At 49.8% G+C, this 278,792-nt stretch overlaps 6 protein-coding genes across 8 annotated transcripts; 4 read left to right on the plus strand and 2 right to left on the minus strand.

Moving 5' to 3' along the window:
- Nucleotides 1–6,144: 6,144 nt before the first annotated feature.
- On the plus strand, nucleotides 6,145–65,165 carry Lamc3 (laminin subunit gamma 3). Of its 2 annotated transcripts, none has more exons than XM_041675285.1 (28): nucleotides 6,145–6,576; nucleotides 17,008–17,312; nucleotides 19,181–19,311; nucleotides 22,138–22,304; nucleotides 24,457–24,645; nucleotides 24,723–24,840; nucleotides 27,725–27,823; nucleotides 30,278–30,414; nucleotides 31,440–31,544; nucleotides 32,832–33,024; nucleotides 33,178–33,296; nucleotides 34,320–34,544; nucleotides 36,600–36,788; nucleotides 38,793–39,038; nucleotides 39,861–40,014; nucleotides 40,782–40,924; nucleotides 41,399–41,577; nucleotides 42,868–43,009; nucleotides 44,380–44,585; nucleotides 44,948–45,024; nucleotides 48,029–48,163; nucleotides 50,157–50,304; nucleotides 51,699–51,896; nucleotides 53,391–53,493; nucleotides 55,335–55,534; nucleotides 57,371–57,517; nucleotides 58,011–58,110; nucleotides 63,155–65,165. In XM_041675285.1, the coding sequence occupies exons 1-28, from the start codon at nucleotides 6,168–6,170 to the stop codon at nucleotides 63,397–63,399; spliced, it is 4,809 nt and encodes a 1,602-aa protein (XP_041531219.1). In that variant the 5' UTR covers nucleotides 6,145–6,167; the 3' UTR covers nucleotides 63,400–65,165. The 2 variants fall into 2 exon arrangements, with proteins under 2 accessions (XP_041531219.1, XP_041531220.1); XM_041675286.1 differs by having other exon boundaries at nucleotides 51,747–51,896.
- Nucleotides 65,166–68,762: 3,597 nt separating this feature from the next.
- Aif1l (allograft inflammatory factor 1 like) lies at nucleotides 68,763–94,206 on the plus strand. Its single transcript, XM_041674966.1, has 6 exons — nucleotides 68,763–68,856; nucleotides 69,004–69,065; nucleotides 81,114–81,180; nucleotides 84,168–84,209; nucleotides 88,638–88,800; nucleotides 91,595–94,206. Exons 1-6 carry the CDS (start codon nucleotides 68,826–68,828, stop codon nucleotides 91,680–91,682), a joined length of 453 nt encoding a protein of 150 aa, XP_041530900.1. The 5' UTR covers nucleotides 68,763–68,825; the 3' UTR covers nucleotides 91,683–94,206.
- A 1,588-nt stretch (nucleotides 94,207–95,794) lies between these two features.
- Nucleotides 95,795–172,761, plus strand: Nup214 (nucleoporin 214). 2 transcript variants are annotated; one of them, XM_041674541.1, is made up of 36 exons: nucleotides 95,795–95,925; nucleotides 97,661–97,856; nucleotides 98,661–98,812; nucleotides 100,390–100,588; nucleotides 101,119–101,189; nucleotides 103,513–103,576; nucleotides 104,163–104,266; nucleotides 106,389–106,495; nucleotides 107,355–107,421; nucleotides 108,467–108,593; nucleotides 110,009–110,170; nucleotides 114,438–114,873; nucleotides 116,204–116,376; nucleotides 118,405–118,499; nucleotides 121,285–121,371; nucleotides 121,574–121,723; nucleotides 122,843–123,001; nucleotides 125,375–125,478; nucleotides 127,698–127,880; nucleotides 128,485–128,558; nucleotides 128,655–128,738; nucleotides 132,707–132,970; nucleotides 133,471–133,632; nucleotides 135,006–135,105; nucleotides 142,452–142,527; nucleotides 143,563–143,641; nucleotides 146,086–146,176; nucleotides 147,881–147,942; nucleotides 150,611–152,383; nucleotides 155,271–155,341; nucleotides 160,041–160,197; nucleotides 165,197–165,349; nucleotides 168,009–168,180; nucleotides 171,413–171,552; nucleotides 172,138–172,162; nucleotides 172,499–172,761. In XM_041674541.1, the coding sequence occupies exons 1-36, from the start codon at nucleotides 95,881–95,883 to the stop codon at nucleotides 172,530–172,532; spliced, it is 6,198 nt and encodes a 2,065-aa protein (XP_041530475.1). In that variant the 5' UTR covers nucleotides 95,795–95,880; the 3' UTR covers nucleotides 172,533–172,761. The 2 variants fall into 2 exon arrangements, with proteins under 2 accessions (XP_041530475.1, XP_041530477.1); XM_041674543.1 differs by having other exon boundaries at nucleotides 160,044–160,197.
- A 17,293-nt stretch (nucleotides 172,762–190,054) lies between these two features.
- Fam78a (family with sequence similarity 78 member A) lies at nucleotides 190,055–205,127 on the minus strand. The gene is made up of 3 exons (XM_041674976.1): nucleotides 204,563–205,127; nucleotides 202,935–203,959; nucleotides 190,055–190,761 (listed from the first exon to the last, which is right to left on the minus strand). The coding sequence occupies exons 2-3, from the start codon at nucleotides 203,255–203,257 to the stop codon at nucleotides 190,233–190,235; spliced, it is 852 nt and encodes a 283-aa protein (XP_041530910.1). The 5' UTR covers nucleotides 203,258–203,959; nucleotides 204,563–205,127; the 3' UTR covers nucleotides 190,055–190,232.
- Nucleotides 205,128–216,373: 11,246 nt separating this feature from the next.
- LOC121462469 (guanine nucleotide-binding protein G(I)/G(S)/G(O) subunit gamma-13) lies at nucleotides 216,374–216,656 on the minus strand. Its single transcript, XM_041674050.1, has one exon. It carries the CDS (start codon nucleotides 216,613–216,615, stop codon nucleotides 216,412–216,414), a length of 204 nt encoding a protein of 67 aa, XP_041529984.1. The 5' UTR covers nucleotides 216,616–216,656; the 3' UTR covers nucleotides 216,374–216,411.
- Nucleotides 216,657–217,371: 715 nt separating this feature from the next.
- On the plus strand, nucleotides 217,372–230,289 carry Plpp7 (phospholipid phosphatase 7 (inactive)). Its single transcript, XM_041674732.1, has 2 exons — nucleotides 217,372–218,075; nucleotides 229,072–230,289. Exons 1-2 carry the CDS (start codon nucleotides 217,625–217,627, stop codon nucleotides 229,434–229,436), a joined length of 816 nt encoding a protein of 271 aa, XP_041530666.1. The 5' UTR covers nucleotides 217,372–217,624; the 3' UTR covers nucleotides 229,437–230,289.
- Nucleotides 230,290–278,792: the final 48,503 nt, after the last annotated feature.

The following is a 278,792-nucleotide window of genomic DNA, read 5'->3' on the forward strand; positions in this document are numbered from 1 at the left end:
CACTGCTCTCAAATGGTCTCTGGTATTTACACTTTAAAATAGGAGCTGTCTTCTCCAGGCAATGTTCCTTGGTCCTAACGGGCACTTCAGTGCCAGGGCCACAGCCTCACCGGGAGGTAGTTGGGGACCCACCCCCACATCCCTTCCTGCCACAGACACTCCCCCTACTACATGCGTGGGCCACACGGCTCCCTTGGCCCCACCTGCCTCTGCTAGGCCACCACTCTCCTCCATCCCACACCTATGATTCTATCCCAGCCGGGGTGGGAGGGTATGTCGGGGATCATACAAGCCCACCCACACCGTTGATGTGGGCCTTCCACACAGCCTGGCTTTCTGAGCCTTCGGGAAGGCAGGCCCTCAGTCCCATGCTCCTTGCCTTCCTTTGGGCACCTACATAGTGCCCACCTTCCCCTTCATGCCCACCTGCCTCTTGGCAAACTCCCCATTGTTTTTCTCTTCCCTCTGAGCCTCTCACATGCTGTTCCCTTTGCCTGGATGCTCTTCCCCCATCCTCCCACCTTCTCCAGGTCTCAGTGGAGACCTTGCCTCCTCCAGAAAGCCCTCCTTGGCCTCTCCAGACAGGCCAGACACCTCCTCCTCCTCCTCCTCCTCCTCCTCTTCTTCTTCTTCTTCTTCTTCTTCTTCTTCTTCTTCCTTTCTCGAGACAGGGTTTCTCTGTAGCTTTGGTGCCTGTCCTAGAACTAGCTCTTGTAGACCAGGCTGGCCTTGAACTCACAGAGATCCACCTGCCTCTGCCTCCTGAGTGCTGGGATTAAAGGTGTGTGCCACCACCGCCCGTCTCAGACACCTCTTCTTTATCCTCACTGAAGGAACTGACACATAACACCTCGTTAAATTACTGTGTTATTCTCCAGGTTCCCCAGTGCAAGGACAGCTCTAACATCACTGATCCCTTGGTCCCCTACATCCTGCTCCAGCTCTGCACCTCCAGGAGCACTTTCCTCATCTCTCTGGGCCCATAGCTGACTCATCCCGCCTTGGGGGTGGGGGGCTAGCATGGCTGGGAGCGGCTAAGGAGCTAAGACAGTGCTGGGCTGAGTGGTGACATGCCCCTAGGACAACCCTGTCCCTCTGCCTGTCTAACAGTGTTACCTCCCTGAGATAAGATGCTCCCAGAGTTGACAGCTGAAGGACCCTGTCCACTCCAATCTGTCTGACCCCTGCCACTCCACGTTCCCCGGTCCTATGTGACAGGACTCTGCCAGACTGCCACCTTCTCCAGGAAGCCTTCCCGATTGCCCTGCCCTTGTGCCTCCCCCTGGAGTTCCTCCAGGCTCCTCAGCAGACACAGAAGCATTGAACTTTTCTGCTTGCATCCTGGATCCCTGATTTTCCAGGGAAGTTGGTGATGTTCCTGACAGCCCATGCACCCGTCTCCCCTGTGGCCCCGGTGCTTGGGCGGGCACAGAACAGGCAGCCCTGGAGGAGTGAATGAATGGGTGGGTGGGCACACTCAGAGCAAAGCAGAAAGACCATAACCTGGGCACCCATCAGGGTCCCCACATCCATGCCCACAGCAGACCCCAGTTCTTTCCCCATGCTCTTGGAGCTGCATGTAGAGCAATGGCCCCCCACTAAACACGGAAAATTTAGGTGCAGGCACGTGGGTGGATGCATTAATTGTGCAGGTAGGGAAACTGAGGCGTGACTCTGCCCAAGAGATCTCAGTGTGTCAGACCCGAGTCCTGGGTTCCTGCCAGGCATCCAGGACGGGACCCTGGGCTTTTCCCCTCTGGGGTGCTGGACTCTGAGCCCCAACAGGCTGCGCTGCACCGAGCTGTCAGGAGGGATCAGCAGCCTCGGCATCTCCCCAGATTTAATTAACGAGTCTTTCATCTCGGTCCGGGAGGAGTCAGCTATCTTCTGTCTCCTTAATTAACGTTCATTAAGCAAATCAGAACAACGGAGGCTTCGCTCCCTCCTCCTTGCCTGGAAGGTTTTAACCCTTGGTGGGTGGGCTTTGGGAGGGGAGCCGGGACAGCACTGGGCGCTGGGCACCTAAGTGCTTCCCCCCTCACAGGTGGGGATGAACCCACCCACCCGCCAGCACCTCCAGCCCTACCCAGCTTCCTTTGGGACACTATAGGCCTGCTGTCACTTCAGAACTGCACACGGCTCCCTGTGGCTGCCCTTGCCTAGGCCAGAGTCCTTCCTGTCTCAGTCCGTCCCTTCACCAGCCCAGCCTCACCTCCCTTGTTCCCTGTACCCCCACACATTGTCCCTTCCCACCCCTGCTCTTTAAGGCACGGAAGCCCTGTCCACACAGTCCCTTTCCCGCCCAGGTTGCTGCTCCCAGAGAGAGACCAGACAAAACTCTCCTGGAGGACAGACAGGGTTCAAAGTTAGCAAGCCATGTGACAGTGAATCCAGAAACTGGTGCCTGCACGCCCCTGCAGGGGCACGTGGTCTTGGGATGGGGGTTGGGGTTTTCATTCTTCAACAGAACGCAGGGGCTGTCACACAGGGCTTAGAGACTGGGCCTCGCAGTCCCAGGCTAGAGGGAGATAGGCCATGTGTCCTAAAGTGTCTGCAGGTTTAGGGTGACACTTGGTTTGGGGTCAGACACTGGCCCATCCCAGAAGCTCCTCTTGGGGACCCTGGGCCTTGCGTATGCTAGGCATGCGCTCTGCTACTGAGCCGCCCTGCAGCCCTTCCAAACCTCATCTTTACAGAATGGCACAGGGGAGATCCCCCGCCACAGGAGTGAATATGTGGGGTTGGCACAGAGTAGACTTCCCACCCACCTACACCAAGGGGTGAGTGTGGGGTTGGCACAGGGGAGACTCCCCACCTCCCAAAGGGTTGAAGGTGTGGGTTGGCACAGGGTAGACCACCTTCAAGAGAAGTGAACATGGGGGTTGGCACAGGGTAGACCACCTTCAAGAGGAGTAAACGTGGGGGTTGGCACAGGGTAGACCCCTCAGCCTCCATAAGGGGTGACCGTGGGGTTGGCACAGGGTAGACCCCCCCAAGAGGTGACCATGGGGTTGGCACAGGGGTGAACCTGTGAGTGAATCCTGAACACACTGAAATGTTAGCAGACCAGGCTCCTTGATAGACATGTGGCCATGCCCTCTCATGGTCCAGCACTGCACACGGGCAGTCCCTATCTGTCCTGCTTAGCCCTTTCCAGCTGTTACAGGTAAATTCATTGCCATTGTCACCCATATCTTGAGAGTCCTGAGACTTCTAGGGTGCACAGATCCCCTGTGCATTGGAGGCACAGTGGACTGTGCCCATCCCAAACCCTCTCCTAAGAAGAGCCAATCATATGGAAGGGAGGAACTTGGCCGCTTACTGTCCTGACATGCCACTTCCCCACTGAAGGCCCCAGTTCCTGCTTGGTACAGGCAGACCCAGACCTCAGGGATTTTACAGGGATCCCAAGACTTTGGGAGGTGGGTGACAGCCACAAAGCCCTCACAGGAGGGAGAAATGGAAGCATCGAGTGCACCTCACCTACCCAGCATCATCCCCACTGAGCCTGAAACGTGGCACCCACCCATCTGCCTCTGCCTGGACAAAACTCCCCAAAATTTGTGTGAGTGTGGGAGCGAGTGTCTGCCCTGGATAGTGGGGTGAAAGATGGCTGAAGGCCCACAGGCGGTTAAAGCCCTGGCTCTGCCCCATCCTGCTGTGTGTTCCTGGGAATCACTCCTGTCTCCGAGGCCCTCTGGAGTTGTTTGCCCAGTTACAGGACGGTCCCAGGCTGTACATAGCTGCCACGTGGGCCCTCGGTGGCAAGGGATAGGTCTGGGGGAGAATGAGGCAGGCAACCTTCCCTGGATTTCATTTCCTTCTCTGGTCTGATTGGCTGACTCCTGGTCAACTCCACACAGCAATGCAACCCTGGGCTACCATGTTTTAGGCCTCTAGGGGGCCAGAGAGGCCTGGCCCTGTACTACAGCCAATGTCGCCACCTGGTGGTTGACAATGTACAGGTTGGGGACTCGGGAGAAAGGAAAGTAGGGACTCTGGGATGCCAGCCCAGTTGGTGATCATCCAGTTGGCCCTGAAAGGGGCCATGACCTCTACCCCAAGCTCCCAAACCAGCCTGGAAGTTTGTGCATTCCTCAAACACGTCCTGGATGCTGTGGATACAGGCATCCTCTCTGATGGTCTTTCTCTGCTCATTCCGTCAGGGGCGGGGTGGGGCAGGGGGGGAGGTACCGCTAACAAGCAGCCCAGCCTGCTGGGATGGAGAGCAGGTCCTGGTGATGGGACAAGGCTGAAGCAGGCGCCACGGTATCAGTCCCACACCATGCCATGAACTTGTCTTTGTCCTATACAGGGACTGCAGGCTGGGTGCTTTCAAGAGGCAAGAGTCAAACGTGCCTCACCCTGGGGTCCCCAAGGCCCGCACAGTGAAGGTGGACAGAGGGCGGTGCTTGCCCAAGCCTAGTCTGGCCAGCCTTCCAGGGTCACGGAGCTCTCTCTTAGCGACTTGTGTGTAGAGTATGATCTTGGCTTCACTGTAGGAATCATTGTCAATGATCTGGGCTCTGAGCTGCACATATTGCTCCAATGTTTAGGTTTTTCTGATGGAGCCTTATATATGTGCTCAGGGAAAGGTTGGAGGGACCTGAGGGGCTGCCACATAGAACATTGCTCCCAGGGAAGCTGCCGTCATAACAATGCAAGCACCTCTGTTGGCTCTGATTGAACCCCCCCCCCCCCCGGGTCTGGGCATCAGGAAGCTAGGGCTGCCACATAGGGGTCTCAACACAGGCTGTAGAGCTGAAACAGGTAAGGCAAACCTGCCCTTCTCTGGGACCTCCTGTGTACCAGAACATTTGTCAGAAGGGCAGAAGACAGCCCCAGGGATGCTGGCTGCAAAGGCAGCTGGATAGAGATTTGGGGGCAGTCTTAGTGGGGCAGAGGCTGTGGGCTCTGCCACAGCCACATGGGTGGTACAGAAAGGACCCGAATGCCAAGTGGCTAATGGCTTCTATGTCATGCAATGTGGATCCCTCGCCTACTCAGTCTCTCAAGCAAATCAGCAAAAGCTCCATAGGGTTGAACTGAGAGAGTAACTAAGAATCTCACCCAAGTCGAGTCCCTGACTGAGAGTTACTAGGGGTGTGGTGGGGGAGTCGGCTCTGCTCTGCAGCCATGGGGAAAGGGTACTGGCCTCCCCAGTCTGCCATTTCCACAGCACTGCCTCCAGATCATCCCTTCCTGTGGGTCCAGCCCACACAGGCCACCCGAGTGTTACTCAGAGGGGCAGATCTGGTCTGTCTTCATCCTGTAATTATGTACCAACTCTACATGCTCGTGAACCAGCTTGGCTTTTCCATTCCACCAGCTGTTCATGCAAGGAACCCCTGTGACCCCTGTATCCATCTGAGCGAGGAAGGAAGCCCCAGAGGCAGGCAGCACAAGGTCCTCGCCACAGGTTCACACCCGTGCCTGACCCCAAGGGAACCACTTCCCTATCCCCGACCATCACTCACATTCTATGCAGGGCTGGAGGCTTGCTGGGTCTCTCCACCCCTAGGCCTGGTGTGTCTGACAGTGTCCAGCTCAGGGGGGTGGCCCTATGATAGGGTCATTTTGTTTCACTGTCTACAAGGATCCTTAGCAGCCTTGGGAAGGACATACGCTCGGTGGAGAGAAGGAGAGTCCTCTGCTGATGAGAGGGAGCCCCCTTGAATAGTCCCAGTTGGATAAATAAATATAACAACTTTGGGAGAAGAGAAGCCAGGTGCGGCAGCCACTTTTGAAGTAGAAATGCAGACAGGTTTGGAGGGAAACTCCCAGAGGTCATTCTGCCAGGTGAAGACCTGTGCTTGCCTTGCCCTTCAGCTCACACATGCAAGGCTTCCATAGAAAGGTCCCACTGGCAGAATGAAGCGGTGTCTTTGCCAAACCCATTTCTCAGAGAGAACCGCGGGCCAGGCTTACAATATGGGTCCGCAGCCCAGCCAAAACAAGCAGGCACTCCCGGGCACGTCCAGCAGGTGGGGGTGAGCACGAAGGGACTGAGGTCGGACGGTGGGGTGTCGCCTGCGTGGGTCCCGCCCTCAGATGCCGTCGGGTCCCGCCTGCAAGGGAGGGCTACTGGGCCAGTGGAGCGCAGAAGGGCTGAGCGCTGAATGCAGCGCAGAGTGGACAGCGGCACAGCCCGGAGCTGGGCGCGGGCCATGGCTGTGTCCGGGGTCCTGTCCCGCCTGGCAGCGGTGGCGTCGGTGGCGCCGGTGATGCTGGTGATGCTAGAGGCGTATTGCGCGGCGGGTGCGGGCATGGGCTCTTGCTACGACGACGCGGGGCGCGCACAGCGCTGTCTGCCTGAGTTCGAAAATGCAGCTTTCGGCCGACGGGTCGAGGCCTCTCACACGTGCGGACGGCCCCCAGAGAACTTCTGCCCGCACGTGGGGGTGCCAGGCGCGGGACCACAGTGCCAGCGCTGCGACGATACCGACCCCCAGCTCCGCCACGACGCCTCCTACCTCACAGACTTCCACAGCCCCGATGACAGCACCTGGTGGCAGAGCCCATCCATGGCCTTCGGGGTGCAGTACCCCACCTCGGTTAACCTTACCCTACGCCTAGGTAAGCATGTGTCCCCTGTCACCTTGTCTCCATTCCATGGAGGCCCAGGCAGAGGAGAGGGATTGTGCAGCCTGGGCGGGATGCAGGAGATCAGCCCGAGGGGCGCCCCTACGGGCAGGAGAAAGCCTCCCTCGGCTTTGGCAACAACTGGTGCAGCAACAATTCCCAGAAAGAACGGTTAGGGAAGTGGAGGGGGTGACACCTCCATGGATAACCTGGTCCAGGCAGGGACTCCGAATCTGGTCAGCTTCAAAGACCCAGTGAACCTCCAAGGTTGTGAGCACTCTGGGGCGGCTGCCATCACACCCTGGGCAGGACAAACAGTTTCTTCCTGCCACTGGATAGCCACCTGGGGCATTTGGCGTGCCTCCTCTGCCTTCCCCATCATTTGCCCCACCCAGCCTGAGCCAAGGTGTGGTAGCATTAGGCCCCTGAAGGTGGGAACCCAGGGCCCCACTTCCACCCTGAAGCTGGAATATTCTCTGACCACTCCAAGCTCAGAGGAGCCCAATGTCCTTGGGTTCCTTGCTATGTCCTGGACACGGTGCAAATCTTCCAAAGTTTTGATAACATGGATTTGGTATTTTCATAACTGACTTTGGCACTAAACCTGACCTGAGGCTTTATAGACTCTGTGTTTTCCAGTAAGAGCCAATATTCACACATTTTGCTGCTGAAATCTCATTTGAGTACAGCCGACAGCCCCAGAATGAAGCCCATTAGGAAAACGCTCCATTCCTTAGCTATAGGCATCCTCAGAATAATACCTCGTAGAAGTTCTAAATTCCAAAACACCTGGAGCTGAACTGTGTCCCCATGAAAATCTGGAAGCTCAGAGAGGTTAAGTGTTTTGTGCACAGACACACACGCTGCTAAGTGACAGTCAGGACACAAACATTCCTGTGCCATGGAGGTCAGAATATAAACTTGGCATGTGCTGGACCTCTCATGACTAAGCTGGTCCTCCCTAGACATGGGTGGCAAAGCCCTGGCAAGGGCTAAGAAACAGCTTCGTCCTCAGAAAAGAGCGGTGGGAAGGATATTTAACCCCTTCAGCAGCGCAGGCAAGCACATTCCTCTTGTACCCCAAACCCGTTCCCAAGGGGTGACGACGTCGTCTCTCTGGTGGAACTTGGATGAGGTGGGGTCTGCCCAGACAGGAAGCAGGAAATTAGGGGAGTTGGCTGATGAGGCTGGCAAGACCCCAAGGCCATGAGAGGAATCTGGGGCAGGGTGGGGGACTGTGAGGGAGACACAGTGTTCCCTAACAAAGGCTGTCCCATGTGCCCATGAAATCCAGATGCCAAGGAGAGGGCTCAGGCCTCAGACATGGGGGCGGGGGACAGGGTGGGAAATCCTGCGTTTGCCTTAAGGGGCAGCCCTGTTCACAGCGGTGCTGGTGCTATGCCTGATAAATGCTCCTGCAACCTTTAAATGCTTCAGCCAGCAGCCTCCGGGCATCTCAGATCCTGGGCTGTGGAAGCAAGCAAAGATGCCATGTGCTCACACATGGTACAAGGCATGTACATCTGGTGGGTCCTCCTCTAGGACAGCATTCCTCCCGTCCTACTGGACAGCACCAAGATCACAGGTGGAAGGCCCAGAGTTTGTACCATGAATGAATGAAGGAACGAAAGAATGAATGAATGACAGTGTCACACTGCACGCTGGCTCCGAAAGGGGGACAGGGTAGCAACCATGCAATGGGACTTTGGACTCAGGCAAAGCACAGCCACTACTGGGAAGCTGGGACTCCGTGTTGCACCTCAGTTTCCATGCCTGTACTGCGGGGACAAGAGGGGGGCTGGGGTAGTGACTCAGTTGGTGGCGTGTTTGCCTAGCATGTACAGGCCCTGGGTTTGATCCCCCAGCACTGAATGATACTGATGGTACTCAGGAGGGAGAGACAGGAGAATAAGGAGGAGGCTAGCCTTGCCCTGAGGCCAGTACTACAGTGACAGGTGTTCAGGTTGGAGCCCTCATGGCGAGCAGGAAGCCCTGGTGGGGGTTGAGGCCCGTGGGTGGGCTCTGTATCAGGGAATAAGAGCTCACCCTGTCCCACAAGACATCCGGACCCAAGGCCTGATTGTGATGGCCCAGTTGGAGGCTGGGTGTCTCAATTTTGCTGCAGCTAATTCATGGACTCATGACATCCACGGATCAAAAGTCCCCTGGCCATTGGCTGAGGTGGGCTGGTGACACCCCACCAGTCTGCTGCCTCTGTCTGATAGGTCTTCTTCCCTTTCATCAAGGCCCCTGGGAGGGGCAAGCAGAAGGCAGCTCTGGTCAGGGGCTCCTGGAGGGGGTGAGGATGAGGAGTGGGAGAAGAGGAGGCGGAGGTCAACTAGGAATGGAGGTCACAGCGTTCCCAGCTCCCCGCAGCTCCTGACATCTGGTCCAGATCCTATCCCGCAATTGCTGCTGAGCCGGGACTTCCTGCCCGGGATGAAAGGCCACAGTGGGGATGGTGAGGTTGGCTGCTTCCCTGAGGCCTGGAGAAGACAGCAGGGCTGGGGTGAGGGGTGGGTGGGGAGAGGAGGAAATACAGGGACACAGGGTGACAGACTGTTCAAGGACCAAGTAGTGATTATGCCTGCACCAAGGACACTTTGGCCAGCGCTTCAGCCGGGCAGAATTTATTTTTCACATATGGGGAAACTGAGGCTCTGAGGATAAGGTCAGTTGTTCAGGGTCATAAAGGGCAAAGAGTAGCTCCACTCCGAGCTCTGCTGTTTGCCCTAAGACAGAGTGGGAGGGCAGGCTGGCCCTGAGCTTTCTTACCTCCATCCCAAAAGAAACCAGAGTAGCCGCTCTTGGTGTCCTCTTGCCTTGGATTGTCATGACTCCTCCCAGAACCCATAGAAAGATGCAGCTGGGTCCCAAGCCCCCCAGATGGAGGGGGAAGTAGTCTAATAGGCCACTGACCCCCACCTGCCCTGCACTTCCCTTGGCTCTTGGCCGTAAGAATACAGCTATATACCCATGACTGCGGATCAGCCATAAGACACCGTGGGAAGAATCAGAGCTCTGAGAACACATATGAGGCATAGAAGTTTCAGTTGGGGCAGGGGGGTCAGCACCAGCCTTTCAAGACCCGAAGGTGCTACGGGTTGAGAGAAGCCAGAACACTCCAGATCTGAGGGAGCAGACAGTCGCAGCTCCACAGATCTGGACTCTCCAAGCCTAGATGGCCCTAGAGGAGGGGAGAAGAGCAAGGAGATTAAGCAATCACAGTGAAAAGGTCTGGCTCAGAATGGGTGCAGGGACCCCCCAGAAGTCCCAAGACTCCAGAGTCTCCTGAGTTTCGGCTCAGTTTTGCCTCCTACGGAGTGGGTGGTATGTTTGCCTTGGCTAGGACCGGAGCCTGGGGACAGAGTCCTCAATCCACCTCCTCAGGGGATTTGACTGGAATGCTAGGCCCCAGGCAGGTCAAGAATCAAGGCAGTGGTCTTGGATGGCCTCCCTCCACCCACAGAAGTGGCCCTGGGCCCAGCTGGCCTTGCCCCCACTCCTCAGGCCCTCCCACAATGATCCAGGAGCTGCAAAGGTGGAATATCCTACAAGGGGGGAGGAGTAAATGGTTTCCCAGTCTCCCAGGATCCCTTTCTACCTTTTCTGTTCTGACGATGACCGTGGCTTTCTCGGGGCCACAGAAAGGCCACGGCTCTGCTCTTCTTTCCTGTGGACCTTGCTGTAAACACCATCACATCTTTTCAACTTCTGGTAACCCAGACTAACTCATTAGCCAGTGGACACCCACTAGATGTGGAGATATGGCAGAGAGCCTGTCTGTCCACTCAGCTTAGGGTGCCCTCCTTCAGGAACTTCCCGCCAGGCCTGCACTCACCTGCCTTCCTGCCTTGGCCCTGTTTGCCACCATCCCCAGCTCTGAGCTGCCACGGAGAGGAGCACCCTTGTTTTAACCCCACACCCAGTACCACGCCCCCTGTCAGGTTCCCTGGTCAGTGTTAGTCGTGGGTACCCAGGATGACCCAACAGTGGCTGAAGTTCACTCGTGAGCCTGCTGCTCAAGAGCCTCGCAGACATCCGATTGCTTCACCCTCGAATTGTTATGCTCATTTTGCAGACAGGGAAACTGAGGCACAACACTGAGGAGTCAGGCATTTGATCAGTGAATCTCCAGTGCCCTGTGTTCTCTGCCAGAGCAGGGGAGGGTGCTAGTGGAGAAATGTTACGTGAAGGTCGGCCCTTCTAGAGGCATTGCTGAAGTCTTCCAAAACACAACCTCCTCCCTGCCTGGCCCCGGCCCTTCTGGGGCCAGCCAGCCCCTACCCCACCTAATGGCCTGACTTCACAGACTAGAATCGTGATCACCCTCTGAGATGACCCTCCCTCTCCCAAAGGTAGCACTCATCTTGGTCCAGCTCCCCACTTGAGCCCTCAACTGGGTCATTTAAATAGCTTCCCTGGACCTCATGCACAGGCCCAGGAGCAAAGGTCCCTGCAGCGCTCCCTCCCAACAGTCATGCTTAGCGCAGCTCAGCTGCGTGAGAACCATCTCCACAGTGCAGGGTTACACAGCCCAAAAATGAAGCAGAGAAATGTGTACTACAACAGGAGTGAACGCTGAGGCTATGTGCTAGTCACATGTGACACATATGTCATGATTCTACTTCTAGAAGGTTCCTGGAGCTGTCAGATTCATAGAGGCAGAAAGTAGAACAGGGCTCTGAGGGGTTGGGGAGAGAAAGGAAAGCAAGTGTTTAAGTGGACAGTGTTGGTGACTGAATAGCTGCGCGAAACCACTTAATACCGTGGACTGCACACTCAGAAACCGTGGACTGCACACTCAGAAACTGTGAACTGCACACTCAGAAACCATGGACTGCACACTCAGAAACCGTGGACTGCACACTAAGAAACTGTGAACTGTACACTCAGAAACCGTGGACTGCACACTCAGAAACTGTGAACTGCACACTCAGAAACCATGGACTGCACACTCAGAAACCGTGGACTGCACACTAAGAAACTGTGAACTGTACACTCAGAAACCATGGACTGCACACTCAGAAATGGCTAGGAGCATATGCTTTGTTTTATATACTTTTTTAAAGAAAAGCAACACCCGCCACTCCCCATGTACTTAGGCAAGTATTTTCAAGTCAACACCCTCTTCAGCCCCAAGACTTACTGTTTCCCAAAGTATTCAGTCCCTCTGGGTTCCTCATTAGCCCTCTCTCCACCAGTCCCTCTGCCCTTCCTCTGTTTATTGCGTATGTTTATTTATGTCCGGCTGTGGTTTGGATGTCCATCCCCCTTCTTGTAAACTTGTATTCTGTAGACGCCAGCGATCACAGCTGGGACCGGACTTCAGAATGTTTCTTGACACAAAGCCTTATGCAATCACCAATTAGAGAAAACCTGTTTCCTCTCCAAGCTAGACAACAGACTTGTCAATCCCGACGTGTGTTAGGTGTGGTGCAGAGGTAGGAGGGCCGGTATGGGGCCAGGCCTGGTTCAATCTGTGGCCTATGGATTGTGATCTCAGAGGGACCCCAGTTCCTCACGGGGAACAATTGCCCAGGGCTGCCAAAAGCTGGCTTGACAAATGAAGTACTTGACAGTGGACGTCAGGACCTGGGGCTCAGGCCTGGGATTGCTCTCCCCCTAGAAGTGACTCCCAGTGGTAGGTATCAGCCTGGCCTGCCCATGTGTTCCAACACAAATCTTGCTGCCCCCTCTGGCGCCACCCCACTCCCCCTCCTGAATTCCCAGATGGCTGTAATTAAAGTTTGCTTTGCTTCCATTTTCTCAAAATAAGCCTGGCCTACCCACCAGGTCAGTACCGGATGCAGACCGGCCTGGTTTATGGCAGTCCCATGTCTCGACAGGGTAGATGTGCCTTAGCACCTGGTACTTGGCTCAGGGGCCCTCCCAGCCACTACATCTTCAGGTGCCAAGTCCTGGGAGGCAAATCTCTACATCCCCATGAGCATCTTTATCCCTTTTCTGGAAACCCTGTCTCCTGGGCACCCAGGGAGCCCAGGGGAAAGGTAGCTGGCTCTGTATAATCTTTCTGAGGGCCCAAGGACCACGAGAGATCTGACTGTTTTCTGTGTGGAGATGGCCCCTTCTCTCTCAGCTGCAGGCTTCTCTTTAGTGGGGTTCATACCACAGTGGGACTGGAGCGTCAGACAGTAGGCAGGTGTGCTCAGCCGGCACATGGTAGGTGCTCAGCTGAGCTGGGAAGCACGGGAGGTTGTTGATTGTAATGAAATCGCCCCACATTAGCTCAGGATGTAATAGAAATGGGTTAAATTAAGATGTAAGGGTTAGTTAATAAGAAGCCTAAGCTAATAGGCCAAGCAATGTTTTAATTAATACAGTTTCTGTGTGATTATTTTGGGCCTGGGTTTCCAGGAAACCAATAAGTGATCTCTGCCTACAGAAGTGAGGGAGTTGGAGAGAACAACATATTTTTTTGTTTGTTTTTGTTTTTCGAGACAGGGTTTCTCTGTTGCTTTGAAGCCTTTCCTGGAACTAACTCTTGTAGACCAGGCTGGTCTCGAACTCACAGAGATCTGCCTGCCTCTGCCTCCCGAGTGCTGGGATTAAAGGCATGCGCCACCACCACCACCGCCTGGCCGAGAAAACAACATTTGAGGTAGAGGGACAGTACACTGGGTGGCCTAGAGCTAAGGTGCAAAACCATCACCCTGGAATGACTCCGGCCCCTGGAGCCCACAGGAGCCTGGGTGGCCGTGGGTTGAATGCCTGTCAACCATATATTGGGGCCATTTCCTTTCCCAGCCTTTCAGGCTGCTTTTCCTCACAGAGCAGGCTGGAGTTGCTCTTCTAATTAACTCTCCAACAAACCACCCCGCGGGGCCCTCTGACGTTGCCTCAGCACCTCTCACCTCCTGGCTTGGCAAGGAAGGAGCCACGATGCTCCCCAGCACAGACGCCATGCTTGCTCGCATGCAAAGCCAGTGACCCTCTTTTTCCGAGGCAGCCTCCCTGGCAGCCACCTTTGAAGTGTCTTCTGGCCCCCTCCTGGGAGGCGGCTGACTGTTCTTTGTTTACCGGGTTTGCAGCACCTGTGTCCACCCTGGGGTCCCAGTTGCAGAGCCAGCCGGGCACCGCCTGCCCTTGCCTAGGCCCCTGCCCACCCTCCTAGCAAGGGCTCAGAAGCCCTATGCCAACTGTGCTGCCACGGAAATTTAGAAAACATCTTAAAACGGAACCTGGCAAGGCGGTTGCTTTTTAAAAAGTTTCGTAAAGCTGGGTTCTCTCCAATTTTAAATTAGAACAAGCTTCAGGAAAGAAAATTGGGGAAAACAGAGGGAAACTGAAGGAGGAACAGTTGCGCTGAGTTCCGAGGACAAACATGCTCGCCAATTAGACGGCTGTCTTTGGGGCCTGTGCCTTTTGTTTGGTTTTTCCGAGACAGTCCCAGGCAGCCCAGCCAGCCTTGAACTCCCTGTATAGCCAAGGACGGCTTTGAACTCACGACTCTCCTGCCTCCACCTCCCAAGTGCTGAGGTGACAAGCATACACCACCGCATCTGACTGGGACCTAGTCTTTTAACTTTTTTTTTTTTTTTAATAATTTCTGTTTGTGGTTTCTGTGTGTGTGCACATGAGGCCGACTTGGGGTGTTGTTCCTCAGTGGCTGTCTACTTTGCTTCTTGAGACAGGAGTCAAGGCTCAAGAATTCAAGTTGGCTGACTGGCCAATGAGCCCCAGGGTTATCCTGTGTCCACCCCGACTTCTGGCTACAGGCATGCATCCCAGCACCCAGTTCTTTACGCCAAGGATTCTAACTCAGGCCCTGGCGCTCTCCGTCAGGGTCTCCTTTATGACCCCGCACAGTGCCTTGGGTCTTTTCTTCTTTATCACTTTGACTCTAACTTTCCTGGAGTCTTCCGCTCTGCTGTCGATCACTGGCTTTGGTCACGGTGAGAACCGCTGTCCTGGAGGTCCCTTTAGCCATTTCTTCAGATCCTCAGTTTTCCCAAGTCTATGCAATGCCTTGATGATTGGTCTGCGCCTTTTTAGGCCACGACCCTCCCACCCACGAAGGCCTTTTTGTCAGTTGCTGGGAATATTCCTGCGGCTCCTCATCCCTGTCACCAAACTGCTTCCCAAAGGGACAGTATATTCACTCTAAATTTTCCTTTTGTTGTGGGGAAATACACATAGCTTAGGAGTGGATCCACTTTTAAGTGTGTGCAGTTTGGGGTCACAAACACATTCCCCCTGCTCTGAAGCTGTACCGAGGGCTTTCAACTTAAGAAACAGAGTAAGCTGCCCTCCTCCAGTCCCTGCAACCCCTTATAAAATGTATATTTTTTTAAAAAAATATTTGTTTTACTGTTTAATTATGTATATGAGTGCATATGTCTGTGTGTGGGCATGTACACAGGAGCAAAGGTGCCGAGGAGGCCAGAGAGGTGTCGGGTCCCTTGGTGCTAGAGTTACGGACAGTTGTGAGCACCCCAGTGCTGGGAACTCTAGTACTCTGTGAGAGCCGAATACCAGGTCCTGTACTACCGGCATGTGTGTGTGGTGTGAGTGTGTGGGGTGTGGCGTGTGTGTTTGTGTGGTGCATGTGGGGGGTGTAGAACTGTATTGTGTATGCTGTGTGTGTGTGGTATGCATGTGATGTATGTGTGTGTGTTGTGTGTGTGGTATGTATATGTGAGGGTGCGTGTGTGTATATGTGTGTAGTGTGCGTATGTGGTATGTATGTGTGTGGTGTGTGTGTGCATGTGTACATATGGAAGTCAGGGCAGGTCAACAAGTGTCTTCTTTCGACAGAGTCCCTCACTGAACCGAAAGCTTGCTGTTAGGCTGACTGGCACTAAGTGCTTGGGGTCTCCCTGTCTTTGCCTTCCCCTACTCCCGTCCACTCCATTCTGGGGTTACAGGTACTTGCAGCCCTGCTTGACTTTACACGAGTGATGAGATTTGAACTTGGGTCTTCACGCTTGCCGAGCGGGTGCTGCTATCTACTGAGCTGCCCTCGAGGCCCTCCTGGCACTCTCTCTGTGTGTGCGATGCCAGGCATGTGGGCAGTGTTGATCTGACTTGACACACTCCTTCCATCCAGCAATGCACCCTCGGGGCTTGACTGTACTTTAGCCCAGGGGTCAAGTTGTCCCACTTTCCCAAGCTGAACAGCTGTCCCTCGCATGGCAGGACCATCTGTGTGACATGTGCTTGGCTGTCCTCAACCGTGGGTGCTGTGAACACAGATGCACATGTGTCTTCCTTGATGCCTCCCTCAGCTTTTTTAGGATGTGTCACACTGAGCCGCCTGCCAGGCTGTCGGGTAAGGCTGGCTTCCGCTTTTCTAGTGACCTGCTCCTGTTAGCCACAGCGGTGGCATTTCTCAAAATTTACCATGCACAGAGTGGCCTCTAGGTTGTAACCAACACTTGCTATTGCCTGGTATGAGTTGTGTGTGTGTATGGTGTGTGTGCGGTATATGTGGTATGCGTGTGTGGTGTGTGTGGTGTGTGCGTGTGGTGTGTGTGTGGTGTGTGTATGTGGTGTGTGTGTGTGATGTGTGTGGTGTGTGCATGTGCATGAGAATGCGAAGGACACAGCCCAGCGGTACAGAGCTTGCTTAGCTGAGGTGAAGTGCTGACTTTGCCTCCCATCACTTGAAAGAAAAAGCGAACAGGTTCACGATCCAGCTCCCCTTAGCTATCATTTCACTTATTCCACAGTTTCACCCTGACATGCAAACACTGCTAACCTGTTTCCTGTCTGTGGCTTGGCTGTTTCTGGGCACTCAGCGTGAGGTCAGCTAGCAGAGCCTTCTGTTCTAGCGGCTTCGGCATCACCTCTCCACGGCCACGACTGGGTGGCGCATTGAGTTCCTAGTGGTAGATCACACCAGTTGGCAGGCATCGCAGCTGTCCTTGTGCTGCTGTGGACATGCGCATCTGAGTCTTTGGGGGTCACACGGGTGCTTTTATGTTGCCCTTGGCCACCAGCCTGTGCCTGGGATTCTTGGGCTATATACCAACCCTGTTCAGCATGCTGACCTGACACCAGCTTGCTTCCCAGAGTGCCATTTCCATCTGTACCACCAGTTATCGGGGCCTCACTAACCACACCCCCTCCATGGTACTTAGTGCTAGTCTTTATTTTAATTAATTCATTAATTAACTAAGTTTTTGATTTACTTATTGAGCAAAAGCATTCTGCATTGCTGGTCAGTGTAGAATGGCTCAGACTCTCATACAAAGGGGTGAGTGGAGCTGGATAAAAGACGAACAAGTAGCTGGGAAGCCTGTGGTGCCGCCCTCCCCATGTTCCACTGATTGCATCAGCAGTTGATGGTGGCACTCCTGCCCACAGCTCCAGGGAGTTCCTGCTCCCCGCCCCGCACCCCCTCATTCCAGGGCTGTGTACCCATTCCCTTCTATAAGAGGGTCTGCATCTGCCTGGCTGCAGGGAAGGCCTACGAGATCACCTACGTGAGACTGAGGTTCCACACCAGTCGGCCCGAGAGCTTTGCCATCTACAAACGCACGCGCACCAACGGACCCTGGGAGCCCTACCAGTACTACAGTGCCTCCTGCCAGAAAACCTATGGCCGTCCTGAGGGTCACTCCCTGTGGCCGGGTGAGGATGAGAGGGTGGCCTTCTGCACCTCTGAGTTCAGCGACATCTCCCCCTTGAACGGGGGCAACATTGCCTTCTCTACCCTGGAGGGCCGTCCCAGTGCCTACAACTTTGAGGAGAGCCCTGTGCTGCAGGTCAGTGGGCAACAGGGCCTAGGGAATCATGGGGAGATGGGCAGGCCTAGGATGGGAGACAGCAGGCCTGCCAGAAGAGCCAGGACCTGAGACCTCCTGGCTGTCAAACCTCAAACCCTAGAATCCTTCTGTGGGTGCCTGGTTCTCACTTTCACTTTTTTATTTTGTTTTGTCTTGTTTTTCGAGCCATGATTGTCCTGAACTCACTCTGTAGACCAGGCTGGCCTTGAACTCAGAGATTTGCCTGCCTCTGCCTCCTGAATGCTAGGATTAAAGGTGTGAGCCATAACTGCTCCCTGCTATTTATTTATATATTTATTTATTTGTATTTTAATGGAAGAGAGCCAGTGTGGCAACTTATTCTTGGGATCTCAGCACCTTATAGGCTGGAGCAGGACGGTCCCGAGTGGCAGGCCCACCTGCAGCCTGCCTGTTTCCCCCATCCGTGTGAGGCTGCCTCAGGGATAATGTGTTCTACTTGGTGGCATAGTCATGGGACTTCCACTGGTGATTCATTTTGTGTCCCCGCCCAGGCCTTGGCTTTCTGGTCCTCAGAGGCCTCAGCATCTCCTGGGGTCTTTCTGAGAACACAGAGCCCCTGGCTACAGTGTGGCGTGGAGATTGTATGCTTGCCCAGCACGCACAGGGCCCTGAATTTGACACCAGCACCATAAACGAGAAGAAACGCAGGGGTCCCTATCTGCACAGCTCAGAGGGGGGAGCATTTGCCTAGCAGGATGGAAGACCTGGGGTCTCTCCCCAGCCGCATATAATCTGGGTATGGTGGGGCACACCTGTATAATCCTAGCTCTCGGGAAGTGGAGTTCTGGCCATCTTGGGCTACATGTAAGGGCAGTCTGGAATGAATGCAACCCCAACAGAAGAAGAATAAAAGGGAGGGTGAGGGAGAAGAAGAAAGGAGGGAGGGAAGGGAAAGGTGGACTTCAGCCTTGCCCCGACCTCACAGCCAGACCTGCCTTCAACAGACCCCTGAAAGCACGGTGACCTTTGCAAATCCCAGCCGCAGGTGACTTGGAGAGTGACAGGGACCCGCAGCCTCAATGCTGTACAGACATCTCAGGACTGAGTCCTGCTGGGGTGAGGAGCCACTGTGCCAGGAGCTCATTTTCCATCCTGACGGCCTGATTGCTAAGCCAGGGGCTCCTGGGCTGAATTAAAATGTTGATTAATATTCAGTCGGAGCTGCCTCTGATTATAACAGCAGGCGGATGGAAATGTCACTCTCCACGTGCATCCCCCACTTCCTCACCACGCGCTTCCATGGGGAAGCTGCTCATCCAGCCCGTGATCAGCAAGTATTTATCAAGTGTCTGCTCTGTGCCAGGCGGAGCCCAGGGGCTCTGACTTGTGGGGCTCATGTTCTGGGGTGTCAGTTCTCTGCATATGAGGAATTACGGGGAGAAGGTAGGCAGCCTGCATACAAGGGTCTCAGATGGGCTGCCTCAGCCACTGTCCACATGCACACACACACAAGCATGCACACACATACACACGCATGCACGCGTGCACACACACACATACACACGTGCATACCACTTCAGTGCAGATGGCCCCACACCATGTGGTTGACATTGTCACCCTCATTTTTACACCTCAGGGAGCCTCTAACCTGCTGTATTTTACAGATGGGGACAGAGGCACCAAAGCATTGGGGCGTCTCACCAGAGCCGTACAGCCCCAAGACTGACCCAGGTCTCCTGATTCCTGGCCTCCCCTCAGGATTTGTCTCAGCCGGGCCTGTCCCTGTGCCCCAGGACCACCTCCACTTCCCGGGGACCAGGGAGCAGGATTTCCCAGTGGAGCAGGCCAGGAGCACTTGCTGATGGTGTCCCTGTCCCCTTCCCCAGGAGTGGGTCACCAGCACTGAGATCCTGATCTCTCTGGACCGGCTCAACACATTTGGAGACGACATCTTCAAGGACCCCAGGGTGCTCCAGTCTTACTACTACGCTGTGTCTGACTTCTCTGTGGGCGGCAGGTAAGGCTGCAAGTGGGCCCAGAACCCTGGGGGGAGGCCGAGGGAACAGTCCCCATTCTTCTGAGAGCTGCAGAGTTGCTAAGGTGCCTGGTGTGACCCGGATGAGAAGGGGTGAGCAGCACCCAGCCCCCTGCCGGCATTGGAGGCCTTGCTGCCGGCTCCATTCTGCCTCCACAGACCACCCCAACAGGTCCCCACATCACCTAGCCCTCACCGGGAAATGAGAAGAGACTGTAAGTTCCTACCCCAAGCCTGTGGTGTGGAGGACACAAATCCAGTGGCTCTCAATAAATACATCCGTGTACACCAGAATAAAAGCCCAGGGTGGCCTCAGCGTCAGCTCTGCAGAACAAATGATGGGGGCACAAGACAGTCCAGGCAGAAGACTCCGTGATGGGGAAGCTGAGCCTGAGGACGAAGACTGTGAGGCTGGAGTGAGGACAGGGCCGTGGGCAGAGTTAATTCCCGTCCCTCTGTCACTAGGGAGTCATCGAAGGCCTCAGAATGTCAAAACACTCAACCCCCGTTGTTCGTTGATTTCCCCCACCGCTGTGACAAAATGCTTGACAAAGACAGCTTAGGGGAGGGGAGACTAACTTTGGCCCACCAGAGCAGTTTGGGGTCCAGTCCATCAGGATGGGATGGCCCAGTAGCAAGAAGTGAGGCAGGGAGGCTCAGCTGACTTCCTGCTGTTATCCACTCTGGGACGCTAACCCAGGGATGGTACTGCTGACACTCAGCTGGGTGGTTCCTGCTCAGTTAGCCCTCATCTAGAAACTCTAGAGGCATGCCCAGAAGGTGACCTAGGTCCTGCCAAGTTGACGATAGGAGCTGCTGCACCTTGGCATAGCAGTATGCGAAAGGGTGAGAAGATGAGGGGTGGAGACAGGGTGCTGGGACTGTGCAGGCACAGCCAGGGCCAGGAGCCTGGGGTGACAGCTAACTAAGATGAGAAAGTAGCTCCAAGTGTGAGTGAGAGGCTGTGGCTGTGGGGAACGGTGAGGATGGCCCTCAGACGCTGGGCTACCATGATTCACGGGTGCTTGGGTGATGTTAAAGACAGAGAAGTCAGGGAAGAGTGTGTGCCCAACAGTTGGCGCTTTGAGATGCCTGCTTCATGGAAGACAGGTGTGAAGGAACCCGAGTGAACTCTGGTGAGGAACTTCAGATGAATTCTCTGACGTGCGAGCTGGGTCAAACCTCCCAGCCAGACTCCAAACACGGTGGCCATGACCTCCATCTGCTACGCTGTTGTCAGGGCCTGCAAGCCAGAACACATCTGGAACACAGCTGTGGGACCCAGACCACCCTTGGCTCCACAGCTGTCTGTGAAGGCTGCCTTCAGGAAGGAACAGCACCTTTCGCTGGGTCAGAAGGATTCTGAGGAGTGGGAAGCTTGCGAGTTCCCATGACCTCCATCTTCTAAAACTGATTGGTGTTAGACTCAAGCCTGGTCACAGTGGGATGTTGCCGCACCCCTTGTGCCCATGAGCAAACAGTACCATACTTCCATAGAATACTGAGATTAGAGACGGCACAGGGGGCCCTGGAAGTGACCAGTCATCCATCACTGCCCTCTGAGGACAGAGGGAGGGTGGGACTTGTCTTTGGGGAACCAGGATCGGCTCTGGCTTACAGCTTTGCCCCTTGGGTCTTCCATTGTTGTGTCCTGAGCCTGTTTCACCATCTGGGAAGCTAGGGTACAGAGTCCTTGCCACCTCCAAAGACTCGAGCAAAATCTGGAACTGTTTGCTCTGTCTGGGACCATCTCAGTGCAAGCCAGGAGCAGGCCATGGTGGGCTCTGAGCCACAGAAGGATGTTGGCCACAGAAGGTCAGTTCTCATCCAGTTCTCCACATTGCCCACCCCCAAAGCGCTTCTTGGTTCTTGCTGAATTCACCCATCTCTTGACCTTGTGGGTGTCATGAGAACATAGACCCAGGGCTGCCTACCATGGCTGAGACTATGGGGACTTCTTGAGAGCTGACCCCTGCACGGGGCACCTCTTTCTTACCCTTTTAGACACAATTGCAGAATTACCTGTCATAACCTCAGTCCCTAAGAACTGACCCTGTGACCACTTGTCCACCCCCACCAGGGGACTGAATTGGCTTCTCCCTGGGTCCCAAGACCCCTGAGCTGGGACTCCACCCAAGCAGAGACCTTCTGTGATAGCCACTTACTAGTTGGCAGCCACGGATGGACAGCCTTCCAGGCCTCAGTTTCCCGGTCTGCTCAAAGGGGACAGCAGGAGGTTGGTGACGACAGGTGTGCTCGTTAGTCAACACAACACAGACTGGAGTCATCCGGGAAGAGGGAACCTTGACTGAGAAAACAGCCCCCTCAGACTGTCCTGTAGAGAAATCTCAGAGACATTTTCTTGATTTGATTGATGTGGGGGATCCAGCGTACCCTGAGTGGCGCCACCTCTGAGCACGTGATCCTGGGCTGTATGAGAAAGCAGGCTGGGCAAGTCATGGGGAGCAAGTCTGTAGGCGGCCCTCCTTCATGGCCTTCCTTCAGTTCCTACCCCTAGGTTCCTGCACAGACTTCCCTTCATACTGGGCTGTGATGGGGATCTGTGAGGTGAAATAAACCCTCTCCTCCCCAAGCTGCTTTTGGCTGTGGTGTTTATCACAGAGTAGGAAGCCATGGAGCATTTGGGAACCCCAGTGCTCTCGTTATCACAACGCCCAGGTGTGTAGTCGGGGCTCAGGGAACCCCACACTTGCGCCACAATCAAGGGGTGCCTGACAGTGACACCCTCGCTTCTCGCAACGTCTGTGGCAACTGTCTCCAGGTCCCCCCTCCTGGTGCTTTCCTCAGGTGCAAATGCAATGGTCACGCCAGTGAGTGCGGCCCCGACGAGGCTGGTCAGCTGGTGTGCCACTGCCGGCACAACACCACGGGTGTGGACTGCGAGCGTTGTCTGCCCTTCTACCAGGACCGTCCGTGGGCCCGTGGCACCGCAGAAGACGCCAATGAGTGTCTACGTGAGTGTCCCTCGGGCACAGGCTAGTGATGCTCGCTGAGAAACAATCCCCCAAACCTCACAGCGGGGCCTGCTCCTGGGTGGGCCTGGCAGGCAGTGTGGAGTCCTGAGCTCTGAAGGAGAGTTAAGGGAGGCTGAGGGGAGCACCAATCCTCCCTCACAAGCCGTTCCACCAGGACAAGTCCACCCAGGGAGGCGCCTGTGGTCGGAGGGCAGGAAGGTCCCCAAACCAGACTTAACCCTTTGTTTTAACTGTTCCAACCTTGGCAGCTAATGAAATCCAGTCCCCCCACCCCACCCACAGGGCCCTGACCCGCCTACCCCAGCCTTTCCCACACTCCCCCACAGTCCCCAGAAGTCCTCTGATGTTCCAGCTGTGTGTGCTGTGGCTCTGCCTGCCTAACCTCAAAGAGACACTGGTAAAGGGAGAAGGGGCCCTGGAACCTTCTATAGGGACGGTGGGAAGGGAGGAGCCTTCCCAGGGGGGTGTACCGCTGTACCCCACTTTCCCTTGTTGGCCTCGTCTCTCCTCGCAGCCCTCTGTTCTGCCTCGGGCTTCATGGGTGCCGTGCCTGAAGCCAGACACAGAAGTCCACATATAGCCCCGTGGCTTGCCTCCTGGGCCTGGGCCGCAGTCTGCCTGGGGACCATGAGAAGAAATCAACTTTGTCCTCGGGACAGACAGCTTTTTCCTATCTGCAGTAGCTGCCCCAGGGGGCGAATGCAGTGCTAAGTTCCTCTTGGCTTGCTGGCCTGCCTCCCCCAGGGAAGCTGCACTGCTGACTCTCTGCTTGGCCCAAGCCCATGCCTGTTTCTATGGTAGGGATGTTACATGCCAGACAGCCCCCTGCTGTGTCTCATTTCTGTTCTCATAGTCACCAATCTGGATTTTCATGCCTGACCCTTCACTTCTGACTCCTAGCCCAGGCAACCTCTGAACCCCAAATTCTTTTTCTCTCACATCTCCCGAATTCATTCCTCCTGTCTCTGGGCAGCCCTGCTGCCTCTCCTCTGGATGCTGTCACTCTTCTCATCGCTGTCTCTAGCTTCTAGCCGCCACTACCTACAGAGAATGGCCTTCAAAGAGTGCCCTCCCCTCATTACACCTTGCCCCTCCCTGAATATCCGGGCTCCCAGCCTCCTGGCACCTCTCTTTCCCGGCTGCCTTGCCACATGCCAGTCACCTCACGGTATGCCCATCGGCTGCCTATCACATGGCCTGCTGTCCACAACCAGCCTCTTGACACACACACACACACACACACACACACATACACACCGAGCAGACACTGCTTCTCTGGTCCAGACCTTTTCCTCCTGGCCAGCATTGGCTTTCTGCTCCATTATCTCCCCTATCCCAGAAATTCTCCTCCCAGCCAGCACGGGCTTCCTGCTCCATCATCTCCCCTATCCCAGACCTTCTCCTCCTGGCCAGCATGGGCTTCCCGCTCCATCATCTCCCCTATCCCAGACCTTCTCCTCCTGGCCAGCACGGGCTTCCTGCTCCATCATCTCCCCATCCCAGACCTTCTCCTCCTGGCCAGCACAGGCTTCCTGCTTCATCATCTCCCCATCCCAACACGTTTCTGACTCCCTCCAGGAAGACCTCAGTTCGGATTATTTATTATAGGGACCACCTAGTTCTTACAGAGAATCCTGTTTGGGAATATCAGATGCCTGGGCTCAGTGGCCTTGGTCAAGCTGAGCCTGCCGGCCATCCTGGACTCTGGCCCTTGGTGTTAACCACTTCCTGTTGCTTTTACAAAATGCCTTACACAATAGGATCGGGAAGGAGAGGCTTGTTTAGGCTACAGACTGAAGGTGCCGTCCCCTCGTGATGGTGGCAGGATTGTGAGGCACTGTCACATCGCTTGTGCAGCCAGGAAGCAGAGACTGGTCACTATTGGTGACCAGCTTGCTTCCAAGCTCCTTTTCCGGTCCAGGACCCCAGGCCAGGGCATGGTGCTACCCATATTTAAGTTGGGTCTTGCCGTCTCAGCCTAATGTGAGAGGTTTGTGTCCTCTGTGATTCTTGGTCTTGTCAGGTTGGCAGGATTAATCAAGCACACCCTCTCTGAGATGCCTGCTCCAGAGAGCAGAGCCCCTCCCCCGCAGAGCCTGTCACTCATGCACACGACCTCCATCTTTCACAGCCTGCAACTGCAGTGGGCACTCCGAGGAGTGCACGTTTGACAGGGAGCTCTTCCGGAGCACTGGCCACGGTGGGCACTGCCATTACTGCCGTGACCACACATCTGGGCCACACTGTGAGCACTGTGAGAGGAACTATTACAGATGGGGCCCCAGGACACCATGCCAACCCTGTGACTGCCACCCAGCAGGTGAGTGGCCCCAGCATACCCTTTTCCCATCTCCCATCATCCTCCTGCCTCCACTGCCGTGTGTCCCTCCTCCCCAGGCTCCCTGAGTCTCCAGTGTGACGACTCGGGCACCTGCCCCTGCAAGCCCACAGTGACAGGTTGGAAGTGTGACCGTTGCCGGCCCGGGTTCTACTCCCTCAGCGAGGGCGGCTGCAGGTGAGGATGTAGGGACGGGTGGCCTGTGTTGACCATGCTGTGCGTTTGGGCTAAATCAGACACAGAAGGAAAGAATGCTAGCTGTCCCCACTCTCCACCTTTGTCTCACATGTTCTCATCCGTAGCTACCAGACCCCAGACTTTCGAGAACTAGAGCTGAAGACAGGGAAGAACTAACCTGCCGGGTGGGGGTGGGGGTGAATGGGGGTGGGGCGTGACCGGAGAGACCCAGAGGTGGAGAGGGACAGAGTCCCAGGTTGAACCTGAGAGTGAGTCCTGGTGAGTAAGGGACACAGAGACACTCCAAGCAGGGGAGTACAGCCAAGGCTGAGGCAAGTGTCAGGTGAGGCTCAGGTCTGGAAGAAGAGGGCCTGGTGCAGAGGGGGCCTTGGGGGCTGAGGGCTGTTGTGAGCAGGGAGCCAAGGCAGGTGGCTATGCCAGAGGATATCGGAGGCTTCGGCAGGAGTGGGGCTGGCTCAGCAGAGGGGGAGGAAGCAGGCAGTTTCCAGAGTCCAAGTCTGTGGTGACAGAAGACTGAGGAGGAGGGAGGGATGGAGGCTGGTCCTTGTGGCAGAGGGCCAGGTGGAAGCTGGGCAGGGAGCCAGGCATTATATACATATTTAGGGTGTGTGGTGCCTGGCCATAAGGAGGGAGACCAGCGAGGGACCAGCAATCTGCCACAGGCTGGATCTTAGGAGAGGGGCCAGACGCTCACGGTGGAATACTGCACACTCAGAAGGACTTTGTGGGTGTAGTCTTACAGAGCATAGGCTGGCCTCGAAACCACTACAGCCAGCAGTGGTCTCCTGTCAGAGTTAGAAATGGACAGCTTTATATGGTGCTAGGGAGTGAACTTGGCTTCCCGCTTTCGAGACAAGGACTCTAGAGTCCCCTAAAGCACTTTTAAATGGACTTGCCAGGGCTGAGGAGATGGCTCATTAGGTAAGGTGCTGCTGCGCATGCATGAGGGTGTGAGTTCAATCCCCAGCCCCCAGGTAAACCCAAAAAAACCAGGTATAACAGTGCACATCTGTAAGCCCAGTGCCAAAGGCTAGAAGGCCAGCAAAGTCAAGCGGATTACAGGAGGTGGCCAGCCAACCAGTCTTGCCAAACTGCTGAGCTCCAGGTTCAGTGAGAGACCCTGTCTCAAAAAAATAAGGTGGAGGCCAGGCGATGGTGGCGCACACCTTTAATCCCAGCACTCAGGAGGCAGAGGCAGGCGGATCTCTGTGAGTTCGAGGCCAGCCTGGTCTACAAGAGCTAGTTCCAGGACAGGCTTCAAAGCCACAGAGAAACCCTGTCTAGAAAAACCAAAAAGAAAAAATAAATAAATAAAATAAAAAAAAAATAAGGTGGAACGCAAGAAACCTAACTTCAGTCTATGACCTCCATACGTACATGCACACACTTCCATGCACACGTGTACACACACAGGAAAGAAAAAACAAAATAAATGAACTTGGCTCTAGTGAATAACGAACACTGTCCCCATACATTTGAAAGACAGGAGAAGTGTGTTGGGTAGACATGGTGCACAGAAATGTCCACTGAAGCCAGGACCAGATCTCAGTGGTGGAGTAAGTGCCTGCCCAGCACGCAAAAGGCTCTGGATTCCATTCCCAAAACAACAAAAAAACAAAAATTCTGGAACTGACTGACCCTAGCTGCTTCCCAGGTCTTGGTCTTGGGACCTTTGCTCATATTAGTCCCCTCCCCTAGAGCATTTCCTTTTGCCAGCCCCGCCTCCTTGGCCTGTGTCACCCACCGCTAGCCACTCTCCAGTCCTCAGCTAAGGCGCCCACTGCTCCCCATCCTGCTTCCTCCCACTCTGCAAGGCTAGACCAGATGCACCTTCCTAGTCCATCTCCTTCACAGCACATAGTAGGGGCCGCCTGTTGGTATGTTCTCACTGGATCCTGGGGTCCGTGAGAACGGAAACCTTGTCTTAGCAGACGATGAGTGGGTCCTGGGGTCCATGAGAACGGGAACCTTGTCTTAGCAGACGATGAGTGGGTCCTGGGGTCCATGAGAACAGGAACCTTGTCTTAGCAGACGATGAGTGGGTCCTGGGGTCCATGAGAACGGGAACCTTGTCTTAGCAGACGATGAGTGGGTCCTGGGGTCGATGACAACAGGAACCTTGTCTTAGCAGATGATGAGTGGGTCCTGGGGTCCGTGAGAACGGGAACCTTGTCTTAGCAGATGATGAGTGGTGGGTGGTTGAGTGAGTAAACGTATGGGTGGGTGAATGGAGATGAAGAGACGATGAGAAGAAGGATGGGTGGATGATGGAGGTGGGTGGACAGATGCAGGAGAGAATGATGGGTGGGAAGTTAAGGGATCAAAGGATGAGTAAACAGATGGATGGATGGATGGATGCACCAATGGAGGGCAAGTGGGTGGATGCCAAGAGCGTGGGTGATGGGTGGATGGATAGATGGACCAGTGGAGGGGTGAATAGATAGGTGGACAGTGGGCAGATAGTAAGTGATAACATGGATGGGTGGATGGATGGATGGATGGATGGGCGGGCAGGTGGGCAGGCGGGCAGACAGACAGGTAGATGGATGGATAGACAGATGGATGGATGGATGGATGGATAGATGGATGGGTGGATGGATGGGTGGGTGAATAGATGGATGGACGGAATGGGTGGACAGGTGGGTGGATGCACCAGTGGGAGGTGTGGGTAGTGGGTGGGGCATCATTGCATGGGTAAATGAGGCACTTCCTGGTAAAGAAGTAAGGATGACACCAAGCACAGTCTCTTGGACAGGCCTATCACTGTTTCCTCCTGAGCAGGGAAGGGCATGGAGAGTGTTGAGGATGGACAGTCCACTCTGGAGTTGTTCAATAGACTGTGTTTTCTCTGTTTCTTTGGCAGACCCTGTACCTGCAATGTTGCTGGAAGCTTGGGAACCTGTGACCCCCACAGTGGGAGCTGCCCCTGCAAAGAGAATGTCGAAGGCAGCCTGTGTGACAGGTGGGGTGCGATCTACAAAGAGCTACCGGAAGTGATTGCGGAGTCTCTAGGGAGGCACCCAAGCTGTGTTATAAGGGGAAAGGCAGGGCAGGGTCCTCAGGGACTTGGACAAGCCTGTCACCCCAGGTTCTTTCTGAAACCCCAAGGGCCTTCTACTCAGGAAGATAGCCAAAGGCCCCATGGGATACTCTGATCCAATGCCACTGAGGGTTTCTTAGCTTAGGAAATACATCATTGCTTCACGATCAGAATCCTGGAAACAAACTCTAAACACATAGGAAAAGCATCTAATCCAGACAGCAAATACCCGGTGTCATATTTCAGCTCTTTTGCCTCACATCCATGGTAGATGTCACAGCTGTGACTGTCCTCCCATCTCACACCAGTGGCAGACATCACTAATGGAGAGCTGTCACAGCCCTCCCATCTCATACCAGTGGCAGACATCACTAATGGAGAGCTGTGACAGCCCTCCCATCTCACACCAGCGGCAGACATCACTAATGGAGAGCTGTGATAGCCCTCCCATCTCACACCAGCGGCAGACATCACTAATGGAGAGCTGTGACAGCCCTCCCATCTCACACCAGCGGCAGACATCACTAATGGAGAGCTGTGACAGCCCTCCCATCTCACACCAATGCAGACATTATTACTGGAACGCAACAATCTTAACCTTAGATCCTTCTTAATGCCTTGCTCCGAGAAGCCCCTACAAACTGAGCTAAGACAAGAGTCATCCTGAAGTCTCAAAGCAGGAACTATTTGAATAACAAAATCAATAAAGATGCGATTGCATTATGAGCCTAAGAATGGGGCAGATATCTTTAATGCCACATGATTGGCTAAATAAACAGATGACAGTGGGCAAATCTTTCTTCAGAATTGTAGATGACAGAGAGGGTGGAGTGGGAATCAGCCTAGAAGTGGCACGCCCCAGTGACTGCCCTGCCAACAGCAGCAAAGAATCCTGGCCTTAATGGGAACAGGCATTTGCATAGCCTCGAGATTCAGCTCTGGGAATAGTTACTAATTACAATGGTGGCTTCAAGCCGGTTGCAAGCAAGTTCTTTGATGTTTTCCCTCCTGGAAGGTTTTTTTTTAATTGTTTTGTGGGGTTTTGTGTTTTGTTTTTGAGACAGGTTCTCACTGAGCAGCCCAGGCTGGCTCCACGCTATTAGAGATCAACCTGCCTCTGTCTGCCTCCTGGGTGCTGGGATTAATTGTTGTGCTTCTCTCCACCCTTAATTTTTTTCTTTTTTGAGACAGTGTCTCAGGAGTCCAGGCTAGCCTTGAACTTGCTGTGTAGCTGAAAATGACCTTGAACCCCTCCCGAGTGCTGGGGTTACTGGTGTGTACCCCACTTCTAAAGACTAAACTGCAGCCACTGTTTCCACAAAAAACCTGGTGGGCAGATGGTAGCCGGGAGATAATGACCGGAGGCTGAGACAGGAGGACCGTCAAGAGCACAAGGCCAGACCAGAGTATAAAATAAGACCCTATTTCAAAACCCAAGAGGGCTGGAAGGCCGGCTCCACAGTTAAGAACACTGGCTGTCTTTTCAGAGCACCTACATGGTTGCTCTGAGCCATCTGAAACTCCAGTTTCAGAGGATTCAACACCTTTTTCTGGACTCCACAGGCAGCAAAAATGCACATAGACACAGTACATGGACATGCCTGCAAACAAGACACTCATAAGACAGTTTCAATTAGAATTTTTTTTCTTTTTGTTTTTCGAGACAGGGTTTCTCTGTAGCTCTGGAGCCTGTCCTGGAACTAGCTCTTGTAAACCAAGCTGGCCTCAAACTCACAGAGATCTGCCTGCCTCTGCCTCCTGAGTGCTGGGATTAAAGGTGTGCGCCACCACCACCTGGTTAAAATTTCTTTTAAAAAACAAAACAAACAAGAACAACAAAACCCAAAGTCTGTTGGCCCCTTTAGTGCCAGGCCAGCCCCTCAGGAGGCAGAGGCAGGAGGATCCCTGTGAGTTAAGGGCCAGCCTAGTCTACCTAGCAGGTTCCAGGGCAAGCAGAGCTGCCTAGTGAGACCCTGTCTCAAGCAAATGAACAAACACCCCACAGAAACGAAAGTGTCAAGATCACAGGCGAGGAAGAGGAGATGTTAGCAAATCAGAGGCGACAAGGGCATGGCTAAATGCAGTGTCAGTTCCTGGATCAGGGGAGTGTTAGTGAGAAAGGAAAGAAACCCTGACACAGCCTGGAGTTAACGTCGGGTGATGCTGATCTCTTGGCTTCGAGGTTGTGTATCAGCAGCAGATACACTGGCCCAGCAGGCACGGGACTGTCTGTCCTGTCTTTGTAATTCTTGTGACTCTAAAAGGATAATAAAAATTGAAATGTTCTTTTAAATTTCCCCAGGATTCCGAACAGTCTGGTTGGATCTCAGTCCTATCGCATCCTGGCTCAGAGATGTGACCCCGCCTCTCTTACAGATGCCGCCCTGGAACGTTTAGCCTGCAGCCCCACAACCCGGCAGGCTGCAGCAGCTGCTTCTGCTATGGCCACTCCAGGGTGTGTGCCCCCGCTGCCGGTTTCCAGGCACACCACATCCTCTCAGACTTCCGCCATGGTGAGCAGTGCACAGAAGCCGCCTTGGGGAGGAGGGGGTGTTCCTCCCCTGGCAGGGGTTTTCCCTTTGGAAGCTAGGATAGGGACAGCCCTTCCACCAAGGATCCTATGCCCTAAGCCACAGAGCCTAGGCTGGTAGTGTGAAAGGTGTCTTCCAGGACCTGCCTGCTGCCCCTCAGCTCCTTCCCCAACCTCCGCTTTTCCAGCCTCCAGGGCTCTATCCTCAGGGTGGTACCGGAAAACGGGGTGTGTCCGCAGGGACCCTGAGTCCTGTGGACAGCCTCCATTCACCCCCAGGAAAGTTGGTCTCCCTTAGTATATCTGAGTTCCAGCTTAGAGTCTTGGCCTCCAGGTATTAAGCACCTGCTGTATGCCAGGCCCTGCTGAGCTCCACGGTCCAGGAAATCTCAGGATTGCTGTAGGCAGGTGTTCTCATTCCCATGTTACAGACTAGATCCAGGCCTGCCTGAGATTGGTTCTGGCAGCCATGGTTGTGTGTTTGGAGCAAGGGGGATGGAACTCCAAGACCTGTAATCCATCAGAGCTAGTGTGCCCAGCCATGCTCCTCAGACCATTCCCGGACTCCTGAAAGTACAATCTGGAGACTGGTCTTTGGGCCTCCAGAAAAGGGGCAGTGCGCCCTCTGCTGGACACCACACAGAAAGCAGGACAGCTCGTGGCAATGGCTGGCCAGAACCTAGCATAGTGCATAGTCTCTATAGTCTCATAGGGCTTGTCTTCAGAACCCTAAGATAGCATGATAGGACTTGGGATGTGGTTGAGTTGGCAGAGTTCTTGCTGAGACTGTGCAAAGTTCTTCCAGGATGTGGAATCTCTGTCCTCCCTCGGGCCCAGCCCAGTCTTCAGAGAGTGGTCTGTCCCCACCATTCCTCTCTGAGACAGGGTCTCATCTAACCCAGACTGACTTCCAACCCCCTCCCACTTTAGAGCCCTGCAGGACTTGTCACTGGAGACCAGCCTTTGGGGTCTCGCGGTTGGGGCAAATAGTCTGTCTTTGGTGTTTAGGAGCTGACGGTTGGCAGGCCAGAAGTACGGGCTCATCAGAGCGTCCTCTGCAATGGAACCGGAATGGGATCCTCCTGCAAGGAGAGGAGGGACTCTCAGCACCAGGTAGGTAGCGGTCCCTACTGATCTCACCACCCAGGTTTCTGCCAGCTGCTCATAATACAGTACCTAAAAGACAGGTTAACTTCAGCTCGGTTCCTGTACGACTTGAGGTAGCCTTCCTGTAGACAGAATCCTGAGGTGGCCCACGACACCTTGTTCCTATGACGTCCCCTACCCAGATCAACCAAGGGGACCCCACCCCAGCCACTTCGCCTCATCCCAGTCATCTCCCAGAGACCACTGTCCAGACAGTGTGGCCTGACTAAATTTTCACTTCTAAACAGCTTACGAGAGGGGTTCAATTTCAGCGTGTGTTTAGGGGTACCTGCCACAACAGGGGCTGCCAAGTGACCATGGTCTTCATGGCTGAGAACACACACATTTATTCTCTCGGTGTTACAGGCTGTGTTCCTTCAGGCCGCCCTAGAGCAGAGACCATGTCTCCCCTGCAGCATTTACACCCTCCCCGACATTCAAACCAGCGGCTTACATTCACAGCTGACCGCCCTCCAGGGGATAATCCTACAGACCTCCCCTATTTCACAGCCAGAGGACTAACACCCCCCAACTCTGTTTACAGCCTTAATCCTTTTTGCCTGGCCAAATCCCCTCTGTGCAGACCCATGTCTCAAGGTTTAGGGTTGGGGACACCTTTGGGTACTGTGATTCTTCAATCAGACCACAGCATATGTGAGCTCACCGAAATACTGTGTGTGTGTGTGTGTGTGTGTGTGTCTGTGTGTGTGGGGGGGTGTGTGTGTGTGTGTGAGAGAGAGAGAGTGCATGTGTGTGTGCACGGTGTGTGTGTGTGCATGTGTGTGTGTGTGTGTGCATGCGTGTGTGTGTGCATGCGTGTGTGTGTGGGCGTGTGATGCATGTGAGTGGGCACAGTTGTGTGTACAGGTACAAGTGCATGAGAAGACCAGAAGTTGATGTCAGGCACCATCCTCCACCCCTCTTCACCTTGTCCCCTGAGGCAGGTGTCTCAATCAAGCCCAGAGCTCGCTGATATGACTAATCTCAGGCCGGCCAGCTTTGTTCTGGAGATGTCCTATCTCCACTCTCTAAGGCTGGAATTACAATGGCCACCATATTCACGCGACAGTTACATGGGTTCTGGGAATCCAGACTCTGGTCCTCTCACTTTTGTGTCTGCGCTGTCTCCAAGCACTGACCTCGGATTTTTCCACCCACCACGGCACACACAGTTTGGATGGTTATCGTTGCGGTCGATATAGACACTAGAATCAAGCATGTGGCGCTATCAAAGCCTTTCCTTCTTGCCTTTAGAGAAGTTCCTGGGAGACCAGAGACTCAGCTATGGACAGCCAGTCATACTGACCCTCCAAGTACCGCCTGGGGGCTCCCCACCCGCTGTGCATCTGAGACTGGAGGGGGCAGGCTTGGCTTTGGCTCTGAGGCCCTCCAGTCCACCCAGGCTTCAGGACTCCAGGCAGCCAGGACAGGTTCAGCTCCGGTTCCTGTAAGTGTCTCCCTGTCCTGAGACATGGGAGTGGCATGGGTAGGCAGGGTGATCTCCGAGGGCTAGGCACACTGGAGGCTCCTGAGAATCCCAGGCTCTTGGCACCAACTGTCCCTACATCAGGCTGTCCCACTGACTTCCTGCCCCTTCCAGCCTGCAGGAGACCTCTGAGGAGGCAGACATCCCTCTGCCTGCCTTCCACTTCCAGCGGCTGCTTGCCAATCTGACTGCCCTGAGCATCTGGACCAGGGGCCAAGACCTGGGCCATTCTGGTCAGTATGATGGCAATTCACCCCTAAGAACTCAGGTCCTGGCCCTGCATTGCTTGTGGAGGTTCTCACAGCATGGACTGTGAGACTGAGAAATCAGGACACTTACACAGGCAAAAGTGTGTCTGAGGATAGAGGCGGTTGCTGGACTGTGGGGAACCGGGAGGCCTGGGGGTGGACGGTCCCTGACAGAATCCAGCGCCGCCCCAACCTGCCACAGCATCTTTTTGTGGGCACTGCCCCCCCCTGCTGGAAAATAATGGCATTGCAGCTTGGCCACACCATAGGCTAATAGGGAGACTTAGCTCACCCAACTGCTTTTAAGACAGGGTCTCACTGGTCTTGAACTCTTCATCTTCCTCCCTCTGACTCCCAAGTGCCAGGATTGCAGGAGTCTCACTATGGAGCCCTGTCTGGTCTGGAACTTGTTAAGTAGATCAAGTCAGCTTTGAAACTCAGAGGATTAAAGTTACCACCATGCCCGACAATATTTATTGACTTGTATATATGTATATTTATGGGCACACATTCATGTGTGTGCCACACGCGTGAGGGGCGGAGGACAGCTTGTGGGGTCCTGCGAATTGAACATGCGTCCTCAGGTTTAGTAACTTGGGTTCTTAACTTGCTGAGCCATTTTGCTGGCCCCAAGCATATACATCTTGCAGTCTGGGCTCTCTCTGCCCCACCCAACTGGGTTAATCAAGATCTAGCAATGCTAGCCTTACGCATTCTAGCACTGGGCACTGGGTCTAAACTCATCTGCTCCCGTTGCTCTTGACTCTTTTGCCTGTCGTTTTTAAAGCTACACTTAAAACCTGGCGTAGTCGCCATGCCTGCGATCCCAGCCCTTTAAAGGGTCGGGCAAGAGACTAGCAGTCTGAAGATGGCTGCACCGCAAGACCATGTCTCAAAAAGCAAACGAAAATCACCGCTGACTCACAGGCCGCTTCGTATGCGTGGGCCTGTCTCACAGGTGCCAGGGAGACGTGCATGGAGGCCTCCCCTTCTCTTCCCATTCTATAGGAGCAGTGGCCCTCTGTGAAGTCCAGCTCACCTCGGCCCGGGCCCAGCGAGGGCTTGCTCCAGCAGCCTCTTGGGTGGAGTCTTGCTTGTGTCCCCAGGGATACACAGGCCAGTTCTGTGAATTCTGTGCCCTGGGATACAAAAGAGAGATACCTCGTGGGGGTCCCTACACCAGCTGCATCCCCTGCACCTGCAACCAGCATGGCACCTGTGATCCCAGCACAGGTGAGTCCCGGGATCCCATCCCAATGCCCCCTTGGCTCTATGTCCAGCACAGTGTGATGAGGCCTGGCCATCACAGGTGGCTCTCGGGGACATAGGCTCTGGTCTGTCCTTGCCGTGCTACCTGGGCTTCTCCAGAGCGGAACACCAGAGACTTCGACCATCTGCAGAGGCCTGCAGGTGTCTGTCTACAGCCCGTGGGCAGGCCTGGGAGCGGCTCCTCGAGGCCTTACTACTTGGCAGGTTCTGAGGAAAGGCAGAGGGATTATCAGCACAGATCATGCAGGTGACAGCAACTCTTGGGTGTCAACCCTGAGCCACAAACCTACCATCCTCTTCGTTTTGACTGTGGCCTTGGGAAAGTCACTCCCTGGACACCCCATCCGTACAGTTCAGATGGTAATAGTGTGCACAGCCCAGGCTGTGCAGACAAGGCCACGTGAAGGTCAGTGAGTCGGGAATTGCCCAGACTTCAAAAAACAGCCCTGCTTTTCACCAAAGCTCAGGGGTAGCTGACCAGGTGACCTGAGGAGTCTTTTCCTGGGTGAGGCAGATATGGGAAGCCATTCCCTCCCTCCCTGGGGTCGGCACTACATCTTTGACTCCTGCAGACATCGGAGTGGTACATTCTCCATTACTGTCCCATTCTCCAAGACAGGGACCTCATGACTGGTAGGTAGGTGATAGAGACACACCTCCCACCAACCCCAGGGTGAGAGTGTCATTCAGTAGAGCTATTTCCCACACCTGGAGATGAGCAGAAGCCTCACCGGGGGTCATGTGACCACGGGCTGTTAGGGCACAGACACAGGCTTCTCCACCTCTGTACCACAGGCCTTTCACCCTGCTGTCTCCACGGAGCAGATGGGGTCTCTGTCACTCTTGATACACAGAGCACATCTACCCATCCTGCGCCTGGCAGACATCACCAATCGAGCCTAGATGAGGCCTCATAATCCTTTCCCACTCAATGCTCCCTGCAGTTGCTATTGAGGAAACAGAATCTTCTCATGAGATAGAACTGGAACTAATTTTTCACCCCCACTGAGCCCTTGATGCCGCCACAACTTTCCATTCCGTATAAGCAAGTCTTCATCTGTAAAATAGGTCAGAGAAATAAGCCTGAGGGTGTAGGGCTGAGGCAGGAGCCCTCCCCTGAGCTGCTTATCCAGGGAATGAAGATCCCTTTCTTTTTCCTTCCAAACCTGGCCAGACACTGCTGGTTACCTCCTGTAGGGGGCAGTCTTGCCTTTCTTTCTGTCCCCATGGCCAGTTGTCCCCTCTAAGATCCCAGGCACTGAGCAGACACTAGGGGCTGCTGGACTGGAGAAGGGGTCTGTGATGTCCCGTCCAGGCACCAGCAGGCAGAACAGATTTGTCGTACTGCACAGAGTGAGCCCCGCGAGGCTCCTTAGGTGGGTCCTTCAGGAAGAAGAGGACACAAGAGCAGAGATGATGTCCCTTCCACTGCACAGAGATACAAACAGGTAGTGGAAAAGTACCCAAGTTTCCTTCCTGTCTCTAGCACTCCGTCCTTGTCTCCTACAGACATACCTGATGTGTGGCCTTTCCATCCTCTAAGAGACAGGCATCTGAGGTGCAGGGTGGCCACATGGCCAATAGGTGGCAGAGCTGCATCCCCTACTCACCAAGGGATGGGTTAGATGGTTTTCCCAGATCACGCAGGCATGGTGGACATGGCAATCTGGTTCACCTGGACCCTTCATCTCCATACCCTGCTGCCTCCGGTTCTTACTAGTCTTCCAGGATGTGCCCCATGGCTCCTCCACCAGGATACTCACTGTTGTCCAGGCCAGTGACTCTCAACATGTAGGTCACAACCCCTTTGGCAAACCTCTATCTCAAAAAAAATTTACATTACGATTCATAACAGTAACAAAATTACAGTTATGAAGAAGCAACAAAAACAATCTATGGCTGGGGTCAGTACAATGAGAGCAACTGTATCAAAGGGCTGCTGCATTAGGAAGGTTGAGAACCACTGCTCTGGGGAATTCTGGGCCAAGGTGATGGACAGGTATTTGTCTTGCTCTGTAGGGATCTGCCTGTGTGGCCACCATACCGAGGGTCCTTCCTGTGAGCGCTGCATGCCAGGTTTCTACGGCAACGCCTTCTCGGGCCATGCTGATGACTGCCAGCCCTGTCCGTGCCCCGGCCGATCAGCCTGCACAGCCATCCCAGAGAGTGGGGAGGTGGTGTGCACACACTGCCCCCCTGGCCAGAGAGGTGAGTGGCCTGTGTCTATTCCCCAGGGAGATCGAACTCGATGCTCCAATCCTGCCCCAGCTCTAGCTGAGCAGTCTGGGTTTGGGTGTCATGGGGGGAAAGAGCCTGACCTTAGGTGTGGCAAGCATGACTACGAAGAACAGTGCAGACCTACCTGGGCCTTGGCCATACAGAACTGACCCTTGAAAGACCCTTATATGGGCCTTAGAGCCTGACTCATGGCTTAGGATGAAGCCAGGGGACCCGGGATCCTCACTGGGAAGATGGGAAACCTCAAGGCAAACCTCTCATATGTCAAAGGAAAGCTCAGCTCATAAAGTGCTTGCTGAACAAGCCAGGTGGCCCTACTCAGACTCAGAACCCATGTAGAAAAAGGCCGAGAGCTGTGGCACATGTCTATACTCTCAGCACTGGGGAAGCAGAGGCAGGTAATCTCTGTGAGTTCAAGGCCAGTCTGGTCCTCAGAGCGAGTTCCAGGATAGGCTCCAAAGCTACACAGAGAAACCCTGTCTCAAAAAAAGGAAAAAAGAAACATTGATTGAGGGTGATCCCCAACATCTACCTCTGGTCTTCATGCACACACACATATGTATACACACACAAACATACAGGGGAATGCACACACACACGGACAAGTGTACATGCACACAGGCACATGTATACATACACGCAGGCACCTGTTCACACACACATACTTGCAGACACGTGTACACACACACATGAATTTTCAGCGTTAGTTTTTAGGAAATTCTATGGGTAACATAAGGGAAACAGAGCCTTCCCACACCTTCCCATGCTCCTGCACCCCCAGCTCCCTGCCGCAGAGCTGATGCTATTCCCAGAGGTGCATTTAATGGCACTTGAAATGTCTACAAGCCCCACAAAGTCACCCACTTAAAATGGACAATTAAATGGCTATTGGTATATTACATCATTAATTTTTTATCATACTAAAACCTATATCATAAAACTGTCCTCCTTGGCCATCATTTTAAGCACGTGATTCATTGGCCTCAGGGGCCCTGGCATCCCCTGCCACTGTGCAGTCCTGTGAGCTCTGTGCCCGCTGAACTGTTGTTTGATGGTCTCTGTCTCCCTTCCTCCCCACTATTTGACTATGTCTCTGAATTTGACTCTTTGGGGTCTTGTCTAAGCAGAAGCGTGCGTTGTCCTTCTGTGTCACTTGGCATCTGGCTTTGTGTGGGACTGGTGTCTGCCTGAGTGGCCTTGTGGAGTGTTCTGCTCGCTGAAACTTCTTCTGAAAGCAGCTTCCTGTCCTGCAGTCGCCCCAAGGTTGACTGGATAGATTCTCAGGGAACACAGAGCCTGGTGTGTGTGGGAGAGTCGCACAGTTGGATTCTATACCCCACGGGCATCACGCTTGCCCTGCGTCTCTACCCATGAAACCCACGTTTGACCCCGTGTGGTTCCCAGAGCCTTCAGAAGTGAATGAAGCTCTACAGTGAGAGCAAGAGGCTTGCATGGTGGGTGGGACACCCCTGAGAGGGCACATCAGGGAGCATCTGCTGCCGCCAGAAGGAACCATCCTGGCAGTGCCTAGGGTGACTTACAGATCAGGGACTTCTGCCAGCCTCCAATTCTGCATCACCTCCCGGGGCCTTCCTTAGGAGAAAGTAGCATGCAGCTTGTCTGGTCATCTGAACTGAGCCTGACCGACATCCTCGTGACGCTGCGGAAGCTGTTGGTGAGGAGGAAGGATAAAGTGGACGCATTGGTACCTGCTGTTTCTGAGCGCTTAGCGTCGAGTGCTTTGCACAGATAACGGTGTCGAGCCTCGCAGCAGGGCTTTGGGGTGTCTAGAGAGTTGTCCTCACTAGAGGCAAGGAGCACCTTGGCTTGCCCGGGGGCCACACAAGGGGGTGGTGCTCTAGGACCTGGCTGCAGGCCATCTTGACTCATAGACCCTGCTCACCTTCCCAGAAAAACGACAGATTTACTGCACCCTGTGAGCCAGAGCTCCAAACCTGCCCCTTCCACACACAGGACGTCGCTGTGAGAGCTGTGAAGATGGCTATTTTGGGGATCCTCTGGGATTCTCTGGAGCCTCCCAGCCCTGCCGCCAGTGCCAGTGCAGTGGGAATGTGGATCTCAATGCTGTTGGCAACTGTGATCCTCGTTCCGGCCACTGTTTGCGCTGCTTGTACAACACCACAGGCGCCCACTGCGAGCACTGTCAGGATGGTTTCTACGGGAGCGCCTTGGCCACCAGGCCTGAGGACAAGTGTGCACGTGAGTATCCACTTCCCAGACCCGTGGGGTAAGGCACGTGAGCCACTGTCCTCAGCCCTCGTTCAGGACACACACAGGATGCTGAGAGAGCTACCTTCTCTGTTCTCTAGAACATCAGGGTTTGTTCTTTCCCCAAGGCCTCTTCAGTGCTGGCGCCTCATAACCTCTGATCCTACAGTGTCTCCCTCCACCCCATTCTGCTCATTCAGCACCATCTCGCATCCGCCCTTAGCACATAAGGCTGATGCAGGGATGGGGAGGCCATGCCTCATCTCATGTGCCCCCCTCTCCCTGCCTGGGTTGCCCTCTGCCTCATGCGTGTCAGAGGGTCACAGCCTGCATTTGAATCGGGCTCCTGGAAGTCCTGCATCGGAGCAGCTCAGCTTTCCCCCATCCGTGTCCTCAGAGCCCTTTCCCATGGCGCAGGCCACACCTCACTGTGGCAGTAGGGGTCCCTCTAGGAAACCTCATTCTGGAAGGAAGCCGCACTATGGTTCCCGGGAGAGCAGAAGTGAGTGGCTCCAGATGGGGCTGCCAGGCTCTGCCTGTGTTCAGCAACCACATTGCTGGCCCTCTCTTCCAGCCTGCAGGCTTGAGACGGACTTGGGGAAGGGTGGTCTACACCCCTACTCTTCTGGGCTGACTCACCAAGGACCTGGCAAATAGGCTGAGACCCAAGCTTATCCCTCAAGCCTTTTCCAGGAGGATCTCGGGAACCTGGCCTGTGTGACCGTCATTTCTGGAGCTCCCTTGGCTTCTTGGCTTCTGCCTGTACCCCTAAAGTTTAAGCAAATGATTCCAACATCCTTTTTTGAAACCTAGCCTGCAGCTGTGACCTGAGGGGCTCAGTCAGTGAGAAGATAACCTGCAATCCAGTGACCGGCCAGTGTGCCTGCCTGCCTCACGTTACGGGGAGGGACTGCAGCCGCTGCAGCCCTGGCTTCTACAATCTCAAGTCTGGAAGGGGCTGCCAGAGGTAGGGGTGAAACTGTGAGTGCCCTGGGAGGGGTTGCCAGAGGTAGGGGTGAGGCTGTAAGTGCTCTGGGAGGGGCTGTCAGGGGGTAGGAGTGAGGCTGTGAGTGCCTTGGGAGGAGCTGTCAGGGGTAGGGGCGAGGCTGTGAGTGCCCTGGGAGGGGCTCTCAGAGGTAGGGGTGAGGCTGTGAGCGCCTTGGGAGGAGCTGTCAGGGGTAGGGATGAAGCTGTGAGTGCCCTGGGAGGGGTTCTCAGAGGTAGGGATGGGGCTGAGTTCCTTGGGTGTTTTGGCTCAGGGAAGAGGGCACCATGGAGCCTCAGGGAAGAGCCTGGTCTGGAGTGTGTTGTCCCAGGTTCTTTTCCACATCCACAGAGCCCTCCACCAAAGGGCATAAAAGCTCAGTCTCTGGGTATCAGATTCCTGGCTCTGCCAGCCCTGGAGGCAGGTCAAGAACAGCCCAAGGGCTGGGCAGGTGGGCAGATGGCTGGTTTGGTCTGATTCTCTGTCTCAGTGACACAGATCACTGGGGGTGGCCTTTTGACCACAGCTCCTGGGACAATGTGTCAGCCTCAAAGGAAGACTCTGGGGAGGCTGAAGAAGTGATGACTGTCCTTGTGTGGCTCCTTGGTGCCCTTAGTGTGGATTTCACAGTGACTTTCCAGACCTGTGCCAGTGTCCTATGTGACTTGTGCTCCCGTGGACACAGCCAACCATCAGAGGCTGGGTTAAGGGGTGGCAGCATCAATCTTCATACTTGCTTCTTGTTGCAGCTGTAACTGCCACCCGCTCGGCTCCTTGGAAAACAAGTGTCACCCCAAGACTGGCCAGTGCCCCTGCCGCCCCGGCGTCACAGGCCAGTCCTGTGACAGATGCCAGCTGGGTTTCTTTGGCTTCTCCATCAAGGGCTGCCGAGGTGAGCAAGCCGCATCCCGCTGGGCCATGGAAGGGAGGGCTGAGGTCTCCTGCTGGTAATGACCACAAGAAGCAGGAATGGTGGGGGAGATGATGGGTAGCCGCTGGCTGGTTGCTTGAGCCTGGCCGTAAGAACATGGAGCGTACGAGTGCTAGGAAGTCGGTATTGTAGGTCACATCTGTGACCACCGAACTCTTGTGTGTCATCAGGCACCATGTCACATGTGAGCCACTGTTTCCTCACTGCACAGCTAGTACTTTGGCAGTTCTGGGGCAATAAGTAAGCCTTAAGGCTAGGTTGCCGGCTTTGGCCTTCTAATCTTCTAGTCAGTCTGGCATGGAGCCCTGGAGTCTGCATTTGAGGACACACAGGGGTTGTGGGAATTTCCAGGTGGGGTTTGAGGATTCGGGGTCGGAGGTGGGAGATGAGTCCGAGCGCCTCATCGGGTCCCCAGAGCTGGCTTCTGTCCCCCAGACTGTAGGTGTTCTCCGCTGGGCGCTGCTTCACCTCAGTGCCACGAGAACAGCACGTGTGTGTGCAGGCCCGGCTTCGTGGGCTACAAGTGTGAGCGCTGCCAGGACAATTTCTTCCTCGTGGATGGTGACACAGGGTGCCAGGAGTGTCCCACCTGCTACGGTCTGGTGAAGGAGGAGGTGAATTGCTATGCCTAGATGCCCCCTCTTTCAGGATCATTTCACACCTCTAGGGAGCACCAACTCCATGCTGTGGACCAGAAGCTGCCTGCTCATTCACAGACCTTGAACCTTTTATTCCCACTGGCCACCTTCTCCTGAGTTCCCCCAGCCTCCTCATTCCAATTCTTCTGACCTTCACCTGGTCCTCCTGTCCTGGAAGAGCCAGAGGTGGCTCTTGTCACCTCCCTTCCTAGCCTCCCAGGGCCAAGGTCTCATACCTGTATAGCTCAGTAGGGGTAAGATGACAGGGCACCCCAGGAGCAACACAGACAGCATTTCAAGCAGGGAAGTGTGTGAAACTGAAGTCAGGAGTTGGAGCCTGAGAGATCCCAGGCAGAGGGCATCGTTATACGTGTTCATGTTCTACTCCAGAATAGCTAGTTCCAGTCTTCTAATCTCCTGGGCCCGGTGGGGCTCTGAAAAGGTGCGGTGCTGCGGGAGAAAGCAGCGTGTCCTGAGCTCTAGCTATGAGCGCAGAGAGAAAGCAGGCCAGGCCTGTAAGCAAAGCCATTTCCAGTTCTGCAGGACAGCGTGCATTCTGCACCACTGGGTAAATCAAGCTACCACATGGCTTCCTGCTGCCTGCAACAGTTTTTCTTCCAGATGAGGTCACAATCCATTTGTCATTGAGAAAGGCATAGAGGCTGGGTGGTGGTGGCGCATGCCTTTAATCCCAGCACTCAGGAGGCAAGAGACAGGCAGATTTCTGTGAGTCTGATGCCAGCCTGATTTACAAAACGAGTTCCAGGAGAGCTGTTATACAGAGAAATCCTGCCTTGAAAAATGAAATCCCAAACCAAAACAACCAAAAATACAAAACAAACAAACAAACAAAATATAGCAAAGAGGGTGGTATCTAAATAGAAACAACTTCCAATGTTGACCTCTGACCTCCAACGCATGCACCTCCCCAGGCAAACATATATGTGCAAGTACAAGCACATATACACGCAGGCACTTACACACCAACCTTCACGAGGCTCCTTTTCTTGCCTTCTGTCCCTTCCTCAGCAGCACAGGGGTGTGGCTGTCAGGGTGGCATCAGGAGCTAGGCTGAGAAGGGAAGTAGCTGGTGAGCTGGGCAGACAAGGCAGGCCCTAGGGGCTAGTGAGTCCTTAGCTCTGAGACGCAGGCAGGATTGGAAGGGGAGAAACCATGGAAGAGGTGGACTAGGCAGAGGCCAGGGACAACTCCCAGCACCGAGAGATCCCAGCCTTGCACAGTTTTTCTTCCCATTTGTCCTGGCAGGCAGCCAAGCTGAAGGCCAGGCTGATGCTGATGGAGGGGTGGCTGCAAGGGTCTGACTGTGGCAGCCCCTGGGGACCACTAGACGTTCTTCAGGGAGAAGCGCCTCGAGGGGATGTCTACCAAGGTCACCACCTACTTCAAGGTACAGGGGAAGGGGAGAATGGGAGGTGAGGGTGCTGGTGGAACCCCGGGCTGGCTTGACATTTTGGGAGCTCTTAGGATAGTCATGACACCCCATAGGCCTATCCTCCCATGTCCCTAGCACATCCTGTGATGATATTGACATGTGTCTCAGTCCCCTGCCTCATGGGTCTGGGTCCCCTGCCTCCTGCCCTGCACTGATTGTAAACTCTGGGCAAACCCTGGGCTGGGTTCATTCATTTTAACCATTTAACCGCACCCTCGCCTGGGGCGCTGTTCCAGGTGCTGAACCGGTAGAGTCCTCCGGGGTTTTGGCTTTTGGCCTGTTTGCTCACTGCCATGTCTCCAGGCTGTGTTTGGCAAGTGGCAAAAATGATTAGCAACTAAGAAAAGCAGACCTGTCATTAAACCAGGTGGAATGTGGCCTTGGGGCACAGGAAACTTCCAAATGTTGAGACTGGGTTGGTCCCTTTGTACGGCTGTGTTTGCAAATAGCTGTGCTTCAGCCTCTGGCTGAAGGTGAGGCAAGTCTTGTGCAGCTGTCAAGCAAGGGAGCAGTCAGTCTGTGCCGTGTGAACCTCAGTGAAGAGTCACAGCCCTGAATTGAGTTGGGGGTCCACTGCCAGCCCAGATTCTGGAGCTACTCACTGTGGTTTTGTTGGACTCTAGCGTCCAAACACCGAAAAGGAGTAGCCCTCAGAGACCATCTCACACACCACAGCTGATGCAAAAGCATGAGGATTTTATTAATTCTGTCATGACAGGGTCCCTCAGCATTCGGGAAGCTGAGAGACCTCGAATAGCGGGTACAGTCTACTTTTAAAGGGGCCACAGAAGCAAGGGGGGTTGTTCTTTGACTATTCTGATTGGCTTATTCGAAAGGGCTATTACCAACAATTGACTGGAGAGCTGTTGCCAAATCAGATGAGGTAAGAGGTCATTCTGACCCCGTTTCCCAGGGGACAGAACCAAAACATACGTATATGGGTAACTGTTCAGGAACTGAGTACGTGCGAGTGTAGCTGTTAGGTCCTTGGTTCCCAGGGGAGGAGGGGAAGCACTATGGCACAGAGGCTGAGAGGATTCAGAATTGTCAAAAATGGCTTCAGGGTTGTCTTAAAGTCTTACAGTTTCTCAGGGCCTGCTTCCAAGTCTCTGTGTGTGACTGATTGGCTAGCCTTCTCTGGACCTCAACCTTGGCAGCTGTTAAATACACAAGTTTCTCCTTTGGAGTACTGGAGGCAGGGGCAGAGTGGCACTGGGGGCCCAGCTGTGCCCAGGCAGTTGGAGGTCTCAGACGAAAGCCTAGTGAGGGGACTTTCGTGTAGAACCTCAATCAGCAATGATCACTCATTCACTGGCTCCCCACAGAGGCCCGGGAAACCTTCCTGGAGCAGATGGTGGACCTGGAAGGTGCCATGAAGGCCACATGGAAGCAGTTGCAGGTGCTGAGAGGAAGCGTCCGCTGTGACCAGCCTGGAGCTCAGAAGGCCTGCGCCCAGCTGACGGAGCTAGGGGACACATTGTGGTCCTCAGAGGAGGGGGTCCTGCGTGCAGCCTCAGCTCTTCCGTTTCTGGTATCGTGGTCTCCCCTGAACCCTGCTTCCATTTCCCCTGGACTCTTTGACCTAGTCCTGCCCTTAACCATTTGCCCATGGTGTGGTATATGCCTTAAAGGATGCTTGGTGTCACCTGCAGACCCGATCACACTGGGTCTCGTCTACTGGCACAGGAAGGCACTGTTTGCATAAGTCAAATGTATTTGGAGTAGACAGTGAATGCATAATGGCAGGCCGTGTCACTGGGCTTTATGTGCAGCCATGGTTAGCTTGTGTATTTTATGAAGTTATTGACACCATCCTATTCTACCCAGTCAGTTAGCCAGCTGTGACCCTTGACCTTCCAGGATGAGCCTCAGTTTCTTCCTCTGTTCTTTAAGGTGAATCTTCAGGAAGGATCCAGCCCACCCGCCAATTGGAGCCATCTGGCATCAGAGGCCCACATCCTTGCCAGGAGGTGAGCCCTGAGGTTCCGGGATGTTGGGAACTGTGCCCATACTGTTGACATGGGGGCCAGGCCTTCTTGGACAGACTCCAGAGTCAGGGTTGGTCTCTAGGAGCCCAAGAGCCACTCAGTAAGGAGTAATATTACCAGTATGGGAAGGGGTTTGGTGGAGTGGAAATGGAGGTGCAGACGTGATGGGGAAAAGCTTGCTCAATGGAACGCATCTCAGCATCTGGTGGCTTTAAAAAAAAAATCCACAAGTTTATTGAGATGCAATTCACATGGGCCTGAGAAGACCAGACTGGCCTTGAACTCAGAGATTTGCCTGCCTCCCGAGTGCTGGGATTAAAGGTGTTCACCTCCATGGAAGCACATTTTCCTCTTAAAAAAATTTATTTGGGGGGCCAGAGTGATGGCTCACTGGTTAAGAGCATGTATTGCTCTTCTAGAGGACCTGAGTTCAGTTCCTAGAACCCATACTGGGTAACTCACAACCTCTTGTAACTCTTTCTACCTCCAAGGGCACCTGCATTCACATGCACACAGACACACATGAGCACAGGCACACATGCACACAGACTCACATGCACACAGACTCACATGTACACAGACTTACATGCACACAGACTCACATGCACACAGACTCACATGTACACAGACTCACATGCACACAGACTCACATGCACGCAGACTCACATGCACGCAGACTCACATGCACACAGACTTACATGCACAGACTCATATGCACACAGACACACACTGCACACAGACACACATGCACACAGACGCACATGCACAGAGACACACATGCACACAGGAACACATGCACACAGACTCACATGTACACAAACTCACACGCACACAGACACACTGCACAGAGACACACATGCACACAGGAACACATGCACACAGACACACATGCACACAGACACACTGCACACAGACACACTGCACACAAACACACATGTACACAGACTCACATGCACACAGACTCACATGCACAAAGACTCACATGTACACAGACTCACACACACAGACACACTGCACAGAGACACACTGCACACAGACTCACATGTACACAGACTCACATATACACAGACTCACATGCATACAGGCTGCACACAGACACACATACACACAGACACACATGCACACAGACATACATGCACACAGACTCACATGCACACAGACTCACATGCACACAGACACACATGTACACAGACTCACATGTACACAGACTCACATGCACACAGACTCACATGTAAACAGACTCACATGCATACAGGCTGCACACAGACACACATGCACACAGACACACATGCACACAGACACACATGCACACAAACTCACATGCACACAGACACACATGCACACAGACTCACATGCATATAGACTCACATGCACATAGACACACTGCACACAGACTCACATGTACACAGACTCACATGCATACAGGCTGCACACAGACACACATGTACACAGACTCACATGCACACAGACACACATACATACAGACTCACATGCATACAGACTCACATGCACACAGACTCACATGCACACAGACTCACATGTACACAGACTCACATGCACACAGACTCACATGCACACAGGAACACATGCACACAGACACACATGCACACAGACTCACATGCACATAGACACACATGCACATAGACACACATGCACACAGGAACACATGCACACAGACACACATGCACATAGATTCACATGCACACAGACTTACATGCACACAGACTCACATGCACACAGGAACACATGCACACAGACACACATGTACACAGACTCACATGCACACAGACTCACATGCACATAGACACACTGCACACAGACTCACATGTACACAGACTCACATGTAAACAGACTCACATGCATACAGGCTGCACACAGACACACATGCACACAGACACACATGCACACAGACACACATGCACACAAACTCACATGCACACAGACACACATGCACACAGACTCACATGCATATAGACTCACATGCACATAGACACACTGCACACAGACTCACATGTACACAGACTCACATGTACACAGACTCACATGCATACAGGCTGCACACAGACACACATGTACACAGACTCACATGCACACAGACACACATACATACAGACTCACATGCATACAGACTCACATGCACACAGACTCACATGCACACAGACTCACATGTACACAGACTCACATGCACACAGACTCACATGCACACAGGAACACATGCACACAGACACACATGCACACAGACTCACATGCACATAGACACACATGCACATAGACACACATGCACACAGGAACACATGCACACAGACACACATGCACATAGATTCACATGCACACAGACTTACATGCACACAGGAACACATGCACACAGACACACATGCACATAGATTCACATGCACACAGACTTACATGCACACAGACTCACATGCACACAGATTCACATGCACACAGACACACATGCACACTTATAACCTAAGAACAGGCAAATAATAAATATTAAAAATAAACAGTAAATCCACCCACGGGAGTTAGAAGTACAGGACTGTGTGGAGTCGGAGGCTCAGGCAGCTGTGAACTGATGCATGTGACTGCTGAGAACTGAACTCTGTGCTGTGCACAAACAGAAAGTGCTCTTAACTGCTGAGCCCAGTTTTCCTCTTCAGCTCGAGGAGCCAAAGTCACTTTGGAGACAGGAGACAGATGCAGAGAATTAACTGACTCCCTCATAGACACAGCTGGGAAGCGATAGAGTCTCGGTTCCATCCCAGGCCAGCTTGTCCACTCCCTGCTGTGATGTCCCTATGAGAGGCCATGTGGTGAAAGGCCTTGGGCTAGGAGCACAGGTGTGACTGATCTATGACAGGAGCAGGAACACGGAGCGTCCCTGATGATGCCACAGTGGCAGGTGGGCAGAAAGGAGTCCGTCCTGCAGGAATCTGGACACCACCTCTGTGTGTGCTCTTAGTGATTGTCACGTCAATTCACACAGCCACCAGGACACAGCCACCAAGATCGAAGCTGCTGCACAGAGGGCCCTGCTCGCCTCCAACACCAGCCATGAGCACCTGTGGGATCTGCTGAGAGGGAAGGAGGCCTTGGTGGCCCGGCGGGAACTGGAGGACAGGTAAGGCCTCCACAGCTGTGTAGAGAACCTTGGGCTTAGCTTCCAGGAGCCACAGAACCAGCCAGAGGTCAGTGCCTTCAGAAGCAGCTCCTCTGAGCCTGAGCCCTTCAGGGTGTCTTGGGACAGCACTCTTGTATGAATGGGGCTGTGGCAGAAGGGGCGGACAAGGTAGCTAATCTCTGCCCCACAACATTCCCCGAGGGCATCCCGTAAACTGCAGGGTGGCCTCCTGACTCTCTTGATGCTGCTCCCTGCCACCAGCTTGCTTCCCTGCCTCTGGAGGCCAGACATCTGGGCATCTCTGTTCAACCTTGAGCTAGGCAGCATGGCAGGGTGAAGTCATGTGGTCCACCTCCAGAGCTGGCTGCTATGGAGTGGTCGCTCAGCTCGAGGCCTCACCATTTATCAGTGGAGAGTAACACACAGTATTAATTATACAAAGCGATTTAAAGGTGGACAGGTTTATTCTGCTCACAGTTCATGGGAGTTCTTCCTCCATGGCGAGGGAGACGTTGTTCCTGGGCTTGGGGTTACAGCCTGTGCCCCAAGAAGCCAAGTTCAGTCACCCATCCTTGATAAGCCAATTAAGAGGCCACATTAATAATGAAAAGCAGAAAAAGGAGCTTTATCGATGTGGGTGCTTTGGAAGGAGAGGCAAAGATATCTAGGGGAACTCGTTAGTGCCTCTTTGGGTCCTGAGGGGAGGCTAATGTCTAAGCAGTCCTGGTCAAGGTGTGGCCCTGTCCGTGGGAGACACATCGTTCTTCTGGCTCCTTTTCCTGTCATCTTCTGGGGGAAAAGAGCTTTCCCCTCAGGCTGGTTCAGACTGTAGGATTTCCCTTCTGGATGGTTTGACCTGTAGGCTTTCTCCTCTCCAAGCACTTGACTCCCGAGGGAATTCTAACTCTTGGGGTCCGCGGTTGCAGTGATCTGATAACGAAGTGAGGGACATGAGAGACTCAGAATATCTTTATCTCTGATGGGCCAGTTACAACATGGCTGCATGCGGGGAAGGCATGGGGCAGGAATAGGCGGTAGCCTGGTCACATTGCACCTATAGTCAAGAAGCAGAGAATGAACAGGAAGGGGGTCAGACTATAAAACCTTAAGGCCCTCCCCAGAGGGACCCACTTCCTCTATCAAGGCTCCATTTACTAGAGGTTTCGCAAATTTCCCAATGCCACCAACTGGAGACTAAGTGTTCAAACATATGAGCTTCTAGGAGTCATTTCACATCCAAACAGGAGCATATGTAAAGGTCGGCGGCAGGGCATGGGCAATCAAGATCGCAGCTTAGGCTGCAGTCCTTCTATCCCAGGTAGAGTCCCCTGCAGCCTTCCAAGAGGCTCCAAGGGTCTGCAGAACGTGTCATCCTTGGGTGCACTGGAACCTGGAGCCTGGGCAGCGTGGCATGCCCAGATTGAATAAGGAGGTAATGAGTGTGTTCACTTGAAAGCTTCAGAGATTGGAGAGATGGCTCAGCTATTAAGAGAACTTACTGCTCTTGTAGAGAAGCTAAGTTCAGTTTCCAGCACCCACATTAGGTGCCTTACAACTACCTGGAACTCCAGCTTCAGGGGATCCGATACTTACCACCTCTCTGGACATCAGCACTCACAGGCAGGCAAACACACACACACACACACACACACACACACACACACACACACACCCTGAAAGCAGAAGATCCCAGCTAACTTGTCAATTCCCTGAACATCTGCACTCACAGGCAGGCAAACACACACACACATACACACACACAAAATCACACACACACACACCATCACAAACATACACACCCTGAAAACTGTAGATCATAGCCATTTTTCCAGGCCAACTGCTGGGTCCTGACCTGCACAGGGTTGAGTCTGTCAGGAGGTAGGAGGGCTTTGCAGGTTAACAGCTCCAGCAAGCGGTTCTGATAAAGATAGCGAGGGGTGTCCTACACCCTGTTCTGTGGCTCATCCTAACACCTTGACCTCTTTCCTCCCAGGTACCAGGAGGTGCAGGCAGCCCAGACTGCCCTGGGCACAGCTGTGGCAGAGGTGTTGCCCAAAGCTGAGAGGGCACTGACCACTGTGAAGCAAGTCATTGGTGATGCTGCCCCACATCTGGGCTTGCTGGTCACCCCTGGAACAATGGTCAGTTCAACATCCCTGGAGCTCCTTGTGGGGTGGCAGTGAAGGTTCTAGATCATGGAGAAGCCAGAGGGTCATGCAGAGGTGGTCAGGGATTCTTGTTAACTGGGAAGTGGGCTACTCAGACAAGCAGGGCTCAGTCAATCTTCCACACCAAGGCTGGTTACTGTGAGGTGAACAAGGACATCAGAGGGTTGGGAATGATACACTCCCAGTTCCCACACCAGCAGTGACCTTGGCCAAGGATTTCCTTCCCCGAGTCTCAGCCACCAGGGACCCTCTGTCTTGTGGACTCAGGCTCCCTTAGCTTAGTTTTGGAGGTGGGAAGCTGGAGGGCATCCAGTTAGTTCTTCATTCAACACTCATCACGTCTCCACACCCTGCCCAGCTTGTCTGTCAGGTAATCCTGAGATCTCCAGCCTCAGAAACCCGGCTATAACAGGGCACTAAGCCAGCTCATCACACAGCTTGCGGGGAGAATGTGTGCCCAGCATGCTCAAGGTCCTGGGTTCCACCCCCAACACCAAGGAAATCAAAACCAGGAAACTATCCAAACACAGTTGGGACACAGGCTGCCTGTGGCTACTGCCTCATGGCTTCCCCCGCTCTTCTTGTGTGCAGCAACCTGGATGACCCGGATACTGCCGGGGGCTTGGGATCACACACACCTCTACCTTTCTAACAGCTGGAACACCCTGCACTCTGAAGCACTTGGTCAAGGTTCAGGTGGAGGAAGAACTGCGGGCTTGAGGAGGGATGTTCACCTTGCGAGGAAGAAGGCAGTCCTACCCGAGGGTCAGAACAATTAGCTGCAGTGTCCCGGGCTACACAGCTAGAAATTGGTAGGGCTGGGGTCTGAGGCTCCAGTGACAGGTTCTCCCAGCCTGACTTCTGTGCAACCCCCTTTGTTCTGCCACTGCCCTGCCCCTGGGGTATCTCAGGTGCCTGGGACAGCAGGACGTACTCTGGGGCCAGGGTTAAAGCACCAGTTCTGGGCTAGTAGCCACAGGTTGGCCCTCAGCACAGCAAGGCAAGCCTGGCCCTCAGCACAGCAGGGCACAGGCTGGCCCTCAGCACAGCAGGACACAGGTTGGCCCTCAGCACAGCAAGGCATACGTTGGCCCTCAGCACAGCAGGACACAGGTTGGCCCTCAGCACAGCAGGGCATAGGTTGGCTCTCAGCACAGCTGGGCACAGGCTGGCCCTCAGCACAGCAGGGCATAGGTTGGCTCTCAGCACAGCAGGACACAGGTTGGCTCTCAGCACAGCAGGGAATAGGTTGGCTCTCAGCACAGCTGGGCACAGGCTGGGCCCTCAGCACAGCAGGGCAAGCCTGGCCCTCAGCACAGTTGGGCAAGGTTGGCCCTCAGCACATCAGGACACTTTTCCCTGAACAGAAGATCTGGTTCTCAGCCCTACCTGAACAACCGACAATCTCCCCGCAGCCTCAGAACTCCCAAACCAGGCGTCTGGACTGGAAAGTGAAGGCCCTGGAACAGAAGCTGGCTCAGAAGGAGCGCCAGGCCATCCAGGCTGAAGGAGCCCTGCAGGTGGAGGCTGGGGCAGCCCTAAAGAAGATGGAGTCCTTCATGCAGGTCAATTTCGAATCTGAGGCCTGGAAAAGGGAGGGGATGCCCCCAAGGGAACCTGGGGTGGGGTGGGGTGCAAAAGATGGAAAATAGCACTTGCAAGTCTCTGCTGCCTCCCTCAAAATGCCTGAGAGTTTTAAAGGTGGCCAAACCACGGGAGGAAAGGCTGCTTGCTGAGGAGAGTAAAGGGGTGGAGGGAGAGGGGATGGACAGACAAACGGGTAGACAGGTGGATGGTAGAAGCCATATATGCATATATACCCTCTCAGGGTCAGTCACAACTGGGTGGCTCTTGTGTCTCTTCTCCCTTCTGCCCTTAGATACCCCATGTTCAGAGGCGCCCATTCTGAGCAGCCCATGGGACTCAGTGTTAAGTCACATAGCCTGGTGTTCAGCCCAGAGAGATGGTACTAGATCAGGGGGTTCTAGAATGGAAGCTTAACTAGGACTAGCTTGCTAACATATACAAGAAAATTCAAAAATAACTGTGCTAGAGCAATTTTCTTGGGAGATAATTTCAGGCTTATGGGAAGGTTCTAGGGACAGCACCCAAATCTCTCATACCCTACCCACAAGGCCATTTGATGTTAATGTTTAGCCAGCCACAGGGCAGGTGCCAAACTCAGGAGAGCAACATGACACCGCCCAGGATTCTAGACTACTGGCCTGACTCAGAACCCCCACAATGGCGGTCATGGCTTCCCCAGAGGCCCCTCAGCTTTCTTACAAACCCAGGAGACAAGGAAATACCTTTGAGGAGAAATGATGTACCCAAGGGTTGGATCCAGGGCCTGGCACATACCCATTTGAACCTTGCTGTGTTGAGGACCCCACATAGTGTCCTCTGACCTGACCTCCACTCCCATCTAGGGTGAGGAAGCCAGGAAGGGAGGCAGCCTCCACAGCACTTCTGCAGCAGGGTCTACACTACTGAAGAAAATGTCTCCTTCCTCTATTAATCGTTAGCTAAATATAAGTCCACAGGGAGGAGTTGAACCCTGTGATACTGCCCCCATAACAGAAAACTGATGTTGAGGGCCCTAACTATATGCAGATCTTGTACAGATAGTCATGGTCGCTGCGAGTTCAAGAATTCAAACTTCATACCATGCCCTGAAGTCAGCTTCCTGTGACTCTTACATTCTTTGTGTCTTCTCTTGCACAATCAATCCTGAATTCTTTACCAGGTTGTCTCATCTGGTGGCCATGGGGAAGTGGTGGCTATTCTGTGAGGAGAAACTGTTTAATAGCTATGGGCTGACATCACATTAGGGACTGAAGTATGGAGTTGTCTTTGGCTCTAGTTTTCCCATCATTCTCCAGGCTTCTGAAGATGGGGTCTTCTTGGGATTGATGTGGGGCTTGGCATCCATCTAATCAGATCAGGGATCCTAGAATCAGGACGATCTCCAGTCAGAGTCTTTTGAGGTTTGGGACCCTGTCCATCTGGGGCCCCTTGACAGGTCTCCAGGAAGCCCCTGCTTTTTCTCCTCCTTGCAGCTACGCAACAAGACCACAGCTGCCCTGACGCAGGCTTCCTCAGCTGTCCAAGCTGCCACACTGACTGTCATAGGAGCCGAGACTCTGCTAGCTGACCTCGAGGGTATGTGTGTCCTGTTGAGCCCTGGGTTCTATACAAGGCCCTGACAGCCAGCTTACCTCAGCCAGGGCTGCCTGGCTACAGGGAACGGCAGTATCAGGTGGACCAGCTCCTCTGCCTCTCAGGACTTCCATGCCATCTGTCTCTTCCTTTCACACATGCCACTACTGGGTTCTGGACCCTGTGGCCACCCTAATTAGCTCCCAGCATTATCAGACCAAGCCCAGAGTTCCTCAGGATCCAGGGGAAGAGAATCTGTTGTTACCGGCAGGAGTGTGGCTCAAGGGGAGCGAGCTGTCTAAAGTATGCAAGGTTCCAAGTCCCATCTTCAGTAGAGATAAAAGCAAAACCAGGGCCTGAGAGTGTGGCTCAGTTGGCAGGGTGCTTGCTGAATTGCAGAAGGCCCCATGTTAGACCCCCAGCCTCAAATAAGCCAGTTGAGGTGGTGCACACCTGTAATCGCTGCACTCGAGAAAATCAGTTCAGATTAACTCTTGGCTACATAGTGAATTTCAGACTCATGATACATGAGACGTTGTTGAAAAAAAAAAAGGCAACCCTCCCCCCTTTGCTGGATGGTAGATCACACCTGTCCTCCCAGCACTGGATAAACTGAGCTGGGAAGAGTGCCTCAAGCGTGAGGGCCGCGGGGGCTACCATAGTAAGTTCTAAAGCAGTTTAAGCTATTGAATGAAACTCTGTATCAAAATGCCCAGACAAAGCAAAACTATGTGCTACAGTGTTTCAGTTTAGAGTAGGCTCTGCTTTGATGACGGCCCAAACTCTTCCGAAACTTTAAGAAAATGAAGTTATACCCAGCATGGTGGTGCAGGCCTTTAATTCCAACACTTGGGAGGCAGAGACAGAACGAGGTCCAGGATAGCCAGGGCTACACAGAGAAACCCTGTCACGAAAGAAAGAGAAGAAGAGAGAGAGAGAGAGCAAGAGAGAGCCCAAGTGGCCTGTAGACAGAAAATCAGTTGCTCATCCATCCTTGACTCAGAGCTGCGCACTTACCTCTCTACCTAAAGGCCCACTGTGTGACTGACTCTTCAATACCGGCTTCAAGTCAGAGAGAATCCTTTGTGGCTCTTTGTCCCCTCCACCTAGCACCTTCCCTCCAGCCCTGCCCTGTTGCAGACTGGAGATGAATTAGCCCAGTGGTGTGGGGGCTCAGTGGTGTGGGGCCCAGTGGTGTGGGGGTGGGGCATGCTTTCTAGTTTCCTTGGGATGCGGAGTCCTCATTGCTCATTGGGGCCTCCTATGAAAAGGACACGGCCGTGTACATGCTTATATAACCAGAGTCACTTTTAGGGAAATGTAAATCTGTACTACAAGATATTATGTGTTATTGCAGGGGCATCAGAACAGTGGAGGGTTGTGAGACGCCCATTGTATGTCCCTGCCTTGCTGCCCTCAGCCTCCTCTCCATATTGAGGTGTACAAGACCTCCCAGGTGTCACCTTCTCCTTGTTGAGAACAGGACTTTGCTTGTGCTGGGTGGAAAATTATCCCTCTGATTCTGCCCCATAACCCAACAGAGTAACTTCCAACCTCAAGCCCAGGTTCTTTGGCCCTCTCCCAGCACAGCCCAGGGGCTGCGACCACTGTGTGATGAGGCTTTAACAGAGAGATTACAATACAGACACCATCATAGCACACGGGTCTTTGCATTTGCTGAGGGCAACATCTCATGCCTCTTGTTATTCCCGGATGGCACCATGAGAAGGGGCGACACACACATCTCCTGTGTCTCTGACCTCTGCTCCTGGGGCTGGCCACACATTGGCAGGCTCTCCAGGATGTGTCTGTTCCTCCTGCCTCAGCCTTGGCCGGTTTTGCAGGAGTGAAGCTGAGGTTTCCTCTGCCCAAGGAGCAGGCAGCACTGAAGAGGAGAGCAGGCAACATCCGGGCCAGACTCCTGGAAGAGTCGAAGAGGAAGACCAGGCAGGCAGAGAGGATGCTGGGAAATGCTGCCGCTCTCTCCTCCAGCACCAAGAAGAAAAGCAAAGAGGCAGAACTGATGGCCAAGGAGAATGCCAAGGTCAGGTTCAGGACAGCAGCCATGTTGACAACAGCCTTCTTGTCCTCCATGTTGACGGCTGTGGGTCCTGGCTCTCAGCTCAGGAGCTCATGGGGTGACCTCACCCGTGGCCTATGAGAATGTGAAGACTCTAGGCGGAGCCAAGTTCAAGCTTAAGTCATATGACCAGGACTCACACCTGGGTCCGGTGGGATGTTGTCTAGATTTCTAGGTTTTTCTTTGTTGTTGTTACTGTTTTAATTTCATCTTATTTACTTTCTATACAATATTAAGATGCTCTATTTTGTGTATACAATGTTTTACCTGCATATATGTGTGTGCACTATGTACATGCAGAAGTCAGAAGGTTCCCCTAGCTGCGAGCCTCTATGTGGGTGCCAGGACCTGAATCCAGGTCCACTGCAAGAGCAACAACTGCTCTTAACTGGGGAGCAATCTCTCCACCCCCTACTTTTTAATTTTTGACAGTCTCATGTTTTTAATCCTAGGCTAGCCCTGAAATCACTGTCTGAGGATGACCTTGAACTTTTGATTTTTCTGCCTCTGCTTCTGCCACTACGCCCAGTTTATCCTGTACTAAAGACTGAACTCAGGGCCTTGTGCATTTGAGGCAAACATGTGTCTAACTGAGCCACATTCGCTATTCCTTAGGCTTTTTTTTTTTTTTTTCGAGACAGGATTTCTCTGCGGCTTTTTGGTTCCTGTCCTGGAACTAGCTCTCGAGTGCTGGGATTAAAGGCGTGTGCCACCGCCGCCCGGCCTCCTTAGGCTTTCTTTAACTGGGGTCGAATTCTTTGTGTGTGTGTATGTGTTTGTGTGTGTGTGTGGTGTATGTGTGTATGTGGGTGGGTTGTGTGGGTATATGTGTGTATGTGTGTGTGTGTTCCTCAGATCCAATGCTCATACCCAAGTGAACTCTTCTTCTGGGTACCTAAATTTCTGAAGGGCTGGCCTGAAACTAGGAATTCCAGGTGCAGTTTCTTTTCTTTTATTTTTTTATTATCGAGACTAATTTATTTCCATGATTTAAGAATGTATCATTACAGGCTAATTAATGACCGTACAGCAATTGATAAAAATGAAGGAGAAAATATTGCACACGTTCTGCTCTAACAATACAGAAAATCATTTGACAAAATTTACCATCAGTTGGTGATAAGATTACTAATAAGTATGAAAAAATATATATCCCAGTGTAGTAAATCCGTATATTTCAAGCCCACAGCTCACATACTCTGCGGTGATAAGTGGGGTTTCTCATCTAGGACCAGGAACTAACCAAGGATGCCTTTCCTAGCTACTGAGTTCATAGTGGATATTCCTGCCAAATCCAGGCGCAGTTTCTTGTCCCATTGTTCAGACTTTGGGCAGCTCCTCCTCCCCCTCCCTGGACCTCTGTTTCCCCATATATAAAAGACCAGGGGAATGTCTCCACTAGGAGAAATGAGTAGTTTGCAGGAATTTGTACCAAAAGCACAGCCTGTGTCCAGCACATGCCTGTTGATTGTGGGAATGAATGAGTTCTAGGCTATGGTGTAGACTGCTTGGCATCATGTCACAAGAACTCTTGTCCAAGCCAGACCTGGTGGGACAAGCCTCTGTCCCAGCTACTCTGTGGCTGAGGCAAGAGGATCACAAATCCAAGGCTATCCTGGGTAAATTAGTAAGCCCCAATTGCAAAATATGAATTGGGCATGGCATGTGGGTTAGTCGTAGAGTGCTTACCTAACTTGTACGAGACTCTAGGTTCCAACTTCAGCCTGGAAAAAGAAAACTAAAGAACAAAGCCCCTCTTTCCCCAGGGGCTTATTCTTCCTCCCTGTTGCTGTCCTGCAGCTTGCGAAAGCTTTGCTGAGGGAGGGGAAGCAGAGGCACCGTCGTGCCAGCCGACTGGCCAGCCAGACCCAGGCCACACTCCGCCAGGCCTCTCGGCTAGTACTCACATCAGAAGCGCGCAAGCAGGAGCTGGAGGAGGCTAAGCAGGTGGGTGTGCCCAGCCCTCACACTCTCCTATGCCCAGTGTCTTAGGGTTGCCATTGCTATGATGAAATGCCATGACCAAAAGCAACCAGAGAAGGAAAAGATTTATTCCACTTATATTTCCAGATAACAGTCCATCACTGACAGAAGTCAGGGAGGAACTCAAACAGGGCAGGAACCCGGAGGTGGGAGCCAATGCAGAGGCCATGGAGGGGTGCTGTTTACTGGCTTGCTCCTCATGGCTTGCTCAGTCCGCTTTCTTATAGCAACCAACACCAGCATCCCATCCCAGGGGTGTCACCAACCCACCATGCCCTCTCCCATCAATCACTAAGAAAATGGCCTACAGTCTAGCCTCCAGCCCTGTCTTATGGAGGCATCATCTCTGTTCAGGTTTCCTCCTCTTAGATGACTTGAGCTTGTTTTAAGTTGACATAAAACTAGCCAGCCCTCCCAATCACCCCAAGGAGCCACTAAGATGTTCTTTCTGGCCAAGGTGGTCTCTGGGCTGAGCACCGTGGAGCGCCAGATCCAAGAATCTCGAGGGTCTTTGGTGAAGGACATCCAGGTTCTGTCAGAGCTGCTCGCCAAGCTGGGTAAGGAGACCCTATGGCAAGTCCCTGGCTGGGGGAGGGTGCAGTCGTAGGATGCATTTCTCCTAAAATCCAGGGCTCCCACTTCTACCATGTCACCTACCGCAGGCTTTGTAGCCATGCAAGCCCTGTGTAGGGCAGGGTGGGTATCTGGAATTGAATTCACTGTGTCTCCAGGGCCTGAGAGAGACATCTGCTTCCCCTACTCTGGTGAGTGTGGTGTGGGCTGGAGGAAGTGAAAACCCACTCACTATGTTAAGGAGCCCTTGCTTCCCAGTGGGTGAGGTAGCAGTCAGAGCCTAGAAAGAATGGCAGAAAAGCAAGGGTCACGTTGGGAATAAAATTTGATTCTGACTCTATCCCTTCCTGTGTGGTGGCACTTTGGGCATATCACCAGCCCCCTGAGCTGGTTTGCCCACCTTTGAAGGGAGAGTGAACGTGGACGACTTAGGAAGTGCATACGTCGGGAGAAGTCAGCCGACAAGGGTTCACAAGCGGGAAGGAAAATTCCACGTGAAGCCAGGGCGGGGATAGTGCATAGCCATAAACCTAGCCCTTGGGAGGCTGAGGCAGAAGGATGGATCCAAGTTCTAGGCTAGCCTTGGGTACCAGTGAGACCATGCCTCAAAAAAGAATGTGGGAAGAAGAAGTGGCTCTGCTGTTAAATCCCACCTGCTTCCTGTGCTTCTAGAGGACCCAAGTTCAGTCCCAGCACCCACGTCAGTGGCTCACAACAGCCTGTGTCTCCAGCTCCAGGGGATCCAATACCCGATTCTGGCCTCTGGGGACACCCTCAATATAGTCAAAAAAACATACTTACATTAAAATAAATCTTAAATTAGGAAGAAAAGGAGAAGAAAACTCTGGACAGGTTGTAGCAAAGAGAACTTATGTATGAACAGCCAGGGCCTCTGGATGAAGAGCTGGTAGCCTCAGACTTGGATGTCCAGGCAATGATGAGAGAGGTTGGGCTGACATGAACAGCATACATTTTTAAAAACTGCGCTAAGATATACATAGCATAAAATGTACTTTGTGAACATGTTTAAGTATACTTTTTTTTGACATAGGGTTTCTCTGTGTGGCCCTAGCTGTCCTGGAACTCACTCTGTAGACCATGGTGGCCTCAAACTCACAGAGATCCACCTGTCCCTTCCTCCCGAGTGCTGGGATCAAAGGCACAGGCCACCACTGACAGGCTAGGTACCCGTTTTGGTGACTGTGTTAGTCGGTTGTTTTGTTAAGCTCCCTGAGACAATCAACTTAAGAGGAGGAATGATTTGGGGTAGGAATGTGGCCCAGTGGCAGAGTGCTCCTCTAGCAGGTACAAAGTCCTGGGGTCCATCCTTGGCCCCACAAGAGAGGGTGCAGGGAGAGGAAGAGGTGAGGGCCTACTTTGGCTCTGGATTTGAGTCCATTGGTCCTGTTGCTTTGAGACTTTGGCTGCGAAGTGCTTCCTAGTAGCGAACCGTGGGAGGGAGGCCTGGTCACAGGACAGCAGTCAGGATTGAGCAGAAGTGCTAATATCCCTGTCAGGGCACATTCCTGGTGACCTAACTTCCTTCCACCAAGCCCCGCCTGCGCAGGGGTCTGACACCTCCTCATTCCACAGGCTTTCTGTCATGTGGAGACACATACATACATCTCCAGAACTTTCATGGCTGTCCAAAGAGAAACAGCCTCTTAAACACTGGCTCCCCTCACCTTCCCTGTGCCTGCCACCTTTCTATGGCCTCGAGTTCTCTAGGGGGCTCAACTAAGTGGACTCACACGGCATTTCCCCTTTAAAAGTTTTACAAGTATTCATCTGTGTATGGGAGTGGGACTTGTGTGTGGAGACCCGAGTTGACTTCAGATATCTTCTCTATCACTCTCCACATTATGTATTTATTTTTATTTTTTGAGACAGGGTTTCATTATGTAGCTCCGTCTGTCCTGGAACTCACTCTGTAGACCAGGCTATCCTGGAATTCACAGAGATCTGCCTGCCTCTGCCTCCCGAGTGCTGGGATTAAAGGCGTGCGCCACCATCGCCCAGCCTTGGCTATTTATTTATTTTTAACGTTTTTATTTTAGTTTGAGACAAGGGCTCAAAACTCCCCATGCAGATTAGGCTGGCCTCCAGTTCACAGAGATCAGCCTGTCTTTAGATCTCAGGAACTAGATTCAAAGCATGGACCACTGTGCCTAGCTTATATTTATTTCTTAACTTACTTATTTTGTGATTTGTATGTGTGTTTGCCACAGATTGCAGATAGAGGTCAGGGAATAATTTATAAGAGTCATTTCCTACCTTCCACCATGTGGAGTTGAACTCAATGCATTAGCCTTGGGGGCAAGTACCCTTTCTCCATGAACGACCCTCTGCTTCATATTGTGAGATGGGGTCTCACTGAACCCAGAACTCATGATTTGGCTAGGCTGGCTGACCTGAAGAGAGAGAGAGAGAGAGAGAGAGAGAGAGAGAGAGAGAGAGAGAGAGACTGAATAAATATAATTAAAAAAAAAAAAAAGGATACAGTCCCTAAAGGCTGCCACCTCAGGAAGTTAGGATTCTATCAGTGGTTAAATCCACTGATGAGGGTTTTAATGTTCCAATCTCTTCTTGATGGTGGGATCCATCAACTGGGGACCAAGTTTTCAACCCACGAACATTTTAGGAGGCACTTTGTATCCATATAACAGCCCACCCCTGCCCCTTTTTGCCCTCTCAGCCAGTGTTCCTTGCCTGGGAAGTTCAGAAGGACCTGGAAGGATTAGAAACCACTTGAGGCTAGTGGTGCGCACCCTTAATCCCAGCATTCCAGAGGCAGGGGCAGGTAAATCTCTATAAATTCAAGGTCAACCTGGTCTACTGAGTGAGTTCCAGGACTGCCGACGCTACACAGAGAAACCCTGTCTCAAAAAGCCAAAAACCAAGAAAGAAAGAAAAAACAAAACAAAACTTCAGGCTGGCTTCTACCCTGTCACCCTCCCACCCAGTTGAGCTCCATTTTTTCTGCTGAATATCACCCTTCAGGTGACAAGGCTGCTGTCACCACATGACATTCCTGTGTGAGCACCTGGTTCCACTCTTTGTCTCTTGGAGAGGCTCAGTCCTACTAAGTGGAAGGAATTCTTTTTTTTTTTTTTTTTTTTTGAGACAGGGTTTCTCTGTGGCTTTGGAGCCTGTCCTGGAACTAGCTCTTGTAGACCAGGCTGGCCTCGAACTCACAGAGATCCGCCTGCCTCTGCCTCCCAAGTGCTGGGATTAAAGGCGTGCGTCACCACCACCCGGCTAAGTGGAAGGAATTCATGAGGGGCCAGGGTGAGAAACCAACTGCCTGCCCCTGGGCCTACAGCCCTTCCTGCCCCATGCCACCCTGGGGCCTGTCTGAACCTGGACACCCGCAGTCTACTCCGTAAACCTACCTGACCAGCTCATGGGTACTTGCAGGTGTGTGCTGACCTTAGAGCCAGCATCTATCTTGGGACCCCCCCCCCCCAGTTTTGTAAATGAGGATGCTGGTTTTCGAGGGGATTCATTGAGGCTTTTATTTTATTTTATTTTTTTTAACTGGGCCAGGGAATGGCCCAGTGGGTGGAGACACCTGCTGCCGAGCCCAAGCGGCTGAGCTCCAGCCTTGGCCCCATTATGGAAGGGGAAAACAGATTTCCACTCAAGCCCCCAACAACAAATAAGTAAATATAAATAATTATTAAAAAATAAAAAACCCCACCAGGTGTGGTGGTGCATGGCTTTAATCCCAGCACTCAGGGGGCAGAGGCAGGAAGACCTCTGTGAGTTTGAGGCCAGTCTGGTTACAAAAGAATTAAAAAATTAAATCCCTGAGACCTTGTTTAAAGGGTTTTTATTTTACTTTACTCGGGAGCGTTTTTGCCTGTGTGAGTGCACCATGTCCATGCAGTGCCCGCAGAGACCAGAAGAGGGTGTGAGATGCCCCAGCACTGGAATTATAGAGGGTTGTAAGCTGCCATGTGGGTGCTGGGAACCGAACCTGGGTCATCTTCAAGAGTAATGCCTACTCTTAACTGATGAGCCATCTTTCCAGCCCCAGTTCTTTTTTTTCCCCATGATATTTATTGAGCTCTACATTTTTCTCTGCTCCCCTTCCTGCCTTTCCCCTCCCCTTCAATCCTCCCCCAAGGTCCTCATGCTCCCAATTTACTCAGGAGATTCTGTCTTTTTATACTTTCTACTTCCCATGTAGATTAGATCTATGTAAGTCTCTCTTAGTGTCTGCATTGTTGTCTAAGTTCTCTGGGATTGTGGTTTGTAGGCTGGCTTTCTTTGCTTTATGTTTAAAAACCATCTATGAGTGAGTACATGTGATAATTGTCTTTCTGTGTCTGGATTACCTCAATCAAAATAATGTTTTCTAGCTCCATCCATTTTCCTGCAAAATTCAAGCTATCATTATATTTTTCTGCTATGTAGTACTCTATTGTGTAAATGTACCACGTTTTTTTTCGTTTGTTTGTTTTTTGCCATTCTTCGATAAAGGGGCATTTAGGTTGTTTCTAGGTTCTGGCTATGACAAACAAAGCTTCTATGAACATAGTTGAGCACATGTTCTTGTGGCACGATTGAGCATCCTTTGGTTACTGATTTTTTTTTTTAGTTAATAGTTTTTTTGTTTGTTTGTTTATTATGTATACAATATTCTGTCTGTGTATATGCCTGCAGGCCAGAAGAAGGCACCAGACCTCATTACAGATGGTTGTGAGCCACCATGTGGTCGCTGGGAATTGAACTCAGGACCTTTGGAAGAGCAGGCAATGCTCTTAACCTCTGAGCCATCTCTCCAGCCCGCATCCTTTGGATATATACCCAAAAGTGGTATTATTGCCATCCCCAGTTCTTAACTCTGCATGTGAGCTCCACGGGGCACAGACTCAGACCTTTAGCCCCTCCTGCAGTCCTCCTCTGTCTGTTTTTCCCAGTAGGTGGTAGACAGACCAGGTTCTGAGTGTCTGACCTGAGTCTTGGGTTCCCAAGGCCTGCAAGCTGCTGGCTTCTCCTGAAGCTGCCTGTGCTCCTCTACAGGGTCCCTGGATGCCCACCGAGCTCCTGCTCAGACCCTGAATGAGACCCAGAGGGCACTGGAGAGCTTGAGGTTGCAACTGGGCTCACAGGGAGCCCTGCATCACAAGCTGAGACGGCTGGAGCAAGAGTCTGCTCGGCAGGAGCTGCAGATCGAGAGCTTTGAGAGTGACCTCGCTGAGATCCGCGCTGACAAGCACAACTTGGAGACCATTCTGAGCAGCCTACCAGAGCACTGTGCCAGCTAGACCCTGTCACCCCCTCCCCACCTTGCTGTTACCTGCCCACTCCCCATAGGTGTCCCAGGTCTGCCTGCTGTGTGTGCATGTGAATGACCACACTCCCTTGCTGGTATGTCCTGATCCTCTTCAGTGTGAGTGGCAGGAGAGAGTACATGCTCATCCACAGGTGGCCCTGTGTGTGGCCCTGCACACGCATCAACACCCCCCTCAGTGTGTGCTCCCTGCACACGCATCAACACCCCCCTCAGTGTGCTCCCTGCACACACATCAGCACACACCCCCTCTCAGTGTGTGCTCCCTGCACACGCATCAGCACACACCCCCTCAGTGTGTGCTCCCTGCACACGCATCAGCACCCCCCCTCAGTGTGTGCTCACTACACACGCATCAGCACCCCCCCTCAGTGTGTGCTCCCTGCACACGCATCAGCACACACCCCCACAGTGTGTGCTCCCTGCACACGCATCAACACCCCCCTCAGTGTGTGCTCACTGCACACGCATCAGCACACCCCCCTCAGTGTGTGCTCACTGCACACACATCAGCACCCCCCCTAGTGTGTGCTCCCTGCACACTCATCAGCACACCCCCCTCAGTGTGTGCTCACTGCACACACATCAGCACCCCCCTCAGTGTGTGCTCCCTGCACACACATCAGCACACCCCCCTCCAGTGTGTGCTCCCTGCACACGCATCAGCACACCCCGTGTGTGCTCCCTGCACACGCATCAGCACACCCCCCTCAGTGTGTGCTCCCTGCACACGCATCATCACATCCCCCTCAGTGTGTGCTCCCTGCACATGCATCAGCACACACCTCCTCAGTGTGTGCTCCCTGCACACGCATCAGCACACACCCCTCAGCATCAGTAAGAGGCATGTCGTTTACGTGTATGTGTAATGCACTTGTGTGTTCAGAACCATCTGTGCATAAACACACATGACAGTCCGGAGCTGTCAAGAGGCAGCTATGAGCTTGGATGCATCCTGGGTGAGCCCTGTTATGAGAAATCCTATGACATATCTACAGCCCTCCCTCCAGAGAGTAGAACTCAAACAGCAGTGGCACCTCCAAGGCTGAGAAGTTATCCACAGAGACCCATACCCATGGTCACAGAGCTGGCCCTGGGCCTACTGTGCTCCCATATCGCCCACTGGTCACGGTCATGGGCAACTCTGAGAATTGAGGTGCCAGGCAGATCAAGAAAGGCCAGGATTCTAATGATCCTCAGAAATGTCATCCAAGGTCGTGGTGTGGCTTGGGAGGCCCACAGGGCAAGGCACAGATGTTATTGTCTTTTGTGGACTCGTTCCCCCAGGGATCTGGGTCTGCAGCAGTCTCATTGAGGGAAGTGCCAACCCGGACCCATCCTCCTCAGTCCTCTGATCTACCTGAAGAACCAGGTTCTTCAGGGGCTGGGTCATGAGGCCTCAAATAGGCACTAGGAATGGCCCTTGGTGCCCTGTTGACCTGGTTAGCCTTTGATTGACTTTTCTCAAACCGGTCTTGTGGCCCCACCTACCATGAAGGATGCCACAGGGGTGTGGAAGCCTGGATGTCATTCTAGGCCTGCTGCCCATGGCTGCCTCCACCCAGGAACCCCTGGCATTTCTTCCTGATGTTCCCCATCTTTTTCTGGGCCCTCTCTTAGTACACAGCAGGGCCTAGGCCCTGGGATAAGAGTCATGTTTGCCAGCACCGCCCCTTCCCCAGGTCCCAGAGGAACTGATGGTGATGTGAACCAACTCTGATTATGAGAAAATAAAGGACCCTTTTCTGAGCCGGGTGCTGTGTCTGATCCTCCAGAGCTGGGGGGCAGCCAGGGCCTCCTGTGGGTATGTGGCTGGCACAGCAAGTAGGTAGAGTCTACATTTGTAATCTCCAGATGTGGGGAGCAAGTTGGCAGAACTGGGCCCATGCCATGCCAATGTCTGTCATGACAGGCTTTGCGGGGGCCATATGATCACCCCATTTCCTCTCAGATCCAGGGGGCTTTCAAACAAAGGCTAGAGGCAAAGAGGTCTTCAACTGATTCCTGATTCAGGATGAGATGCTGAGGCAGGAACCTGAACTTAAAACTGTCCAGTAGCACTGCAAGGAGCAAGGAAGGACACCATCATGTGGGAGGACGGCTTGGGTCTGGGCGTAGAAGGATGGAGGCCAGAGGAGAGAATATCCCAGATAAGAGGATGGGCAGCAGCCAGGGCTGCAGGGCAAGGGCCTGGCCAGCCTAGGTCACTGTAAACCTAGGTTAAGGTTAAGGCAGGTTGTAAAGCACACTCTAGTCTACCAAGGCTTTTAGCTTCAAAACCAAACCAATTCCCAATTTACCTTCAACAGAAAAGTGGAGGTCATCGGAAGGGTGATTTGGAATCTTGTGCCAGGAAAAGCTGCCAGGCTACAGAGAAACCTGGAGATTGGAGCTTGGGGCTGCTGTGGTGGGCAGCTTCTTCCTTCTGCCTCCTTTTTCGGTCCCAGCTCTGCTCCCTCTGCTTGTTAGGTCTTGTTCTGCAAACCAGCTTTCCTTTCTTTTCCTTTAGTTTTTCTTTTCTTTTTTCTTTTCTCTCTTTCTTTCTTTTTTCCTTCCTTTTTTTCTTTCTTTTTTCCTTCCATTTTCTTTTTGTTTTTTGAGATAGCATTTCTCTGTGTAGTCCTGGCTGTCCAGGAACTCCCTCTGTAGACCAGGCTGGTCTCAAACTCAGAGATCCTCCTGCCTCTGCCTCCCAAGTGCTGGGATTAAAGGCGTGTGCCACCACTGCGGGCACGCAACAGTCTTTCTTGAACCTGATGGATGATGACAATGTACAGGCCCTCGCCAAAGCCCTGGGCTTGCCTATCATCAGGTTATTATTTTTATTTTGATATTTTATTCATTTTTATTTTATATGTATGTGTGTTTTGCCTGCACGCGTGTCTGGGAACCATATACGTTCTTAAGATCCTCTAGAACTGAAGTTATAGACAGTTGTTAGCTGCCACGAGATTATTGGGACCCAAACCCAAGTAGACAAATAGACAATTCTTTTACCTGCTGAGCCATTACTCCAGCACTAGGTCGAATATTTAAGTGGTCAGGTCCCCAGCATGGTCAAAATAACAGGGACTCCTGGTCCAAGGCTTTGTGATGAGGCATGCCCTACATCTCCCTCCTGGAGTTATGGGGGAGGCAGGGCCAGTGTTCAGGGGAGAGGCACATTCCTCCAGAGAGAACCTCAAAATCAGGGTTAAGGTGAGGTTGATGTGGTATTTTTTTAAGCTGAGTGGGACTGACTTGGTGGGTTTGCCAGGGTCAGGGTAGAAAGGCTAAAGATAGGCAATTGGGTGCATAGTTCTGGTGTGTGTGAGCCAAGGAAATGGGACAGGATCTGACATCCCTAACTCCGTTTCTCGGCTGATAGATGTTCAACCCCTACCCACTTGAGCCATGATGCACAGCAGTACCCGGTCCCAGCATCCCCCAGTGGGTGGAGACTTCCTCTCCATTCCTGGGTGACAAGTCTCAGGCCTGACATGTGACTCATGCAGCATGGTCATGCCTGGTGTCTGCAGAGCCACTCAACAGCCCAGAGGTGGGGCTGCTCATAACTGGGTGGAATATAGCAGCAGCTGAACATCTGGCTAACACGGCAACCAGCCGAGGGGAGAACTCGGGGTGGCCACTGCCCTATCCCACGGAACAGCCAGGAACAGCTGTTGTGTACAAATAATTCTCCTCTGAGGTTAAGGCATCCCATCCTGCAGGGGAGCTCCAAAAGCAAGGAACTAAACAACTGAAAACAATAGCTTCAAGAACTCCCTGAAACTGACCAGGCCCCTTCCTAGGTCCTTCACTAGGCCCCTTCCTGCCAGGGTAAGCAGACCCCACAGCAAAGAAGACTCTGTAACAAGAAGAGCTGCCTAGAAAGGTTAGACCAACTGAGGTACCTGGAAAGGGCACTCTCCCTGCAACCTTACTGAGCCATCCGCAGCTGGCACTGTTCTCCATCGATTCCCAGCTTTGTGAGCTGTCACCCATGCTACAGTGGGCTTTGGTGACACAGCTGTCTGTGAGTCACTTCTGCTCCTGTCAGTAGCCCTTCACCCGTATTCCTGTAAGTAGCCCCAATGAAACTCATTGGCTCACCAAGTTGGACTTTGGTGGTATCCATACTTCAGTCTGTCCGGGGTTCCCTGAATAGGTGTGTTAGGCACGTGTGTTGTGTCTCCCCAAGAAAAGTTTTGGAACACAGCAGCAACCAAGCCAACTAGCTGGGGCGATAGGCAGGCTGAGACTAGACCAGCGAGTGCCCTGCTCTGAGTCCAGTTCCTGCCCGAGCTTCCAGAGAGAGCACTACCATGTAGGCTTTGACTTCTCACTTTACACTCCAGTCCCTGCTTCTGTTTCCCATACTCTCCTCAACAGGGAGCGTGGGATGAATGAGCGGGCAGAGGGGAGTAACCTAGGAGCAGGGATCCCTGCCCTCTGAACATCTTTGGTCCCGTTAGCCCCATCTCATTCTGTCTGGCCCCTCCCTGTGTGAACCTGACCCTGTTTATCCCCTAAAAAGGGACAGCCATCTGGTCCCAGGATCCCAATCTAAGGAGTCCAGACCTGAGACAGACTGGGGAAGGGGAATTCCTGGACCAATCCCCAGACACGTACTGGAGGTGGTGGTGTCTCCTTCCCCTCGCCGCCGGGACAATCTTGATTATGTGCCTGTGTCCACAACTGAACAATTCGACCAATACCCTTTCTCTAGAAGAGCGTTCGCATTGGACACCGGAATGCATGGTCTTTTTCTTTATAAGTCTGCAGTTCTTGCATCCATAGCCTGGCTTCATCTGACTGCTTTCTTCATCACTCAATGGACTTGTGTCCCAGGCTTCAGCTTCCAGACTACTTTTCTTTCAAATTACGCATACCTGTCCTATTTCATAGATTGGGGGATGGAATGACACAGAGGAAAATGTCAGGTAACCATGAGCGCCCAACAAAGTCTTTATTAACAACATACATATTTATCTAATTGATTTAATTGGTGTCATAGTGGCACTACCTGGCAAAGACGACAGTAAGGTGACGACAGCCTTTATTGGCACTTGATCTTCACAATCAGCTCTGCTCTGCGTACTTCTCACTGAGTTGTGACATTGTCTCTTCTGGTGACGAGGACCGGGAGAGAGGGCGGTCCCGGTCCCGTTGTGCATTTTTCGTGTCCTCCAGTAGAGGGGCGGCGGCGGGCTAGGCGTCCAGCAAAACAGCCGCTTTGATGCCCTGGGCGCGCGAGGCAGCGGGGAGGGGCGCGGGAGGCGGGTCGCCAGCGGGGCGGGGTGTGTCCGGCCTCGCGGTCCCTCCGCCCCTGGGTCCCGTCGCCACACGCCGCTGAAACTCTGGACCAGGCGCGCTTTCCTCCCCGTCGTCCCTCGCCGTGACCAGAGTCGGGCACGCACCATGTCGGTCGCGGTCAGCAACAGGTTCCAAGGTAGGCGCCTGCTGTCCCAGCGCTGTTCCGCGCTCGGCGTCCCCGAGTCGTCACCTGTGCGCGCGGCGCGGCACGCGCGGTAACTCGCAGGGGTCGCGTGGCCCGGGAGGTCGCCTCGCTTCCCCGCCGCCTCTTTGTCTCCCGCAGGAGGGAAGGCGTTCGGCTTGCTCAAAGCCCGGCAGGAGAGGAGGCTGGCGGAGATCAACCGGGTAAGCCGCACCACCGCGGGGTACAGCGTATGGGTTCCTTGTACCCCACTGTGCCACCCCATTCCCCCAGACAAAATCAGCCCCTTCTTCCCCCATCCCTTGCCTTCCCCAAGTACATCTCTAGCCCCTGCCGTGTGGCCTCCGACTCCAGGTAAGTCCACTCCACCCCTTAGCTCTCTGCCTGGCGGTCTCCGGTTGCAAGTTGTAACTCTCTGACCAGGGAGGTGGGGCTGGTGAAGGAGCCCAGTGCAGGCGGGCAGGGGCTTCTCGGGAGCTCACTGCGGACCACCTAAGGGTTTTGGCGCCAGAAGGGACCCCCCGGGCTAGCGCTGTCTCTGTGGACGAACCACAGAACTTAACACTGGGGGTTGGCTGGCAAATGCTGGCATTTCTCAGTCGCCTCCCCCCTCCAACCCCAACACACAGCTCTTTTTCACCAGCTTTTAGAAAAGTTGCCCGAGGGACTGCTTTTTTTTTTTTTTAACCGGTCCGGGGAAGTTCTAGAAAGAAATCCTTCCGCTGCTGCCAGACACACAATAGCAGCTCCGTAAGTTTGCTACTGAGCGTGTAGATCCCAGAAGATAAAGAAAGGTGTCAGGGCCTCCTCGATTGGCAGAGCCCCGGAGGTGGCACAGTCTGTAGCTTTATGGTTCTCAGGATCCGGGTTCAGACATGACTAGTGTCTTCAGTAAGGGTTTCTCACCTCCCGCAGGGTCGCTTTTTCGGCTCAGTAAGGCAGGGAGCTGGCATGCTCTAGGGTCTAGCTTTAGGGAGATATCTCTTAAGTGTATTAGAGATTTCTCTTTTCCTTTTTCTTTTTTGCTGTACTGAAGACTGAATCCGGGACCTTCTCCATGCTAGGCAAGCACTCTACCATTGAGCTGTTAATACACAGGGGTGCAGAGGTAGCCCACTGACATAAGGCCCTTATCTGCCCCTTGGGTCTCTGGATACCCAGGGGGATAAGCTGTGGGTCCCTGGTGGAGAGCTGGGTCAGCACACTGGATGTGGGGGCTGTGATGCCGCTGAAGTATTTCCTCCCGATTCCTTTCTCTATTCCCATGCATGCACTGCCTAGACCTAGGTAGGCATGTCTCCTACCCACCAACTCCAGGAGCCTCTGGAAGGCTCTGGGCCCTCTTATACTGTTCCTCCGTTGCTTGCTTGCTTCTCCGTGTTTGTCTTAAAGCATGGATTCAGGAGCTGTGTACAGCTATCTGGGCTTGGGGCGGGCCTGCTGGACTTCTGGAAGGTCCCTCGGCACCACCCCACCTTGGCTGCTTTTGCTTTCTGGATAGGAACCTGGGACCATGATCTCATACAACCCCCTCCTCCCCAAGTCCGTCAGGCAGGTTCTAAGATAGCTGACTCCACCCATAGCCAACAAGACCCTAAACCAGAGTCAGCTGGAGAAGAGCACTAGGTGACCTTAGTGAGTGAAAGAGCTGAGACCTTGGGATTACCTGCGCTGATCCCACCCTTGAGGATCCAGGCTTGGAATGGGGTGGAACTGGACAGGTGACTGGAAAAAGGGAGGGCCTGTTGCCAACAAGGTGGGCTAGTGGGAACTGTGATCTAACCACTTCAGGATATCAGATACCCGGAGAGGGCAAGTATCTGAGCCATTCCATTCCACAGCTCACAACCTAGGGTCCATTCTGAGATCATCTGCATCAGCTCAGGTGCTATAGGGCTGTAGCGTAACCCTACAGGTCCCTAGAGGTTTATGCTAGATGGTTGAGCTTCTCCCGTGTTACAGCGGACCAAGGTGACTACAGAATAGGCAGAGCCAGGAGGCAGGCTGCCAAGCATTGGCTCTGTGAGTTTCAGGAAACTGCTTCCCCTCTCTGAGCCTCCTGGGCCACAAGAGATAATGGTAGTGATTTCCCCCCAGTCAGATGATGTTTGTAAAATGCACCGAGTTGACTGCTGTGAGCATCATCGTTGGTTTGTGTCACGTCTCCAGGTATAGGGAGTGGGCATGGAGGTATGCCAGGGACATACCAGCTGCTCGCTCTTCCCTGCAGTGGGAACAGGGGGACCACAGTCAATGGAGAAGGATTGACTCAAGAATTTTGGGTGGCTCTGCTTGAGAGTCCCAGTCTGGTTGACCCTTGGCTGTGGCTGCCGTGAAGTGTCCTCAGAATGCAATATTCTAGAGAGCTGTGTTGGCAGCGAGTTGTCTTCCTTGGAGAACACCTTCACTGCCCTGCTGTTGTGGGGATTCTGGGGCGCTGAGCTGGGCTGTGCTGTGCAGTGCCTGTTGGCCCTATATAAACTGGAAACCAAACAGGCATGACTTCATGACTCATGACATGGGAGTTGTGTGACCAGCTGTTGTGCCCATGCGTATGGGCACCCCCAGCTGCTGTCTGGGGCAGAGCCCAGCCCTAGGGAGACTTTCTGGACCAATACTCCAGTTTCCCTTAGGGCTTTCCCCCTTCCCTGGGGTGGCTGTTTGCACACAGGAAAGGTTGCTCAGTCTTAGCAACTCTTATCATCAGTGAGTCAAAGTTTAACACCGATGGGGCTGGAGGACAGCGAGGGGCAGAGGAGGCAGGGAGTGGCACGTAACACAGCTGTTTAGGGGTTCACTTTAGTTTCTTCAAAAATTATTTTTGCTGCGTGGTGGTGGCACACGCCTTTAATCCCAGCACTTAGGAGACAGAGGCAGGTGGATGACCTGGTCTACAGAGTGAGTTTCAGGACAGCTAGGGAATTCCTGGCTCAAATAAAAATAACAACCAAAAATATTTTAAAAATTCCATTAACTTATTAGTGTATATGTAAGTGTGTGCGGCATACACACCACAGGCTGAGTGTATGTGGAAGTGTGTGCGGCATACACACCGCAGGCTGAATGTGTGTGTGTGTGTGTGTGTCATACACACCACAGGCTGAGTGTATGTGGAAGTGTGTGCAGCATACACACCGCAGGCTGAGTGTATGTGGAAGTGTGTGCGGCATACACACCACAGGCTGAATGTGTGTGTGTGTGTGTCATACCACCACAGGCTGAGTGTATGTGGAAGTGTGTGCAGCCTCCACAGGCTGTATCTGGAGGCCAAAGAACAACTTGCAGGAGTCAGATTTCCCGTTCTACCACGTGGGTCCCAGGGACTGAACTCAGGTCATCAGGCTTAGCAGCAAGCAACTTTACGCACTGAGCCATCTCAAGACCCCCATTTTGATTTCTATGATCATTTTCCTAGGGAGTGTGCTGGCACTGCAGCAGGCATGCAGAACACCCTCTCTTAACTGTGCCGTGTAGACACTGTCGTTCCTGTTTTATGACCACGAGGCTCAGAGAAGTTGAGTTAATTGCCTAAGATGAATCAGCCACAATTTAGCCAGAGGTGGTGGTGTGTGCCTGTCATCAGAGTAGGCAGCTGGAGCAGGAAGGAGGCTTGAGTGCCAGGCCTGGGTTACAGAGGGAGACCCTGTGTCAAAACAAAACAAACAAACGAAAAACCAGCCACAGCGGGACTCAGACTGCATACATGTGCTTCAGCTCTGTGCTTCAGTGACCCCTTCTGTAGACACCCATCCCCCTTCCACTGTGTGTGTGTGTGTGTGAGCACTACTGGAGCAAGCTGGACCAGGCAAGTGCCTCCTACTCCCTCCACATAGCTGGCATTCCCCACGCCCTGATGGCATGGTAGGTGACCCCAGGCCAGCCAGGCCCAGCCTTATATGGCAATGGGAGAAATTTCCTCTGTCTTCCCATAGGAACCTAAAGAAACCAAGGGGCTGGGCTGGCTACCCCTTGGAGTGCCTGAGTACTGGAGATGATCTGGAGGAGCTGGGGGGTGGGGGTGGGGGCTACCGTTTGAGTTTGTGATTGGTCAGGATCTTTGAGGATGTGAACATGGCAGTGTTCCATGCCTGCCATTCATCATGCATCAGCTCGCAGGTCGGCCTCAGTGGACCGCTCTATCTCGTATGTGTCGGGTATGGAGAGAGAACCCTGAACATTCCTCTGAGGCAAGGATGATAACACCCACTTTAGAGATGAGGGATTACAGGGCCCAGCCTAGCGAAATCACCTGCCCAGATCCCTCAGCCAAGGAAGGGCTCGGATGAGGTCTGTCTTAACTCCAGACATCAGCCATGGCCTGCTCGGGCCCCAGTCCACCAGAGGCTGCAGCTTTGTGGTAGCCCAGGCCTTCCTTGCTTATGTAGGATAAGGATCTCTGGCTACTGTCTCCACGTCTCAGCCTTCCTGGGTCAAGTGAAGGACACTCTGCTGTTCCCTGTCCCTTAGGAGCCCACTGGTTGTCTCAGTGGTCCCTTGCCACCTGGAAAGGAAGCTGGGAGGGTGCAGGATGGGGCGCAAGGAGATCTCAGATGTTCAGGGTGACTATGTCTCCCGCCCGGGCTCCCAGTCACGTGGGGCCTCTGAGACTTGACCCAGGGACGGTGCAGGTGTGCCTTTTCCTGTGTCCCTGGCAGTACCACTCTGTCCTTGCTGGTTGGCATTGAGGACATTCGTCTCTCTTGCTCGTCCCTTAATATATTATAAAGGAGATGCTGATAAGGGGTCATGTGAGCCTCTGGGGATTCAGTGTCCCCTGCAGGTCTTGCCAGTTGTGACCTTGCTGTGGCGTGTCACAGGCAGCTGGAGATGGAATTTCTGTGAGGTCTGCTTTATGTGTGTGGTCACTGGGGTGTTTTTCTTTAGCTGCCCAGCTATTGGCGAGGACACTGTGTCCGGATAAGGCTCCAGGAGTGCCCTGGGGAATGTGAGCCTGCTGTCTTTGTGGGTGCCTGTTACAGGTTCCTGCTGCTCACCAGGTGCCAGGCTGGGCATTTGTGGCCTGGCCCTGACCCTGTGAGAGCCTGTGGGCTATGTCAGAGGCCACAGGATCCCAGCTGGTGCTGCTTGTCCTTGGCACCTGTAGGGCATCAGCCGCTAGTTAGTCTGTTGGCTGTCTTCCGGGAGGGTGATATCTCTCTCTCTCTCCCTCCCTCCCTCACTCCCTCCCTCCCTCCCTTCTTTCTTTCTTTCTTTCTTTCTTTCTTTCTTTCTTTCTTTCTTTTTGAGACAGGGTTTTCTCTGTGTACTCCTGGCAGTCCTGGAACTCACTCTGTATGTAGAGCAGGCTGGTTTCGAACTCACAGTGGTTCCTAGCCCTCCTGACTTGTCTTTCCGCATCAGCTGCATGAGGGCTGAGAACATAGGATGAGTGTTGTCTTGAATGCTTGAGGCGCTGGGTTCGATCCCCAGCACCACTTTAAAAAGAAAAGGTGAAGCCAGGAGGTGGTGGCTCACGCCTTTAATCCCAGCACTTGGGAGACCGAGGGAGGTGGGTCCACTGAGCCTTTGGGATGGGCTGGGGTGGAGGGAGAAAGGTTTTCTTGTTTATCTCAGATGTTGACCAAAGACAGCCAGGAGCCAGGGTGGCTGTCAGAGATGAGAGCACGGCTCTGTACCAGGTGGACAGCTGTCTCTGTCGCAGAAGCCAGGAGTTTGAGACTAAGAGAAGCTTGCCTTTGGGGGGGCCGGTAACCAGAGGATCCAGCCTCTGGAGGTCTTCACAGATGAGTGAGCCCCCTTTCTGCTTTCTGGGTGTGGCTGGGGGGTTGGGTGGTGGTAACTGACACATGACAGTGAGGCCATCGTTGTATATGTCATCTTCAGTCAGATGGGGTTCCCTTCATCCTTCCAGCAGACCTGTCACTGTCCAGGGGCTGTCACTGTTACCTCATTTTATAAAGGAGGAAACTGAGGCCCCATGTGGGAAAGTAAGTTAGGGCCACAGTGAGTCAGAGCACTGCTAGATGGAGTACCTGGAGTAGCACCCAGGCAACTCGCCTCACCCCACCACTTCCTTGTCTTAGCTCTTGCCCTGCACCTGGAGTCCATCCATTATGACTTTAGAAGGCTTGGTTTCTGGGGGGGGCTCAGTTTCCCCAGTTAGTGACCAAGGAGCACAATCCAGATGCTCAAGTCCCTTCTGGGTTCTGATACTAGGTGATGCTTCAGTCTCTCACCTTCCCAAGCCTCCCCGGAGGCAGAGAAGCACTCTAGTGTTTCCTGTTTGTCACCTCATATGTTGGCTTCTTGTGTTTCCTGCAAAACTTAACTTTGGGGATAATGGGTTGAGTTGGGAAAAAAGATGGGGGTAGCATCAACTATGGGACAGGACCCCCTGACTCCCCCAAGCTTTGGAAGCACCTTCCTTGTTGCCTCAGGAAAGGTGACACCCACCGCCTACCCACCCCCACCCCCACCCCCAGTCTTTCTTTTCCCTGAAATTTGTGGCCTGGCCACCACCTGCTTATTTGGGGCAAGGAGGAAGCTGCTGGGATGGCCGAGGGATATAGACCAGGAGGGAGGTGCAATCTTTTGTAACCCTTAACTGGTTCAGTGGGCCCCACCCAGTTTCTCATACTGTCTGTCAAATGGGAGACGGGCCTTGAGAAATCTGCAGCCCCCAGTCAGGAAAGCTTAGTGATGATTCTCCAGAATCTGGTTAATAATGGATGGTGGTCTCTGGAGCGTGAGTGACAAGCTGACAATAGACACAGAGCGTGTAAGTTCCTAACAAGCATTCAGTACTGTCTGGTATCAGGCAGTCAGTACTGGTTTTCCCTAGCTCTCAAGACAAGCCTAGGAGACAGCTGGGGTCGTCTTACTCCTGTGAGGAGGAGACCAAGGCACAGATAAAAATATGAATTTTCACATAGCGCCTAAGTGAATGAGACTCAGGCATTCTGACCCCAGTTACCCCTTGATGATTATTTCACTTTTCTTCCAAATATCAAGGCTGACTGTTATCTCTCTCCACCCGTGGCCTGGATTCAAGGTCCCGCTCAAGGGTACCTGCCTCTGAGAAAAACTTCCCCCAGAGGCTGAGCCAGGATGTGGGGGAGGGGGACTCAGGGAAGGGACCTGCGCTCTGCTTGAGCAAGAACCAAGAATCCAAAGCCTGATGGGCATGGTGGAAGCTGGCGCCTTGGCCTCTGTGTCCCCGCTCTGCCTCCTGCACACCTGTCTCCTCTGCCCACAGCCAAGGACACAGCTGTCCCAATGCAAGGCTACCTACCCACATGGGTCAGCTGCGTTTCCCACCAGGGTCATTCTGGCGGCTCGAGCATTTGTCACTGTTGGCTGCAAAGGAAGCTGTGACTCCGTTCCTGGAGTCCACTCCAGTGTCTGTCACACACAGGCACGGTTTTGAGAAACTGCTTATTTCCCAGAGAAGTCTGGAGGAAGCGGTGGGGACAAATGGCATGTTTCGGCATTGAGTTCCTGCTCTAGGCTGGCTGGCGTAGGGCGCTGGGCATCTGTATATTACTTTTCTCATGACGGGGACAAAATATCTGACAAAAAGCGACTGAAGGAGGGAAGGACTCAGGGTTTTAAGGGACGCCCACCCTAGCAGGAAGGTGTGTCATCCACCCGTGAAGTGGCTGGTCACATTGTATGTGCAGGCAGGAACAGGCACTGGCGCTCTGCTTGTTGCCTCTTCTCCTATTTTATTTACTCTACGGCTCCAGGTTCCCCTAGGGGACTGCTCCCACTCAAGGTGGGGTCTTCTTTTCTCTGCTCTACCTCTCAGTCAGGAAACACCTTCACAGACAGACGTTCCTTCTTAGAGGTGTGTTTCCGTGGCGATTCCTGGTCCAGTGAAGGTGGAAGGCAGCCAGCGTTCAAGGGTACAACTGACATGTGTCCGGGGACCCGCCTCCCCACACTTACTGCCCAGGATGGCTTCTGCTGGCCTAGCTGCCTGGCCTCAGAGCTCATCCCCAGCTCAGCCACTTGCTAGTGACGAGACTGGGAAGTTGTTCATCTTCCCCGGGTCTCCGTTCAACCACTCCTTCCTAAACCCTTAACTGAGCACCTGCTCGGCAGACCCTGCATACTCCCAAGGGCAGCCGGACAGTGGGCAGTATCTGAAAAGCCGTGTCCGTGGAAAGTGTGTTAGGGACCATTCATTTCCTGGGGCAGAAGACTCGGAGCAGGCTCAGGTGGATTAGAAGTGAAGGCAGACTGATGGGCAGGCTGGGTTGTTTTAAAGTAGGGGCTTAGGGGAGAACCTCCATGATCAGAGTCTTGAAGCGAGGGGGAGAATCTTGCTGATGTGTGGAGGAACGTTACTCTGGAGGGGACAGAGCTGAAAGAAAGGTCCTGGGAAAGGAGTGAGCTCAACCCACGGGAGCGGTGTGGAAAGCTGGCCTGAATGGTGGAGGGGCAGGAGATGGGAGGAGGGCACGTTAACTGAATGATGTGTAAGATGGCGATATGTGCTTCCTCTGGCCAGGTAGTGGTGGCGCACGCCTTTAATCCCAGCACTCAGGGGCAGAGGTAGGCGGATCTCTGTGAGTTCAAGGCCAGCCTGGTCTACCAGAGCTAGTTCCAGAACAGGCTTCAAAGCTACAGAGAAACCTCTCTCGAAAAACAAAATAATAATAATAATGCTTTTTCTGCATAAAGGAGGTCATCAAAACACACCCCTACTGCTCACCCCCACCCACCCCTGCTGTCTTCTGAGAGCACAGTCTGGAAGTCCAGTGAGAGGGAGCCATTATTAGCCTCTCCTGCCGTGTGTTCCCAGCCCTGCCTGTCTGAGGAGATGGAGGGAGGATAGTACTTACAGACAGGCCGTGGTGGGGCAGAACTTCTGTCCAGCAGCATAGTGTGGGAGCAGGGCAGGCCCTCTGGATCTCTCCCCGGAAGTGCCACATGCTGCTTGTGTGTGCGCGTGTGCATGCACGTGTGCATCCGGAGGCCAGAGGAGGATACTGAGTGTCTTCCTTAACCACTCTCTACCTTGTTTGTTTGAGACCAGGTCTTGCTGTGTAGCTCTGTCAGGCCTGAAACCCACAGAGGCCCACTTGCCTCCCAAGTGCTAGGATTAAAAGTGTGCACCACCATGCCTGGCTTCCACCTTATTTTTTGAGACAGGGTCTCTCACTGAACCCAGAGCTCCTCAGTTTGGTCAGATGAGCCCTGGTTGGTGAGTCCCAGGGATCCTCCTGTGTTTACCTCCCCGGCCCTGACATGAGGCTACACCTGGGTTTTACCCGGTGCTGGGGATTGAACTCAGGCCCTCAGGCTTATGTGAAAGGCTTAACTGAAATCTCTCTTCAGCCCTTGCTTATACTTTTGTGTACACTCCACTGCATGAGGCTTTCCAGGCACTGGTGATGCCAACCAGACTTGGAGACACAGAGCGTTAGAAGCGGGCTAAATAGATGCTGTGTTAAAACTCAGAACTGATTAACTTCTGGTAGCTGTCCGTGGTCATTGTTTCGAGAGCCTTTACTTGGTAAAGGAGACACTTGGCAGACCTAACTAGCCCCCCCTCCCCCTTTAATGCCCCTTGTCTTCATTGCCACTGACTTAACCTGTCCCTAAATGAACAGATGAGGGATCGGGACCCTGGGAGGTACCGATTTGGGATTTGGTTTGCCGGGGCCACCAACAAGAGTGAATGGTCCTGCTGTTGGTATCGTAATGGGGAGCTTAGCAAAGAGCTGTGAAAAGGAGCCTGTCTCCACAGAGTCAGCAGGAAGGGGACAGCCCTGGCTTCTAGGGAGAAGGATCCATCTCCAGCTAGGTGGGAGCTGAGGGTGGGGGACAGCTGGGTCCTAGGGCTGGGCCTAGAATCCCTCCCTGTTTTTCCTCAGTGGTGTGTGGACTAGACACCTTCTGTAACCCCTCTGCTTGAGTTCCAGCCCATAGACTCAGAATGTGAGGCCTGGGGGATTTAATAAGATAACACAATACTGGCCACATGGTGCTTAGCCACAGGGTACCTTCTGAATCCAGGGCGAGAGCCGCCTGCAGGTGGTTTCCCCTTCTGTCAGAGGACACTGAGGTAAGCAGAGGACTCTGAGCTGAAGAAGGGTCAGACAGAGGTCACTTAGATTCTTGTCACCTCTCTCTGTTGGGTTCACAATAGGCTGGAGAGGAAGTGAGCCTCCTATGGCAAGATGTGTGCATACAGGCTGGCGTCATTTAGTGGGAAATGACATCAGGAATTTAGAGGTTGATTGGCCCATTTGATATGAGTGTTATTACATGTGTGTGTGTGCGTGTGTATGTACTTGTATGCACATGTGTGAAGAGGCCAAGGGTCAACCTTGCTCTGGAGTTGTTCCTCAGGAGCAGTCTATTTGGCTTGTTTAAGACCTGGGGCTCAGCAAATTGGCAAAGCTGGTTGGTTAGCTAGCTGCAGAGACTCTCCTTCCTCTATGTCAGGAGTGCTGGGAATTACAGGCACATGCTGTCTGACCTGGTTTTGGACTTGGTACTGGGGATATAACTCCAGTCTTCATGCTTGTGTGGCAGAGCCATCTCCCTAGCCCCCTACTGTGTGGACTCTGTAGTTCCTGGATGCCTAAGTACAGCACAGTCTAAATATGGGAAATGCCCAGTGAATGAATGGATGAATGGATAAATGGAGTTGTGGTCCATAGGAAACAGGGCTTTAGCAGAATCTAAACAGCTGGATGGGAGCATGCCTGCTGTGTCCAGATACCTAGCCTGCCACGAGCTGAGGTATACTTAAGATACCTTGATACTGCCCCGTCCTGTCAGCCATAAGCACTCATAGATAGCATAGGGGTTTGTTTGTTTATTTGTCTTTCTTTTTGTTTTTTGAGACAGGGTTTCACTGTTTAACCCTGGCTGTCCTGGAACTCACTCTGTAAACCAGGCTGGCCTCGAACTCACAGAGATCCACCTACCTCTGCCTCCTGAGTGCTGGGATTAAAGGCGTGCACCACCACTGCCCAGCTGATAGCATAGTTTTTTGGGTTTTTTTTTAGTTTTTTTTTTTTTTTAAGATTTTGTTTTGTTTTTGTTTTTTTCGAGACAGGGTTTCTCTGTAGCTTTGGAGGCTGTCCTGGAACTAGCTCTGTAGACCAGGCTGGCCTCGAACTCAAAGAAATCCGCCTGCCTCTGCCTCCCAAGTGCTGGGATTAAAGGCGTGCACCACCACTGCCCAGCTGATAGCATAGTTTTTGATTGTTTTAAAGATTTTTTTAAATGTGTGTGAATGTTTGTTCACATGTATGTGTGCACCGTGTGCACGCGGTGCCCATGGAGGCCAGAAAAGGGTATCGGGTTGACTAGAACTGGAGCTGCCATGTGGGTGCCGGGAACCGAACCCCAGGTCCTCTGCAAGGGCAGCCAGTGCTCCCAGATGTGGAACCATCTCTCCAGCCCCTTTTGTTGTTACTTTAAGTCAATCTCTTGATACACAGCCCAGGTTGGTCTTGAACTTGCCATCCTCTTGCCTCAGCCTTCCAAGTGCTGGGATAGCTTTTTGTTTTAAAATGAGAGCCCAGATGTGAACACCCGCACTCTGCAGCACTTAGTGCTGTGGCTTAAATATGGTGAGCTCGGCAGGGTTCCTTAACTGTGTGTATCAGTTTCCCCAGAAACAGGCATGGGAATGGCAGCTGCCTCCTGAGGTGTTGGGAGATCTGAAAAGAGCCAGTGTGCCTGAGCGCCCCCAAAGGCTGCTGTTACCTTCCGGTCCTCCCTGGAGCTGCCCACAGTACCCATCTGCTTCTGAAAGGACTCAATATTTGTCTGTTGTAGCTGCTGAAGGGAGACGCACCAGGGATCGAATCTCATTTTACAGGGGAGGGTGGAGGTGAGGGGGGAGGCGGTCTCATAAGGTAACGTTCAGCCGTTTTCGGGCCAGAAGGGGTAATAACTCAAGCCATTCATCGCTGGCATCCCTGCAAACTCAAGGAGTTGTTCAGCCTTGATGCTCACCTGGTGGGGAGGGTAATGGTCCAGTGAGCACACAGAGGTCATTTGCTGAGGACCGCATACCTAAGAATTACAGAGTAGGAGCTGTCTCTGGAGCTCACAGCTTCCCAGATCCTCGGGACAGCAAAGGGCACTGAAGGTGTTCAGTCCCCTAGAGTAGATCCCCAAGCTGCAGAGAACACTTCCTGCCACCAGGGTGTCTGTGGCTCTGCCTTGAGGATTCATAGGAAAATGGGTGAGCCCTGCATGGGTTGCCTATAGGTGACCTTTGCCCCCAGCCCTAGCTCAGTTCTGTGGTCTCACCTCCGTAGGAGTTCCTCTGTGACCAGAAGTACAGCGATGAAGAGAACCTGCCGGAAAAGCTCGCGGCCTTCAAAGGTGAGCTGGGGCTGCCTGCCCAACTGCCCCCGGAAGCTCTGGCTGCTCCCTCAGTTCATGGCACGGCTGCACAGGACTGGGCTGTAGCTCTGATTTATCCAGAATGCCCCATTTCCCGTCAGGCTTTGAGACGGGGTCCCCCAGAGGTGGAAGCAGGCCCTTTCTCCTTCCTCCACCACTGTGGACCCCTGACTGGCCTTGCCCTCTCTCTGTCCCATGCTGTTCGGTGTGGCTCAGGTTGGCTCCTGTCCTCCCCGTCCAGCCCTGTGCACTCTCAGGGCCCCAGCACACAATCTGGCCTTTGTGAGCAGCCCTTGCATCTCCCCCTCCCTGGCGGAGCTGCTCAGGAGCCCCTGTGGAGAATAGACATTTGTGTCGCTACAGTGGGGCAGGGGGGCAGAGTTTCTGCCCATTGAATCCCAACAGCACGGGATGAAAAGAAAACAGGACTCAGGAGCCTGCGCGGGGAGAGGGGCAGTATAAAGGTTCCTCTGTTCGGGGCCCTGGTGCTTGGTCCTCCGCCAGTGACTGAAAGAGAGGAGCCTGGGCATACAGGGAGTGGGCAGACCCACCTTTCCTGCCTCTGGGGTGCATTTGGGGGATGGGAACCCTGAGCTCTACAGAGGTTATCCAGGAGGTCTCATCCCTCTCCCAAGTGTTTGCTGTTTGGGCATTCTTCCCGTTCCAAGACCAAGTACCTGCCAGTGCGCCTCGCCTGCCTCAGCTGGCTCTCAGCATAGCTGTCTTGGCCAGGACTTAGATGGCAGTAATGTTAATAATGACCTGCAGGTGCTGAGTGTCAGCCAGGGAAAGCCCTGTTCCGCATAGGCTGGCGCGCTCTGCGACCCTGCTTCCCCACGCGTCAGGAGGCAGGTGGTGAAATTGTTCATTTTCAGACCAACAAACTCAGGCTTGGGGAGGTAGGGCTATTGACAGAGGGGTCACATAGCTCATTAAGGACAGAGCTGAGGCTTAAACCCTTGTCAGTCTCTAGAGCCCCAGGTCTCAATCCAGGTATATGATGTCACGGAGTGGGGAGTGGGACAGGCCTTTAGGAGAGGTACGCAAAGGACACAGGGGCCCAGTCCTTATGGAAAACAGGGTCTTGGGCTCTGAAGTCACATCTTCATTGGGAGGTGAGGTTGCTTCTGTCAAACAGGGAGTCTTAGTTGGAAAGGGAGAGACCCAAAGGTCCTCAAGCCGCTCATTCCTCTGTAATCCAGATGGGTACTCACTGGGCTCCAGCCCTGTTGCAGGACCGGTGCTAGCGGAAGTTGAAGTCCTGAGGAGGGACCTGGGCATACCTGGGAGGACACGCCAGGCTGAGAGACCAGCTGGGAGCATGGAGAGGAACAGGGTGCCTGTCATTCTGGCTGCCCTGTGGTGCAGAATAGACCCCAAGGGCTTGCACTGCTGAGGTAGGGGTGACATGTCCCAAAGCCACACAAGAACTTGCTGACATACTGCCTTGGTCAGAAGACGTCAAGCTGGGGCAGCTCCTGCTACCTTCCCTGGCTGGTCTCCCTAGGCCTTTTGGCTTAGGGGTTGCTATCTCAAGGTCTGCAGGCTTTGGGGAAGGTCCTACACACGCATCTAGGGAGGGCCCTGGGTTCTTCTGCACCAGCTGCCCATCAGCACCTCCTGGGATACTTGGAGGCACCCCAGGACCTGCCCCACCATCCTCCATACACCCCTAAATCTCCAAGGGCATAATTTGACTTTGCCAGCCTACTTTGAGGAAGCTGCCTTCTTCCTGTCAGGATCAGTGTGGCCCATTGCCACCTTTTTCCCCTCAGGGTGCCTGTAAGGCAGCAGTGCAAGCAGGAATATTGTGGATACTGGTTCTTTTTAAAGAATTCAGTTCAGTCATGGTGAGATGGCTCAGCAGACAAAAGCACTGATCACAAAACCCCTCGATGACTTGAGTTCAATCCTCTGAACCCATGGAAAGACAGAAGGAGAGAACTGATGTCTCAAAGTGGTCCCATGGCCTCCACACACGTGCATGCTCAGACGCACACATCATACATATGCAAACACACACATACACATGCTCACGCACACATAAATAATTCAATCAAGAGATGTAGACAGTTTAAGCAGAAATTGATTTATCAAGGCGAAGCAAAGCAAACATTCCAAAGAGAGTGGTGGAGTGGGCTTTTGCTTTGTAGATGACAAATAAGTTTTTATGAATATTTATGAGGTGTATAGCATATTCATGGGGGAAGGTGATCCAGATCATGTAGAACAGATCTTCCCGTTAGGGTTTTTCTTCCCATGAGCCTCTCAGAAATTCCACAAGGGAGGTTAGCATCAATACAATGATGAAGTAATAGTATAATAATGTTTGGGTTTGCCGGGCGGTGGTGGCGCACGCCTTTAATCCCAGCACTCGGGAGGCAGAGGCAGGCGGATCTCTGTGAGTTTGAGGCCAGCCTGGTCTACAGAGCTAGTTCCAGGACAGGAACCAAAAAAGCTACAGAGAAACCCTGTCTCGAAAATAAAAAAATAAAAAAAATAAAAATAATGTTTGGGTTTTTTATTGTATTTATTTTTCTCTTACGTGCATTCGTGTTTTGCAATGGGTGTCAGGTCTCTTGGAACTAAAGTCACAGACAGCTGTTTGGTCTTTTGAGGATGTAGACCCTATGTTTGTGTGTGTGTGTGTGTGTGTGTGTGTGCGCGTGCGCATGCGCGTACCCTTGTATAGTGGGAACAACCAAACTGGAGTCTCTAGCCACATGGGAACACTGTAACCATCAGGAGACATGGCTACCAACATGCGCTATAGTTTCCTCATAGCTGATTCTCACCTACCTGGTATCAGGAGGAAAAGCTTTTGGCTCTTCCAGAGACAACAGCTATGATGACAGGACTCCTGGGATGGGGAGGGTGTCAAGGGTCCCCCAAGGGTTTAGTCAGCTTTTTCCACAGGGAGAGCTGTGGCTTCCAAGCTAATGGCAGCTTTTGCTTGTGATTTCCAGAGAAATATATGGAGTTTGACCTGAACAATGAAGGCGAGATTGGTGAGTGAGATGCGGGTGGCAGAGGTGGAGGGTGGGCAGAAGGTGATGGTGGGTGAGACCCGGGTGGCGGGGGTGGAGGGTGGGTAGAAGGTTTGAGGTCCAAAGAGCCTTACTGGTCTGGTGAGGGGCACTGGATAAGGCTGAAGAACTCTCTGATATTTTCCTGTTGGGACTGATGACCCGGCTACCCTGTCACCAGCAGCAGGGGACACAGGGAAATATTGACTTCTTTTCAGATACTTCCACTTGGTGGGGGCACTGGGATCTTGATTAACACAGCAAAAAAAGAATTTCAGAATGAGTTTTTATTACCTGTTTATGGATATATATGGTGTGTGTGTGTGTGTGTGTGTGTGTGTGTGTGTGTAATGAGGAAGAAACAAAGGGGAGGACACAACTTACAGGAGTCTGTCCTCTTCCACCATGTAAATTCTGGGTTTGGGATCAAACAGGTTGTCAGGCAGGTGGCAGGCTCTTCCACTACTCGGCCATCATGCTGGCCATGGCCCCTTTCCTTCCTTTCTCCCTCCTTTCATTTTTTCTTTTTTCTTTTCCCTGTATTTTGAGACAAGGTTTTGCTATGTGGTCATGGCTGGCCTGCAATCGTAGAGATCTGCCTGCCTATAGAAGATTTTCCCACCATACCCGGCATCACCCCCTGCTCTTAACGTTCATGTTTGAATCCATCTTAGAACCTCTTTGTAAACTCCAAATTCACTTCACTAAAAAACAACGGGGACTGGAGGGATGATTTAGTGGTTAAGGACGCTGGCTGCTCTTGCAGACAACCAAGGTTCATTTTCTAGCATCCACATGATGGCTCACAACCCCCAGTAACTCTAGTTCCAAATGGTTTACTGTCCTCTTCTGGCCTCTGAGTGCACAGCATACACAGTGCACATAAAAAAAAATCATACACATAAATATGTCTTAAAAATTGAAAATACAAAGAAAGGGCTGAAGAGATCGCTCAGCAGTTCAAAGTGTACACTGTTCTTGCAGAGGACCTGAGTTTGGTTCTCAGCACCCGCGTGAAGGGCTTTATAAATAACTCTTACTCCCGCTCCTGGGATCTGGCACCCTCTGGTGGCCTCTGTGGGAACTGTGGTTATGTGTGTGTTCGCGCACAAACACACACACCATTTAAAAAAGTATAGTAAAAAATAGAAAGGAAAGAGGAGAGTAGTGGAAGTAGTGTAGTTTTCTCAAGAGAGAGAGTCGCTTGCACAAAACAAGCAGAAGCTGCCAAGAAAGGAGCAGCCCGGCTTAACAATAGCTAGCTATATGATTTTGGTGACTTTTGACATTACTTTATTCAAAGGGTATAATCAATATCTAAGTTTGAAAGATTAAGTAAAAAATGTTTTTGCATACTTATCAGAAGAATTCATCATTTCATAAGTGAGATTTTACAGGGTTTCATGAGTGTACTGTTACAGACTTAACACGCTAAAAAGATAAAGTTGTAGGTCACCAAGGTCAATGGAATTCTTACCATCCACGGGTCACTAGGAGGTCAAGACGTGTTCTGACTATAAACAGGGCTTGTGATCTTGTCTGGGAGATTTTTCTCAGGACAGGCAACATGGTGTGCTGGTAAAGCTAACTTCAGCGGTCACACACGTTCTGTCTGCGTGCATGGCTGGCCGACTGTTCTTTAGGTCTTGTTAGGAGTCTCTTGGGGACTGGAATACATTCTCGATGCAGGCAATCTTCACAGCACTTTTTTTTCCTGTCATTTGGGTTCAAATTCTTGACTCTTTGCCAGTGTGTGACTTAAGGCATATCCTCCAGGCCAAGGGGCTCCTCCCCCTCCTCAAGCCCCTTCATCTTCTATCTTTCTATCCTGCCTTAGGCAAAGCCTGGCCCGGTTCCTTCCATGCTTGGCCTGGCTTCACTGCCTGGGAACCCTCCTGGTGTGCTTCCCTGCTGGATTCCACAGCCTCCCACTCTAGAGCCTGGCGCTCCATCCCGCCCAGGCCTGCAAAGGCTGCTTGTCTCCTGGACTCAGAGGCTGCTGCTTCGTTCTCTCCAAGTCTGCCTTGTTGTCCCTTGTCCTGCAGTTGACAGGAGGCATAGACACTGCCTCTCACCTCCAGTGGAACTTCCTGCTGTCAAGGTGCTGGGGTGACAGAGACACAGAAATTCCAGGGCACCTACATCCAGGCAGGAAACGGTAGCTTGATCTTCACCAGCAGGGCTGGGCCATGGTCCAGGCTGCTCAGTCACCCTCAGGATGTGGGTGAAAAACCAAGACTCAGAAGTGAAAGGATTTGATGGGTCCCCGATGTCAGGGCGTGGGCTCAGTCCCTGTGTTTGCTTCTGAGTAGGTTCCCTGTTGCTCTGTCCTTCCCAGGATATTCCATTGTGTGAAATGAGCCAAAGGCGTCCAGCCAACACTTGAAAAGCCACCATTTAGAATTTTAGATTGTAGATGGTTTCATATTTTTCTCTTGAGACAGGTCTCATGGTAGCCCAGGCTGGCCTGTAACTCAGTATGTAGCTGAGGATGACCCCTGCCTGTGTGGGGATTACAAGCATGCACCACCATGCTCACTTTGTACGGGGCAAGGGACGGAACCCAGAGCTGTGTGCCTGTAGCATGCTCTGTCAGCTGAGCTGTATCTTCAGTGGGTTTCTTAGGTTGTTTTTTGGTTTTTGTCTTTCCGGCTAAGGTTGACCTAGAATTCACTATTTAGCTCAGGCTGGCCTCAAGCAGTCCCCCTTCCTCGGCCTTCCCAGTGCTGGGTCTACAGGTATGCACTACCACATTTGGGTTACTATTTCTGGGTTTTAAAAAATTTAAACCACATTTATTATTTATTTGTTTGCGTGGAGGGGCTGGACCTCTATGGCACGTGTTTGGTGGTCAGAGGGCAACTTGAAGGAGTCAGGTCCCTTCTACCATGTGGGTTCCAGGGATTAAAGTATCTCAGGAGCGGCAGCAGCAGGCACCTTTACCCATCTTGCTGAGCTGTCCTGCCAGCCTACTGTTTCTATTTTAACTGCTGTTGATCAGCTCACAACAACCATCTCTCTAGATGGATCTGGTCCTCTTCATTGGTTGTCTGTAGAGTAAATCTCACCAGTGAGGGAGACCCAGTGGGTCAGGTGTTCAGCATCCCCTTGTCCCATGTCTCCAGGAGAAGTCTTGCTAGTTTGAAGGTGGGCAGCGTGTGTGCCCCGAGCTCTTTTCCACAGAAGAGCCTGGAAAGCCTAGCAACTTTGGGCCTTGCACAAGTGCTGCCCACCTCAGCCCTGCTCACAGCGCTGAGATCTGCCCCCCCCCCCTTTTGCTGATCCATTGTTTGCGGTGAACGGTTCTGAGGAAATAGTCTCAGATGTTGGTGGGAGCCGGAGATCAGGCAGAGGCCCCTGGGGTGGAAGGGCTTTTTGGTGCCTCCCTTGTTTTTCTTCTATTTTGTCCTTTTGTTGCTTTTCCTGCTCTGAGGGGTATTTTTGGCTCCCTGTCCCTTCTAGCCTTGGAGAGTCCTACAGCAGCAGAATAGAAGTGGCAGGTGGCGATGGTCTCTGTGTGCTGTGCCAGAGAAAGTTTGACTTTCAATGCCCGGAGTCAGGCTAACTCCCAGGCACCTTGGCTCACCCTAACTCAGAGGCCCCTTTGGGAGAGAATCGTGTATATCATGTCCACATAAGCCTAATCACCATTTCTTCTGTTTTCTTTTTCCTTGAAACTGATTGTGTGTATGTGCCTGCGTGTGTGTGGGCACACATATACATGTGCACCTGTGTGTGTCTGGGTATAGAAGAGTGGGTTGGCATCAAGGTCTTCTAAATGGCTTTCCTATTTATTTGCTTATTTATTTATCCATTTGTTTATTTATTTATTTTGGGCCTGGGGCTTATTGACTTGGCTAGACTGGGTGGCCAGTGTGTCTCTGGGATCCTCTTGTCTCTGACTCCCCATCCCCGAGATCATAAGCTTGGGCCAGGGTGCCTGAGTATTTATTTGGGCTGTGGGGCTTTGAACTCAGTTCTCGTGCTTGCACAACTTACTGACTGAGCCATCTCCCTAGGCCTTCTTCAACATGTGGCCCAGGTTGTTCTCAAACTTGCAGTGATCCTTCTGTCCCAGGCTTTCAGCTGCTGGGGTTGGAGACTTGTGTCACCTCTCATCCCAGAGAGGTGATGCAATCTTCCCCAGGACCCCCAGCCAAAAAGAGTGACGCTTGATCCCAGACCAAATCTGACTGTCGAAGCCCATGTAGCTACCTGCTGGCCTTTACTGCCTCTGAAGAGAGCAGGGAGGGCTCATTCCTGCCTCCCCAGGGGAATCATCACCGGCTGCAGCCTGCAGGGAGAGGCGGCCACTAATTGTGCGGTGCAGGAAGAAGGGGGCATCTCTGGCTCCCTGCAGGCCCGCAGTGTCCTGTCTCCACTCAGCAGATCTGCTTTTCTTCCTGGCAGATCTAATGTCTTTAAAGAGGATGATGGAGAAGCTGGGGGTCCCCAAGACCCATCTGGAGATGAAGAAGATGATCTCGGAGGTGACAGGCGGTGTCAGTGACACCATCTCCTACCGCGACTTCGTGAACATGATGCTGGGCAAGCGGTCAGCTGTCCTCAAACTGTGAGTATCTCCACACCTCGTGGGGAGAGGCCCCAGGCTGAGGCCACCTTGGCCATCCCCTAGAGGTGGACAGTTCATTGTGCTACCTGTGGAGTGAAGACCTGGAGTTTTCAGAGCCTGTTTTCCTTACCTAGAGAGATTAGTTTGTATTGGGGTGCATGGTAAACCCCAAGGGAGGCTTCATGAATGACAAAAATGATGGCGGCACTGTCTTGTCTTTTTGCTTTGTTTTATTTTTTTGATACATTGTTTCTCTATGTAACCTTGGCTGTCCTGGAACTAATTATGTAAAACAGAGTGGTCTCAAACTCCCAGAGATCCGCCCTGCCACTGCTTCCCCAGTGCTGGGGTAAAAGGTGTGTGCCACCACTGCCTGGCTTTTTTTTTTTTTTTTTTAATTTTGAGACAGGGCTTTCAGAGTCTTAACTGAGTTCCCCCATGTAACCTTGGTTGGTCTGTTACTGTGTAGCCCAAGCTCTCCTCAAAAGTCATCAATTCTCCTGCCTCAGCCTCCCAGGTACTGAGATTATAGGCATGTAATACCATACCAGACCTGACTATGAATTCTCCCTCCCTTCCCTTTATTCCCTCCTTCCTCCCTCCCTCCCTCCCTTTTCCCTCCCTCCCTCCCTCCCCTTTGTATGAGACACTTATAATCAAACCCAGGGCCTCATACATGGCAGGAAAAGGCTCCAACCATTTTGCTGCGCCCCTACCTCCTGTCAACGTGTTCTGATCTGTTTCCTCCCTGAGCTTGTTGTGAGTTAAAGGAGTCTGTAATCACCTCTAGCTGGGCATGTGGTAGGGCACATCTGTATTCTTAGCACTGAGGCAGTAAGGCGCAGGAAGGACAGGAGTTTCAAGGCTATCCCCAGCTACCTAGGAAATTTAAGGCTAGCCTGGGCTACTTGAGACCTAGCTCAAATCCCTTTCACCTCTTTCCTCCCTGAAAAAGTCAATTCGAGTTTGAATCCTGGCACTCTTGCTCGTTCCCTGGTGACTCTAAGCAGGTTATCTTTGGTCCTTGGACTTTGGTTCCTTTTTCCTTTGTGTGTATACCTCTGTGTCCACGTCCATGTGTGTGTGTGTCTGTGTCCCCATATGTGTGGTATATGTGTCTGTGTGTGTGATGGTTTTTGTTTTTCAAGACAGGGTTTCTTTATGTAGCTTTGGCTGTCCTGGCACTAGCTCTGTAGACCAGGCAGGCCTTGAACTCACAGAGATCCACAGGCCTCTGCCTCCTGAGTGCTGGGATTACAGGCATGTGCCGCCACCACCCAGTGTGTGTGGTATTTTATTGCATAGCTCAGGCTGGCTTCAGTGTTGGAATCCTGACTCCACCTCTCAGAAGCCAGGTTTGCAAGTGTGCACCATCATTCCTGCCTGATTCTCGGTGTTGAAAATGGTGTTGATAACATGTGAAGGGTTGTCCTGGGGGCTAGTGAGATGAGGTGGTGATTTCTGCCTCATGCCCAGCTGAGGGCAAACATCCGCATGCCGTATCTATAGGCCTATACTTGTCTCACTTAGTGAAGGAGGTTTGTCGGCTAGGGAGACATCTCAGCCAGGAAACAGCACAGCCTGATTTCTGGTTCCCAGAAGCCGCATCAAAAGCCGGTATGGTGGCATGTCCCTGCATCCCTGTTCTTCAAAGGCAGAGACAGGCGGAACCCTGGGGTTCACTGGTCAGCGGCCTATTTGACAAGTCCCAGACAACCAAGAAACCCTGTTTCAAAAAAAGAAAAGAAGCAGGAAGGGGGGACTCTGAGGAGTGATTCCTGAGATTGTTTTCTGGCTTTTATACACATGCACATACGCATTCAAGGTGTTCATGGAGGTCCATGAAGGTCAAAGAACTGGCTCATGTTTCAATGTGGCCAATTTTGCCTGCCCAATTTTGTATAAACATGCAGAGGTTAGTGTTTGTCAGTCACTCAGCTTGAAGCAGTCAGCCAGCTAAAATGCAATCTCCCTGAAAGGTTAAATTTTTGAACCGACATTGTCTCCTCCCCCAGAATGGATTTGTAGCACAGTGTGGAGGGCTTTTGTTTTGTTTTGTTGAGACAGGGTAGGTCTTTCTTTCTTCCTTCCTTCCTTCCTTTCTGAGACAGGGTCTCTATTATATAGCTCTAGCTGTCCTGGAACTTGCTATGGAGATCAGATTGGCCTGGAACACGCAGAGATCCATTTGCCTCTGCCTCACGAGTGCTGGGATTAAAGGTGTATGCCACCATGGCTGACCAGTCAATGGTTAGTTTTGTTTAAGATCTGATGGGATTTTTGAGCAGAGTTCTGGCCAACCCACTCTTCTTCAGACAGCTTAGATGGCAAAGCACAGGTCTGAAGCCAGAGGTCTAGAGGGTTGTCCCTTCTTCCACCTTGGACTGCCTGAGCAGTTGGGGAGTTCCACTGCCACTTTGTGCCCCAGTTTTTTTCTCTGTGAAATAGGACCTCCAGAGCCTTCCACACAGCTACCAGTGTAATCTTTCTTTTCTTTCTTTTTTTAATTTTATTTTGAGACAGGGTTTCTCTGTAGGCCTGGCTGTCCTGGAACTCACAGAGATCCCCCTGCCTCTGCCTCCTGAGTGCTGGGATTTAAAGGCGTGCGCCACCGCCTTGCCACCTCCGCTGCCTCTGCCACCACCACCTGGCAAGTATGAGCTTTCACACAGCTCTTCGCAGAATAGCCTTGGGGACGTTCTGTTGAAGACCAACAGAGTGAAGGCTGGGGAGATCTCTGTCTGAGGGGAGGAGTCTTAACCCTTTTGTTTTGTTTTCTTCATCTCTAAACCAGGGTCATGATGTTTGAAGGAAAAGCCAATGAGAGCAGCCCCAAGCCAGCTGGCCCCCCTCCCGAGAGAGACATCGCCAGCCTGCCCTGAGGACCGGCCTGGACCCTCCAGGCCACCGTCTGCCCTTGGCTCTCTGCTTTCTCCACTCCTTGTCGTCTGTCTTCTGTGTTTTGTCCTAATGGACTCATTTCTTCTTCATTTCCGTTTCTTTATGGACGCACATGTTACCTGCCTTAATGAGACTGGGGAACCCTAAGCCTCAGGGCCCCTGCTCTCTGCTTCCTGCTGCCCTGCCCTCCCTACACAGAAGGGCTGACATCAAAACTGGAGAGGGTGTGGAGGCTGCACACCTGAGTTCCCACGTTTGAAGAGGGTCTTGCCCATCAATTCATCTTTCTAGGTTTCTCGAGACAGTGTTTGTGTGACAGTCCTGGCTGTCTTGGAACTTACTCTGCAGACCAGGATGGCCTTAAACACACAGAGATCCACCTGTCTCTGCCTCCCAATTGCTGGGATTAAAGGCATGCACCACCACTACCCAGCCTCTTTCTAGGTTTCTAAGCTAAATTTAGGCCACAGGTTTGACCCTGTTGCCCCTCCCCTCTCCCCACTCTCAAACAATCCTGAGCAGGCACAAAGCTCCAGGGTGTTCCTGGGTGCCTCACAGACGCAGCTGATTCCCCTTGGTTCTTGCCACTCTCGGTCCTCAGTGACGTGACACAAGGTGGGGAATGGAAGAATTGGAGTCCTTCAAAGGAACCAGAAGGAACTTCCGGCTTTACTTCTTGTGACCACACCTTTACAGACAGCTCAGAGGGACAGTGCAGTTCTGCTGTCCCTTGTTGGGCAGGAAAGGGTCTCAGAGGCAGAGGTGAAGATAGTGGCTTTGGGGAGCCCCACTTCTAGGGAGGATGCTGAGGGTGCCAGGGCAGAAGAGGAGTCAGGTGATCATGATGGACCTCAAACAGAGAAACAAGCTGACTGTAAGATGCCCTGAATCCGGCTATTTCCGCTCCTTCCTCCACTCACCGAGTCCTCCCTCCACTCACCCAGTTCTCCTTCCACTCACCCAGTCCTCAGCAGTTCTTTGCTGAGTGCCTATTCCAAGCTTTAAGTCCTGCTCTGTCTTGATGTGTGCTATGTCCACCTCCTAGCTCCCTTCTCCAGTCACTCAAGACCTGTAGCCTGGGGATGAGACTGAGGTCACCTGCAGATTTTAACCAGGTCATACCTCTCATTTCACTATGTGCCCTACAGGGGTTAAGGACCTTGCTGGAAGGTCAGGGTGTTAATCTAGAGAGAGCATGGACTGGCACCCAGGTGGTCAGGTGCATTGGTCAAAGGGAAGGGAGACTTATCTCCCAGCCTGATACTTGAGGAAGGTGTCACCCTCCAGACTGGCTGTGGGTTCAGGTAAGGGCCAAGCCTGCCTTGGCAGTCTGTCTTCCCTTCACCTTCTTGATTGATCCTCAGAGACCATTTCCAAGAATTACTGCAGTGAATATCAAACTTGACCCATCTTACCCGAGTGGGGACCTCAGCCTGACCCTGCCCGTGTTCTGGAACCTGTTGCCCTGGCCACTCAGGACAAGACACAGTCATTCAGCAAACAAATTTATCAAGCATTCACTATATGCGCTGAGTCCAGAACCCAACAGTGAAATGGGCTGACACATGAAACGTGGGTCTCCTGGGGAATCACACCCAGCCAAGGACAGTGTGATGTTAGGAAATGGGGAGGGGCAGCGGCGGCAAGAGGTCAGTAACCTGTAGTCCCAGGAATTCCAGCTGACTCATGACTTGGCAAGACTATTAGAAGAGCCTAACCCCTAAGTGGGAAAAAAACTGGAAACCGTTGAGCTAGTGTGGTTTCCTGGGGCTCCTTAGTGCCCCACAGCAGCTGGAGACCGAAGCAAACGGCACAGAATGACTGGCCCCAGTTATCCTCTGGTCTCAACCAGTCCAGCTCAGCATAGACCGTTTAGCTACGCTTCAAATGCAGTCTAGTTGATGTTTAAACCCCAGCGTTCCTCCCTGTAACAGAAAATCCTGTCTACCCTCACCCCAGCTGTTGACATTTATGTTTTTTTAAAGATTAGCATCTCTCCCCATTCTTTCTGCCTCATTCAATGTTTGGGTTGGGACCTTGGACTGTATTCAGCTGTCTAATTCTCTGTGACAGAGGAAGGTAGATCCAGTCAGGCTCAGTGGGTCCATAACTCATGGGATTACATAGCACCCCCATAAAGGACAGCAAAGGAGTGTGCCTCTGACCTCTGCAGGGTACAGGAAGAGGCTCTCTATTGGGAGGGGACCCTGTGAGCCCCTTCAGTTTTCTGTAGATCAACCCCTGGGAAGAGACTTAAGAATAAGCCTTAGAGGGAGGAGTTTGCATATATTTCAATCTGTATCTGTCTTTTGGCTCCAGAATTCTTAACCTCTCTAGTTACGGACTTAGCTTTCTTGGGACATCAGCTGTCTTTACTTCTGAAAAAGACCAAATCTAACTGGTGTCACCAGACACATGGGGACTGCCAAGTATGGCTTTGCCCTGTGATTCAATAGACTTTTGTCAGGTAGATAGGGGTGAATGACGTGTGTGCATGTGTATGTATGGTGGGACACCATCTGCAGATTGGAATAAACTAGACAAACTCACCAGTGTCTTTGTGTTTCTTGGGGACAGCTCTGGGCTTAGTAAATTCAAAAGATCTAGTTGACAAAGGTAGCAGTGGAATGAGTCCCAGACAGTTGACTTCATCTGACTAAGCCCAAGACCCACTTCTACTCGACTCTCTGTAGCCCTAGCTGTGCTAGAACTCACTTTGTGGACTAGGCTGGCCTCAAACTCAGAGATCTGCCTGCCTCTGCCTATGCGCCACACATTGTTGTAATAAAATAATAATAATAATAATAATAATAACACTGGGAGGAGGGGAGTGAGTGGGAATTTGGAAAATCTAGCCGGACTGTGGTGGTGCACGCCTTTAATCCCAGCACTCGGGAGGCAGGGGCAGGCAGATCTTTGTGAGTTCAAGGCTCATGTGGAGGGGTTTTTATTGCAGGAATGGGAAAGAGGGAGAGGGGAGGAAAGAGATCAGCCTCTGGGGACAGGAATGGCAGGAGAGAAAGAAGGAAAGAGAGGGAGAGAGAGACAGGAGGTGGAAAGGAAACCCAACTAACATGCAACACGCTGTGGCTGCAGCTGAGGATGCAATCTGTCAGGACCCTAAGGGCCAGTAAGGACGCCAGAATACTAACCATGCCCGGCTCTTATTTTACAATGAGAAGAGGCGTGGGACACATAAATAACTCGTTGAAAACAGCACATGACAGAATATGCCCTCTGGACCGGACACACCAGCTCGAAGTTAGGAACCTCTACATTTTTCCAGAAAGTTCAACACCAGTTAGTACATTTAGGTCTTAACCCGTCTCGGCTGAGAGCCACTGGTTAATTTGTTAACCGCTTTGTGTGGAATTCCCTTATTTCATTAAACAATTCGTTTTTTTCAGACCGGGCCTCGTGTAAACCAGGATAGCTAAGGATAGCCAAGTAGCTGAGGATGGCCCTGAGTTCCTGACCCTCAGGGCTCCACCTCCCGAGAAGTGATATGGGCAGGCACACACCACCATAACTGGGTTTCTATTAAAAGTCACCAAACCCCTACTGGAAGGTTAAAGGCGACACTGTGGATATGGCTTTTGCTCTGAAATGATTGCCAAAACCTATCTTTACTCCTTTTCCGCTTCGTTTTCAGCTTGGGGCAAAAGGGTTCAGCACCGGGACACGCCAGTCCACCTACAATCTGAATCTCTTTGCCCGCTCTTCCTAAACCTCTCAAAACTGTCCCTTGGACACAGTTTCAAGTTCCTAACTTCTCTGAGTCGGAAGCTACTAACAGCCCTGCAGATAGAAGCTGCGGGTAATTTTCCAGTCTTTGATTGACAAAAGCGTGCGCCGAGCAACGACAGAAACCTTCCGAAAACCGGTGTGTGCGCGCGGATCTGGAAGGGAGGTCATCGGCGCCCGCCTCGTGGCCACACCCCGGAAAACTGGCCAATGGGGCTGGTGGACAGGCAAGCGCGCGACTTCGGATGAGCCCGCGACTGACTCGGGCTACCCCACAAACCGGCGTGGTTGACGTCAGCTATGCGCGCCGGAAGCGCGCGTCTCCCGCGCGCCGCTGGCACCAGGGAGAGGAAGTCGGGGCCTAAGTGGCCTGGGCTGTGTAGGAAAGGCTGCGGGCGGCAGCAGCAGCTTCTTGGACGCCTCGAAGGCGGCAGGATGGGAGACGATATGGATGCCATAGTCCCTGAGCGGGAGATGAAGGTAGAGATCGGCTGGGGCCTCCCTGCCTGCGGTAGCCCTGGAGTTGCCCTGGAACGCCCCCCACCCCCGCCTGCTTCCAACAGTTTATCAGGTTCAGAGCGCCGGCCTCACAGCGGCCGCAGTCCTGTGCGTGTCGCTAGCGTGAGTTCTCTCCAAGTGCGGGTCACTTGCCCTTAGGTGGGCTTGGCCACGCCTCTTAAGTTACCCTTGCTACTCTCATGTGCTGGTCGCCATAGAAGTAACAACGACTTTTTATTTATTGCGTGCGAGGTGCTGTGGCCATCGTCACCATAGCCCCTACAGCTAGCTCTTAAAGAGAGCAAATTGAAGTTCTGAAAATAAATTATCCAAAGTCACGTGGCCGAAGCCTTAAGTCTTATTTTAAGACAGGGTCTCTTGTAGTCCAACTAAGTTGGCTTCTGTCTGCTTGAGGCTGGTCTTGCGCTCTTGATGCCCCTGCCTCCACCTCCCAAGTGCTGGGATTATTGGTGTGCATCATCACAGTTGGTGTAGCCCCTCGCTTAGCTTTCTCCATGCTGATACTTGAAGGTGGTCCAGACTACCCAAGGTGGAACCAAGAAACACTTCTGCCTTCCAAAACCCCTAGTTAATTGAGATAGAAAGACAGTTTGGCCCTGGAAGTCAGCTCGAAGGCAGGAAATTAAAGGGAAGGCACTTGGCTGTAATGATAAGAGGGATGCCCCTCCCCCCCACGTGTGGCTACTGTATTGATAGTTGACTTATATAATCTGGCAGAATGAAAATACAGAACCATAGACAACTGAAAATGTGTGAATTGCAGAAAGGAGTTAGCCATTTGTGTGAACAGCGCGAATCGCTAGAATCGCAAAAATGCGTGTACGGGAGAGTGGCCCATATCATGCTTAGAAATAGTGGCTCTTTTCTGGAGCATCAGCGCCTGTACTGAGCCCCCTGATGGGCATGGGTCATGTTTGTCAGCTATCCTGGGGTGGAGAGGCCTTAGAACCACAGGATGAGTAGCAGTGTTGCTACCAGTACCAGAAAGGAGAGCTTTTTTTGTATTGCTTCATCACACTGGCCCTCCACACAAAGGCCATCAAGACCCAGTAATATAATCATGACTATTAGGTTGATAATTACAAAGATGTGGGGAAAGTTGTGCAATCCTTTGCCCACTATATTCAATTAGATTTGAGAATATATCCGTCTACCTTTGCATAAATATGCATTAAACATGCACTACGAGGAAAATAGTATGTGTGGTTGTGCCAGACACTGTTTATGAGACATACCATATGGCTCAATAGAAACAAAGTTTCTCTTGGAGCTGTCACATTCTTTTCACTAAAACCCTGATCTAAAGATGGGTTTATTGGGTGGGGTGGGGCACAAATGCAGCTTAGCAAAGTGATTACAGACTAACAAAGTATGGGATTGTTGAATCCCCAGGAACTGGAGTTACAGTTGTGAGCTGCTATGTAGATGCTGGAAACTGAATCCAGATCTTTTGCAATAGCAGCTAGTGATCTTAACCACTGAGCCCTCTATCCAGCCCTCGGTATTTCATTCAACAAATGTTAATGAATATTAAGCCATGCATCACCAAAAAATATAGAGAGTCTAAAAACAAAATTGCTGGCCTCTGGGTAATAGTGTATTTTGTTATATTGAAATTGTGTTTATGGACTATAATAGTAAACACAATTTAATTTCTTCCTTCCTGGAAATTAATCTTGTTTCACCCCCAAAACAGGACTTTCAGTTTAGAGCATTGAAGAAAGTAAGGATCTTTGACTCTCCTGAGGAGTTGCCCAAGGAGCGCTCGAGTGTGCTTGCCATATCCAATAAGTATGGTATGCTCTTTGCTGGTGGGACCAATGGCTTGTGTGTTTTTCCTACCAAAAGCCTTCTTGTCCAGAACAAACCTGGCGATGATCCCAATAAAATTGGTAAGCACTTTGACATATTGTATAGCAGAGATGGCATGTAGTGGCATGCTAATCGACTTGTTTCCTTTCCAAGACACAATTTTAATGTGAAAGTTAAAATTGCTTTTATGCTTAAGATTGCCTTGCAGAGTAGGGTGCCAAAAGCCCTGCCTTTCTGAGTTTTCTCTTTAACCCTCTGTGCTCCCGTTTCTGTGGCCTGTTCTCTAAGATCCGGGGAAAGAACTTACTGTTGTGCCATGCTTTTCTTTTGCTCAGTTGAACTTGAACTCTGGCTGTCTAGGAGAAGGCATGACAGAACCAACCCAACGGATGGAAATGTGTATTTGGGGCATTGTAGCAAAAGCCTCTTCAGCAAGGGCAATAGGAAGTCTTGGAATATTTAATGCATCATTACCTCCTCCTTATAGGAAAGTTAAGCGGGACAGTAGTGACCCACGCCTTTAATCCCAGCCCCAACCCCAGAGGCAGAGGCAGGTGGATCTCTATGAGTTCAGGGCCAGCCTAGTCTACAGAGTCAGTTCCAGGACAGGCTCCAAAGCCACAGAGAAACTCTGTCTCGAAACCCCCCCCCCCCCCAAAAAAAAAAAAAAAAAAAGAAAAACCCTGTTTGGGGGGAAAAAAAGAAAAGAGAGAGAGAGAAAAAAAAAACAGTTAGCAGGAAAGTTAAAATTAGTTTCCATAACTAAGAATCCAAGGGTGTATGTTTATGTAGATAGCAAAATGTTTCATATTGACTTGGATAAAGGATTGTGGCTGTGTGCCTAGAACATGCTGTTTTTTGCTTTGTTTCTTGTGTTTTTGTAGTTGAGACAGTCCAGGGCTTGAATGTCCCTCTGAAATTCCCCGTACATCACCTGGCACTGAGCTGTGACAACCTCACGCTCTCTGCATGCATGGTGTCCAGTGAATACGGCTCCCTTATAGCTTTTTTTGATGTCCGCACGTTTTCAAATCAGGTAAGCTACTGTAACGGTAAGCTGTATTTTCAGTTTTCCTCATAGACAATCTAACCTGGAAGCTGGGTAAACTGATGACAGGGCTGCTCCGTGGTATGGCTGAGGGGAACATTTCTGTTGGAGATAGAAGGGAGTGAAGAGTCCAGAGCGTAGAGAGAAGGAAATGGACTGAACATGGCCTGCAGACAGGATGTGGCGAGAGAGTAGAGAAAACAGTGAGTGTAGAAGGGAGAGAGCAGACTGGGAATAGCAGACTTATAAGGAGACAGGGTAGCTTGGGGGTGGGGGAGTCCATAGGCTGTAGGGAATTTAGGATAGGGGAAGAGGTTAGGTGCTAGCACGGGCTTTGAAATGTGTAACAGGTACTTAGATACTGAAGGAACCTGGAGGCCAGCTTGAGCTCTGATGTGCTAATAGGCACCATAGGTGAATGTTCCTCTTTGGAGGTAAGAGAAATGACTCCTTTTGGCAGATGGGAACCAGTTTCAGAAGTTCCTGAGGAATGCTGGCTCTTAATCTGACCATCAGAAATCCTCCTATCGTCCTGGTTGAGCCCATTTCTGAATATTTGCAGTTTGGGGAATTGGAGTAGTTTCCTTTTGACTGACAGATGCATCTCAGGTTGACATGTGAAGTCTTTCTGGATTAAAATATAGGTCACAAAAATATTCCTTAAATATAGACTCATAAGTCTTTGAAACAGAAAGCATTTTAGCAAAATATTTTATACTAAGCCCTGTATCAAGGTAACATTTCTTGTTTACATGCAAGCTTCTTACTTGAAGCTTAGAGATTTGCCCTGTGACAGACATGGAGCTAATGGAGAAGGCTGGTGTCAGTGTTGTTTGGTCTGGTCTCTCCTGAGGCAGGGTCTCTTCCTGAGGCAGGGTCTCTCCTGAGGCAGGGTCTCTCCTGATGCCGGGTCTCTTCCTGAGGCAGGGTCTCTCCTGAGGCAGGGTCTCTTCCTGAGGCAGGGTCTCTCCTGAGGCAGGGTCTCTTCCTGAGGCAGGGTCTCTCCTGAGGCAGGCTTTTCAGTAGCAGTGTAGACTGCTGACTATATGTTTGGGATTAGGTGTTTGTATGGCTTGTCTTTTTTCATGCTTCCTGTAGTAGGTACAGTGTCTTCATTTTACAGATGGAAAGACAGATTTCAGAGAGTTTAACACTGGCCAAGCATGCTAGCACACACCTGTAGTCCCTAGACTGCAGAAGGCAGATAGTGAGTTTGAGACCAGGCCAGGCTAAAGAACCTGTCTCAGAAAACAGAACAAATAAAACTCACCCCCACCAACAGCCAAAGAAAGAAATCTAAAAGCCTAGCCAGGGTCACTAAGCAGATCCGAGACTCCTGCTTTGCGTATCCCAGCCAGCAGTCCCTCTGAGTGTAGTGAAGTAACTGACGGCCTTTCTAAGTTCTGTGACTAATAGATCGCTATGCATGCCCTTCTTTTTTCCCTTGGTTATGAAGAACTAGAGAGTTTGATTTAAGAAAGGATGCATATTCAATCATTTTCTCTGAATCATAAGTGCCTTTGTGATTATTAATTTATTTTGCATTTATACCCTTATTTTAACAGGCAAAGCCACTGAAACGTCCATTTGCCTATCACAAGCTTTCCAAGGATGCAGACGGGATGGTGACTGATATGAAGTGGAACCCCACTGTCCCTTCCATGGTGGCAGTTTGTCTGGCTGATGGCAGTATTGCTGTCCTGCAAGTTACAGATGTGGTGAAAGTGTGTTCCACTCTTCCTCCCTCGGCAGCAGTTACATGTGGTGGGTAATAAAGGCTTCCTGCCCATAAAGTACAATAATGACAAGCTATTTAAAAATTAATTTCTGAATGGCCTTCTTTGTTTTGTGTGGATTGCTGGGGATGGGGAGAGGGTAGAAATTGAGAATATCCTTTATTTTTATAGTTAATGGTCTTGAAACCAAACAGCATATATGATTTAATTTGAATGTGCTTGGGCTATTGAGAGAAAGAAATATTTGAGCACAGCTCACTTAAAACTGGATTTTTGAGAATAATTGTTGCTGAGTGGCCATCTGGAAGTCATTTGTACCTCTATGAAAAGCACTAGAAGTAACAAATAGAAACATCAGGGTGATTCCTGATCATTTAAACACCTTCATTCTTGTCTTGCAAAACTCCACTGGTATGTCATTGGCTTGTATTGTTAAATTGATTGTACTTTCTCCACTCTGCTTGGGACGTTCTCTTTTGGGATGATTATGTTGCTCTCTAGATCTTGGGGTCTGCTTTCTTTTCACTGGGTTTTTAATTGGTGGCATTCTCTTCATAGTGTGCTGGAGCCCCAAAGGAAAGCAGCTGGCCGTAGGAAAGCGGAATGGAACCGTGGTCCAGTACCTTCCTGTGAGTTCTGCTTTGCACCTGAGAACTTTTCCTATTTAAGTTACCATTGTTGGGGGTGGTTTGGGAACATCTTTGTGACCTTTTTTTTTCCTTTTTGCTATGAATAAGCCATTTGTGATTGGGACATCTTAGTGTTAGAGTGCTTGGCTAGCGTGAGACCTTGGGTCCCGTCCTTAGCACTACAAAATAAGCAAAAAGGAATTTATATTCATTGTAATCAATTTCTCCATAAATGAGGAAGAGATTTGCCCTCTTTGCTTTGTCTTCCAGTCCTTCAGAGGCTCCATTGTCCTGAGTATTCAGGCCTCTTCTCTCTTATGTTTGCTCATGCAAACCGCTGGTATGGAAATGCGCTGTTTTTTTTCTCCCTTTAAAGTAAAACGTGCTCCTGCGCTATGCGCTATTTCCCTGAGCTTCATATTTCCAGTTTTCCCTTTTTTTTTTTTTTTTTTTTTTTGAGACAGGGTTTCTCTGTAGCTTTGGGGCCTATCCTGGAACTAGCCTCAAACTCACAGAGATCCTCCTGCCTCTGCCTCCTGAGTGCCGGGATTAAAGATGTGCGCCACCACTGCCTGGCTCCAGTGTTCCTTGATCAGTCTGTTTGTGCAACTTAAAAAGAAATAATTTTCAATCCTGTCATTCAGAAACAATGATATTTTAATAGGAAAATTTTCCAAATTCTATTCCTTCCCCTTTCTGTCATTTTGAAACATGATCTCAGTATGTTGTTCAGTTGGTCTTCAAACTCTTCCTCCTCTCACTCTGCCTCTTAAGTGCTGGTTCAATGGCATGCACCGTGGCTTCTTAAAATACACCAGAAAATGTCGGAATAAAACAGGAGGCATTTCTACTCATGACCATTCTTTGTTACTTGGCTTCATTGGAGACCTTTGATGTGTGTGAATGAAGTCTGTTTAGCAACCTGCATAGAGGAGCAATTCTACATAAACAGCTTAAAAAGAAATGGGGTTGAGAAGCTGTAACAGTCACTCTGGTTAAAGGACAGTCTTTATTTCCAACCCTCTTAAAGTGCGGTGTCTGGTTGTGGGCATCAAACAAAGCAGATGCTCTTGTTGCATTTTTTCCTCTTCTCCTTAGGGTGAGTTTTGTTGAGTTATTTATTTTATGTGCATTGGTGTTTTGCCTGCATGTGTGTCTGAGTGAAGGTGTCAGAACTCCTTGAACCAGAGGTAAGACAGTAGTGAGTTGTCATGTGGGTTCTAGGATTGAACCCAGGTCCTCTGGAAGAGCAGCCAGTGCTCTCAACCATTGAACTGTCTCTCCAGCTCCTGTTTTGTTTTGTTTTTTATGACAGGGTCTCACTTTGTAGACCTGACTGGGCTTGAGCTCAGAGATCCACCTACCTCTGCCTCAGGAGCGTTGGGATCAAAGAAGTGTGCCATCACACCCATCAAAAAAAAATTTTTTTTTATTTATTTATGGTTCTGAGTGTTTTGCCTGCACGTGTGTATATGTACCACGAGCATGCATTGTACCTGGATCTGGAACTCCAGTTAGAATGGTTGGGAGCTAATGTGGGTGCTAGGAATCAAACTCAGGGCCTCTGTAAGAGCAGCCAGAGCGCTGACCACTGAGCCATCTCTTTAGTAACTGGAAGTACAGGCAGTCACCTTTGCTTGTTGTCGAACATCATGTGAGATTGGGTGCATAGTCTTCTGGGAGGCATCAGCCTCTAAAATGATAATGCGGCTTACTGACTTTTGTTGCTTGTCTGCTTGCTTTTGAGGCAAGGTCTCTCTGTAATCCTGACTATCCTGGAACTCTGCTATGTAGACCAGGCTGACCTCAAACTTACAGAGATCTGCTTGGCTCTGTGGCTTTGGAGCCTGTCCTGGAACTAGCTCTTGTAGACCAGATTGGCCTTGAACTCACAGAGATCCTCCTGCCTCTGCCTCTGCTGGGATTAAAGGCGTGCGCCACCACCGCTAGGGCTTACTTTTTTATTTTTAAAAGCTTAGTATACTGAGGTTTTCTTTCTAGTTCTGTGCAGACAGCTACTCTCTCTTCAGAGGCTCCGTGGTAGTCTCCTGTGTAGACAAACTCAGTGGTCTTATTGATGGGCATGGGCATCAGTACTAGTAGCTGTGCACTGTGAGTGCTGCTGCATTGAGCATCTCATCAGCTCCAACGGAAGGGGTTCGTGTGAGCGTTTCCCTGGGTAGGGTGTGCTAGGAGTAGATGGTGCTCTCTTTGTTTGGGGGTGTGGAGGGAGTTAGAACATCAGTTTCTAGGCGATCTGATTGGATTTGAGTTACATTGACTTAAGCATTGTTTCATTTGACATTTTTCAAATCTTTTTCAGACTTTGCAGGAAAAAAAGGTCATTCCATGTCCTCCATTTTATGAGTCAGATCATCCTGTGAGAGGTAACAACTGCTTTGCTTATTTTCTGGCCTCTATTGCAGCCATTCTAGCCATATGAGATCCTCTGTCCCTGCTCAGGAGACTGTAGAAGCCAGTTTCACAATGTCATGAGTTAGCCAGGCGGTGGTGGCGCACGCCTTTAATCCCAGCACTCGGGAGGCAGAGGCAGGCGGATCTCTGTGAGTTCGAGACCAGCCTGGTCTACAAGAGCGAGTTCCAGGATAGGCTCCAAAACCACAGAGAAACCCTGTCTTGAAAAACCAAAAATAAAATAAAATAAAACAATGTCATGAGTTACTATATAATAGCTTGAAATAGATCTTGCATTTTACAAGAATTCTTCCTTTTCCCTAATAATAATCCTGTAGAAAACCTACTATTTTTAAGAAACTGGGCTAATTGATGCATTTGTATCTGTGAATTATCCTTATTCAGTGGAGTTTGAACCTTTGCTAAAAGCCATAGTACTTTTCTTTCTTTGTCTAAGTTAACTCTTGTAGCATGTTGTGACTATTCCAAACATAGATGCATTTAGCTGTATCTTCTTGCTGAGATTGGTGACCTAGGAATCGGGTATATGTTTTTCAGTTCTGGATGTGCTGTGGATTGGTACCTATGTCTTCATGATAGTCTATGCTGGTGCAGATGGGGCCTTGGAAACCTGTCCAGACGTGGTGATGGCTTTACTCCCGGTAAGCATGTGACAAGAACACCTCTGTTTGCCAAGGATCACAGAAGTCGTCTAATAAGCTAACTTAGAATTAAATCCCTTTCCTTATTGGCTGTGATTGTAGAGTCAGGTGTAAGGTTTCAGTGTTATACTGTGGGCCTGGGACCAAAATGATGGTGTTCATTTAGAGCACTGACTTTGTAACTGTTCTCTTGCTTAAGCAATCATTTGGGGTCTTGCTTATAGTTTTCAAGGTTAGTCCATGTTCATGATGGCAGGAGGCAGACAGGCATGGCACTGGAGAGGTAGCCAGAGAGAGAGACTCTTGGCCTAGTGTGGGCCTTTGAAACCTTCAAGCCTGCTCCCCATTGACAAACTTCATGCAACAAGGCCACACCTTGTCTGAATCTTCCCCAAAGTTCCACTAACTGGGGATCAAGCATTCAGGCATATGTACCCATGGGGGCGAGTCTTCTTCAGACCACCACAGGCTTGGGGTGTGTGTGTGTGTGTGTGTGTGTGTGTGTGTGTGTTTGTGTTTGTTTTGAGGCCTGGTTTCTCTGTGTAGCCCTGGCTGTCCTGGAACTTGCTCTGCTGGGCTGGCCTAGAACTCAAAGACATTCACTTGCCTCTGTCTCTCTAGTGCTGGGGTTAAAGGCGTGCACCACTACCGTCTGGCCCTATTATGAGGTACAGGTAGTTTGGGCACTGCTTTAAAACAGGGGACCAGGTCAGAGTCCTTGCTTTTAAGGATCCCATGTGCTAATGAATGGGGGAGTTAATAATCTGTAGTCAGAGTCATGGAGAGATGAAAGTGGGATCCACAAGATTACTTAGAAATATTAGAGAAAAAGACACCTAAAAAGGCCTTCTTGAAAAACAAACAACATTATTTAGTGTTCCTCCTTTAGAGCTTCTACTATTGGGAGTTTTTTCCAGTTCTTCCTTAATAAGTCTGTTTGCTCTGCTTAAGAAAGAGAATTTTAATCCTACCATTCAAAAACAACTTGATATTTTTATGTACAGATTTCCAGTTCTCCACTCTGTTTTCTATCTTGGTATAGTCCAGTTGGTCCTCAGACTTTTTTTTAAAAATAATTTATTTAGCTTTTTTTCTAATGTGCATTAGCATGAAGATATCAGATTCCAAAAAACTGGAGTTACAGACAGTTGTGAGCTGCCATGTTGTGTTTGGAGGCTGCTCGTTTGCTCCTGGCCGGTTAGTCCTGAAATAATCAGTCAGAAACTGTATTATTTGATTCATTGCTTGGCCAATAGCTTAAGAGTATTTCTAGCTAACTTAAATTAATCTTAAATTAACCCATTTCTATTAATCTGTGTATTGCCACATGGCTATGGCTTACTGGCAAGGTTCTAGTGCGACTGTCTCCTATGGAGGGCTACATGGCTTCCCTGTCTCTCTTAGGAGAATTGGGTCAGTTATGCCTCACCACTACCACTGCTCCCAGCATGGGGTTAGTGTGTGGTGGGTCCACACATTAGTCCTTGCCAGTATGGGAAAAGGTGCCTTTGTGAATTTTTTTCTTATTTTTTTCTTTTTGAGACAGGGTCATTTACACTGTAGCCCAGGGTGAACTAGAACTCACTCTATCCCAGGATGGCCTGAAATTTTCAACAGTCCTGCTTTAACCTTCCAACTGCTAGGCTTATAAGGGTGAGCCACCATACCAGGTTGTTGTAGTAATTCTCTTGGATATCTGCTGAGGTCCAGTTTAAAATTACGTTCATTGAGATGTTTTTGACAATCTTAGTAACTCCCTTCCTTGGGAGTAGCATTGAGACCACTGCTGGCCGAGTGCTGGTGCTTCCTGCAGCAGACGGAGAGTGCTTGACGAAGCCGTCTTCATAGCACTCGGGACCTAAGGAAGCTGGTGGCTCTGCCATGCAGGTGAGAAAGCCAGGTGGCACAAAGGCTGTCCTGCGGCAGGCTCTGGCAGAAGGCAGTTCCTCTTTGACTTGCCTGGTGATGGGGTTCCTATTCCTATGAGTGCCCTTCAGAGCTCATCCCTATGTTTGTGCACAGAAACTGCAACACGTTTCTGATTGCGCTTAAGTGATTGTGAGCTGGGTAGGAGTCCAGAAAATTTGCACATAAGATTTCTCTCCCCTCCTCTTGTTTATAGAAAAAAGAAGAAAAGCACCCAGAGGTATTTGTGAACTTGATGGAGCCCTGCTACAGCAGCTGCACAGAGCGACAGCATCACTACTACCTCAATTACATCGAGGAGTGGTGAGTAGAACACACACCAGTCTCTGAGTTCAGTAGGGAGCTGTTCAGTAAGAGAGCAAAGTACAGGCTGATAGGCCTCGATGTATTTTCAGCTGATTATGAAATAATGTCCTCATGGCTATGATGTCTACTTCCCAATCCTGATTTATTTATATTCAGTGTGTACTAATCTGCAAAGTCCAATAAATGTGTACCCACCCCTCCCCCACCCATTTGTTGTTTGAGGCAAGGTCTCACTGTTAGTCCTGGCTGTCCTGGACTCACCGTATAGACCAGGCCAGCCTCAAACTCAGGTATGCCTGCCTCTGCCTCCGGGATTGGGGCTAGGATTAAAGGCATGCACCATGACACCCAGCATCACAAAGTCCAATTTTCTCAACTGCAGTGAGTGCCAACCGTGACAGTACTGATTGTTTGTTTTGAAAAAGTCATTTGTAGCTCAGACTACCCTTAAATCTACAGTGCTCCTCCCACCTCAGCCCTCTGAGTGCTGGGATTGCAGGCATCAGCTGTCACCTGGGTTAAAAATGCTGATACTTAGGAACCCATTCAGGGTTTCTCCAAGAGCAGTTTACCTTTGAGGGTCCATTGGAGCTTCTTCTTGAGCTGGATTTCCTTGCTGTGGGGCAGGATTTTTGTGAGCCCAGACTTGGTTCTGCGTGTCCCCTGTCCTTACATGGATAGTAGTGGGTAGGTTTTCCAGGGATTTTTGGAACTGAAAAGCCCAACACTACATCAGGTACCTTCCATCTTCTCTCCGGCCTGCTAGGAAACTTTGCCCTGTGCTGTACTGTAGACCCAGTCAGGCTCGAGCTGTTGGTAGACTTGAATGTAATGGCTGTTTGGTTTTGTTCTTAAGGGATTTAGTGCTGGCAGCATCTGCAGCCTCAACAGAAGTTAGCATCCTTGCTCGACAAAGTGATCAGGTAAATTTCTGCTATTTTGTAACTTTGTGTTGAATGATGCTGTTTTGAGGGAGGTCACGTGGAGGTGGCTGGTTAAGACTGTAATCATGTCCCTTTCATGGAGCTTTTAATGCAAAGGCTAAAGGATAAAATGCCTCGAGCAATAGCTTCTCCCTTCCTTCCCCTCCCCTCTTACACATGGCTTTACGGTGTTGGAGATTGGACCCAGAGCTTTGTGCATGCACACCAAGCTGCACCCCAACCTTGGTGTCTTTTCTCGTTCCCCTCGGTCCCATTTTCATAGTGCCTTTTCAGCTGTTCTCGCTGGCTCCTGTTGGCGGTCCCCGCACTGCCACTGTCTGCATGCTGGTCTGTAATGTTTTCAGATCACTTTTGTTTTGCTTGGAGGCTTACTTAAGAGTTAGAGTTGGCTTGGTTTGCAGCCTTGTGACTGTACCTTGAATACTCCTGTCCATGAATACAGCCATGTAGTATGAGTGTGTACTCTTCTGGGCCTGAACAGCTTGTTTTCCTAGCTTCATTACTTCTCTTCTGTTTCCTCTGACTCATGCTGCCCAGCTGGCCACGACAAAAATCTAAACAGAATGTTAATGAATCATAAGACTCAGGAGTCATTTGTTGGATAGAATGGAGCCCAGCTACGAAAACAGGAGCAAGAGGGATGTGACTGGGAAGATGTAGAAGTTTCTCAAGGAGTGTAAGCAGCAGAACTGGCCAGTGGGAGACAAGAAGTCGGGCCCAGTTGCCTTCTGTCTCAGTGACTAGTGACATAGGCACCTGCATGTTTAGAAACTGCCAAATTGTGGCAGGCAGCCCAGACCTTAGAAGATGGGGCAGACACACTGGGAGCAGGTGGAGAAGTCGGCTCAGTTAGCCACTCAGATGCTGGGGTACTCTTGACTTATAGATGTTGTTCCAGGCCAGAGGTCAGAGCCCCCCTTCAGCACAGGAAGCTGACCCATGCCAGGTGTTCTCTGGAGCAGTGCAAAATGCTAAACAACACACCTCTTCCTGTTTATCCTTTTTTCCTTTCTTTTCTTTTCAGACTAATTGGGAATCTTGGCTACTGGAGGACTCTAGTCGAGCGGAACTGCCGGTGACAGACAGGAGTGATGACTCCTTGCCCATGGGCGTTGCCATAGATTATACCAATGAAGTAGAAGTCGCCATCAGTGAGTGTTGTCTGGTGATCGCTGTAGAAACAGCTGTCCTCTAATGGTTGGTACTTAGAAGCCATTGGCGCAGTTATACCTGCAGAGTGGTGGAGGGCGCATCATGGCAGTCAGTGTGAAGCTGCCCAAAGATAGCTACTCACTAATGAAACCGCAACCAGACACAGTTCACGTGTCTCCCTAGATTGAATAGGTAATATCTGGTTCCCTAGTGACCTTACAAGGAGTGTCACTGTCAGCTGGCTGTGCACCCGGTACTCAGTTAAGGGAAGGATGAGGGAGTAGAACTTCAAGCTCATGTTTTCCACGTGGGGCCTGAGCATGTTCTCTGAAGGTTCCTTTTCCCTGTGGAGGTCAGCAGCGCGACTACAGTGACTGAGGTGTGATGAGGCCTTGAAGAGTATTTGCCCGCTTGAACTTGGCCATATGGCTCTATCCTGGTCAGGCCCGAGTCCTTGTCCTTTCCCTGGTTTGGTAGGCACATTAACAACTCACTGTGTCTGTGTGTGTCCGCGTGTTTGCACGCACCATCTTTTTAGTTCAGTCCCCAAACCAGCATCAACCAGAGACTCCTACTTTTTTTTTTTTTTAGACAGGGTTTCTCTGTGTAACAGCCCTAGTTGTTCTGGAACTAGCTCTTGTAGACGAGGCTGACCTCGAACTCACAGAGATCTGCCTACCTCTGCCTCTGGGATTAAAGATGTGCGCCACTACCGCACAGGCAGAGACTCCTATCTTGTTGAGATAGTAATATTTTTTGTTCTGACAAATGAAGTTTGTCTAGAGATCAGAGGGTAGAGCTAATCACTAGTTAACCATAGAGGCCAGGCAGTAGTGATACCTTTAATCCCAACACTTGGGAGGAAACAGGAAGATAAGGAGTTTGAGGTCACACTGGGCTGTACAAGATTGAACTAGTCTAAAAATAGAGAAACAGAGCCATGAAGTGGTGGTGCATGCCTTTAATCCCAGCACTAGGTAGGTGGAGACAGGAGCCAGCACCCATTCGGTCTTTAGGGTTCATGGAGACAGGAGGACCTGTTGGGTCTGAGATGTCATAGAGTTGAAGTCTCTGGTGGCTGACTGCTCTGCTTCGCGGTTCTTTGCACTTTCACCCTCAGTAACTGACTCTGGGTTTTAGAATCACGCTTTAGGGTCGTGCTGAGCCCTACTTCCTGAATGGAGGGAGACTGGGGGAGTACTGGACTGCTGGAATGACCAGGGCCCAGCAGGATGTGGTGATCTGAGAGTGTCAGGAGATCTTGCTGTAACTGCTGCATGGAAGGCTGTTCACATCTGGTCAGCTGCTGTTGAACGGAGCGCCTCAAGACCTTAATAAGCAGGGCAGCTGCCCTTCTAGGCCTCCGTCTGAAAATGGACCTGGCCCTTTAAACCTTTGTTTTCTCTTTTGACAGATGATGAAAAGACTCTTCCTGCTGCTCCGGTTCTCCTGTTACTTTCAACAGATGGTGTGCTTTGTCCATTTTATATGATCAATCAAAATCCTGGGGTTCGGTCCCTAATCAAGACCTTGGAGCTGGTCTCAATAGAAGGAGAGCGACTGCCCAAGACGTCAGGTGTGTGCCTCCGTCTGCATGTGGTCATCCCCATGGGTGCGGTGTCTGCATGTGGTCATCCCCATGGGTGTGGTGTCTGCATGTGGTCATCCCCATGGGGGCCGTCTACCGTAGGAAGGCTTGGCCTGATGTCTGGAACAGTGTGTACATCTTTACCTCTTTTCACCCTGGCTTCTTTCTCCAGCCCTTACTAGACTTGACAGAGAAAGGTCAGCCATGTTGAGATCTGAATTTTAAAGGCCTGTATAATCCTTAGGATTGGTCCAAGGGGTAATGGACGCTGAAAAAATGTAACTGAGGGAAGTTTGTTGAGAGCGGAGAGGTAGTGAAGAGCCACTGTGCGCTGAGCTGAGCCAACACTGGAGAGGGCTGTAAACTCTAGCGCCCACTTCTGGCTCATAGGGTGTGGAGACCCAGTGTCTCTGGCTCACATTTCCTTTATTTCCTTCTTTTTGAGAACATTGTTAGATAATAATATATGTGTTGCAGAAAAATTAGAAAACCCAAGAACAGATTCCATAGACCATCAAGGAGGAGCATAGTCAGCATTTTGTGGTGGAATCTTCATGCACATACTGTAAAAGGAGCAGCGGGCCACTTCCCGGCTCCCCGGCTAGTTTTCACCCGAAATAATTACACTGGAAACTGTATTCATTTAAACACTGCCTGGCCCATTATTTCTTGCCTCTTATTGCCTAACTCTCACATCTTGATTAACCCATTTTTAATAATCTGTGTAGAACCACAAGATTGTAGCTTACCGGCAAGATTCTAACCTACGTCCATCTCAGGCCAGAGAATCATGGCGTCTGCTTGACCCTGCTTCTTTCTCCCAGCATTCTGTTCGGTCTACTCCGCCTATCTAAGCTGCTGTCCTATCAAAAGGCAAAGGCAGTCTCTTTATTTAACCAATGAAAGTAACACATAGACAGAAGATCCTCCTACGTCAACATACGGAGGTGCTAATTTGTATTATCAACGTCTTTTTATTTTAACAGCTTTATATCATTTGTGGGGAAAAAAGTGTCAAACTTGTTAGAAGTGCTTTTTTTCCCCGTATATTGAATTTTTTTTTTTTTGAGTTCTGTGAGAAGATATTGATACTTTTCTTCTTGTGTAACTAAAATGCCCATAATGTCGCTAGTCCTGCCTAAAGACTGCTGACCATTAGGGCGGGATGTGGCTGATTATGCTTGGTCATGTTTTCCTATTGTCCTGTAAGCCTGAGAGGCTCATACATCACTGAGCACTCAGGTACTTGTGTGACCCCAAGTAATCCACCAGGATGCTGGCATAGACTGCAGTGCTGTATTGAACTTTGGCTACCCTTGGTGAGTGCTCTTTGCATTATGTTCTGCCCTCACGATTTCCATGAGCACCTATACCTAGCTTCCCTAGTCTGTCTGTACAGCTGCAGGGCAGCCCGTCTGACGCCTGTAGGGTAGGTGTTTCTCAGCACTGTTCTGCATGAGGGACTGTGAACCATCATGGGGTAGCGGCCATTAGCTTTTTCTAGAGACTTTTCTCCTTCCTTCTCGTCTAGTGCAGAGATAACAGCTATATCCCCATGAACAAAAATGGAGTAATGAAAGTAGGGGATAGTCTGCCCTGGTACCTCCCAGTATGGCTAAGATGTAAGAAGGTTTGGAAGACATTGATGGTTCTGCTTGTTTCTACACGGCAGCTCCAAAGATGTGGTGTTGAATGACCAGAAAATAATGGGGTGATGGTCTTTGAATCCTCAGTTTTAATTGCCCTAGGAGGAATGTGTACAATTTCTTTAGAATGTTGCCTCTATTTTCCGTTCTAGTGTAATCCTAACGGGCATTGAATTGATTTATGTTTGCATGTTTCTTTAAAGGTGTTTCTTGCTGGTTCTGTAACCATTGTGTAAAAGAGGTATTCAAGTAGCCTACTGAAAGTAGTGTTAGATACTCTTCTGGAAGTGACAATTCACATCAAAAGGTTCCGTTTTCTTTCGTTCTCGTATCTTCTCAATGTTCCTAGTATCTCTCATGAACACAAATCGCATGTTAGCCTAACAGCCAAGTCTAACTATTGTAAATTGTAAGTGTATTTATTTATTTTTTAAAGTATTTAATATGTAGTTGAATTGACAATGGCCTTACAAAAAGTTGGGGAAGTAGAACAAATTCTAAACCAGCCTTTTTTGGGGAGCTGCTTCCCAGTGTTTCTGCATGAACACCTTAATTGTTACAGTTAAAATGTGGACATCATTGAAATGCTGATTTTATTTTTATTTATATGTTTTGATATTGCTTTATTGCTATTGGGATCGTACTGTGTAGTCCTGTCTGGTCTAGAACTCACAGAGATTAGCTGCCTCTGCCTCCTGAGTGCTGGGATCAAAGATTGCTATCCCCAGCATGGCATACTGATTTTAAATTTAAGCTGTAAACTTTTCTTAGGTTCCTAGCTAATTTTTATGGTTTATTCAGAAGAATAAACCATTCTGTTGTGTTTTGACTTTTTTTTAAAAGCAAAAAACTAAAAACATTGGGATTGTATTTACCTGCGGGATGGGAGCGCACACCTTTAATCACAGCACTCTGGAGGCAGAGGCAGGTGGATCTCTGAGTTCAAGGCCAGCTTTATCTTCAGAGTGAGTTCCAGGGCAGCCAGGGCTATACAGAAAAACCTCCTGCCTTGAAAATCAAAAAAGAAAAAGACAAATTTGTATTTCTTCTCATTCTTTAAATTATTTTTATAGGATTTATTCTTAAGCAAGGGATCATTGGGACCTTTTTTTATGGGTTTTGATTCATGTTGCAAAATGTTTTCTAAAAGTCCTGCTTAGTGTATTTGATCCCTGGCACTGGGCAAAGGCCTCAGGTCGACTTTACCTGCTCTCAAGGGCACCATGTTTTTTTTTTTTTTTTTTTTGTTTTTTGTTTTTGTTTTTGTTTTTCGAGACAGGGTTTCTCTGTGGCTTTGGAGCCTGTCCTGGAACTAGCTCTTGTAGACCAGGCTGGTCTCGAACTCACAGAGATCCGCCTGCCTCTGCCTCCCGAGTGCTGGGATTAAAGGCGTGCGCCACCATCGCCCGGCCCAAGGGCACCATGTTTTAATTGTGATATTTTAAAGGGAAGTCAAAACTTAAATTTAAATTTATATATCTTTTTTGTTTTTGTTTCTGTGTTTGTTTGTTTGTTTGTTCTGTTCAGTTCTGTTTTGTTTTTGAGGCATGGTCTCACAGTGTAGCCCTGGCTGGCCTGGAACTCTGCACACCAGGGTGACCTCAACTCAGAGATCTCCTGCCTCTACTGGAGTACTGGGATTTAATGTGAGGAAGCCTGGCTAAATTTATATGTCTCTTGTTAAGGAGATTGGATAGTTGTTTCTTTTTGTGAATTAGGCTCTCTGCTTAAATTTGTTAACCTTAAAAATATAATTGACAGCTTTTTTAGGAGTTAAAACTTAGTTCGTTTCCCTCAGTTCTTTTATTATGGAATACTTCGTGGACTGTGCCAGTTCACTGTTTGCCTAATGCATCTGTAACTGCTTTTAAGTAGTGTTCTGAGGCAGAGACTCGGATGAACTAGGCTTATGTCCTGGTTAATGAGGTAATGCGAACGAGGCTGACACCCCACTCTTCAGTTTGCGGCAGCAAATTTATTGTTTCTGTCCACAAAGTCCTGTTAGCCTAGTGCCCTTCCCCATTTTGGCCTTCTTCAAAATTTCACTTCCCTCCTTTTCTGTTTGTTCTTTGAGAAAAGGTTTCTCTGTGTAGCCCTGACTGTCCTGGAACTTATTATAGACAAGGTTGGCCTAGAACTCAGAGAGATCCAGCTGCCTCTGCCGCCCTCCTTAGTGCTGGCATTAAAGGCATGTGCCACCACCTCCTGGCAAAGTTTCACACATCTTATCCTGTGGAATCCTTGGAGAAACCAACTGTCCCACCTTTTGTTTTTTGAGACAAGAGTTTCTTCAGAGGCAGGCGGATCTCTGTGAGTTCGAGACCAGCCTGGTCTACAAGAGCTAGTTCCAGGACAGGCTCCAAAACCACAGAGAAACCCTGTCTCGAAAAACCAAAAAAAAAAAAAAAAAAGAGTTTCTCTCTAGCTCTGGCTGTCCTGAAACTGGTTGTGTGACCCACTGCCTCTGTCTCCTCGCCTGGCTACACCTTCTGTTTTCTTAACAGGCACGGTTTCCAACTTTATCTGACCTCAGCCCTCTCTCCCCTGCCTCTGTCATGTGACCACCAATTTAACTTTGTTCTTTTGTTTCTCCTTGGTTTTTGTTGCAGGAAGTTTTCCTACCACTCCAACCTCTCCTCAAGCCCCGCAGAACCTTGATGCCCCAGCAGCAGCCTCTTTGTCTCTTGCACCTGTGTCCTCTGCTGCTCCTACCACCGCCTTCCCTTTGCCGTCTGCTGGGGGAGCCCCTTCTGTGTTCTCCTTTGGCCCTTCATCCTTAAAGTCATCTGCTTCTGTCACCGGCGAGCCCCCTCCATATCCCACGGGCTCTGTGGGCTCTGGCACCTCCACCTTCTCTTTTGCCCCTCCTTCCAAAGGCTCCCTGTCAGCGTCCCCCATGGCTGCACCTGCTGCCCCCTTCACTTTTGGATCATCAAGTTTTAAGCCCCCCATGGAAAGTACACCAATGTCCAGCGCCCCACACACAGGGATGAAACCTTCGTTCCCACCCTCAGCCTGCTCTGTGAAAGCCAACCTGAGTGAAAAGTAAGTAACCTTCAAAGTTGGATTCTCTGATGGGATGGTCAGAACTACTGCACGGTGGCCGCTGGACTCGGTCACTGAATGGAGTACTGAGCAATCTCTGTGAAGGAGGGCTTAGCAGTGCACTGCAGCCCAGCATGTCTCTCGAAGGGGTTTTTTATTCTGTTAGAAGTTAGCACTCAAGCTGTTGGGTTGCTTTTTCAGACTGTAACGGTCAGTGTTCATTATTTTAAAAAGGGAGCCGCCCAGAGCATACACCCTGGAAACGAATGGGTCTTTTGTAGTTTTCTCTCCTCGTATCCACCCTGTCTCTCAGCTGTTTTCTGTGCAGCCACCAAGGTGACTTGTGCAGTTAGGGACACATGTGATGCCTCTCCTGCTTGACAGTCCTCAAAGGTTTCTTGTTGCTCTCCTGTACAGTTCAAACCTTTTAGCATGGTATCTGGTTTCCTCCAGCCCTAGTTCCAGCCAGCTTGCTCATACCTTATTTTTTTACCTCTTTATCTGTTTTTTTTTTTTTTTCTGTTTTCTCCACTAAACTGAGCATCTGAAAGGAATGTTCCCCTGTATCGTTCAACCTTGCAGTCGCAATGAGTAATAAACCATCAGTTTTTGGTTCTACTCGCCTCATTGCTGGGACATGCTGTTGCAGCCACTTGTCCATTGAGCGCTCTGCTCTGGCCTACTCATTCCTTAACTAAGCAGTCTACTGTTGGAATATTAGACTGTCTGCACACCTTTATTGACATGTGGAGTTGACATGCTTACTGGGCCATGGTGTCCCAAAGATGATAACCTGCTTGTTTCTCTGGTGGTTCTTTTTTTTTTTTTTTTTGGTTTTTCGAGACAGGGTTTCTCTGTGGCTTTGGAGCCTGTCCTGGAACTAGCTCTGTAGACCAGGCTGGTCTCGAACTCACAGAGATCCGCCTGCCTCTGCCTCCCGAGTGCTGGGATTAAAGGCGTGTGCCACCACCGCCCGGCTCTCTGGTGTTTTTGATACCCCGGAGATGATCATCTCAGAACAGGTTCTCATAGTTGGTTGCACCACCTCCTTAAAAACAATACAAGCACTTAGCTTGACAGGCTAGAAGATAAGTATTTCCTATCATGGAGAATTTGGCCTTTACTACATGCTTTGGTGGGGCTGTAGCTGATGCCATGTTCCTAAATGAGCAGGTAGAAACTGTGCCCTCGTATGAGTAAGCAGCAAATGCGTGGTTTGCGGTGACTCAGTGGAGATGAGTAGTCAGTTATTCTTGGTGTCACTGCTAATGATGAGCATGGAAGGACCCTCCAGCAGGCTGCTGTGATAGAGCTTCATTTCCATTCTCAGGTTCACCGCTGTGGCCTCCGCACCTGCTCATAGCTCCACGAGCACACCCCCCGTGTTGCCGTTCTCCTCCTCTCCCAAGCCAGCTGCTTCTGGACCACTCAGCCATCCCACGCCTCTCCCAGCGTCATCCAGCTCTGTGTCTTTGAAGTCTTCAGTTTCTCCCTCACCATCAGGTATTCTCTGGAGCCAGCGGCTTCTGTTTTCAGCGGAATACTGTTCAGCATTTTAAGAATCTTTGGTAATATATAGTGAGGCAAGTTTTTTTTTTTGTTTTTCTTTTTTTCCATTTATTTATATTTTTTGTATGAGTGTTGTGCATGTATACCTGCATGCCAAAAGAGGGCATCACCTACCATTGTATGGTTGTGAGCCACCGTGTGGTTGTTGGGACTTGAACTCAGGATCTCTGGAAGAGCAACCAGTGCTCTAAACTGCTAAGCTATCTCTCCAGTCCTGTTTTTTTTTTTTTTTTTCAAGGCAGGGTTTCTCTGTGTAGCCTTGCTGTCCTAGAACTCACTCTGTAGACCAAGCTGACCTCAAACTCAACAGAGATGCCCTGCTTCTGTCCTCAGTGTTGGGATTAAAGGCGCGTGCCACCATGCTTGTTTGTTTTGTTTTTACTTTAATGTTTTAATGTTCTGTGATTGTTGTGCTCAGAATTGGGAAATTCACAGTGGTTTCAGTTATCTTAGTCTTCACTTAGCTGCTCATGGATGTTCAAAGACGGCATCTTGTGGCGGGGTGCTCATCCTTACACACAGCTGCTGTAATGGAAGGACAGTTACTGAACTGCCCTTCGCCATGGCAGGAGCAGCCCTCAGTGACTCCCATGCTTACTGCTCCTGAGAGTCTAAGAACATTTTTGCCATCAGCCACTCTAAGCAGTGATGACGTACAATACTTGAGACAGGATTTAAGACTCCAGAGGGCAAGTGCACCTACCCTACCTTTCCCCTTCCTGTCCTATGTACAAGGTTGCAAAAACTGTAAATATTGTGGTCTTCACCAAGGTTCAGGGCTTCCTAACATTTTTTTGGGTTTGCTTATTTCTTTCTTCCTTTTATGTAAAAATTTTAAAACATGTCAGGGTTAATTGCAGACATTGTGAAACAGTTGACCTCTAGATATGTGAGCTCCTGCCTCCTAAAAGCCAGGGAAGGCTATCACAGCTCAAAGAGTTACAGCAGTCACATCTAGAGTCCATTCAGATTTACCACGGTCCCAAGTAAAGTTCACTCCCTGAATTTTCTGCGTAGTCTCAGTTCATTTCTTTAGCATTTATGAGAAAGCCAGCTCAGTGGTTGGGGACCGTCCCTGTGGATCTGATTGTTTGCACATGAGAGGACTCAGACTGCAGATCTGCCAAGCGCCAGTGGTGTGCATCCCCAGGCGCGCTTCCATTCAGGCTGACGGCAGCGCATGTTTCAGATGGGCTTGGTAGTGGTGCTTGCTGGGTGCATGCGTGTGATTACAGGTACTCACAGGCCAGAGGTGTCCGACACCTGGAGTTGTTCCAGGCAGTTGTAAACCACCTGAAGTGGACGCTGGGAACCAAAGTTGGGTTCTCTGCAACTCACTCTTCATTGCTGAGCCATCTCCCAGGCTCCCAATGCAGTTTTTCAGTTGCTTATTTGGGTAGCCATTTGTTTGGGTTTTTGTTTTGTTTTGAAGGCAGGGTTTCACTGTGTAGTTCTGGCTGGTTTTGAACTCACAGATCTGTTTGGCCTGCCTCTGTCTCCTGAGTGTTGGGATTCAAGGCTGGACCACCTGGCCTTGGGTAGCCATTTAGATGTGAATGTCTGGAATATTATTTTGGCAAATCCCGAATAGATAACGAATGAGGAAATTTCTGAATTCTTTGAGTAAGGGAAGTTTCTTTTTAAGTTTGCTGAAGTCACCTCACTAAACTATCTTGTCAGCCATCTTTGTGTTTTTGAGACAGGTCTCAAATGTGGCCTAACCTTGCCTATACGTTATCTGTAGTCTAAAGTGCCCGTGAACTCAGAATCCTCCCTTGCTGAGCCTCCTGAGGCTGAGATTATGGGTGTGCACCAGAGGACCCAGTCTGGTCATCGTTCTCTAACACCATTGTCAAAGTGGAGCCAGGGACAATGTGTAACTCCTTTCCTTAGATTTGGGGACAGATGTTTGTGGTGGCGGAAGTCTGCTCTAACTGACTTCTCTGGTCGTTTATGCATCAGGCCGATCAACTCCAAGTGGTCCAAGTCCAGTGCCGTCCATGGTGCAGAAGTCACCCCGGATAAACCCTCCCATGGCAAAGGCGGGTTCTCCTCAGGTATATTACATTCTCTCACTACACCTGCCTTTTACAAAGTTGGCCTTTGTGCTTTAGAATTCAGACGTGGGAGCAGTGATGAGGACTGCACAGGAGACGCCAGAGTATGTGCTTGAAGTTCTTGACACGTTGTTACAAAAGCAATTATCTACTTACTTTCTTTTGTTGTTTGTTTTGTTTTGTTTTGTGTTTGTTTTGTTTTGTTTTGTTTTGTTTTAGACTGTGGTCTCCCTGTGGTAACCTAGCTGACTTGGTGCTCACTCTGCAGTCCAGGAGGCTGGCCTTGAACTTATAGAGATCCCCTCTGTCTCCTGAGTGCTAGGATTAAAGGCGTGTGCCATCATGCCCAGTTTTTTAATTGAAGTCATTTCTGTAGAAAAAAGTCTATATGGTATGTGTACACCTCAGTAATTGTCATCAGGTAAACAAACTTTGAAAACCAACAAGCAAGTTGATAAGAAGGCATTGCCAGAATCTCCGGGCTCTTCCTCATATGGTCTTTATCCTTGCCAAGAGTCACCCACTCTCTTGATATTTAACAATCTATGGGTTAATTTTCCTGTTTACTGCTTCCTATCCAGTAGAGAGCCACAGCATATAGTCTTACTATGCTCTTATATCCATCCATCACTGTTGCTATTTTATCACAGGTGCTCCTTTCATCTTGCAGAGTAGTGCTGACCTCAGCAATGTGCTTGATGTCCTCTGAACAGATGTACACATTGGGGTTTAAACGTGATCGTGGACCACAGACCACACATGGTCCTCTTTAGCAGGTTGCCACCCACGGTAGACACTTCCACCCATCCCTGTTCTTGACAGGCTTGGTATTTTTCATCTTACATTGTATTTGGCTTTTTTTTCCCATCTTTTGTTTGTGTTTGGTTTTTGTTTTTATTTAACTCACAGTTTCCTAGTGATTCTCAAAGTTGAGCTTTATTTCATACCAATTTTAGCCATCTGGATATTTTCTTGTATGTAGTCTCTTAATGTTCTTAATCTTTTTCTGTTGGATGGGGTCCTAGTTTGATTTCTGCTGCTGTGATAAAACACTCACCAAAAGTACCAGTCGGTGGTGGCACCCGCCTTTAATCCCAGCAGAGGTGGAGGCAGAGGCAGGCGGATCTCTGTGAGTTCGAGGACAACCTGGTCTACAAGAGCTAGTTCCAGAACAGACTCCAAAGCTACAGAGAAACCCTGTCTCAAAAAACTATAACAAAGAAACAAAACAACAGTAAACCACTGTCATAGGGGAGGAATGGGTTTATTATGCTTCCCCCTCAAGGTCAGTCCATAATTGAGGGAATCAAGGTAGGCTCACTTACCGTTCCACATAGCAAGCGGTGCCTCTGACCAAGACAGAAAAAGAACAGCAGGAAACATGGAGGCTACTGCTTGCTGACTGGCTTGACTCAGTTTTCTTACACAATTCATAACTACCTGCGTATGACTACTACTGCCCATAGGAGGCTGGGCCCTCCTGCACCTGACAGTCCCCACAGACATGTTTACAGGGAAGCCTGATGTAGAGAGTTCTGCAGTCAGGGCTTCCCTCTTGGTCCGTCTTAGGTGATGGATCATGTGCGTGGGATTGACTCTAGGGTCTGTGCATGCTCAGCATGCATCTTATGATCTGTATAGTACTTAGTTTGGAAAGACACAAACACACAGCAAAGCAGATACAGTATATCCTCTTTGTATCACCACCCATGGATACAAGATCTTTACTTTAGTATAACAGAATGTTTTTATTTTTCCTTTCTTTATTTCACAGCCCTGGGGATTGAACTACTAGACAAGCATGCTACCATTGTGCTTTAACCCACCCTAGTTCTTTTGTCTTTTCAAACTCGCATTTATTAGGGGTGTGTAGTGTATGTGCACATGAGTGTGAAGAGGCCAGGAAAACCTTGTGCGTCCTGCTCTATCACTTGCTACCTTCTTTCCCTGCACCAGGGTCTGTCACTGAACCTGGACTTAGGTGGACAGCCAGGATGCCCCCTCTACTGTGGGGCTATATGTACCTATGGCCACACCCAGTTTTTATAAGGGTTTCTCATGCTTACCTGCTGAGCCATCTCCCCAGGTTCTCATGTCTTGCTTTAGGAATAATTTCCTGTTTCTTATTCAGAAAGGTTTTCCTATGCTGTTTACAGTTCTGATACTTACTTGTATTTAAGTCAGTGGCCATCACTTCAGCTTGCTTGTGTGGCTCTAATGTCTGTCAGTTTCCCACTTGAGTATTCCAGGAGCAACAGTCGTGCCTTTTCCTGCTGTGCCTACCGTCCTAACACACACCTGCACTGCACTAGCTTGTAGTACAGTGCCCAGCACATGGGTGTTTGTTAGGTGGCTGTTTGGTGACTGCTTATGCAGTCTGAAGCCATGTCAGGGCACGGCAGATTTTAGCAGCTCTTGCCCAGCCCTTGCTCCTTCTCTCTGAGAAGCTTTTCCACCTCCATTAGCAGCACTGACAAAGCAGGGCTTTGCACAAGCACAGAAGCGAAAGCACTGGGGTCTCCTTTCTTCATTGGTAGTGCTTCTTCCCTTCTAGGTCATGTTCTGTGGCATATATCCTCACATATCATACACATCTTGGGTTAGGCTTTGGCTGTCTCTTGCCTGTTGCTGTCCTGACTGCTGCACCCTTTTTAGATTTTTTCTCTTCCTGTCATTCCTGTCCTTTGAGTAGCAAGATGGTCACCGTGGCAGACCGATGGGACTGTTGCTAGAAGCTAGAGCTCTGGTGTGGAGCCTGTCTTGAAGCCTTTTCCTTCCATTGCAGGCCAAGTCCCTCCAGCCTCCTGTCACAGAGAAGCAGGGCCATCAGTGGAAAGATTCAGACCCTGTGATGGCTGGAATCGGAGAGGAGGTGAGCTCGTTGCTTGTGTTATTTTCTGAGAGTAGCTCTGACAGTGAGACTGTAGTGGCCTTAAGTGCAGTCAGCTGCATGGCCATTCTTCTAACATCAGGGCCTGGCGTGGCCCCTGTAGAGGTTTGTTCCAAAATCGTGGAAGCAGTGCTGTTACTGCTGCCGCACAGAACCGGTTGTCTCTTTGTCATGGTTCTCGCAGATTGCACACTTCCAGAAAGAGCTAGAGGAATTAAAGGCCCGGACCTCCAAAGCTTGCTTCCAGGTTGGCACCTCAGAGGAGATGAAGATGCTGCGGACGGAGTCAGATGACTTGCACGCCTTCCTCTTTGAGATCAGAGAGGCCACAGAGGTTTGTATCAGTGGAGCTCTTTCCTGAGTACAAAGGGGCTTTTAGAAATTGTTGGTCCAGAACACTAGTATGAACCACTATGCTCTCTGAGGGCCATCATTGCTGTTTGTGGCCTTTTAACTGCAAAACCCCGAATTCAGGACTGTCAGAACTGAGGCTTAAAGCTATCCTAGCTGTCTGTCAGTTTCCTCCTGTGTAAAATGAGGTCATAGTTTCTACCTCCTAGCTCATACTAGGCACTCCATTAAAGTTGGTTATAGCTGTTTAAGTATACTTTCAAGTGTTTCTTTTATGGCATCGAGTTAAGATTTTTTGGAGCATGTACAGTACAAAATTCAAATGTTTGCTGGTTAAAGCACTATTTCCTGTTGCTCTGGTCACTGCATAATGGGGAAAGCCAACTGCATACTCCATCCGGTACTGTGCTATACCAGATCATCTCATGAAGTCCTCATAGCTTTAAGGCCTGGGCCATATTGTGACCCTCTCCATAAGAGGCTTAACAAGCCAAGTGAGTTTCTGACAGCCCTGTTTAGTAAAGGATATTGTCGGACGTGTTTTCATGGTCTCCAGTCTTCTGCTCTTCTCAGTTTCCACATTATCAGTCACCAGAAACTGTCCTTTTAAAAACAGGAGAAGGATAATTAAAAAACAGAAGCATTAGGACCTAAAGAAATAGCTCAGTAGGTAAGAGCCCTGGCTGCTCCTTCAGAGGACCTGAGTTCAATTCCCAGCACCCACATGGTAACTCCAGTCTCAGGGTATCTGACTTCTTCTGACCTCTTCGGGCACCAAGCACTGAATGTGGCACACAAAGCAAATGCTTGTACATACAAAATTTAAAAATTTAAAAAAAAAAACTTTAAGTGACTACCTTTCTAAGCAATGATTTTTTTTTTCAGAGTTTAGGATTTTTAGTGTGTCCTATAGTCACTGAAGCAAGAAACATGATATAACATTTTTTTACACCTCCCCCCAAGACAAAGAAAAAGAAGCTATAGGAAAAAATTTGTTTTGTACATGGGAACAATTAAACTTTTTAAGGTAGCTAAAATAGTTGAGAGCCTCCACCCCCTGGTCTCCACAGCAGTTGAATCCATGCATCTCTGCCTTTTCTAGTCTCTGCATGGAGACATAAGCACCCTGAAAACAACTCTGCTAGAGGGCTTCGCTGGCGTCGAGGAAGCCAGAGAGCAGAACGGAAGAAACCATGATTCTGGGTATCTGCACCTGCTCTATAAAAGACCGCTGGATCCCAAGAGTGAAGCTCAGCTCCAGGTAGGCGATGCCCTTACAGCTACTGAGAAAAGTAGCAGCAGCAGGGCGCTTGGTACCGTGGCTGCTTCTGAGGTGCGGGTGACGTCCCTTTAGCAAGCTGCTCGTTTTCTCCTCACAACTTTCTATGCTTTTCCAGACACTTAACTTGTGTTTGTTTTGGTTTTGCAAAACAGGTTTCTCTGTGTAGCCCTGGTTATCCTGGAACTCTGTAGACGAGGCTGGCCTCAAACTCACAGAGATCCACCTGCCTCTGCCTCCTGAGTGCTGGGATTAAAACTTGTGCCACCCTGCCATAAACTTACTTTTAGCAAAGAAAATGGTACACTTTTCTTTTTATTTGAAGTTTCACAATTTAACTTTAAGATAGACTTCTTTAAGCCTTGAACTTGATAAAGTCCTTTACTTACATAGGAATGCATAAATCAAATCATGTATAATATTCAGTGGCAGTCTGTAAGGTGGTCTGGTGGGTATTTTTTAGATATTATTTCCAGTCTACAGGTCCAGCTGGTTACCCTGTATGGTGGCACTTATCTCACACTCGGGACAGAAGAAGGAGGGTAGTGAGTTTGAGGCCAACCTGGGCTACTAAACAAAGACCTTCTCAAAGACACAGAAAGCACAGACTTCAGTTGTTCTCAGTATGAGGGCTGTGCCCTGAGCTCATGCTGGCTAGGAATCTGCTGTGGGGCTCTGTCATCTGCTGTGCTCTAGCAGAGGTACATTTCTTGTTCAGTCTTAGCCTTCGTCTTTGCTTTAGCTGGTTGGATTTTGTTTGCTTCAGTGTCTTGGGTCATCTTTCCCTCCCCTCACAGAATCCCAGAGGGGCAGTGTTGTTGGCCCTGATCCTTCTCTCCTTGGACGTCGGTCTGAATGTGTTGAGTCCTCTTGTACAAGGACTGAAGCCTCAGGCCTCTGGCCCTAGTGGTTTTCAAGACAAGGTTTCTGTTTATCTTTGGTCATCCTGAAACTCTCTCTAGTCCAGGCTGGACTCAGACTCACAGAGATCCCCCTGCCTCTGCCTCCCGAGTGCTGGGATTAAAGGTGTGAGCCACCACCACCCGGCTCCTGTTCATAGTTTCTATCCCATGCCTGGAGACCTCCTATCCCTGGCAGATGAGAGAATGGCCTCTTGTCCAGGTGACTTCCTGGGGTCAGGGCAGGGTGTTCCTGCAGGACTGTTGTCAGGCTGCGGCCCCAATGTAGGTAGTCCTCCGCCAGTCCTCACACAAATCTTTTACCTCTGCCCCAATTGCATGTCCCAGAGGAGAGCATTCAGCTTCCACACAGAGAAAGAAAAAATTACCTTCTTTCATCGCACTGAACAGATAATGGACACTTAACTACATACAAAGCAAGGGTGTGCGGCTTTGCTGCGACGGTCAGGCTTTATAACTAGTAAAGCCTGCGCCCATGCTCTCAGCCACTACTGCATGTAGTTCCTGAAGCTGGGTGAGGGACAGTCGGGAAGATGGACATAGAATTTTCATGTGGTGTATGTTGCCATGGGGCCACAGGTGAGAGCAGGGAAGCCACTGAGCGTGTTTGCAGCAGGCCTTTGAAGTGTGGAGTTTTGTCGCTCCACCTAGTTGGAGGAAAGGACATCAGCTAGTATGGACCTGAGGTCAGGGCTGAGCTGGGTAAAGGAAAGCCTCCTGTAGTCATCAGATGCCTTTGGGGCTCCTGTGGCCTCCCTGGACTCAGCTTGGCTCTTTCTAAATGACATTCTCTGTTTGCAGTTGAGACATAATACTTATATCCGAGAATATGTGTGAAATACATTTCAGCACAGTCAGGTCTGTGCCGTGGGTGAAGTGCTTACCTGGGAGCTGCTCAGTGTCTGTACACTTGCTTGATTGAATGCTTCAGCTCTGTTTTAATTTTTGAGTCGGATTATGTAGCCGTGAAGGTTGACTGTGTCCCTTCCAGCTGGTGCGAACTGTAGTGCGTGTGGGGACACGCTCCTCGAGTGTGAGGTTGTCCGTGTGCTCTGTGCTGTGTCTAGGCTCCGTTCTTCTCAGCACCAGTTGTCAAGTCATCTGTTTTACATTTCATTTCATAGTGGGAAAGAACTAAACGGGAGCCCAGTGAGGAGTGCACAGGCATCCCATCCTGCCCTACCCTTCCCAGGGCCTGCGGCTGCCGCACCATTCTCTTTCCCTTTCTCTTCCTTCTCTCTTTTGCTACTGTAGAAATGGAATTTCCATTTTTCATTTTGTTAAATGGCTTGTATTTAATGGCTATAGTAAAACCTAGTGTTTTCCTTGTTCATACAGTTCTCAATATAGAAATATTTTATAATTATTTTTATTACTTTAATACAGCTTTCTTTCCAGCTACCAGAAAAATGAGTCATTAATTTTTTTCTTGTAGGAAATTCGCCGCCTTCATCAGTATGTGAAATTTGCTGTCCAGGATGTGAATGATGTTCTAGATTTAGAGTGGGATCGGCATCTGGAACAGAAGAAGAGACAGAGGTCAGTGAGATGTGCCACTGCCCCTGCCGTTTGTAGGAGCAGGCGAAACCTTGCGGATGTGCTTCCTCTTCCTTACTCATCTCACTTCAGAAAGTTTGAGTTACAAAACTGCAAAATGATGGTTGTGGTGATTTTATGTAAACCAGTTGACATCACATCATAATTCAGAATGATAAGGATTTGAATTTCATTAGGGCTGAGGATGTAGCTCAGTAACAAAGCAAGTGTCTTGTATGTTTGTATACAGTATGTTCAGCCCCAACCATCACAGAAAAACTCAAGCATCAAGAAGGTGTAAAATACTGTGTAATCATGGGGGCAAGCCCACGCATTTAATCCCACCACTGGGGAGGCAGAGGCAAGTGGATGTCTGAGTTCAAGGCCAGCCTGGTCTACAGAATGAGTTCCAAAAACAGCTAGAAGCCAGGCGGTGGTGGCGCACGCCTTTAATCCCAGCACTCGGGAGGCAGAGGCGGGCGGATCTCTGTGAGTTCGAGGCCAGCCTGGTCTACAGAGCTAGTTCCAGGACAGGCTCCAAAGCCACAGAGAAACCCTGTCTCGAAAAACCAAAAAAAAAACCCAGCTAGAGTTAGACAATCCTGTCTCGAAAAAAGCAGACAAACAAATGAAAATACTGTGTAGTAACTGAATAACATGTTCTCAAGAAATTATATTAAATGGCCAGGCAGTGGTGGCACACGCCTTTAATCCCAGGACTTGGGAGGCAGAGGCAGGCGGATCTCTGTGAATTCGAAGTTGCCTGGTCTACAGAGCGAGTTCCAAAGCTACACAGAGAAACCCTGTCTCGGAAAAAAAAAAAAAAAAAAAAAAAAGAGGAGGAGGAGGAGGAGAAGAGAGAAATTGCATTAAATGCTTTTAATCTTGTATCAAATGTATAAAATAATTAAAAGCATTTCAGATGACTTCAGTAGGAAGCACAAGTGTGGGAAGAAGGAGCGGATCTGTGGGTGAACTCACAGTCACAGCCTTTGAATAAGAGAACACGCCTTGGGGCTGGAGAGGATGGTGCAGTGGCTAGGAGTGCTGGCTGCTCCTCTGGAGGACCTACACTGGGTACCGTATAGCAGCCTATAACTCCAGTTTCAGAGAGTCTGACCTCCTTCCTTTCACAAGCTCTCTGTGTCCATGGCGCTCATAAATACATTCTGGCCCTGACACACACAAACACACATGCCTTTGAGGAAAAGCATTCTAATTAGTGTGACTAGTTAAAGGATTTGGCAAGGGGGCTGGAGAGATGGCTCAGAGGTTAAGAGCACTCAGGAAGCAGAGGCAGGTGGAGGTCTGAATTCTACGACAAACATCAAACCACAACAAAAGTAGGCTTTCCAGAACTGCACACACTAACAGAAGCCAGCTCTCTTTACCCGTGCGGTGCCTACTTACTGCACTGCTCGGTTCCCTTTCTGCAGAGTTCAGGTTCTGGCCATGGTTTCTATTTCTTGGCACGTCTCTGTTTTCAGCCCTTCTCTAAATCTTACCTTATACCAACTAGAAAGTCCTGGAAAATTGTGTTCCATCACTCACTCAGCTGCCTTGTTCTTGGTGGTTCTGAGAAAAGGAACTGAAACCAGCTAGAAGTTTGTGTTGTGCATCAGCAGCTTTCATTTTTAGTCAGTTATGTGGTGATAGAGAGACAGACAGGCAAGAGCAAAGAAACCAGGACCACCATTTATTTTTTTCTTCAAGTTAGTAGAAACATTTTTATTAATGCTTAAAAAAATCTAGACCTGTGTCTCTCTGACCTTAGACCTGCTACCCAGCAGTAACCACCCATCTGTTTCATTCTCTGGGGAAAATGATCTCTCAGCTGCCAGTACCTGTACTGTCTCCATTAGCAGTCTAAACGACACTTGCAGGAAAACTGCTTTATTTCCTTATTGAGTGTAATTTATGTACAGAAAACCTCAGGTCCAAATGGACAGCTGCAGGGGTTGCCCGTGTTGTTGGTTCCTGTTTCCCTTCTGCTGTGTTCTTTCCCCATACCTCCAGCTTTGCCCAGTTTGTACTATGTCCTGCTATGGCCCCCTCGTTCCCTCCCTCATGAGATTCTTGTGCCCTTTTCTTCATATTTCTTAATGTTTCTTGTCTGCTGGTTGTTCTCCATTTTATTAGTTTCCCTGTTAGAATTGTAGCCTCATGTGTTGTGGTATAGAAGGGAGCCATTTGTATCTAATTCTTTTCCTTATTGCCACCAGGCGCCTGCTTGTGCCAGAACGAGAGACGCTCTTCAACACACTAGCCAACAACCGGGAAATCATCAACCAGCAGAGGAAGAGGTTGAATCACCTGGTGGACAGTCTGCAGCAGCTCCGTCTCTATAACCACACGTCTCCATGGAACCTGCCCTCAACGCTTTCAACACAGAGCAGCACTCACAGGTGTGCTGGATGAGCTGCGTAGAGGGCACATGAGCGTGTGAGGCGTGCGTTGGAAACAGTTGCAGTCTGTTGGCCGTGGTCCTGGTCGGGTTCTACAACCCCTTTGACCTCTGATTTCTTTGCGTGAAAGTAGGGGTGACAGTGCCTGCCTCCAGGGTGTATAGGCTTAAGTTGGTAATGCAGGAGTGCTGTGCCTGAGGAAGTGCTCAACAGGCCACCGCGGATTCCATAGTAACACTGAGGCACTTTTATGGCCAATAGCTAATAGGGTTTTATTTCTCACTCCCTTCAGAAGTCCAGGTTTGCTGTTCTGCTGTAGTGTGGAGCTGTGTGGATCCTTGCAGCTAGCCAGTTTGTCCCAAACTTACCCTGATAGTGTTGTGTTTCTGCTTTAGGCCTATGGAATTTTTGCTAAGGCACCAGTATTAGGCTCAGTGTGGGAGAATGTGGTCCTGAGGTTGTTAGCTTTCTTCCTGTGTATTGTTGGGCAGCTGTTTCTCTAGTGAATAGTCTCTAATCTCTTGGGTTAGATACTGAGAAGAGTGTATACCATATAGTCTCAGCTTTTTGTGTTTAGTTTGGGTGTAACACTGCCCTGTTTCAGTTTTGACAGTGATCTTGAAAGCCTCCTAAAAACTACCATTGAATCTCACACCAAGCCCTCTGCCAGAGTGCCAGGTAAATGCTCCTTTCCAGCCTCCCAGTGTAGTCTGCGATCTAACCTGGCTTTTAAAGCTAAGTCTTAGCATTTATGGGTTGATGAATTTCTTACAGCTAAACTGTCCCCTGCGAAACAGGCCCAACTGAGGAACTTCTTGGCCAAAAGGAAGACCCCACCAGTGAGGTCCACTGCTCCAGGTAAGGAGAACGGGTCCTGGAGCTTTCAGGGTTAGCTGTGGAGTGCTAGGGCAGGCTGAATAGAAGATCAGGTTTAATACTGGAATAAGAAGCAGTTCAGATATTTTGGATAAAACAAGTCAAGGTGATTCTTTGGGCTTTGATATCGGCAGTCCCTAGGTGATAATGATTCGGAATGGCATGGGGTGGGCTGAGTTGGAGCCTCACCTCAAACCTTATATAGGATTTTAGAAACATTACACTTGAGAAACGTCTTAAGGAAAATGTATAGGGTAGGCAGTAATGATTTAAGTAGTTGCTAAGGGACTGGGAAGAGGCCCAGTGAGGAAAGGCTTATGATTTCTGCCAGGCCTGGAGACCTGAGTTCAGGCTCTAGGACTCACACAGTGATAGGAGAAAACTGACCTCTGCGTGCGCATTGTGACTCTCTCTCTCACACACCACAGTAAATAAATAATCGATTTTTAAAAACTTGCTGAAAAGCAACAATATAAGAGATTAAGGGTACTTTTAATATTTTATCTAAAATTCCTTAATTTTTTTTGAATCTAGCATATGCCAGGGATCTCTACTAAAACCGTGGAACTACATCCTATCCCTTATTTTTTTTTCCTTTTTCTTTTCTTTCCTTCTCCTTCTTTCTTTTTTCTTCTTCCTTCTTCCTCCTCCTCCTCCTCTACCTTCTTCTCCTTCTCCTTCTTCTTTTTTTCTTTTTTAAAAATAGGGTCTCATGTAGCTCAGACTAGCCTGAAACTCAAATTGTTGTTTCATTTTTCTGCAGCTGAGATTCCATTGTGCCGTTGCCATGGTGATTTTGAGCACTGTGTATGGTCTCCAGCACAGTGTGTTCTCCAATCTGTGTGTTTCAGTCCTTTCTCTTGAAGCTGCTGCTTCTCCCCCATCCCCACCTCCTTAGATACAGTTTTTTTGTATAACAGCCCAGGTTGGCCTCAAACTCACAGAGATCCACCTGCCTCTGCCTCCCAGTGCTGGAATTAAAAGGTGTGAGCCACCACACCCACCTTGGAGCTGCCTACAGAAGATTCCACCAGACCCTTTTTCTTGGCCACATGTGCTCGGGCTATTTTTTGTGGGGAAGAAGAATGTAAGCACGCACGCACTCGTGAGGATGCCGCGCGAGCGCAGTCAGAGGGTGTCGGTGTTCTCTGTCACTCTATCTCACTCCCTTGAGGTGGGGCAACTCCACTGATCCATCTGTCTTTGCCTCCTTCTAGTGACAGGGTTTTAGATCCCCACAGCCATGCCTGCTTTTTAGAGAGGTGCAGGGGATTTTCATTTAGGACCTCATCTTTACACAGCATGTATTTGAGTCCCTCTCCGTTAGGCCATCATTTTTGTTGCAGCTCCTCACATTCTAAGATTTTGCCAAACTATTCCACTTGTATCTTCTGGATCTATGGTACTGTCTTAGTTAGAATTTATATTTCTATGGGGAAAAAAAGCACCACAACGAAAATCAACTTAGGAAAGGGTTATTTCATCTTGTGCCATCTTGTGGTCTATCATGTGGGGAAGTCAGGACAGGGACGCAAGGTAGGACTCTGGAGGCAGGAACTGATGCAGAGGCCATGGAGGTTTGGTGCTGCCTGGCTTGCTCCTCGTGCCTTGTTCAGTCTGCTTTCTTAGAGCACTCAGTACTGTCAGCAGGTGGGTGGCAGCAGTCAGTTGGGCCCTCCTACATCCATCATCCACCAAGCAAATGGCCCACAGACTTGCCTACGGGCCAATCCTTTCTCAATTTTCACAATTGAGAGTCCTTCTTCTCTTAGATTTCTTGCTTATGTCAAGTTGACAAAAAAAAAAAAAAAAAAAAAAAAAACAGCCAGGACAGGCACCAATGCCTGTTATCTGTAGCTAGCATCACCATAATCAAACTTCTTGGCAACTTTTTTCTCTTTGTGCTCTGCACACGTGCTGATGCTGACTGCAGTGCACACCTTGTATTAGAAAGCATCACACCTGTAGCCAACCTTGCAAGTCCCGTCTGTCATCAGAGCACCTTTACTCATAAATCTGATTGAGTCCTTAGATGTGAGGTTTATGTAACTGTTTAGCAAATGTTCTAGATAGTGATAAATAAGATAGCAAGCGTGAATAAAGAGCATAAACATTACTGCAGCTGCACTGTATACTCTTTTAGTAATAACACACATGCTAGGGAGGATAACTCAGGGACATGGGGGCTTTGTTTTAGACATAGGGTCTCCTGCAGTCCAGACTGGCTTTCACCTCTGCAGTGGAGGATGGCAGTCTGAACAGTGTTTCTTATGAAGAGTGAATGAACACGTCTCTCCCTCCTGAATGCTAGGGTTCCAGGCATTGCCACCACCCACAGTTTACATAAACTCTTTTTGTTTTGTTTTGTTTTTTGAGATAGGGTTTCTCTGTGTAGCCCTGGCTGTCCTAGAACTAGCTTTGTAGACCAGGCTGGCCTCAGACTCTCTGATCCAAGTGCTGAAATTAAAGATGTGCACTACCACTGCCCAGCTACTTAGAATTTTTTACAACTTTTTAAAATGGTAATGTAATACACAAAAAAATACACAAAAAGAATGTATACCCTCTGCTGACATTAAGAAACAACATGGGGGCTGGAGTGATGACTCAGCAGTAAGAGCATTGACTCAGCAGGCTCCTCTGCCTGGACAGAGGCTGGACTCACGGCCTTGGCTGGTGCTCTGTGGGAACTGTGGTGAAGATACACTTCCAAGCACTTTGAGGTCACAGTTCCTTGGAGCTGCAGGATGAGGTACTTGTCCCTCTGTTGGTGTTCCTCAGAATTTAAGAATAAGCTTTAATTTCTTGGTCACGTTTGATTATATAAATGTGTATCTTGACAAGGTAGCACTGTTAAATGTAACAAAGACCATGAAAATAACAGCTCTGCCGTATTTCACAGATAAATTAATTCAGTTGGCTTCCCCAGAGCCCCACTACTTTTGGTCAGAAATAAGTTCTTGACATTAAAAAATAACGATACCAGGTCGTTGACACCATATGCTTAGATGGAGTTTGTGAGTGGCCTCCACAGCACTCTTGATGGCAGCATGAGCCAGCTTGTGGAATCTGTTGCCCATTGAGCCCTTAAAAATGTAACCTTGAGATGTGTATCTGAGAAACAGAACTTTCTGGGGTTTTTTACACTTAATTAATTAATTAATTAATTATATATTTACTTGAGACTGAGTCTACATAGTTCTGGCTGACCTAGAACTATGTAGGCCAAATTGTCCTTGATCTCAGAGACACACCTGCCTCTACCTCCCAAGTGCTAGAATTAAAGGCGTGCGCCACCAGACACAGCTGTACTTAACTATCTTAAATAGCCCCGGTGGCTAGTGGGCAGCAGCGCCCTGGCGTGTGGCCCCGGTTTCTACTTGCATCTGTTGTGTCACTCGTATGCTGAGACATTAAGATCTTGTAGCATGATCTGCCTACGGGACAGACAAGCAAGGGCGGAAGAATGCTGCTTTGAATACCTTTGGGAAGGAAGGGGCTAAGTGTTTTGTTTTTCCAGTGCACAGTGATAGCAGGCATTCAGAAGTTCAAGGTAGACAAAAGACTGACCCCACAGTATAAAGAAGGAAGAGCAGAGAAGACCATGGTTATGTTCCATGTTGGAATCACCAGGCTCATTTCAGTGTGTTTGAGACACTCGGACTGCGGCCTTACCCACTCCAGCAGCCTGTTGTGGGTGTTCTGAGGTTACTGTTGGGAAGCAGCGGTGACGCCGTTTTCCTGCTCTGAGAGCTTAGTCTCTTGCTTTTCCACCAGCGTTGGTTTCTTTTTCAGTCTTTTGTCTGACAAGCTGTCCCTGACTTAGCAGCTTAGCTTTCAAAGACCGCAGAACATCTTCTTTACAAGTTGAGTGTGTCTTTCTTGGCAGTGAAATGACAACTTTTGGGTTTGCTTTGTCTCATGTCCTTTCTGGGGTGGGGCTTCTGCAGCCAGCCTGTCCCGGTCAGCCTTCCTGTCTCAGAGGTACTATGAAGACTTAGATGAAGTCAGCTCCACGTCATCCATCTCTCAGCCTCTGGAGGGAGAAGATGTCCGGTCACCTTGCAAAGAGGAGGAGGCTGTGGTCCAGGTTCATCGGCATGCCCCTGTGGTCCGTACACCTTCTATACAGCCCAGTCTGCTGCCCCAGGCGGTGCCTTTTGCTAAGCCTCACCTGATCCATAGCTCCTCACCTGCTGCGATGAGCTCCCCAAGTAAGTCAGTGGTTAAAACTGTGACCATGAGCTACATGGCCATGTTGTGGTCACTCCCTGAGGCCATCTGTCTTGTGTGCTCACTGCTGTAGGGCCTCATCAGGGCTTTGTGTCATGGTGACTTCTAGCAGAGACACAGTACTGGAACAAATCTGCTTTACAAGAAACCAAGCTCTGTATTGCTCTAAATACTCTCTTTTTTTTTTTTTTTTTTTTTTTTTTTTTTTGGTTTTTTGAGACAGGGTTTCTCTGTGGCTTTGGAGCCTGTCCTGGAACTAGCTCTGTAGACCAGGCTGGTCTCGAACTCACAGAGATCCGCCTGCCTCTGCCTCCCGAGTGCTGGGATTAAAGGCGTGCGCCACCACCGCCCGGCTCTAAATACTCTCTTGTGCTTAAGAATTTTTAATTTTAGCATTTTCCCTAACAGAATTTACCATTTTAACTTTTCTGTGTTCCCTTTGCTGATTACATTTTTCTGATAAATTTTCTCTTCCCCCCAGTCTCTACATCAGCCAGCAAAGTTATTCCTCAAGGAGCTGACAGCACAATGCTGGCAACCAAAACGGTTAAGCATGGTGCACCAGGTCCTTCCCACACCGTTGCAGCGCCCCAGGCAGCAGCTGCTGCAGCCCTGAGACGGCAGATGGCAAATCAGGCACCAGGTAAAGACTGCAGTTCTAGGAGAGTAACTGAGCTGTCCAGGTAGCAGGTGTGCTCCTCAGAATAGAAGGATAACTCGGTGACCTTGATATCTGTGAGGAGAGTTCAAGTTGTTTGCTCTGAAGGGAAGGTATTAGACAGGTGACACGCTTAGTTTTGTGGGAAGCTGATGGGTTTTGGTGCTGATAAGTCCTACTTTTGATTGGTGTTCTCTACTTTAGCCCTAACTTGAACAATATTTTAAGGATCACAGCCACTGGGAGGGTGGCTGTAGTGTGCTTACTTGTGTTCTAGTGGGGGAGAGTCAGCAGAGAGAGTTAGCCAAGCCGCACATACCAGAGCTCGGCCGTCACAGATGTGCTGTGCTATGCTGATGTCGTCACTGGTCCCCAGTTAAGGCTTACCTTGTCAGGATTTAACATTCTAGAGCTGGACTCAGGCTAGTTGTCACTCTTGTCAGCTTGGCCAGCCTTTGGTTCTCAGTAAGAGGCTGTTCCTCCTGCCACCGAGCCCATACAGTTGCCACAAGTGCTGCCTGAAGATGGTAAGGAAGAATCTTAAAATACAAAAATACAAAGCCCCCACAAGGAAAGGTTGCCTAGTCCCAGAGTGAGGAGTGCCAGTGTGGGCTGTGTAGTGAATGTGACCTGCATAGACAGAGTGAAACCCTGGCTCAGAAAGTAAAGCAGGGCTGGAGGGATGGCTCAGCAGTTGAGCCCTGGCTGCTCTTCCAAAGGACCCAGTTTTAATTCTCAGCACCCACATGGCAGCTCACAACTGTCTGTTACTCCAAGATCTGACACCTTCACACAAACATATACATACAGGCAAAATACCAGTGAACATATAATAAAAATAAGTAATTTTTAAAAAATCGCTCAACAACAATAAATCAAGTTTAAATATTTCTCTGTGTAGCACTGGAGCCTGTCCTAGAACTCACTCTGTAGATAAGGCTGGTCTCGAACTCACAGAGATCTGCCTCCCAAGTGCCGAGATTAAATATAGCCTTCTTAAAATACCTAAAATAAATCAAGATAGCTCTTTAAGGTACATTTAGGCTTTCAGTAGCCCTGAACTGAAGGCTGTTAATCCCTGCATGTTGCCATCCCTGTCAAGATGAGCTAACAGTGTGGCAGATATCTGGGTTTTGCTGCAGAAAACTGGCCAGGGAATTGTCCCTCTATGCCGGTATGTTTTATTAGGTGGCATTGACGTCCATTCCTTGGCCTTTGGTAATTCGAGTCAGCCAGGTGTTCTATTGACTGCACTACTGAGTAGATTGCCTTCATAGAAGGTTGCTGTTTCTTCAGAGATAGGCTTTTTGATCCTTTACAGGAATTAATGTGGTTCTCTTTCTTCCCTGTTTACATAGCTGTGAGCACTCTGACCGAGTCAACTTTGAAAAATGTCCCTCAAGTGGTAAACGTACAGGAACTGAAGAGTAATCCTTCAGCCCCTTCTGTGGCCATAGGGTACGTCACGGCTCTTCTGTGTGTTCATCCCACAGCGTGCTGTCCTTCCCACTTTGCCATGAATCAGCTGCAGCTCACAGCCTGTGATCTATGAATACTTTGTTGGGGGCAAAGTTGCATGGGCATACACTAAGCTATAAGTCAGGTGTGAAGTTTGATGTATCCATTTGTTTTAATGTTCTCGGGGTTCCAAAATTGACATTTCAAGTCCTAGTGAGCACTGTGTGATGATGGTGATGTAGAGATTGGCAGTGCCCTCCCTGACTTCCTCTCTTCCCTCATTTGAATTTTTTAAATTAAACTTGCCTTCTTCAAGAAGGAACAGGATTTGAGAAGCAAACAACTGTGCCTGCAGACCTTCTGCTTCTCCTCCATGCTGCTTAGGCAAGTTCCTTGCCAGAGCTCACTTGGCTTTAGTCTTCTCCGGGGCTCAGGGTATGTGGTGCCAGCCAACCCCATGCCCCAGCAGTACGTGTGTGCGTGCGTGTGTGTGTGTGTGTGTGTGTGTGCGCGCGCGCATGCATGCATGCATGCATGCGTGTGTTGTGCACACCACTTATCCTCTACTCACTGCACTGTTAGGAGTCACATTCCCTCTAGAACAACTAGCCTCTCTGTGCTGTCTGGAAATCCTTTGTCTTGAGTGGAGAGTTACCAGGGACCAGTGTCTTTAGATGATCCAGTGTCTGGTGCCCATGGCTAGTCAGTGGCGAGGGGTGCAACTACAGGCCCTGTTTTTTTTTTTTTTTTAATATTTATTTATTTATTATGTATACAATATTCTGTCTGTGTGTATGTCTGCAGGCCAGAAGAGGGCACCAGACCTCATTACAGATGGTTGTGAGCCACCATGTGGTTGCTGGGAATTGAACTCAGGACCTTTGGAAGAGCAGGCAATGCTCTTAACCTCTGAGCCATCTCTCCAGCCCCAGGCCCTGTTTTTTTACACCACGCTCCTGCCCTCTATTGCCACTATGGAACATACCTAGCTGCCCAAGGCTCCATTTTCATTTGGAGTGGCCTTGCCTCGATGTCTGCTGGACTTCAGTTGTTTGCATATTGGTCTACTTACCAACACTGCCTGCTGTAAAGAGTTATAATTATTTCAGGGTCAAAGTAATAGCCAAGAAACCAAATTTGCCTTCTTTGCTGTCTTGGAATGACTCAAGGCTGGTATTTGTGAGAATTGTGCCCTGGAGTGTGGGAGCTGGAACAGATTCCCATCCAGAGAAGGCAGGAATCCACTGGAAGGCAGAGTGCTGTGTTAAACACGGCATGCGGAAACTGTGGGCTGGTACCTCACTAACCGAGGAAGAGAAGCGCCTTTGCCAGCGCTCAGTTCCTCTCCTTTTCCTAGCTCCTGCTCCTGTTCCCTGATGGCTGGGTCTAGCTCTGCTCTCCTCCAACAGAATACCACAGTGTTGGAGGATTTTAAAGATCTGTTCCTTATTTCTGTCTTTGTGTGTGTGCCTGTATGAGTTGATGTGCACTATATTAATGCAGGAGTCTGGAGACCACAGAGAGTGTCAGACCCCTCCTGGAATTGTGAGCCACCCTGCATGGGTGCTGAAGCTATAATTATTCCTAGTGCAAGGCCATTGGAGCTGAACTCTGATACAGTTATTGAAGTTGTATACACCCAGTGCCTAAAACATACTTTTATTTTCATTTTTAGCTTTAAAATGGTCTTCAGTTAGGTTCATGTTCCTGTGTGTCAGAAGACAACTTGTAGGGGCTGGTTCTCCTTCCATCCCGTGGCTTCCAGTGGTCAAACCCAGGCCATCAGGCTTTACCTCTCACTGGCCCTTTTAAATAGGCTATTACCTGTCCAGTAATTGCTAACCTTAAAAACAGCTCTTAAATTGAAAATAATATTTACCACCTTCCCCCTGGGGGAAGTTGATAGTGAAATGACTGATTTTCAGGATCTTGTAAGAAGCTGTCTCTGAAGTATATTAATGTTGTGCTTACCTGCTCTCCAGTGATCTGCCCGCGCTATATTGTATAGTTGTAAGGCTGTTCTTCCATCTGTATTTAGCTGAAGCACTCCATAGCTGTTCACACTCTGTAGTGTTAGTCACTTGCTTCTGCAGCTTCCCGCAGAGCATCTGTTGCGAGTGTGGCTGCCCTGCCAGGGGTTAGGGGCAGGAGACAGTAAAGAAGGTGTTTATCTCTCAGCAAGGAGGTCACCAAACAACCAACTATATAGTTTTGTTTCTGTGTCATGTGTTGGGTGCAGGAGAGGTTCCAGGTGCTAGGAAGGCACAAAGAAAGACGCTAAGGCAGATCTGGGCTTGGGGAAGAGTTAAGAAAGAAGATACTGTAGCCACATTTTGAAGAATGTCCAGAAGGTGCTAGGCAGAGCAGACAAATCAACCTTGGCAAGGGCAGAGCATATTCGGGTCACAGTTGAAAGGCCAGAATAGCTAGAGTCTTAGCAGGAAGCGGAGTGAGATGGGTAGTTGAGTGAGTTGGTAGGATTTTTGGTCTGTTCTTCTTCTTCTTCCTCCTCCTTCTCCTCCTCCTCGTCTTCCTTGTCATTGTCTTCGTCGTCTTCTTTTTTCCCCCGGTTTTTTTTTTTTTTTTTTCTTTTCTCTTTTTGGTTTTTCAAGACAGGGTTTCTCTGTGGTTTTGGAGCCTGTCCTGGAACTAGCTCTTGTAGACCAGGCTGGTCTCCAACTCACAGAGATCCGCCTGCCTCTGCCTCCCCAGTGCTGGGATTAAAGGCGTGCACCACCACCACTTGGCCCAAAAATTGGTTCTTATACATAGACAAATGGACTTAAGATTCACATACTTACTTTCCTTTTAGCTTGACCTTGTAGTAAGTCTTCACATCACTGATTTGGGCTGCTGCATAAAGAGGTCATCGCCCCCTTGCCTGGGTGCTTTAAGAGCCTAATTCATCAGTGACCGTCTCTAATCTTCCCTTTAGGGGAAGCACCCGGGCTTGCACCTAGTTTTAATACTGCCTCCTGTTTGGTCATTTTGGGTTCACACCTTCCTCTGTAGAGCCCACCACTGAAGACAGATTTTGGTGGGCTTTAGGAAACTGTTTCCATTTTAGGTTCTGTGTACTTCCTAGCTTGTAAAGTGTAATGGCCTGCAAACCCTGCAGCAGCAATGGTCAGTCCTCCTCCTACCGCTGTACTGGGCGTGACTGTTCCATGACCCAGCACCAAGTGCTCATTGCAGCCCCAGCTCAGTGTCCCTGCATGTCAGTGACACATCCAATCCTTTGAGGGTCTTAAGGTTTAGCATATATGTTAGATTTCAAACCTTTTTTGAGTGTACTTCTGTAATGGTATGAGATATGGCCCACTTCACTCTGCTTATTCCTGCAGCATTGGTTAGTCTTTGAATATTTGACCGATTGCCCTTTAAGTGCATGATTCTAATCGGTTTGCTGACATTTTAAGAATTCCTGCATCTATCTTAATGAATAATATTAATCTAGGGGCTGGATAGATGGCTCACAACTGCCTGTGATCTGACAACCTCTTCTGACCTCAGAAGGTACCCGCACAGATACATACATATAAATAAAAATTTTAAAAAATAGTAATCTGCAGTTTACCTTTTTTTAGTGTGTCAGGATAATCATCCGTCCGTCTATCTATCCCTCTGTTCGTGTCTTCGTCCCTGTCCTCGTCCCCATGCTCCCCTCTCTCATAAGTCTCATAGCCCAAGTTGACCTTGAACTCAGAATGTTGCTGAACCCTGAATTTCTGACATTCCTCTTGTCTTTGTTCACGGAAATAAATGGCTGGGTCAGTCTTCTGCACTGATTGGTTTCTTTTGAGACAGACTCTCATCTTGTGTGGCATAGACTTAGCTTGAACTACAGTGCTGCTCCCGTCTGCACTCGGGCCTGGTTTATATTTGTTCTTGTGATTTCCTGACTTGATTTGAGGTTACCGGGTTCGAAGCTTCTTTTTCTAAATTCACAGCAAAGAAAGACTTGTTTATGACAACTCCTAATAGCCTCTCACATCCTTCACTGGAGTATTTGTGTACTGGTTAGACTTTTTGGTCGGCTGTAGAGGATACAGTCTCCCTCAGCGTAGTCTGTCAGGTGATCGTTTAGCGCAGACTCAGCACGGAGCTCCGTTTCTCCTCCCGTCTGTTTCTGCCATCTCACAGCTGTGGAGCATTGTTGTAAAGAGGTTACAAATGTGTTCCTTATTTACTCTTGAAAATCTGTTTGGGTCTCAATGTGGCCCTAACTAGTCTTGAGCTCACAGAGATCTCCCTTGTCTCTGTCTCAGAAGAAACTGCAGTTCCATTGAAGAGACTTTTGTTTGGACAGTGCTTTTTCTTCAGGACATTAGCTGATAGGTGTGTCTCCATGGGCAGGTTTCAGAAATGCCTCAATAGGTTTGGGTTCTTAAATCCGTACTCTTCAACCTTCCTAATGCTGTGACCCCCTTAATACAGTTCCTCATGTTGTGGTAACCCCAGCCATAAAATTAATTTTCTTGCTACTTTATAACTGTAATTTTATTACTGTCATGAATCATAATGTAAATATTTTCTGATGGGGGTAGGCGACCCCTGTGAAAGCTTCATTCAGCCTGCAAAATCATGACCCACAGATTGAGAGTAGCTAGGCATGGTGGTTCACACTTAATCCCAGCCCTTGGAGGCAGAGGCGGGCCAATCTCAGAATTTGAGGCCAGCCTGGTCTACTGAATGAGTTCTAGGACAGCCAGGACTACACAGAGAAACCCTGCTTCTAAAAAAGCCCAATAAATATAGAAAGTAACATTTTTATTAGTTTCTCTTTTTCCCTCTAGGTTCCATGTCATTTCTTATTTTTTTGATAGGATGTCCTCTCTACTTACTTGCTTCACTTGCGAATGAATGCCAAAGATTTCAGTATTCATTACATAATTCAGTAGTATGTAGTTTGTTCTGCCCCGTCAAATATGAGTATTTATTAAAAGATATTCTAATAATTAAAAATTCTCTAAAAGAAGACATGTGTTTCTGTTTTAGGTCATTTAAGCTGTTAAAATGGGTGAAAGAATGATTTCTTTTTTTTTAAATTTAACTTTATGTGTATGGGCAAGAAGATGTCCGATCCCAGGGAACTGGAGTTACAGACAGTTGTGAGCTGCCATGTGGGTGCTGGGAATTGAACCTGGCTCCTCTGAAAGAACAGCCAGTGCTCTTAACCATCTCTCCAGCCCCATGAAGAATTGAGTTATTTTTGACCCTTTCCTGGCAGTGGACAGAATACTTACCACTAAGAAAGGGCCTGCAAAACCCTGGAATGCCTCACAACAACTCTGGTTCTCACTGTTTTGTTTTCTGCTCTGGTCCTGTGATAGTGGCTTCCTTTTTTAGATCGTGTGTATGTGTGTGTGTTTGCATGCATGTTATATGTGTTCATCATGTGTGTGCCTGGTGCCAGTATAGGCCAGAAGAAGGCACTGTATTTTGCCAGGGATTGGTTGTGGGCGACCATGAACTGCTTTTGCTCGTAGCCTCTCTAGCCCGGTTTTGTCTTTTGAGAACAGAGTGTACAAGTGATGTCAGATCTATTTCAGGGTCCTCTTGCTGGAAAGCAGAGTATGTTAATTCTGAACCTGGGTCTCCCCCGTATTCTCATGAACGTTTCTAGTTGCTGACGTCTTTCACTTGGCCTTTGTCTGTTTGTCTGTACACATCCTTTGAGTGTGTTCATTGGAGAGTGTACTGTTCTTTGCTGTAACCCTTTGTTGTGGTAGAGATTTCTTGAAGCTGGCTTATGGGTAGGTTTTTTGTCTACTTGTGCCAAACAGCATTTCTCTACAGAGGTGTCACGTGGCATAGTGTGCTCTGCCTCCTGGCTCTGTGTTTGGGGACTCGGGATGCCCGGGAGACGTGTATCATAGTCACAAGTGAATAGAACAGTAACTGCATGCGACTAGGCTGTCATGATTTAATGTACCATCGTATTGTCGTTAAATTTTGGGTATAAATATTTTCCAGGATTTGGATAACTTGCTGTTTTCAATCTTCATTTCTATTTTCACATAAGAGAGGTTCATTTCCCTTGTGGGTCCCTGAGTTCAAGCTGTTTCTGTCAGCGTGTGGACCGAATCCACCCGGGGATCTTGGGGCCCAGCAGTCTCCCCAGCACAGTGCTTCTCTCTGTTGGAGACGAGCAGAGCTGCGGATATGCACGGCACCTGAGGACCTGTGTGTGGAACGTCTCGGGCACTGTTTGTTCTGACAGAATCATCCTGGGGGTTCTGTTTCATTGAAAATGAGTCTGTTTTTCTTCCCCAGTCTAATCAAGTCAGGGAAGTGTCTCTGTTACTCCCAGAGAGAATCCAGGCGAACTGTAAAGACTAAGCTGTTTGCTGATGTTCATTGATGTGTGTGAGCTTATCTTCCCTTTTTAAATTTCTTTTTCTCCCCAAGATAAGGTTTCTGTGTCCCAGAACTCTCTCTAGACCAGGCTGGCCTTGAATTTAGGGGTCCTTCTGCTTCTGCCCCCAAGTGCTGGGATTAAAGATGTGCTCCACCACCTGGTATCACATCAATTTTTGATGGAAAGTTATTACTCCTCCCTCAATCTGAAAAGTGTTCTAGAAAACAGATCCCACAACTGCAAAACTGCTACTATACATTCCAGTTAAGTAGCTTTAGGTTGAGGACAAAGACATTGAAAAGCTTCCCCTAAATGCTGAGGACTTACTTCCATCTGTGATTGCACTGCTATGTGGGTTCTTCATATGCTCTCACTAGCTGGGAGTGAAGCAGTGCTCCCTGAGTACAGTGTTTAGAGCTGGCGAGAGGTGTTCATGGAGTAGCCACGTTGCGTGGTGGAAGTGGAGCAGCAGTGCTGTGGAATCTGCCTCCAGCTCTGCAAGCATCCAGTCTCTGGCAGCACCTTTGTGTGTGCGACTGGTCGTTTGTGCCCCACAGAGTCTGTTAAACATCTTTTCTCAGACTTTGAAAAAGAAAATCGGAACTTCCCCACATGGTCTAAAATAGGGAAGCAGGAACGAAGAGTGCCTATTGTCCCAGTAAGAACAGCATCTGTTTGGAAATGATTGCAAATTGTTTCATGGAATTGTAGAAAGGAAAAAGCTAACAAGAGCATTGTTTTGAATTTTATATGATTGAAAACCAGAAATTTAAATTTTCATTTTAAATGAAATTAATTTTATGTAATTGAAAACCAGATTTCATTTTAAAAACTAATTATTTCTTAACAAATTGAGTTTGATTGGGGTCTCAGATGTCTGTATTCTGCTTAAAGTGTTGTCATCTGTTCAACAGGGACCTGGCTCGAGGATGAGCGTGTTTGTCCCCAGCCCTGTCTCTGAGCAAATGTTTTCTGTGTTTTTCAGTCCTTCGGTGCCGCACTCAACAGCCAAAACACCGCATGCAGTGTTAGCCCCGGTGGCCACCAGCCAAGCTAAGCAGGTATCTGACTGATGTGTCCCTTAGCAGTCATGCGCACTGTCTCTGTAGCTGAAGATCATTTTATGGCTTGACTTCATTTCAGTGAATGTGAATCTCAGAAAGGCTGTTACTTCTTTTCCATAAAATTCATGCCAGCCTTGACATGGTTAACGAGAATAATAAGTCTTATAATAAGTCTTATAACAAGAGTAATAAGTCAAGACCTGTTACTGTCTTCATGGACCACTGACTATCTGCTCTCATCACCATAGACCCTGTGCTCATAAAATGCTTTCAGATGAGGTGTTGTAGTTCGCAGGGTTTTTTGCTTTGTGTTTAGTTTTGTTTGTTTGTTTGTTTGACAATATCTCACTTCATGCAACTGACTTGTACAACAGATGTTTAGATAAATCCTTTTTGAGGCAGCTCAGGTCAGGTGACTTAGTGGGACTTACCCAGTCAGTAGCTGCCAGTTCTCTGCCGTTGACTTCTCCCACTGCACCATTGAGCATCAGTACTGGGTGTGGGTTGTCTTAGCCTGCAGCTCTGGTTTCTCTCACATCTGCCTTGGAGACAGCAGCTTTAGATTGCTCTTGAAACCAGAGTTTTAGACTGTGTCTACATAGCTGCCCATTGGGAGTTCCCAGAACCACCCTGTTCCTCCCTTTGCCTCTGTTCTTCTGGAGGGTGTGTAGTTAAGTCATACACCATGACAGGTGAGGACGGAAGTGCTGCCTTCCTGCTCGCTCTGTTGGAGTTCACTAATTGCAAGGACTGTCCCTCCTTTGCCCACTCACTCCTCTACCAAGTATCCAAGTGCCGCTTTTGTGCCAGCCACTGTCCTAGGCGCTGAGAAGCCATCTTTGTGCCACACAGGCGTCTCCAGTATGACGTCAGAGGTTAAAACATTGGGTTTTTTCCTTTCCCTTTTTGTGGGTAATTAAGCTGAACTCAAGTTTTGTGCTTGCTTAGTTTATGGTTTGCGGTTCCATTTTACATGTCCATTTAATGATGGTTAACAGTTTAACGTGAACATTTTTCTTGTGTTCTGTGCAGGGGTCTCTGATAAATTCCTTCAAGCCATCGGGACCCACAGCAGCATCCGGTCAGTTGTCCACTGGTGATAAAGCAGCAGGTGAGTCTGCAAGTGTGTTGATGAGAATGAAGCTGAAAGATGCTCCTGATAGTTCTCTGTGCAGACCACAGAGCCAGCAGCAGGCACACAAGATGCCGTGTTCCGAAGGCCTCGGCTTTGAGGAATTGCAATGCTGTTGATAAGCCCTTTAAGAATTTCTGAAATTTGGAGTTGAATTTGAAAGACTTTAGACTCAACATAGAGAAAACTTTTGATTTTTTTTTTTTTTTCTTTTCTCTTTTTGGCTTTTCAATACAGGGTTTCTCTGTAGCTTTGGATCCTGTCCTGGAACTAGCTCTTGTAGACCAGACTGGCCTCAAACTCACAGAGATCTGCCTGCCACTGCCTCCTGAGTGCTGGGATTAAAGGTGTGCGTCACCTCTGCCCAGCTTTGATGTTCTTTTTCTAAAAGAAGCAATAGCAATGTCTTCGTGCCTCGCTGCATGGTCATTGTTAGACGCATATTAGACAATTGATCACTGTTCCCTCTTTTTTTTTTTTAATATTTATTTATTTATTTATTATGGATACAATATTCTGTCAATGTGTATGTCTGCAGACCAGAAGAGGGCACCAGACCCCATTACAGATGGTTGTGAGCCACCATGTGGTTGCCGGGAATTGAACTCAGGACCTTTGGAAGAGCAGGCAATGCTCTTAACCGCTGAGCCATCTCTCCAGCCCACTGTTCCCTCTTCTTAAAGGGAAAAGATTCTCATGCCTTGTAGCAACCTTACAGATTATAAATTACTCTTCCTCTCCTCTCCTCTCCTCTCCTCTCCTCTCCTCTCCTGTCCTGTCCTGCCCTACCCTGTCCTGTCCTGTCTCTTACCTTGCCCTCCCTCTCATTTCCTTCCTTATCCACTAGGGGGTCTCATATAGCTCAGGCATGACAAAGTTCTGTAGCCTAGATGATCTTACCTCTGGTTCCCCAGTGCTAAGATTCTCTGCGTGTGCCACCGTGCCTGGTTTTATACAGTGCAGGGCTTTCTGCATGCTTGAGAAGCACTCTTCCAACTGAGCTACATTCCCAGCCCCCTTGCAGTGACTATTCAAAAGCTATTAAGATATATAAAATAAAACAGATTTATTACGGTGTAAGATCTCATTAGGTAAGCTAATAATACAAGGTTTTGTAGCTTCACAGACTTGCCAATTAACTTAAGCATAAGTGTTTGTAATTAAGTTAGTTTTTACAGAAGCTGGAAGTATTTTTACCTTAGTATACATTGTCTAAGTGCCAAGACTCGCACGGCTCCAGGGAACAGCCTGACTAGGCTGACAAGGGAATGAGAAAAGACAAACACACAAAACACACAGGCTCACAGAAAAGCAGGGATTAGGTGGACTACCCACAGCAGCCTGGAAACTCAGCATGTTTATTCTGTGTAGCTGAACATGGAGGCAGGGTTATCACATATAGATAAATAGGGAAGTAGGGTTTTAGACATACAGCTAAATAAGGAGGCGCGTTTGGCTAATGTTGGTAGGAGCGGTGTCAGTAGGGAACAGTTTTCAGGCTGTGAATAGGGGTGCTGGAAAAGGCTTCAGTGGCCATTTTCTGCACACACTGTCAACATTCACACTCAGACCAGGAAAGAAAGCTTTGCTCTTTCCTTCTGAAAGAGTTGAGCCATTGGTCCTTGACATGGCCAGGGCCCTGCCAAGCATTACACATTCCCTCGGGACGTCATTGGCTCTCCAGTCACTGGATCTTTCTCCGTGTCTGCTGTTGATCTCCTGTTGCCACCTCGTGGGCACCCCAGCTTCCATTTGATCAGCCTGCTGACCTGGTTCTGCATCTCGCCTGCCACTCTGTGTCCTCGCTTAGCAGTTCTGTTAGAGACTGAACATCCATGGCAGCTGTTCTCAGAATGGCCACCAGTCACTTCTTTCTCTGTCGTCCAGAGCCTTCTGATCTGACACTCAGAGTGTCCCTCACACAAGCAAACCACTGTGACATAGACCAACACAAGTTTAATGGGTTCAGCAAAGACTTGCTTCGTTTAGAATTCAAACAAATGTGTTTCTTTCTGGTTAATATTTCTGAAAAAGTTTCAGAAGAGCATTTATCGTAGTTCTCTAAGTGACTTTGTTGCAGTTAAAATTAAGACTCAAGGAGACAAAGGCCTCTAAAGCAGCGTCTCGGGCAGCAGTGTGGCTGGCATGGGTGCACAGCCGCTTGCTCTCCTCTGCTGTCTTCACCTGCAGGGTGGTTAGGCTTAGAGAACTTTTCTCTCTTAGGCTGAAACCTTCTTTTCTGGGAAGGAGAGTGTGGCATGCCTTGATTTGACATCAGCATTGACAGAGCCATAGAACAAGACTGAGCGACCTCCAGCACAAGGCAGGCTCTGGGTTCAGACACACGGTCTGAGCTGTAGGGATTACAGACTAGAACAGCACTCTGGGTGACTTGCAGAATGTCCTTATTTTCTCCATTTCAGGTCCAGGGACAGCCAAGACAGAATCAGCGGTGACGTCAACTCCATCTGCTGTGGGGCAGCTCAGCAAGCCTTTCTCCTTTGCTCCATCAGGGTCAGTGGTGAACTTAAGTTCTGTTCTCAGTCATTATCAACCACATCCACACGAACCCTGAGCTCTCATATCTGTGCCAGTGAATCTACTGACAGTGGCAGTGTTGAACCTTGTAATGTGAATCTATTTTCCCTTTTCGGTTCAGGGTTATTATCATATTTACTCTTTTTTAAGCCTAAACCTCATTTTTTTTTCTGTCAGAGAACATTTGTTCACTTCTGTAGGTCGACCAGTGTATCTGGTGTTTGTATTGACCCTGCTGAGTGGTAGTCAGCATGGCTGTGGGGTGGGCGGTGTAACTGCACTGAGAATGTGGTGAAAGACAGTAACCATTCCGAAATTCTGATCTTTGAGTAGGGAATAGGGGGCTCAACAGAGAGACTTGTGTACCTCAGGCTGACCCAAATTTGCTGTGTGGCTCCTGAACCTCCTGCCCCGACCCACTGTGTTCAGTAAGGGGCGTCTGGTTTCAGGAAACAGTGGCATGGTGTAGATTAGTGAGTCAGGTTGGTGAAACAAAACAGACTTTTTAAATTTTATTCTTTATTCGCTGTGGACTGACAGTGCCCATTTTCTGGGTTCCATCGTAAAAGCCAGGCAAGTTGCTGAAGCTGGCGCTTCCTGGTTTTGCTGGAGTCAGACAGTGACTGCCATCCAAACCTAGCAGCAGATTTGTTACCACTGAAGGGCTGTGTATTCGTTTCTTTTAGAGAAGCTCCTAATGCTTTCACTGTCTGCTCCTGTACCTGATCCCATTACTTCATTCCTTTCCTCTGAGCCGTGTGTTCCTGAGCATCCTCCAGCGCAGCGGGAGAAAGGGGCACTGAAATCAATTGGAAGTTGTACAATACGTTTATACCTTCCAGGGATAATTGGAGCAGATTTTAAAGAGTAGGTCAGGGCCAGGATTACTGTATCCTTTACAGTAATAAGTAATAAATAATAATTAGTCTTCATGTCTTTGAAATGACAGTACACTTCCAATTTGTAAAGAAAGCTGGGGGGTAAGAAAAAAGAGCTGGAAAGGTTTGGGTCAGGGAGCCAGTGCCTATTTGATTTTTTTTTTTTCTTGGCTTAGGTTGAGGCAAGCTAATTTGAAAGAAAAAAAAGTTTTTGCTTTTTAATATAAAAAATGTGCAGCATATCCTTAGAAGGTCTTTGTCGATTTGAGGATGGCAACGACAGATGAGAAAACGTGAATCTTGGCATTATTTACTGTATTTGATAGGCTTTGTTTTGGAGTTACTCAGTTGGAAATGTGTGCTCCTGCTGCAGCTTGCAGTCTGTTGCTTTACACCCGTGCTGCTCTGCACAGCAGGTCTCCTGACGTGCTCCTTGACTTGAGGTGCCCAGAGGCTGTCCTGTCCTCCCTTCTGCTGCCCTACCAGACTCCCTTCCACTCACTAGGCAGGCGTCTGCTCCAGTGTCTTCCGTGCTCATTCTTAGTCTGCTTTCACTGCTGCAACTGTACTTTTCTTACAATCAGCCTCTGCCCAGCCAGAGCCTTCCTGCTGCTGCTCCTCTGCTTGGATGTGCTGAAGTGGCTCTGCTGCCTCTGAGATACGTATTTGAACTCTGCTGTTGCTTATCACTGGGTGTGAATTCTTCAAAGGCAGATTGTGTGAATGAATTACAAGGAGGACTGTTACAAGCTGATGTGTCTTAAGTTTGTTCCTTTCTGACTTCTCTTTTTCCACTCATCAGGACTGCCTTCACTTTCGGGACAATCACACCAACTCCATCTTGTGGTCTCACTGCCGCACCAGGTACAGTCCCCGTGTTGCACAGTGTGCTTTCGTGTTTCCTTTAGGAGTGGTCGTATATGCGTGTGTATTGACATTGTGACTCCCTGGGCTCGTTCACAGTTTCTGCAGTCAGCTTGACAATGGTGATATACATTAGAGGCATGTCAACGGGCTAGGAGTAGCTTAGCACACAGATGGCACTGGCTTTAATCTGTAGAAGTTGAGCAGCTGCAGAGTCTTCGATCTTGAGCCTGGTGTGGTGCTGGTGAGAGGGTAGAGCACGTGGTGGAAGGAGAGAGCTGATTCCTGGCTGCTGTCCTGCCTGTCACACACGCATACACAGAAAATAAAATGTTAATGTACATGGTTTGGGGGGAGGGTTGTTGCTGTTTTTTTGGTTGGTTGGTTTTGTTTGTTTGTTTTGTTTTTATGGTTTTTGTTTTGTTTTGTTTTGTTTTTTGTTTTCACACAGAGTTTCTCTGTGTAACCTGGCTGTCCTGGAACTCACTTTGTAGACCAAGCTGGCCTCAAACTGAGAGATCCTCCTGCCTCTACCTCCAAGTGCTGGTAACATAATATTTTTAAAAATAACCTGTTGTGAGGAAAATCAATTTGTTTGCATAATTATGAACAGGGAAGGACTTGCTTCTCAAAGTCATTTGCTGTAACATCTAATATTATATTAACATTTGAATTTGGGCCCAAGATAAGGTAGACACGGTACTATGAAAGAAAAGACCAAACCTTGTCCTAGTCTGTGTGTGCTAGGAATCTGTAACCTCAAGTTGTATTCTAGACCCACCCAAAAAAGAACATTTTTGTCAAGATCCTCCAAGCTCTGTCTGAGTAGTTAAATATATTTTATTTCATTTAAAAGGAAGCCTTTACTATGAAGCGAAGGGTTTTTATTAGGAAGTGTGAAATATCAACTGCTTGATGGAGTTTAGCATCATACGTGAACCTCCATGGCAGGCAACCTGCATTGGGTCATATTTCCTTTGCAGAGTTTTGTCTTCAGCTAGTTTTCGTCTAATCCAGTGTCTTCTGTCACCTTTGTGGGTCTGGCGACACAGGCTTATAATCACAGCGACTTGGGAATATGAGGTAGGAGAATCACAAGTTAAAGTGAGTCTCGGCTACAAAGGTAGTCGAGGCCAGCCTAGGCAATGTAGCACTGGACTGTCTCTAAGTTAGTAAAAAAAAGAGGCCTGGGAGGTGGAGCACAGCGCTGTAGCGCATGCCCGGCATAGACGAGAGGATACCCTCAGTCCTGCGCCATGCTTTCATAGTCTGCCTACTTCATTCAGGGTTCTTCTGGGCTTTGCATGGGATAAATAGTCAATCGTCTTTAGTTTTTCACTCAACCACACACCTCCCCTGCTTTTGTGTTAGGAATAGAACCTAATACTTTGTATTTAACAACTTTTTAAAAAATTTTATTATGAAACATGGTGTCACTGTTGCTTAGTCTGGTCTCATACTCCTGGAAACAAATGATCTTTCCTACCTTACCCTCCTCTGAGTACCTGGAACCATATACCACTGTGCCCAGCTAACAGATTACCCTGTGCTTTCTGTGTGGCACTCAAGCACTGGAGTTTCCTAGTCAGAAGGATCTCTCTTAATATCCAGATGGGGCTAGGGCATTGAAGGTATAGCAAACACTCTAATTCTAGTCTGGGTATGGATCTAACATTTTCAACCTTTGCCTGCTTTGATGTAGTTCACCTTTTCCCACCCCGCCCCGTATGTTCATGTGTGTGAAGCAAGCGTGCATGTGCAGAGGTCAGAGGATGACCTGAGGTCTCAGTTCTGCCTTCCACCTTGTTTGCCGTTCCATATGACCTGCCAGCTAACCCATGTTCCACGGATTAGCTTGTCTCCAATTTCCCTCTTGTTTTAGGGGACCCTGGGTGAATGCTATCTTTATGGCTTTATGTGGGTATTGGGAATTCTGGCTTGGGTCCTCACACTGTGACTCAAGTTTTGCCCACCCAGCCTTCTCCCCAGTCCTGCCTACTCTCACTTGCCAGAGTAAAAATCAGCTCAGAAGTATGAAAGCTTGGAGAACAAAGCCGTTGTCCAGATCATAGGAAATGAAAGTATGGACAAGATGTGATTGCGACCCTGTGTCAACTCTGAATCAGTACGGTGGTAGATAACAATATAAAAGCCATAAACAACGTCACTGGTAGTAAAATGCCTAACTCAGCAAAACCCCAGTAAAAAATGTAATTGTAGTAAAAATTACCATTCTTTGTTCTTAAACAGTGACGAGCTTCCAGTTCAGGTCCCATTGACCTGTCATGATTATCCATAGATTAGCTAATGTGCGGGGTGGGAGGGAAGCCATTACCCAACACACTTTTGAGAATACATAGATAGCTGCTTTTCTGCTTCTCTGGGGATAATTTGTTCATTTTGTATATCCAGGTGCCATATGTTTGTTGGGATTTAGTGGTCAGAAAAGACTCTTGATTCCCTCCCACCTAGAGCTGTCTCAGTCAGGGCTAATGCTCCTATAGAGAGAGAGTAGTCCTTCCGTGCTTTCCAGGGATCTCTGCCATTAGAGCCGGCTGTCCTGACTGGAAGAGAGGAGAGAGATTGCCATAGTAGTGCAATCAGTGGAAATCTGATAAATCACATTTTGCTAAATCCAACCCTTTTCCTGGTTTCTTTTTTTTTCTAGGGGCAGCACCCCCAACTAAAGAGTCAAACCAGCTTGAGGCATTCTCATTTGGCGGGGGAAGCAAACCTTTCTGTGAGACCATTCCTGGAAGCTCACCTGCTCCTGCAGGAGGGACACCATCACCTAGCACCTCTGTGACAGCTGCCTCCCTGGGAGATTCTGCTCCGCCCAGCAGCAGACCTGCAGCTCCTGCTGGAATTACTGTGTCCACTGCCCCTAGCAAATTGGAAACTCCAGCGTCCAAGCTGGGAGAGCTCCTGTTCCCCAGCTCCCTAGCTGGAGAGACGCTAGGGAGCTTTTCAGGACTGCGTGTTGGCCAAGCTGAGGACTCAGCAAAGCCAGTCAGTAAGGCCTCATCCGCGGGCCTAGCTGGAGTCCCGCCAGCCAAGCCCTCGGTGTTTAGCTTTCCCAGCACTTCAGTGTTAGGGAAGCCCATGGAGGCCACTGTGACGTCCTCTGTGACTCCTGCCCCAGCAGCACCAGCCTCGTCTCTGAGCGTGAGCACTAGCAGTTCCTCAGCAGCAGTCTTTGGTGGTCTGCCTCTCACCAGTGCCGGACCTTCGGGCTTCATCAGTTTTGGTGGGGCATCGCTGGCTGGTAGCAAAGCCAGTTTCTCATTTGGAAACCAGCAGACTAGTAGTAGTCCAGCGCCATCAGCTGCCCCCACACTGACCTCAGTTGCCTCAGTTCCAGCATCTTTCCCCACCTTGTCATTCGGTGGCCTCCTGAGTTCAACATCAGCTTCTTCCCCGCCCGTGTCCTCTGGTAAGAGCCCAGAGGAGGCCATACCATCCGCTGTGACCGAGAAGTCAGGCCACAGTGAAGTCTCAGCATCAACACCCTCCCTTCTAGTACAGCCACAGTCAACCCAGCCTCCCCAGGCTTCTCTGCAAACGCCTGACCCTGTCAAAAAAGAACCTGTTCTTGTGCAGACCACAGACAGCAGCTCCACCCCGCCAGCATCTGCTGCCAGTCTTGTGGCATCTACAGAGGCCACTCCAGTAGCCCCAGGGGACCCTGACAGCAAGACAGAGGCTGTGTCTCCTGCTTCCACCTTTGCAGGGCCTGGGCAGGCTGCTGTGGTAGCAGCTGCTCTCACAGAGGCAGGCTCAGCAGTCATTGAAGCCTCGGGTACTCCTACCACCTCCAGCACAGCCTCCAGTAGTGCCCCAGCTTCTGCCACAGAGACAGCCGTCTTTGGAACTGCCACTTCTGGCTCCTCGGTCTTCACACAGCCAACTGCTGCCAGTTCTAGCTCAGCATTCAGCCAGCTCTCCAGTAACACAGCCACTGCGCCCTCGGCCACCCCCGTGTTCGGGCAGGTGCCAGCCAGCAGCACAGCCACAGCCACACCCCAGGCCAGCAGCTCAGGATTTGGCAGCCCTGTGTTTGGTGCTTCAGCTCCTGCAGTCTTTGGACAGACAACGTTTGGGCAGGCCCCAGCCTTTGGGCAAGCGACAAGCAGCCCTGCGAGCGGCTTTTCTTTCAGCCAGCCTGGGTTCAGCTCTGTGCCTGTCTTTGGCCAGTCTGTGTCCTCTACTCCCACATCCACCAGTGCGAATGTCTTTGGAGCCGCCTCGAGTGCCAGCAGCCCTGGGTCCTTCTCATTCGGACAGGCTTCCACCAACACAGGAGGGACACTATTTGGCCAAAACAACCCTCCTGCTTTTGGTCAGAGCCCTAGCTTTGGGCAGGGAGTCTCTGTGTTTGGTGGCACCTCAGCCACAACCTCTACAGCAGCACCTTCAGGGTTTAGCTTTTGTCAAGCCTCAGGTAAGAACATCGCAGAACATTTTCACTTTGTTCTCTTCTGTGCTATTTAAAACAAGCCTTCACTATTTTTGTGATTAAAGTTGAGGGTCTGGGTGTTGAGAGAATGCCTATAATCCTAACTCTTAGAGGGCAGAAGGATCCAGAGTTCAAGGTCAGCTTTGGCTATATAGTACATCCAGAGTCATCCCAGGCTACGTGAAATCCTGCATCAGAAACACAAGAGCAAATAAAAAAATGTAAATGGAAGAAAGAACAAAGAAACAAAAACTGATATCCAAGTGAAGGAGAGCCCGGACTTGCTTTGTCCTGATTGGCTGTCCTTGTGGCACAGGGCTGCTCAGCTCTTGTTCCTCAGCAAGCTCTCCTTTGCTGGCCATAGACAATTGCGCAGGTTTAAAAAGTACATCTCTTTGTTTAAGGGCACAGCGAGTAATTAAAACTTGGAGGGCACTTTAGAGCCAGCCTTGCCATACTCAGGCAGCCTGACCTCACTGTAGAGGCGCTAGAGAGTAGGGAAGGACCTTCCATGTAGGCCACTGTTCTGAGGGTAATTGTTTGGTTTTTGGTTATTTTTGGTTGTTTGAGACAGCCCTAACTGTCTTGAAATTCACTCTGTAGACCGAGCTCGCCTCAAACTTACAGAGATCTACCTGCCTCTGCCTTCTGAGTGCTGGAATTAAAGGCCTGCACCATCACTGCCCAGCTTTTGTGGGTAATTTTAATTTCTTTTGATGCCATCTTTCTTATGGGAAGTGGACATACTGCCATCTGTGTAGTGGTTAAACACACAGAGACACACATTTTACTGTTTCCGAAGAGAAAACTAGATGCTTCACTCTGCTGTATCCAGTCTTAGTGTCTGATTTCACTTCTAAAAGTAGCCAGTATGCGTCCTAATGTGGAGATCTGTTCCAAGTTTGGCTTTCTGGTGATCCTCTTATGAAAGGTAATTTTGAGGGCAGTGGTACATACCTTTAATCCTGGTATTCAAGAGGCAGAGGCAAGAGGATCTCTGAGTTTGGGGGGAGAAATTCTTTGCAATTAGACTTCAGGAGAAACAACAATGATTTCTTGATAGGCAAAACGCAAATAATTTCAATTCATTTCTTTGGTGATAATTTATTTGAAATGACTTGTAACTTGTTAAAAGGAAGTTTTTCCTTCTTTCAATGAATATTAAATTCTTATTTTAAAAAAAAAAACCTCTAGGGCTGGAGAGATGGCTCAGAGGTTAAGAGCACTGGCTGCTCTTCCAGAGGTCCTGAGTTCAATTCCCAGCAACCACATGGTGTCTCACAACCATCTGTAATGAGATCTGGCGCCCTCTTCTGGCATGCGGGCATACATCGAGGCAGAATGTTGTATACATAATAAATAAATAAATCAATCAAAAAAAAAAAAAAACCTCTAAAGACACAGTAGAAAGAAAAACACAGCTCTGAGGTCCCAGATGCCCTGAGTCTGTGCAAAACAAGTGCCCCATCTGGGTGATAGATGTGTGATGCTTAGTCCCAAGAATGGGCAGGGAGAAGGCCTAAGAAGAGCAACGTTTTAATGCTGCCTATGCTGAGCATCAAAGATAGGACTTAAAAGTCTGTGCAAGCCTCGGCACACCCGCTCACCAAATTTGGACCCTCCAAAGGGTCTTGTTTAAACATAGAGTGCTGGATGGAAAGTCCCTGGAGCTGCCACCTCCAGGCCTGTTGGTAGGAATTGTCGTTGCCTGCGCTCTTCCTCTCCTTGTTACAGCCCCGCCTCGCTCAAGATAATCCGTGGACATCAGGGAGAATGATTCCCAGTGTTAGGCTAGTCACACCACGTCCTGAAAGAGACTGGTGCAGCCTCAGATTGTTGTATCTGAGGCTACCCTCAAGGGTCTAGAACTGACCCCATATGAATACCGATTAACAACTGTGTTTACATAGACTTTTCTCCATTTCCTCAGTGGGAAAACAATTTCTAAAATTCATGGGTGTGTGTACAATGCATTTTGATCAGAATCATGCACACCCATCCCGTTTTATGAGCTCCTACTCCCTTCTTCTCAATACACCCCTCTGCTTTCCTTTCTTTTTTTTTTTTTTTTTTTATTACTGACAAGTTTGATGGTTTGATTATTGTGCTTTCATGACATGGAGCATGGACAGCTTGCCCATAGCCACCCTTCTAAAGAAAGATAACTCCCCTCTCAGTAGGAGTAGGTCTTTCGTGTTCCCCCTCCTTCCTGGCGTTCTGGCAGGCAGGTAATCACTGCTGCTGCGAAGTCATGGGCAGAATAGCTTTAGCATGTCAGACGACAGCATCACTGCATTCCTTCCTGTCGCTCTGCTCTTCAATCCTTCACACTCCCTCGCTCTGTCCGTCTCCCACTGTGTGCTCAGCGAGAGCCCTTAGTCCAGTTCAGAGTTGAGCACTCAGCCGACCTTAGTCTCAGCATAGTTCTGATTTGCAGAGAGCTTCTCTGCCCGAGCCTGAAGGCAGCACAAACCTGTGGGTGTAAGTGCGGACATTTGAAGGGCAAACCTGAGCAGAGCGTAGTGTAGCTCCCCGCCTCCTGCCGCTCCCTTCTCGGCCTGGGCTTCTGACGGACTGTCCACAGTGCCAGAATGAGCGCCCTCATGCCGAGTGGGCTTCAAATCCAGGAGAGAAGTTACTGGTTACTCCCATAACAGTCAGCCACTGCTGCAGAAATAGGCACATCTTTTCTGGCCAGTCAGTATTGTCGCATGCAGGGAAAGAACACCACCGGAGCAGACCAGTGATGGCCTTAACCCCAGCAGCATCCGTAAACATCTGAAGGCCCTGCGTGTTTTGTTTTGGGTTTGGGTTTCATTTTGATGTTAAAAAAGTTTTATCCAAATTAAACCTTTGGCTTTATGTCTTACAGGCTTTGGGTCTAGTAATACTGGTTCTGTGTTTGGTCAAGCAGCCAGTACTGGTGGATCAGTCTTTGGCCAGGTAAGTGTGTGTGGTTGTTCTGTTTGTATCAGGATCTATCCAGTCTCCCTCAATGTAATAGATTCAATTCACTCTCATGGTCCAGGCTAGCAAACAACCACATAGAGTTCTCTCTCTTTTTTTTTTTTCCCCATTCTTTCCAGACAGGACTTCTCTGTGTAGCCCCAGCTGTCCTGGGACTCACTCTGTACTATAGGCCAAGCTGGCCTTGAACTCAGATCTGCCTGCCTTTGCCTCCCAAATGATGGGATTAGAGGTTTGCACTACCACACCTGGCTCCACATCTAGTTCTTTTTTTTTTTTTAGATTTATTTATTTACTATGTATACAGTATTCTGCCTGCACATCTGCCTGCAGGCCAGAAGAGGGCACCAGATCTCATTACAGGTGGTTGTGAGCCACCATGTGGGTGCTGGGAATAGAATTCAGGACCTTTGGGAGAGCAGATTCTTAACTACTGAACCATCTCTCCAGCCCCCACACTAGTTTTAAACTCAGTCGTTAGGTGCCTTTAGGGTTCAGGAGAATCACCAGTGTCTGTTAGGTCTGCTACCTGTTCTCTTAGGTCGGGGTTGACTAAAGCCAACTGTTGGCCTTGCTTTGTTTATAGTTATTAAGCCAAGGATGGTTTTTACTTCTTTATTCATTCATTTATTTTTACAGAGACAGAATCTAGGATCTCGCTCATGTTAGACAAGTACTCTCCCACTGAGCTACATCTCCATTCCCCTACCCCTACTTTTTAATTTAGTTTTTATTGTGAAATCTGGTCTAAGTTGCCCAACCTGCCATCCTTCTGCCTCAACTTACTAAGTAGCTAGAATTTGAGGCTTGTGCCACCAAATCTGGCATTTTGTTATCATGGTTGTTTTTAGTTGTTGAATGGTTGTTTAGGAAGAAGACTGTAGCAGAAACCACAGTGTATGATCCTGTGTGAGCTGTCTGTCTGCGCTCCTGAGCCTCTTGTTGGCCTGAGCTATGGCACTTGAGCCGTGCAGAGTTTGGAGTTCTTTTTTGAAATAATTCATATAATCAGGTTGACTACTCCGTAGTTTCTGTCCCCATTTAAAGGGACAGTGGGGCCTAGAGAGACTAAGTATACTGTTAGCCCCACAGCTGCTCCCACAGCAGCCTGCCCAGGGACTTCAGACAGTGCGGGCAGTGCTGGGGGTGGAGGGTGTCTTCTCATCCTCAGGAGCTTTGTGGACTATCTTTTCCCTTTGGAGATGCTCCACCCTCGTTAGTGGTCTGCTTAGAAGAGAGAAGTGCTCTCTGCTAATAAAACCTAACAAACACAGTGGGAAGTACTTTATAAAATATGGAAAACCTATTTTAATAATTTATTTCTTTTTATTTATCTGCATTGGTGTTTTGCCCGGATGTGTGCCTGTGTGAAGGTATCAGCACCCCTGGAACTGGAGTCACAGGCAGATGAGAGCTGCCATGTGGGCACTGGGAATTGAACCCAGGTCCTCTGGAAGAGCAGCCATTGCTCTTAAGCTCTGAGCCATCTTGCCAGCCCTTGAAAACTCTGTCTTTAAAAGCACTACCAAACTTACTGAGCCAAGGTGGGAATGTGGGCGTGGGAAGGTGAGGTGCTAGAAAAGGCAGGTGGAACTCAGAAGCCAGGCTCTATGAGCACATTCATTGAGAAACCAGGGTATTTGTAGTCAGTAGCACCCATGGTAAATGGTGAGAAACCAGTGGCCAGAAAGCAAGGTGTGCTTACAGAGTGGAGAGTTAGAAGGGACCTGCCCCAGACCCGTGGGGCTTGGCCTGTGTGAGTGGCCTCATGTTCCAGTGTGGCAAGAAGAGCACAGCTAGTGTAGTTGAGGAAGCCTGCACTGTATGCCTCTAATTATTCCTGCGGATACTATTGCCCACAGCCAGATGAGTTACAAGGAAGCCAGGGGCTCTGAACAAGAGCAGAATAAATATCAGAAGTACATTTACAGACACTTCTAGACTGTTAGACAACTGTGTTTTACATGTGTAGAAATGTAAAGAAAGGGAAATTTTAAGAAGTGTTGTAGCAACTTTATAAGGACCAAATAGAGCTCCTATTAAAAAATGTACTAATCGGCACCTAAGGGCACTGTGGGTGTATTCAACGGCAGACTAGACCAACAGGAAAGTAGCAGTATGTAGGGTGCTCAGAGCTTTGCAGCTGTTCTGCTCTCCCGCACCAGCTCCAAAGCAGCTGTGAGCAATCTGAAGAGATAGCAAGCTGTGGGCTGGAGAGACTGCTTCACAGTTAGGAGGACCTAGATTTGGTTCCCAGCACAAAACCAGTAAGTGGGGCTTAACTTCTGAGCTGTTTAATTGGCTGACCCTTGAACTAGAACTTAGGGAACACTTGGAGATCAAAAGCATAGAATAGAGCCGGCTGGTGGTGGCACACACCTTTAATACCAGCATTAGGGAGGCAGAGGCAGGCGGGTCTCTGTGAGTTCAAGACCAGCCTGGTCTACAGAGTGAGTAGGGATACAACCAAAGGAATTGAAAAAAGGAACTCAAGCAGATGCGTATGCCAGTGTTGGTTGTAGACGAAGCACCATGTGTTTGTTCGTCACTGGACGGATGAACAGAGAAAGGATGTGGAACGTGCATCAGTGGGATGTTATTCAGCTATACAAGGAAATGAAGTTCTGATTCTTGCTACACATGAACAGCATGAGCAACGCAAAACAAGCCAGCTGCAATAGAATGATCTAGACTTGTAGTAAATGCCTTCAGTGTGTAAACTCATCCAAGCAGGTTGAAACTGACAGGGGCTAGAGCTGTGCTTCTCAGCCTTCCTATGCTGCGACCCTTTAATACAGTTCCTCATGTTGTAGTGACCCCAACCATAAAATCATTTTTGTTGCTACTTAATAATTGCAATTGTGTTACTGTTACGAATTGTAATGTAGATATGTGTGTTTTCCGATGGTCTTAAGCGACCCCTGTGAAAGGATTGTTTGACTCCCAGGTTGAGGACCAATGAAGTAGAGGGAGACAGAATGGGAAGCTGTGGTTTAACAGTTAAGAGAGTTTTAGCGACAGATGCTGAGTTTGGGGGATACTAGTGATGATGGTTGTGCTACTCTGGGTTTGAGCCCTCTCTAGGTACCTCCGTCACTGTTGTCCTTCTAGTGCAAGATTCAGTATACAAGGAAAAGTGCCAGGTGAGCTATACCCGGCACTGGGAGGTGAGGCAGCCTGGGCTACACAGAGAGAAGGAAAACATGCACACTTCTGAGAAAGACACATATCAGTGTGAGCAGACCCTACAACCATGTATAATGCAGCAAGTCAGCCAATGAGGCTATAGATACGGAACTAGAGACAGACTTTATCCGCATGCCCCAGAGTTTGTGGGAGAATACTGACAGCAGTGGAATGGAATCTCAGCAGGGGCACAGGTTTAAGAAGCAGTCATGGTCTGCCTGAGGCAGAAGTGAGGTCTAAGGGAGCTTGGCTGTGGACTTTAATTACACTTGCTTCCGTTAGGGATAGTTGCCACTCATTCTGTGGATGGCCAGCTCAGGTGTGTTGAGAGTACTGGATTGTCTAGGGCAGAATGTCCATATATAATGGTTTCTCTGTTCCAGCCTGATAATGTGGAGGTTAAGGGCACTTCATGCACCGGACATTGAGTTGTCATGGTTCCTGTCCTTGCAGAGGCTGTCACTGGCTGTCCACTATTACATTTTTTAAAGAAGTTTAAGTGTAGGGCCTGTCCAGTAGACTGAGTGTGGGTCTCTGTGTGGGGCTGCAGGGGGGAGCGCTTGGATGCTAGCCGAGGGCCAGATCCCTTCGCTTGTAGTCGAGTGAAGGGATGAGCCCACGCTGTGCAGAGACCTCTGGTGCTCAGGAGGTGCTGGCGGAGCCATTTCTGAATAGGGCTTGTGTTTCAGGTACAGTTCTTTAAAAAAAGAAAAAAAGGAGGGGGAACCACTTCACAAAAGTGTGTGTCATTCTTGTACAGGGGTCACGCTAGTCTCGGCATGTGGCCCCATCCTTGCTCCGTAAGGCTGCCCTTTCCTGGCCTGTCCTCTTATCATTATCAGCCAAGGAGATCAGCTTCACTAACTGAGCAGCCGCAAGCTGGTCTCCCTAAAAGGGTCAGTTTCTGCACAGAAATTGAGTGCTTGGTGCTAGTGCCGCTCTGGGTCAGCGTGCCCCGAGGTGGCAGAGTCCTCTGAGTGCCTGGATGGACTTGAGCGGTGGTCATCATTTCAGCAGTGCGGCTAATTTAGGCTTCTCTGCAGCACCGGGCAAGTCGTGGTGAATTAAAAGTACACAAATGGATAGAAACGCCTGTGAGTCACTTTACCACTGCTGATGACTTCAGCTAACACTGGAGGGATCTGAACACATGCTGGCTTCTCCCTGCTTTCAAACCTGGTATTTGGTAGATCTGTGAAGCTTGATTTTCCTGCCCCCGGTGTTGAGTCAGACAGTGCAGGCAGCATGGCAGACAGCGTTGAGCACCCAGCTCCTCTAAATACAGTAAGGCAGGAACGTCAGATCTGCAGGGCGTCTTCCGGAATCAGCCTCTCTGGGGGCTGTTGGAGAGTCCCTTCCAGACCTGATGAGAGTGCTCTTGCTTTTCTGCCTGCCCCAGCCGTGCGCTCCCCTGCCAGGATGTGGAGTGTACTTTTACCAGGATCTCTCACCCTTTCTTGCTTCCTGTTCCCCTCCCCATTTGTTTTAGCAGTCATCCACCTCCAGTGGTAGTGTGTTTGGGTCTGGAAATGCTGCGAGAGGGGGCGGTTTCTTCAGTGGCCTTGGAGGAAAACCCAGCCAGGATGCTGCCAACAAGAACCCATTCAGCTCAGCCAGTGGGGGTTTTGGATCCACAGCCACCCCAAGTAAGTTGAGTTTTCCCGGTCCCTCGGTCCTCAGATGCCATTGTCATCCTGTGGTATCATCAAAGCTACAGGAACAAATACAAAAAGGGACAAAGCTAGAGAGGCTATTTGAACTCTGCCCACATTGCTCAGCCTTGGTTTTTAGATTTATTTTAATGAGGTATTCTCTGCAGTCGTGAAAGGACAGCAGAGCTGCAGAGACGAGTGTGATGGGCTGCTTCTCCCTTCTCTCCCAAGGCCCAGCTTGCTCTGTCTCATAGGACTGAGGCAGCGTGAAGCAGTGTGGGCAGACAGGAGCCACGAGCATCCCCACACTGGCAGTGCTTCCACTTGCCTGGCTCTCTGACTCTGAAGGGCACTAGCAGTCAGCTTGAGCTTGCCTCTTCCTAGCACTGTCTTCTCTGCGAGGTCTTCACATTCTGCATTGTTCTGCCTGTCCCAGTTGGAAGTTGGGGTGGTGTGTCCTGCTGCTGCTGTGGCGAGGGCTGCAAGTTGGGTTCCTCTCCTTACCTGCTTCCCTTTAATGTGCTGTACTGAGCTGTACAAGACAGTGAGTCTTGCCCTCTTGTGTCCTCTGGCTGTTTTCATAGTATTCGGGCCTGTGGAATTGTGAGCAATGTTTCTGCCTCAGTTTTGCTCTCTGTGTAGATCAAGGACTGATGATTCTGATGTCTCTGGTCTGGTAACGTGGAAGGATTGCTATCAAGGCATTTCCCTCCTAAGTCACCAGGCTACCCCAGGAGGGATTTAGACCATAGAGTGGATGGATCTCAGAAGTCCTATTCTCAAAAACTGTTTTGCAGAAGGACAACAGAATCCTGAAAAGCAAAACAAAACTAGGTGTGTGCCACGTCAGGGACTGCAAATCCTGATGTAATGGAAATGTTTGACTAGCTGTCCCCCAGGGCCGAAGGGCTCTGTGGACAAATGCTGTCCCAGTGTGGTCCTTTCAGAAGTGGAGCTCGGCTCAGATACATGGAACATGTCAGACACCACACTTGCACACAGTCACTTGGTGGCTGGTCAGAAACCGGGCTGCTTCCCAGATGGAGGTCAGCTGTGAGGCCCGAGTTACCAGCCGGTTTTGTTACTGGCTTAGATGTGCTGTATCCCTGTAAAAATTACTCTGCCAGCTAATTCTTTCTGACACGCTAGCTTTAGCTTGTCAGCTGGCCTTCCCTAGAGGTCAGTCTGAGCTGGTGTGCACTAGCTCATGAGCGTCAACCTTGCACACCCCTCTGCACACCCATACATATCCAGTGCCTAAAGTCAGCCAGAGGGAGTGTGGACCCAGCAGGAATGGCAGAGAGCCGCACTCCGGGACCCTTCTCCCTGTGGATGGCTGTTAGACTCACCGTCTTCCATGCTGGACACTAGTGGTCCTAATGCTTTTTTATGACAGGAGTGCTTGGATCTAAACCCTGTGACCGGGTACATGCAGGCTAAGGAGAGGCAGGGGCAGTGCAGGAGCTGGGCTGTGTTTGTGCCCTTTTCTCTGTGGCCTCCAGTGACCGCCTTTCTCCACACTGACTCTAGCAGCCAATGCTTGTGAGCACTTTGCTTTTCTGGACTGAATCCTGCCCACTTCTTACATAAGACCTTCTCTGCTGCCTTGTCCTCGTTGCTGTGAGCTGTGTGTGTGTGTCTTGTCTGTCTGTCCCCAGTCATCTGGTTTGTGGAAGGAGTCTGCACACGATCTCCTCCTACCTCTATTCCTCTTTGCCATAGTCAGGAAATCTACCACAAATCAAATATCTTTTTTTTTTTTATTTTGGTTTTTCGAGACAGGGTTTCTCCGTAGCTTTTTTTGGTTCCTGTCCTGGAACTAGCTCTTGTAGACCAGGCTGGCCTCGAACTCACAGAGATCCAATCCGCCTGCCTCTGCCTCCCGAGTGTTGGGACCAAAGGCGTGCGCCACCACCGCCCGACCAAATCAAATATCTTTAAGCTACTTTTATTTTGCCGCAGTTCCTTTTACAGTCTCCTAACAACTGGAGGACAGAATCCAAGTTCCTTTCAGCCTGGAGTTGAGGCTGCGGGAAAGACAATCTGAGAACACTAGCCGGAAGCCGATGAGTTCCCTTATTGACTCCACCAAATAGGCTGTTAGATTCTGGGGTCATTTGAAACTCAGCACCCTGTATGCGCACTGTCACCCAGAAGGGCCTGCTGCCTCCCAGTCTCGTGCTGACAAGAGTTAGCATTGCCCTCCACACGCTTTTCTCTTTGGGATCTACAGGGTATCTGTGTGAGAAGGGGATGGGCCGTTTGTTTGAAGCCTGTAAAGGGCTCCCGCCATGGCTGTTCCTCTGGAAGCTGTCCTGGAGTGGAGCACCTGTGTTCTGTGACCTCAGACCTTCAGAAAGCTGACACCTGACCTCTCTAACAATCTTTAGGTCAGATTTGATTTGGAATGGGTCAGCCTTGATGTTGGATATTGTTGGTGATTTTGCCAACAGAGTTAAGGGGACCTATATGAGGCCTGCAGGGTGGTAGCCCTGAGCCAGTGCCAGCTTTACCTGTCTTTGTTATCCCAGATTAGTCCTTGGCTAGATCCACAGAGAGTATTTTCTGATCGACCATTTCCTTTACAATGAAACACACTCCATCCGCCAAGACATTTAGTTAGCCTGTTGTTAAAACTGGGCCAACAACCAGTTGTGTTGGCTCATAACTTTAATCCCAAAGACAAGTGAATCTTCGAGTTCAAAGCTAGGCTGGTCTAAAAACAAGTTCTAAGCTGTCAGAGCCATACAGGGAGACCCTCTCTCTAAGATAAAATCAAATCTAGGTCAGTGAGATGGCAGTGAGAGTAAAGGCACTTGCCACCAGGGCCAACATTCTCAATTGACACCCAGCACTCATGTGTGGGAAGAGTGAAGTGACCGCTCTGTCCGTGCCATGGCTCACACGTGCCTACCGACGCATGTGCACACACAGAAAGTCAGTAAACTGGTGTGGCTTTTTTTTAAGCTACAGACTATTAGTGTGGAGCCATTCGGAGAGAACCAAGAAACATTGTTGGCCATAGAAATGGGAGGCACAGACAGTCCGGTGCCACATTTCAGAGCAACTGAGCTGCACGGTGGACCCGCAGTGGCGGTGCCATCCCCGCCTCCTGAGCACCTTCCTGCTCTGTGCCGACTCTGAGAAGCCTCAGGGACAGGGGGTGAAGGAAAGCAGGGAGTCTTCAGTCTTCAGAGCCTCTGTAGTAGAATTGCCTGGGTGGTGTCGGGGACTGTGACCTAGGGTAGCTGAGTCCTTGCATGAGGTCACAGCTATCCAGTAGTTACCCTAGGCCTGACTGCAAACCTCAGTTTGTTCCATTGCAATGGAGGACAAAGGTATCTTTATTTTTAACCAGTTATGTGAAAGTGTGCATACTGATGGGGTTTTGTGCAATGTCTATATATATGTAACATATGCGTGTGTATATATGTGTGTATGTGTGTCTTCACATCAGCTCACATTCAAGGACAAACGTCTTCTAAACATTTACTATTCTTTAATGGAGGAAATATTTTTTTAAAAAATCTCTCTAGCTTTAAAAAAAGAAACTGAACACCATTACCCATAGCCCCTGCTGTTCAGTAGGACCCAGAACAACCTCCTTCTGTGTGTTTGCTTCTTTACTTCATCTGTTTATTTTATGGGGGGCGGAGCTTGCACACGCAGCAGCTTGAGAGTGCAGGCCAGAGGACAGTTTTTCAAGAGTTGATTCTTCTACCATGTGGGTCTAAGGATCAAATTCAGGTTGTAAGGCTTGGCAGCAGGTACCTTGACCCACTGAGCCATCTTCCTGGCCCTTCCTAATTGGCATTTCCCTGTCCCTGCTTCCCCAGACTCTGGTAGCCACCTTTCTACTCTCACCTCCTATGAGATCAGCATGTTTAGAATCCACAGATAAGTGAGGTCATGAGCTACTTGGCTTTCTCTGCTGCGTCTTAACTGCATCTCCATATTCATCAACTGGATTTTATCCTTTTTTTGTAGCTAAATGAAATATATACTGTGAGACTGGATTCATCTGACAAAAGGATCCTTAAAGAGAGAAAAGGATGAAAGTTTCTAAGTGTCTGCTAACTTTATCCCATTAAGTCTTTGTGTATCCCTTTTCATGTGGTCACACCACATTCCACTGAGAGGAGAGCCCACCCCCTAATCTTGTCCTTGAAATTGCCTCCTGAAGTTTTTGTTGCTAGGAGAATAAAGCTGGAGAGAGACTCTTGGAATAACACGCATGGGTACTCTGCTTCTGAGGAGGAGCAGAGAGCCCAGGGCACACACAGCCTCCTGGGGTGCCCTCAGGATCAGACGTGCTTGACCTTGTGGCCGTGGTCTTCAGGGCAGTGGCTGTGCTTTGGCAGTACCTAGAAATTGGTTATGACAATGTGCCTAGCATGAGACCACTCCCTCCTCAGCTCAGCTCAGGAGCACTGCAGTGGCCGCCCAAGAGTGGCAAGAGACCTAAGAACTCGTGGGTGGGATGGGCCAACCCTTCCGGCAGCTCAGCTTTGGAAGTGACTATAAGTGTGCCTCACCTCCTTGAGTCTCCTGGATGTGTACATGTTTGCATTTTGGCGGGGATTGAAGCCGGTGTCTTGCGGCAACACTCCATTCCCGTCTTGTCATGGCTGTGAACAGATTCCAACAGAAGAGCCATCAGAACACTGTAAGGACTTTGATTCCTCTGGTTTGGCACAAGAGACCAGACCTTGTCCATAGGAGGCAAGCAGCTGGCTATTTTTGGTGGGTGGGCCAAGACCTCTAGGAACCCTACTGTGCCAACTCCATTTTTACCCCTCAGTTTTTTCCTTGTAGAGCTGCGCCAGGAGTCCTGCGCCTGAGCACCGATTATTTCAGACTCATTATCACGGTGCTGGGCTGCACCGTGGCTCCTGTCTTCATGTCAGCTGATGCGTCCCCTTCTGTCGTCTGAGAAGGAAATGGCATTGCCCTCCTCTTCAAACTCCCTCACACCTGTCCTTTGTCCCTTTAGATACCTCTAACCTATTTGGAAACAGTGGCGCTAAGACATTTGGAGGGTTTGGCAGCTCATCCTTCGGGGAACAGAAGCCGGCTGGTACTTTCAGCTCTGGTGGTGGAAGCGTCGCATCCCAAGGCTTTGGATTTTCCACTCCAAATAAAACAGGTACCCCACAAGTATGACCTGTGCTCGTGTGTGTGTGTGTGTGTGTGTGTGTGTGTGTGTGTGTGTATGTGTCGCGCGCGCACATGCACTTGAGAGCTTATGTAAGGTAGACCTTGGGTGATTATATCAAGGGAGAGGATTGCAGTAAGGAGGAAGTTACTTTGTTCTCCAGTTTATTTTTTTATTTATTGAGTGTCTTCTGCATTTCTAACATATAAGACATACTTTTAAAAAAGAGGAGCCAATGGTGGTGGCACATGCTTTTAATCCCAGCACTCGGGAGGCAGAGGCAGGCAGATCTCTGTGAGTTCGAGGCCAGCCTGGTCTACATTGTGAGTTCCAGGCCAGCCAATGCTACATAGCGAGACCCCGTCTGCAATAAAACAAAACAAAAATTTTTCTTTTGCAAAGAGGATATACACACTGAAAAGAATTTAATCTTCTCAAGGAAGACCATCAAAATATTTAATAATTGTGGATAAACCAATTAAACATGGCATTACATGCTTATAACCCTAGCATCTGGGCCACCTTTTTTTTTTTTTAACTTTTACTTGAAATATATATCTATAACCAGTTAGTAGTGATGCCTGCCTTTAACCCAGCACTCAGGAGAACTGCATCAGAACTACTGCTGGAGGCTACCAACCAAGGAAGAGCCCATGGCCTCCCTGCCAGCCAGCCCTGGGTCTGCACCTGTCCGTCCCCAGTTCTTAAGCAGTGTGACAGAGAGAAAAGTGGAACACGATAGGGCATGAGAGGGTCCGGTCCCAGCTCCGCCATCCACCCATGCTGAAGCTAGATGAGAACACCCTGAGAGCTCAGTGTCCCGCTGGAGGGAGGGGCCGGGCTGTCAAGGAAGGAACGGGAGCTCCTGGGAAGCAGCTGCCACCCGCCACACCTGAAGCTGAGACCTTAGTGTGCACCAGTAAATCTGCTTCTTGGTGGCAAGTTCAGCCTCGCTGGCCATTGTATTTCATTTAGTAGTTCCGGGTTGGTTTTGCGTGTGTGTGTGTGTGTGTGTGAGAGAGAGAGAGAGAGAGAGAGAGAGAGAGAGAGAATGCGTGTTTGCCTCCCTCCCTCTGTTTATTCTGTTTATTCTGTCTGCTCCTTCCCGGGTTATTTTCTGTGTCATTACAAACTCTCACCTTTCACTCACATCCATCAAGAAAGTCTAAACATTGAGTACAAGGTGTTAGATGAAACCTTGAATGTCTAGGAAGAAAGTGCAATTAGATCCACGAGCAGTTTTAATAATTTAAGTACAGTGGGTTTTTTTAGCACCTTTTTTTCCATTCTGTTCATGTTTGTAGTCCACCAGTCTCCATAGCACAGCTCAGAATTTCACTCAAGGTTTTAAAATACAGAATGGCAACCCAAACATGAGCCGTGGCAAAACGTGTCTCCTCATCTGTGCAGCCCCTCTGAAAGATAGACACTCGCACTCGCCTGACCGCTCCCCGTGCTCGTGCCCTTTGATCTCTCCTGATCCTGTGGCGGAAGCAGTAGGGTGACTGTAGTCAGCCAGATCCACCTTGTGGTGACTACATTCTTTCAGTGACAATGGCCCTGCCTCCTTAGTCTCGTCACATCCTTGGTGGTCCGGGGTCCCCATTACTCCCTTTAGCACATAGTTCAAAGCCAACATGTGTTTGAGCTGACTGAGGAAGAAAGCGCTGTGCTCCCCCCCCCTCCGCCCCCCAGTAAAGACCCTAGCATCTCCAGCCAACTCCACATGTCTTCATTGCCGTTCTCCTCTAAACCTCAGAACTAGAGCAGTATCTTGAAGGTTTGGGGACGCCTCAGGAGCAGGGAATTGGCTCACAGCAGATGGTCCTCCCCCCAGAGGAGACTGTCTAGTGTTTAACCTGGCCCTGTTCTGCTGTACCGCATGCCTCATGATCCACCCTGCCTGTTAGTACCTGGAGTCATAATATGGGATCCGACCTAGACACTCAAACCATCACAGCTGACTAACCAGGTGCCAACCTGGTTCAGTTTACCCAAAGCCTTTCTCAAAATGGAGGGTCAGTATGCTTTATAGTGCGGGTTGCAGAGAGAAAGCACTTGAAAAAGCTCGTTTGTGCCTCAAGTCAGGGATACCACGATAGGCATACGGCCACCTGGCTGTAAATAAATAAAATGCATGTGGCTAAGTGCCAGCATCATCGCCTTGCTTCTGCTGTGACCCCGTTTGTGGGTTCTGCCACAAACCCGGAGCCTCCAGTTTTATTAGTTGGGTTTCCCTGAAGCCAGGAGCCTACTCTGTGTGGTAATAAATAATAAATCCTTTGCTAGGCTGCTATGTTGAGACACAAACTTTGGGGATGGAGTTTCCTTGAGGCGTCCCAGACATCGTGGGGTTGGAAAGAAACCCGGATGGACCCGCAGAGCTCTAGAGCTCGGGCCGATTTGCTCTCACCGGACTTCACATAAGTTCCATCTGCTTCAGGAGGCACCAAGCACTCAGCTCTTAGAGCTGCGGTCCCCTTCCCTAGGGGGAGAGGCCGTCGACTGAGAGATTGAGGTTGGGGTGTTGTGCTTTTTGGATTCTTGTGTTGGATTTACTGACGGCTTATCTCCCTTCTGGCCGCTTGATGCCTTCTCTTCCTGTCTCCTTTTCTTTCTCCCTGTTTCTGTTTGCCTCTGTTTTGCTCAGGTGGCTTCGGTGCTGCTCCAGTGTTTGGCAGCCCTCCTACTTTTGGGGGATCCCCTGGGTTTGGAGGGGTGCCAGCATTCGGTTCAGCCCCAGCCTTTACAAGCCCTCTGGGCTCGACGGGAGGCAAAGTGTTCGGAGAGGGTACTGCGGCTGCCAGCGCAGGAGGATTCGGGTAAGCTGCAGATGGGACCTGGGGAAACCACGAACTTGTGGCAGCCCGAAGCATTGGGGCCTGGAATTCTTACATTCTCCAAACCAAACAGTGACCTGAAGGCCTTGCATTGAAGTGGGCAAAAACGCTGCTAGGAGATTCCTTTTTTTTTTTTTCTCTAAGACAAGGCTCAGTGTAAGTAGGTTCTTAACCATGGTTGGATGTTGGCCACATTGCTGGCTGCCAGTGTGTAGCATATAGGTCATTGATACCTTGCTCTCTGAACCAGGTGTAGCTGCAGCCAGGCCTGTGCCTCAGGTAGTCCTTATATTAGAAAGTCCTGAAGAAAGCTCTCAGCGTGTCACCTCTAGGACTGTTCTCTTGAGACGCCTGTTAGCCTTTACAGACACCTCTTCTGCCCCATCCCAGCCTGACCCAGAGTGGGGTGCCCTCCACACTGCTGCTGTCCTGGCTGTCACCCAGCTCCTCTCATGGCCTGTGCACATCAGAAAATGCCAGGCGGGAATTAGCTTCTAGGCCCTAGAATTTGAGTCTGGTTGCCAAAACCCCGAGGGAAGAAATAGCCTTTGCTATACCATAAGTTTCAACTTAACGTATGTGCTGATGGCTACAGAATCCCTCATTTGAAGGAGATGCTGATGCCAAAAACGCGCCTGGACAGGTTCTCACTCTTGGTGCTCGACTCAGAACAGAACTGAAGGTTAGGAGTAACGGGTGTTTACCCTAAAAATAAAACATGCTCTTACCAAGCTTGGCTCCACAGAGGGGTGCTAGACTGCTCAAGGAGAGCGTGCAAGTGACGGCATTTCTTAGATTTCTGTGGAGGCTAAGGGACCTTGGACACTTCTCTTCAGGAACTGCAAGAACACAGTTAAAGGGACCTTTCAGAAGAGAGTTCAAAGCTGGGCAGTGGTGGCGCACGCCTTTTATCCCAGCACTCCGGAGCCAGAAACAGGAGGGTCTTAGTGAGTCTGAGGCCAGCCTGGTCTATAGAGCTAGTTCCAGGACAGGCTTGAAAGCTACAGAGAAACCCTCAGGGGGGAGGAAGGGGGGGGAAGAGAGTTCAGACCCTCCCAAAGCCTGTGTTTTCCACAGATCTGGTAGACTCCCATGTGATAACACTGGGAGTCTTGAGGTTCTGCGCATTTATTTGAAAGGCGCTATTAACTTTACTAGTAGAGAAGTCTCCTCAGACGGTTAGAAGTGTAGCTCAGTGGTAAGATCTGCTGAGCATGCTCACAGTCATATGACATCCCCAGCACCGCCTTCAGAAAGCTAGCTTTTTTCCTATATTGGTAGCAGATGCCTGTTCAGGAGGCTAAGGAAGGAGGATTGTGGAATCTGAGGTCAGCATCCCAAAAATAGTAATAATAAAGAAATAAAAACAGACTGGGGAGATAGCGCAGTCAGTAAGTACTTTCCACAGAAGCACAGAGACCTGAGTTCAGTCCCCAGCAACATAAAGAGCCGAGCATGTGGCACGTGCTTTGTGATTCCTGCAGGAGGAGGTCTGTTTCTGGGGCCTGCCAACACTGTGTCTCAGTCCCAGGTCCCAGTGGAATCCTGTCTTGAAAAACAAGGTGCTAGCTCCCAAAGGATGGCGATTGAGGCTGATCCACACACCCAGGAAGCTGGAGTGTCTGGAATATCTTAGGAATCATGACTGACTAGCACGTGTCCTGGGGCCAGTAGGTACCAATGTAGACATTAAATCCTTGGAAAGAAACCAGGTCCCTGGTGCCATTCTAACTCTGACCCTGACAAAGAGCCGAGGTCACCCCTTCAGAACTGGGAACTGCTGGCTGCCCTTTGATATAGCATTTATCCCGGCTCTTCTTTCAAGGCACCCTAACTCATCCCTGCCCACCTTCTGCAGGAGGCCCCCACTGAACCCCTCAGTGATTTTAGTTATATCCTCAACCCCATTTGTTGGACCAAATCTGGAGGGAAAACCCATAGGTGAGGTAGCAGAGGAGAGAAAACGATGTCTTTTTTACATTGTTTTGTGTATTTATTGATCTTTATGAAACAAACAAGATTCTCAGTGAAATAACTTGGAAATGGTTGTACATGCACGCGTGCATACACAAACACACAGTGAACAAATGGCTACTTTTGTGTACACATGCCCTTTACTCATTCAGTAAAAACAAATAGGCCGGTGATAGTACTTAGTAAAAGTACTGCCATGAGAGCTGATGCTTCCGTGATAAAACCCTTGAGAAGAGGACAGAGTCTACTCTGAAAGTTGTGCCTGACCAACATAGCACACCGTATCACTACATGCCAACATCCATGCACAACACATCACACACACACTACACAAATTCTATTTAAAAGGAAGGAAAGGACAAGTAGAGGACTGGGCTTGTAGTCAGTGGTAGAGCACTGCAGAGCTCAGGAAGCCTTGGCGGGGCTCCTGCTCCCACACCTTATAAACCAGGGGTGATAAATGTCCCAGTACTGAGAGATAGAGATAAGAGGGTCACAGGGCATGGTGGCACAACCCTTTAATCCCAGAGGCAGGAGAATCTCTCAGAATACAAAGCCAGTCTGGTCTACATAGCAAATTCCAGAACAATGAGAACTACATAAAGAGACCCTGTATCCAAAAAAAAAAAAAAAATCAAGTTCACAAAAAGTCCTCCTTGGCAACATGGCAGGTTCAAGACCAGCGTGGGATTCATGAGAACCTGTCTCAGGAAAATAAAAAACAGTAAAATAAATAGAATCCCCAGACTCCATGGCATTAGCTTGTGAAACCAGCCCTCCGTAGACTGAAGCAGGAGGAGCGTTTGAGGCCAACCTAGGCAGCATAGCAGAATCCAAAAAGAAGCCATGACAGAGTTGAGGCCAAGGAGGAACTGGGCAGGTGAATGGGCAGAGCAGGTGGTGATAAACGAGCTCTAACTGAATGACCTGAAAGTGAGGGGGGCGGGGCAAGAAGCTGCTGTGTTTGGTCTCAGTAACCTGGAATTGCTGTCAGTGGCTAAGGACTCCTGCCCCAACTGGGGCAGATCTCACACTGCATTCCTGATGCCTTCCTTCCCAGAGCCAAGGTAAAGGCTTTCTCTGGGCTGGAGCCCATTTTCTCTGAGTCTTTTAGCTCAGTCCAAGCCTGTCACAGTGAGTCATATGTGGTGCGTGCAAGCCAGTGATGGTGAATGAGGTGGACGGGTGGCACAGGGGCGAAGGGCCGCACTAACCCTGTTCGTTTCTCACTGGAACACAGGTTCGGGAGCAGCAGCAACACTGCGTCCTTTGGTACCCTTGCCAGTCAGAACGCCCCCACCTTTGGGTCCTTGTCCCAGCAGACCCCAGGCTTCGGGACCCAGAATAGTGGATTCTCTGGGTTTGGATCAGGCACAGGAGGTAAATGGCTATGTTCTTTTCTCCCTCAAAGAATAGGTGTTCTGGACACTCAGCTCAGTGTCTTAAAAACTGAAGTGGCTAAAAAATACAAAGTTCTTTAATTAGACTGGCAGCATTGTGCCATTACTGAATTTGTTTTCTCTCAGGATTTGAGAACTCCAGATAATGACAGCCTTACAAGGCTTTGGATTCAAAGACGGACATGGGAACCTTCATGTCTTGTATGTGTGTGCAGTGCTCTGCGTCTTCAGAGAGCAGAGGTCTATGCCCTGGGTTGTCCTCACACAGACGGAAGAGGCACATGCAGAACTCAGCAGAGTTGAGGTGGCTGCAGGGCTAATAGCGTGAAAGGAAAGGAGACAGATTGGTGTCGATAACAAATGACACAGCATGGCTGTGCACAGACACATACACCCTGCAGCCAGAGCTGGGGACCCTAAAACAGTGAAACAGCTCTTCTCCCAGGAGGCCGAGCTGAGTGTCCCCTCAGCCACTGTTTAGACAGGGTCGGGGGAAGGCTTGTCGTAGGACCAAACAGCTGCCCGACCTAGCTCAGTGTTGTAACCTCCTCCTCTCTTTTTCTAGCGTTCACCTTTGGATCATCTAACTCGTAAGTAGTTGTTTCCTGTCCTGAGTCTGAACCTAACTCCTGCTGGACCTGTGTGCTCTGCTGTTTGCTGTTTTCAGAGCTGGGCTGGAATGCCAGGTTGAGCAGCAGGTGTTGGGGGTTGGGGCTGTCGGTGGCTGGGGGTAATGGAAAGATGAGTGACCTTCCGGGAAGCGGGGCAGGGAAAGGCTTTCTCGTTTCCCTGGTAGTGTCCCCAGAGCGGACCACTGCCTCAGGCTCCAGGCCTGATCTAGGCTTGTCTGTTGGTCCTGTCTGCACTTCCTTCAAGCAGAGCAAGTGCAGCTGGAGCAGGGGCTGACTCTCCTGCACTTCCTGCAGATCTGTCCAGGGCTTTGGTGGCTGGAGAAGCTGAACCGGTGCCAGCATCCCTCCTGGATCCTGTGGGCCTCTGTGCACATCCCTCCCTCTGCAGAGCACACAGGAACAGACTGTCAGATGAACTTTCTCGTGAAAACGCACACCCAGGAAGAAACATCGGAGACCAAAGTGCATCAATCCCTAACTGTCTGTTTGTTCCTTTCAAATTTTACGTCGGGTTTATTTTTTTCCTCTGCTATTAAAGTGTTTGGACTGGTTCTGTACAGAATGTCTGTGTGTTTATTTAGGTCACAGAGAAGCCAAGGCAGCGAACTCTCCCCAGTGCTGTCCTGGGTGAGCCCTGCCCATGGGAAAAGCAACGTGTGGCCGACACCTTTCAGAGGCTCCACCTTAGTGTCTATGCCACAGGTCCTTTTGCTTCTGTCAGGCTCCTCTGAGGGCCACTGTGCCCTTGGGAAGAGGCCTAGAGACCCCTCCCACAGCGCGGGCAGTCACAGTCGTCCTGGAAGCAGCTCCTCTGCCCTGAGCCAGGCTGTCTCTGTATGCTTGTTACCAGGCTCTCCCGAGACCCACAGATCTCCAGATTCCTTTTCCCCTCCCTTTTCCTCCCCCCATAGGGTCTCACTCTGTATCCCTGGCTGGCCTCAAACTCACAGTGCCCATCAGTTTCTGGCTCCCAGTGCTGGGGTTGCAGGCTTTCTGGTTTGGGTGATGAGAGTCAGGAGCCAGTTTGTCGGCTAAGGAGGAAGACCGTGCGGTCCTGTGCCACGAATTAAAAGTGGAAGTCGAAGTCGATGAACCGAGGAGAATCAACTGAGGCAGCCTCAGAGGTGCCACGGTCCTCTCTTAGGCTCAGGACTGAGCGGCAGGACAGAGAACGGGTGGCAGAGGCTGCTTCGGGCAGGATCGGGTTCTGCAGGCACTTCCTGCTGTTGGGCTTCTCAGAGAGCCGAGGTGGAGCAGCACGGCCACTTGTATAGTCGGACAAGAGTTTCTGTGTAGTCCTGGCTGTCCTGGAACTCAGTGTAGACCAGGCTGGCCTTGAACTCACAGAGATCCACCTGCCTCTACCCCCTGAGTGCTGAGATTGAAGGCGTGTGCCATCACCACACAGCAGTTTTTTTTTTTTAAGAAGCAAGTACCCAAAGAAAGCTTAATCTTTTTTTTTTAAAATATTTATTTATTTATTATGTATACAATATTCTTTCTGCGTTATGCCTGCAGGCCAGAAGAGGGCACCAGACCTCATTACAGATGGTTGTGAGCCACCATGTGGTTGCTGGGAATTGAACTCAGGACCTTTGGAAGAGCAGGTAATGCTCTTAACCTCTGAGCCATCTCTCCAGCCCAAGAAAGCTTAATCTTAAACTTGTCTCTTATTGACAATTCCAGACAAATGCCATGAGTTCACCAAACAGCCACAGCAAGGGAGTTTCGACTGTCTTCCACACGTTACCGTCCATGGCTGTTGAAGGCAGGCCGGTGGGCCCGCGGTGGCTCTGACACATCAGAGCCTTAGCTTACAACAGTTTTGATTACAGGTTTAACAATTAACATTAACAATGCCCATCATCAAGCCCCTGCATGCTTGTTGGGGGCGCTGTTGATCAAGGGGCAGAGGTCATTACTTACCCCCCTAAACTGAGCATCTGTGGAACCAAACTCGAAGTCACACAAGATCCTGTCCCCCTGAGTTCTGGCTCTGTGCAAGTGCCCTCGGGTACCATTGCTTGGCCCAGCTGTCTGCTAGGGGGGCTCAGGACTGAGTTGTCTGCAGTCGTCCACATCCTTCCTGCAGTGCTAGTGACCTGACCTAGAAATGTCTGTGGAGGCGCAGAAGCAACAGCCGAGCCCTGGAACACACAGGGAAGGGCAGGGTAATGCTAAAGGGACTGCCGGCCCAGCTGTTCACTCATGCAGGAAAGGAGTCTCCCTAAGAAACCAACACCTGGCTTCTACCCCTAAGTAGCCAACTTCAGTCCTAACTTCAGTTCACAACTGGTAAAGCAAAATCGAACAGGACTGGGAGCTTAGGAGACCCACACACTGCCTTCTCTCTCCTTTTAAATCAGGGTCCATGAAGCACAGCTGTGTGAGGGGCAGCGACACCCTCCAGGGCCCAGGTGGCAGCCGTGGTCCATTGGGGGGGGGGGGGGAACCCGAACAGGACTGGGAGCTTAGGAGACCCACACACTGCCTTCTCTCTCCTTTTAAATCAGGGTCTATGAAGCACAGCTGTGTGAGGGGCAGCGACACCCTCCAGGGCCCAGGTGGCAGCCGTGGTCCATTGTGGGGGGGGGGGGGGGAGGATGGTTCCTGCAGCGTCTTCCGGACCAGGCAGGAACCACTGCACTCCTGGCCTGGCATCCTGGGCCTCAGGACACATGCAATGTTGAGTGGCTGATTTGACCCTGTTACCTACCACTGTAATCCACCCCAAAAAAGGAGCTCAGAGGGGCTCAGCCCCCAGCGGCACATTCCTCCTATGCCCCTGCACGGCAGTGAGTGGTGGGGTGTTATCTGCCCCAACACAGCTGATACGGCCGTATGGCGGGATGTCGCATGCCAACTCAATGGAGGATTAATGTGGAGAATTTGAGGTCAAGGGTTTAGACTGAACTGGTTTCTATTTAAGGAGCCCGTAGGGGAACAGAAGGGCAGAGGAATGGCTTGAGCGGCTGGGGGTCAACGGGATGACACGCCAGAGCAGAACAGGACGAGTGTCGGTTACATGGCCCCTGCTGGGAACTCTCCCCTTGGTCTTGAGAGTCTGGTGTGGCAGTAAGAAGCGTGTAGAGAGACACAAGCATATGGAGAGACAGCCTGCCTCGGGGCAGAGGGCCCCAGCTCCTCACAAGAGGCAGAGCCCCTACTTGGTGAAGCATGCACACAGTCTGTGGTCATAGACCGTGGAGAGCAGATAACAGCCCCCATGGGCACTGTACCTAGTCCTAGGTTGTGGCTCTGATGCCTGCTGGTTAGGAAAGGGTTGTTAGAACCCGGCAGGGGACACTGAGGCAGGTTCTTCTGGAGAGGACAGGAAGCCACTGAGCACACTAGTGGGGTCCATCCTTTATGTCCTCCTACTAAATAAGGACAGAGACTCAGAACTCCCCATCCGAGGCCAAGGCTGAGACAGGAAGGGGACACACAGCCAGTAGGACCAGAGTCACGCTGGCCACACCGTGACATCAGAGTATTACCAAACACCATATTTCCAGTGTGTCAAACCCCAGACCACAGTTCTTCCCCTCTGCCCTTGACCCAGGACAAAGCACTGCCATATTGTGTCCGGAAAGAGGGCAAAACTGTCTCTACAGAGGGCAGGCTTTGGTAGCGCCTGTCAAGGAGTTCACAGCCCACAGAGCAGAACATGCCAGGCCCTCAAAGGTAGTGCACCCGTAGGAAGAAGCATGCTACTAACATGGAGTCAGTAGTACAGACAAGAAAGGCCACCTGGCAAGCTTGTCAAGCCTACACCACCCAGAGATCAGGCCTGTCTGCTTAAACAGGCACAGGCTTGCTATGCATAGAACCCAGTGGAAGCAGCTGGCTCCGCAGCCTCAGCTCTCAAGCCCACCCTTCCTGTGCTGTCTCTGGCTTAGGTCTGGATTTTTCAGGGCTCCATGAAGGTCAATCACAGACCGTTTGGGCTGCAGCTGCCACTTCATCCCCTTCCCACTTATAAATAGAAGCCGTGCACACTGAAGCCCTGGCCGGAGATGCTCAACATTCTGTGCTAGGGGTTGGGACTGGAAGGCAGGGGCCCAGCTCCATCTCAGGTCTGTTCCAGTCCTGCTCCACTTTGTGGCCCTTAAGAGTCCAGGAACACAGAGGCATCTTGCATCCTGCCTTCTTCATGTGTTAGCCTTCCGTCTAGTTCGAAGGGACCCTGGATGTCCATGGCCCTCTTTCCAGGCCCTGTGGTCTAGCTCTCCCTTCCCTGTCCCTCCTCTTGCCTCATCCTGGGTGGCTCCAAAGGCTGGTTGACTTTGTCTGTCCCTCTCCCATCTCAGGCCCGCTCCATCAGGCACTGCTGATACCCCACACCCAATAGGTCTCAGTGTAGGAGCTTTCAGCCTCTTCCAAAAGCCCACCACTGCTTGGCATCTGTGGCTAACTAGTGGCTAGCTCCACCCTCTGCTCTCCAGGCAAGCTTTATTTGTCAGAACACAAAATAACATACAAAGGATATGGGCAGGTCTGATGTAGGTGGGTCTTCTTTCTATGTGTTGCTTTCATTGGTTAATTAATAAAGAAACTGCTTGGCCTGATAGGTCAGAACATAGGTAGGTGGGGAAGACAGAACAGAATGCTGGGAGGAAGAAGGCAGTGAGGCAGACGCCATGATTCTTTGACCTGAGATGGATGTAGGCTAGTTAGCCAGTAAGAGGCTAGAATTAATGAGCCAGGCAATGTTTAAAAGAATATAATTTGTGTGTTGTTATTTCGGGGCATAAACTAGCCAGGCGGCCAGGAGCCAGGCTGCAGGAATGGAACCTGCTGCTGCTTCTACACAGGTCATTGAAGCTTCCTGAATCCCAGTTTCATCGCTAATCAGAGGAGGCCCAGTCACACCTAAAAGAAATGAAGAGAGGGTGTGTAGCGCCGATTCCGTCGCTAACGGTGGCAGCATGTGCTGCCAGCCCGAGAGCAGGGCAGATCCCGACTCTGGTGCATTGCTATTCCTGTGTAGCCTGACGCTTGGACTCAGCATGTGCTACAGTCAAGTTGTTGTGAGATCTGAGTCACCGAACTGCAGAGTCAGCCACCCAGAGACAGTCTCACAGGGACCGTGCTTCAGCAGGGCTCTGTCGTCCATCCCTGGAGTATGAGGAGAAGTAAGAACGTGTGGTCACGTGGTCCATCTTGATTCTTTTTTTTCCCAAGACAGGGTTTCTCCATAGCTTTGTAGCCTGTTCTGAAACTAGACTAGGTTGGCCTCAAACTCAGAGATCCACCTGCCTCTGCCTCCCAAGTGCTGGGATTAAAGGCATCCACCCCTGCCCAGCTGGTCCATCTTGATCCAAAAGGGCTGGGGGCATGGCTCTGTTGAGAGGACCTTCCTAGCATGTATGAAGCCTGGGTTCCGCACGTAGCATGATGTACCAGGTCTTATAGCACAAACGCAAGGCAGGAGGACCAGAAGTACAAGATTATCCTTGGCTATACAGCAGCTTGAGGCTAGCCTGGGACACGTCAGACCCTGTCCTTACTGTGGAGCTCAGCCCTGTTGAGATGGTGTCCTCTATATGAAGGCACCTCCCTGACAGCTCTGCTTGCTTATAAAGGGTGGTTGGTACCCCAGTGACCATCTGGAAGGAGAAAGGGCCCCAGGTCTGCCTAACAGGTAGCTCAGGGCAGGAGAGTAACTTGCCCTTGTAATTGAAGCTAAAAGTTACTTAGTTTCCAATTGTATTCTTTTTATTAATTAATTTACTTTTATTTTATATGCATTGGTGTTTTCCATGGATGTCTGCTGTGAGCTGGCCTGTGGGTGCTGGGAATTGAACCCAGGTCCTCTGGAGGAGCAGCTAGTGCTCTTAACCACTGAGCCATCTCTCCAGTCCTCCAATTGATTTCTTAGAAGTGTTTGTTTTATCTTACTGCTGTACTGTCAAAAACAAATAGAACATTCTAAATAGAGAGGTTCAGCTGCCTGGGAACAGGAGACAGGACTTGGGGACCGTCACTAAGTTATGGATGCTGGAACACCGGCACCTGCTTTTCCCTAGGACTAGCCTTGAGAAGTAAGAGAGAGTGAAGAGCTCAATGACAGAGCAGCCCCTGTCTGCTCGTCATAACAGTGCTGTTTGCAGTGGGCCTTGAACCCAGTGACACCCCTGGTCACTGAGGCCACACCTCAGCTGTGAGTGGGAACCAAGCTTTCACCGGAGCCCCCAGATCTGAAGACGCAGGCCCTGTGACTGCACACAGCCCCACACAGCCCTTCACAAGCCAGAATCCTCAGGTGGAGCAGGTGCTCATGGGAAATGTCTGTGGAAAACTCTAGACCCCTGTGGCGACGCCAGGCTGTAGTACAACTTCTGGCAATACGCAGGCATCTAGGGAAGAGAACCCCTGGAGAGGGTTATGGCTCTGCAGTCTGGGGATGTCCAAGTGTTGGCAGTGGCCATCAGTCAGTATTGGCCTTGAGCCCAGTCTTCAGGGCCCTGTGGGTGTGTTGCTGTGCTGTAACATGAGGGTTAGTGGCTCCTGTGGTGGTACCATCGCATCCTTGGGCAAGTGTGCAATGCTGTGTCTTTTTTTTTTTTTCAATTCAAATTTTTCCCCTAAGCCCTGGTTATTTGGTTCTTTGAGTTTTTTTCCTCAATGTTTGGAAACCATCTCTTTCTTATTGGGTGCCTGGCCTTGGCCTCAGACCCTCAACCTTTCAAGTGCTGGGGTGATGGGAATGGTCTTTTGAGACCGGACTCTCCATGTAGCCCTGGCTGTCCTGGGAACTCTGCAGACCAGGCTGGCTGAGAATTCAGAGATTCGCCTGCCTCTGTCTCCCAAGTGCTGGGATTAAAAGCATGCACCACCATCACCCAGCTACCTAGGTTATTTCTAATTTGGCTTTCCTCTGGAAAATCTGCGAGATACTGAACCATAAACTACTTCTTAGTTGAGCTGAGCAGTGTTCACCCTTTTCCAGCAAGATGGATGGATGGGAGGCTGGTCTGCCCTCTTGCCTGAGAAAACGAAAATCTACTCCATTGTTAGGATAGTTGACCTCAGACATCAAACGAAGGTGGCCCTGGGACCCAAGAGGTAAAGGGGGTGACCTTGGGACCCAAGAAGGATAGGGGATGATCCTGGGACCCAAGAGAGAAAAGGGGATGACCTTGGAACCCAAGAGGAAAAGAGGATGACCCTGGGACCCAAGAGGAAAAGAGGATGACCCTGAGACCCAAGAGGGGAAGGGGTGACCCTGGGATCCAAGAGGGGAAGGGGTGACCCTGGGACCCAAGGAGGAAAGGGGGTGATCCTGGGACCCAAGAGGCAAAGGGGGTGATCCTGATACCCAAGAGGAGAAGGGTTGACCCTGGGACCCAAGAGGAAAAGGGGGTGGCCCTAGGACCCAAGAGGAAAAGGAAGGGAGCCCTGCAGTTGCCGAGGCTACAGCTCTGGAGAAGGTTCCAGACCACAGTTCTGGGAAGGGAACAGGTGGAGCCAAGCAGGCTGGCTGGGGGCATGAGCAGAGTCCTGGAGAGGACAGAGTCACACAGAACACGCTATCTGCAGAGCCCCACATGTGTGCAGCTAAGCGACTTGAGCAGCTGCTCTTCAGCTCCAGGGCAAGAACTGCGCTGTCTCCAGCCAGAGCCAGAGAGCTGGTAACTCCCTCCCGCAGAGTTCAGACTCGGGTTTGCTTTAGTGGCCGCACAGGGCCGTCTACATAGCGTGCTATTCAGTCTCAAAGAAGCTTCAAAGCAAGACACAAGTGAGTCAAATATTTCCATGTGAGGGCCCAGAACTGGGCTGGAAGCATGGTTTGATGGAGTGCCTGCCTGGTGGACCAAGACCTAGGTTCAGTCCCCAGCACCACGTAAACTTGGCATGATTGCACGCCTGTAATCCCAGCACTCAGGGATAGAAGTGGCTAAGGTCAGACTCAGCCACATAGTGAGAGAGTTCAAGGTTAGCCTCAGCAACATGAGACCCTGTTCAAAAAAGAAAGAAGAAAGAAAAAAAACTAAAAAATAAAGCAAATGAAAAAGTCCAGAACTAAATAAGAACGCTATGGGAATAAACAAAGTAAATCTCGCAATGTCTAGCGTCTGACCAGAAATTATACAGTGTGCAAAGCAGCAGAGAAATATTCTCTAAGGAGAAAACTGAAATAATTGTTATTACAGCTGAAATTCCTTGTTTGCAGGAATGGTTGAATCCAGCTTTTCCTCCAGGCCCGATGTGACAACAGGATCACAAGGCAAAATTGCCATAAAAGCCCACAGTACAGCTTCCTCCAAAGTGGCTGTGCAGTACCAATAGGGAGGCTTATGGCTAACCTCACAGAGCTCTCTTACAAGTTAGAAGGGGAGGCTGGATGTGGTGGCACGTGCCTATAGTCCCAGCTATTGTGAAGGCTGATGTAGAAGGGTCCAGGTTTGATGTCAGCCTGGATTATGTACCAAGCTTGAGGCTAGCCTGGGCTTAATGAGACCTTGTCTTAAAATAAAGCCTGGCAGGTTAGTGAGGGGCTGGGGTATGCACGACTCAGTATTAAGGTGCCTAGAGTACACGGGGTGCCGACTTCCATCCCTAGGACCACCAAAGAAGAAAGAAGGAGAGGGGGAAGGAGAGAGGAAGGAAGGGAGAGAAGGAAGGGAGGGAAGAAAGGAGGGAGGGAGGGAAGGGAGGGAGGGAGGGAGGGAGGAGAGAGGGAAGAAGGAAGGAAGGGAAGGAAAAGAAAATGAAAGCCATAAGAGGCAGAAACAAGAGCGGAATTTGATAAGCCAGAAAAGAACACCAGACAAAAGAGAATAACAATCAAATGCCTGAAACCTAGATCCGTGAGAAAAGCAATTGATAAATTCTAGCCACACTGGAGAAATGGACAAGGCAATGTGACTTATGAATTTCCTTATGGCAGAAATCCAGAAACTTGATAAAAAACACTTAAGTTTATAAAAAAAAAATACACAAACGAGAACTATTCCCTCAAGAGCTGAATCCTCAGTCACCTTAGACCTGCGAAGGAAATCGAATTTATCACCAAACACTCCCGGACAGAAAGGTCCAAGCCCAAATGGCTTCCCTGGCAGATTTAGTTAGATGTTAGGAAGAAATGAAGCCAATTATAGAGTCTTCCAGAAGACCAAAGACTCCACACAAGTGCTCAAGGCCAACGTGAAAGTTCTTCAGAGAATATTAGAAGTTGCCGGGCATGGTGGCACACTCCTAATCTCACTTGGAAAACCCAATATCGAAAGACTTCAATTCCTGCCAAACTGACCTACAGATTCTGGGCAATCCTAACAAGATTTTTTTTTTTTTGGAACGGTCTCTGTAGCCCTGGCTAGCCTAAAAGTCTATATTCACTTCAAGACTGGCCTTGAGCTCACAGAGCTCTACCTGCCTCTGCCTCCCGAGTGAGCCTCCACACCCCTATCAAGGTATTTAAAAAAAAAAAAAAGATTCCAAAATTGCTACAGAAATGCAAGGGACCTAAGACAGAGAAAAGTAATTTGAGGGAAAAAAAATCGAAGGCCTTGCTCTACTTGATTTGGAGACTTTCTGGAGCTACACCCCTGGACCGAGTGCATGGCTTTGGTGTCCAACAACGGTGAACACCAGACAGATGGACAGAGAATAGTGATCCACACAGACAGCCCAGCATGGTGGCGCATCCCTTTAATCCTAGCACTCAGGAGGCAGAGGCAGGTGGATCTCTGTGAGTTCAAGGCCAGCCTGGTCTACAAAGCATGTTCCAGGACAGGCGGGACTGTTACAGAAAGAAACCTTTTTTTTTTCTCCCAAGACAGGGTTTCTCTGTAGCTTTTGAGCCTGTCCTGGAACTAGCTCTGTTAGACCAGGCTGGCCTCGAACTTGCAGAGATCCACCTACCTCTGCCTCCTGAGTGCTGGGATTGAAGGTCTGCGCCACCACTGCCTGGCTAGAAACCGATTCTTGAAAAACCAAAAATAAAGCTGGAAGAAAGGATTCTGAATGTTTTTACCAGAAATAAATGACCCATATTGGAGGGCATGTATGTATATGTTCCACCTGAGTTAAACATGCTGTGAACATGCGTATGGGGCTCCATGTGGTCCCTGTGATGTTAACCATGATCACACTGTGGCCACGTGTATGGCTCCATGTGGTCCCTGTTATGTTAACCGCGACCACCAACTTGACAGGCTCTAGAACCACACACAAGTTCACAGCTGGGCATGTAGGTGAGGAAGTGTCTTGACTGTGTTAATGGAAGTGAGAAGAACTCACTGTGCCATCTCAATAGTTAACAAGGAGCTTTGCAGAAGCTTATCTGAAACAGTCTCAGAATGAACCAAGCCTCACTGCCCACCGAGGGGCCTGGAGAGATGGTACGGTGGTGAGGAGCACTTGTTCTTGCAGATGGCCAGGGTTTGGTTACCAGCACCACGAGGTGGCCTACAACCATCCATAACTAGTTCAGGAAATCCAAATGAACCCTCTTCTGACCTCCATGGGTACACTAAGAACACACATAGTGCACAGACATACCTGCACAAACACTTATAAAAATTTTGGAATCTTAAAAATTATAAGTGAGCAAACACAGTGATTGTGGCATAGTCTGGTGGTGAGGGATGATGTATACAGGCTTGTCAACAGGGACAGTGCCATGTAATGACTCAAAGGAGAGAAGTCAGCCCAAAACAGTGCATGCCATTGGGTTCATCCATATAAAAACCTAGAAAAGACAATAACACTGTAGCAGCAAGGCAGGGTTGTGGGTGCTGGGGGATGGTAGAGGCAGAGAAGGGCAGGAGGAAGGGCTGATGGCTAAAAGGAGTGTGTGTATGTGTGCATGTGTGTGCGTGCGTGTGTGTATGTGTGCATGTGTGTGCGTGTGTGTGTGTGTGTGTGTGTACAAGAGTGTAGTGCCCACAGAGGCCAGAAGATGGCATTGGAGCCCTTGGAGTTACAGGTGCTGGGAATGAAACTCTGATCCTCTACAAGAGTCACAGCACTCAACCACTGGGCCTTCTCTCCCGCCTCTGAGAAGCTGTTTTTTAAAAAGACCAACATAGCCTCCCTGCTACTCCAAGCAACTCTAATAAGATTAGTAAGATTCCAGATGATTAGGCCATGTCTGCCATTCCAGGTGGACCAGTGGGTTTGTCCATCTGTGTTTCTTCATGCAGTTCTGTGTGCCTGGGGTTCAGCATGGCAGGGTGAGGTGGTCCCCCAATGTGTTCTCTGGACCCTTGAGCCTGGACCTTACAGGGGATAAGCCTTCTCTTTGGGAATGTGTTCCCTGCATGAATGGTAAGGCGTCTCAAAGGCAGAATTAGCATTTCTAGGTTCTCAGGCCATGAGGCCATCAGCCTCTCACAGCCACAGCTCCAGTGGGACCCAGGTCTCATGAGGAAGGCTGGCATGCTGTGCAGCTCTCAGGTGTCAGGCAAGACTGCAGAGGGGCTTGGCACAGTCACTTACAGGAGCCAGACAACTGCTGGGCCTCACCTTCACAGGAAGTGGCAGGCTGTTTACAGGAAATCCCTCAGCCTACACCAAAGCCCTGGTTAACCACTTGGTCTGATAGATTGCAGTGAGAATCGGCCGCAAGGCTTAGGCACGTTGTCACCAGGCTGATAACCTCTGCCCAATACAGAATTCCCCAGTGACAGACACCTGGTCTCCCCCAGTGGAACCCTTTTTCAACTTTAACAGCCAGATTAGGGCCACTCAGGAAGCACCCTGCCACGGTCTGTAGGATCTCCATTTCCCTACCGCATCTCCATGATGAGCCAGATCCGATCAAAAGAGTCAGGGACCCCGGGTTTACAGCTGTAAACACGCGCCCCCAAAGGTATCATAAAAGACCTCAAAGAGACAATGGGGATGTTCTATTGGGAACTCACCAAGGCCAGCTGGCCTGGGTCTGAAAAAGCCTGGGATAAAACTGGACTCGCTGAACATAGCGGACAATGAGGACTACTGAGAACTCAAGAACAATGGCAATGGGTTTTGATCCTACTACACGTACTGGCTTTGTGGGAGCCTAGGTAGTTTGGATGCTCACCTTACTAGACCTGGATGGAGGTGGGTGGTCCTTGGGCTTCCCACAGGGCAGGGAACCCTGATTGCTCTTTGGGCTGATGAGGGAGGGGGACTTGATTGGGGGAGGGGGAGGGAAATGGGAGGCGGTGGCAGGAAAGAGACAGAAATCTTTAATAAATAAATACATTAAAAAAAATAGACAAAAAAAAAGACCTCAAAGATACAGTGAAGTCCAGGTTACCATGGCACCCAGCAGATGCTCCACCCCCCACACCCTGCCCTTAGCATCCTGCCTGTGCCCAGAAATAGCTTCATCCCAGATGAACACAGCATCTCTGGTCTCTGGATAACTTTAGCTTTTAGGACAGATAGTCCAAGCAAGAGCCCTGTCAATGACGCCTGGCCCAGTGGGGAAAGCTGGCCAGGTGTGCTTACCTCCTGCTCGAGGAGACCAGACAAGTGTGGTCGCCTCACCAAACCCCACTCAGCAAGACAGGGGGCAGCCAGGAATAGTCCTGGGCGTCTAGCTGCTCTCCCCAGAGAGCCACCCTTCACCAGTCTGGTTTAAAGTGTCAGCTGATAAACTACAAACCAAAGCCAGAACTGGAGTGGAGATAATCCTGTCTCTGCATTCCCAGCCGGCATGTCTGGGGACCAAGTGGACAGGGCTGTGCCCAGACAGTAAATGGGTTGGCTTTTGGCAGGGCCCAGCGTGATCAGAAGTTTGTGTTGCTGGACACAGCCCAGAAGCCGAGTTCATGCACACACCTGCTCTTTCTGGGTACAGTGGTACACACATACCGCCTCGGCACTCAGGACTGAGGCAGGAGGATCGATGTAAGTCCAAGGCCAGTCTGTGATATATACTGAATTGCAGGCCAATCGGGAGTTCAGGGAGAGACCCCATCTCAAGGGACAGAAGTTCCCAGTGCCGAGAGGACTGGTGAGCGTGTAAGCAGCATGTCCAGCCTTGCACGGCACACTGAGGAAAGGGGCAGGCGAGAGGCCAAGGCTACAGCAGGGAGGCAGAGGGAGGTCAGAGACCTTCTCAGGGCCACTTTCTTCCCCTGAGAAAGTGGAAGAGCTCCTGTGATCCACAGGCAGGAAAGGATGCTGTAGGCTGTGGGACTTTTCCTGTGGCTACTTGTGTTATGACTTGGCAAACCCGTGTGTGTGTGTGTGTGTGTGTGTGTGCGCGCGAGCGCGCACGCACGTACCCTCATTCTTGCATGGCAAGCACATCAGCAACCGTCTCTCTATAGCCCCTTAATGGAGAATTTAGGGGTAGTGTATGGGCTGTGACCAGTTGCCACCTCGGGTGCCTGGACCCCAACCAGGTGGGAGCCAGTGTCCGTGGAGGACCCAGGGGGCACTGATGATGATGTAAAGCCACAGAAAGCACTGCAACTTCTAGAAATTTCCTCTGCAGGCCTGGGAGTTCCACTGCAGCCCCCAGTAAGTCACCCCACTGGGACCCTGCTGCGTTTCCTTTGTGGCCTCATGGCTGATTCTTCTGGGAGAGCAGCCAGAGCAGAGGCTGCACGGAGGAGCAGCTGTCAGTGGTGGGCAAGCAGGGGGCCACGAGCACCTGCTTCCTGCAAGTTCTCGGAGATGGGCTTGCTCATTCCAGACTCTTGGCCCCAGGCCTAGGGTCCTGCAGGGGACCCTGCCCCTGCTTTTCTAGGCCTGGCATCTCCATCTCTCAGCCTCGCCTGGACTTCTGAGTTTAATTTGCCACCAGCTGAAGCAGGGAGAGGGCTGTCATGGAGCCATCAGATGTCACTTGTGAGCCACTTGACTCCTGCACATTCCAGTCCCCAAACTCAGGCAGCCATACCTGAGTCATGCAGCTGCATGTTACAGCAAAGATGGTTTCCTAAGGTCCTTGGTTCTGGCCTGTGTGATCTTATTGAGCTTCTCTTTTGATGCGCGCGCGCGCACACACACACACAGAGCCACAAAACCCACGGATCTTTGTGCACAATACTTAGGAGCTGATTCCGCAATCACAAACAAAACTCTGACATAAACACCACCCATGAGCCATCCGGGTGGAGAGCGCCAGAAGAACCCATGATGCAACTTCCTGCGTTGGAGCAGCAATGTAAAGAACCCAGAGCAGCCACGCCTGAGACCCTGGTGGGTGAAGGGCCTTTCCTGCCCCTCAAAGCACTACAGAGAAGCCATACCCACTCTGGGGAGCCAGTCCGCAGGTGAAGAAAGTCCCTCTTCAAAGCCTGCTTTTCTGTGGACTGCACATAACTAAATGCTCAGACTTCTAGGAAGCGTTGTAGGGAGAAAGGTGTTTTCTGCCTGAGGACCCTGGCTGGAGGGTGTACTGCAAGCTAAGGGCTTTCTTAATAACCAACAATTATTTGGCACCAAATGTATGCCCATAGTCATCTGCAGTGGTCAGTGAGTTGAATCTTGGCGACCTCTTCTAAGATATGAAGTCTGCCTGTTCTTGTACGCATGCACGCGCACACACATCCATACTCCCTGCTTCCTTGTCCATAAGATGGGGAGGCCCCAGGGACCATCATGGTGAGTTCATCAAAGCCCAACTCGTTCATCCACACTAGCCAGCAGGCAGTGCTCAGGAACCCCTTTCCACAGGTCTGGGCTTCAGCCAAGTCCACGCAGATGGCTGGAGTCACCATGAGGACACGGAGTCACTCCAGCAACCTTGGGTCCCCAACCTTCCATACAGATGCTCCAGTGAGGAGACAGCGTCCTCTTGTCAGCCAGTGAGGGACAGGTGCACAGCTGTGTGCCCGACCTTGTGTGTGTGAGATTTGCGAATGACTCACGGGTGACTCAAATATCTAAACGCCTGCCACCTTTGATACGCAGTTCTATTTATCCTAAAAGAAAAAAAATCTTAAGTTTAAAGACTAGGTATGGTGGCACACACCTTTAATCCCAGCACTCGGGAGGCAGAGACAGGTGGCCTGTTCTCCGTAAATTCAAGGCCAACCTGGTCTACAAAGTGAGTTCCAGGACAGCCAGAGCTAAACTGTGAAAACCTGTCTCAAAAAAAAAGAAAAAAAGAAAAAAAGAAAGAAGGAAAGAAAAGGAAGAAAGGGAAGGAAGAAAATAAAAGAAAAAAGAAAAGATATCCTGTGGCTAGGGAGAGGGCTCAGTCAGCTGCACAAGCAGAGGGACCAGAGGTTGATCCCCAGAACCCGGGTAAAAGCCAGACATGATGGTAAAGCCTGTGACCCCGACACTGGGGTCACTTGAGGTTTCTGGGCAACCAATCTAACCTGGAACTTGAGTTTCAGGTTCACAAAGAGACTGTCTTTGTCTCAAAAAATAAGGTAGAGAGTCCTAGAAAACATTAACCTCTGGTCTCCAGACAGAAACATGTGTGCGTACACAGAGAGAAAGAGAGAAACAGGAACAGAAAAACCCAGAACAATCCCCAAGTCTACTCCTGCCCTGGAACACCTGTCAGAAATATTTCTGCATTCTAAAAGCCAGTTCCAATGGAGACTGGGCCATGAGACAGAGCAGGTGTACAGAGTGACAGGCCAGAGCTTGTGTCTCTCAGCATGGGAACCACAGCCACACAGAACGTTCCCAAACATGCTCGCCCTGGCCGGCCACAGTGAGCCTGAGACCCCCACATAATCACCACCAGAGCCGGGGGTGCTTTAAAATTAATTTTATTTCTCTTTATATCTTTTATTTTAAACTTTAAAAAAAGGTTCATTTGACATTGTCTTCAAGAGTCTCGCGCCTGCTGGTAAGTGCACGCATGGACTGTGTTCACAGTATATCTCCATGACCAAGGACAGTTGGTGCTTATTGCTGGAAAAAGTGAGTGTCCATGCCTGGGGAGGCATGGGCGTGAGAGACAGTGGTAGAGGGCTCAGGACCCCAGAAAGCCTGGGGTCTGTCAACAACATGAGGAAACCAGCCCAAGAGAAGCTGGGTGTTCTCAGCCAGACCCACACAGCCTCTCTGGAGTCTTCCCAGCCCTGTCTTGGGTCAGGCAGGAGGGTAGAGAGGAAGGAGAGTCAGAGAAGCCAGCTGGGCAAAGCCAGGCATGCAGCGGGGAGGGATCTCAAGAAACGTGGGTTTGGGAGTCCCCATGTCCAGGAAGACACCCTTAGTGACCCCCCAGCTCAGGACAAGGGCTTGCCTCCACCCTCACCAGGGCCCATCTTCTTTCTTCTGTACTGAAAGCAGAAGGAGCCTTTCCAGCCAACGGCCAGTCCTGTCCTAGAGCAGGGCGGGGACCCCATGCTCTCCCAGCTAAGGCGACAGCCTCCACACACGCAAAGAGAAGGTCCCAGGGGAGGTGCTCACTGGATTCCAGGTGAGTGCAGCCCCCAGCTCTAGTGGCCTGAGAATGACGGGACATTAAGCACCCCTAGAGGAAATATGTCACAAGTGTAGGAACAGAGCTGGGTCTAGCCGTGCCCTCCCACGCTGTCACCAGGACCCCTCACCAGTGGCTCAGCAGCAGCAGAACCATTGTTTTTCTTGTGTGATGGTTTTCTGTGCTTATTACTGGTTGGAATCCAGTGATGCAGCTGTTGGCACGCTTAAAGGAATGTCCCTCAAGCAGCTCAAAGCAGACATTTCTAGACACCTTGGCATCACTCAAGGCCAAGTTCTAGGACTCCAGAAGGTAGACCCCAAGACTGGCCGATGGGTCAAGCCAGTTTCACAGTGACCCGACATTGCCCAAGCATGGGACTCTCCAGCCCTGGGCCGGGGCTTCCTTCTTCAGACAAGAAACAGGGACTGCTCCCCAGACCTCCCCACCCCAGGAGCACCTACGATGGGGAGGGGGCCCAAGCACCCTCCAGCTGGTGCTTAGAGCTTATCTACAGCCCACCCCCAGAGAGTCTGGGAGCTGCTTCCCCTGAGAATGAGCCAGAAGCCGCGTCACTGGCTTCTTTACAGTGTGCTAGCGAATGGGCAGCCTGGGGTGAGAATGGGCAGCCTGGGGCACCGGGACCCTGGATTCAAGTGTGACAATGCAGGTCAGGAGGGAAGGGTACACCTTCTTTCCCTTAGAACAGCTCAGACTTATCAGGATTCGGGGACAATGCCCCCACCCCAGCCCACCCTGCCAGGCATTTGGGACCAAGGTAAATGGAAGAGAAAAAGCCACATACCTAGGGGCGGGTTCTAGAGTTAGCAAAGGTGAAAGTTTCCTAACCCTGACCTAACACTTTGGGACCTGTCCCTTCCTTCTCCCAGAATATCCCACCAGGCGAGTTAAGGCTACTGAGGAGAGAGCGGGGGTCAAGGATCTGTGCCCAGCTGGCACCCCTGGCAGGTATTAGGGAGAGGTTCTACTGGGGCAGAGTAGGGGCTCCAGGCAGAGTCTGTAGTTTTGATTCTGCCAAGACAATGTAATAAAACAGCTGGCTTTAGACCTGAGCCCTCACTCTTGCCCCTCACCCAGACACCCAGGAAGAGTGGGCTCAGGTGGGCCTTCCTCTAGGCCCGCCTCTCTTTCCAACTCTGGCAGAAGAAGGCAGGCCCTGAAGGAAAGAGACCCGGGACCTTTCCTTTCCTCTTCTTTAAATTTAGCTTAAGGCAAAAGTTTGGCAAAGCAAGTCTACATAAGGCCGCATGGCAGAAGACAGACAGAGGGGAGGTGGGAGGAGCAGGCTGGGTCCCCTCACCGTCAGCCTCCTCCCCTGCCCCTGAATCCCATAGAGAGAGATGAGAGAGAGAGAGAGAGAGAGAGAGAGAGAGAGAGAGAGAAAAGAAAGAAAAAAAGCAGTGTTTCAGAGAGTCGGCTGCAATGAACAACTGATTGGGAGGGGAGGAGAGACGATCAGAGGTGACGGGGGGGGGGGGGGGGGGGGACACCTGTGTGTCCTGCAGGGAAGCAGGTGGGAGAGCCAGGAGGCCAGCGGGGATTAGCACAGTGAGATCCGCCCCTGGAGAAGGTAGAATGGTTGTATTTTTCTGAATGACCCGAGAGGGCATCTGGGTTTCCTTCTGAGTAGTAATATTGTTCCGTGAGTCTCACCTCGCAGCGGCCTGGCTGTTACCGGTGCTTGGGTGGGATCACCACCAGTGGCTGCCCGTACTTGGGCCGCCACATGAGGACCTGAGCGTCGTTGGCATTGGGCTTGACCAGGGCGCTGGGCGGGATGGGCTCATTCTTGCTCAGGATTTTCGGCTGGTCCTGGGCGATGGGCTCCCGCAGCCGGGCGCGCTGGCCCAGGGGCCGGTTGGGATTCACCTCAATGCTCAGCTGCATACGCCAGTGGAGCGTCTGGAGGATGATCATGTCATTGGTCGAGGTGTTGGTGGCCACCAGCCACGTGGTGAAGCTCTGGTCCCGGTAGATGTTTGTCAGTTTGGCCACGTTGCTCTCGCTGACGGGCACGGCCCACGTGACGCTGGGGTAAAAGTTATCGTTCATGCTGATGATGAACTTGGAGTCTCTCTTGGTGGGGCCCACGATTGTGCAGGTCTCGGTGGTATTGCCATACCACGGGTAGTTCACTCCATCCGAGTCACTGATGGCTTCAATTTTGCCCTCCTGGAGATCAGGGAGCTCCCAGCTAGACCTGGTGGGTGGAGGAAAGAAGGCCAGGTTATTTTCTCAGTACTGGGTAAAGCTTTTCTGCATTCTCATGGTGGGACAGGGACTGTCCTGGACCCTGGGGACAGAAGGTGCTCAGCAGACTCACCCCTTTTGCTCATGGGGCTGGTGTGGGGCAGAGCAGACAATAAACAGGACGTCCAGTATCAGGTAATGTGAGTCCAGCCCCAGGCGGCTTTATTACCTCAACACTGGGCTGCAGAGGGGGCTCATTGCTCATATACTACTCTTACAGAGCTGCCAAGTCAGCAGCTCACAAACACCTGGAACTCCCCAACTCCAGGAGATCTGCTGCCCCTTTCTGGTGTCTGTGGAAACTTGGACCCATGTACCTACACACACACACACACACACACACACACACACACACACGTGCGCGCGCGCGCGCTAAAAACAAAATATTTTGGGGGGACGGGAGAGATGGTTTAGTGTTTAAGAGCATTGGCTGTAGCCGGGGAGTGGTGGTGCACACCTGTAATCCCGGCACCCGGGAGGCAGAGACTGTGAGTTCGAGTACAGCCTGGTCTAAAAAGCAAATTCCAAGACAGCTACAGAGAAACCCTATCTCGAAAAACCAAAACCAAACCAAAACAATAAAGCCCTGGTGGCTCTTCCAGAGATCCCGAGAGTTCAATTCCCAGCACCTACGTGGTGGCTCACAATCGTCTCTAACTGTAGTCCCCGAGATCCAATGCCCTCTTCTGGCATGCAGATGTACATGCAGACAAAACACCCATATACATAAAATACATAAATAAAAAATTTAAAATATGTATATATGATATTTTTAAAGACCCAGACTGTTCGTACAGTACCATCCCAAACCAGACTATCCCTTCATGAGAGCCAAGATTCTTAAACTAGTACTAGATGCCAGCTGGGATCTGGAAAAACAAACCCTATTTGTCTCTTCACAGGGACTTGTCATTCTGAGTCTCTAATATGGACAAACACTGGCAAAAATGGGTCTTCCCAGACATCAGCGAGATAAACACACGAAGCCACACAGTTCTATGATCTTAGGGTGGTGGCTATGGCCTCTTAGAGGCTAGGGGCTCTCCTGAACTACACAGCACTTGAATACAGACCAGGATGAGACTACAGCTCAGTAGACCTTCCTCCTGCCACACGTATCCCCACTGACTTGTGAGTTATTCTTCTGCAACTGTGGGAACCAATAGGAGGCTCCAGAGTCCAATGGCTATGGGGTCAGCTGACCTGGGAATGACTCCTGGCCCTTCCACTGGCTACCATGTGACCTTAGGCAAATGCCTGCTGTCTCTGGGCTTCTGCATCCTCTCCCTCCAACACTCCTCTTCCTTCCATGCTGTCTCCACCACACCCAGCAGGAACCACAGCAGGCAAGGCTGCAATGCCCCTACTCTCTTTCTACCTGACTCTTCACTCTCTTATCCTGGAAGACTGACTTCCACGTGGCCGCCACTGAACCAAAGCAAGCCTGGCCAAACCTCTTCTAAAAGGCCTCTTTCCTTCCTGGCCTCAGAGACTTTACCTCCAGAGATCCAGCCAAAGAGCCTGCTGCTACCGCCAGGCCTGAAGACCCTGTATCCCTGGGAAGTGGTGTTATCCCTCCTACCACGTGCTCAGTCTGACACACTTTACCTGCTGGGGCTGTGGTGGGTGCCTAGCTTGAACATGGGAATCCCATATACAGACTAAGTCTTGGCTACCTCAGTGGCATGGGAAGCCAGGCAAGGTCCTCCCCATCCTGGTACCTCAGATCTAGCATACCTAGGCTAGGCGGACTGCAAGAGCTGCACAGCAACTTGTCAGCCCAAGACACATGCACAGCAAAAGCCTGCAGCAGACACTGCCAGGACTGGTGTGGACACTCAGATAGGAAAGGACCCGCCAGCCCAGCTGGGTTACCCCAGAGTTCCCAAGCTCCTAGGGACACAGTGGCTACTGGAGAACTCACGCCAGGCTTCAGGGTCTCTCAGACTGTCATCAGACCCAAGGGCCATCACCTAGGAGAGCTCTAGGTGGAGACAGGGAACAAGGTAACACCTGCTCACACGTGGCCACGGAGGGCGCTCTACTGTCCATGAGCCCAACTGCGCTACCGGACTTCCAGTGAGGCCTGGAGACACAGCACCAAGGCTCACACCCGCTGACCCCACCCTTTTCTGCACACCTCCTCATCCCACTGCTGGCCGGGAGCCCCACTCCTGTTAGAAGTGCATTCCTAGTCAGGCACTTGCCTGTGACCCCAGCCCTTGGGAGATGGAAGCAGGAAGAGGAAAGCTTCAAAGTCATCCTCAGCTACACAGCAAGTTCAAGGCTAGCCTGAGCTACCTAAGGCTTCTCTCAGAAATAGCAAGACTGCCTTTCTGTCTGCGGCTCGCGTCACTTATGGGAGCCAAAGGGAGAAAGCTGCCAAGTTTCCATAGTGGCTGAATGGGTATAGAAAACACAGTTCCTATGTACAACAAAAAAGTCTTGAAAGGAAAAAAAATTCTGATTCACATTACAACACAGGGGAGCCCAGGGACATTATGCTAACTGAAAGAAGCCACCACAAAAGGGGAATTATGTCATGACAGGACTTACATGTGGTGCCCAGAGCACCTGAATCCTGAGACAGAAAGTGGAGCCGGGGCTGCCAGGGGCAGGAAGTGAGGATGCTAATTAACGGGGCAGAGTTTTGGTTAGCAACAAGGAAGAGCTCCAGAGATGGATGGCGGGATGTTGGTGAGTGGCCCTACTGCCCCTCAACTGTGCACCCCAATCATGCTGCCTCAGTCTCTCTGCTGGGAGGTCACCAGAACTGGAGCCACTACAAGAGGATGGGCAGGGACAGAATTTTTATTTTTTTTTTCTTGGTGCATGTTTACATTGTGTGTGTGTGTGTGTGTGTGTGGGAGCACTGTGTGCAGGTGTGTGCAGGTGTGTGCACTCAGACCTGGGAGAGCCCAGGGTTGACACTGGTCTCTTCCTCCATCTCCTTCCATCTGATGTAATGAGACAGGGTCTCTCCATGTTAGTCCAGCTGGCCAGCTTACTCTGGGAATTCCCATCTCTGTCTTCCTGGAAGCTGGAATTACAAGCAGGCCACCATACCCCGGCAGCTTTACCTACACTCTAGGGATCTAAACGCTGGTCCCCACACCTGCATGCAAGAACTTCACAAGTTGGGGCTGCCTCCTCGGCCCCAGGCTCTGCTAAATTTTCTGTTCTTCTCACTGCTAAGTTCAGTCATGTGTGACAGGCTAGGCCTTGAGCATAGCCAGACACAACAAACCTGTCTCTCCACCCCCAGCAATCCCTCAGGCCCAGGTCCACATGCACTTCAGCATGGGGTTGCTGATTCCCCAGAAGGATTCAGACCAGAGAGGGCCCTGGACCTGCCCTGAAACTCTCAAGAGCAACCTGCCTCTGTCTAACACCCCTGGGTTCCAGGCCCTGCTTTCTGTCTCCCTGGAAGTCTTTTTAGTGCCCTGTCTGTTTGATTTGCCGTACTGGGAAGGAAACCCAGGGCCCCAGAAAAGCTAAACAGTCCTCTAACCATTCAGCCACACACCCTGAGCCTGGAAAAATGCTATTGTTTCTTTTGGTGTGCGGGTTTTGTTGGGGAGGGGCTTACAAGATCTCAGTCTATCCAGTCTCCTCAGGCTGGCCTTAAACTTGAGGGTGATCGTCTTGCCTCAGCCTCTACCATGAGTCACCACGACCAGTTGAAAGGTGTTTGAGAACAAGGGCCCATCAGCAAAAGCTGAGGGGCATCCCTGAGACCCACACGGGGAAAGGAGAGAAGCAATTTCTACAAGTAGCCCTCTGACCACCACAAGCTCACAGCAGCACCCCCATCCCTCCAAATACATATACAAATGTAAAAGGAAGGGAACAAGCTTGGGAGAAACCACTGCCCCTTTGAACTTCCATATTACAACAGATGCACGCACACACGCACGAGCGTGGTGGGGGATAGCTTCACATTAGTGTGGGTGGCCTTGCTCTTGACCCCACCCTGAAATTCTAAGTGCTGGTCCAGTCATAGACAGGTGACAGCCTTCATGAGCTGGCAGCCAGCAGAGTCTCATGAGAGACGTTACTCAGATAGAGAGATACAAGGCAGAGCCAACTGCATTGAGGGGGAGTCGCTGGGGGAGATGGGAAGAGCCAGAGACCGACCAGGGACATAGTGTGAGGGGCACAGCAGCCTGGAATGGAAACTGAGGCAGACATTAGCTCTCTGATAGTCACAAGCGCTCTGCTGCTCATCAGCGGCCCACGGCTAAGTGCAAGCACGCCCATGCCAGGCTTCCTCCGTGAGCCCATGTGCTAATCCACACCTGCCACAACTGTGGTCAGAAACCTGGGGAGAGCTCAAAAGGAGGCCTCAGCAAAGGTAGGTGCGGCTCTTGGCTCGGACCTGGCTTCCCTCATCTGACCTGAAGCCTTTCTAGACCTCACTTCTATTTTCATATTATACACACATTTTTGTTGTTGTTGTTGTTGTTGTGGTTTTAGAAACAGGGTTTCTCTGGATATCCTGATCTGTCCTGGAGCTCACTGTGCAGACCAGGCTGGCCTCGAACCCACAGAGATCCGCCTGCCTCTGCCTCCCGAGTGCTGGGGTTAAAGGTGTGTGCCACCACCGCTCGTCAACACTCAGACTCTTGATTTGTGTAGGATGATACACTAAGGCCTGAAGTCCCAGCACTCAGGGAGGTGAGGCAAAAGGGACCAGGAGTTCAGGTCAGGAAGCTGGGGGCTTAAACTAATGAGACCCCCTCACAAATAAAACAAAACAAAACAAAAACAAAAACCACCCAGAACTTGAGTCCTCATGCAGAATGAGAAGACAAGGGTCGTTCCAAAATTAAGAACTTTGACATGGTGACAACAACCGTGGAACATACTTGCGCCCTTCTCAGCCAGGGCTGATGCAGAGGCACCTGCTGCCCAGGCCACCTGCCATGTTCTGTCCTTGTCCTCTCGGGTATGGGGAGCCAAAGAATAGCAGGCAAGTCCAGACTTGAACCTGGACCTCAAATGCTTCCAGAGCCCCTAGTGTGTCTGAGATGGTGTCCCCAGATCCTCCCACCATCCTAATCCTGCTGCAGACGGCATGGTCACCAACTCAACAAATATCTGCAGAGGTCTGCCTGGGCACCAGCAAAGGGCCTCAGCACCATCCTGACTCCAGCCCCTGGCAGAGACCCTGCTTTCCTGCCTGGTCTCCAAGGTGCCTCTGATTCTTTAAAAACACCAGTCTGGTCACATTGCTCTGGGCTCTGCTAAGCCTGTCCCTGCTCTCTGTTGACTTAAACCTAGATGCAGTGGTTGGGCCAGAAGCCCCAGGCAGTCACATGCACACAGGCCCTGCCCTTCCCATCCCAGGCTGTGGGCTGGGGCTCTCTTTAGGTCCTCCTGCTCCTGTCCTGGGGGGGGGGGGGGCGACCGTCTGCTAAGCTCTAGCCATAACCCCAGGCAAACCACTCTGACCCCTTACACAAGCCAGGTGCCCATGGCCCGTGTCCAGTACCACTGGGACGTTGTAACTGTCTCCTGGCACATGCCCCAGGGCAATCAAAGAGCAGTGTGACCATTTGAGGGCAGTCTTTTTCCCAGATGAGCCACAAAGGCCAAGAGGACAGAGCCACACCTGCCTTGAACCTTACCACATATCCAGGACTCATCAGAGTACCAGGCCTGAACTTGGGCCCCAGAAAGCTTGTAGCCCGGCTTCCTGACGCCCAACAGCATGCTGGGTCACATAAGAAGCATTAAGCACCCAGAGTTGCCTGGGTCTCTGATCACCTTGCCAAGCTGTAGGTGGAACAGACACTATTAGGATCCATGGTCACCAAAGCAATGAGGGTGACAGTCAGCATCACCTACACAGGCTAAGAGCTACCCCTCACACATACATGTCCACACAGACACATGAAATGTAGATACGTGTGCATGCAGATTCACATGTCTACACGACACACATACATGCATACAGACACATATAAGCACATACATACTCATACAAATGCACATAGACATGCACACATTCATGCATGTGTGTGCTTACAAAAATACATGTGCACACACACAGAGGTTTTAGGCAGCATGTATGAATTGCAGCAGCATGTATAAGAGTGAGTTGTAGGCTTTTTCCTCAGCATGGGAAGCAGATACAGCCCCCACAAACCCCATTTCTCTCTTGTTCATTCTCAGGGTCTTGGGCTTGCTGACCACAAATCCTCAATTCTGGGTTCTAGATCCAGCAGAAAAAAGTGACCTGTCGCGGGGCCAAGTTATTAAGCAGCATATGTTTCTGTCCACTTTATCTCTATTTATTCACTTTCAAAAAATGAAACTGGGACCAGACATGGTAGCTTGCACCTTTAATCTCCATATTCAAAAGGCAGAGGCAGTAAGATCTCTCTGAGCTAGAGGCCAGTTAGGTCTACATACAAAATTCCAGGCCAGCCAGGGCTACACTGGGAGATGCTATCGCAAAAAGTAAATAAATTTTTTTTTGTAAAGCAAATGAATCAGTCATTTACAAGAAGCACTTCTGCATGGGCAGACCGGCCACACACAGACCTGAAGCTGGGTCTAGATAGGTTTCCGCCTATGTGTTACCTATCTTGCTTTAATATGAGATTTGGGGGCCGGTAAATTGACTCGGTGGGTAAAGGCACTGGTCACTCAAGTCTGATGACCTCAGTTCAATACCCAGAACCCACCGAGAGCAAACTCACTCCCTAAAATTGTGCCGACCTCTATACATGTAGTGGCATGCACACACACACACACACACACACACACAAATAATAGGCTTTATTTTTTTTGTTAATGTAAAATGAAATTTAGTTTTGAACCTAATGATATCGCCCACACACCTTACCACCTCCCTCATGATACATGACACTTTAAGAACACGTCTAAGGAATAGACAGGCTCTGGGCTGGATTCGCCCAGCACTTACGGCTGCTCTGCCCTGCCTTGGTCCTACACTCAACTAGTTAACTTGGAAAGTCAGGAGTAAGCTCCCTGGACAACAACTGAACAGATTCGCCAAAAGCTCTCAGTCTGGAAAGTTGTGTGTTACAGAAAGAGAGGCCTGGGAGAGTTCCTTCTACACAGGGCGGGGATGCCCCTGGACTGGGCCCTCTGTGGCCCATCCCCGGGTCCTGCCTTCACAGCATCCAGCACCTGCCCACGGCTCAAGCAAGAAATGTGTGCTGCCTCTTCCCACAGCCCCACTTCTGATGCCTTCCCCCTCCAGACTCAGGCCCCAGCCCTGACCTAACCTGAGGAGGAAGGACCCTAAAGTACCTGCTAAACTTTAGCTCCAAGGCCAAATATTGTGGTCAGAACTGCCCAGCACTGGTCTTTGCCAGAGCATCCGATAAACTATTCTTGCTTTAAAATTTTTTATTATTTTCTAGGAATGTGTTCTTTGAAAAAGCAAGCCATTAAGAAATAAATACAGCAAAAACTGAAGCCATTTCTCCTCCACCCCTCCTCCTGGACGGTACTCATGACGGCGCACTTCGGTAAACATCCTTCTAAACATTTCTGCGTGTTCACACAGGATGTGCCCGGTTTACCATCTTCCCCACCACGAACCATCCTGATCCCGTTCTTGCCCGCTCTGTTGGGTTTTGTGGTGTTGGGGATGGAAGCCAAGGCCTCTCACACACAAGGCAAGATCTCTGCCACTGAGCAGGACCCTAGGCTCATCTTCCAGCGTTATTTTAATGCGACACTGTTTCTGTGGAAACCCGGTTGTTTGTAACAGCAGTACTCTGCACAGCGGACAGATCTTAATTCTCTCTCCCGACTGCAAGATGCCTGGGGTATTTTATTTGCAGCTCCCTGCTGCCATAGTCCCAGGGCAAGATCTTCACAGAGTAGCATGCAGCCCTGACTCACTTCTCCACATGTATGTACTTTCCCCCTGCTCACTAGGCTGGTCACCTATGGTGTCTCTAGAAGTCAGGCCCAGACTAGGGTAAAGTGTTCTGTAAGCCAGACCCTGAAAGCAGAAGCCCTGGACGAAAGGTGCAGCTAGCGACAGCCAGGCTCAGCAGACAGCAGCTAGTGGCTGCCTAGACTGGAGTTTTCTCTCTCCACTCTGCTGATCTACGGTGTGGGCTCCCAGCATTTCCTTCACATTGCCCTGAACTCCCTGGCTGCTGGCGTCTGACCGTGAGTCCCCAGAACAAGCCACTTGCTTCCCACTCTCAGAAGGCAGATTCAGGCTGGAGCCATCACTTGTTCACAGCTAGCCCAGGGGGAGTTCTCCCAGGCTGGGCCACCCCCACCACTTCCCTCCCACCCTGAAGCTCGGAAGCAAGGACTTCCCTCTCCCACTCACCCCGCCCTGGCCTCCGCCATTGCCCAGCAGATGGGGGAAGCCGCCTTCCGCCCCAAGACAGGAAGCTTAGTCTTCAATTGTTCTGTGAGGCGCTCAGGCCCTGGCTCTGGGAAGAGGCCACATGGCCAGCCAGGACATTCTTCCTGGGGCCATCCCCCAGATCTCAGGTGCTGAGCAAACACCCTTAGGCAAGTGGCTTTGTAGTCTGAGTTCTCATCCTCAAATTAGGGCCTCTGAGGTCCTGGGGTACACCCCAGAGATAGCAGGGTAGAAGAAAGGACAAGCTCCAATCTTACCCCGAGTCTCCGAGCCCTGTAAGAGATGTGCCTGGCAGCACACTGTGGGTCAGAAGAGCTCACAAGGCCTCAGGAGCCAAGGCTGCCCTGCTGTGGAAAGGGACCCGGGGAAGTAGGAGAGCAACGGCACCACACTTGGGTCCTGGTTTAGCTCTAGGTCACACAGTATAGGACAATAATCCAGTACTCAGGATTTGTAATCCCGATATCTAGGGAGACGGTGCAGGGAGAGCTCTGGGGTGCTGGCTCAGTGCCAAGCACCCAGCACCTTACTCATCCACTCAGCCCACTGGGACAAGGAAGCAGGGAGGAACTAGCATTCCCATTTCAAAGGTGGGCACCTGCTCTCCCCCCAGCCCACATCAGCTCATCCTGAGCTACACACCACTCCTGGCTTTGGCCTTGGCCTCACCGTGGGCCAGGTCCCTAGAGAATGCCAAACAAGGGCAAAGCAGGGACAGCACGCACAGCGTCTCCCACACAGGCAAGAAACTCTAACTTGTCACTTAGAAGTCTACACCAGCTGACAGGTGGCAGTTGAGGAATTGCGGGGGACAGCTGAGGAGGCAGGTGTCTCCGACAGTTTGGAGGGGGGTTGACTTTGAAAGTACTGTGGGTTGGACACTTTCATGTGGGCACGAAAGAGCCGCCATCTTCCAGCATTCCCCTGCACAGCTGGGCTGTGACTGAGGTGGTGGCTCTCACAATGGCAATGCTCCATCGCCAATAACTTCAAGTCCAAAATGCCATCCACCAAGTCGCCCTCGCTCAGAGACTAACTGCAAGCAGGGATAATGCTGGGGGATATGACGGATTTCAGATAGGCAGTCAGAATTAATATTTCCTATACAAGCCCATTTGTAAAGAATACAAATCCTAATCCAGCCTGGGCCACCTGGCTGTGTCCTCCCAGAGCCTAGAGAACACTTTAGAGCCCCAGCTAGTATGGGTTCAGTTTAACAGTAATTCCACACCCCTTCCAGGGGACATGGGATCCTGTTTGGAGATACCTGTGGTTGTTACAAGTTGGGGGTGAGTAGTATACTCAAAGAGGGGGAGCCAAGCGTCCTCTGTAATGCCCGCCCCCAGTTGCCAACGAGAAGTATCTGACCAGGGCACAGGCACCAGTAGAGACAATCACCCACTCACTTGGGGTTTAAGAGTTCAGAGACCACAGTTAATACAGTCGGGCGCTGTTTTGTTTTGTTTTTGGAAACAAGGTCTCGTGATGCAGCCCTGACTGTCCTGTAACTCACAATGTAGACCAGGCTGGCCTCCAGTTCAGAGAGATCTGCCTGCCTCTGCCTTCAGGGTGCTGGAATTAAAAGGTATGTGCCAGTGTGTTCAGCCTGGAAGGTTCTTTTAATAAGCCCATCTAAAGGTTTCTGCTTACAGTCTGGAGCTATGCAGAGCCAAGTCCAGAGTTCCTGCAAATCAGCCCTCGGTGTCCATGGGACAGGATGGGGCAGCGCCACGTGCAGTGAGACCGCAAGAACAGAACCACTCAGCAAGACCAAGCTTCGCGCTGTTCTGCTGACCAGTCGTAAAGAGACAAGTGGCTCCATCTACGGCATTTTCTCCAAAGCACGGTCACCTGCCCCTGTCCCCACACTGCAGCTGGCCCTGCCCCACCTGGGACTCAAAAGTCTGGTGATCTGGGAGAAAGAGCCGAGTCAGGCACTAATCAAGAGAGCAAAGAAAAAGGCCTCGGCCGCTTTAACCATCCCTGACTGAAGCTATTTTTACAATTTTGAAAGTTAAGAGTGTAGGGCCCAGGCTGGGGCGAAAACTCATTACAAGGGGTAGCCAGCAGCATCTTTTCTAGCTCAGTGGCTTCAGCCACTAGGCCCGACTTCACGTATTTCTGTCTGGGAGACCTGAAACTGAAATCATATCGAGGCTGCTGGCCACCTGCTTGCAGGATTCTCATCAGCTTGGCCTAGTCTGACTGTGGGGGCAAAGGTTGTCTGAGTAACTCTCTCAATAAACCACACAGAAGGAACTATGATCGGCCTGTTTGAGTCAACTGAGGCTCCCAGTGGCTACGGCACTTGCCCAGGGTCACACCCTGAGAAGTGACCGCAGAGTTCATCTGACTAGGAACCCAGGACTGGCAACCGTGAAACACAGTCGCCCCGAGGCTCTTGACCCCTGGGGGCCGCTGAGGGGGCATCAGGGAAGCCATTAGGTTCACCCTGAGAAAAGCCTGTATGTCTCAGCAACTCTGATGATGCTTTGCAAAGCCAGGAAGAGGTGTGGGACCGGCTGGCGGCTGCTTGGGAAGAGCCTCCCTGAATACCCTTTGGAGTAGCTGTGGCTGCAACAGTCTTAAAAGGGGAAGGACTCTAAGGTCGACCTGTAGGGAGCCCAATGACCCATGTGCCCCAATGGTCTTAAGCCAGCAGGGTGATGGCCCAGTTTCAAGACATACCCCCTCTTCCTGTTTCCTTTAGAGCTTAGGAGTTGCCAAATGGAGGAGGCACATTTGTTGGCCTGTGTCGGGCCACCCTCAGCCCTGGTGAACCAGGTTATCCCGGACATCCGTCAAACGTAAGCTCCCACTCTCCAGGAGACCCCTCTTCCCCACGTGCACAGCTAAGAAGTGAGGCCACACAGAGTGGACACCAACAACCATGAGACAGTATCCATGAGCCATCAGAGGTCAAGCCAGGGACTGTCCGCCTGGGAACCACTGGGTCCTAACAGCTTTCACGGCTGTTTCTGTGAGGAGGATTTCCACGTGGGGGACGGCCCTCTTTGGGGACAGAGAACATGCAGAACATGACCCAGGGGCCTCAGGGTCCCTGTGGAAATCTAGGACATTTTAGGTGACCAAACCACAGAGATGAAGCCATGCTCTCCTCCAGTTGTTCCTACTTAGGGCCCCATTGGAGGAACACCGGATGCTAACCCTTAACCTCTACTGGGAGACATAGCTGCACACTGCAGGGTAGATTTCTGAATTCTCTCTCACGCACACATGCTGCTGCCAGCCACCGACAATGGCAAAGCTGTCCTCTGCAGCTTTCTGTCGTTCCAATCCCCCCATCCCATGCGCCAGACAAGTCCAGGCCCCGCCACAAAGTCTTCCAAAAAGGTGTGGAAGCTTCAGAGGCCTCCACCACTCCTGCCCGCCTCAGGGGTTCCTGGAGACCTGAGACTGGGTTAGGGTAGTGCCTTCTCTGGTCACCCCCGGTAGCCCTGGCACTTGCTTTACCAAAGAAGCACAGGTTCCTGTTTTCTCAGCATCGTGCCAGGAAGGACAGACCAACTCTGAGCATCAGGGACAATAGCACGGCAGATCTAACTGAGCAGAAGGACAAGTCTAACTGAGCTAGGACCCTAATCAACAAGTAAAGGCTCCAGAGAGTTGGAGAAGGCTTGGAGATAGTTCTGTGTCTAACTCAAGACCCCTGTGTTCCACAAACTCCTGCTCCAGCACCCCCCCACCTTACCCTGCAGCTTCCCCCACCCCCAGTATGTCCCCCCAGTACTCACATGCCCTGCTCCCCATACTGGTTGTAAAACTCCATATGGCTGCATGCCTGAATCCAGCCAACGATCCAGGTCTCCTTCTTGGGGATGGGCGGCATGACCACCTGGGCTGAAGCCCGGAAATGGGGTGTCTGGTAGCGCAGTACCACGCTGGAGGACTCATCAATGCTGGTGGGGATGGGGTCGATGGAGGCTTTCACGTCAATCACCGTAATTCCTTCCCGGAAGACTCTGGCTTTGCCTCCGATGCTCTGAATACAGCCCATGGCACACAGGACCGCTCTAATCTCCAGGAAAGGCCAGCAGTCCCAAAAATAACAGGGCATTGAAAGGATGAAGGTTGCAGGACCCAGCGTAGAGCGCGCAATCTAATCTCAAAGCTCAAAAGCGAGATCCATAGGATAGAGAACTTACTGAGTGGAGGGGACTTGTATAGCACTATCGGACCTGATTATAAATACGGATTCTGCTGCATCTCAAGAGCCCTGGGCTCCCTCTTCTAACAGTGGGCAAAAGCCACCGATATTCTTTGGGTTTAAAAAAAGAAAAGTTTGTAGTTTAATGGATAAGCATGTTGTTCTGACATTCAGCCCTGCGTCCTCACACTTGGGGATGGTAGATCGGACAGTCTCCCTGAAGTCTTCGGAGGAAGCAGACGAGCGCTGGCAGGCACATAAATAAGGAAGGTTCGGTCCCCGCGCGGTCGCGCCACCCGCGCTGCAGAACGCCGACTTCCTGCCCTTCTGCCTTCCGCACCCGCTCCCTGGGACACACGCGCCCTCCTGGCGGGGCCCAATCAATTGCAGTGTGAGTTCTCGTTCAATCGGCAGAGGTCTGGCGCCCTGCGTGGCCGGCACCCACACGCGGTTCCAAAAGGCGCGCTCCGGGCTAGGCGCTCTCCGGGTCCCCTCCGGCGCCCACTCGCGCGCTCCTTTGCTACTGTCGCTGTCGCCGCCGACCGCCGCGTGGGGCCCCGGGGCTGCGCTTGGGTGTCCGCCACCGCCTGCTTTGCCGCGGCCGCTGAGGACCTGCAGAGAGGTGGAAGGGATAGGGCGTCAAAGTTGAGCCGAACTTTACTGCGGGGGACGCGAGGGCGCGGCGATGCGTGTGCGCCTGGCGCGGGCTGCGGAGCTGACGGCGCAGCTCTGGGCGGTCTCCCCGGAGGTGGCGCCCCCTCTCCGCCCGCCCCGTCAGTGGCCGCCGCACGACTGCGCGCACCAGCGAATAATCGCCTCCCGTGACATCTCCGCTGACACCCCTCTAGCCCGGGGGCGGAGTAAGGGAGTCGGTCAGACTGCCACCGCAGTGGGTCACTAGCACTTCCCGGCCCTCGTGCTGTGTTTTACCACCAAGCCACAAGCGTGGAACGCCCCTTCTCTCTCGGGTCTCTCTGTCCTCCGAGGTCGCAGTGCCATCCCCAGGCCGGTCCTTTCTGCCATGAGGCCCTTAGCCGGCTGAGGTGGCTCGACTCCAAGAGGGCGCGCTGTCCCCTGTTCCCCCCGCCCCCGCACCCCTTGCCTCGGTTTCCCCTCTCCAGCCGCTAGCCGCAGCGTAGTACAGCGTCGGGGTACGCGCCTTTGCCCGGGAACTTTGGCACTCACCTCCCCACCCAGGGGGCGTCGCGAACTCACCTGCCCCTAGGGCCGCTCCGGGTGCCTGGGTCACTGCCCTCCGGACGCCCCGACCCCTCCGCCCATACGTTCTCGGGGCGCCCCCCTCCCCTGGGTAGTCCACGGCTCTATTAGGGTCTGGGGATGGCGTGGGCGCTTCGGGTCTCCAAGCCCCTCCTGACTCCTGGGCTGCTGTGGGGATGGCCAGGGGCGGAGGGCTGAGGCTCGGGGCTCTCTTGCCCCCACCCCGAGCGCCTCCTTATTTTATGATCATTGTGAGCGTGCTGTCGCCGCTCTGCCCCGCCGCCGCTCCGCCGCCGCTCCGCAGCCGCCTGGCGCGCCCAGCGCCGCCTCGCTCTGCTGCAGCATCAGAAAGGCAACCAGGTCAAACTTTGCAGAAACTCGGCCCCTGCGCCGGCCTGGCCCCCGCGTTCGCTCGCAGCCGAGCGATAGCGCGCACCGGCGCACGCAGGACCGCCGCTCGGTCGTGCGCCCCGCGGGATGCAGGTCGCAGGCGGCGGCCGGCGGGCGGGCGCCGCCTCCTCCTTCGGCCCGCCCGGCTCTCCACCCTCGCTCCCGCACTCAGCGTGCCCTCCCCCCTTGGTTATCCTTCTCTCCCTCTTTTCCCCCCTCTCTGCAGCTGCTGGGGGAGTTGAGCCTCTTCTTGCATAAACGACATTTCCTTTTTTGCTAACCCTAGGAATTCTGGGTAGTGTAGTCCTCCGTCTCACGCCAGTCCTGGGTGGGGGGTGCTCCTACTGCCCTTTGACTTCGGATGTCAGGGGGGTTTCCAGTTCAGAAAACCTAGGGCACTGCCCTGGAAATCCTGTCTGCCTGCGTTGGCGGTTGGGTGGAGACTGTGGAAGCTTTGTGAGGCCCCAAGGTTTGGTGGGTGGGAGAATTTAGTTCCCCAGTGTTGGTCCTTTGCCCCTGTAGGATGGTCAGACTGTAGTTGTCCCCAAGTGTGTGAGAAGTTTTCATTCATCAGACACTCTGAGTGGGAAGGCTCTTTATGTACATCTCACAGAGAAGGAAAAAAAATCTAGAATGAGCCGGGCGGTGGTGGCGCACGCCTTTAATCCTAGCACTCGGGAGGCAGAGGCAGGCGGATCTCTGTGAGTTCGAGGCCAGCCTGGTCTACAAGAGCTAGTTCCAGGACAGGCACCAAAAGCTACAGAGAAACCCTGTCTCAAAAAAAAAAAAAAAAATCTAGAATGGGAAGACTGAAAAGATTGGCCTACCACCCCAACCTGGCAGGGCTCCCTGCCGAGACCCTCAGGTGGTCTCAGAGATAAGGTTCAAAAGGAGTTTATCCCCCCCCCCCCCCCCAGACAGCAGTGGGACAGCAAGAACCCAAGTAGCCTCAGGCCTTAGCTCCACCCCTACCCTGCAGTTACCTTCTAGATAAAGGAGAGTTTGTGACGTCAGAAAACCTGGCGACGCCACCAAAGGCACACCCCACCGCTGCCGCCACAGCCTCTTAAGCCTGACTTTAAAGACTGTCCATAACAGACACAGGCTGGGTGCTTGTAGTTAGTCCCAAGGCTAGAGTCTGCTGAGCAGATGACAGGGGCATTTCTGAAACTTTGGGAGGGTCTCTCTGGGGAATCCATCTCACTCCTGCTCAGCCACCGCAGGAAATGGCCAGTTAGGGTGGCTACTGCCTGTTCCCAGGCACACTCTCATAGCACCATTGCTGCTGTCCTGTGTTCCCAGCTAGTGGAGTGATGTCCTTTTCCCAGCCAACTTTTAGGGACCTGGTATACCCCAGTCCTGCCTGATGTAAAACCATAGAAGCATGTGGTCTCCTAAGGGCCTCGTGTAAAATTTGCAGTCTTTCCTGGTCTATGAAACCACAGTGGCCTCCCCAGATTCCGCACTACATTCTGTTCTTCCGGGAGCCCCTACAGCCTGCAATACCTCATGCCATTAGAGAACTATGCTACGCCATTTCTACAGGAGGATGTCATGAAATTTTGGGAGGCCCAACTCATTTTCCATCACCCCAAATGCCTGGAACCTATTAGGTCCCAGTTGCCACGGTGCTTCCATGAAAGCATAGATGCTCTCTCAAAAACAAGACACCACGTTCCAGACTGCTCCGGGCTCATGTGTGGAGCCTGTATTGCTTAGAGGAAAGAGGCCACAGGCTACATTGCCCAGCTGCACTGGGAAGACCCTGGAGGTGGTTTCCTGGGGGAGGGATTCCCCTGAAACACGCTGGCGGTACTTTTGAGCTCTACAGCACACAAGTATCACACACGTTCAGGTATTCCAGCCTGAGCACGTGATGGCGGAAGGGCACCACTGTGTGTCACACCCACACCGGCATCATCATCCAGGTTCACCTGGACCCTGGGAGATGGTAATAGGAAACCAGGAGACACTGAAATCTGGATCCTGGCCCCAATCACACCACCCTCAACGCCCACATACTTGCCTACTAAGACTGGTTTCTCTGAACTAAGATGGACTGGCCACCAGAGCAGGCCACAGGTCCTTGAATGTCCACAGATAAGGGTTTGTGTGGGGAAATAAAACCTCCCTTCACTTGTTCCCCCATCACATCGCCCCTGTGAAGACCTTCACTTTGACCTGCAGAGGGTCAGCCCAGGATTGGAAGTTGCCAGGCTTATAGTTAAGGGGTAGCTCCTGCAGGAGCAGCCAGGACTTGGCTCACTTAAAAATTCCCTGCCTCAGCCGGGCGATGGTGGCGCACGCCTTTAATCCCAGCACTCGGGAGGCAGAGGCAGGCGGATCTCTGTGATTTCGAGACCAGCCTGGTCTACAGAGCTAGTTCCAGGACAGGCTCCAAAGCCACAGAGAAACCCTGTCTCGAAAAACCAAAAAAAAAAAAAAAAAAAAAAAAAAAAAAAAAAAAAAAAATTCCCTGCCTCAGCTCCTGCTCTGCTTGCTTGCATACCCTTTGGCCCTCCTGCCTCCCCCACCTCCCCACACAGATGCCCTGGCCCTTTTCCTGATCTGCCTACTTGTGCACTCTTGGGCCCCCTGGTTCTCCCACCTCCCCACACAGCCCTTTTACTTGCATGGCTTCTTGGGAGGTTTGTAAGTGTTGGGCACAAACCTATATCAGCTTCAGCTTATGTGGAAGGTCAGGATGTGGCCATGAGAGTATAGGATGCTGCAGTCTGTGGAGCAGAGAAAAAGGACCTCAGTTAGAGATGTGTTCTACACCAGTGTACTCACACTGTCCCCATCCTCTCCCCTTTGCCATATGTAGGTCAGGGTTGCACAGCCCTGGTGCACTAGATTAGGGAGATCATGCAAACCCAAAGATATACAAGTGAGAGACAAAAAATAGCATGCAGCCCTGAACAAGCCCCCAGAGACCCAAGACATGGCCCAGTACAGCATCTCTCTGCTGAGTAAACTATGAGCCAGGGGCTTCTGCACGCACTGTCTTCACAGCCTTGGCAATGACCCCCAAAGCCAGGCCTTGTCATCCCACTACACAGATGAAACAGGTGCCTGGGGTTGGGGTGAGTGAGGTGGCAGTTGAACCCAGAAGCTGGGTGATTGCGATGGAATGGGCCCTCTCACCCGCAGTCCCGTGATCAGTGCAGCCATGCTCAGTAGCTACCCACAGGTCATGACAAGGTTCACTGACTCTCAGGAACCACCTGCTTTTAGGGCTCCAGAAGAATCACCGGGAGCTCACTACTTCCAGGTCCTTGTATGTCCAGAAAGGCCATTTTAAAGGAAGTCCTCAAACTGTGGAGGGAAATGTGAAGCCCGGGGATTCTGTTGCCCTGGGAAGCAGGGTTCTTGCCCCAACTGTTTAGAATCAGACAGAAAGCCAATGGGGAGGCTTGGAATGACCACCAAGGTCAGGTAGGTGGGGCCACAATCCCCACAGGCTGGTCTGGTCACCTCTGGCTGGATTGGTTAGCATCAAAAGGCAAGGAGTCAGACCTAGATGAAGCTGGGTGGGCCTGCAAGTAGCAGACTGAACCTGGCCAGCTGAGAGAGGGCTGGTACCACAGGGAAGTCATCCAGAGACTCTCTGTGACTAAATCTCAAGTCTCCTGACCCCAGCACAGTGATAACATCGCTCTCTACTGAGGACATAGGCATAGGGCACGGCAGGGAAGCAGCAGCAAGTGCATAAAATCCATTGAGCCAGCACACCTTTAATCTCAGCCCTGGGAGACAGAGGCAGGTGGATCTCTGTGAGTTTGAGGCCAGTCTGATCTACAAAGTGAATTCCAGGACAGCCAGGACTGTTTCACAGAGAAACCCTGCCTTGAACAAAACAAAACAAACAAACAAACAAACAAACAAAACCACATTGTCTGGTCTCTTTGTGAACCTGGGAATTTAGACAATCGTAGCCAAATGCTCCGGACCACATTCTCCCAGGGCGCTGCTGGCTTGGGACCTCTCCACCAGCTTTTTGCCACTGTTCACTGAACACCTCCTCAAGCCTCCTCAGACGGTCAAAGCACTCACATCCCTGTGGGACAGAAGAATGATGAGGGATAACTCCAGGAATGATGAATGGAGGCATGAATTAGCATAAATAACGAATAGGTATGATTTGAAGCTTCTAGTGGTTACAATAATCAATCTCTATCAATCAGGAAGTCAGTTGTTTTGATGTGCAGTTCGGTATTGAACTGGGAGTGGAAGGGAAAATGTGTTCATCAGTTGGGGAGTGAGCTGGTGTGTGTGGAAACGTGCCCACACATCTGTGCCTGTGTTTTAATGTGCAATGGTTTGTATGAGTCCCTGGTAGTATGATGAGTGACAGTGTATGACAATGTGAGAACATGTGCCCATAGCAACTATGTAATGTGTGCCAGTGTTTGTTTTAGCTGTGTGTCTGAGCGTGTTTGTCTGTGGAAGAGTGTCGTGTGCATGCACCCATGTGAGCTGCTGTGGGTGTAGCTGTGGGCGTGGTTGTGATGCAGGAGTGTGTATGAGAGAGTGAAAGAGTGCGTGTGTTTGCGTGGGGTGTGTCGCCTGTCAATGTGGGACTGGCTTTTGGGCGGAGGCTGAGCGGCATCACTGCTGGCTTGGTGCCAAGTGCGCTCCCATCCCCGCGCCCATTGGGTCCTCAAGGCTGATGCTTTCTTGTAGCTGCCGCCTTTCCCCGGGCCCCGGGATCGGGTCTCCGGCGGGCGCCCTCCTGTCCCTGCCCTGCGTAAACGGAGCGACGGCCTGGGGACCCACTTTGGCCCCAGCCCGGGAGCGGGGTGTCCGCTGTGCTGCGCCTCTAGGGGAAGACAGAGGGGGGCGACAGCAGGTTGGGCGCGGCCTCGGATCCGGTGCGGCACTGAGAGTTCTCCAAGGTGCTAAAATAAACCCAACGCGAAGGATCAGGTTTCCCGACCAAAATAACCCAGCAGCAGCCTTAGAAATGCGAACCGGGAAAATGATACCGGGCGCGCGCCAGCGCTGGAGGCAGTGATGAAAGCTGCTTCCCGCGGTGTCGGGGGTGGGGGCCTCGCTGGCCAGAGCGCCACCTCTCCAGGCTCTTGCCCACCATCCCTTTCTCTTCTGGGGTCCTTGCTTCTGAGAGCAGCCTTCTGTTGGTCTTAGGTCTGTGATGGCCAGGTCTGCAATTTCTTAGAGCCAGGCTCTGAGCAGTCTTTCCGTCAGTGTTTCCTAGGTGCCTGGTGTGTGCCAGAGCCTGTCTAGCGCATGTCAACAGGCAACAACTGCAGCACTTGGGGCTGTCACTTTGCTAGGAGAGCAGTAAGGAGTAAGTACACAACGACATAACAAAACAAACAAAAAACCTAAAGGCTGTCTGTCAGAGACAGGGAGAGGTATGAATACCAGGTCACCCTAATGTCTGACTCATTTAATGGCCTGGGTAGAGTTCCTTTGCTTCTGAACTTCGATTTTCTCCTTGATCTGACTGAGTCAGATTGTATGTCTGTGCAGGCTCAGACGGCTCAGGCAGGTGACATAGGGACCAGCAAATTCACTCATATATACAAGTGTTCAGTACATGCTTATGGTCAGCATAGCTTCACCCTAAACATCCAAGACATCAAACTGTACCGGTTGCCAGAAACTCCTGCTCCTGAGAGAGAGTGGTACGGTAATGTTCAGAGATGTGGTTGTGTCCCCTCCAAAATGGAAAAACCCCATAGCACAAGGAAGTGCCTTAAGCAGGAAGGTAAACAACTCAAAACAGCTTCAGGAAGTCCCTGAAACTGACCAGGTTCACTAGGCCCCTCCCTACCAGAGTGAGTAATAAAGCAGAAAAAAAAAAATTCTGAGCCCAGAGCAGCTGCCTGCAAGAAGAAACCAGCTGAGCTGTCTGGAATCCAGAGTTACTTGGAAAGGACTCTCTCCAACCTCCTGAGAGCCTCCAGGCTGCACAGTGTGCTCCAAGTTCCCAGCTTTGTGAGTTGTCTCTCCTGCTGGGGTGGGTCTTGGTGATGCAGCTGTCTTTGAGTCACTTCTGCCCCTGTAAGTTACCCCCATCCATATTCCTGGAAGTAACCCCAATAAAACTCATGGTTCACTAAGTTGGACTTTGGCGGTATCCGTACGTTGATCTGTGGTGGGCTCCCTGTCTAGGGTGGTAGATGTGTGTGTTGTGTCTCCCCAGGAAAAGCTTTGTTACATACACAACAACAGAGTCCTGGGTCTGACGCACTTAGCTTCAACTCTCCACAGTCCATGGTGCATGCAGCATGGCTCAGGGCCATGCCAGGGAGGCAGGGACTCGGGGAAGCCAGGTCATCTGTGGCACATTCCCCTTTATACTCCCTGTGGAACCTTGCACACAGTAGGACTCAGGAAGTGAGATGTGAGACCACACAGGCAGGGGACAGAGATGCTGTAGGGTACATATGGCCAGAAACACATCTCTGTCACCAAGAGTATGTGAAACCAACAGCTTAAGTCTCAGCTCTGGCCCTGGTAACTGTGGCCTCAACATGATGTCACCACTCAGAACGCTTTGTCCTTTAAAGTGGAAAGAGGATGCTGTCCTCTTGCTTCCTGTGTTCAGACACAGCAGCAGCTCACGGTAGCCCAACAAACCACAGCGTCTTGTTTGGCTTGTGCTTGTTTACATCCTGTTCCTGAATGCAGGGACGTGTGTGCGAGTATGCTCACCCACAGTAGTTCCTGAACACAGGGAAGTGTTTGTGAGTATGTTCACCCCACAGTAGTTCTGGAATGCAGGGACGTGTGTGCGAGTATGCTCACTCCACAATAGTTTTGAAGACAGTAGCTACAAAACAAAAGCAGGAATGATGGAGGGGCTCTTACGTAGGTGGTGGCCTCTCTATGTGACAAACGGCAGTTATTAAGAAATAATAGGAGGCTGGAGAGATGGTTCAGTGGTTAAAAGCTCTAACTGCTCTTCCAGAGGACCTGGGTTCATTTCCCAGCACCCACATGGCCACTCATGACTGTAACTCCTGTTCCAGGGGATCTAGCACCCTCTTCTGGTCTCTGCAGGCACCAGGTACACATGTGGTGCACAGACATGCATGCAGGCAAAACATCCATACATATAAAAAAAAAGAAAAAAGAAAAAGGACGAGATTGATGGTCATGGAAACATGGTCAAATTTATTTTTAAGTAAAAAAGATAAGTCATATTCTAAAATGTAATCATATTTTAAATGTGTTTTTATATATGCAAATAGATACAATATACATGGATAGTATTTGCTTTTTACTTTCTGTTTATTAAAACAGAAATGTTGCAATAATTGGAAATGAAACAAGTATTCCACCTATGTTAATGTATTAGTTTTCGAGTGATAGGATTATAACTGTCATCTGTAATAATAATTAAGTTTATTGTAGCAAAAAGTAACATTTTGCCAGTACATTAACCCTAGTACTCCAGAAGCAGAAGAAGGTGAATCTCTCTGAGTTTGAGGCCAGCCTGGCCTACAGAGAGAATTCTAGGACAGCCAGGATGACACAAAGAAACCCTGTCTCGAAAAATCAAATCAAATGAACTTCTGATGGCAAAAAGAATATTTATTGGTGATATTTTACTGTCTTTTAAGTACCTCATCATTTCAAGGATGTGTGCCCTGTCTCCGCAGCTAATCTGCAGGAAGAGATCAATGAAAGCATTGTCTGAATAACTGAGGGAATGCCAAGACTGTTGAGAAGTTGGACTGTGTCCTGTAGTGGGTGCTGATGAAGGTTTATGAATTGAGACATGGTACTTGCTTCTCAGCCGTCTGTGAAAATAACCCGCGCTCTCCCAGCAGAGAGAGGAGTAGTGGGGTCCTGGTCACACGGGAAGACAGCATCACCTGTGCTGAGTGAGGTTTTTACAGGGTTCTGATGGGTAGGATGGTTTGCCTGTGGCCACCCAGTTGATGGTGGCTAAGCCAGGGATTGAACCTAGGACTGTTGCTTTCCACGGTCTGTCTTAACCACTGACAGGCTAAACTGGACCCCATGGCCTCCACAGAACTTACTGGCCACTCTAGCCAGAAGAAAACGCTGACACAGCCTTAGGCATTAATAGTCCTGGCTGTCTGGGCTCCTCAGCCCCTGATGAAGCCAGTCCAGGTCATGGCCCCACCCTGAAGGGTAAGGTGACTTTCCTGGCAAAGAATTGATCAAACATTTCCAGTCCCTGCGGACTGAAGAATCTAAGCCGAAAGGCTTCAATGTCCCTATCCTGGAGACTGCTTAGGAGTCTGGGTCTTGCTTCTTTTCAGTTCTCGACTGGATGCCTTCACCTCTCTGAGACTCAACTTCCGTATCTGTCCAGTGGGGTCAGCATGACCGCTTCTTGGTTGAATGGTGTCAGTCAGTTGAAGTATACTTCCCAGTGTCCACACATTTGGGCACCCCTCTTCAGGACATAGGGTCCCCCTGTGTAATGCGCATTATATCGGGACATTTTCATATTGTTCCAGTTCCCTGAGGCTGGCTTTGGAAGTAGGGCCTCCCCACCCCATTTCAAACCTAAGTATGTTTGTTCCAAAGTTCCCTCCAAGACTCCTTGTCTGGGGATGGGTGGCCCTCAGACTCTGAGACAGGAAAGGAAGAAAACAGATAGGCTTCCACCCACCGCTAATCCCCTGCGCTTGGAGGCAGAGGCAGATGGATTTCTGTGAGTTCAAGACCAGCATGGTCTGCATAGTGAGACTCTGTCTTGTTGTATTAGGAGTGGCGGGCTACGTTCCGGCACCCGGCCGCCCACACGGCTAGCTTTACCCGAAATAATTACATGGAAACTGTATTCTTTTAAACACTGCTTGGCCCATTATATCTAGCCTTTTCTTGGCTAACTCTCGCACCTGGACTAGCCCATTTCTTATAATCTGTGTAGCCCATGAGCTGGCTTACCAGGAATGATCTTAACCTGTGTCTGCCTGGAGTGGGAGAATCATGGCGACTCTCCGACTCAGCTTCTTTCTCCCAGCATTCTGTTCTGTTTACTCCACCCACCTATGTTTTAACCTATGAGGGCCAAGCAGTTTCTTTATTGCTTAACCAATGAAATCAACAGATTGATATATGACACTCCCCCATCACTGTCTCAGATGGAAAATAAAAGCAGGTTCTTGAGCACAGCTGAAAGGTGAACGGTTACCAACAGATGTTACTACTGTTTACCCAGAGATGTCAAAGTGTCTGCAATGGGAAAGACATCACCCACGGAGAGAGAGCTCAGCGGGAACTCCAGCTGCCTCAGCTTCCCGGGCAGTTCCTGCTAGACGTTGTCAGTGCCCACTTTGATGATGGCATCTCTGTGTGTTTGTATTTGTTCTCTTACTTGGAAGCCTAGCCCAAGGGGTCACTCTTCTCTGTCAGGGACACCAGCTGACTGCCCCAAAGGTGGTGTCCCATTCAATTTCTGCGGGATGCTTTAAGTATTCAATATGATGATGTTTTGTCATCTGCCTGACTGCCTGTCATCCATCCATCCATCCATCCTTCCTTCCATCCTTCCTTCCTTCCATCTATCCATCCTTCCTTCCTTCCATCTATCCATCCTTCCTTCCATCCATCCACCCATCTTTCCATCCACCCATCTTTCCATCCATCCTTCCTCCCATCCATCATCCTTCCTTCCATCACCCTTAAATCCATCCTTCTATCCATCCATCATCAATCCATCAATTCTTCCTTCCTTCCATCCATCTTTCCTTCCTTCCATCCATTCTTCCTTCCATCACCCTTAAATCCATTCTTCTATCCATCCTTTCTTCTACCCATCCATCCATCCATCTTCCTATCTATCTCAGTCACTTTCCTGTTGCTGTGATAAAACGCCATGACCAAGGCGACTTACAGAAGAGTTTATTTGGGCTTATGGTTCCAGAGGGTGGAGCAAAGGCATGTTGGTGGCAGCAGCAGCAAGCTGAGGGCTCACATCTTGGACCACAAGCACAAAATGAGAGTGAACTCAAAATGGCATGAGTCTTTAAACACATCCAATAAGGCCACTTAAGCCTCCTTAACAGTGTCTGATGTTTCAAGATCACCAAGTATTCAGATGTCTGAGGCTATGAGGGACACCTCCTTCAAACCACTATCCCTCTTTCTCTATTATTTGCTATTTATTCTTTTTCTTTGACTTGCTTTATACTTAATAAACTCACTTATTCAAAACCAAACATATGTCCGTTATTGATCATTTTTCAGGCAAGAACAACTTGCCTGGAGTCCAAGATGAGGGAGCTCATGTCTTGTTGCCACACCCGAGAGGACATGTGTGATGGCTCTCTCACCCCATGCTTGGCTTGAAATGAACATTCTAGAAGAGGAGGAATGGGTACCTAGTTTAGCCAAGCTGTATGTGACTGGATTTTGCAAGGAACCCCACACTAAAGCTGGATACTTGCCTCATCCCAGTCAAGAATGGGACAGAGTCAGGCCATGAGCTGAGTCCTACTGAAGGAAGAGGAGACTTCACTCAATGTCACATGGAAACATCTTCTATTTGAGTGCCTTCCACAGTCCTACAAGGTGGGCACGATGATGCCTGTTACAGGAAGAAGCAACAAGGCTCAGAGGAGTGATGGGCTGAGCGAGATCTTGCCGCTGGTGTGAGATGGATCCCTGTGTCCCTGCCTCTAGAGCCTGGACTGGTCTGCTGAAACTAGAGCCAACAGGACCTGAGTTGGTTCCTTGTCCTTGAAAGTTTCTCTGGTAGTTCTGGGCCTTCATGCATAGGCTGTGTTTTGGGCTGAACTTGGCAGAAGACAAACCATAATCCCAATGTGATGAGCCCAAGTGGCTACTTTTCACTGTTTAGCCAATCACACTGAGCATCATCTCCCATCAGCAGCCTATTGCCAGGCCGCCTCAAAGGGCTGCGGGCATCAGTTTTAGCCACTACCAGGGGAGCTGCAGGAGGCCTCCCTCAAGCCCCATATGCTCATCAGGGCCTCTCTAGCTGCCCTCTGGGGTACCCTCTGGGATGCACCCCCTTCTTCTCTCCTTTCCCATGTACCAACAACCGATGCTTCATCCTTCCTACAGGACAGTCTCTCCCCCTCAGCTTCTCACGTGTATGCTTCCTTCATCAACCAGCCCCTCCATGCCTGGGTCCTGCAGGGCCTTCCTACAGTTGTGGTCATTTATGTCTCGTCTGATTAATCTGTAGGGAACCTTGATCTTCCTGATCGTTGGGGAAAGGCCAGCTTCACTCTGTAGTGTGCCCAACCCTAGCACAGAACCTGGATCTCAGTGGCTATGTGTGGGTACTTAAGACCCTTGTAACAGTTCCAAGTACTAGAGGCAGCCTCTAAGAGGCAGATATTTTCCCAATTAATTATCCATCTCTCTAATGAAAAGCCAGGCTCACAAACAGCCGTTTGACTGCACCGTGATTCTTTTTTTTTTTTTCCTGGAGAAGTCTATTTATAAAGTCACGCCTTACAGAGTGTGGGTCAGGCTCATAGAATGGTACACTTGGCCTTCTCTACCCAAGGGTTGTTCTTCATCAGGTCAGGGTTCAGGAAGGGGTCCTTGGGGATCCCATCCTCGATCCATTTGAGAAGCTCAGGGATCGTCTTGGAGGACATCTCCCTTTTGAAGGCCAGTTGGTACTTGAGGCTCTCCACCTCCTTCTTCATCTGGGGCACATCCCACTCCTCCATAGCGTCGGGGGCGTTGGAGGTAGCCAGCCTGAGGTTTTGAAGGAGACAGCAAATGCAGAGATGACAAGAGCCGAGGGATGTGTGGAGTCTGCACCGTGATTCTTTACAGTAAACTCAACCCCAGATTTTAAAAAAGGGAAGAGGAGGAGGAGAAGGAAGGAAGGGAGGGAGGGAGAGAGGGAGGGAATGAAGGAAAGAAAGAGAGAGAGAGAAAGAGAGAGAGAAAGGAAGGAAGGAAGGAAGGAAGAAAAAAAAGATAATCGGACCTGGAAATTGAATGTTCTTACTACGAGGGTAGTTGTGAGATCAAGAACTCCCTCCAGCCAGGCTGTGGTGGCTCACGCCTTTAATCCCAGCACTCGGGAGGCAAAGGCAGGTGGATCTCTGTGAGTTCGAGGCCAGCCTGGTCTACAAGAGCTAGTTCCAGAACAGGAACCAAAAGCTACGGAGAAACCCTGTCTCGAAAAATCAAAAAAAAAAAAAAAAAAAAAAAAAAAGAACTCCCTCCAGACCCTGGAACTAGGTTTCCACCTCCCAGTCAGGGGAATAAATAGGAGGGCCTGGCTACTAAGGGTCTGGATTGGTCAAGATTACAACTGAAAAAAGCAGGTTAATTTGGGTCCATCTCTTGCTAGGGCCAGAGTCCAGAGGGGAGGCCGCTGCTGAAGCCAAAAAATGGACTACATTTCCCAGAGTTCTTCAGCGCTCGAGAACCAGCCATTGGCAGATTTAAATAGCCCAGGCCCGAGGCAGCCAGGCCTCAGCTGTGGACTCATCCGCCTCTCGGGTGGCTCTATTGGCTCTGGCCCCGCAAGGGTGGGCTCCATTGGCTGCCCAGCTGGCACTGACGTCCCCTCGGAGCCGGGTGTCAGTCGGAGGTAAATAGCCATGTGCTATCCTCCTCTCTATATTTAACAGCTGCTACAGAGAAGGTGGCGGCTCTTGTCTTCTGGGAGAAGGCCCTTGGAACTGGGCTGGGACTGGCCTTCTCAGAGTGAGTGAGGTCACCATGCCAGCTTCCCAGAGCCGGGCCCGTGCCAGAGACCGCAACAATGTCCTCAACCGGACTGAGTTCCTGTCCCTGAATCAGCCCCCCAAGGGGACCCAGGAGCCCAGAAGCTCAGGTAGGAAGGCCTCAGGGCCCTCGACACAGCCCCCACCCTCCAGCGACGGGGCCCGGGAGCGTCGCCAGTCTCAGCAGCTGCCGGAGGAGGACTGCATGCAGCTGAACCCTTCATTCAAGGGCATCGCCTTCAACTCCCTCCTGGCCATTGACATCTGCATGTCCAAGCGACTGGGGGTGTGTGCCGGCCGGACTGCATCCTGGGCCAGTGCCCGCTCCATGGTCAAGCTCATTGGCATCACAGGCCATGGCATCCCTTGGATCGGGGGCACCATTCTCTGCCTGGTGAGAAGCAGCACCCTGGCAGGCCAGGAGGTGCTCATGAACCTGCTACTAGGTGAGTGTGCCTGCTGGCCACCTGTCACCTGGTCTCGCCAGGCCTTTGGGGAGGACGCAGCCCTACCCCTTCCAGGATCAGCAGGTTCCCTGAGAAACTAAGGAACTCATCTAATGAGGTTAGGCAGGAAGGGTGCCCCAGAAACAGACAAGCCTCTAGAGTGGTGAGGCAAGGGCCCCCTGCACACTGGGGGGCCTTGAGCATACAGAGTCTTGCATGCAACCCTGCACCCTGCTGCTGCCCAGGCAGAGTACAAAGAAGCCAAAACTACGGGGTGAGATTGAGGGCTCTTCTGAGTGACCTAGAGGGATGTCACTGTCAAATCATTGTTCTGACCACTTACAGACAGTACTGAGCTGCCCCCCCCCCGTTGTCCCCTTCTCCATGCTCAGTTCAGAGACCCTACAAATTGCCCAGAATTTTTCTAGAGTCTGAAGGTTCAAGGGACCCACCTAAGGTCCCCTACTTATGCACGCTGATCTTCCTGGAGTACTAGCTTGCTCGTTCTCACGGATGTCTCTGGAGGAGGGAGTCTGATGGTCAGTTTCCTTTGCTAAAGTCTTGGCCTCTAACCCTCCAGGTTGGCACGGCCATGTGCCAGTTGCCTTGTGGCCATGTGGAAAGCAAACCATCCCCTTTACCTGGAGGTGATACCCAAGCTCATCCTCCTGGCGCTTCTGGGTCCCTAGGGTGCTCTGTGAGTCTTTGCTCCCACCCTCTGCATGAGGTCCAGGAAAAGGTGGCTCCTCTGATTCTGGAAGGAGTTTCAGTGAAAACCCGGCTGCCCCAGAAATGGACAAGCCTCTAATGTGGTAGAGCAAGGGCCCCCCAGCAAACTGAATGGAGGGGATGGCTTTGAACATGCAGGAGCCAGCATACACCTCTGGAGCCACTGCCCCTACATGGAATGTGGTCTCCAGCATCTTAGCCTAGTGGGAGAAAAACATGACAGATAACAAGGCGGGCAACTGGGGCTCAACCGGTAGAGTGCTTGCCTAGTATGGACAAAGCCATGGGTCCCATGCTCAGGACACGTCAAACCCGCCATGGTGACATGTTTCCAAATCCTAGCACTCAGGATGAAGAGGCAAGAAGATCACAAGTCCAAAGCCATTCTTGGCTACATAGTTTGAGGCTAACCTAAGCTACATGAGACAGTGTCAAAACACCGACAACAATCTGGGCATGGTAGCACATGCTTTTAATCCCAAAACTTGGGATGCAGAAGTAGGTGAAGCTGAGTTCAAGGCCAGCCTGGTCTACAAAGCAAGTTCCAGGCTAACCAAAAAAAAAAAATAGCCAGGTGTGTTTGGCCCCCCACAGTTCAAAGCTCAGCTGCCAAGAGGGACCCCGGTTACCTCCTCCATGCAGGGACAGCCACCCTCCACTGAGGAGCAGGCCTGTTACCCTTCTGATGCCCTGGGGTACTGTCACCCCTGGAGCCCAGGCCTTGGTCAGGCTGGACTCTGTTTGCCTCCCCTCCCATTATTGTGGAAACAGTGTTGATAAAGTCGGTTCTCACCTCTAAATCTCAGTTTCCCGATCCGTGCCCTGGACAAGAGGAAGGGAGCTGGGGAAGCACAATGCGTGGTGTCACCATTACTAGAACTGCAGGGTCTGGAGGCATCTGTCCAGCTCAGCCCTCACTCAGAGCACAGGGCATGTGGTCAGTGCCCAGGAAACCTCTGGGCTGAGGGTGAGGTCTCATGCCTACAGCCAGGACCCTGAGGGGCAGATTAGACGTGGTAGAAAACAGGAGTGGGGCCTCAGAAGGTCCCACATGTTGATGGTCCTCCAACCTCCAGCCCTAGTCCAGAAGACCTAGTCGGAGCCGCTGAAGACTGTGGCCACAGGCAAGTGCCTTCCCCTCTTGGAGCCTCAGTTCCCTCGTCTGTCAAATGGGTTGTTAGGGTGTTTGAAGGCAGTATCAGCATAAGGGCTTAGCATGTGCTAAGGCTAGGAGGCACTTAGGTGAGCATGGCTATCATCATGGTGGCATTGTCATTGTCACTAGGTCAGCCTCCCACAAGGTCCCTTCTGTGGCCTGGATGCGAGTGCAGTGACCCCCATCACCTTCATTGTCCCTCCCCTAAGCACCAGGCTGGATGACCCTACAGGGAGCCAGGTCATGGTCCCAGGTGGAAAGTGGCTTGTGCCTTCTTACATGGTCCAAATCATTTTTTTAAATGATTTATTTATTTGTTTATTTTTAGTTTTCAAGACAGCGTTTCTGTGTGCAGCCTTGACTGTCCTAGAACTTGCTCTGTAGACCCAGCTGGCCTCAAACTCACAGAGATCCACCTGCCTCTGCATCTGGAGTGCTGGGATTAAAGGTGTGCACCATCACTGCCAGCTGATTTTATTTATTTTTACTTTATGTGCATTGGTGATTTGCCTGCCTGTATGTCTGTGTGAGTGGGCTGGAGAGATGGATCTTCCAAAGGTTCTGAGTTCAATTCCCAGCAACCACATGGCGGCTCACAACCATCTGTACTGAGATCTGGTGCCCTCTTAAGGAAGAGACCTGGTCAGTCGTCCTCATCATCTTAGACCATGAAACCCAATATGGACAAGTTCAACAGAACCATTCATATGGGGCTGCCCATGCGTGCTTCAGCATTGCCAGGGCATAATTTTCATTTTTCAATTTCATGTCTGTGTGAGGGAGTCAGATCCCCTGGAACTGGAGTTAGAGACAGTTGTGAGGTCCCATATGGGTGCTGGGAATTGAACCCAGGTCCGCAGGAAGAGCAGCCAATGTTCTTAACTGCTAAGCCATCTCTCCAACCAAGTCCTTTAGTGACTTTCCTATGAACATGGCATGGTGTGTGCAGACTGTCTTAGCCAGTGTTCTATTGCTGCGAAGAGACACTATGACCACAGCAGCTCTTATAAAAAGAGATTTAGTTGGGGTTTGCTTAAAGTTTCAGACATCTAGTCCATTGTCCTAGTGGTAGGACATAGCAGCACACAGGCAGGAAGAGTTCTCCATCCAGACATGCAGGCAGCAGAGAGACCCTGAGCCTGATTGGGCTTTTTAAACCTCAAAGCCCACCCCCAGTGATACACTTTCCCAACAAGGCCACAGCTCCCAACCCTTTCAAATAGTGCCACTCCCTCATGAGTCAGCCTTCTCCCTTCCTCCCCATTCTTTAACACAGGATCTCTCCCAGCCTGAAGTGCACAAGTAGGCTAGACTGGCTGGCTAGTGAGCTCAGTGAGCCACCTGTCTCTGCCACCACGGTGCAGAGATTTCAGAGCCTCTGAATTTATGGCCTCCTGTTGGCATGCCAAGAACATTACTGACTGTGCCATATCCCCACCCCCAAACTGATATTTAAACATCTATTTATTTGTTCGTTTGTTTGTTTGTTTAAGACAAGTTTCTCTGTGTAGCCCTGGCTATTCTGAAACTTGCTATGTATGCCAGGCTGGCCTCGAACTCACAGAGATCCAGCTGCCTCTGCTTTTCAAGTGCTGGGATTAAAAGCGTGCGCCACCAGCACCCAGCCGACATTTAAAATTTCTATTACATTTATTTAATCAATCTGTATGTGGAGATATTTTAGTGTGTTGTGAATGTACAGTTCAATGTCTTAACTACATCTTCAGTGTTGTGAAATCATCACTATTGTCTGCCCACAGGACATATCGTCTGCCCCTGCTGAAGCTCTGCCGCCAGCCCCCCCACCCCGTGTCCCTCATCTCCCCTCTGTTACACAAAGCTCCTAATCCACCCCAGCCCAGCCCTTGGTGGCAACTGGCTCTTTTCTGTCTGAATATAACCACAGAGACAGAGGCTTCCTATGCGTGGATTTATCTGGCATTTGTCTTTCTGTGACCAACTTACTTCACTTAGCTTGAAGCCCTCAGGGTTTGTCCTGAGTATCTAGCAGTGTTGTCTTTCTTTCAAGAACATTTTTAAACATTTTCTGGGGAGAGAATGAATGCCATGGTGCATTGTGTGGAGCCCAGTTGTGTGTGGTCAGAGGACAGCCTGTGGTAGCCTGTTCTTCCTTCCTGTCACATGGTCCTGGGGATAGAACTCAGGTCATCAGACTTGGTACCTTTACCACTGAGCATCTCACCAGCCTGACTTCCCTCCTTTTCATGGCTGGATAATATTACACGGTGCAAATGGACCCCATTGTATTTGTCCAGGGATAAGAGAATCCACTTCCTGGTGCCTACGAATGCTGTTGCTGTGACAGGGACAGGGGTGCCAAGGGGGTGGGGGTGTTTGTAGGGGTGCATCTCAAGTCCCCACTCCTGGCTCTTTTGGCTGCTTAGAAGTAGATTGTTGGGTCACCTAGTGACTCTATTTAATGGTTTGGAAGAACCATTTTTCATGTTTTCCACGGTGAGTGTACATATCACTTTCTCCTGGCTCTGCACAAGCATTTCAGTCTCTCCACAGCCTCACCCACTTATTTATTATTATTTTTATTATTATTATTATTTTACTTTGATTTTTTTTAGGTTAGCATACAAATGAGTTTTACCACAACGAATGCTTAGTTATTATTTGTTGGGTTGTTTTTATTCATTGGATTCATTTGAAACTTTTGAGATGGGATCTTTTGTTTTATTTTGTTTTTCAAGACAGAGTTTCTCTTTGGAGTCTGTCCTGGAACTTGCTCCCCGGTTGGCGTCAGACTCACAGAGATCCACCTGCCTCTGCCTCCTGAGTGCTGGGATTAAAGGCACACACCACCACCGTCCTGCGAGACAGGATCTTATGTAGCCGAGTGTGGCCTCAAACTCACTATGTAGCTGAAGCTGGCCTTGAGTCCTTGGACCTTCTGATCCCAAGTGCTAGGATTACAGTTCTGTGCCTCCATGACCCACCCTTGTTTGCTTTTTGAGACAGGATCACACACACACACACACACACACACACACACACACACACTCAATAACCCAGGCTAGCCTCAAGCTAGTCATCCTGTTTCCCCTCCCAAATGCTGGGATTACAGGTAGGAGTTCAACTCAGGGAACTAGTGATGTGTGTGCATGTTTTGTAGGTGTGCATGTACAGGTGTCTGCTGTGTGTAGAGGTCATAGGTCTCTCTGGTGTCATCCTCAACTGCCTGGTATCCTATTGTTTTCAATAAGGCCCTTGATTTGGCTAGTCTGGCAGGCCAGTGAGCTCCCAGGATCTGCCTGTCTCCAGCAACAGTGTTAGTCTGAGGGTGAGCAGGTGCTTGCTGGGCAGATGTCCTGGGGAAGTGCTTTGGGGCAAAGGCTATGGTGGCCTTGATGCCAGCTTCCAGTCCACAGAAGATAGGTCACAAAGAAAGTGGGCCTGTCCCTTAGTCCCTCCCAGTGGCACCACGCCTCTGGCCCTCTCCCTGCATACACCAGCACATAGCAAGTGTCCCCATTGTGTTTGACTGGTGTGGCTCTGCTCTCACGGACCTGCAATTTTGTCTCGTCACCTAGTCACTTTTGCCAAGAACAGAGGACAAAGCCTCTTCAGCCTTGAGCTTCCCACTCAGCCCTCAGCCCACTCTGTAGGGGATATATCTGTCACCTCTCCTATCCTCTGCCCACCAGCTCTTGCTCTCGGGGACATGTGCCTTACTCCTGACTAAGGATACCTAGGCTGATCTCAGATCTTCAGTTTGATATGCTTCTACCTCTACAGGTGGGACACCGCGTGTATTATTTTAGGGGTACGATGCGACAGCCGGCTTCCTGGGGGTCTTCAGCCACCCAGTCCTGGTATGGGTTCTGACAGGTGATAGAAAGGAATTCACTATACAGGGCAGAGCGGGTCTGCCCAGTGCATTTGCACAACCACTCAGCCGAGACGGTACCCTGGTGACATCATGGAGCCGGCTTCTGTTACGGATTCCTGTGTTGAGAAAGCGTAGGCTCTGTGACAGCCCGTTGTGAAGAGCACTTGGTTCAGGAGAGTAGGAGACAGACCAGGACCCACCTGATGGCAGCCTAGCATGGCACAGGGGTGGCAGGGACTCTCAGGAAATAGAGATAGTAACTGCGTGTGTACAGACCTACACATATGCACACACTCCTCAAGACAGAGCAGGGAACTCTATGCCAGAGGCCAGGCCCATCCCAGTCTTCCTTCCTTCTCCCAACCTGTCTGCTTCATAGATGCTCCCCAGGGAGACCATGTCTTTTAGAATGTTGCTTTGATATTTTAAAAATAACTTTTGGCAAATGTGGTTACATATATATGTCATTAAAATGTCATTTGAACCTTTCTAAGCACATAGTTCACTGGCATTAACATTACTGTGTAGCAACAGATGTCGCCAGCACATTTCCCCAGAAGTTCACCCTTTTACAAAACTGCAAGTCCTAGCTCTCCACTGCACTCACCCGCAACCCCACAAGCCCCACTCCGCTTCTCTGTCTGTGAACTCAATTAATTGCTCCAGGTCCCTCATGGCAGGAATTCTATGGTGTGTCCTATCCTGTAAAAGTAACTAGGGTGAGGGCAGGGTCTCATGGAGCCCAGGCTGGCCTTACACTCACTACTAGCCAGGGATGACCTTGACCTCCTGACCCCCTGCCGGGCACCACCACACCCATCTTAAGTAGTGCTGCGGATTGAACCCAGGACTTCATGAGTGCTGGGCAAGCATCTGCTAATCTACATCCCCAGTCAAGAATAACTTAAAGACCCTGTCTACAGAATGCACATTCATGGCCAAGAAATGAGTGCCGAGAGACAATTTAAAAATTTAAAACCTCCATCTCCACACATCCCACCCTTCCAGCCCTGGTCAGAGAAGCCCTGATAGCAGGCAGGCCCGTACCTCGCAGGCCTCTCTGTATCCAGACACAGGCTTGCATCACTCCTTTGATGGCATAACTGTAAATCCTGTCTTGTAGTTGGCCGTTTCCACTTAGCACAGCCGCCCCATCGCTCTCCCTGGGTAGCTATAAATACCCAGAGGCCTTGTCGTCTGCAGTGGCGCTGGGCGCTCATTGTCTAGACTCAGCCGTGGTTTGTTGTCTTTGTCTGGCCTTGAAGCGCACTGGGTTGCTGCACAGCATTCAGGGTCCTGAGTTACACAGCAGTGGCCACCCTTAACCAGGAGCCAGATGCACACCGCTGATCACTTCTCAAGGAGGGAGCCCTAAAAAGCAGAAGTCTGGGACCCAGGTGGGTAGGCGGTCCTACGCCAGACACCCTTATAATACAGACCTATTGCCGTTCACTTCCCGGAGGCTGGAGCCTTAGCTTCAGCTTCCCAGCACCAGGATGGAGTCAGAGGCAGGGGCACCTCCAGGCTAGAAGCACCAGGGACTTTAACCCGCAGACCTGTCCCTGTCATGTTAGGACATATCTCTGCTCCTTGCTGGCCAACAGCCCCATCCCCTGCTCGCTCCTTCCTGTCCTCTTCCTAGCCTGCAGAGGGGTGAGCTGACTAAGGTGGTCTTCAAGGGAAAAACAGCCCAAACCTTAAAGGGGCCGCGTGAGATCCTCCCGCTACGTCTGGTCTACATAGCAGTGGACCTGGCTCTGCCTTGTCCAGAGTTTTCCGGTGCTCTACTTTCCTGGCCACCACAGGCTCAGAGGGATGCTGAGCTGGAGGAAGGAGGCAGGCCCTCATCACCCCTAAAGCCGGGAGGGAGGCCTTCAGGACAGCCAGGCTCAGGAACGCTCAGATACCAGCCCCTGCTTCCCTGTGAGAAAGGTGAACGCTGTGGCTCAGAGGGGGACACAGCACAGCTTCCCTCTGGGCCTCTGCTGGGGTCCTAGGTGCTGCTCATTACGGCTGCCTGAGGGGACTCTCAAGAGGACTCCACGTTGCTCCCTATGGAATCAGCTAGGGCTGGGAACAGGGAGAGACTGGCTTGCAAAGTTCATGTAGTCTTTAAGTGGTAACTTTGAGTCTGGTCTCTCATCCTGGATTCTAAGTGCCCAGCCCCTGCCCTGCTGGATGTCAGTAAGTGTAGGCCCAAGGAGTAATGTGAACCACCCCCCCCACCCCCGCAGCACAGCAAATCAAAGGCAGGCGGCTTTCATCCTGAGCCCCCTCCCTACTGGGAGGCACTTTACCCCACTCGAGATGAGCGAGATGAGCGAGGTGTGGGTTAGCAAATCCAAGACAGGCAGAGTTCTCAGCGCAGAGGATGGCAATGTTTGCTTCTATTTCTGGCCTCAGATTATGCGACAGTCCCAACCACACCCAGGGCTGGCCACACTGGAGGAAGGGAGGGAGAGTTGTCTTGTCCTGTGCATTGAGAGGACAGCCCACAGCCACTTTGTCCTTAGCCCTCTACACCCAGACAGCTGCAGCCTACCAAGGCGCTTATGCACGGGCCCCACCTCTCCAGTAACACTGCTCTCTGCAACCATTTGGTGACTGCTGTCTGTCTGCCCCTGGGCCCTTAGGAGCTCTGCAGCCTGACGGACTGCCCCAGGCCTGGCACACACCTGTTCATCTCAAGAGCCAGCCAGACCCAAGAACTTGGGTGTGGAAGCCAATAGCTGCTCCAACTTGTTTGCTATGTCTTGTGAGGCAAGGTCTCATTATGTAGCCCAGGTTGGACTTCAATTCATTATCCTCCTACCTCAGTCTACCAAGTGCTGAGACAACAGGCATGTATTACTATCACTTTTTAGCTCATCATCATCATCCTCTCTCTCTCTCTCTCTCTCTCTCTCTCTCTCACACACACACACACACACACACACACACACGTGCGCGCTGGGGATGGAAGCCAGGTACCTGTGCAGGGTAAACCCATTCTCTGCCACTGTCCTTTCCCATGGCCATGAACGTGTTGGCCGAGTCAGCCATTGACAAACACTGAGAGGTTTGAGAGACCGGATCCTGGCCAGGCATTCTCAAGTAATGGTCACCATTCACCCAACCCTCTGATGGGCCAGGCTTTTGAGGCTGGACCAAATGACACCTAGATACTGGGACTTCCCCACTTTGGCACTTCCTAAATCCCTTGCATGGGACCACCAGTCACCCTATCTGCGATCTACACCTCACAGGTAGGGGTAGCTAGGTGACATCCCGAGTCACACAGTCACAGTGGCTCTACCACACTGCTGGTCTGTCTGCAGCTATCACTAGAGAGGGACTTATATGTGCTGGGACCTCACTGGTATCTCATGAGGAGTGGAGGGGGAGACTCCCTGAGACTCGGCTCCTGACCTGGCCGTGTGACTGGGCCTTCTGACACAGCCCTGGCTCCAGAGCAGAAAGATGTGAGCTCCAGGTCTTCATTTTGGCCAGGAAGGGTTTATCTATGCCCCCCACCTGCAGCCTAGGAGCCACTGTGACTAGGCAGTGTAACTGGGCATAGTGCCATCATCCCATGGCCCAAAGAGGTAGAGTAACCCAGCACAACCACACAGTGGGATGGTAGCAGATTCAGGACAGAGGCAAAAGATTCCCCTAAACTTCTAAAATGGGAAAAGGGCCCAGCCTACAAGTCAAGTTTCCAGCCAGTGATTGAGCTAACATTTGGAGACTGCCGCTCTGTGTGGGGCCAGGTGACAGACCTATGGCAAGACAGGCTCAGCAAAGTTCTGAAGTGGCCACTACAGAGATGTGGAACAAAGCACACAGCCTGTGTCTACCCTGTCTGTGAGACCAGGATGAGCCCAGAGGCCTAAAGGAGACAATGGAGACAAAGGCAGTAGGTTGGGAAAGAGCAGAACATTCCAGAAAGGAGAAATTGATGAGAATATTCCATACCCCACAACTTTGTAGTCTTCTGTGAGGCGGGGTAATATGTGTAGCCTGGCTGCTGTGGAGTGCAGTTTAGGGGTGCCTCACGATGCTACACACAAGAGCCAGGTGTGTGGTACATGCCTGTAATCCAAGCACCTGGCGGGCAAGCCAGGAGCTCTGTGAATTCAGGGCTAGCCTTGCCTCCTGGAGGCACAAATGCCACCGTCTGTGTTCCGACAGTGCTGAGTACGTGTTCCGGAGTCAGATTTCAGCTTTACCACAGCTCTGCCCAGGGGACTGGGAGAGCTCCGCTAACTGTAAGAGGAATTCTGTTCGTAGCTCAGGCCCCGCATCGCAGCCCTGGAACCCTGCAGGTACCTGTAGCTGCCTGTGACACCCGTCACTAGTGGTGAGGTGGGGAGCAGATAAGAGTGAAATAACAAAATGTCAGAGGGCAAAGAGGACAAAAAAATTTTAAAAAGTAGAATATCAGCTGAGTGGTGGTGGCAAATGCCTTTAATCCCAGCACTCAGGAGGCAGAAGCAGGCAGATCTCTGTTAGTTAAAGAACACCCTAATCTATAAAGTGAGTTCCAGGACAACCAGGGCTGTTACACAGAGAGACCCTGTCTTGAAAAACAAAAACAAAACAAAAACTAAACAAACTAAAAAACAAAAAAACAGAGGGCGAGGAGGAACTGCAGAAATGGCTCAGCAGATAAGAGCACCTGAGTTCAAATCCACAGCACCCACATAAAAAACTGGGCTTATCCATGTACACATGCCTATAGCCCCAGCATGACATGCACACATGCCTATAGTCCCAGCATGCCGTGTACACATGCCTATAGCCCTAGCACTGTATAGGGAAAAGACAGGAAGACGTTAAGGCTTACTGACTGTCAGCCTGATTGCAGGCTCAGTGAGAGACTTTGCCTCAAAAACTAAGGTGGACAGCAACCGAAGAAAATATTCATCGTTAACTGCTGGCCTCTGTGTGCAAACGTGCACACACACACATACAAGGGGGGTAGGAAGGAAGAAAAAAACACATCAAATGGTCAGGTGGTGAGAAAAAGGAAGCAAGGAGAGGGAACTGGGGCTAGAGCTTCTACAAACAGCCCCAGGGGTGGCTCCTCTGCTGAAGGAAGTGGATACCCAGAGAAGGGAAGTCCAGGTAACAGTAATGGCCAGTGCAAAGGCCCTGGGGTGGGAATGTTCCCTGAGGTCGCTGAGGCCGACAGAAATGATGGGGGCAGGGGGATGAGGGTTGGAGCTAGGCCAGCCAGTGGCGCTGACACCCAGGCCCCTGTGTCCTGTCCACAGCCCTGCTCTTGGACATCATGACGGTGGCTGGGGTACAGAAACTCATCAAGCGCCGTGGCCCATATGAGATGAGCCCTGGACTGCTGGACTACCTCACTATGGACATCTACGCCTTCCCTGCTGGCCATGCTAGCCGTGCCGCCATGGTCTCCAAGTTCTTCCTGAGTCACCTGGTGCTGGCGGTGCCCCTGCGCGTGCTGCTGGTGCTCTGGGCCTTCTGCGTGGGCCTGTCGCGGGTGATGATAGGACGCCACCATATCACAGACGTCATCTCGGGCTTCATCATTGGCTACTTCCAGTTCCGCCTGGTGGAGCTCATGTGGCTGTCCTCCAACACGTGCCAGATGCTCATCTCTGCCTGGTGAACCTGCATCCACCACCCACCCAGCTCTGGGCAGAGCTGGTCCCAGAGAGGTGGCTAGAAGTGTCTCACTGGGGATGGACTGACTCGACGTCCCCATCCTGGTTGGAGGCTGGCTTGTTAGTCCTGTGGACTTCCTGCCTCTGTCACTTGGACTCTGAGGCAACCAGGATGACTTCCATGGACTGTCATGCTCAGCCTCAAGTCTTTGTCTGAAGACAACAGACAAGAACCAAATGGCCATAGAAGGGGCAGAGCTTGTCCCCTCGTCACCGTGACAGCAGTCGTACTGTGCTGCCAGTGAAACAGCCTCAGCTCTGACCCAGCAGAGGTGCCAGTCCCTCAGTGGTCACAGCTCAGGGGGCCTGGGGACCCCAGCCTGAAAGATCCTTCTTGGGGAAAGGCTCTTGTGGTCCAGTGCATTTGGGGAAGTACTACATGCTGCCCTCACAGTAGATGTTCACAAAACATAGATTCTTTGTAAAGGCACTGATGTGTCCTATACAAAAACGAGCTGTTCAGGTTGTGTTTAGCTCAGTGGTTCCTAAGTGCGTTTGACCATAGGAACCTTTTCTTCAGGAATAGCTTTTGACCCTCCGAGAACCTCGTGAGTTTGAGAAGCTGCTGCCCAGGAGCCAGAGGGCCCGGCCATGAGCTGGTCTCTCTCACAACACACAGCTCTGAAGCCTGAGGAAAGCAAGTGGCTGTGCCAAGGCCTGCAGAAGGCTCTTGCACAGTCTCTGGGCACTGGCACAGCTTCGATCCCCAGGGGCCGGGCCCTGTGTGACCTAGTAGGTTGTTTCCAAGTCAGCCACTTATGGACTGCGCATTTCAGGTGACAATACAGTGATATGCAAAGGGCATTGTCCTGTGTGCTTTTTGATGTGTAGGACACAGTGGCATTCCCTGGTGGGAATGGTGGGTTTTCTCAGCCCAGACAGTGCCTGGTGCTACTGGTCAGGGGACAAAGAGGGCAAAGGTCCCCCAAAACAGGAAGCCTGACCCACTCCTGGACTCTAATAGTGCATAGTGTCTCCTGCAGGCCGCCTGGGGGCTTGGTCCACCAGGACTGCCCTTTTGCCTGAGGCAGGGTTGGGAAGCTCCTTTAGTGGTCCAGAAGTCTGATGCCCCTACCTCCAGCATCAAGTCCTCCCAGGACTCCTCCTTCAGCCCCAGAGGCTAGAATCCTGTCCCCTGGAAATGGACTGGTGACCTACTAGCTACTGTGAGGGAAGGTGGTGTGTCAGTCAGAGCAGGGTGCCAGGGTGAGGATCCCAGAATCCACACACAGGAGAGAATGTGAAAGTGAGTCAGGATGGAGGGGAGGAATATAAGGCAAGAGACACAGGCCCGCTCGGTGCTGGGGTGAGCCAGAGGCTCCATATTCCTGGAGCTAGCAGCGCGCAGTGCAGCATGCACACCCCTGAAGCATGGTGAGCAGTGCTCTCTTCACAGATGAGCGTGCCAGAGTCCCCAGTGGGCAGCACGGGGTGGGGGTGGGGGGGAACCGGCTGCTTCTAAGCATGTGGAGGTGACTGCCCATCCCTGATGCCCCTTGGCATCAACCACATCTCTCTATGCCTCTGCCATCTCCCATGATCCTCTTCTGGGGCCCGTGTGTGTTTTTGTCTCCCCAATTCTCTCATCTTAGAACAAATCATGCTGTCTCAGCGCCTCCTCCAGTGTGACCTCACCTAAATTTTTTTGCTTTTGAGACAGAGTCTTACTGTACAGCCCTGACTGTCCTGTCAACACTAGATCAGCTGGCCTTGAACTCAGAGATCTGCTTGCCTCTGCCTCCTCCGTACTAGGTTCAAAGGTATATGCCACCACCAGCCCTAAATACTTTTTTTTTTTTTGTGATCAGGTGTCCCAGGCTGAGTTCAAGGTCTTTGACTGTAAAGTTCTGATAGTCTTCCTCTTCCTCCCAAATTCTGGGATTAGCCGGGCGGTGGTGGCGCACGCCTTTAATCCCAGCACTTGGGAGGCAGAGGCAGGCGGATCTCTGTGAGTTCGAGACCAGCCTGGTCTACAAGAGCTAGTTCCAGGACAGGCTCCAAAACCAAAGAGAAACCCTGACTCGAAAAACAAAAAAACAAAATAAAGACCAAATTCTGGGATTAAAGGCATGAGCCACCACACCCAATGTACTCAGTGCTGGGGATGGGACCAGGGTTTTATGCATGCTAGGCAAGCTCTCTCCTAACAGGGCCACATTCCAGCTCTCTAAACATACGTATTTGGGGATGGGAGAGATGGCTTAGCAGGTAAGAGTACTGACGACTCTGTCAGAAGACCCGGGTTTGATTCCCAGTACCTCACATGGGGTCTCACAACCACCTATAATTCCATTTCCAGGAGATCAAACACCCTCTTCTGTCCTCTGCAGGCACCGGGGACATACATGGTGCAGAGACATAAATGCAGGCAAGACACTCATACACATAATTAAAAATAAAATATACACGTTAACTACACACACACAAACACACACACACACACAACTTATTCAAGAAAGGGTTGTAACCATAGGTGCAAGAGTAGGGACTTTAAAGCATCATTGGGAGAGGGGTGGTAAACCTATTATTCCCAGGATCCTTCATGAGAGGGAAGGAGCTTCCTCTGTCCACCCCATATGGCGCTGGTGAGGATACAGTCCGCTGCCATCTCGGAAACAGGGCAGAGGGACTGGAAGTGGGCACAGTGTCTGCCAGCTTGCCCTCCAGTAGGACACCATCTTCCATGTGGTGGCAGTGTGCCTATGGCTCAAGGCCCCACCTGCCCATCTAAGGGTCCGTTTTCCATGCAAAGCCTCCGTATCTCCAGCAGCACTGGGAGACAGAAGGTCTTTGACCTGCTCATCATGAAGAGGCAGGTACCAGCAGTACCATCATGGTGAAAAACCCTCATTCAACCTTGAATCCTGGCTGCTTTCGGCATCTTTAAAATACCTTCTGCACATTCCCACGGGTGCTGGAAGTGCCTGGCAGGGTGCTGAGCAGAAGGGTTGGGGGCGGCTTCCTCTCCCTGCACCCCCCACCCTCCAGGACCACCATCCACAGCAAAGCCCAGTGCAGGAATGGACAGGGGATGGACTTCCGCCTATCTACAGAGAGACCACATCTCCTGGAAGGACATGGCCCTGGAGGCCACCTCTGAAGGGTCGTGGAGGTATGTCAGAGTTTTTAAAAGAGTGAAGACTTGCGTCAGGAGTACCAATGGGTGCCAAAGTGCCTGATGGGAAAGAAGACGTCTGCAGAGGCGGATGAGAATGTTGCCAGCCACTGCCTGGAGCGGCATCCTGTGTGGTAGCAACAGCAGCTGGTGCTGACATCCCCATCTGAGCCCTGGTGTCCTCATCTATTGGAGAGTGATGGCATTTGTCCCTTTGGACTGTTGAGTAGTTCAGGAGTGCCCTCTACATGGGAGGTTGGCACAGTCTGGGTTCAAAGACCATACCACAGAGGCTAACCTGGCTGTTTCTGAACTTGGTCTCTTTTGCACTCTGGTACCTGTGGAGGTGGCTGACCCAGTGGCTCCTGACCACAGAGGCCCAGGCTGTGGAGGAAATGACACCCTGGCACACAGGACGGAGTCTCAGGAGGACAGAGAAGAGGTCGTTGTTCCTTCTGGAACCACTCACTTACTGTGCTCCTGGGCAGAATCTGGGTGAGGTAGGCAAGGGGCAGGGGGTTGATGACAGCTGCAGGCCCCTCTCTCAGGGTCAGAGACAGCAAATGCATGCACTCAGAATGGAGGAGTGTCCTGCCTTCTGATTTTGTGGAGTTAGGCACTGAACAAGGCTTCCCGCAACACAGGCTAGACACGCCCTCTACCACTGTGTCACATCCATTTCTACTTATTTAAGACAAGGTCTTGCAGAGTTGCCCAGGGTGGCCTAGAAATCTCCCTGTAGCCCAGATTGGCCTTGTCCTTGCAATCCTCCTGCCTCAGTCTCCCAAGTGCTGCTGGAATGGCTGGCGCATGTCACTACATCTGGCTTTAGTAGTGGAAATCCCACTGCATCACAGTGTCCCCTGAGATCATCCCTGACCCAACCTCCTGCGTCCATCCTGGCTGGACTCTGGTTATGCTGGCAACAAGGTTGAGCAGTCTCTCCACAGCTCCCAGAAGGCTCCGTAAACATGGCAAATCCTCTCCCTTTCTTCATTCCCGCTCATGACCCTCCACCATGGTCCCATCGACCCAACAGTGACTCCACACAAAAGCCGTTCTCCCAGAGCTGGGGCTGGCCCTGAGTTTGCTATGGTCTCCTGCCTCCCACTATCTTCTTTCCCATCCCAGCCAGCATCACCCGTCTGATACCCCTGCTGCCAGGCTGCAATGACTACATCACAGAACATAAAACAGGAGCCCGGAGTCCACCACCACGAAAGATGAGATAGGCAGGTGACTTTCACACGCCATTCAGCTCCTGAGCATAACTGTGAGGGTCTGATGAACCCTGACAACAAACAGGAAATAGTACTGGCTGTGGCTCAGTGGGTAGAGGGCTTGCCTAGCACACACACAGCCTGGGTTCAATCTCAAGCACTGCAGAAAGTCACCTGGTAGCTATAGTCCTAGCACTGGGGAGATGGAGGTTGAAAAGTCACAAGTTCAAGGGCATCCTGGAACACTCAGGCTATATATAACACACCCTAAGGACATTGATCCCTCTGGGCTTCACCAGGTCACCATTAAGACCTAAACAAGGTAGCAGCTTGGGCCCAATCCCAAAAGTAGCAGCAATCCCAGCATGGGGAAACGTGGCCCTGATGTGCCCCCACTCCAGGCAGATGTCGGGCCTTTGTGCTATATAATTCCAGGACATGGTGCTGTCCTCTCAGAATAACAACTCCCAGTGCCCACCACATCTTAATCCCAGAACCCATAATTAGGTCGTGTGATATGGAACTATAGAAGGAGAATTTGTGTTCCCCACAATTTCATGTGTTAGAATCCCAGCCCCAGTGGGACAACATCAGGAGGACACGTCATGGTGTCATGATGTCATGAGGGCAGAACCCATATAAACAGACTCCTGAGCGATGTCCCCTTCCACCAAGTGCAGAAGCAGGGAGGCCGACATCTATAACCCTGCCCAGACCCTCCCTCACCAGCACCTGGCCACCGAACTCAGCTTTCAAATGTAGGGGGACCTTTCCGCTGTTTCTAAGCTCCTCTGCCTGGGGTGCTCTGCTGCCGGAAGGCAGACAGGATCCGAGCAGCAGATGGCACAAGGCTGTGGAGCAGCTGCCTAGCGGAAGACATCTCTGGAAGCAGATCACAGGAACCCTCAGTGGAAGAGGGCACACAGGAGAGGCTGGAGTGCTCGGGTATAAGAGCTTTGGGGTGCAGGAGGGGCCACAAACCAGACCGTGAAGATATCTCAAAGCTGGGAAAGAGTGTGGCTGACAGCACCTCCACCCAGCCCAGAAAGACTGATGTGGACTTCCGTCCCGCAGAGCGGCGGGGCAGATGTGTATCATTTTAAGCCACTAAGTTTGTGGCAATCTGTTATGTGGCCACAGGAAACAGATATGGGACACTTCAGGGCTCCTCCCTCCCCAGATGCAAAGAGGCCACCAGCTTCAACATCATTTTCCCTAAATAACCAATACCCAGCAGACCATGAAATCTCTAGAATCATGCAGTCCAGGGCTCCATTTCACAGATAGGTAAAGTTCCTGTTGAGGTCACCTCAAGCCACTCCAGCACCTGTCCCTCCCTGCCACCCTCCTGGGCCATGAGATAACAAAAGGGCTGAGCTGCAGAGATGTGGCCTGACCCCTTTCTTTCATACTGGAGCCGGACTGAGGATGTCACCCTAAACTCCTCGCTCTGAGATAACATCTGATCTTCAGTAAAGTTCAAATCTGTCAGTGTGAAAGGCAGGAGGATCATGAAGTTCCAAGTCAGTCTGGGCCGTACAGGACTTAAGAGGCAGAGGCAGGTGGATCTCTGTGAGTTCAAGGCCAGGCTTCAACTCTGGTCTACAAAGAGAGTTCCAGGACACTTAGGGCTATACAGAGGAACACTGTTTTGTTTGAAACAAAACAAAAAAGCAGAACTGGGAGATAGTTCAAGGAATAAGGAGTTCATAGGAAGCAGAGGCAGGCGGATCTCCGTGAGTTCGAGGTTATCCTGGTCTACAAGAGCTAGTTCCAGGACAGGCACCATAAATTCCAGAGAAACCCTGTCTCGAAAATCAAAATAAAATAAAAAAATAAATAAAGAGTTTGTTATGCAAGCCTGAGGACTTACATTCTAGCCCCAGAACTCATAAAGATAACATCCAGGGGGGCTGGAGATTTGTGGTTAAGAGCACTTACTTGTTCTTGGACCCAGGTTCAATTCCCAGCATCCACATGAAGGCTCCCCACCTGCTTAGGCACCAGGCATGCATGTGGTACACAGACATGCAGGCAAAACACTCATACACACAAAATAATAAAATAAATAAAAAATAATATCCAGTCTTGGAAAGTGCTTATACATTCCAGAGTGCTGGAGAAGCAGACACGAGCTATCCGATCCCCTGTCTGGTCTAATTGGGGAGCCCTGGGTACCAGTGAGAGACCCTCTTAAAAAAAAGTGAACAGCCCTGAGGAACAACACAAGAGGTCGACCTCTGGCCTCTACACACACACATACTCATGCACACATACCTGCCCTCCACACACATGTGCACACACCTGCAACACACATGTGCACACACACCTGCAACACACATGTGCACACATACCTGCCCTCCACACACACATACACATGGATCCCTCTCACACACACATACACACAAAAAACAAACAAAGGGAGCAGGTGTTACCCCGCAAGCCTCAGGAGGAACCAAGGCCAACACAAATGCCCTGGGAAGTAGAATGGAGGACTCAGAAGAGGCGGGGGGGGGGGGGGGGGAGAGCAGCAGGAACTAGAAAAACCCATAATCGCAGGATTCGCTGCCATCTGGCTCTGCAAGGGCTGAACATCTGGCCACTGGCATTTATGTAACCTGTGTGTGCTCCTGGCCCTCACTGGCCTGAACCAACCATCACTGGTTCTCCTCCATCTGACTCTTCCTGGCTTAGGAAAAAGATATCACGGTCAGGGGTCAGTCATGGGGCCCAGCTGACGCCATGCTCCTGTCACTAACAGGTGAAAGCTCAGCGAGTCCTGCCATCCCTGTGTCCCTGCCATCCCCATGTCTCTCCATCCCTGTGTCCCCGCCATCCCCGTGTCCCCGCCGTCCCCGTGTCTCGCCGTCCCCGTGCATACCCAAGCACACACAGCACAGCTGGCTCAGGGACCTCTGTTTCTCTTATGTAAACGCACACGCAGGGATCCCAGTCCACGTATTCTGCACAGTGATCATTCTCCTGTGTCTAGCTCTTCACATGTACCCCTGCACACGTGTGTCCTTAAAGCCACACACATTGACACATTCACATGCTGTACTTGTGTGTACTTGTGTGTACGTGTGCATGCACACACGTGTTTGCAGGTGCAGGTTCCCACTCCAGATTTATCAATAAAAACCCAGCCTGTAAAACGGGGAGCATACATTCAACAATGGTTTGCTTGCCAGGCGGTGGTGGTGCCTGCCTTTAATCCCAGGCAGAGGCAGGCGGATCTCTGTGAGTTCAAGGGCAGCCTGGTCTACAGAGTGAGTTCCAAGACAGTCAGGGCTGTTACATAGAGAAACCCTGTCTCGAAAATTTTTTTTAAAAAAATGATTTGCTTATCTAAAGTTCAACTTCAACTCAGTGTCCTGCTTTTATTTAAGACAGAATCTCATGTAGCCCAGGCTGGCCTCTAGCTTCCTATAGCCAAAGATGACCTCCTATAGCCAACTTCTACTTTTTTTTTTTTTTTTTTTTTTTTGGTTTTTCGAGACAGGGTTTCTCTGTGGCTTTGGAGCCTGTCCTGGAACTAGCTCTGTAGACCAGGCTGGTCTCGAACTCACAGAGATCCGCCTGCCTCTGCCTCCCGAGTGCTGGGATTAAAGGCGTGCGCCACCATCGCCCGGCCTATAGCCAATTTCTGACCCTCCTGCCTCTAGGTCTGGAGTGTGTGGAGGTGGGGATATGGGTGTGTGCCTCCCCGCCTGGTTTGTGTTGCCTTAGGACTTGAACCCAGGGCCTCAGGGCTCCATGCATGCCAGGCAAGGACTCTATCAACTGAGCTATGTCCTGAACTCAAGCGTCCTGTCCTTTATCTGACAAATCTCACATATACATATCATACCCATCGAGAGTCCTAAAGCCGCTAGGGTCGCCAGGCTCCGCTGTTTTGCCAGAAGAATCTCAAAATCTGGTCATGGGCTCACTACTGCTCTCTGGCCCACAACCCCAGGCACCCAACTGTAGTGCTTTTTTGTTTGTTTTTGTTTTGTTTTGTTTGAGACAGGCTTTCTCCTTATAGCCTTGGCTGTCCTGGAACTTGCTCTGTAGACCATGCTGGCCGCAGACTCACAGAGATCCATCTGCCTCTGCTTCCCAAGTGCTGGAATTAAAGGTGTGCGCCACCACTATCTAGCCAATTATGGCTTTTAATAAGCTGGCCCTAAAGCTGGCAGGATGTTTCAGTGGACAAAAGCACTTGCCGTCAAGTCTGATGAGCTGAGTTTGATCCCCAGGCCTCACTGGTAGAAGAACAGAACCAACTCCTGCAAATTGTTCTCTGACCCCCACGTGCATGCCATGGTATGTTCAAAATACCTGTACACTAATTATATAAATAGACAGATAAATAAACAAATACAGGGGGCTGGAGAGATGGCTCAGTGGTTAAGAGCACCGCCTGCTCTTCCAAAGGTCCTGAGTTCAATTCCCAGCAACCACAAGGTGGCTCACAACCATCTGTAATGAGATCTGTGCCCTCTTCTGGCCTGCATGCAGAGTACTGAGAATACTATATACATAATAAATAAATAAATCTTAAAAAAAAAATAAAAAAAAATAAACAAATACAATTTTTCTAATTTTTAACCAAAAAGAAAGAAAGGTGGGCATGGTGGTACATGCTTTTAATCTAAGAACTAAGAGGCAGAAACAGAAAAATCTCTGAGTTCAAGACTAGCCTGATCTACATGTATAGTGAGTTCCAGGCCAGTCAGAGCTTTGTGGTAAGACAGTCTGAGAGAGAAAGAGAGGGAGGGAAAGAGGGAGGGAGGGAGAGAGGGACGGAGGGATGAAGGGAGGGGGGATGGAAAGAAAGAAACCTGGCCTCAGGATGAGGTTTGCTGGTGGAAAGGTCCAGGAGAAGCACTGTGGAGCTGTTGGGCCCAGAAAACGTCCCTCCCACCAGCAGCCCAGCTGTGCAGTCTGGCAGAGGCCCGGCCCCCCTCCCCCAAGGCTACCAAGGGACCAGGCCTGGAGAGCAGAGTCCATCTGGGATTCGTGAGAAGCCACCTCGGCCTCTGCTCCTTCCAGCATTGCTTCTGCTGTGGATGCGAGGACAGGGTGTGTGGAATCTGTGCCGTGCGGCACTGACCTTCCATGCAGGAGGGGTAGCAGAGGTAGCTGTCAGTAGGGTGGGGGGCACCCTGAGCTTAGAGTCAGGGAGTTCCGGTGGGAGGACTCTGGCCTGCCCCTCCAGAATGACCTGGGTCATCCCCTTGCTCTCTCCTAAAGGAAGGAATTCTATTAGCTCTGCGCCCTGGGCCTGCAGATGTGCAGTGGTCTCCTGAGAGTCTCAGGAGGAACAGGGAGAGTTTCTTTAAGAAATGACTTGATCATTAAATTATTATTATGTGTTTTGGTTATGCACAAATTCTTTTTCACTATTAAGAACAAATAGAATCACTCAGGAATACCAAAGGCAAAAAAAATATTTTGATCAGTCCTTTCCAATATTTTTTTCTCTGAATTTGTAAAAGAGTAGGCAATTTTTGAAAACTGTAGTTTGGTGACCTAACCTTTCTTTCCTAATATTCTGAACTGTTTCTTTACCAACAACTAGACCCTATACTTTAACTTGTGGCAGCCTGGCCGGGGTTTTGTCTAGGCACTTTTTGTTTGTGGTTTCTGTTGTCATTTAAATTTTAGTGTGTGAATGTTTTGCCTGAAAGTATTGGGTTTGGTTTGGTTTGGTTTGACTTGGTTTTTCAAACAGGGTTTCTCTGTATTGTCCAGGCTATCCTGGAACTCTGTAGACTAGGCTAGCCTTGAACTCACAGAGATCTGCCTTCTTCTGCCTCCCTAGTGCTGGGATTAAAGGTGTGAGCTGCCACCACCCGGCTCCTGCATGTTTTGTTAATTCCAAAGATGGGAAGAGAAAGACTACCAACCCAATTCATCATGGTCATATTAATTAAAGCAAACAATTAATTAAAACAAGCTTTTTTATTTGTGCACATGGGCTGCCTCCCCCTAAAGTGGGGTGTGAGAGAGGTCAGCACTGGATGTGAGGAAGACAAGGCCTTTACAACACTAGGGGTTTCCAACTGAGGGATTTGCTGGGCAAAACAGGCAGGATAACAGGAGCAGAGCATCAGAACAAGTTGGTCCTAATGACCTCCAGAAACAAAGACATGGTTGTAAAGTGGTCATAGCAAGGTAGCCTTAACAACAGGCAGTCATAACAACCCTTAGAAACAAAGGTAGGGCTGCAAGATGCTTATAACAACTTTTTTTTTTTTTTTTTTTTTTTTTGGTTTTTCGAGACAGGGTTTCTCTGTGGTTTTGGAGCCTGTCCTGGAACTAGCTCTTGTAGACCAGGCTGGTCTCGAACTCACAGAGATCCGCCTGCCTCTGCCTCCCGAGTGCTGGGATTAAAGGCGTGCGCCACCACCGCCCGGCTTATAACAACTTTTTGAAACAAAGACATGATTCCCATTCTTGGAACAGGTAGTACAGAATCATTTGTAGTTAAGGTTACAGGTGGGGTGTAGCCCAATCTTTGAGAACAGAGGTTTAATCACAAGCAGGAATGAACCTAGTTTTTAATTACTGTAAGATGGCTTTTAAGCCTAAGATGGAGGCAGACTGGTTCTTCATTCCCCACTTGTCTTATATATCCCTGTCAAATCCTTCATAGGGTCTTAGCATTCTTTATGGGGGGGGAGAATAAAATTTGTAATGCATCAAAAAATGTATTGCTCCTTCATAAATTATACTTGTTTGGTTAGCACGAATAGAACAAATACTTTAAGGCCGTATACTCTTGATATGCCAATAGGTGCTATAGGTAGACATTTTGTCCCTTTGCCAGGGAGCTTCTTTGGATCTAATATTCCAGTCCTTTGTTAAGGACAAGGGATGCTGTACTCTCCTCTGTAACTGCTTCCTGCTGAAATTAGGAGACTATTGTCAGGGCCCAGGAAGGCTGGAATATTAGCCAAAGGCCAGGAGGGATAACAGCAATGGGCATTCATTATAAGCATCTGGTTCACTGACCCAGCTGAAGAGTCAGGGAGCAGTCATATCTACTGGACTAGTCCACACCAGCTCTCAGAAAGTCCAGGCCTTTCTGGCTTTGTAGGACTACCTGGGGCTGGGGTTGTGTAGACCTTTATTGGAGCAGTCTGTGGTCAGAAGCTGATTTCTGGAGTGTCTGCCTGCTGAGTGGCACTCTGCCAAGACAGACAGAGACCATGGACAGAAGTTAAAGAACATAAAGGAAACTTTTTTTATATATTTATTTATTTATTATGTATACAATATTCTGTCTGTATGGATGCCTGAAGGCCAGAAGAGAGCACCGGACCTCATTATAGATGGTTGTGAGCCACCATGTGGTTGCTGGGAATTGAACTCAGGACCTTTGGAAGAGCAGGCAATGCTCTTAACCTCTGAGCCATCTCTCCAGCCCCTAAAGGAAACTTTTATACTTGAGCTTCACCTCAGGAATAGGCAACATCTAGGGACGCTTAGGCTATTGATTGACAGCAGTGCTTATCTGGGGTCCCTTGGACCTGTGAGAGGTGAATTCATGTCTTATGACCTTCTCGACTCCTGGAAACTTACATGATCACTGTTTATAATTTGTCTAACTTATTTAGGCTTTCTATCTTCAGACGTTCATAATTTAAATTGTTTTAGACCTTTGTAATCTATATAAACCTTAAAATTTTTATCCAATTATTTACCATTAGATACACGTAAGTGGTTGATTACCAAGAGTAGTCTTTGCAAAGCAAGTTCATCTAAATAGTAAAAAGTTTCATTTAAAGCCTGCTTATCCTTTAATATGAAGCCTGTAAGTAAGACAAACCTGTGTGGGAGTTTACCTTTTTTATCAGGTAGCATAATTGCTCTTGAAAAGTCAAGCCTGATTTTTTTTTATATGTGAAATGCATTGACCAGGGGCTGGAGAGATGGCTCAGTGGTTAAGAGCACTGCTTGCTCTTCCTGAGGTCCTGAGTTCAATTGCCAGCAACCACATGGTGGCTCACAACCATCTGTAATGAGATCTGGTGCCCTCTTCTGGCCTGAAGGCATACATGCAGACAAAACACTGTATACATAATAACTTAAAAATCTTTTTTAAAAAATGCATTGACCAGGCAGCGGCTACTAAATTGAGGAAGCTCTAGCTAGTCGTCAACACTCAGAGATCTGAGAAGGATAAACTATAGCAGGACACATAATCCAAATGGTCTTTATGTCAATTAAAATGACCAAGACTTACCCTCTATCTAGACAGCCGCCCTAGGCTCCATGGTCTCAAAGGCTGTACTGGGGGTAGTGGTTGTTGAGCTTCAACTGCCAAACAGGGCAGCATTAGACCTTCAGTTACCAGACCCGGGTCTGAGAGGTTTTCCTGTGGAGGAGGCACCTGGGGAACGGACCTTACTGTGATGAGACAGAGAAGAGCAGTCAACCCAACAGTGTCCACAGTTTGTGCTGAACCCTGGTGGCAGGTAAGGCATGCAACAGTTTTTCCAGTGGTTAGTGTTACCACAACCCAGGTGGAGTAATTGGGCCCCATCTGTCTTCTTTGGAAACCCTAAGGGTTCCTGGTAGGAGCATGCCTGGTACCTGAAGAGGCCAGAGGTGTCAGATCTCCTGGAACTGGAGCAGATGATTGTGAGCCACCATGCAGGTGCTGGGGATTGAGCCTGGGTCCCAGCTCGGTCAGTGCTCTTAACTGCCGAGACATCTCCCAGACCTATAGGGGGTTTGTTTTGTTTCTTTGTTTCTGTTACCTTGTTTTCTGCTACACTCAGTATTGTTTTGTTTAAGTGGAGGGGATGGCCTGGAAAGACAGGTCAATGAACAAAGAGCTTGGGGCTTGAGCAAGTCGACCTGAGTTTGGATCTCCAGCCCCCTGTGAAACCAGGCTGCTGAAGGCACTTGCAGCCCCAGTCCTTGGAAGTGAGGTGGAGAAACAAGGGTTCCTGTAATTCACTAACTAGCCAAGCTGGTCTAGCCGATTGCTAAATTCAGGTTCAGTGAGAGACCCTGTCTCAAAACAATCCCAGGAGAGTCAGAGAGACAGGGTTTCTCTGGCTCAAGGTTGTTCAGGCTCTTCTCTCTCTCTCTCTCTCTCTCTCTCTCTCTCTCTCTCTTTCTATTTTCTACGGTTCTGTCTTCTCTGTTTCTCTTTTCTCTTTCTCTTGGCCCTCTTTGAGTTGTTTTGTTTCTTTTCCTCTCTCTACTGATGTGGATTTCCTACCTCTCTCCATTGTTATTGTCTAAGTACCGGTGTGTAGGCTGAAGTGCAGTGGGTAGAGCGCTTGCCTAGCGTGCACACAGCCCTCGATCCCTTCCTCAGCACCATATAAACCAGACGTAGTGGTGAACACCTGTAATCCCAACACTCAGGAGGGGTTGTCAGGGAGATTAGAACTTCAAGGTCACCCTTGAATTTCTTTGACTTCAGCCTAGGCTCCCTGAGACCTATCTCAAAAGGGAAAAAAAATTAGTGAGTTTACGAGGTTGAAACACTACAACTGTCAATTTCCTCCCCAACCATTTTAGCTTCATGCCACCCACATCTGAATCCTAGGAGCTGTCCATCGACTGCTGTGTGTGTTAAGTCCCAAACTGCTCTCCCAGGCAGTGTGTGTTTAAAATGGGCATCATCTCTGATTTACCCTTTGCTCGCAGGTCCTCGGCCCTCCTCACTTCTCCTGGGGTCACATTCCCAACTGAAGTGTGTCTCCCTCCTGACTGCTGGGGTTTAAGGTGTGTGCCACCACCTCTAACTGCTTTTGTTTTTTAATGTGTATATTTCTTTCTTTCTGTTGGAAGCAGTGCAGGCATGTCACAGTGCACACTGTCAAGGCCAGAGGACAGCTTGCAGGACTCAGTTCTCTCCTTCTTCGTTGTTGTTTGTTTTTCGAGACAGGGTTTCTCTGTAACTTTGGAGCCTATCCTGGAACTAGCTCTTGTAGACCACGCTGGCCTCAAACTCACAGAGATCTGCCTGCCTCTGCCTCCCGAGTGCTGGGATTAAAGGCGTACACCACCACCTGGCTTTACCTCAGCCTCTTAAGTGTTCAGATTGCAGCTGTGCATCAACACACCCAGCACTCTGCCTCCCTCCCTCTCTCCTCCTCCTCCTCCTCCTCCTTCTTCTCTCTCTCTGTGAAGAGACTTACAGAAATGCCTACTATGTGTTAGCTCGCTCTCTCTCTCTCTCTCTCTCTCTCTCTCTCTCTCTCTCTGAGACAGGGTCTCATTACGTCTCCCTAGACATCCTGAACTTGTCTTGTAGACCAGGCTGATCTCGAACTCACAGAGAGGCACACTTGCCTCTGCCTCCCTCCCACACCTGCTGGGATTAGAGGTGGGCACCACCACATCCAGTCTAAATGCCAGGCTCTTTACTAAGCCCTTAAAGACATTGCTATCTAAGACATGAACTTTCATTGTTCATAACTTAAGTATAAGAAAATTGAAGCTGGGGGCTGGAGAGATGGCTCAGAGGTTAAGAGCACTGCCTACTCTTCCAGAGGACTTGAGTTCAATTCCCAGCAACCACATGGTGGCTCACAACCATCTGTAATGAGATCTGGCGCCCTCTTCTGGTGTGTGGGCATACATGCCAGCAGCACATTGTATGCATAATAAATAAATAAATCTTTAAATAAAAAAAAAAGAAAGAAAATTGAAGCTGGGCATAGCGGTATACACCATTCATCCCAGTACTTGGGAGACAGAGGCAGATGCCTCTCTATAAGTTTGAGGTCACCTTGGTTTACAGAGAAAGTTCCAGGACAGTAAGAGTGAGATATGTGAAACCCTATTAAAAAAAAAAAAAAGATAAAATCGAGGCTCTAATCTCAGCCTCCTGATTTATGTCTCTGAATCTTCCACTCCCCACGCCTGCAGGTGCCTACTGATGGGGTTGCACTTGCCATAGATTACAAACACACAGTGGGACCATTACCACAGGCTACTGTCTGAAACAGCCCTCTTGGTATCTTCACATACCAGGTATTGCCTGGGCTCCGGGACCAGTCAGGCCACTGAGAAAGGTGTTAAGCGCCAGATCTGGGGAGCCACCTCCTAGCTCCTGGGAACAGACACACAGCCTCCTGACCTCAGCCCCAGAAGGGTTCCTAAACCGGCCACCTTCTGTGCTGAAGGTGTTTTCTCAAGGTGACTGAAGCAACAGCCCAACAGTGTGACTTCCTGCTGAGATAACCTCTGCTTCCCCGTGCCCCTTCCCACTTGGCCGGAAGACCAAGGCTCTATCTAACCCCGTGCAGGAGGACAGAGCGTGGTTGGAATGTGTCTCCTGATAACGGGGTTTGTGTGCGGCTGGGATCGGGGTGGGCTGCCCGTCCCAGGCTCTCGGGGATGTGTGGGGCTGGATGATAAGGGCTCTGCAGGGGCCTCAGAACTGAAGCCCTGCCCTGCAGCTCTGGACCAGAGCTGAGAAAGAGGACCATACCCCGATCACATGTGAGGGAACTTAGCATGGCTGTGTCCTGTGTGTGGTGTAGAGGGTTGACAGAGAGGAAGGCAAGGTTCCCAGGGGTCCCAGTGTGAGAGGCCAGGAGGCTGTGAAAAGAGGAGCGTGACGCTCACATGTGCAGCCGCTAACCCCTGATCAAATCCTACAGATACCACGCGGAATGCCGGAGTTAAAGGGCAGGAGATCGGTTGGGCCTAATGGCACAGACCTGGAACTGCATCACTGGGGTGGCAGAGGCAGAATGATCTCAAGTTTGAGACTATCCAGAGGTGTCCTGGGAGACCTAGAGAAAAAAACAACAAATGAGGCCTGGGGTAGGGCTTGGCTGGCAGAGCGTTTACATGCACCAAGCCCTGGGTTTGATTCCCCCGCACCTCATAAAACAGCGCTCAGGAGCTGCAGCTGGAGGATCGAAATTCAGTCATGCCTGGCTGCGTAGTGGATTTGAAGCCTGCCTGGAATACAATAATATTATTAATTAATAGTTAATAATAATTATTATTAGAAAATGAATAGATTTGTGAGCATGAGTTCTGGAATCAGTTTAGGCTTGAGTTCGAAGCCCATCTCATCCCTTAGTAGCAGGTGTGTTCCCATCCCGAGCATAGGTAGGGGTTTTTGTGCCCTCCCAAACTCTTAACAAATGGCTTTCACAGCACAGTGTTGGAACTCCAAGGCCCAGGTGGCCGAGGAGTCTTGTGACAAGGCCACAAGGAGGTCTGTGACAGCCATGCCAGGAAGGTGGCAGAGACCTGGGCAAGCTCCTGGAGTCTGGAGCAGGAAAGGCTGCAAAGGCCAAGAAGCCAGAGATAAGAGCCTTTCCCTGGGGGATCCTGTCCTCCGTCCTTCCTTGTCCCTGCTTTCTTCCCTGCTGACCCATCTGCTGTCATAGCTGACCCATGTGAATCCCTTGCCCCCATCAGCCAGTGTCTACCCAGAGTGACCAGAGTCCACGGAACCTAATGCGATGTGTCCCCCATGACTTAAGCACAGGGCCCCCAGTAGAGCCCACTCATCTGGGTAGGCAGGTCAAAGGTGAGCTGTATCCTAGGACCCCTGGCTTCCTGGACAGGGGTGGGCCCACAGCAGGCCCTCAACAAAGCAATTTCCTGTAGGGACATTTTGTTTTAACAAAATAACCTCAAGATCAGAGTGCAGGGCTAAGCCACTAGAGACCAGGCGGTGATGGCTCCCACCTTTAATCCCAGCGCTTGGGAGTCCCACACCTTAATCCCAGCACTGGGGAGGTGGAGACAGGAAGGGACATGGCTGGCTGGAGAGAGGACTATAAGGCAGGAGGAGACAGGAGCTCAGATGCAGTCTGTATTTTGTTTTGTTTTTGTTTTTTAATATTTATTTATTTATTATGTATGCAATATTCTGTCTGCATGTATACCTGAAGGCCAGAAGAGGGCGCCAGACCTCTTTAAAGATGGTTGTGAGCCACCATGTGGTTGCTGGGAATTGAACTCAGGACCTTTGGAAGAGCAGTCAATGCTCTTAACCACTGAGCCATCTCTCCAGCCCCTCAGATGCAGTCTGGAGATGCAGTCTGAAGCAGTCAGTCAGAGGATGCAGCTGGGGAGGCAGCGTGAGGACAGGATCACCCTTTTGGTTTGAGCATTGGTAGAGGTAGAATGTCTTTCTTGTGGCTGGCTGCGCTGCTTCTCTGATCTTCAGGCAAGCTTTATCTGTTAAAACACAGACAAGATATCACTACATTTTCTAGAAGAATAATTCTTGTCCCTTAGCACCAGCGCTCTTAAGGATGCTGTCTGGGGACAGCCCTGAGTGGGGTAGTGGCCTCTACAGCCAGAGGTAGCCACGCAGGTGGGAAGGGCCAAGAGTGTCCCTGCAGCCCTGCGACTTCTGTGTCTTGTGATGCTGCAATTCAAGAGCCCCCTGACTCAGCGGGATATTAATAGCCCTGGCGGGTTCCCAGGGGACCGACTGCCAGGAGCTAGTCAAAAGGACTTCCAGACAGGGTGTCCCTGTATCCACAGTTAGTCCACAGCCCCTGGCTGCTTCCTCATTTCCTCCTGCAACCCCTGCTGCCCCAGAGCCCCCCCCCCCCTTTTTAGAAGGAAGCATGGGGTAGACTCCCCTCCCCAGCTCTAAGCAGTCTTTCATAGACCTCAGGGGACTTAGACCCACCCGGGAAGACCCGGGAGGGAAGACAGGCTTGGGCTGTAAAGTCAGAGCCAAGTTCAGCTTCAGCCTCTGGCTTCTGATGCGGCGACTCCCCCCCCCCCCCCCCCCCCCCCCGCTTCGTTTCTCACGGTAAAGTGGGGATCTCACTGAGACTTATTGTTTCTGGTTTTGCTGTGAGGGCAAAATGAAGTAGTTGTCACAAAGGGCAAAGCTTGGGACTGACACCTTTTGTTTGTTTGCTTGTTTTCCTAGACAGGGTTTCTCTGTGTGGCCCTGGCTGCCCTGGAACTCACTCTGTAGACCAGGCTGCCCTCGAACTCACAGAGATCCACCTGCCTCTGCCTCCAGAGTGATGGAATTAAAGGTGTGCACCACCATGCCTGGCTTTTTTTGTGGGGTGGGGGTGGGGGCTGACATATTTTCACCCCTGTTATCACATCTCTGGGTCACCACACAGCTGGCTATCAGCACATTCTGGACAGGGTTTCTGTCATTCCACGTCCTCTAGTGTCCACAGGCTGTTATTGCAGTAGGCCCTGCCTATGTGGACTCGGCTTTTTTTTTTTTTTTTTTGAGCAGGGCCTCCAGTAGCCCTGACCGGCCTGCAATTCTCTATTTAACCTTTTAAGCTGTTTAGCTGCAAATGACCTTGAATTCCTCCCGCCCCTTCCACCTCCTCCCTCCCGACAGGGCTGTAGGAACTGCAACCACGCCTCCTCCCAGTCCCTTTAGAACTCTAGTACACAACAGCCTGGACAGAGTGATTTGGACATCCTGGGGATGAGTCCTGGCTTACTGGGTGCTGTGGGCGGAACCCTGGAGTTCCTGTATGCTAGGCCAGCCCTCTTCAACTGAGAACATCTCCAGTCCCGTGAGGTGTCCTTTCTGATCCAGGCCTCTGTTATAAATGCACAGCACAACAGACTGAAAATGGAGACAGCCCCCCCCCCCCCCCACGTCTTCCCTTTGGCAGCTCAAAAGACAGGGCAGATCAGTTTGGCATCCATGAGATGAGCCCTGGGGTCTTGTGGTTGAACAAACCGCAAGGTCTCTGAACTCCTGAGTCTTTTCTTCAAAGAGGTCAGGCGACCTGCAGGGAAGTGTTGGGGAGAGGGGCGGGAGGAGCCAGGAGGAGGCAGCCGGGGAGGCCACAGCTGATAGCTCAAATAGAGGAGAGTCCTTGAAGGAGCTGGGAGGCCACAGGGGTCAAGGTTTCAGGACTGGAGTGGGGCCAGGGACAGGAGGCCATGAGACACAGAGCTAAACATCTTGATTAGTGTGGTAGGGTGCCCAGCCATGATCCCAGGGCTGTGTGGCTAAGGGGACCAGTGTCAGAAGCTCCCACAGCTCAGTTCAGACCCTGCTACCAAGCCTGAAGCTAGCCTCAGTTTCCCCATCTGCGACATGAGAAGCCTATTCACAACTGTCTGTCTGAAACCTGCCTCCTTTAGCCAGGGTTAGCCCCAGGTATTTTGCTGCACAGGGACCTCCAGATAGCCCAGGCTTGGGGATCCTAACCCTCCAGCCCAGACATGTGCTGACCTCAGCCAGGGTGTGAGGCATAGATATGATGGGTGATGTTTTGCCCCATGATGTGATGCTGGGCCTGGGTCTGGGAGTTTAGCACTATGTCTGGCTCTTTTTGCTAACAGACTGCTATTGGTCAAATTGTGCATCCCCTAAAGTGGATGTGTTGGGGTCCTAACCTACAAATGTGACCTTATTTTGTCTTTACAGCTCTAGTGAAGCTGCAATAAGGTCATCAGGGTGGCCCTAGCTTACTAAGATCACTGTCTTTATTTATTTGTTTGTTTGTTTATTTATTTTAAAGGCAGGGGCCAGTAGAAAACAGCCCAGGAGGTAAGTGTTTGCCATTGAGCCTGCCGACCTGAGTTCTATCCCTAGGACCTATGTGGTGGAAGGAGTGAACTAACTCCCATCAAGTGTTCTCTGACCTGCGCACAGGCATCGCGGCATGAACACATTCATGCGGAACCAAGGAGACAGCTCTGAGGTTTACTAGTAAAAAACTCACACCCAGCCTAGGGTTTGAGCCCCGGCTCCAGCAAAATGAACAGGTAAAGTTAGGTCTGGGGGCAAAGAGCTTTACTGTGCACGAGAGAGGACCTGCGTTCAGACCCTGGGACCTGTGGAAAGCCAGGAGCAATGGTGTGTATCACAGATACACACTCTGGGGTCTCTAATCCCAGCACTCAGGCAGGTGGATCTGCGTGAGTTCCAGGACAGCCTGGTATACACGAAGAGACCCTGTCTGGAAGACTAATTAGTTAATCAATCAGTCAATTAAAATAAGGTGGCGAAAGATAGACAGCTGAGACACGGGGACTGGTAGGGCACGGAGCAGAGGTGTGCAGAAAGAGGGCGTGGCGGGCAGGATGGGACCAGTCACGGGCAGGGACTGAAGGACAGCAGGGAGAGTGGGGTGCAGGGTCCTCTTTGGAATGTTAAATAGGTAGCTCAGATGTCGTCCCAGGTGTTGTCCTGGACTATTCTCGGGTTTTGAGACAGGATCTCCTCGTGGGTTCCAGAAGCCAGTGAAGTCCAGAGATTTGCTTGTCTCTGCCCCGCCACCAGTGTGGAGGTTACAGACACACTAGGCAACTCCCGGCTATCATGTGGGTGTTTGGGGATCCAAACCCAGGTCTTCACACTTGTGTGGCAAGCAGTCTACCAGCTGCATCATCTCTTTGGCTCTTTTCTTCTCCTCCTCCTTTCTCTTCTTCCTCCTCCTCCTTCTTCCTTCCTCTTCTTTCCTCCCCCCCTTCTTCCTTCCCTCTTCTTTTAGATTTATTTATTTATTATATATTCAGGGTTCTGCCTGCATGTATGCCTTCAGGCCAGAATGGCAGTGAGCCACCATGTGGTTGCTGGGAATTGAACTCAGGACCTCTGGAAAAGAAGCCAGTACTCTTAACTGCTGAGCCATTTCTCCAGCCCCTTCTTTTTTTCTCCTCCTCTTCCTCCTCCTCCTTATTCTCCTCCTCCTCCTCCTCCTCCTCCTCCTCCTCCTTATTCTCCTCCTCCTCCTTCTCCTCCTCCTCTTCTTCTTCTTCCCCTCCCACCAGTCTCACCTTGTAGCCCTGGCTAGCCTTGAACTTGCTGTGTCCTGCTTTTGCCTCTGCAGTGCTAGAGAGCGCTCACAGTTTGGAACCTTTTGTTGTGAGACATTTTTGCTCTGTAGCCCAGGCTGACCTTAAACGTGCAGACCTTCGGCTTGCTCTTCCTATGTCTAGACCATACTCATTCCCTGAGGTCGCTTGTCCTGAGCTTTAGAGCCCAGTGTGGGCCACAGATATCTGTAACTGGAACAAATATCGATCTTGTGGCACCCTCTGCTGGCTGGCCTCAGATATAGCATAGCAGTCGGCTTCCCAGAGCCCGAGGAAGGTGTTTGTTCGCTGGAGATTTATGATGGGCTGGTGAGGGCGCTGCAGGACGCGTAGCTGAGAGGGGAGGTCTGTACCTGACTAGAGAAGTAGCAGAAAGTCTGACCGAACCTGGATGCCAAGAAAGCGTAAGATGCAAATACTGTGTCTGGAAGGTTGGAATCTCCATTATAGGTGTGGTGAGTATTAAAGACAGGGCACCCAGCCATGGACCCTGACCCATGAAGGTCCTGGGTGGAAATGGCTTGTCTTCCAGAGCTTCAAATGGCACCATTTCCAAGGGGGGCAGAAACAGGGAAGACACGCGGTGGGGGATCGATGCCTGGGCATCCAGCTCATGCTAGTGAGATCTCACCAAGGATGAGGAGACCAGAGCAGACTTGGGAGTGGATGAGGGGGTAGGTATCCCAGGTGTGGATACAAATCACAGCTCTTGCCTCAAAGGGGATGAGAAGAGATAGTTTTATTCTTGGACAAGGGAGATGACTCAGTGGATAAAGTATCTACCGGGAAAGTTGAGGACCAGCGTTTGGTGCGCCAGATCCCAGGTAAAATGCCAGAGGAGAACCGGGCGGTGGTGGCCCACGCCTTTAATCCCAGCACTCGGGAGGCAGAAACAAGAGGATCTCAGTGAGTCTGAGGCCAGCCTAGTGTACGTGAGCGAGATCCACAGTTACACAGTAAAACCCTGTCTCGACAAACTGGAGAGAGAGAGAGAGACAGAGAGAGAGAGAGAGAGAGAGAGAGAGAGAGAGAGTCAGTCTAGCTGGCTAGACTAGCTAGAATTGGAGAGTTCCACATTCTGTGAGACCCTGACTCAATTCATAAAGTGGAAGCTGTTGGAGGAAGGTAGCCAACAGCAACTTCAGAGATCTGCACACACATGTCTACATACATGCGTACATGCATACGCTCAGAGGCTAGAGTCGTAAGCCAAATGAACTACTTCTTACGGAAGTCATAGTGCTATCACAACAATAGCCAAGACTCTGGTTAACATGGTTCCTGGGTAGCCAGGCAGTGGTGACGCACACCTTTACACCTATCTCTCCAGATGCAGAGGCACGCAGATCTCTGTGAGTTCAAGGCCAGCCTGGTCTGTAGAGTGAGTTCCAGGACAGCCAGGACACAGAGAAACCCTGTCTTGAAAAAACAATAACGAAAATAAAACGAAAGACTAAAAGAAAAATATATGATTCCTGCATGGTTTGGGTTTGTTAGACAAATTCCCTTTGTGTAGCCCAGGCTGACCTCAAACTTAATCCTCCTGCCTCCATCTTCCAAGTATTAGAATTACAAGCAGGTTTCACTGTATCTGGCTCTACCTTGTCATTGTAATAATAAAATAAATAAATAAATAAATAAATAAATAAATGGTTGAAATGAGATTTTGGTTTTTTTTTTTTTTGGAGACAGGTCCTTTTTGTTTTTTTTTCTTTTTTTAAAAGATTTATTTATTAATTATATATACAGCATCTGCCTGCATGTGTCCCTGCAGGCCAGAAGAGGGTACTAGATCTTATTACAGATGGTTGTGAGCTACCATGTGTAAAGGTGTAAAGGTGTGCACTACCGAACTATTACAGGGTCTTACATAGAACAAGAGAGTTTCGGCCGGGTGGTAGTAGAACACGCCTTTAATTCCAGCACTCGGGCGGCAGAGGAAGGCAGGTCTTTGTGAGTTTGAGGCCAGCCTGGTCTACAAAAGCTAGTTGCAGGAAAACCAAAAAAGAAAAAAGAAAAAAAAGAACAAGACAGTTTCAAACCCTCCATGGGGCTGAGACTGGCCTTGAACCCTTAATCCTTCAACCTCTGCCTCCCCTTGGGTATGCACCCTGCTTGACATGGTCTTAGTACCTTGATCCATGAGTTCCCATTTCCTCTCTGCTTACCTTTCTGTTCTATGAAGCTTGTTAGAGAAATGTGGTTGTTTGCCCCAAACGTCACCCAAGCCTGACACCTGAGTTCTATGCACAAAACCTGCATGGTAGGAGAAAACTGCTATTCATAAGCTGCCTTCTGCCTCCACATACTCACCATGGCACATCACACACACACACACACACACACACACACACACACACACACACACACGTCGATAGCTATGGTGTACCGAGCCCTACAGATACAGCTCTTCACAATCTATACATATGTGTAAGAAAGTTAATTTACAAATTAGATGCAGTGGGAGATTAATGATAAATTAATAATAACAAAGAAGGCCGAAAACAAAATACAGTAATTAAAGTTGCTTAGACTTCTAGAGTTTATTTCTGAAAACTTCCACGAAATATTTGGTTATTTTGAGACAGGTTCTCATGGACAACTCAGTGTCTTAGCTGGGGTGTCTATTTCTGTGATGAAATACCATGGCCGTAGGCAGCTCGGGGAGAAAGGGCTTATTTCATGTCCGCAGGACAGCTCATTACGGCAGGAAGTCAAGGTAAGAACTCAAGCAAGGCAGGAACCTGGAGGCTGGAGCTGATGTGGAGGCCATGGGGGAGTGCTGCTTACTCCCTTGCTCCATTTGCTTTTTTTGTCTACCCCAGGACCACTGCCCATAGGTGGTACCACCTACCATGGTACCTCGCACATCAATCATTGATTAAGAAAATGCCCTATAACCGGGCGGTGGTGGCTGCCGCACGCCTTTAATCCCAGCACTGAGGAGGCAGAGGCAGGTGGATCTCTGTGAGTTCGAGACCAGCCTGGTCTACAAGAGCTAGTTCCAGGACAGGCTCCAAAGCTACAGAGAAACCCTGTCTCGAAAAATCAAAAAAAAGAAAAAAAAAAAAGAAAATGCCCTATAAAGGTGCTCACAGACATTTCTCGATTAGAATTCCTTCTTCCCAGGTGTGGGAGGCCCCTCTGCGTGCTGTGATTACCATTAATGAATAAAGAAACTCCTGCTGACAGGGCAGAACTTAGGTAGGCAGGGAAGACTGAACTGAATGCTGGGAGGAAAAAAGGGCGGAGTCAGAGAGAGATGCCATGGAGCCAGCCGCCAGAGTCAGACATGCCCAATCTTTTGCGGTAAGCCACTGCCACATGGCAATATACTGATTACTAGAAATGGGTTAAATTAAGATGTAAGAGTCACACTTGGGAGGCAGAGGCAGGCAGATCTCTGTGAGTTCGAGGCCAGCCTGGTCTACAAGAGCTAGTTCCAGGACAGGAACCAAAAGCTATGGAGAAACCCTGTCTCGAAAATCAAAAAAAAAAAAAAGATGTAAGAGTCAGCCAATAAGAAGATAGAGCTAATGGACCAAGCAGTGTTTTTATTAATGCAGTTTCTGTGTGGTTATTTTGGTTCTGGGCGGCTGGGACAAACAAGCGGCCTGCTGCTACACTTCCCAGATCCTCCCTTATGTCAGGTGGACATAAAACTAGTGGGCACATCCAGGCTGGGCTCAAACTTACTGCGTAGCCAAGGGCAGCCTTGGTCTTCTAACTCCCCTGCCTTCACCTTTCAAGGACTTGTAGATGGGCCACTATCATCCTGTCTAGTCTATGCACGATGAGGATGGGACCCAGGGCTCAGTGCATGCTAGGCAGGCACCAAAGCAGCTGAGCCCCAGCCCCGCCATTTAGTATTTTCAGATGTGTTTGTTGAGTAACTGGATTTAAACAAAGCCCCAGACAAGAAGGTGGTAGCTAAAGGCCTCAGTCATTGTTCTGTTGCTGTGAAGAGACACCATGAACACGGCAACTCTCCTAAAAGAAAGCGTTTAATTGGGGCTTGCTTAGAGTTTCAGAGATTTAGTCCACTATTATCATGTCAGAGAGCATGGAAGCACACAGGCAGCTATGGTGCTGGAGCAGCTGCTAAGAGTTCCAGATCATCAGGCAGCAGGAAGAGAGAGCCACAGGCCTGGTTTGGGCTTTTAAAAACCTCAGAGCCCACCCCCCAGTGACAACAAAGCCACACCTCCTAATTCTTCATGGTGCTACTCCTTGGTGACTAGGCATTCAAATCTATGAGCCCCTGGGGGACATTTAATTCAAACTGCCACACCAAGGGTGCTTTCCTCCTCCCAGGAACCACTGTCTCCATTTACTTTATGGCATAGTTTGAAAGAAAATGACCCCCAAAGGGAGCGGCACTATTAGGAGGTATGGCCTTGTTGGAAGAAGTGTACCAATGTGGAGGTGGGCTTTGAGGTCTCATATAGGCTCAAGTCATGCCCAATGAGACAGTTCACTTCCTGTTGCCCATGCAAGATGTAGAACTGTGTAGAACTCCCAGCTCCTCTCCAGCACCACATCTGCCTGCGTGCGGCCATGTCCCACCATGATGGTAATGGACTAAACCTCTGATTGTGAGCCAGTCAATTAAACGTTTTCCTTTATAAAAGTTGCCATGGTCATGGCATCTCTTCACAGTAACAGAAACCCTAACTAAGACACCTTATCATAATCCAGTATCGTCTAGTTCACCTTTGCTTTGGGGTATAACAAAACTTAAGAAAGCATACTTTGAGGGGCTATTGACTTAGCTCAGATGGGAGAGTGTTAACCTACTGCACTCAAAGCATGACCCAGTTCCCAGCACCACATAAGCCTGGGATGACTGCGCACACCTGTAACACTAGCATTCAGGAGATGGAGGCAGGGGGATTGAAAACTTAATGTCTTTCTTAAATTCACATTGAGTTTGAGGCTAGCCTGAGCTACATGAGACCAGGGTGGCTAGCATGTTTAATCCCAATGCTCTCGAGGCTGAGGCAAGCCAGCCTGAGATACATAGTAAGACTCTGTTTCTTTTTTTTTAATATTTATTTATTATGTATACAATATCCTGTCTGTGTGTATGCCATTACAGATGGTTGTGAGCCACCATGTGGTTGCTGGGAATTGAACTCAGGACCTTTGGAAGAGCAGGCAATGCTCTTAACTGCTGAGCCATCTCTCCAGCCCCCAAGACTCTGTTTCAAAATCAAAACAAGTAAAATAATGTTTTGCTTTTGGTGACAAAAGCAGCCCATGCCTGTGTCCTCCGTAGCATCTGTGTGGCGCCCTTTCTGCTCTGGTGGAGGACTTGTGGCAGCCTGGCTCTGTCGGCTTTCAACCTTTGATGATAAAGAAGGGAATTTCAGGTCCTTGACAGATTGTTGTTGTTTTTATTTATGTTATAGCTTTCTTGTTGTTGTTTGCTGGCTTTTTGTTTTGATTTTTACTACAAGTATGTTTTATCACAAAGAAGAACAAATCATTCCCATGGGTGCATCAGTTTCTGATTTTTTTTTTAATTTATTTATTTATTAAGGATTTCTGCCTCGTCCCCACAACCGCTTCCCATTTCCCTCCCCCTCCCCCGATCAAGTCCCCCCCCCCTCATCTGCTCGAAGAGCAATCAGGGTTCCCTGACCTGTGGGAAGCCCAAGGACTGCCCACCTCTATCCAGGTCTCGTAAGGTGAGCATTCAAACTGCCTAGGCTCCCACAAAGCCAGTACGTGCAGTAGGATCAAAAACCCACTGCAATTGTTCTTGAATTCTCAGTATTCCTCATTGTCCGCTATGTTCAGCTAGTCCGGATTTATCCCATGTTTTTTCAGACCTAGGCCAGCTGGCCTTGGTGAGATCCCAATAGAACATCCCCATTGTCTTAGTGTGTGGGTGCACCCCTCGTGGTCCTGAGTTCCTTGCTCGTGCTCCGTCTCCTTCTGCTCCTGATTTGGACCTTGAGATTTCTGTCCGGTGCTCCCGTGTGGGTCTCTGTCTCTGTCTCCTTTCATCGCCTGATGAAGGTTAATATTCCTGAGGATGCCTATGTGTTTGTCTTTGGATTCACCTTATTTAGCTTCTCTAGGAACATGAATTATAGGCTCAATGTCCTTTATTTATGGCTAGAAACCAAATATGAGTGAGTACATCCCATGTTCCTCTTTTTGGGTCTGGCTTACCTCACTCAGGATAGTGTTTTCTATTTCCATCCATTTGTATGCAAAATTCAAGAAGTCCTTGTTTTTTACTGCTGAGTAATACTCTAATATGTATATATTCCATACTTTCTTCATCCATTCTTCCGTTGAAGGGCATCTAGGTTGTTTCCAGGTTCTGGCTATTACAAACAATGCTGCCATGAACATAGTTGAGCATATACTTTTGTTGTATGATAGGGCCTCTCTTGGGTATATTCCCAAGAGTGGTATTGCTGGATCCAGGGGTAGGTTGATCCCGAATTTCCTGAGAAACCGAAACACTGCTTTCCAGAGTGGTTGCACAAGTTTGCATTCCCACCAGCAATGGGTGAGTGTACCCCTTTCTCCACAACCTCTCCAGCAAAGGCTATCATTGGTGTTTTTTATTTTAGCCATTCTGACAGGTGTAAGGTGGTATCTTAAAGTTGTCTTGATTTGCATTTCCCTGATCGCTAAGGAAGTTGAGCATGACCTTAAGTGTCTTTTGGCCATTTGAAGTTCTTCTGTTGAGAATTCTCTGTTCAGATCAGTGCCCCATTTTATAATTGGGTTGATTAGCCTTTTACGGTCTAGTTTCTTGAGTTCTTTATATATTTTGGAGATCAAACCTTTGTCAGTTGCAGGGTTGGTGAAGATCTTCTCCCAGTCAGTGGGTTGTCTTTTTGTCTTAGTGACAGTGTCCTTTGCTTTACAGAAGCTTCTCAGCCTCAGGAAGTCCCATTTATTCAATGATGCCCTTAGTGTCTGTGCTGCTGGGGTTATACATAGGAAGTGGTCTCCTGTGCCCATGTGCTGTAGAGTACTTCCCACTTTCTCTTCTATCAGGTTCAGTGTGTTCGGACTGATATTGAGGTCTTTAATCCATTTGGATTTGAGTTTTGTGCATGGTGATAGATATGGATCTATTTTCATTCTTCTACAGATTGACATCCAGTTTTGCCAGCACCATTTGTTGAAGATGCTCTCTTTTTTCCATTGTATACTTTTAGCTCCTTTATCGAAGATCAGGTGTTCATAGGTTTGTGGGTTAATGTCAGGGTCTTCTATTCGATTCCATTGGTCGACTTCTCTGTTTTTATGCCAATACCAAGCTGTTTTCAATACTGTAGCTCTGTAATAGAGTTTGAAGTCAGGGATGGTAATGCCTCCAGACAAACCTTTATTGTATAAGATTGTTTTGGCTATCCTGGGTTTTTTGTTTTTCCATATAAAGTTGATTATTGTCTTCTCCAGATCTGTGAAGAATTTTGATGGGATTTTGATGGGGATTGCATTGAATCTATAGATTGCTTTTGGTAGAATTGCCATTTTTACTATGTTGGTCCTCCCAATCCAAGAGCAAGGGAGGTCTTTCCATTTTCTGGTGTCTTCTTCAATTTCTTTCTTCAAAGACTTATAGTTCTTGTCAAGTAGATCTTTCACTTCCTTGGTCAGGGTTACCCCAAGATATTTTATGCTATTTGTGGCTATCGTGAAAGGTGATGCTTCTCTGATTTCCCTCTCTGCTTCCTTATCCTTGGTGTATAGGAAGGCAACTGATTTTTTGGAGTTGATCTTGTATCCTGCCACGTTACTAAAGCTGTTTATCAGCTGTAGGAGTTCTTTGGTAGAATTTTTGGGGTCGCTTATGTACACTATCATATCATCTGCAAATAACGAAAGCTTAACTTCTTCCTTTCCAATACGAATCCCCTTGATCTCCTTATGTTGTCTTATTGCTATTGCTAGAATTTCAAGCACTATATTGAAGAGGTATGGCGAGAGTGGACATCCTTGTCGTGTTCCTGATTTTAGTGGGATGGCTTTGAGTTTTTCTCCGTTTAATTTAATGTTAGCTGTTGGCTTGCTGTAAATAGCTTTTATTATATTTAGGTAGGACCCTTGTATCCCTATTCTCTCCAAGACCTTTATCATAAAGGGGTGTTGAATTTTGTCGAATGCTTTTTCCGCATCTAGTGAAATGATCATATGGTTTTTTTTCTTTCAGTTTATTTATATGGTGGATTACATTGATAGATTTGCGTATGTTGAACCAGCCCTGCATCTCTGGGATGAAGCCTACTTGATCATAATGGATAATTTTTCTTATGTGTTCTTGGATTCGGTTTGCCAGTATTTTATTGAAGATTTTTGCGTCGATGTTCATGAGTGAGATCGGTCTGTAATTCTCTTTCTTGGTTGGGTCTTTTTGTGGTTTTGGTATCAGGGTAACTGTAGCTTCATAAAAGGAATTTGGCAATGACTCTTCTGATTCTATATTGTGAAATACCTTAAGGAGTATAGGTATTAATTCTTCTTGGAAGTTCTGGTAGAATTCTGCATTGAAACCATCTGGTCCTGGGCTTTTTTTCGAAGGGAGATTTTTGATAACCATTTCTAATTCTTCGCGAGAAACCGGTCTATTTAGATCATTCACCTGGTCTTGGTTTAGCTTTGGTATATGATACTTATTTTAAAAAATGTCCATTTCTTTTGTATTTTACAGTTTTGTGGCATACAGGCTTTTGTAGTAAGATCTAATGATTCTCTGAATTTCCTCTGTGTCTGTGGTTATGTCCCCCTTTTCATTTCTGATCTTATTTATTTGCGTGTTCTCTCTCTGTCGTTTAATTAGTTTGGATAGGGGTTTGTCGATCTTGTTGATTTTCTCCAAGAACCAGCTTTTTGTTTCATTGATTCTTTGGACTGTTTTCTGTGTTTCTATTTTGTTGATTTCAGCCCTCAGTTTTATTATTTCCAGTCTTCTACTTCTCCTGGGCGCGTCTGCTTCTTTTTTTTTCTAGAGCTTTCAGGTGTGTTTTTAAGTCCCCAATGTATGCATTCTCCGTTTTCTTTAAGTGGGCACTTAGTGCTATGAACTTTCCTCTTAGCACTGCTTTCATTGTGTCCCATAGGTTTGAGTATGTTGTCCCTTTATTTTCATTAAATTCAAGGAAGACTTTAATTTCTTTCTTGATTTCTTCCTTGACCCAGGTGTGGTTCAGTAGTTGACTGTTCAGTTTCCATGAGTTTGTCGGTTTTTTGGGGGCAGCGTGGTTGTTGCCTTCTAACTTTAATCCGTGATGATCGGATAAGACACAGGTGGACACTGATATTTTTTTGTATCTGTGGAGGTTTCCTTTGTTTCCGAGTATGTGGTCAATTTTTGAGAAGGTTCCATGAGCTGCAGAGAAGAAGGTATATTCTTTCCTATTTGGGTGGAATGTTCTATAGATGTCTGTTAAGTCCATTTGCTTCATTACCTCCAATAATTCTCTTAATTCTCTATTAGGTTTCTGTCTGATTGACCTGTCCCTTGGAGAGAGAGGTGTGTTGAAGTCTCCTACTACTAGTGTGTGTGGTTTGATGTCTGCCTTGAGTTCTAGTAATATTTCTTTTACATAAGTAGGTGCTTTTATATTGGGGGCGTATATATTCAGGATTGAGACGTCCTCCTGATGAATTGTTCCTGTTATGAGTATAAAGTGACCGTCTCGGTCTCTTCTGATTGATTTTAGTTTGAAGTCAGTTTTGTTAGAAATTAGTATGGCCACACCTGCTTTTTTCTTAGGACCATTTGCTTGAAACACCTTTTCCCAACCCTTTACTCTGAGTAGGTGCCTGTCTTTGTGGTTGAGATGTGTTTCTTGCAAACAGCAGAATGTTGGATCCTGTTTTCGTATCCAATCTTTTAGCCTGTGCCTTTTTATAGGTGAATTGAGCCCATTAATATTAAGTGATATTAATGACCAGTGGTTGTTTACTCCGGTTATTCTTATTGCTTTTGGTAGTAGAGATTGTGTGTCTCCTTTCTTTGAGATGTGCTCGTGAAGGGTCATTAGATGCCTGGGTTATTGTAGGCAGTGTTGGCAGTGTTGGATTCCTTGGGTTGCGATTTTCCTTCTATTACTTTCTGTAGGGCTGGATTTGTGGCTACGTATTGTTTAAATTTGTTCTTATCCTGGAATGTCTTGTTTTCTCCGTTGATAGTGAACGATAGCTTGGCTGGGTATAGTAGTTTGGGTTTGCATCCATGGTCTCTTAGCTTCTGCAGAACCTCTATCCAGGACCTTCTGGCTTTCATAGTTTCCATCGAGAAGTCAGGTGTAAGTCTGATCGGTTTACCTTTATAAGTTACTTGCCCTTTTTCTTTTGCAGCTCTTAATATTCTTTCTTTAACTTGTATATTTTGTGTTTTGATTATTATATGGCGAGGAGATGTTTTTCTTTGATCCAGTCTGTTTGGTGTTCTGTATGCTTCTTGAATATTTAAATGAATATCTTTCTTTAAGTTGGGAAAGTTTTCTTCCATAATTTTGTTGAAAATATTTTCTGAGCCTTTGAGCTGTGACTCTTCTCCTTCTTCTATTCCTATTATTCTTAGGTTTGGTTTTTTTATTGTGTCCCATAGTTCCTGAATGTTTTGTGTTGAGAATTTGTTGGCTTTGCTGTTTTCTTTGATCTGTTCGTTTATTTTCTCTATGGTGTCCTCAGCATCTGAGAGTCTTTCTTCTAGCTCTTGTATTCTATTGATTATGCTTGTTTCTGTAGACTCTTCTCGTTGGCCTAGATTTTCCATATCCAGCTGGTCCTCAGTTTGTATTTTCTTCTTTGCCTTCATTTCAGTTTTCAATTCTTGAACTGTTTCCATTACCTGTTTGATGGTTTTTTCTTGGTTTCCCAGGGTATTATGTACGTATTTACTCATTTCTTCAAACTTTTGGTTATACTTCTCATCCATTTCTATAAGGGCATTTTTTACATGTTGTTTAAGGGACTCTATTATCTTCATAAAGTCGATTTTTTCCACTTCTTCTGTGTTAGGTTGTTCAAATACTTCTGTTGTAAGATCATTGGGTTCTGATGTTTTCATGTTGTTTTTCGGATTATTGGGTGAGTTCTTGCCTTGGCGCCTGCCCATCACCTCCTATTGATCCTATCCAATGGATCCTTTAGAAACCGGATCAGGTTTCCCTGCTGGCCAAGGGCTCCGCTTACAAAATGCCCTCACTCCCTTTTGTGGTTCCTGCTGCAGGCCAAGAACCCTCTCACCCCTCCGAAGGATCTTCAGGACAGGACCAGGCTCCCCTTGTGCCAGTGACCTGGCCAACCAAAGGCCTACCTCTTTGATTCAATTGTAGTAGGGCGATCTGCTCTCCTTATTGCATGCCTGTCCCAGCTGCTTGGGTCTGGCCGCCGCTCAGCCGCGTCTGGCGCCGCCGCCGCTGCGCCTCTGTGCGTCTGGCGCCCCCGCCGCTGCGCCTCTGTGCGTCTGGCGCCGCCGCCGCTGCGCCTCTGTGCGTCCCAGTTTCTGATTTTTTATTCAAGATCAACTGGGCAGTGGTGACTCTACCCTTTTATATTTCCAATAAAGCCTAGGGAGCCAGATGCTGGGGTAAAAACCTGCTAGCTCAGAGAAACAGAGAAAGCCGCCAGGTGACCCTCCTCCTCAGCTGCTGTCTCAGAAAGAGAGTTTCTCTCACACCGTCTAAAACAAAAACTCCTCGAACCAGATGTCCTGCCCGCCCTTCTACTTCCTGTGTACATATCTCTCCTCCTGACTCTCTCTTTGTCAACTGGTTGCTTGTTCTGCCTCTCTACCTATGGTTGATTTTATTTAATTAATGCAATCATGGGGTTCACAGTGTGATCAAATATCCTGCAACATACAACAAAACCCAGTCTCAAAAAAATAATAATAATAATATCCAGGCCAGCAGATGTCCCAGCAGGAAAAGTGCTTCTTGCTGAGACAGATGACCTGAGTTCTGTCTCTGGGACCCACAAAGACTAATGCTCCCCTCAAGAAGCCATAGGCTACCAAATAAAAAGCCCAGTGGCGGATATGAGATGCCTCCCCTCAAGTTGTTGGTTGGGGCAATCTCAGAGACTCCCAAAACAGTAATCTTGTTTGTTAACAAAAAACTGATCCTGTTGTTGAAAACACCACACAGGCCGGGCGGTGGTGGCGCACGCCTTTAATCCCAGCACTCGGGAGGCAGAGGCAGGCGGATCTCTGTGAGTTCGAGACCAGCCTGGTCTACAAGAGCTAGTTCCAGGACAGGCTCCAAAACCACAGAGAAACCCTATCTCGAAAAACCAAAAAAAAGAAAAAAAAAGAAAACACCACACACCTTGGTTACAGGAATCTTGCCAGATGTTATAGCACCAGAGGTGCTGGGCAGACTTCTGGGGATGAAGTGGGGAGTCATCAATACTACAGAACTGGGGACCTTGTTAGCTACAACAGTGACCATCAAGGCAAGAGACACTCATAGGTGCAGTAGTTGCACGACTGCATGGAGGTAACCAGCCACTTCCTGCGTGGGTTTAAGGCCTGATCCAGAGGAAAAGACATGTGTCTGGTGCTGTAAATCTGACTAAAATGCTCGGTTGGGAAGCTCATAGGGTCCGGGAGTGAACATAGTACCGTTATTTTGCTTAATAAACATAATATCAAACTGCCTTCTAAATTTCTAACTCTAAAAAACTCGGTTGTGGTGGTGCACGCCTTTAATTGCAGCACTGGAAAGGCAAAGTCAGGAGAATCCCTGAGAGTTCAAGGCCTGCCTGGTCTACACAGAAAGTTCCAAGGAGCCAGGCGATGGTGGCGCACGCCTTTAATCCCAGCACTCGGGAGGCAGAGGCAGGCGGATCTCTGTGAATTCGAAACCAGCCTAGTCTACAGAGCTAGTTCCAGGACAGGCTCCAAAGCCACAGAGAAACCCTGTCTCGAAAAACAAAAAAAAAAAAAAAAAAAAAAAGAAAGTTCCAAGTATACATAGTGAGACCTTATCTCAAAAATCAATAATAATAAATTCATTTCTCCACAATCATAGGTTAGTGCAGCTGACCTCAACAGAAATGTTTCTTTGTGTAAAAGACAGTGGTTAACATCACTACTGGTCCAAGTGCAGAGCCAGGTATATCTGTATAGCCCAACCTCCCCCAGGCTCAGGGTCCATGAGAAAGACGTGGTGTGGGAAGTAAAAAAAGACAAGATCTCCTGAGTAAATTGGAAGCATGGGGACTGTGGGAGAAGGTTGAAGGGGAAGGGAGAGTCAGGGAGAGGAGCAGAGAAAAATGTAGAGCTCAATAAAAATCAATTAAAAAAGAAAGAAGGGGTGGGAAGATTATAAGATGTGGAATATTTCTTTAATATTTATTTATTTATTATGTATACAATATTCTGTCTGCATGTATGCCTGAAGGCCAGAAGAGGGCACCAGGCCTCATTACAGATGGCTGTGAGCCACCATGTGGTTGCTGGGAATTGAACTCAGGACCTTTGGAAGAGCAGGCCATGCTCTTAAACTCTGAGACATCTCTCCCGCCCCAAGATGTGGAATATTTCTTTACACTGTGTGAATATATGTTGCTGTGATTGGTGTAATAAAGAAACTGACTAGCCAATGGCTGGACAGGTAGAGGTGAGGCAACTGACTGGCCAGTGGCTGGACAGGTAGAGCTGAGGCAGCTGACTGGCCAATGGCTGGAAGGTAGAGGTGAGGCAGCTGACTGGCCAATGGCTGGACAGGTAGAGTAGAGGTGAGGCAGCTGACTGGCCAATGGCTGGACAGGTAGAGTAGAGGTGAGGCTGGATTTACTGACAAAAAGAAAAGGAGTCTCAGAATCACGAGGAGACAGAGAGAGAAGATGAAACTGTCATGTTGAAGAAAGTTACCACCACGTGGCAGAGTGTAGATAAGAAATATGGGTTAATTTAAGGAATAAGAACTAGTTAATAACAAGTTGGAGCTATAAGCCAAGCATTTACAATTAATAATAAGTCTTTGAGTGGTTATTTGGAAACTGGACGTGGGACAGAAGAGTCTACAAATGGTACTCAAAGATCCAGCACCTACATCCACATAAGACCTGAGAAAGCTTTTTTTTTTTTTTTTTTTTTTTTTTTTTTGGTTTTTCGAGACAGGGTTTCTCTGTGGTTTTGGAGCCTGTCCTGGAACTAGCTCTTGTAGACCAGGCTGGTCTCGAACTCACAGAGATCCGCCTGCCTCTGCCTCCTGAGTGCTGGGATTAAAGGCGTGCGCCACCACCGCCCGGCCTGAGAAAGCTTTAAAAAGCTTCCAAACACACAAAAACACTGGAGCCAAACATGGCCTCCTAGTCTTATGTCTCTCAAGTCACCTGCGGTATAGAGACGCGTCTCCCAGCTGCTGCCTGTGGGCTTGAGCCACCAGCATGAGCATTGCCAGAGTGAGCCCCACCAAAGTGAACCTCACTAGAGTGAGCCCCTCCAGAGTGAGCCCCTTCAGAGTGAACCCCACTAGAGTAAGCCCCACCAGAGTGAGCCCCACCAGCATGCCATGAACTAAGTCACATGGCAGGTTTAAGTTTTGCTCATGCAGACAGAAAAGATTGCAGATGCATAGTAAAGACTGATCCAGGGGACTGGAGAGATGGTTCAGAGATCAAAAGCACTGGCTGCTTTTCCAGAGGTCCTGAGTTCAATTCCCAGCACCCACATGATGACTCACAGCCACCTGTAAAGAGACCTGGTACTTTCTTCTGGTGTGCAGACATACATGCAGACAGATCACTGTATACATAATAAATAAATAAAATTTTAAAAAAGACAGATCCAGATTCTAAGTGAGTCACAGCATGTTTAAAAATGTACATACGCTTAGGAGAAGAAAGAGAAATGGTATAGACAGTTATAGAAGAAAATAGTGTCAGGCAGCGGTGGCACACATCTTTTTTTTTTTTTTTTTTTTTTTGGTTTTTTCGAGACAGGGTTTCTCTGTGGCTTTGGAGCCTGTGCTGGAACTAGCTCTGTAGACCAGGCTGGTCTCGAACTCACAGAGATCCGCCTGTCTCTGCCTCCCAAGTGCTGGGATTAAAGGCGTGCGCCATCATCGCCCGGCCTGGCACACATCTTTAATCCCAGTACTTGGGAGGCAGAGGCAGGTGGCTCTCTGTGAGTTTGAGGTCAGCCTGGTCTACAGAGTGAGTTCCAGAACAGCCATAGCTGTTACACAGAGAAACCTTGCCTTGAGAAACATAATACAAAGTAAAAACTCACGCAAAGATGTAAAATACACAGGGACTCATGATCCTGTGTGTTATTATGTTGTTTTTGAATTTTCTGACGGCTGATGAAGGAATAGCAGCTGGTATGACACACTGGATTATGGAAACTTCTGGATTAAGCCAATCTATATAGAATTAAAATCTCTTGACTTCAAAACGGAACACAAAAGATGTTATATTAAGAAAGGGAAGAGGTTATGGTTTTATTTCCACAGGAAATGAGAGGTTGTGGATTCATTCCAGGTTGATATGGATCAGGTTTGGTCAGGTTAGAGGTCCTGAAAATCCTGCCTACAGACATGAGGAAATAAACCTAGAAAAACTACAAAACATGTAACATATATGTTACATGTAATATATATGTTACCTGCTCAAACAAAACAAAAAATCTTTGGCTGAATTGTATACAACACATAGTCTATATTTGTATTAATTCAGACATGTACATTACCTTAAAAATGTATGTATTTTCAGAACAAGGGACCAAACACCAATGAAAACAGATGACTCAGGTGATCCAGCATCTCAAAATGCCTCTATTACAGTTTCCTCAGAATTCTGCATCTGTAACAGCTTCAGGGATACTGACTGAGATGGTCCCGCTTCACAGACTACTCCATGCAAGACTTAATCATTATCCTGATTTTCTCAAGGTTCCCCCAAAGATTCTAGCACCCTAAACAACAGGAAGCAGTCTAGAAAAAAGAAGGTCCACATTCTCAAAAGAATGGTATGGATGCTTGTTATCATTTAAGGGATGATGTGGGATGCCCCTCTGTATGCTATGAATATGGTTTATTACCATTGGTTAATAAAGAAGTTGCTTTGGCCTATAGCAGGGCAGAATATAGCAAGGGAGGAAATCCAAGCAGAGATAGAGGGAGAAAGAAGGCAGAGTCAGGGAGACACCATGTAGCTGCTGAAGAAGAAGATGCCAGAACCTTATTGGTAAACCACAGCCTCAAGGCAACACAAAGATTAATAGAAATGGGTTAATTTAAGTTTTAAGAGCTAGCTAGAAATATGCCTGAGCCATCAGCCAAACAGTGATGTAATTAATATAGTTTTTGTGTGATTATTTGGAAGAATAGTCTCCAGTTACAAATTGTGCCCAAAAATTTGGCAATAATATCCACATAAAGCCTAAAAAAGCTTTTAAAAAAATGGTGCTTCTAGACCCACAATTCTAGACCCACAAAAATGGGAGTCAATTGGTGCTTTTTTTTTTTTTTTTTTTGGTTTTTTGAGACAGGGTTTCCCTCTGTTGTTGTCCTGGCTGTCTTGGAACTAGCTCTTATAGACCAGACTGGCCTCAAACTCACAGAGATTCACCTGCCTCTGCCTCCCTAGTGCTGGGATTAAAGGCGTGCGCCACCACTGTCCAGCTCAGTTGGTGCTTCTTGGTAACCACAGATTGGCTCTGTTTGCTGGTGGTGAGCAGAGGCATGGGTCCTTTAAGAGAAGGCTTCATGACTTAACATTAGCAGCAAAAACTCCTTTAAGAGACAGCTTCCTGGTCCGTCCTGGTGGCACAGATGACTTTGAGTCTTTTGGGAGGAACTGTTATGGAGTACTTGAACAGGGTTTATGGGCAGCATGCTGCAAGTTACTTGGTGGCTGCATGGGCCAACTGCTTCCCAGAGTTGGGGTGGTAAACATGGACCCCAGAGCTAGTGGTAAATGGACTGTGGCTATGTTGGAAAGCCGAGCAGGGTGGAACCAACAGCCAAAACAGACAGATTCAGGGCTGGAGAGATGGCTCAGTGGTTAAGAGCACTGGTTGCTCTTCCAGAGGTCCTCAGTTCTATTTCAAGCAACCACAAGGTGGCTCACAACCATTTGTAATGAGATCTGGCGCCCTCCTCTGGCGTGCGGGCATAGCATACATGGAGGCAGAATGTTGTGTACATAATAAATAAATTTTAAAAAAATCGACAGGTTCAGACAGAAATAAACCTCTGAACAGGTCACGGTGTGTTTAAAAATGTACGTAGGCTTAAGAAAAAAAAGAAAATGGGTATAGGTAGTTACAAAAAGAAATGGTTCTAAAAATAAAGGAGTCTTTAAAGAGAAAGTAAAAATAATATAAAAGAGAACAGACAGTCATAGATTAAAGGAGTAAAGATAATATAAAATATTAAAAAGTAATAGAGTTAGCCAGGTGGTGGTGGTGCACGCCTTTTATCCCAGCACTCGGGAGGCAGAGGCAGGCGGATCTCTGTGAGTTGGAGGCCAGCCTGGTCTACAAGAGCTAGTTCCAGGACAGGAACCAAAAGCTACGGAGAAACCCTGTCTCGAAAATCAAAAAAAAAAAAGTAATAGAGTTAAAAAATAAGCTACAGTGGTTAAGAGCATTACCTGCTCTTCCAAAGGCCCTAAGTTCAATTCCCAACAACCACATGGTGGCTCACAACCATCTGTAATGAGGTCTGGTGCCCTCTTCTAGCCTGCAGGCATACATGTAGACAGAATATTGTATACAATGTAAATAAATATTTTAAAAATGTAACATATCAGGGCTGGAGAGATGGCTCAGAGGTTAAGAGCACTGACTGCTCTTCCAGAGGTCCTGAGTTAGCCGGGCGATGGTGGCGCACGCCTTTAATCCCAGCACTCGGGAGGCAGAGGCAGGCGGATCTCTGTGAGTTCGAGACCAGCCTGGTCTACAAGAGCTAGTTCCAGGACAGGCTCCAAAGCCACAGAGAAACCCTGTCTCGAAAAAAAAAAAAGAAAAAAAAAAAAAACAAAAAACAAAAACAGAGGTCCTGAGTTCAATTTCCAACAATCACATGGTGGCTCACAACCATCTGTAGTGAGATCTTGTGCCCTCTTCTGGCCTGCAGGCAAACATGTGGGCAGAACACTGTATATATATTAAATAAAGAAAAAATCTAAAAAAATGTAACATATCGTTAAGAAATACAGATTAATAGACATCTATAATAGTCAAACTTGTAGCTAGGTTTTCTATATATGCAGAGATATATTTCAGTTAGATAATCTTCAACACTTCAAAGACCTATGGATATGGCATTTAAAATATTTCATTAACTTAGATTTTAATTGACAGTGAGACATGTCTGCTTCTGGCAGCAGCAATTTAGAGAGGTTGATGGGTATTGAAGAAACTTGATATGGAATTTGCCTTCAATATGACAATGCTAGCCATTGGGGCAAGAGACTGCTCTTGCCTAGACTGCTTTATGGTATGCTGTACAAACTGGACATGTAGGACCCACAGAAAAGCGACTGCTAAACTTTACAATAGAAAGGATGGTTCTTCAGGGTTCCTCCTTCATGGAGGAAACTGCCAGACATTCTGCAGGACACAGAAGAAAGCAACTGAGAAACTTTGCCAATACAAGGCAGAACAGATCTTTAAAATTCACTGAAAAGTCTTCCAGATACTAGGGGTCTGTAGGCTGAAGACAGATGCCCCAACATTACAGAAAAATGTTGGGTGACTGTCCAGGCAGTGAGATGTCTCTGTCAATTCTAGAGTTTTGGAAGTTGCTTACAATGCACTTCCTGTTTATTTAGTTAATATTATATCCTTCTGGGGGGTCTTTGATGGAGTTGAAGACGGTTATAGTTTTCCTTAGTTATGACAAAAGATAAATTAGATATGAAACTATAGATTTATAAATTAATATTGTAACTGTAATTCTTATTTGATACCTATTTTGTTATATGTAATTTTACTATGTTAAAGTTAAAACCTTCCTTATTATTTATATAGAAAAGGGGAGATGATGTGGGATGTTCCTTTGTATGCTGTGAATATATTTTATTACCATTGATTAATAAAGAAGCTGCTTTGACATGTGGCAGGGCAGAATATACAAAGGCAAGAAATCCAAGCAGAGACAGAGGAGGAAAGAAAGAGTCAGGGAAATGCCATGTAGCTAGTAAAGGAGAAAGACGCCAGAAACTTACTGGTAGCCCACAGCCTTGTGGCGACACACAGACTAATAGAAATGGGTTAATCTAATATATAAGAGCTAGCTAGGAATAAACCTGAGCCATTGACCAGTGTTGTACTTAATATAGTATTTGTGTGATTATTTGGGTCTAAGATCGGGCAACAAAAGTGCAGTCTCTATTTACAAAGGGGGGGGGGGGCTGGTTATAAGTTGTTATTGGTCATAATCAGGGAAAAACTAAACAAAAGAGTTAAATTCAAAGGTCTCTTATTTAAAAAGATTTATTTATTATGTATACAATGTTCTGTCTGTCTGTATGCTAGTAGGCCAGAAGAGGGCATCAGATCTCATTACAGATGGCTGTGAGCCTCCATGTGGTTGCTGGGAATTGAACTCAGAACCTCTGAAAGAGTAGTCAGCGTTCTTAACCTCTGAGCCATCTCTCCAGCCCCCAAAGGTCTCTTTCTAAAGGAAAATAGGGTGATATAAGAATGATAAGGAAAAAATATTAGATTATAGAATCTACTTTAATCCAAAAAAACTATTAATTTCAAAATATTTTACATTGGTATACATTTTGGTTTATTGATACAAATTTTAAGTTATTTTTGTTATATGTATGTTTCTATTCTTATTTGGAGTATTGTGCTTATGCAACTCATTTAAAACTTAATGTATAATTTAAAAATACAAGTTCCTATTAGTCATCTATAATAATCAAACTTGTAGTCATATTAGGTATGTTTTCAAGGTCATACACAGATATATCTAGATAGATAAATGGTCTTCAAACACTTCAAAGACCTACAGAATATGGCATTTAATATGTTTAATAACTTAAGAGTTTTCATAAAAGTGAGACATGTCTATTCCTGACAGCACCAATTTAATTCAAAAGAAGATGATGGGTACCCGAGAACCTCAATATAGAGTTTGCTTTCTTTAAAGCTAGCCATTTGAGCAGAGAAATTGACCTTTCCTTAGCTGCTGACATTATACCATCCAAACTGGACCAGCAGGATGCAAGAGTAAGTGACTGCCAAACTTTGCCCAGAAAATGTAGGACAATCCTTCAAAATTCCGTGTCTGTAAGATATACTAGGCATTTGGCCAAGTATGGATGTCCAAACATTACAGAAAAACTTCAGGAGACTGTTCAGGCAGCAAGATGTCCCTGTCACTAGGTAACATTACACCCTCTGGGGTAATTGATGGAGTTAAAGACTAAATAATTAAGCCGGGTGGTGGTGGCACACTCCTTTAATCCCAGCACTCGGGAGGCAGAGGCAGGCGAATCTCTGTGAGTTTGAGGCCAGCCTGGTCTACAAGAGCTAGTTCCAGGACAGGAACCAAAAGCTATGGAGAAACCCTGTCTCAAAAAAAAAAAAAAAGAAAAAGAAAAAGAAAAAAAAGAAAGAAAGAAAAAAGACTAAATATTTAGAGTTAAAGTTCTCATTAGTTATGATAAAAGGTAAATTAGATATAAAACTTTAGACTCACAAAGAAAAGATAAATAACAGAGTATTTCCTCTAATTTTGTCAAACACAAATGCACTAGATATTGTAACTCTTACTTGATAACTGTTTTTTTTAAATATTTATTTATTTGTTTATTTGTTTATTTATTTATTTATACGATATTCTGTCTGTATGTCTGCAGGCCAGAAGAGGGCACCAGACCTCATTACAGATGGTTGTGAGCCACCATGTGGTTGCTGGGAATTGAACTCAGGACCTTTGGAAGAGCAGGCAATGCTCTTAACCACTGAGCCATCTCTCCAGCCCCTTGATAACTGTTTTTGTTGTATATAATTTTACTATGTTAACATTAAGCCTTCCTTTTAGCTAGGCGGTGGTGGCGCATGCCTTTAATCCCAGCACTTGGGAGGCAGAGTCAGGTGGATCTCTGTGAGTTCGAGACCAGCCTGGTCTACAAGAGCTAGTTCCAGGACAGGCTCCAAAACCACAGAGAAACCCTGTCTCGAAAAACAAAAAAACCAAAAAACAAAAACAAAAACAAACAAAAACCAAACTTCCTTTTAATTAGACAAAAAGGGGGAAATGCTGTGGAGCAATCCTCTGTACACTGTGAAAATGTGTTGCTCTCAACATTAATAAAGAACTGATTGAGCTGGGCGATGGTGGCACATGCCTTTAATCCCAGCACTCGAGAGGCAGAGGCAGGCGGATCTCTGTGAGTTTGAGATCAGCCTGGTCTGCAGAGCTAGTTCCAGGACAGGCTCCAAAAGCCACAGAGAAACCCTGTGTCCAAAAAAAACCAAAACAAAACAAAAAAAGAACCGATTGGCTGATAGCTAGGCAGGATTTTCAAGGCAGAGAGAATGTTGGTAAGAAGAAGGGGCAGAGTCAGGAGAGTCACAAGCCAGACTCAGAAGCAACATGGGAAGTTCATAGACGAGGTAAACAAGCCTCGAGGCAGAGCATAGGTAAATAGAAATGGGTTCATTTAAGTTACAAGAGCTGGCTGGAGAGAGACAAGCCTGTGGTGATATTTTGTTTGTGCTATAACAGTAAAAGCTTGCCTGAGGATCAGTGTGTGGAGCTAGCCAGTCATTAGCCATAGAGGCCAGGCAGTAGTGGCACACACATTTAATCCCAACACTTGGGAGGCAGAGCAGATGGACCTCTGTGAGTTCAAGGCCACCTGAGGCTACACTAGACTGAGCCAATCTCAAAGAGAAACAGAGCCAGGTGGTGATGGCTCACAGGTCTAATCCCAGTACTTGGGAGTCACATGCCTTTAATTCCAACACTAGGGAGGTGGAAACAGGAAAGAATATGGCTGGGTAGAGAGAGGTATAGAAGGCAGGAAGAGACGGGAGCTCAAGGCATTCAGTCTGAGGATTTGTAGGGACAAGATCACCTCCTTCATCTGAAAATTCAGTAGAGTCAGAACTAGTGGCTGGCTGTTCTGCTTCTCTGATCTTTCAGTATTAATCTCTATATTTGACTCCGGGTTTTTATAAAGACCAATTAGAAATCATGTTACACAAGCCTAAGCTATTGGCTGAGCATTTATAATTAAAATAAGTCTCTGTGTGGTTATTTGAGGAGCGGCTGGTGGGACAGAAAGATCGCCCACAATAAGATACCAGCATGAAACCGTGTCTTCTAGACATAATAGAGATGCTACATAAAACATGTACTTTCAACAAATGTGGCTTCCTGCACAGGATCAAGATAGTCAGTGTTCCAGCACAGAGGGTGGAGAGACTGATGAACTTTTCCCTTGACCGAGGAGTTTTTGACAACCATACTCCAGTGGATGGCATCACACCCAGGAGTATATGGGTAACCCAAATTAGAGTCTGTGGGTTACCAAACCAACAAGTTGGGAGGGGTAGCGGACCTGGGAGGAGTCAGGGGAAAAGCGTGACTTGAATATGATTGAACTAAACTGTTTCTATTCCCCACAGCATGGGGGTTATAGGCACAGAGAGTCAGATCCCACTTTTTTACCTGGGATTAAAGGCATGTGGCACCACTACCTGGCCCTTGCCACCTTTTCTTAACTTATATTATCCCAACTACCTTTTGCCTCTAGACTTTTACCTTTCTCTTACTTCTGTATATCTTACTTTCCTTCTTTCTCCGTGGCTGCTGTGTAGCTGAGTGGGTGGCCTCTGATGTCCTCTTCTCCCTCGGTTCTCCTTCCATTTATTCTCTCTGCCTGCCAGCCCGCCTCTCCTTGCTCCTGTCTCACTATTGGCCGTTCAGCTCTTATTAGACCATCAGCTGTTTAGGCAGGCAAAGAATCACAGCTTCACAGAGTTAAACAAATGCAACACAAAGAAAAGCAACACACCTTAAAATAATATTCAACAACAGGCATCTATGCATTCTCTGTGAACTGTCTATTCCAATTCATTACCCATTCTTTTCTCTGAGTTTGAGTCCAGCCTGGTCAGTCAAGCTATTTCCAGGACAGCCAGGGTTACAGAGAAACCCTGTCTTGTAAAGTAAAAAATTGTTTTGGAGGCAGGATTTGCTTTCGACAGGCCCTCTGCTGGTCACACTTTTCCTGTCTTCCCTGAAGTTCCTCTCTTGCCACCAGAGATCGGTTAATAGAGTAAGGCTGTCAGCAACTGGTCTTTGATGAGTGGGAGTAGGGAAGAGTCCAGTGGGAAAACGTCTTGCCATGAAAGCTTGAGGACCTGAGTTCAATCTCCAGCACCCATGCACGGTGGCAAACTCCAGAGCTGGGAAGCTGGAGACAGGAGGATGACTGGGGCTCGCTGTCAAGATTGATCCCAGAGAGAACGCGGCTTGAGTGAGGGATCCTGTCTCAAAAACTGGAGGAGACTGGCTGCTCCCGTTTGCTGAGTCACCAAACCTAGGTTCCAAACTCGGGGAACCCGGGGCCGCGTGAGCAGGGCTCTTCTAAACCACCACGACCGGAGCTCAGGAAACCTGGGAGGCCTGGCACCGCTGGGCCCCTAGACTGCAGACTCTGTCGCAGTACAGATGACGTCACAGCGCGTCGGGGCATCTCAGCCAATCGGAGCTGGCTTCTGGGCAAGAGGCGGAACTCACACTCAGTCGCTCACATGCGACCATAGCTCGTCCAATCACAGCGTGAGGCGTGAGGCAGCCAAACACGAGGTGGGGGGAGGATGGGGGCGGGGAACGGAAAGGGGTGCGGCTTCAATGCCTGGTCAAGCGCGCGACGTCCCTGCGAGCCTGAGCATGGGCGTGGCGCGGAGCCTAGGATGTAGCTGGTGTTGGTTACCCCTGCGTAGTGCACGGCAGGAACCTTTTTTGTTTGATTGTTCTGAGACCAGGTCTCGTGAAGCCTAGGCTGGCCTCCATCGTGTGTCCGAGGATGATCTTGAACTGACCTTTCTACCTCCACCTCCTTACTACAGTGATTAATAGGCGTGCATCACCACACCCTCGTGGGTGTGAATTTTTTAAAATGTCTTCCACTCTGTGAGAGTTAGTTTAAATAGGACAAAAACGCTTAGGGCACTGATCCATTTAGCGAGCACTGCAACAGATGCTGCTTGGTTCTCTGAGGCAGTTGGAGCAATATTAAATTGTACTAATATGGATTTATACGGATTGATCCTCAGCCGAGGGAAGGTTCCCTGGTCAGACTGTAGCTGCATATTAGTGAAGTGTAACCTCGCTTTGATTTTTTTTTTTAGACTAGATAATCAGAAATAGAAAGATCATGTTTCCTTCTTTTATCCCAGAGGATCCCTCCGTATCCTCCCCAGGGTGGCAGCGCCTCACTTTGGAGATTTTCCTTTTATTGTCTGAAGTGAGGCAGGCGCCTGGTAAATGTGTGTGTAAGCCCTGGAGACAGATTGCCTGGGCCAGGCCCTGAATATACTCTCTAAGCTATTTCAGGAGGGATATGGAACCCTCGCATACAATTTCTGCTTTAAAATGGCCGTGTTAACAGCAGCTACCTCCGACTTGTTGTAAGGATCAGATTAGTTCGTATGAATGTGTTCAGCCCAGTGCCTAACCCATAACAAACAATGAGAGATGTCACAGCCCCCATCTCCTCCTCCTCTAGTACACACCCCAGACTGCAATTTCAAACCTCCTAAGCAGTCAGTGAAGGACCAATCCTGCTGTGAACAAGGGAGGGAGCCTAGAAAATCCTACAATGGTAGTTTGGAAATGGGTGCCCACAGGGAAGTCTTCTGAAAGGGACGCGTACAATCTGGGTCCTGAGTAGGATTCACCCATGTGAAGTGAGTTACGGGGAATGGGAAGAACTCAGCCCAGACAGAGGTCCAGAGAGGAGGGAAAGCCTTCTGGGTAAAATGGGAATGGACAAGAAATGAGGCTAAAGAGGTCAATAAGGGTCAGGCACATTCCAGAAGCTTGGCCTGAGATTTAGCCAAGCTGTCTGGTATTTCACTAGTTAATTCTCCTTTGAAAAGACTAGGAGCTGCAGCATCCTCTGCGAGCTGAGGCTAGGGCCAGGCATCTGGGGAATGCCACTGCTCACAGCTCTGGCTGGGACTCTGCGGGCCTCTGACCTGTGGGGACATGGCCCAGGGAACTCTGTCATCTCATTGTTCCTATGCGCCCGGGCTTGTCATTCCCCCTGTGGTGACCGTCTGTGCTTGGGGTGTGGAAGACCTGTATCGCAACTGCATCCATCCTTTGTGATTGTGGTCCAGTGACTTAGAGTACATACACCGTGCTGCCCTTAGCTGCTATGCCCAGGTAGGCCTGAGGCTGTCTCAGCTCCAAGTCACCCCTGGGAAGTTACGATGGAGTAGTAAGGTCAGCTTAGAGCCTGGAACTTCGTCACACACTTCCTTAAACTTTCTTTTAATTATTATTATCTGGGTATGGGGGAGGGTTGTGTCTGTACTGGAAGGAACAAAGATACTCAAAAGGGACCTTGTGCCCTTCCTTTTGGCTAGCAGACTATTGACACAATGGCAATGGTCCCCAAGAGATGGCAGTTTTCCAGGGAATCCCATGCTGAATCCTGGTGCCAACCGGAGGGGTGCTTATCTCCCAGTAAGAGGTTTCAGACAGTTCTGACAACTTGTTGGACCACCTTGCAGGAGAGACCGGAGCAACTGGTGGGTCAGTGACGTGATGGGTGGGCTTGCACTTTGACCTGGATTGTTTAGTATGCATAACTATGACCCTGTTATAAACCTGAAGCTTTCATCTAGATCCTGAGCTAGGGAGAACAAGTCGCTGAACCTATTTATTCTCTTCCCAATATGGCCACGTTGAATAAATCTTTCTCCTTTCCCACTTTTGCTGTGTGTTTAATTGGCCCATTGATGAATGGCTCAGCCTATGTTGCTAGTGTTCCCAGGGCCCAGTAGGTGTGCTATAGATTGAACCCAGAGCCTCACACACGCTAGGCAAGCACTCTACCACTGAGCTACACCTCCCGCCCTCATTTAATCATTTGCCTCAATCCCTGCCAGCAAATACATTCAGCCTGACCCAGTGATTAAGAGCACAAGCTTTGAAATCACATGACACGGGCCAGTCTCTTGGATCTGATTGTGTCATTGACCCAGGCCTGCTGGGCAGGATGCCAATCATCGAAAAGACTGGGTTTGCAAAAGCCAGCAAGGCTTTATTCAGGAGGTGGCCAAGCGTGGAGAGGGAAGAACATTACTCAAATATGCCTCCCTGAGGACAGGGGGAAGGGGTATTTATGGGGCAGGGAGGCACAGTGGGTTGAGGTGTCTGTCAGTTGGAGGTGAGGGGCTGCAGTGGTCTTTGCATAACTAATTAGTCTCTGAAGCTCCTCACAGGGTCCATCTGCAGAAAATGGAGGCCTTAGTGCAATCTGAGGGCAGAATTTTCAGCTCCCTGAATCAAAGAAATCACCAGGGGACACCTGCCCAGGGCCCACAAAAATAGCTCTCAAGTCCTTGAGGAGTAACTAGACAACCATTCTTACCCTGACCCACACAGCAGAGGCATGAGCCGCAGAAAGGTTCCTGGAAGAACAATAATGAGTCGCTTGGCTGCGTGACCTCCACAAACAGTGATTTTGGGTTTCTGGAGACAGGGTCTTGCTATGCTATCCAGGCTATGGCTGGGACTACAGGTACACGCCACCCTGCTAGACTCTACAATTAGTGACCTTAAAACTCCGCTAAACTGGGCATTGTGGCATAGACCTATAATCCTGTCACCGAGGACGTGGAAGGGGGACTAGGAGGTCAAGGTCATAGTTCACTACAGTAAGACCAGCTTAGGCTACAGAAACTTGGTCATAAAATAGAATAAAGCAAGTGTTATCTTAAGTATGCTTCAGGCGGGTGTCTGCTTAAGGCATGGCCAGTTACTTGAGCCTCTCTGAGTCTCCTGTTCACGGCTCGTTGCTTAAGGAGGTGATGCGTGGCAAGTGCTGAGCAGAACTGGGTGTGTAGTAAGCACGGATGAGACAGTCACAGCGGAGGCTGGGGTACCGCTCACAAGTACAGCATCTTCCCGCCACATAAGAGGCCCTGAGTTCCATCCATTCCCCAGTACTGTGCACAGAAAAAAAGAATAATCTTAGCCGGGCGGTGGTGGCACACGCCTCTAATCCCAGCACTTGGGAGGCAGAGGCAGGCGGATCTCTGTGAGTTTGAGACCAGCCTGGTCTACAAGAGCTAGTTCCAGGACAGGCTCCAAAATCACAGAGAAACCCTGTCTCGAAAAACCAAAAAAAAAAAAAAAAAAAAGAATAATCTTGAAAATTTATTGAGCGACTTCTGAGAGAGGCAGGCTCAGTGAACAACTGCTAGTGAGACGGCCCCTCTGCTTTTCAAGTAACTAATCCCTTTCTTCCTGAAGTCTGCGCGGTGGTGTGTGTGAATGTGTATGCACACATGTTTGCATGTTTGTGTGCATGTGTGTGTACATGCCGGGGAAGCCAGAGATTGACATCAGACACCTTCCCCGGTTGGTCTGTTTCTTTCCCCTTTTCCTGGAACTCAATCTGTAGACCAGGCTGGCCTTGAACTCACAGAGATCCGCCTGCCTTACCCCCCAAGTCCTGGGATTAAAGGCATGCACCACCACTGCCCAGCTACTTTTTTAAGTATTCTGTGAGTCACAACAGCCAATACAAGAAAGGCACTTCTGTGGCACAAAAGGGTGCAGTGACCATGCAGGTCCCTACCCAGCAGTCAGTTAACCAGGACTAGAAAAATATAGGGACAAAGTTTACATCTGCCAGGAACACATGCTGTCCTCTCTTCCCTAAGCAATGGTTGACAACTATTGACACTGTAGTGACCTTTTACTGAGTCTCACAGACGTTGCAAAACCTAGCTTCTTTTTTTTTTTTTTTTTGGTTTTTTGAGACAGGGTTTCTCTGTAGTTTTGGTGCCTGTCCTGGAACTAGCTCTTGAGCTCTTGTAGACCAGGCTGGCCTCGAACTCCCAGAGATCCGCCTGCCTCTGCCTCCCGAGTGCTAGGATTAAAGGTGTGCGCCACCATCGCCCGGCTAACCTAGCTTCTTTTATCTGTCTGTCTGTATCTATCTATCTTTTATCTATCTATCTATCTATCTATCTATCTATCTATCTATCTATCTATTTTTCT

Source organism: Microtus oregoni, unplaced genomic scaffold, assembly GCF_018167655.1.
Source record: "Microtus oregoni isolate MIOR12 unplaced genomic scaffold, Mior012 000025F_ref0000491, whole genome shotgun sequence".
NCBI classification, from domain to species: Eukaryota; Metazoa; Chordata; class Mammalia; order Rodentia; family Cricetidae; genus Microtus; species Microtus oregoni.

What these genes read in the sequence shown, in the direction of transcription:
- Lamc3 (XM_041675285.1), top strand. Translation starts at nt 6,168, where the DNA reads ATGGCTGTGTCCGGGGTCCTGTCCCGCCTGGCAGCGGTGGCGTCGGTG. An exon ending in CTCAGCGAGGGCGGCTGCAG is followed by an intron (nt 24,841 to 27,724) that starts GTGAGGATGTAG and finishes TTTCTTTGGCAG; the next exon opens with ACCCTGTACCTGCAATGTTG. An exon ending in CTGCCCCCCTGGCCAGAGAG is followed by an intron (nt 36,789 to 38,792) that starts GTGAGTGGCCTG and finishes TTCCACACACAG; the next exon opens with GACGTCGCTGTGAGAGCTGT.
- LOC121462469 (XM_041674050.1), bottom strand. Translation starts at nt 216,615, where the DNA reads ATGGAGGAGTGGGATGTGCCCCAGATGAAGAAGGAGGTGGAGAGCCTC.
- Plpp7 (XM_041674732.1), top strand. Translation starts at nt 217,625, where the DNA reads ATGCCAGCTTCCCAGAGCCGGGCCCGTGCCAGAGACCGCAACAATGTC. An exon ending in GCTCATGAACCTGCTACTAG is followed by an intron (nt 218,076 to 229,071) that starts GTGAGTGTGCCT and finishes TCCTGTCCACAG; the next exon opens with CCCTGCTCTTGGACATCATG.
- Fam78a (XM_041674976.1), bottom strand. Translation starts at nt 203,257, where the DNA reads ATGCCCTGTTATTTTTGGGACTGCTGGCCTTTCCTGGAGATTAGAGCG. An exon ending in CAGTATGGGGAGCAGGGCAT is followed by an intron (nt 190,762 to 202,934) that starts GTGAGTACTGGG and finishes TCCACCCACCAG; the next exon opens with GTCTAGCTGGGAGCTCCCTG.
- Nup214 (XM_041674541.1), top strand. Translation starts at nt 95,881, where the DNA reads ATGGGAGACGATATGGATGCCATAGTCCCTGAGCGGGAGATGAAG. An exon ending in TCCGCACGTTTTCAAATCAG is followed by an intron (nt 98,813 to 100,389) that starts GTAAGCTACTGT and finishes TTATTTTAACAG; the next exon opens with GCAAAGCCACTGAAACGTCC. An exon ending in TGGTGATGGCTTTACTCCCG is followed by an intron (nt 104,267 to 106,388) that starts GTAAGCATGTGA and finishes TCTTGTTTATAG; the next exon opens with AAAAAAGAAGAAAAGCACCC.
- Aif1l (XM_041674966.1), top strand. Translation starts at nt 68,826, where the DNA reads ATGTCGGTCGCGGTCAGCAACAGGTTCCAAG. An exon ending in GGCTGGCGGAGATCAACCGG is followed by an intron (nt 69,066 to 81,113) that starts GTAAGCCGCACC and finishes TCACCTCCGTAG; the next exon opens with GAGTTCCTCTGTGACCAGAA. An exon ending in GAACAATGAAGGCGAGATTG is followed by an intron (nt 84,210 to 88,637) that starts GTGAGTGAGATG and finishes TCTTCCTGGCAG; the next exon opens with ATCTAATGTCTTTAAAGAGG.